The sequence below is a fragment of the Numida meleagris genome, chromosome 1 (genome assembly GCF_002078875.1).
Source record: "Numida meleagris isolate 19003 breed g44 Domestic line chromosome 1, NumMel1.0, whole genome shotgun sequence".
Classification (NCBI taxonomy): Eukaryota; Metazoa; Chordata; class Aves; order Galliformes; family Numididae; genus Numida; species Numida meleagris.
In genome coordinates, this window is record NC_034409.1 from 71,642,817 (window position 1) to 71,897,290 (window position 254,474).

Consider the following 254,474-nt stretch of genomic DNA (forward strand, 5'->3'; position numbering starts at 1 on the left):
GAATTAATTAATGGTGTGCAGAAATAAACCAGCAAATAGGCAGTGATTGCCAGTGTTCTTTGTTTTTTAAAAATCCACTGTTAGTAGCATGCTTATTGTTTATATCGTTTTAAACAACTCTTTAGTTATTCCACTGATAATTCTATGATGCTTAGTGAATATAATTAACAAGGTGTTTTCTGATTCTAGGGTTACTTTTTTAGAGCTGATAATGGCTAAAGTGAGTGAGAAGAACTCAGTTAGCAGTGAAGAAATGAATGTGTTCATGAGACACGCTGACTTCCTTGCAAGCTGTTTCCAAGAGAAATGTGAAGCTGTGCTCAAGGTAACTTCTGTAGCAGATGCAGAAGATGAGGTATGACTAATTAAAACAAACACGTTACAGTATTAGAATGTGAAGTGGTGAATTACTATTTGACTGCATTCCCAAGCTTCCTTTGTGTTAGGAAAGCAGCAATAGAGTTCACAGTACTATAGTTAGGGCTGTCTGTTCATTTTTGTACGATAATTGATGGTCATTTCAATTAATATTTAATACACCAGTAAGCTTCCCAGCACTAATTTTTTGTAAATGCATTTGGCTGCTTGTTGGGCAGATGTTACCAGACTGTTCAGGACCTGGAGCGTAAGCTCTGCTTATGGAATGCGCATGTGATCAGCTCAATGCAAAGCTGCTGTCTGAAATGTTTAATGACCCACCATGGAAGGGAGGGCTTTAATTGCTGACTCCTCCTTGTTTCTATGTAATATGGACCTTCATGCTTATCGCAAGGTGGCACTCCTGGAGTTAGCTTGGGTCCTCAGCATCAACTTGCGGAGCTTACTGGGTTCTTAGTGGCAAAAACTCCCGTCTCCTGAGCCCTCAGACACTTGCCTCAACTCCAGTCCAGTTGGAAGAAATCTATTATTGCTTCAGACTTAATGAAGTGTTTCTGTTGAGGATGACCACAATAAATTCCCTTTGCAAGCTAAATAGGAAAGATTTTATGGGTCGCAAGTAGCTTGTGGGATGCACTTTGAGAGCCTCAGATACAGAGCTGAGTTCTGGATGGTCTTATGTTATTTCCTTCTTACGAAGTATCTAAGAGTTGCTGGCAACCTGCCACACCATATAGTATGCTAAGGAGATTTAGACCATCTAACGGTAGAGGTCTTTTCAAATTATTTGGTGTCATGTTTTTCCTTTTACTTTCAACAAGCTTTTCAAAGACCTAACCAATGCCTTTGGGATCACAGAAAACAGTTGGTACCATATCTTGCGGTGACCTTTTTTGTGTTATGCTATAGGCCACTGTATTCTAAGTAGGTAGTGACGGTAATATTAATCTCAATTCTTGATGTCTTCCATAGAGTTTTTAATCTTTTCAGCTCAGTTGAAGATGAGTTTTTTCTAAGACAATAAGCCAGAATACTCAAAGCCTGAGAAACCTTAGTCAAATACTGATCAATTATACTTAGTTTCAGAAGTGTAGTTAACATATTTTCATAAAAATTTGAAGTTATATTTAAAAAGAAGTCACGACTAGCTTCTGTCCTGACAGAGGAACACTGCAGTGTATTGAAATTTTACTAAATTTATGTGTACTTCAAATTATTTTATGGTTAAGCAAAACTCAGCTGTAATAGTTTATATTGTAGAAATACTTCTGAACAGCTGTCATAATTGTAATTTAAGTGGAAAATAATGATTTTTATATGCTTTTACATGATTACAGTACTGCTGTACTCTCTTACTATTTTTTCTAGTTTAAATTTTACAAATATTTTATATATATGTTGAGAAGTGCTATGAAAATACACCTAAAATCACCTTAGGGAGGAGGTGATAAGCTGGGTGCATAAGAGAAGAAAAACACAGGAATCCTTTCCTTATTTTTCCAAGGAGGTATTTTCACTTCTTGTGTTTCTCCTGAAACACTACTGACTGTACAATATAAGTTGCATTTCAAAACTTAATTGACTACTTCTGAAAAAGGTATCAGCTTGACAGTAAGAGGAAATACACTGAGACAGTTCCATCTTTTTTTATTCATTCTTTTCTTTTTAATCCTATATGGTTCCTTTCCAAGTATTCAGTGGTTTCATCCATAAAGAGCTGAGTATAGTGAGATAAATGGCAATAACTTTTTTTTAAGTGTTTGCATTTGTATATTGATTGTGCTTGTGTTTGTATATTGATTGTATACATTTATTCGTGACACATGCTTGCCATAGGTAACAAAAAAATCCAGATACATTCATAAAACTGTTTCTTACTAGAAATGATGGAAAAATGCACTAATTTCTCTTTGATTAGGTAAATATTTTAGATTTTGCCTAAGAATTGTACTGAGCTGGAGGGGGAAAAAAGAAGTGCAGTTGTGAACAGTGTCTGTCATTAAGAATGCTTTAGTCAACATCTGTTATATTAAGCTCAACTCTGTCTGGACTTCCATTTGGCCCTGAGGCTAAGTGCCTTTGTTGGGCGATGTCTGCACTAGGAAGCTGACATGGCCTCCAGAACTAGGAGGCCACATTTGAAAGCTCTCTGTCAGGAATAGTTCTTGACCTGGCCCAACTCTCAGAGTGTTGTCTCAAGGTCAGATCTACTGCTTAATTTATTATATGTAGATGCTGCTTTTTTTCCCTAAGGAACATTAGGTCTTGTACCTTCTATCTCAAATCACTGAAAACCTAATTCCATGTTTCTGCAGTGTTTAAACCAATGTTTAAAATAGCTTTTCCATTACAAGCCTGGCTTCAACATCAATCTGTTTTCACTAGTCTTCAGCTGTACTTGTAAAATAAAACTCTTCTCTAGATTTTAAATTATTTCATCTTTTTATTAGGAACACCTTTTCTGGGTCTCTCTGAAAATATGTTCAAAAAACTTATAAATAATTTTCTTACTTTTCAGTTTATATCCAAATTCTGATGGCTGCCTGTTTTCAAAATATTTTGGAGTCTGAATAGCATCTTGTCTCTGAGTTGATAAGGAAATATCCTACCTTATTCCCTTTCTTTTATGCAGCCATAGAAAAAAGAAACCTGAAGAGGAAAAAAAAATACAGATTTGAAAAAAATATATATGTATATATGTGCAAAAACATATGTATATTCAAGCTTCATAAGTAGATAAGAATTTGTGGTTTCATTTGTGCTTTTTAAGCTGTCTGTTCCTCTTTTCAGTCCAGATGGAACAGTGGTTGACCTGAGCCATATGATGGGATAAGAGGAAGGGAGAGGAAGTAGTACAAAGTATGGAGAGAGCAGTGAACAAAGGTGTTTTCTTGTTTTCCTTCCTGTTTTCTTGTTTTCCTTCCTGTTTCTTTTCTTTCTTTTAAGGGAGTGGGCAGTAGGGTCACAGTAATGAAAAGTCAAAAAGCATGAGAAATAAGTAATGTCTGGCTTTTCCCAGTATCAGCTACTACAGAGCTTGTATCACATAAGTGGACAGAAAGTGGGGTACATATAGGTAGCAAGGACTGTTGTATCTTCCTGGAGTGATTTATAGCTGCCATGGACATTTGTTTGCTTTACAGTTGTAAAGCATGTAACTCAGTCTTGTAAAGTGCAGCTCTGTGCCCAGAGAGGTTGCAGAGTTTACCCCTTTGGAGGTACTGAAAGGCTGCATGGACGTGGTCCTGGGAGCCCTGCAGAGTATCCTTTCTGGAGCAACGGTTGGAGCAGGTGGACCCAGAGGACCCTGCCAGCTTAAACCAGTCTGTGATTCTGTGATAGTTTTTTGTTGCACGCAGGTCAGTGTTAAGTGTGTGAGCTGAAGAGGATTTTGCTTAAGCTACTGTCTTGCTACAATGCAATATGAGATGAAAAATACAAATACCGTATTGCTGTCTTTGAAATACAATTGAAGTATGCTAATTTTATTCCAGTACAATGATCAATTTATTCAAAGACAGTTTCTGTGCTACTGAAAGCACTTTATTGAATTAACTCAGGGAAGCTGAATTGTACTCTTATGTGAGGAAGAAAGTAGAAATGCAATTTTAGCATCTGGCCTCTGTACCCATTTCTGTTGTCAAAGATTGTTGGAAGAAATAAAGAATGTATATACTCTTAATCCTTGATGTTAAATACTATTGCTGATTATTTAAATTATGCTACATTGTTTATATGAATTCAAAAATATAATGTTATTTGTATGTAAATGTATTCGTTTCCTGGATGAGAAGAAAACAAGATAGAAATAGTTAATGTGGACTGTGTATGAGTCTTTTTAGGGCTACTTTCAGTTTACATACCACACCTTGTGTGGAATCATCTTGCAGTCACAGTATGTTCACAGTATGGTTCTTGAGCAATATGTGTGTTCGGAATTTTACTGTTCACTCCTATGGTAGTTTCTGTAAGTGCTGGATTGTCATTCTAAGCACGCGTCAACATAGCCTGTGAGAAAATATAGTTCTCTAGTTACATAAATAATACACAAATAAGATTGTGTCTCATACCTAACCAAAATGCTGCATCTGTGATCCGAATCCTATTTACCCAAGAATAATGTAGATTCTCGCAGCCAAAGTTCATTTGACCACAGAACTTTACAGAATTCCTGCGGATAACAAATTGGTGTCTTGCAGGCGGTGTTTGTGTCTTTAAAGTGGGACGATCCTACTGAATAAAGTCAAAGAAAACATTTATACAGAAATAATTTTCTCAGCTAGTAATTTTCTGCTTTTCTGCTTGTGGAAGCTACTGTGTTTTTGTTAAAAACATCTGTTATGCCTCTGTTTTGTTTTCCCCATGATTTTTCAGGGCACGTACAACACTGTTAAACTGTAGAAAATAAATTATTTCAGTGCAATACGTTATTGTAGAAAACGATGCCTTTCTTTACACAGATTTTAGTGGCTATTGAGAAGACCTGCAAAAAGAAACTAAGGTTCCGAGAGTTTCTGTCCTCTGACAAATTGTTGAACTTTGATATTCTTATGATATCATTCATAAATCATTTTCAAAAATGTAGCTTTCATTTATAGGAAGCCCTGGTTACTATTCGGCTTCTTGACATTCTTTGTGAAATGACATCAAACAATGGACAGCTAGAGTATCTGCAGTCTTTGCCTGATTTGCTTGAAAAAGCCATAGGTAAGTGAAAGCCACAGAGTTTGTTAGCTGTTGACTTGCTCCAAATCCTGTTGCTCAGTGAATGTAAACGTGTTTTTCGCAACTGGTGGCAATTTTGACTTTGACCTTTTAATAAAATAAATAAATAGGAGATTAAATTAATGTACATTTTCAAATATTTGATTTGTTCCTGGAATTCTTTTGCTGCTCAGCTTGCTCTGTTGGCTCCTATTACCCAACAGAGCCTTTATTCAACTCTCAGCAGTGCGCTATTTATACAGTAAAAGCTGTGCAAAAAAACCTGCTTCCACTGTTCTTCCATGGACTGAATGTGTCGAAGAAGTACCACAAGAAGTAGAAAAGATACTTCTCCATGCCTGTTTCCTTCTTTTTCCTGAATTCCTGAAACTTAAGTACAGTTGACATTTTAGCCAAATTCTGTGACTTTGTTGTTTAGTTTGATAGAAGTTTAGTTTGATAGAAGCTTTCCTCTGCTAAGAAACAGCACACTGACTGTTGCTCACAAATGAAATGAAGCCAAGATGGTCCATAGAGACTCTATATACTCAGAGAGGAAGGAGGATGATGTAACTGACATGACCTTCCTAAATTGTAGCATTTTTTCAGATTGATTATGGTACTTTTTTCTGATTAACTTGTGAAAATTTGATGGATGTTAAAGAGAAATACGTAATACTAAATGGAAAAGAAATATAATACTAAAATGTATATAATACTAAAAATGGATGAAATAAATATTTAATTATGAATATTTTGAGGTATTCTAAGGTTCAGAATAAATTTTAAAAACAACCTCTGTATTTGATTCCAAGGGTATAGCTTTACTGTTTACATTAAAACAGCTGAAGTAAGATATATTCTGTGTGTGTGTTTTGAGGAAACATGAAATGATGTATCATCTGAAGGTTTATATGAATGTTTCAGTACAAACGAATTTCAAGGAGTTGCAGATCAGTAAGCTTAGTAGCTGATAGTCCAGTCCTGTTCTTCTTGCACCTTTTCATGCATTTTCTTTTCAGGTAGATGACTTGCTGTCACTGTATTTTACCTAGACTATAATAATATTTATAAGGTTTACTGGTTTTTCTTGTTTGTTTGTTTTTAAACCTTTTGTTCAGTAGTCTTTCTTAACGGCAGGTAGAAGGTTTGGGAAGACACTGAATTCCCTCTTAGGTGTTTGTGTGTGGGGGAAAATCCTAAAACCATAAGGTGAAAAAGCATGTGAAGTATGATAAGAGATATACAGAATGTTGCTGATTTTTCTGAATTTACAAAGGCAAACAATTTTCCGTGAAAGCAAATTGAGTTAATGGCTCTTTTCTGGTGACGTTATTTAGGGGCTACTACTGCCCTTTGATTATTTCCTTATTTCCACGGTTGAGGAGCTTTTGGTTTTCCTAGTTCTAAAATTGGAACAAGTTGTAACTTTCATGTGGGCTGTAACTAAGCTCTATTACAGCTTTGTAATTCAAATAACTACCAAAGACTTAGTTAACTTTTTATCTGCACTGCCATTTGTCTTCATTTCCTAGATCAGTCATCTGTGAATGAGAAAATAATATGAGGATTTTTGAAGTTTTTTCTAATTTAAATGCAGAAAATCTAGTGCACTTTCCATTATGGATGTTGTCACATTTGGAGCAGAAAAGAGCACAGTGCTTAATTATTATTGCTCTATGCTGTAGCATGGTTTTACTACGTGTTCGTTGACCCAGTGTAAGTTACCTGAAACATCTCTACAACAATGGCATGTTGGGCTATTTGTTAATGTTGCAGATTGCTTAAAGGAAAATGACTTCGTAATTTTTAAATATAGGTACAGCCTCCAGTGAATTCGCTTCTCAACTACATGAACTCTCAAATATTCTGAGTCTGGTCTTTGTGAAACATTGCTTTTGCAGATTAAAATCTATGAAGTGCACTGTGATGAATTTCCCTTCTTCCTGGTTTCTCTCTAGACCACTGTTGAAAAAATTAAATCCTACTTGCTCTAAACTAGCACTTACCATATCACAAAATAGTATTTCCCAGTTTGCACAGTTAGATCAGTCAGCATTTTATAATGATGTGTCAGAGTGCAAGATGAGCATTTCTCATACTACAGGGTTAGGAACAGATTGAAGAAGAGAGGAAAAAAAAATTCATAATTAATAAATATTTGTGTAAGAATTGTTAACTAAAAATGTTTTTCTAGAAATGTTCTGTTTTAAACCAAAAATCAGATTGTATTTACAATGTCAGAATTATCAATAGCCTACAAGTTGTGACTCTGAGAGCAGAGTTAGTCAGAACTAGCCTTCAGACTTCATATGTGAGCTGTGTAAGTGTGTAAAAAACATTCAGAAATACATTCTGCCTTGAGAACAGCCTTGTATGGTTTACACTAACACAAATTGAGAAATAAAAATGTATAAAACATTTGAAGTTATTTTGACATAATCCCAAACATACAAAATTTTGTTGACTTTCTTGAACCTAACAATTAAAAATGGTAGTAAAGCTCTGTGCAGAGTAATGCTAATTTTTGTGTGGATAATAATTGAAGTATTTTTGTTTTCTGTAGATACCCTGAGACTAACTCATCTTGCTGGAAAACAGACTGTAAATATTTTCACAACCACACATGCTATGACATGGCAGGAAGAAATTTCACATCCAGCTGTGGGTTTTAAAGCTCATCTCATTCGTTTGATTGGAAACTTGTGTTACAAAAATAAGGAAAACCAAGATAAGGTAAGTATATACTTATTTCTCACAGAACTCTCACATGTGAGCAGATGTGTACCTCAAACCATGACTTTAATTACTGATCAAAATATTTTGTTGATCTATAAATACGGATTAAAATTGGTCTTGTAGAGGTTGAGGTTATTTTTAAGTGCATTTGAGCTAATATAACAGATGTGTTAACTTTTGTACAGAAATGTAATATGTCTGTCTACAATTTAGCAGAATCACTTACACTCCTTATCAGTGTGAGAAGATAATTGCCCAAAATCTTGTAGTGGCAAATGAAACCAATAAGCTATTTAATGGACTCAATTTGATTATGCAGGATTGGTCAACTATTTTCCCAGTCTGAAATTTTTCCTTTTACAAATCTGAATGGTGTAGGAGCTACACAGAAAATTTTGAAACTTACAAAATAACAAGAAAAGTTAAACTTCAGTATCCAGACATTTTAATATCACTCTCTTCAATAAGTGAGGCACTCCTTTTCACAGAATCACAGAGCTGTTGGGATTAGAAGGGATCTCTGGACACCATCTAATCCAATTATCCTGGCTAAAGCAGGTTTTCTACAGCAGGTTACACAGAAAAGCATCCAGGTGGGTTTTGAATATCTCCAAGGAAGGAGACATCTCATTCCAGGGTTCTGTCACCCTGTAAGAAATGAAGTTTTTCCTTACGTTCAGATGGAACTTCCTATGATCCAGTTTGTGCCAGCTGCCCCTTATTCTGTCACTGGGCACTGTTATAAAGAGCCTGGCCCCATCCACTTGACTCTCGCACTTCAGGTAGTTATAGGCATTGGTAAGATTCACCATCAGTCTTCTCTTCTCCAGGCTGAACGGTCCCACATCTCTCAGCCTTTCCTCATAAGGGTTCAGGCCCCTATTCATCTTTGTGGCCCTCCACTGAACTCTCTCTAGAAGATCCCTGTCTTTCTTGAACTGAAGAGCCCAGAACTGGACACAGTACTCCACATGTGGCTTCACCAAGGCAGAGTAGAAGAAGAGGAGAATCTCCCTTGACCTGGCCACGCTCTTTTTAATGTGCCCCAGGATACCACTGGTCTTCTTGGCCATAAGAACACAGTCCAGCTCACGGTCAACCTGTTGTACACCAGGGCACCTAGGTCTTTCTCTGCAGAACTCCTTTCCAGCAGTTCAGTCCCTAACCTGCATGCAGTTATTCCTCCCCAGGAGTCAGACTCTCCTCTTAGCCTTGTTGAACCTCAGAAGGTTCTTCTCCGCCCATTTCTCCATATCTATGTCTCACTGAGTTTGCTTCAGTCCTATAAACTGCAGACCAATGCCCAGTTTCTTTATTATTTTCATGTTTGCACTTCTTTTAAAATGCCTGAAAATAGATCTCCTTTTGAAGGAAAATGGAATTATTGTACAAACTTCATTTTTAATTTTTGAATTAGTGTCCACTGCTTTTTTTTTTCCTCTTCTTTGAATTTTTTCATGCAACTTTAAAAATGTACGTCTGCTTCCATCAAATTACTTTGAATGCTTTATTTTTGAAATTCCTGGATGGAAAGTAAAAAAAAAAAAAAAAAATAAAAAAATAAAATAAAAAAAATTTTCACAGTGATGAAAAAGAGGGAACAGCAAAATGTTTCCAGCTGTGAAACCCTTTCCTTCAACTCTTGTTTGACTAATCTAATTTCAGCAGGAAATGCAGCTGCAGAAAAATGCTTTCTTATGGTTTATCTGAATACTGGGAAGATCAAGTAGGTTATTGTATACAGGAAAACATGGGGTGATTTTCCTTTATTCCTTCGTTGTTTTATTAATTTGATTCAAAGTTCTTAATGAACCAGTTTTTAGCCTAAAGAATGAAAAGCATGGAAGAAAGACTGTATCAAAGTTGTAAGAAAGAAGATAACAGTATTTTTTACATTCCCTCTTACAGTGCTCAAATGAGACTCATGTCACCAAGTACTAAAAATACAACAAATAATACTGTTTACTTTGCAAGAAGTTGCATATGATGAGATACTCTTGGTCTAACTCTGTGTTGCTAAGGAGCTATTAAGAAAGTGAGTACTGAAAAATCAGTTAGAAGCTTCTGCTTACTAAATATTTTCCTTGTTATTTCTTCATTTTACAAAGATGCTAGCTTCTTTTGTACATAAAGCCATTAATTCTGATTTCAACTGCTGCAGTTTCTTTCAAATTAGACATTTATAATGGGCAACAGGGTGTTTTCATAGTGTATGATGGAGAGCTCTACATTTGTCCTTTTTCCTTTTATAATTTTTTTTCTCCAGGTGCTTAGAAAGTTTGAAAATCTGACAAATGCTAGCCTGCTTCACAAATGATAATAATGTGCACATAGATCATAAGGATGGGAAATATGGTAATGATGACCCCTCTTTCCATTTATATTAATGTATTGATTGAAAGATTTTAATATTTCTGAAAAAAAATTACAAATTCTCTTGTACAGCTCTATCTCTGACTCTTTACGATGTAATAGGCGTTTATGCAAATGGAATATGTTTTTCTCAGAATACCTGGAATATTCTAGGTGCAAGATGTGGAATATTTTGTGAAGTTATATTGAAGGATGTGAGATAGAACTTCTCAAGGCAACCTGTTCCGATGCCTTACCCGTAAAGAATTTCCTCCTCATATCCAACTTAAATCTCATCTTTTAGTTTAAAACTGTTCCCCCTTGTCTTATCACTATTAGGCCATGTAAAAAGTTGATCTCCCTCCTGTTTAGAGGCTCCCTTTATGTACTGAAAGGCTAAAGTAACGTCTCCATAGAGCCATCTATTCTCCAGGCTGAGGAGAAAAGTGGGTCCTTTGGACCCACTCCAACAGCTCCACATTTTTATTGTTAAAGCCGGGGGCCCCCAGCACACAGTACTCCAGATGGGACCTCATGAGGGCCAAGCAGAGGGGAACAATCACCTCTGTCTCTCTTCTGACCACCCTTCTTTTGATGCAGCCCAGGATGCTGTTGGCCTTCCAAAGCTACAAGAGCACACTGTTGGCTTGTGTCAAGCTTTTCATTCACCAGAACTCCCAAGTCCTTCCCTGCAGGTCTGCTCTCAACAAATTCTTCTTCCAGTATGTACTTATGTCTGGGATTGCCCTGACTCAAGTGCAGCACCTTGTACTAGGCCTTGTTGAATCTCATTGGGTTCACATGGGGCAAACTTTTCAAGTTTGCCTAGGTCTCTCTGGGTGGCATCCCTTCCTTCTGCTTTATCAACTGCATCATTCAGCTTGGTGTCATCAGCAAACTGGTGAAGGATTCTTTCTATTTCACTATCTAGGTCATTGATGAAGGTGTTGAAGACACTGGTCCCAAGATGGACTCCTGGGGGACATCACTTGTGACTGGCCTCCATCTGAATATATAGCTGTTGACCACAACCCTCTGGCTGCAACCATCCAACCAGTGGACTGACTTTGACTTACCTTGGGAATTGCACTCTCTTGAGTCAGTTTTGCTGGTTGCATGACATGAGAGGGTTACATGTGCCATATTATAAGAAATTCTTAAACAACACCGTTAATATCCTGACTCGTTAATAAGCTGAGGCTTTCATACTTACTTTTTTCTCTGTAACTTTCAGTCCCAGTAGACCTCATTTCACAGTAACAATGATAAATGTTGTGTCCTAAACATATGATGGTGCAGTCCTACTGAAAGGAGTGCTAGCGACAGAGGTAAAGCAACAGAGAATCCCAGTAGTGGGAGGATAATGCTTCTGCAGAGGCTACTTCTCTGTCTCTACTTACAACATTCCCCTGCTGCAAGAGCAACAGTTGTAGGGGTTTAATATACTGGTTATTGGCAGTGGTGAAAAATCTTGTAAAAAGAAAAATATATATGTGTGTATCTTACCAATGCTTTATTACTTCATTTTGTTTAAAGCCATTCTTTGTTTTTAGAAAGCATTCTTTGCCTCCTACTTCATTAGTTTAGGAATGCATTCATTCCAACTTACTTCCTCATAGTTTTATTTACACTATTGTGAGAAGTTCTGAAGATATAAGGGAGCGGACAGACGTTTAAGCTGTTAACTGAGATGCATATATTAAAATAGGTCTTGCCAGGCTTACTGCCAAATTGCATGTTTTGAGATTCTGAATGGGTTGGTACTTATAGGAAGAATGTTTGATAAAATGTTCATTTTGGCCTTTAAAGAGTTGTGTATGTGCTGGCAGCAGTATGTTCTGGCTTCTGTAATGTGCCTTTTATAAGCAAGGATTGTTATTTCATGGTTTTTACTGAGTTCTGTCATACTTTAGAATAAGCAACCAGTAACAAAACCCGATAATTTTATGATTATTACTTTCTTTTAATCAATCATTTTTGAACTGCATACACTTTTGCATGAGGAGAACAAATAGAACTGCTGTTCTGAAGATACCAGTTGTTGTTGAGCTAATTGCATGTGAACCTGCCAGAATCCTGCATTAGATGTGCAGTTCTCCTGTGCTTATCCTTTGTAGGAGGAGAAGCTGCCAAGAGTTATTGTAATATATGTGAGGTGGTCCTGTAGCTTGTATTTTGTGCTTCCTTCACAAATAACACTTTTTGTTAACTCTACTGAAAGAAAGAAGGTGGATTCTCAGGGTGAGTGAGGAGTGCAATTTGGCTGTTGGCTGATGAATGAAATTCATCTGTACTACAACTATAGTGGGAGAAATGAAACAGATACAAGACAAGTCATAACATTTAATTTGCGCCCATGTTTTCATGTCCATTTACAGGAAAATCTAACAGGAGGTCAGGTGACTGATTTTCTGCCTCATTTATACAGTGCTCTGCATAACCTTATTACCTTTCCCTAAAACTAAAATGCTTAGATTAATTTAACACTAATGTCGTCAGTACTTGAATAATTCACAGAACAATATATGCATTGATCTGTATTGTTTCAGTTGACTTCTCTATAAAGGGAGGAATTCTGTTGACTTCAGTCGTATAACCTCACTGGAGTTAGTAAATAGGGAAATAAAAGAAGAAGACTTGACAAAGTTTAATTCATTTAATTCAGTCTTTATTCATGATTCATTTTGGTTCACTACTACATCTGAGGTCAAACAAGGAAATCTGCATTGCCTGGGGATTCTGTCCTGTGAAGACCATCCTTGAAAGATGCAGAGTTGTCTGAAATAAGCTATGCGAGGGACATAAGCTGTGTGTATTGCACGGAGGGAGCAGCCAGCATGCTGAGATCACTGTATAATGCTGCCTTTTGAGAGGGATCTTGAGGGAAATGTTACATTTCTGAATGTTAAGGCTAATTTATTGAGAATAAAATTTAGGTTTGGTGTTGTAATATTATTGAGTTGCCTTTGCTGTCTTCAGCTGACTGTCATTATTGATAGTTTATTGCTGCTTGTAACTTTGTGTAGCGGTAAAGTTGATACACTATGCCAGTTTGGTGCCCATTCAGCTCAGGACAAAGATCCCTTAATGGTGATTTGCACAAGTATATTGTTGAGAATAAGCATAACTGATCTCATAAGTAAAGGAGGCAATCCATATCCTTATGCCAAGAAATTCTTGCCTAGTGGCTATGCTGATGAACCCAATGCTAGGGTATTGATCTAAGAAAGCATTTTACAGAAGTGTTGTGTTGTTTATGTATGGGGGAAAAAATAAGTATGAAGTTGTCTGTGGTACCTGTGACTATCACCTTCTTACCTAAATCAGATCACTTGGAGGCAAACAATTTGTCAGGGAAATTTTTTGACATGCCTTTTTTCAATTTGAGATGATAGCAGTGCTTCTGCTAATGTAATTGCAATACAAAGCTAAGTGCATTTTTTTTTTTTTGTGAGAAAAGGGAAAATAAGAACAGTTAAGACTAATTTAAACAAAAATAGCCTATAAAAGGTCTAGATGCTGTTTAATGCAACTTGTATTTTTTTATATACATTTAAGCTAAATTGTTTTATGTAAGACTTACTCTCCCTAAGTTGAAGACTGTTCTGCTTGTTGTTCTGACCAAGATTTGGTATGTTTGGAATTCAGTTTTCTTTTCTCTCCTTCACTGGGAGAGAAGCAAAAGACAACTTATTTTATTTAACAAATGGCTGTTTCTCACCTAAGTTTGTCAGAAAGACTTTATGTGCTTGTCTGTTCTAATTGTTCAAATTTAACTTAACTACTCCAAGTAATTATATTCCTCCTGACATGGCACAAGAGGATTTGCTGTTACTTGCCATGAAGACCACTCTGCAGTTATTTATTTATGATGTTGAGAGAGAGAGAAGAAAATTAAAGTGCTGCTACATAGCGTTCTGAAGGAAGGAAGCAATATGGTAATCATTTTTTTCCTAATGTTAAGCATATGCCTAAAATGGAGGAGTTTCTTGGTTTAGAGTTGAGGGAAATGGAAGATGCTTTTGGATCTGATCTCTGAAGTGGTGAACTCTTACATACTTAACTGTAAAAATATCACAGTTTCACTGCCTAAGATGTTTGGATGGCACTATTTTGGTATCGTAACTATCCATGTTTTAATGTTTCACTAGATAAGAGCAAGAACATTCAGAGTATTACAGGACTGAACCTTTTAATTGCTCTTTTGTCTAGCTCTAGTACTATAAAAGTCATCAGCAATGCTTAAGAAGGATTCTCTCTCAGAAGTGCTTTAAAAGTATGGGTTTTGCTGTGGAAATGAGATCATGACTCAGGTAATGTTGAGCTGCCACTATTAGAAAAATACGTGGTTAAAGTGTGTGTAAAGTATCTGTTATAATATAGGGGATAACTCTTTCTAGTCCTGGTCCTGTATGGATTTTATGTTAGTGCTCTGCTCTTATACCAACCATGAGGCCCTAGTGAAGTGCCAAATCCACTAAAAATCACCATTGAAGTGCTGAAGACGAAAAAAGAAGAATGAGATCTGTAAATGGTGAAACAGTGAGAGTAATAAGGAGTTGGTGTTATTTTTACCCGAGATCAGAGATGCATGCCTAATGCAGTTTAGTTTATGAAGTGCTGAATTATATTTATACCACCGTGATTCATTTGTTGTTAGAGAACAATAGAAAGCTCAGTTCTGCTGTGCTGCTCTTTGTTAAGTCTTGTCCCATCCCTGGTCCCCTCTAACCTCCCAGAATTGCTGGCAGTTGATCCAGTTTCTCCTTGTGGCTTGTAGAGTTTGAGTAGTTTCACTTTAAGCCTTGATCATACAGCGCAATGAAACTTTCATATTGCAGGAAACTTAAGCAGACTAGGTGCAGTCAGAGTTTCATATTAAAGATAATTTTAATAATAAATAAGCTATTTTTGTTATTTTTCCTTATTTTTCATTTTTAACACTTCCCGTTAGTATATATATTGCATACAGCATACAAATTTCTTCACATATTCCTTGTCTGAATATCCTCAGTGATCAGATGAAGGCTGGCATATACAGAGAATCATATTTCCCTTCTGGTACTGGTTATCATTGGTCTACTTCATATGGAGAGAGGATTGCTTTAATTATCATCTTACAGGTACAGAAGTATGAAGATCAATCTGTAAATTCTTACGCTCTCATGAAGAATAATATGAGACTCTGGCCAAACATTGAATATACGCGAATATATGCGTTCTCTTCTGCCGATGTGAAGATGATTGTTGAATGATGATTTTATGCAATATACATTTGCCAAGAGCAAGGAAAGGACTTGGGTGTTTTGGAACATTGTGAAAAAGAAACATTGTGAGAAGAAGGTTATTCTTGTGAAGTTCATAGTGTTTTAAATTTAGATGTCGGATAGCTCTAGAAATGAAATTAATTGCTTTGACTTGTAGTGGAGAGGGATGATAGAAAAAAGAAAGATTATAAGATGTCTTCTAAGATTCAAAATTAAAACAAGCTGGCTCCACAGACATTTCTAAACAATCAGTACCAACTTCTAGGCTTGTTGACCTGCTCTTTTTTTTTTTTGAACCCTATTTGATGTTTAACCTTTTTAATATTATCATACAGCACAGAACTCTAGTTCTCCATAAATAAAAGCTCAACATGCCATTGTCAAGCAGCTAATTTCATGGTTTTCCAAACATTTAGAACAAACACTATTCTAAGCACTGAAACTGCATACGTAGCGTTGATATCTAATGTGTCTGTTCAAGATGAGCAGCTTATGCAGACTGAAATCTTATAAAAAGATATTGACCTTCATATGGAAGAATGGTCAACTCCAGTAGGCTAAGTAGTATTCCTAAAGCACATGGCAGGCACAGATTAAACCCACTGTTTACTGGAAGGTGTTTCATGATGTTACAGACTTCTTAGATGTCTTGGTTTATAGAATGGCCTCATGTAATGCTTACCTGGAATATGCACTGTGTGGCAGTCGTTCGTGCTTGGAGTTGTCTTTGTAAAACTAAAATAAACTAGCATTACACCACCTGTGTAAGGAGTGGGTTACAGGAAGCCCTGGTATATATCACAGGTGGTTCTTAAAAGTGCTTCATTGTGACACAAATGAACAATTCTTTGGCCTTCGCATGTGTAGTCTCTCTTTGAGAAGATCTGTCAGCATCTTTTGGTCAAATGCCCTGCCTTTTTATTAAGGAATATGTGTGACAGAATATGCTTATAAATGTGTTTTTGTACATCTGCATAAGATGCGTACAGAAGGACTCCTGCGGCAGCCTGTCATTCAATTCAGTAGAACTGTAATGTCTTGAAGGTTTCAGCCTAGCATTGCCTTCTCAAAAAAGCAGCTTTCCCTGCTTGGCTTCAGTCAATACACCTTATGTTTCCAGTCCAGAAAATTGTTTGCTGACGATCCTGATGAAGCACGTGAGGCCAAATCACAGCACCTTGACTTTAGAAAGAAACCTGGATGTGTTTTTCTTTTTTTTTTTTTCCTCTTCATCCTGTTTTTCTTTGTCTTGAGAAACAGAAAGGAAACACCAGACTGTAATGTGCAATTTTGAGTTTCTGCCATTAGACAATTCTGTTTATTGTGAATTACATACCTGCAGTATTTTGCTCTTTGCCTGATGATGTTAGTGTGCTTTAGTGATGCTGGTGCCTGAAGGACACCAAAATACTTGAATAGTCTTGTTTTTAAAGGCTGCAGAACCAGAAGAAAACAAAACAAAAACCCCCATCTTTTTCTTAATGGGCTGTTTTTGGTTGGATTGAGTTTTGTTTTCTTTTCATTTGTTGTTGTTTTTTTTCCAGTCTTCAAAAAGGGCAACGGTAAACTAAAGGCCAATCAGCCTCACCTCTGTCCCTGGGAAGGTGATGGATCAACTTATTCTGGATGTCATCTCCACGCAAGTGGAAGAAAAAGAGATGTTAGGGGTGGTCAGCATGAATTCCCCAAGGAGAAATCATGTTTGACCAATCTGATAGCCTTCCATGATGTCAGGACTATCTGGGTATATATGGGCGGAACAGTGAATGTTGCGTACCTTAACTTCAGCAAGGCTTTTGGCATCATCTCTCATAACATCCTTGTTAGGTAAGCTTAGAAGTGTGGGATAGACGAGTGGACAGTTAGGTGGATTGAGAACTGGCCAACTGGCAGAACTCAGAGAGTTGTAATCAGTGACTCAGTCTAGTTGGAGGCCTGTCCAGAGATCCCTTCTAACCCCAACAGCTCTGTGATTCTGTGAAAAGGAGTGCCTCACTTATTGAAGAGAGTGATATTAAAATGTCTGGATACTGAAGTTTAACTTTTCTTGTTATTTTGTAAGTTTCAAAATTTTCTGTGTAGCTCCTACACCATTCAGATTTGTAAAAGGAAAAATTTCAGACTGGGAAAATAGTTGACCAATCCTGCATAATCAAATTGAGTCCATTAAATAGCTTAGTGGTTTCATTTTTGCCACTACAAGATTTTGGGCAATTATCTTCTCACATTGATAAAGAGTGTAAGTAGAGAGGATATTCTGCCTGGGTTTTGCAGAACAGCCCTTATAATTTTCTTTGTAGCATTTTTGGTATTTTTATTTTGTCAATTCACACCAACTATGTGTTTTGATAAAAAGATTATTCTTTAATCAAAAAAACACTTGAATACTTCCATTAGGAAGTGATAAAGATAAAAAAAAAGACTCATTAGTTAACATTTGCATATTTAGAACTGCATGTTTTCAAATTCATACATCATATATGCAGTTCATCAGACCTGTTCAAATGGCTGTAGCAGAAGTGATTTTTCTGGAAGGATTTTTAGGGGACATTGACCAAATATCCACTAATGACACTGGAAAACCAGTTGTTTTTTTAATTTAAGTTTCTTGAGTGATACATTACCTATATATTGGTAGTGTAAGAGTAGGTGCAACATCAAAGTACTGTGTCATATGATCTGTGCTGAAAGTCAGAATACAAAGAAGATACTGAATTAACCTCCTGCTGTTTGTAAAATGCAGATTGAGCTAGATTTGCGAAAGCCAAGGTGAGGTCTTGATTGTATATATTAAGGACCCCAGGGTCCTGAAGGAGCTGAAGTTTTTATATTATTTGCAAACTAAACATTGAGGTTTGTTTTTTTTTTTTAATTTTTGAGTTGATGTTCTTGTCTTTGACAAAATAAGAGATTCAGATTTTGGCCTAAAAATTATCGTTCTAAAGCAATTATGGAGCTCAATGAATTCATACTGAACTTGATAATGTCTTGTTTAGTAGTAGTGAGGGTAAACTGCAACATTTACCTTAAAATGGATTTTAAGGAGAAGTGCCTTCCATGGAGCTGTTCAGGGATTGGAACTTTCTGTAAGAAGATTTCCAGCTTTTCTAAAAAACCTTTCACCCTTTAGTCAGGAAAAGTTCAGGTTTTGTATTTTGCTTCAGGAATATTGCTGAATTTATTTGAAGCAGTTGTTCAGTGTTGTAGTAACAAAAAATAATAGTAAAGAAAGGTATTGCTTAGCCTACTGCAATTCAGTAAATGAATAATAAAACTTGTGGGTTCCCTTGGACTTAGACCTAACGTAAATTCCCTTGGACTTAGATAAAATGTCACTGCAGTGGTATTTTCCACTGAGGTCTAATCAGTTATCTTAGCCATTCCTGCTCCCTGCAACTCCAGTCATGAGAAGCTAATACAGTTTGAGAGGTCATTTACTACTGCCAGTTCTCCTGGAACTTGCAGTGCACTTGGTGGTTGGGAGTGCTTCCTTTTAATTCTGGGTCTAGAATTGCACAGTTTGATGTTAGCAGTTCAGCACTTCAAGCACTTTTTTTTAAAAGTGCTTTTTGAATTTGTAACTGCTGAGGAAAGCTTTAAAAATACTTCCTTCATTTATAAAGTAAAAATATGGTTTTTAATGCTCCTGTGATGGATCAGTCTGGTGGCAGCTGATGGACGATCTTATTCAATGCTTTTTCTTTTCTCACCTTCTGACCCACCATTACTGTCAACCTGATCCTGCAGGCTTTTCTATAAAAGTGTCAACTTATTCCTTTGAAAATCAACTTCAAAGAAAACAGTATTTATTAATACAGACCTATAGAAGTTTTCTTTGCTTAGAAGGAAAACGAGTAGTGATTTTTAGATCTTAAAAATAATTGTTTCTTATTTGTGTTGGTGCTTTAAAAAAAGAATTGGGTATTGAGATGGACTCTTCACTCCATTCATGAGTGCTTTTTTTTTTTTGTGGACTTTGTTAGAAAGATTTCCTGTGTGTATTTAGTTTCCATTTCAGGAAGATTTAATGACTGTGTGTATGTTTCATGTATATGCATTTAATGTAGAGTAATGGATCTGTCCCTTCAAATAAGAACTCTTTTCTAGATTTCAGATAGAATCTCCAGTCTTGATTTCATAGGTACAAACCTGTAATCAAATTAATAATCTGTTGCAAGAGAAGAAAGGAAACAAGAAAATAGTTGAAATTATAGAGAATACTTAAATTGTTTTAAACATTTGGTTTTATGGCTGTGGTTATGTATATATATCCTCTTTTATAATACGTTTATGTAAATTTACTATTTGAAAGGATGCATTTTACAGACTTGTTAAAATAATTCCTTTGCAAATCTATATGTAAAAAATTAGAATTCTATTCAGCATAGATAAATTAGTCCAGAAGCTGGGACTTTTACTTTTGTACTGTCTGCAGTTGTTATTACCAGATACTTATGGACAGAAAAACTTTTTTTTTTAAAAGGCCTTTGATTGATGTAATTTACAGATAAATTAAGAAACTAATATGCAGTCTACTTACGTACAGCTTCGTGTATCGTCTCGTTCAGAAGCCTGAGGCGTTAGCAAGCTTTCAGCATGAAATTTAGTGCTAGAGCATTCACACCTGAGTTATTGTATATCATACATACTAAATATATGATTTTTATAGACACATAAATCACAACGTCAGAGTTCCTGTATTTTCTCGATGTAAAGTTGATCTTAATCTCAACAAAGTGGATAAATTTGTCTTAGTAAGAGTCTGATCCTGTGCAAAGGTTATGCTTGCTGAATCATTTAAGGAAAAAGCAGTTTCTCAGAATTTCAGGTTAATGTAGAGAATAATTGCTGACAATCCTGACTTGTGGAAAGCAGAACAAAGAAACACAGTCAATGTCATGTGAGGACTGGGCTGGATTATTTCTTATGTTGAGGACAAGTAGCAGAATGCTACATGGCTCACATTCACATGGTTCGTCTCACTTTGGGGCATCTTCACCTACATCTCCCCCCACCAAAATCAAATCACAGAATTACCTTTCCTGTGCGTCTTCTTGAGAGGAGTCCAAGGCCAGTGCTGTATACCAAATCAATCCCAAATGATGTCAAGGAATGCTAGTTGTCTTGAGTCAACAGCTGCGGGGGGACCATCTTAACAGTGCGGTGACAGAAAGGGCAACCACAAGCCAGTACTGAAGCTGCTACCCTCGCTCTTTATCTTTTACTAGTACAATTAGTAGCTCTGCTTAAATGAGCTGGAGAAGCCAAGTGTGTTGCAGCCTTCAGACTTCACTAGTATATTGTTACTTAGGATGAGCTTGACTAGGCTTTCCCTTCCTTCCACTCTATGTCCTGCAACTCCTGTAAAGATTCTTGAACTTACTTTGATCACAATAAGTGAAAGTAGACCTTGGGTCCCCTTGGCTTAAATGTTCAAAAATGAAGATACCCTCCTCAAGAAGTTCTTTGTTGATAAACATTTGGTAACTCCTTGCTAGTTCAATTTTAGTTCTCTTGAATTACACGGCATAGTTTTGAAGCTGCTATACACTGCTCCTGTATTAATAATCATGGCATTTTGTAATTTCTAACCTTTTCAGTAGCTTTTTTTTCTTTAAAATTGTTCTCAGAACACAGATTACTCTAAATCTACAGGAGGTTCATAAAGTATTGCATTTGTCTGTTTATGAGAGAGCTCTCTGAGGGTCAACTATTTGGAGTTTGCTGTGACTTTTTAGCATGCAGTGGAACTGGCTTATGAAGAAAGTGGACTGTGTCATTTGATAACTGATTTCCTCGACTGTTGCAGGGTGTATTGGGAGGTGTAAGGATTTTACTCTGCTCTGCTACTTTGATTATAGAAGTGTTGCAGGTAACAGAACTACTGGAAGGAGCCGAGTACTATTACACAGAATGTAATTTTGTATACTTTCTGAATCCTTTTGTGATTGGCCATTCGTAATTTGCGATTTTCCAAAACTATAAGGGAAATGTTATAAAACATTGCAGCCAGAATCACAGTGTAGTGACTATCAGTGGGAAAACTAACAGTTTAAAATGCCATTACCTTAGCAAAAGCAGTTGCACACATCAAGAACAATGAACAGTTACTAAAGGATCAACATTCAGATTTTTCAGTTAAAAATGTAATGTCATTGGAAGAAAAGTCCTGGAGCTGAGGATCTGTTTGTAAAAAAAGCTACAGAGAGAAGACCTCAAACCAAAGCAAAGCTCTTTTGCTCGAAAACATGAGGAGCAATAAATGCCTGAAGAGTAAGCGCGAACAGGAGATTTACCCCAATTATTTAGTCAAGCTGATAAAGAATAACACTTCAATGAAACTATTACTGTTTTACAAACCTGAGGTTAATGTTTTTCTCTTTAAATGATGGAAAAGTCTTGTTTGCCATCTTCCCATACGTTGATATTTTCTGTTTCTGTTTTCTCTGGCTTCTAGCCACTCAGTAACAGGTTGTTAATTCAAAACACCTTTATGAGTATTTTCTTTCTTCTCATTAAATGGCTATTTTATGTAATACACAGCTGATGAGAAATACATGCTAAAAATCAAATTTATAAATTATTTGTTCAAAGTTGCTGTTTTTTCACAGAACACCATACCATGGGAAGAATGTACACATCATGTTACTGATTGTTAACCTGAATAAAGCCTCTCAATGTATTTTATCCGTAAAATGTTTGACTGTAGTTGTCCCAGTAAAAATGTTGCTGAAATAGTTCATGGCATTGTTTCAGTCAAGAAAAAATAAGTTGTCTGCTTCATGAACAGTGCAACACTGCACTAAATTGGTCGCTCCATTTAGAGTCACTTAGTTTACGATAATATAATATTTCTTATTTTTGCCACTGCTTACAAGCAGTTTGTTTTACTTTGCAGTAGGTACTTCCTACAAAAGCACAACAGCAGAAAAAGGCATAAAAAAGTAAGTATGTGAACTCCCAACACTTGTCAGTCAGTCTGCTATTGTTACATATGAGGCAAAGGGGATACATTTCAGTTGCTCTTCTTCTTGATCATGTGGGGGAAGAAACTGATAGCTGCTTGCGAAAGAGGGTTGAAGGGAGCAGCGTGTTGGATCATCCCTAAAAGATAACCTAGTCCTCATCATGCAGTTAATCAAACATTTCAATCTTCTACTTTTCCTGAGTATTCCAGTGAAAGTTGTTGGGATTTGCGTACTGAGCACTGAATTAAAAAAAAATAAAAAACTGATTATAAAATTACATGCAGGAAGAAATGGAAAGCCTTTAGAGGGAAGTGCTAAGGATAGGACTGATGTTTTGTAATGGTTTATAAGATTAAAAGAAAAAGAAAGGAAGCCAGTACTTATTTTTGCGAAGTGGAAGAAAATGTACTTGCTTTGCTTTGTTTGAAATTATGGACCACCTGTTTTGTTTTGGATGAAGAATATGCTGTAACTTGAAGGTATCAGAAAAAAAAAGTCGTAGGGAAGAAGATACAAAAGATTCTTTAAACTGGGGATGAAGGAAATTTTGACTTCACAGCGACTTGATTAACCTCATTTGAAACTATCCTCAATATGCTCTAACTTACTGCCTTGCAGTGATGTGAGGCTACATCTTCTAGTCCTTAAACAAATCAATTATTGTAATTGCAAGATCTGTTTCTTTTTTTCTTTCTGAAGGACCATAATTCTGCTATGTATATGTTTATTGGAAAAATAAACCTTTCATATAAAATGAAGAACAGGATTAGCATTGTTCACTTAGAAGTATTCTGTCCTGCACTGTTTAAAAAAAAAAAAAAAAAATGGAGTTGTGTGGTTGTCTGCAGACTTTGGAAGGCTTCCCTGACTGGTCTGATCTAAAACACAAACAGCAAACACCATTAAACTGTCTTCTGGCTTTAGCAGTCAGTTGAGTCCTGCTGAGTTTCATAGTCCTTCCCTGAAACACTTGTTTTATTTTACTATGCTAAAAAAATAATTACCATAAAAGGTGGCTTCATACTTAACACGTAATAGAATGCACATTCTTTACATACACAGTGGAAAGTTAATGGTTTGTTCTTTGACCCATCACTGAAATCTTGGAAGCCCTGCATACAAGGGAACATGGAAACAGAGAATAGTGAATGCCATTAATAATGTCTGTGTGCTGTTTCCAATTTTCAAGCCTACTAGCTTTCTGCTTTTTACTCTAACTCTCCTTGGCTGTGAGGTTTGAGATGATATAAATATACTCAATAACTTATTCTTCACAGTTCCTTAAAACATTTTATTGCTACTAAAGTCACTTCAGAATTGCAATAGGAAGTTCTGGGGTGTGTCATTATGGGAAACTGCCACCACTTGGCAGTAGTACTTTTTGTCTTAAGTCAGTGCTCTCCAAGCATTGCAATTCAGTATGACATGCTGTTGTATTTAGCTGCAGCAATTTACCAGAAATGCATCAATCAGAAGCACAAATTGTTATGTTTTGAAGTAATCCTACAGCTTTTCTCACATGCTATTTTTGTCATTTGAGGATTGTGTTGATATCTTTGCCACAGATTAATTTTGTATGCATGATACTGAATTTTTTAAACCCTTGATTCAATCTGAAGTAAAAAGAGAGTGTTAAGTAAAGCTGAACACACCAGTACTCATCGTTAGAGTATACTGTATCTGATTCATATTTATTTTCCTTGCTGAATTCATAGGTTTCTGAGGAAGTTTTATAGGCATGCCTGAATGACTTGGGACTTCCCATTGCAGTAATGATTATAATAACTGAAATGAATCATCTGAATTTCCCAACCTTTATCTCAGTATTTTTTCATAATTCTGGAGTAGTTGAAAATCATCAGTTATCACTCTTATTTGAAACAAAATGCAACTTTGAAATTTCAGCGGTCTTTTATAAGTGTCCTCAGCCCAGTTGTAGTCACATAGTTGATTTTTACATTTAACTTCCTTTACCTTACACTTTTCTCTCACTGGAGTAAAAATAATACCAGAACCACTTTTATGACAGTGTTTTGAAAACCAGCAAACTAAGACCATCTGATTACTGTCTTTAGTGGACTGAGAATAAGATATTGAGTGACTAAAAATAAAGAAGCATATACTGTGTTGCTGTTGCAAATTTGTGCAAATTCAACTGTGCAAATAAATCACAGGATGATGCTTAACGTTATTATGTGTTTTGTTGGTTTTTTTTCTTACTCCTGCTACAGGGATAGGCAAAGACCATGCTAGAAAATACTTGGTATTTCAAGTGAAATCCGTCTGTGTTGGACCTTAATTTATCCATATTAAGTAGCAGATCTAACCCTTAAAAAAGCTAGGACACTGCTCCTTGTGGCAGCATCTATTTGTTCATGAAAAGTGGTTTCTGTTTCAGGAACTGTAAATAAGCAAATGATGAAAGCTGAACTGCTTAAAAATAAATGAACCAATTGTGTTACTGTCTTTTGCGGGAACCTATTCTGAATTCTCAAGTGTTTATATTATCATCTCAATGGCTGGAAACTACTGTGTTTTGCTTTGGAAAGACTAGTGGAAAAAATTATTCAGCAACTGAGATGGCTTGTTACCCTTTTCCAGTGGCTGGACACTTCAGCTTCTGCTCATTTTAGCTCAGTTTTGATGATGTACAAGATACCTTCTTGCTGTCTTCCCTTCTGCCTCAGTAAGGTCAAGATCCTCATCTTCTCAACCAGTTCTCTTCAGAGGGTTTTAGAATATCGTAAAGAAATCCCACTTTTAGATTCTAATTATTTTTTTCTTCCCAGAGAAATACAAGGGTCACCTCTCTGGTGAGAGCTGAAAAAAACCTCATGTCTATCCAAGAAATAATACTGAAAATGAGATAATATATCAGAAGTTAACGTAGCAGGAGAAGTAAGTTTCATTGCCATGATTTCTGAATTTCAGGTATAAAAGCAATTGGCCAGTTTTGTTATACAGGCTTACTTAGGTATATATCCACAGGACAGTTAGAGGAAGAGTATTCTGGGGGTACTGCCTTCACTGAAATGGACTTAAAGATATTTCTTAGCTGTCAAAGTAATTCATACCAGTACAAGTTGCTTTCAGAGCAGCCAGGCAAGTCTGCTGGAGAAAGAAGCCTCTGTCCACAAGTATTTCAGAAGATCTGCAGGATGTGGTGAACTCCAATAATAGTCTTGATTGCCACAAGCCACAGCTGCCTCTATTCTAAGCCCAAGTGCCTGTAGTCTGCAGTAGACATAGGAATTTACTAGTACTAGGATTAGAGGATTAGTGTTCTTTTCTCCTTTGAATTAGAATCCCTCGTGTATCTCCTGTCACTTCTACTGTTTAGAAAAAAGCTCCTGTTGAGCTGCTCTGTTGCTCAAATCTGAATGCTAGATTCTGTTCAGATTTCCAATTCCTATTACTTATTATCTATGTTGTTGAGCAAGTCTAATGGGAAAACCAGCACCTGTTCGTCAGCCTGTCTGGTTGCAAGGCCTTGAGTATGTATTTCTCACTATGTAGTCATTATGTAGTTCTCATGAGGTACAGTCAGAAGGAATAAGCCTTAAACATATCTTTAATGTTAACTAAAGATTGCTTGCAAATCCTCAGGGTGTATTTCATGGGGTCGCTTTTATTTGGCATGATCTAGTCCAGTATGATTTTCTGACTGGAAAAGTCCTGCAGACTTGCTGAAAGAAGGGCCTCAGTGGGTCATACCAATTCACATTTCCAGAACAGGACTGGATAGAGTATTCATGTTTAAGATTTGGTAGTTTATTTGTGGAGACTTGCAATATTGGAGACTGCTTCAGCACTCTTTGAATCTCACATTCCAGCATATTGCAGTGTTTGACTCACCTTTGCCATTGTAGATATTTTCTGAATGTGTAATGTGAATGTTCTCTACTTTAGGCCCACTATTTCTTGTCCTAGTAGGTGTAGACAATAGACTAGACGTTTTTTCTTGAAGCTATTTAAATGTCATAGTGTTCCCTAGCAAAATTTTGCATTAGATGTTATCAACCATGTTGCTTTTGCTCTCACTCTTTTTGTCATGTATCGTGGTTTTAGATCTCACTTATCTTTCCAGCCAGCACAGATACTTTTCAACATATGTGTTTATAAAGAATTCTTATCTGTTACTCTAGAAAATATTTGGTTGTCTTATTTTGGATAGTAGAGAAATTTTACTACTCTCAGGTAATTTATATATGGATTTAGTGTGTGGATTTAGAAGAATACATTTAAATGAGCCATCTGGCATCTGAAACAGAAATTATTTTAAGATATTTCTGTTGTGAGAGGTCATTGAATATGCAGAATTATTCCAGCAGTGGGCAAGAATCCATAATACTTTTTTTCTAGAACCATTTATGTCTGTTACATACTGTGATAAATTTTATGACAACTCTTTCTAGCATTATAATCAGTAAAGGTTCGTATTAGGGTAGAAAGAACTTGGTCTTGAACAAACAGGAGTTGGTGGAGTGAGATGGAAGTTTCTTAGCCTCTCACAATCATTAACACTGGAAGAGATTTCAGGATCTGTAGTCCAACCTCCTGTTCACAGTTGACTTCAGACCAGGTTGCTCAGGTCTTTATCCAGACAAGTCTTAAAGACTCCGAAGATGGAAGGTCCACAGTGCCTATTGGCAAACTGCTCTATATCCTCATAATAAAGTTTTTCTTTACATCCAGTCAGAAACTTCTGTTTCATTTTTATGGCTCTATTTTTCTTTGCTTAATCCACTGTGGACATGAATCAGGAGAGTGGCTCAGTAATGCCCTTGTAGGCACGGGCAAGTTGCTGTCAGGTTATTGAAGCCACCTACTCTCCAGGCTAAAAAAGTAATGTTCTTTCAAGTACTCTTCACGTGGTGAACTTTCAGCCCCTTAAGCTGGTTGCAATTTAATGAGTACCAAGAAGAATAATTGCTTTCTTCAACCTACTGGCTGTGCTCCTTTTGGTACAGCTTACAATGCTGTTAGGCTTCATCTCTGCCAGAGTATGCTGGATTACTTTCAATCTACTGTTCAGCAGGATCCTCAGGTCCTGTTCAGCAAAGCTGCTATATAGGCAGACAGGCCACAGCCTGCATCTTTGTCAGGAATAAGTCTATTCCAGGCACAGGTATTTCTATTTGTCGTCACTGAGTTTTTAAGGCTCCTTTTAGAAATAGCCTGTCTAGATCCGTCTTGGATGACAGCCTGCTTTTATGAGTATAAACAATATATAGTTGTCCCAAATTCAGTGAGGATGCATTCCCTCTCCTCCTCCAGGTGGCTGATAGCGATCCTAAGTAGGATAGGACCTTATGCCTTATGAGGAGCAGCTGAGGAAGCTGGGATTGTTCAGTCTGGAGAAGAGGAGGCTCAGGGGAGACCTTATCACTCTCTGTAACTACCTGAAGGGAGGTTGTAGTGAGCTGGAGGTCAGTTTCTTCTCTCTTGTAACTAGTGACAGGATGAGGGGGAATGGCCTCAAGTTGCGCCAGGGTAGTTTTCGGCTGGGCATTAGGAAACACTACTTCTCTGAAAGAGTGGTCAGGCACTGGAATGAGCTGCCCAGGGAGGTGGTGGAGTCACCGTCCCTGGAGGTGTTCAAGAAACATTTAGATGTAGCGTTGAGAGATATGGTTTAGTGGAGTTATTGGTGGTAGGTGGATGGTTGGACTGGATGATCTTGTAGGTTTTTTCCAACCTAGCTAATTCTATGATTCTATGATTCTATGACCTATGGCAGGCCCTTGAAGAACTTTGCCTGTAATGAGTATTCAAGTAAACTACAAACTAGTAGCAATGACCTTTTGCCTGATTATTCAGCCTTGATTGCCTAATTCTCTAATTCTTCTGAAACTTCACAGAATTATTGATAAGGACAGAAATTATCTAAATGAATTCTTTACTGTCTGAAATGAGAAGGTTCATGTATCCCTCTGTAAAGCTTACCAGGCCGTGCATCATGCTGGACAGGGGGGGGGATAAATATAGCTTTCTTAGCACAGAAGTGCAAAATTTAACTACATTCATCTGTTGTTTAATGTAAGATTGATGTTGGTATCTTGACTCAGCTCGAAATGTATGTTGAAAGATGATAATTGTTGTAATCTTGGATGCTAAGAAAAAAAGGGAAAATACAGTCAATACGTTTCTTTTCTGTGGTCATGCCATCCCAGCTGTGTTACCTTTTCCCTTCCTTTCCCTCCTCCAGCTTTTACGTCCAATAGCCAGTTTAAATTTGACGAAGAAGTATGGGTACCAGAAATACTGTTGTATTCCTACTGCTATGCATCATGAGAATGAGTGAATAGATACATGAGAAGCTCAAAGTGGAAAATCGGGTGGTGGCAGCTCAGTCCCTGAAGAACTGCAAGCTGAGACAGGCATTTGGCAACCAATCAGCAGACCTGTACCTCTGAATCATGTTCTGCTATTTGCCTGTTTCTAAACTTTTAACTGTGTGGCAGAACTAGGAGCCCTGCAAAAATTAAAGTGAACGAACCAAACCCACGTGAAGTTTGCTGATTCGGTTACTCGCAGAAACCCTCTTTTAAGTGCCATAACGTGAATTGAAATTTAATAATCTGGAGCTAAACTTCATTGGAGACAATTTTCTGGTTGGAAACTGGTGATCTGTAAAGAATGTAGTATCTGGAGTTTCTCTGTATAAATGTTTATTGCTTTTTCTTGCATTTCAGCTTGTTTCTAGGGAAATGCGTTCTCCTCCATCCATTCCCTCTCCTTCATGCACGTTTTTAAATTACAGATTTGTCTTGCTATTTGTCAATGTGCTGATCAGTAACCTTTAAAAAGAAGAGTGACAGTGTTAGCATGGACTAATGAAATTATTAGTAGTCTACTTATATTTGCCAGAAAACATTTCCGTTTGATTATCTGTAGTTACAACAACCAAAATGTCTAAGAAATAGTATTTCTGTGGCTGAAAGAAACACATCTGATCTTGGCATCTGCATCAGCTGGAGTCTGAGGCTCAGTTGCATTCTGATGGAAGAGCCATTTATGTTGAAGCTGTTGTTGCCTAAAGGTATAAATGTTCCTGTTGAGTGGTTCTACTTTTTTAGTTGCCTAGATAATGTTTTTAATTCCTGAAGTGCTGATGGTTCTTTGAAGAGAGTATTTCTGTTGGAAGTTTTCTGTTAATGCCTATATAGTTACTGGATCTGGAGATTCTGTTGCGTTTTGCTAGATATATGGAGATTTCTTGTCCTTTAACAACACTGTCTTGATTAGAGAATTTGCATCCTCACTCCTGAGCTTGACTCCATTGCTGTTAGAGGGAAGGATTCAAGAAACAATCTGTGGTTAATTTATATGTTCTCTGGGTTCTGCTGTGAACAATTATGTTAATGATAATTACTTCTGTGAACTTTATAAGAAAATACTGGGAAATTATCAGAAGTAATTGTGCTCAGACAGAAACCCCTTAATTATGATAGTGACCATATTAGTTGATATATGTGAATTTTTTAAGATGACATAAAATCTTTAATTTTGGTCTGACTTTTTTCATTGTTTTTCAAGAGCAAAAGCATATCCTTTTCCTCAAGGCTCTCATATTGCTAACCATTCATATAAAACAAGATATATAGTTCCGTGGCTTTGCAAGCAGTGGGCATATATAGGGTCAGGTGATTTTTATAAGCTCTTGTTTAATGTTTATGGAGCATCCTTGTGGGCTGAAATCATTCTGCTGTGTCTGTTTTCAGTAATTGAAATAATTTATTAAATTACGGATGCAGAGAAAAAGAAATTACTTTGTCTCTAGGGAAGGTGTTTTCTTTTAAGTGTAATGTATTTCTCACTGTCATGGTACACGTCTTCATCGTGTTTCAAAGCAAGTATAGAAAACAAGTGGATAGGTAGTATAAAGCTGCATTGTGGAAGATTTCTCTCAACTCACAGAGAAGGACACCTGCCTTTGCCTGCTGAGTGTTTCATTTTTCTCTTTTTTAGAAAATATCTTCAGAAACTGACACAATAATATTAGGTCTAAATTTGCAGTACTGACTTGACTAAAGCACTAGAGATCGCCATCATAGAGCTGTATGTGTTTAAATTTGTTTTAAGTAACTTTTCAAATCTATGTAATTAAAGATTTCAGCCTACACATAGACTGCAGCTTCCTTTAATATTTAAATGCTCTTCAGAATTAATCATATATTTATAAATGGTCTATAATCATATATATATAAAGCCATATTTCTACTTAATAAGATAACCTTTTTATGGTCAAGTGCAATTCCATAGTATTGGCCAGCTATGTTGCCAGTAATGTAAATGGAGAATAGGTTTAATGAACTTTTGTACAGTTACATTAACAAGACATGCCAGGACTGTCCTATTTCTTAGTTTCTGCCTGTATTTTCTTCAGAAATCTGGATGGATTGCAGCCAGATTCACACTACTACACATTTTCTTTCCGGGATATTTTTGCACCTGATTTAAAATGAGGTATGACACATTTCTTTTCAATGGAAGAATTCTTAGGCCAGTAATTATTTGGAAAAAAATCACAGAGCTCTTCATATTGGGCAGTAAAGTTCCAGTAAATCTCTGTAAAAGGTTGAGGCGTATGATTTTGTTTTCTTAGTATTTACAAAATCTGCTAGCATAAAAGATTGCAGTAACAACGCTTTCTTCAGGCTGATGAGAGAGATTCAGCATGCACGTAGGGGTAGCCTGATGTGGCCAATGATCCTTTCCTTTTAAGATCTGTGGCACTCCAGTTGCAAAAGAGGCTCTGCTTTTGGACAGCAGAACTTGCTTACTTTGCAGCCCAGGTTACTGCAGTGCGATTGTATGAATTCTGGGTTACCATAAAATGCAGTTTTAGTGAATTGGCTTGTGGCTTATGAACAACTGGCATGGACTCAAACTTCTCCAGCAGTGGTTACTCAGGAACTGGTGCTCTTGGAGTTGACCTCATGAGGCTCTCTGACAGGTATATAGATTTGCCTTTGGTACATGGCAAAGTTTATTTTCCTTGTTTCATTATGTAGTAAGAGACAGATAACAAACTAAAGCTGGAGAGCTGGTGTTTCGAAAACAAAAAAAAAAAAGCTGGACCTGTTTGTTTTAATTGTATGCAATTCAGAAGACTCTCGGTGTATGTGTGACACTGGCTGTTAGCAAGTTGTTTTTACATTAGGTACCACTAAGGATGTGGTCTGATGCTTCTCTTTCCCCTTGCTTTGAAGGAATATTATTATATTTCCACAGTAACTTTTTGAAGCATGGATTTTAATTAAAATTTTATTTTACTTTGTTAACTGAGTATCTCATTTGAATCAAAGTGAAACAGATTGCATACTTTATTTCAGTTGACAGCACTTAATCTAGATTAATTTGTACTGTTCAACCATTCACTGGTGGAAAATACAAGGTGTTGTTGTAGGCATATCCAAGTTTGGCTACAGTGTAAAAATCTAATATTTTCCAAGCATGCACAACTTCTGTGTTATTGAAAGGTCACCATTTGTTCAAGCTTCCAAGTATGACATCATACATGATACATGACCTTTGGAAAGCACACAAAAATGTTGTGGAAAGAATGAAGATTTAAAGACTTCTTTTATTAACTGTATTTCATAGAAGTTTAGTTATGCATGTTAGCACTAATGTGCCAGTTAGGTTTAGACCAAGCAATGGTCTTTGATTTTTTTGCATGTAAGCCTTGTCTGTGTGTATCTCTGTCTCTGCTACTGTTACTTTCTCATGTTTGAACATTAGATTATCTGAAGAACAACTTGTAAGAGACGTGCTCAGATTTGTCTCTAAGTTAGTTTTTCTGATTGGTAATCTGTTTTGGATTTCCAATGTAAATTTCCCCCCTACCCAATTTCGTTCAACATTTGAGAAAGCTGGTCCATCCTGTAGTGTAAACTTTGATTAATTGTTTTGTAAGATAGATAAAAATGCTTTTGATCTTGGGCAAAAAAAAGATGAAAGAAAAAATCCCATAATCAATCCACAACCTAAACTAATATTCTACCTAAATTCCTTTGCTCACCAGCTCTTGGTTTGAAATTAAATTTTAAGGAATCAAAAAAATGTAAGACTGGAGCAAGTATGATATGCATCAAACAGAATCACTGGATGTGCAAGGTTGGAAGGGGCCTTTGGAGGAACCTCATTTCCAAACCTGCTGTTCCAGTTTGCTTAAAACAGGTTGCCTAGGACCATGTCCAGACAGTTTAAAGTATATAAAAAATATACAAGTATAAATGTGAACAATCATCATATGATCAAGTCTTATTAAAATAGCACTAGTTTTCTAATTTGAAAATAAATGCTCATATGTTATAAGAAGATACTTTGAAGGTTGAAATTTCACAGATAATTCAGAACAGGTTTTCATTTAAATAAGTAACACTTCCTAAGCCTACAAATATGCATTATGATGTATGGTACTACAGTATATCTTAAAATAATAGATAAATTTCTTATGGAATATCTTTTTCTCAAAATAACTATGCTACACATACATAGTTAAGATCAGCTTGCCCTAAGTTGTTGGTAAGATGGTACATACTTCTGTATGAGTACATAAGAACTCTGTACTATTATGTATCCACAAATATGAATGTTTGCTGTTTGTGAATTCACATTTGTGTATATATAAAATGAAAAATAACAGATCTCATCTTTGCTTGTTTGCTGTTAGTACAGTGAAGACCTTTCAAAGAAAATAAAGTTGGTGGCTCTCATTTGATACAAAGAATTTGTGCTTAGGTATATGCAGGTAACACATTGCCTTTGAAGGCTGTGTACAGAAGATGATGAGCAAGAGAAGCAGCTCCACACTAGCTAGCACACTAGTTGTGTGTGCATTTGTATTTTACAACTTTTTTCCTATTTTTTTTTCCACTCAGTAGCTTTTCATTTTTCTTCCAGAAAGCAAGCATTGCCTGTCAGCAAGTGTAGCTTCTCTGGCTCAGCATAAGAAGCATATGACATAGAACTTGGATGGAAAAATGCCTCAGACAAATATGTGGTAGACGAAAGAGGAATATTAAATTAATGTCTGTTTTTATTACTATTGTGTTATACTTACTGCTAACAATATCTTATTTACTCTGCAATTTAATTTTTACATGCTTAATATTTTTAATGAAGGAAAAATCACTTTTACATTTTTGCTTTATTTTTTGCATGAAATATCATTATTATTGTTGAGCAATCTGTTAATTTAAGCTTTTGGGATTTTTTTTAGGTTTATGAGTTGGATGGCATCCCACTGATTCTAGACAACTGCAGCATTGATGACAACAATCCTTGTATCCTTTATGGAAGAATTTTAATCTATTAAATATGACACATTTTAGAAAAGTAAAAGAAAAAAAGGTGTAGAGTTAAATGTTAAGCGTGTCAACATTGCTTTCACTCAGTATCTAAGTCTTACTAGCCTCAGTAGTTTCTAGCTTGTTTTTAAATGCTTGGTTCAGAAGTGAGTGAATTCATGAAGACGCTTTCATGAACTGGACATTAAGTGAGTTGAAACATTAGTTATACTCTGCTTCCTAAAATAATAAATATTACTGTTCTTCAAATATAAATTCAGACAGCTGACTGTGATAGAAATCTGAATTAAGAATACATTTGATTGTTTTGTCAGATCTTGGAGCTCTCATTTCAACTGAAATCTATTCAGTAAGCTATAGTAAGTCAATTCAGTTTACTAATTAAATCTGACTGTGGAGAACTTACTCTAAGCATGAGACAAAGCTAGCAAGCTACAAAATGAGAATGTGTATAATTGAGAGTATTCATGATGCAGGTTATTGGAATATTAAGTAGATTTTAATATAAACAACATAGTACCTCATATTTGGGATACTTTTCTTCTGGAGTTTAGGAGCAGTCTTCCTAAGACAGAATTATTGGAGGGAAATAAGTTTGCATTGAAGATAAACAACTACTAACTGGACAGTTTTACTCATCTGTTCATGAACTGCATTGTAAACCTGCTGGTATGTTAACTAGCGTAGTGGTTTTCTGTCAGCTAATCATTAGTTCCTTATAAGGCTCTGATAAATACATCTGGAAATCAAGTGCCTTTCCAATTTTAGAGTAATGTTAGCTTTCCTATACTGAACAAATGAAATATTTGTTGTTTTTTCTTTCAGTTGATTTAACTGAAAGGTGGGTCCAGATGAGGGCTACAAAGATGGTCAGAGAGCTGGACCACCTCTGCTGTTGACAGGCTGAGTTGGAGTTTTTCAGCCTAGAGAAGAGAAGGCTCCAGGGAGACTTTGTAGTGGACTTCACTACCTTAAAGGAGTACCTCAAGGTGTGTAGTGATAGGACAAGGGGTAGTGCTTTTAAAGTAAAGTGGGGTAGATTTAGATTAGGTATATGGGAAAAGATTATTTACCATGTGTAGAGAGGGTCATTTGTGAACAGGTTGCCCAGAGAAACTGTGGATGCCCCATCCCTAGAGGCCTTCAAGGCCAGGCTGGATGAGGCCCTGGGCAGCCTGGACTGGTGAGAGGTGTCCCTGCTTATGTCAGGAATTTTGAACTAGGTGATCATTAAGGTCTCTTCCAATCCAAACCATTCTGTGTTTTTTATGAAGAAGCCCCCTTTTAATAAGTATCATTAAAAAAAAATGTTGGAAAAATGTTTTCATACATGATGTAGATAGATGATGCATAGATGATGTAGAACATCCTGCATATAAATGTGTCATAAAAGGGTAGATGGAGGAGTAATGAATGTGAAGTGTCCTTCGACTTACCACTTACTTGCCTTATGTGCAAGGTTTTTACATTCATCACATTTCCTGCAGATGGAATCTTGGCAGTGTATCTGACAGTGCATTGAGCACTAGAGCAGTACTTCCCAGTTCCCATTCTGGAAAGGGGCACTGCTGGGATGCAGAGGGAACAGGATCCCATTATCCTTCCATAAGCGAAAGAGCAGCCCTCAGAAAATATAGTAAGGAGTTTTGATCCTGAGTGACTGTTCCTTTGCTGGAAAGCACAACCCTGCAGCAACTTCTGGAATCTTTCTATGACTAGTCTTTCATTCTAGTTGTTAGAAGAAGATAAATTTGAGGCCTTCAAAGGGTAGAACTGTAATTTACAATCTTGAGTGAAAAGAAAAGAAAATACGTTGGGAGCTTTTACTGCAATGTCAAACTTCTTACACCTTCTGGTACAAGCCAACATTTTATGGCTGAACTATAAACTTCTTACCAGAAGTTAAAACTTCACTTAATTGGTTTTAGTGGCTTACTAAACATAGTGACACATCTTAATATGAGCTTTCATCCCTGATCCATAGCATACAATTTGCAGGTATGTGAAAATGTAGTAGCACTTGGGCAGAGTGGAGATTAGCTTGCTGCTAAGTTTGCTTTGTCAGCTTTTGGAGAACAGTTTCTGGCTACTGCATTTATTGTTTTGGCATGAAGTTATTCCAAACAGTGCTGTGCTGCTTGTAGTTATTGCTTCCCTGCTTCTCTTTTGCCTCTTAGCATTCCTTGTCTGCTGTGTACTGAGCTGTCTGTGTCCACCTCAGCTTTTATCCGCTTCTTAGAATGTTCCAGTACTTCCAGACACCATAAACCAAGGCCTCAGTAGCATGTAGGTGTCCAGCTCCATTGCATAACATAGCATAGGATTCGTCTGAAGAGATTTGACTGATCTCTCTCTTAGCACCCTGTTCTGCCTGGAACAAATCCATTATGTAGCTCTTGTGAAACAGAACAATGCTCTTACTGATCATACTGCAGCTCTTCATCGTGGGTTTCTTTAGGGAGTCGTGTCCCGAAATTTTATGTTCATTTTTTTCTAATGCCTTTTTTTGTATTTTCAGGCTGTGTTGCTTGTGTCTCCTTAAGAAAAGCTGTCTGGAAAAGCTTCAGTCAGTTTCCTTTATATAAGAACATCTTAAATTTTCTCCTAGAGTCTATGTAGATGCACATTTTCATTTGAGCTTTGTTTTGGAGACATCCAAGCTAAGATGTTGTTATATTTTCTACATAAAACAAAGTAAATGCACTGATTTTGAAGATTTTATTATCTAAGTTCTGCCTCCAAATCATACCTACAAAATCTTCTAAAGGAAGATGTAATTGTGGTAAAAGTGATATGACTGTTTTCTGGTTAGAAAAAAATCATTTTCCTACAGTATGCAGTTCATCAGGAAAAGATGAACTTCCATGTTTGATCGTAAGAGCCCTTTATTACTTTTGAGAGAAGAAAGTTTGCGTTACTTCAGCTTTTTTCAATTTTAATTCATATTTTGGTGTCTAGAATAAAGTGTCTTTTATTCTGCTCCCTTAGCCCTCATCTTCCTCATATCTGACAGATGCTAGGATCAGATAAGATGTGACAGAATTTAATTGGAGTTGATCTTATGTATGTGTCTATATTATGTTAACCCTCATCAGGCATGTTTTTCTGTTAGTAAAAATGCAGTCATACTTGGAAAAAAAAAGATATTGTTGTGTGGTATGTGCAAGCACACAATTTTATATGTACGAGTAAACACTCAGCTGGATTTGTTTCAGCAGTAAGAATATTCAGCATTGGTGAAAGGGGAACCTGTGGCTACTGTGGGTATCCATACATAGTATTTAGTCCTTAGTTTGAGTAATTTGAATTGTGGATGAAAATGTAGCAAAATAAGTTAATTTTCAGATACTCCTTCCATAAGCTTTAGTCTGACATTTAAATTAAATCTGAAAGTCATCTAAGAGGTAGATTGAAAATACTTCTGACTTGATGACAACACCAGGTATAATTGTGGTTTGTGAAACTTTTAACTGAAACTAGAAGAAATCCAGTTGCTATGGTCTACAACAATGGTCATTTGCTTTTGTGAGTTGCCAGCAAAGACTTTAGAGGGAACTGACAGACATTTCTAAGTTACAGAGTACAACGTAAAACAAGCCACATACAGTGTAAAGGCCTCACTGCTGAATAGAAGCCACCAGAAAGCAAAAACAGGAGTGCAAGTTGACTTTTTAGAGTAAACCATGATATAGTTGAGCATTTTCATGTAAATGTGCTATCCCTTTTTTGCTGGGAAGAAAAGACAGCATAATACTACATTGGTAATGGTTATCTGTCTTCGGAAAGCTTGCTTTAAGCACTGCCTCTGCATTCACCATTTTGAGATGAACTCTTTGACTGTATTTTCATGAGTATACATAAAACAACATTATTTCAATGCATATGGTCAGTGCAAAAGAACTCGACTACTGATGAAAACTCTCCACAGCCTGTCAAGTTCTGTCCATTTGGAAGAAATTACCCTTGTCCTCATCCCATTCACAACTGCTTTGCTGCATAAGTCTGAAGTCTGCTTCGACTAAAAAGAATTGTGTTCTTTGGCAGAGGGCTGCAGTTTTCCATTATCACAGGTTGCTGCTGCTGCAACTCCGATCCTGAGATATAGAGCACTATGAGAATCTTAATTGCTCTAAACCAGTGCTGGTTGTCACTATGACTTTAACAAAAAGGTAGTGACTCTTTTTAGTATCCCCACAATGGCTGAGGAGGTACAGACTGGCAGTGGAAAAAAATGGGACTTGTCAGCACAGTTGAAGAGCAAAAACTTGTTGACCTGGACCTTTAGGTTTGTATTGCCAAAGGCAACAGATAATAGCATCTGAGTAGCAGCCAACTACTGTAGGTGGAAATAGAATGAAAATAAAAATGGTCAAGCAAGAAGAAATCACAGTAATGGCATACTCTGGTTCAATCCAATTCAGCTCCCACATGCTGGCAATTCTTCTTTAAATCCCTGGAAAGCATGGGGAATTTCTCGTTAATGGCATATACAACAACTTTAGGTTCTTTTCTGTGTCTTGTATTCAGATGAATTGGTCAGACTATAAGCTAGAACACGTGCAAGTATGGTTTATTTGCTGAGAAAGTACAGTCTCTGAGAGGGGCTTATTTTTTTCACCGTGTTCAGCAGACCACATCATGTTCCTGCAAGTTGCTGTGAATTCTTTGTAGCTATATTTTGTTAGATATTAATGGAGCCTGTGGGGTCTACATGGTTCACAAGGGAATCCGTTAGTGTTGTATAATGGATTCTGTAGCAGCTGTAATGGGCCCAATTTGTAAATGATTCCCAAGAGGCTTCAAACTTCTTATGATGAAAGGAAAAACACTGCTATTGCAAAATGATGCTGTTGGTTTTAGTTGTGAAGGTCATCTGCCCACCAGTGCCTATTTCTGTCGCTATGCATGTGGGGATCTTTACACTCATGAAAGGAGCATTGCAAGTAACTGGTCTTGTTGTTACAGAAGTGTTAGGGGACAAAAGAAGTGTGGATTCCATCCTAAGTAGAGTGTTGTGGTTTTTTCATAGGATATTGAGTGAAGAGTCCAAAGTGGGACTAAGGACCTAGGAGTGGTTCAGAAATATTGTTGAGAATGGAATGCCTTCTACAACTGCCTTATCATATTTCAGTCCTTCTTCTTGATGTTGTTTTTTGCATGCCTTCAAAAATATTCAGATGTAATATGGCCAAAGCTCTGCGTAATGTCTTTATTCTGACATTTTTCTGTTGTTCCAAAATCTGTCACTATTGTTAAAACAGTCTGTAATTTCAGCTGGTGAATGCATTGTCTTAAGTAGCTCCTTCCTAATCCTTTAATCTTTTTCCCTCTCTTCCCTGGATCTTTGCATAGTGTTTGTTCTTCCAATTTCCAAAATGGTTTCCAAAATCTAGCCTTTGCTTTCTGTCTCGCTATATTTGCAGTCCCTGCTTACCCTGATCATTTGTTCTTATCTCTTAGTGTTCTGCAATCTCTTCAAGGAGATGCAAACATTTCCTGAGATTGCAGCAGGTGTAATTGTGGCCAGTGGCTATCTGCAAAACATGATAGAAAAAGCTTAGTTGGTTATAATTCAGTTGCATCTTTCAAAACACCGATTTCTTTGACTGATGTTATTTTTAGACGCACACTGGATGTCATCTAATATCTATGAGACTGGAACTGGAGTTTCATTTACCTTCATTGTTTTATTTGTCATAAAGTGACTTTTGAAATTACTGAAACTGTTGGGGTGGGAGTTAATGCCACTTGCATTATTCAGAGACCCTAATTCAATAAAATACTTGAGTACTGTGCTGGAAGGTGAGCAGGCATTCAGATCCTTGTTGAATCTGCATATGTAGTTGAAACTCTATTACAAATAGAAGAGCTTCTATCCAAATTGTGATTCTGCTTATCTCACTTAGTTTTCTGAAATATGGATTGGAATTAGCTTGACTACATTTCACATGTTAACTAAGATGTTTTTTTTCCAGTCTAGTGCAAGATTGCTTACAGTTTCATTTGACCTCTTTAATTTCTATTTTATAAGGGTTTTAGAAAAGCTGTTTATTTCTGTATGTATACCTATAAATGTGCATGAATACATTTCTATGTGTAGGTGGAGCTTATTTCTTCATATGTCTAAAGAAATTTAAAATGACTGCAGCCTGCCTGATATCTATTCAGTTTGTTAACACAATTACCGTTCCCCTACGTTTCGGCGCGTTACACCTCAGTGTTTGCAGTACGTTTTAGTCGTAATTTGATACCTGAGTTTCAACTGAATGGGATTTTACTTTTTTCTTTCTATACCTGGGAAAAGAAAGTAAGCTGAGGCATTTTTAGGCATGTAACAGTAATTGAAGCTTTTTTTTTTAGTGTATCAGTTTCCTAACATTCTAGTACCTGTTATAGATAACTAGCAGTTAAGCTTAGTTGTCATGAATTCTTAAAACAAGGATAGAAGGGTCTGTAAGAGTAGAGTATAGTAACTGTAGTGCGTTAGCTTGAAAATTATCAGAAGTATGATTCCTTCTGTTTTAAAGTAGGTTATGGGTTTCTATTAAAAGTATAAGTCATAACTTTTTAAAAAATGGGCAACCCAAACAAGTGAAAATGAATGTGTCCAATTCATGCCTGAAACTAGTATTAGCAGTTGGAGTATAGGAAAAAGTATAACAAAGTAGAGGTTATTGCTTAAAATTTTTATAGAAATTTTAAGTTGTTGCATAAGATATTACTAAAATAAAATAAAAACATAGCCTAATGTAACTATGTATGTAATATGGCTTTAGTAGTTCCATAGTGCTTGACAGAAATTTTGTTTAATTTCTTAGTGTGCTAAGGTATGTTGGCATTCTCCTTTTAAGTCCTGCAGAGAATGAAAGGAGCTACATAGAATATGAATTGAATGTTTTTTAGCCGACAAACATAAAAAAAAAAAACTATAAGCAGCTTGGATATATTAAACTTTTCAGTGATGTCTTGTGTGATCTGTTAACCTAGAAATACAAGTGAAACAGGTGGAAGAAAAAAACAACAAATTTCTCTCTGTATAATTATTCCTGTAAGCCAAATTACCAAAGTAGTATACAGCAACTTAATGAATATTGGGTACCAGTTATCTGGCCATCACTGATGTGGGCTGTGTGTAGCTAAAAGCAGACAAGAAAGCCCTGAAAGTAAGGAAGAGCCTCAAAATCTGGATCTGTCCATCTTGTAGTTAAGTAGTGCTGGAAAAGTATTTCCAAATAACTTGAAGAGCTAGGACTCTATTTTGGGGGGCAAAGCTAGGAGGGCACCTGGATTTTTTTAGGTTTTGTTTTTCATTTTATTGAAATTACTCAGAAAAAAAAAAGCTGAAAGGAGCAATTAGCTGGTGTTGCCCTTGTAGCCATATGGCAAGTTTTCGCATGATTTGCCATGAAACCCTGGTGCCTGTATTTCAGAAGAAGCACTGAAAAATACAAATGGAAGAGGGTCAAAAATTTTGCGAAGCATGGTTTGTCTTCCTCAGTGTCTATGGTTAGTTCATACAGAAGATCTGTACCATTTGCCTTGATCAGGATTTGTGATTTTTTTTCCAAATCTATAATGAAAATTAGTGTTTGGAAAAACACAAACTATAAAGAAGTCTCAGACTGTAATGAGTGAAAAGATTTAGCCAGTGGAATATTAAGGACACGGTGAAATCTCCCAGTCAGTACTGAGTATCTTTCAGAAAAAGACATAAAAAACATCTTATGGATAAAACAGAATTGACAGGCTCGATTTCAAGAGTGCTTTAAATTTCAGTGATCTGTATTCTGTGCAGAAGTGTCAGACTAAAGATAAGTAATTGTCCATTCTGGTCTTAAATTGTTGGCCGTAGATGTTTAGTTGGATTAAATTTCACTGAAAGTTATAGAAGAGATATAACATGCCTATCTACTTATTATACATAGTACATCAGCTCCATTTTAAAGGAAACTGTATACCACAAGGTATGCTTTAAGAAACAGCTAGCAGGTAGGATGTTTGGAGACTGGTAGAAGTATAGGTAGCTACAGGAAGATGGTGTTTGATGAAGGAAGAAATAACTGCTGGAAGGCTGGGGAACTGAAAAAATATTCAGTGTGCAATTATTTTCTACTACAGATGTTTCTTAATTTCTGTAGGCTGAATTATGGACAGTCTTAATACTGAAACTATTTAATTAATTCAAACAGAGTAGTTTGGCCCATTTGTCTCTTCTGAAATTGTATCATTTGAGATCTTGCTCTGGCAAAGCAACATTATTCTGCAAGGTGGAATTCTAACTGTAAACCCTAGTTCAGATTTTTGTGACTAAGCTTTCTTTCTTAATCAAAATACCTCATGGAGGTGGACTTGGAGTGCTTGTACCACTCTGCTCCTTCTCTCCCAGTGAGGAGGAGGGCAGGGCTGGCTGCAGGCACTTTAATCTTCTATTTCCAGCGAAGCTTTGCTGCCACATAGTGGTCGAGATTGAAGCTGGCTTGGAGTTGAATGGTCCAACTCTCCTACTGACCTCAGAGCAAATGAGAGTTGCAGTGAAATTGAACATCTGCTATCGGTTCCCTGGTGCTAGAGATGAGGAATAAATGCCTCTTACAGCATCTGGTGTACCTCCACCTTTGAGGCTTCTATATGAGATGAGTTTGATTGTATTCTCTGCAAGAGCCAGGACAAGCAGGGAAGGGAGGGACATTCCTGCTTGATAAGGCACTGCATGTTTCCAGCTCTTGAATTCAGAATATGACAACTGCAAGCATGGATGGTGATGACTGTTTTGGAATCTGCTGAGTAAAAATACAACAACCAAAGTATTTTAGGCCTTTTCTTTGTAGCTTCTAGGCAGAATATTCCAAGTTTGCATAGGCTGAATTCCTGAAGTTTTCTGATGGTGATAATCAAATGTCAGGAATAAATGGAGTCCCAAACATGTGTTCTAAAAAATATGATGTAACTTCTTCAAAATAACTATGTTAAGATGGTACCCTTAGATCTTTATGTTTTCTATGATTACTTTTTTAGGTAATGTCTTGAACAGGCATAAAACTTATTTACAGATAAAGGAGGAGTTTTAAGGAATTTATGTCATTTTATACAGCTTCTAGTACTGAATAAAAACTGCTAAAATCCCCAATAGGAAGAGTCTTGCAGCACTTTGTAAGCGATTTGTCTGACGATGAGGGACCAAAATCATGACTACCTACAACATGCAGTCAATCATAGCACATTGATCCCAACTCTGATTAACAGTGCCAGTAGCTGTTTAGAGACCTGTTTTAATGGTGAGAAGAGTTGTCTTGAAGTTGCTGTGATATGAAAGTACTTAAAATGGCGTGAAAGGACGATCTTTTTATTTCTTTCCATTGTGGTCCAGTCGGGTCTGTAAGTGGAAGCAATTCTTATAATTGAACACTTAAGTATTTTGTTCTTGTCTGGAGAAGTTGTAGCAAGAATTGGATTGTGTGTTGAAGACTGGAAAGAAACATTTTTAGCAAGGACTGTGTTTTCATTATTTCTGGTTTCCAGTCCTACAGACCTGTTCCAGAACAGCTCTTAGAGAAGGACAGCTTTAGCTACTGCATAAAAAGTTAGTTTGATTGTGATTCCAGACTATGTGGGTTGTCAGTCATGATAATGTTTTGTATCTCTTCTTATACGTGGTTTGAATTAAGCTAATGTTTAAATAGTCAAAAAATCTGAATTAAATGAGCTAATGGAATCAGACAAGGAATACCCTTTTTTTCTCATTTGAACAACTGACTTTTATGGAAGAGAGTTTCCAAAGCAGTTGTTTAATTATAGAAAAACTATTGTAATGCAGGAAATTGTCAAACTGAAACAAACAAAAATATCTAAACTATGCAGCATATCAAACTCTCCACCAAATATGTTACATTTATAAATTCTCGGAAATAATAAACATCAAGAGGACTTAAGAAGAATGAAGTACATATTTCAGTCTCTTTGCCACCATTCTTTAATGTCCTATGTAAGTTAATGATAATACTGAACTTGCTTGAGAACTTATTACCTGCCTTTTTCAAGCAAAGTACTTTCAGCATTACTTATGCATTCGTGTTTGTCTACCAAGTCAGATTCAAAACTCATTAATTATGTCCACTATTTTTCATCTGTAGAATCCAAACTGTTTTACAGAACAATTCATAGTGATCATAGAATCACAGAATTGCTGGAGTTGGAAGGGACCTCAATGGATCATCAAGTCAGCCCCCCCCCCCCCACACTAAAGCAGGTACCCTACAAGAGGTCATACAGGTGGGTGTTCTGATAGATGTTGATTGTTTCCATAGGAGACTCCACAGCCTCTCTGGGCAACCTGTTCCAGTGTTCCATCACCCTTAACGTAAAGAAGTTATTCCACATGTTAGTACGGAACTTCCTGTGTTCAAGTTTTAGGCCATTACTCCTTGTCCTACTGCTACACAGCACCAAGAAGAGCCTGGCCTCATCCATTTGCCTCCCACCTCCCTTTAGATATTTATAAACATTTATCAGATCCCCTCTGAGTCTTCTTTTCCCCAGGCTGAACAGACCCAGGTTACTCAGCCTTTCCTCATACAGGAGATACTCCAGGAGCTTTATTATCTTTGTGGCCCTCCACTGGACTCCTTCTAGGAGTCCCTGTCTTTTTTGAACTGAACGCAGTATTCTAAATGTGGCCTCACAATGGCAAAGTAGAGGGGAGGGATCACCTCCCTTGACCTGCTGGCCACTCCCTTTTTAATGCATCCCGGGATACCATTGGCCTTCTTGGACACCAGGCCACACTGCTGGCTTATGCCAAATCCGTTGGCCATCAGGACCCTAGGTCCTTCTCTGCAGAGCTCCTCTCCAGCAGGTCATCCCTCAACCTGTACTGATGCATGCAGTTATCCCTCCCCAGGTGCAAGACTCTACACTTGTTAAACCTCATCAGGTTCCTCCCTGCCCAACTCTCTCAATGGCAGCACAGCCCTCTGCTGTGTCAGCCACTCCTCTCAGCTTTGTATCATCAGCAAATTTGCTGTGGGTGGACTCTGTCCCATCATCCAGCTCGCTGATGAAGATGTTGAACAAGATGGGACCCAGCACCACCCCTGGGGAACATCACTAGTTACCAGCCTCCAACCACACTCTGTGCCACTGATGACAGAGCTCTGCCAGTCAGCCAGTTGTCAATCCACCTTGACATCTGCTCATCTATCCCACACTTTCTGAGTTTCTTAACAAGGATGTTGTGAGAGAGAGCATCAAATGCCTTGCTAAACTCAAGGTAGACAACATCCGCTGCTCTCCCCTCGTCTAACCAGCCAGTGATAACATCATAGAAAGCTACCAGATTGGTCAAGCATGATTTCCCTTTGGTGAATCCACGTTGACTACGCCTGATAACCTTCTCGTCCAGTTGCTTGGAGAGAGTATCCAAAACATTTTATTCCATCACCTTTTCAGGGACAGAGGTGAGGTCCTGGAGGTTACAACAGACTTAGCAAATTTGAGCACCTGAGATGAGAATGAAAAATCAGGATTTTTTTTTTGAAGTCCTCCTAGTAGTACTTCACAACAGGGTATTGGTTAGTGGCTCCTGACAGCAGACAATTGTATTTTCATATGGCAATAAACTCCTAAATAAGTCACTGTTCTGTTGCTAGCACTAGGTTGCTCTTGCAACCTGTTGTAGCAAAATCCATAAGAAAATAAAGAATAGAATTATGAAAAGTTCCCTTTTCAGTCAATGGCAAAATTAGTACAGAATTCAGGGGGCATAGTTTTTGTATTTGTTGATTCCAGATAGCAACACTTTTCATTCTTTAGAGCAGACACCTTTCCTTTCTGCCTCCATGCCTCCTATGCCTACTCCCTGCCAGCTGAAGTTATGATCCAGAGGAGACTGGATGGTAAATTTTAAATTGCTGTTTGAAGATTTGTTGCACCAGTGTGGAACACAGAACAAGTTGGTTCCGTATTGTTTGTATAAGTAAAAATAATTTAGGAATCACATAGCATTGGAACTAAATTGCATTGGAAAATAATTTCTGAAAGCGTGTACAAGTGTTTGCTTGTTTACTGGACACAGTCTAGTAGTGAAGCTCCTGCAAAAATGAAATTAAATTTTAATTTCTTCTGTATGCCCTCTCCACTGCAAGGGAGAGTTGTAATCTTCACTTCCTTGTCTGTAATATTAATTTGATGCTGCAGTATGTTCTGCTGGAAAAATCTAGACAGCAATACTCCAGTCAGATCTACAGTGTTTGCTACGTTTCACAACAAACAGACTCATTCTGTTATTTGTAGTAACTATGGAAACTTTAGAAGCTCTCTTTCTAAAGCTGAGCTTACAATAAAGTGCTTAAAGTGTTGGTAGGATTAGAGACTCTAGAATATGTTTAATTTTCTCTGTGTGTCTCTATTTTTGGAGAGGAGCAAGAGGGTAATGTGAATATTAACTGGCGACTTGCTTTAATCTCTGCTGACACTTAAGACTGTCTAGTTCTGCACACAGCCATCCAAAGGTCTTAGCCTCACACAGCATGTGAACAAGGGAAATCATGCATATTCATGACTGAATTTACAATGGAAAACCTGTATACAGAAAAGAGTTTTTGAATGAGTGAAAAACGTTATTGAAACCATTTTTCAGCTTCAGCTACAGTAGTCAATAATGATAAATGCCATAATGCTGATAGAGTTCATAAAATAATGGGGATGTCTTAGATATTATCTAAGCATGAATAGATATGATAATTGGAAAACATCATTTGCTGTGGATTCTAGCAGTGCAGCAGGAGTATTCCCAAGACAAATAAAAAAAAAAAAAAAGAGTACTTTTTTTATTTTCTGTGAGGCTCTTTGCAGGATTGAAAACTATCAGTCTTTGAATTTTTTTTTTTTCTTTTAGGAGATATTTTCTTATGTAAGTGAAATTCATTGTTGTGCTTTAGGAACACAAGAGAATTTTATACCTCTTCCTAGGAGAAGAGCCAAGGGGGTGACAGCATTTTTTCTCAAATGAAAATTTCAGAACTTCATATTACTTTCTGGCACTCATTAAATGCCCTAAATCAGACCTGGGGAAGACCTGCTAGGTATCAGCCTCTTTCCATACACTTACTCATCTCCATTCATTGCGTGCTTCAGCATTCTGAAGTTTGTTTTCTCCTTTGGAGCTGATTAAGGAGATTCTGCTTCTGTATGATTTGATTTCTTTGATATTTTGTTGTTTTATACACTCAAATGTAATATTCAGTGGAAATATTCAGCTTATCTAACTTACATACATATTTTGGTACTTGTCTTTTTATTTAACCATAGGAGTGATGCACTGACAGAAGACAATACATCGATACTCTGTCATGTTCACCTTTTCAGGTCTTCATATGATATATGATTTTATTTTTGTCTACATTTCTCTACTCTGTCATTACCCCACCTGGATCCAGCCTTGGCCAGAATTTTTTAAATGACAGAAGTGTGCAGCATGTTCCCTGACTGTCTTAAAAGCTGCCAGAAAAAAAGCACTATAGTTGTTACTGCTTTACCACTTTTGATTTCCAGTTTTGAGCTGTGTGAACATTTAAGTAAATATAAATTGCTATTAAAGGGCAGTGGACTGTTTCACGAACGCATGCCAGTGCAGGATTATTCCCTAGCATGTGTGTTTCCTCTGATGTTTGGCCAGTATACTCTTCATTTAAACATTTTTCTCTGTTGAGGATTCCTCGTTCGCTTTTTATTTCAGTCTTTTTTTTTTTTTTTTTTTTTTTTTTTTTTTTTTTTTTTTTTTTTTTTTTTGCATTTAACTATTTCTGTGGTTATAAGGAGGCAGGAGCAAGGTGGCACTATACTCAGTGCAAGATACATACAGAAAATATTAAGACTGTTGTAAGAATACATGTGCAGTGGCTGGTGCAGAAATACCAGGTTTTCCAAATGTTATCATGATAGACTGTGTAACAGTGTCCAATTTGCTTATTTTATTCTTTTGGTTCAGATTCCCATCTTCCCCCATTGAATTTCCCCTCCAGTCACCCCCTGGCAAATGCCCATAAGAGCACTATTCTCATCTCTCTGCTTAGATACTGTCCAGCCCAAAACACATCAATGAGATGAGTAAATTATGCATATTCTTCTACTGGATGTGAAGCTACATGTAGTAAATAATTGGTGCCCTGCAGGCAAACCACTTTTGTGTGATTCAGAATTGCTTGCCTCCCGTATGGGTAACCTGGGAAAGATTATATCATCACATAGCTTTCAGCTGCAGAATTAGGGCTAACAACTCTGACACTTCATAAGATGAACACTGTAGTTCACTGGGAAAATGCCTTACTGATAATCTTGGGAGTTAAAATCCTTTGTCTATGTCTCTAATGTGTGCCTCAATCCTGGCCTCAAGGGACCACCTTAGAAGGTGAATGCATTGCAGCTTGTGCCCATGTTAACATGAGCAGGAACTACCTGCTGGTGTTCGTAGTGTCTTTTATGTTGGCGAGGTTGCAAAAGTACCCAGGCACAAAGAACTGAATCTAGTTAACTTTAAAGGACAAATATTTTAAGTGTCTCCCACATTCTTTGTGCTATTCTTAATTGTTGTTGCAGTTCATTTTGTTCTTCTTTTTTTTTTTTTCAAGATAAAACCTAGTAAACTTGACTGAAGTTAATGGACATAACTCATTTAAACTTAAATTACTTGATATGCTAGTCTTCGTAGGTTCAGAGACATAATCTGTAAGTATCTTACTTTTTCAAACCCTAGATTTCTTCTGTTTTTCTGGTTTTGAGAGAATGGGAGGAAACGTTTACAAATCAAAATGAAAAAGAAAAAAAATAAAAACACACCAAAAAATGATCCTTAACACTGTTCAACAGTTCTGAACCAGTGGGCAGTATACGCTATCCGAAATCTCACTGAACAAAATGAGAGAAACCAAGAGCTTATTGCACAGATGGAGGAGAAAGGGCTGGCAGATAATTCTGCCCTTGAGAGTATGGGTTTACAGATAGAGAAACAAGACAAAAAGTTAATTCTGAGATCTGCCAGAAAAAAAAACCTTCATGAACGAAAAAATTAAGAAAAGTTGAATCATTCTCTTTTAAAATGTTTTCCCTGCTGAGACCATCAAGACTTCTTCAGTTTTAGTTCCAGTTGGCTGAATGTGTTTTGTTCATTCTTGGAAAAACTGCCATACAATTGTTCTCCCTTCCTGTTGTAAACAAAGAGATATGTCTGCTTTTTCTATATACCTAGATAAATGAATTTATGGAAAAAAAGCCCTTTTTCAGGTGGTTGAAATGTCATTACTTTCCTGTTTCACTAGTTTAAAGATGACCTATTGAGTTAGAATTTCCTTTGCTAAGCCTGAGGGTAACTATTACTAAGAACACAACTAAAGCAACTGCTTTGCAGTTTGCCCTGTATATTTACAAGATCTGTGCTGAACCAGGGCAAAACAATGAAAGTTGTTTGTTTTCTCTCATGGTGCTTAAATAACTGTACTTACATAAATAACAGTGGAACATTGGATGTACGTAAATATTTAGTGAATTAAACAAAACATGCCTTCAGCATATTAAATTGTTAGTAAATTGTGTTTTCTGCCTTGATACCTTTCAGTTTTTGTGACAAGTATATTAAAAACAAAGCTGAAGCTGTTGTGGCAACAGATGCTACATTCCTTTGCACTGGGGCATGTCTCTGTTTTGGAGACTCTGGTGTTTGTTTGAATTTTATTTGTTCCTTTGGATGGTAAGTCAGCCCACTTTCCTTTTATTTTGCACTTCTCATGGGTTTTCTGAACTCTGGCAGACTGCTGAAGAGGTAGTTTCTCACTGTGATTAATTCTAGCAGATTCTTTTCACTCCTCTGCCTTTCCAAAACATTGACAAAACTCATTTCCAGTTAATTAATTCAAGAGAGGCAGAAGAATGGAGGGCCCTGCCTCTTCATTTTGGGTACCCTCCTATATTGTTGTTGGACCCTGCCACTCTGGAATGTGGCATGAATGAGATGGGGATTGAGAAGGGGGGCTGAGAAAGGGAAGGATTGGGGGGGAGGGGGGAGTACTGGTGGGGTAGTCACGGTTAACACTGTGTTTGCCATACCTTGCCCTGGTATTGAGGAAATGTAATCCTCCATGTATAAACCAAATAAGAATCATAACTTAATGTTACTAGCTCTTGACTATCGCTGCTTTTATTTGATTATCTTCAGTCCAAACAGAAAGGTCCCAGAAAAGTTAAATTGTTTATGTTTTTGTAATGTAATCATATTCTCATCTGAAAAGGTAAGTTTATGTCCTGAAACTACTTGTAATAGCCATTGGGCCGTGTGCATCAGCTTCACTTCTCAAATCCAGTTTTGTACTTAAAAATGGGGAAAAAAATTACAAAGTACATTGAGCTCTGGAAAATGTATTTTACTGCTTATAACTGATACAGAGTTTAGCCAGATTACTAAGATCTTCTCAGTTTTGCTTTCAGACTTCAATGTCATTCATTCCAAGTAGAGGAACTATGAATTTGATCTAGTGAGATTTTAGTCACATTTTGGTTTTCAAGGCCATGAAACAAAATTGCAAAGTCTTCATCCATTTATTATGTAAAGGATGTATATAAAGGTGTAATGACAATTGGAAAAAAAGACTTGTACTTTTTTTGCTTTAGTGACAAGTCAATTAAAAACAAATGGAGAAAAGCATTGTTTTAGAAAAAAGCTTTTTTAAAAATAATAATTTGACAGGAACGTTTCAGAGAATATTAAAAATGGTTGTGTTTAAAATTCAGTTTATAAAGTAATTTCTTATACAGGTAAATGACATTTGCTACCTGAGTGGAAGAGGGTATGGTTTTGGTTCTTCCTGAGTATGTGTGCAATCAGATTATGGTCTCTCAATGATTCCATAAGCCTTAATTCTTGTACTTGAACCAGAATTCATTTAGCAGTTAAATTACTGCATCACATCAGATTTAGAGCTGGCATTCTTAATCTTCACAGCATATCTGAAAATTCATAATTCTAGTACCTGAATGACCAAAAAAAAAAAAAAACCACTATAAAAAACCTCACTCTTTTTATTTAGGAGGCAACATCTTTTGATTTTAAAAGGAAAGGATGAAGCTTTTATTAACAAAGAAGCATCAAGTGTACTATCACCTAGAAATAAAGTGACATGGTTTATAATTGAGGAATTATAAAACCTCAAACACTTACTTTAACCATACTAGTTAGGAAACTCATGTCAATTTAACAAAGTGAGAAAAAATATTTATTGTGAACAGAAAATAAACTTCATATTTGAAGAAAAAATGCAGATAGTTTCCTTTTATTTAGGGTAACAAAGAGTTAAAATCCTATTCACAAAGCAAATCCAGAAAGGGCTTTGGTTGTGGAAAAAACAGTGGGAGTCCCTTTTTCTTTTTAAGCAGTAGGGAATAGGAAGCTTTTTTTTCTTTTTTTTCTTCCTTTTTTTTTTTTAACTTAAGCGTTGTGTACCCATCATGCACACAAACCTGTAAATATAAAGCAAATAATAACAAACACAAATTAGTAAAGGGGTTTTGTGTGTTTCAGTGCATAATGGAGTAATGGTTGTGTCTTCTAAATGGGAAATGTAGGGCTTTCACAGTGGAGAACATGCTGATTACTGTATTGTGAGTGGTTGGCTTTTGATTTTCCTAGATGGATTAATTCTCTGAACACAACAGCTTCCCTGTACTCCCTCAGTGGAGTCTTAGTCTCCAATAGGCTTGTTTTATATGGTAGGGGATTAATACAGCACAGCAATCAGTCATAAAAAGCAAGCTTTATTGAGTTTGTGAAGAGGCAGAATAGTCAGATCAAGTCTTATGACCATCTTATTGCTTTTGAGTGCTTTCAAACAATAGTGATCAGATCTTTTTTTAAGGTCTATTTTTTATATCACAAGTAGAATTTTAAAAAGCCTCTTTTTACTTGTGAGAAATAAGTTTAATTGTGGAGTTCTGAATTCTTACTGCTTCATCTAGTAACTTAGAGTTGTTTTGCCTTAAGTACTTGTAAAATACGTTTTTGTAAATGTAACCAACAAAAAAATAAAATCCCTGGCACTTAATGCCATTATCACCATCTTTATTTAACAATTGATTTTATATTTTAAACTTGGTGTGAGTGTTTGGGCAGGGAGACTTAAAAAGAAAATCTCCCCTTTATTTCCAAATCAAAGCAATGCAAATGTGAGGTGGCACCTAAAACTACATAAAACTTTCTTTATACCTAGCCTTACCTGCATCATTGTCTGATGTTGACTTAGAATTTGCTGTCTTACATTATTGTTACAGGCTTCTTCATATTAAATGCCAGAGAAGGAGAAATTGTGAGGTAAGCAGAAGCAGCCATTTTTCTTTCAGTTTTCACTACCTCCCTAAAATTGCTAAGGTCTCCACCTTATGCCACCATTTTGGCATCTGTCAGAGACAGGGCAGCCGTAGGGCTGTGGGGAAAAATGTGCTGAGCTCGGCAAAGGGCGTCCAGGTGCCGCAGCCTTTGAAGCTGGCCTCCACCCACTTGGAGGCGCAGGGGTGCTGTCCAAGGTGCTGATGCCGCTCTTCTCAGCTGTTCCGATGCGGAAATGTTGGAGGCTCTGGGTCGTTCACCAGTTGGGTTGCCACTTCATTTCCCTAACAGTTGATCCTTGGAATGTTGAAGTCACAGCAGGCTAAAAACATGACTGAAGACAAATGTTTCTTGTTCTTTTATATGTGGAAGATATTTAGGTAGTTGTTTACAGGCAGACCTGTTAGCAGTGTCCCTGTTTAGGATTAAATAGTACTTTCCATGTTGAGATCCATTTCCAGTTGCTTGTTGTTTGATCAAATTGTAATTGTGAAAGTGGAAATTCTTTCCAGACTCCAGCAGTTTCAGAAGTTTGGAATACAAAAAGGCATTGTCTTTTGTGTACCTCCTCTGATAAATGAAAAGGGAGATCTGGCCTCCTCACACATGGAGAAGACTGAGGTACTTAACGAGTCCTTTGCTTTGGTCTTCATGGCCAGTCAGGCTTTCTGCACCTCTTGTGTCCCTGAACTTCTAAAGCAGGGTTCAGGAGAGCAAAATCTTTCCCAGTGTAAAAGCGGAGCAAGACCTCCTCGTGTGACTAAATCTGTACAAGTCTATGGTACCAGATGACATGCATCCCAGTGTTCTAAAGGAACTGGCTGATGTGGTTGTCAAGATGCTCTCCGTGATATTTGAAAAATTGTGGCTATCTGTGGGGGGAGATTTAACAAGAAAGAGCCCAACAGACTCTGGTAGATCTTATCTCTATGAGGCCTCCGGAGTCTGGAGACAGGGCTAAGGTGTAAACAGAATAGTCTTTAGTACGCACAGCTAATGTGGTCACTTCTGGGACAGTTAAGCAACCCTTTGTTTGTTATCTACGTTGTTGTGAAGAACTTAAGGATAATTAACAGTGAGTGGATTTACTGCTTACGAGTGAAGGATATATAAGGTGTGTGTAAAACAGTAAAAAGAACTTGCTATTAAGAGAACTTGCTATTCTGAAAACTTGCTATTCTGATGCCACACTGACTGGGGGAATTCTGTAACGGGACCAAGCGCCCACAGCTATCAGGCAATGTTTCCGGTGACTGGAAAAAGGGAAACATTACTCCCATTTTCAAGAAGGGGGAAAGGAAGAAGACCCAGGGAACAACAGTCCAGTGAGCTTCACCTCTGTGCTTGGGAAGATCATGGGACAGAGCCTTCTGGAAGCTATGTTAAGGCACATGCAAGATGTGGAGGTGATCCAAAACAGCCAGCAATGCTTCACCAAGGGCAGATAGTATGTGGCCAATCTGGTGGCCTTCAGTGATGGAGTGACAGCATCGGTGGACCAAGGAAGGGCAACTGATGTCATCTAACTGGACTTGTGCAAGGCTTTTGACATGGTCATGCACTACATCCTTATGTCCAAATTGGTGAGATATGGATTTGAAGGCTGGTCTATTTGGTGGATAACGGATTGATTGGATGGTCGTAGCCAAAGCATTGTTGTCAATGGCTCTATGTCCAGCTGGAGGCTGGTCACGAGTGGTGTCCCCCAGGGGTCATCTTGGAACTGGTGCTCTTCAACATCTTTATCAATGACTTAGACAGTGGGATTGAGTGTTCCCTCAGCAAGTTTGCTGATGACACCAACCTGAGTGATGCAGTTGACGCAGTAGAATGGAGGGACATAATCTAGAGGGACGTGGACATGTTCAAAAAGTGGGCACACATTAACCTAATGAGGTTTAGTAATGCCAAGTGCAAGGTGTTGCACTTAAGTCGAGGCAATCCCAGATATGAATACAGACTGGAAGAACTTATTGAGAGCAGCCCTATGGAGAAGGACTTGGGGGTCCTGATGGACAAAAACTGGATGTGAGCCAGCAGTGTGCTCTTGCAGCCTGGAAGGCCAACAGTATCCTGGGCTGCATCAAAAAGGGTGGCCAGCAGGAAGAAGGAGGTGATTGTGCCCTTCTGCTCTGCCCTCGTGAGGCCCCATCTGGAGTACTGCATCCAGGTCTGGGGCCCCAGTAGAGGAAGTATGCGGAGCTGTTGGAGAGGGTCCAGAGGAGGGCTACAAAGATGATCAAAGGGCTGGATCACCTGTCCTGTGAAGAAAGATTGAGGGAGTTGGGCTTGTTTAGCTTGGAGAAGAGAAGGCTCCAGTGAGACCTCATTGTGACCTTCCAGTGATTGAAGGCAGCTTATAAGCAGGAGGAGAAACAACTTTTTACATGGTCTGATAAGTGATAGGACAAGGGGGAATTGCTTTAAACTAAAAGAGAGGAGATCTGGTTTAGATATTAGGAAGAAATATTTTACTCAGAGGGTGGTGGAGTGTGGGAACAGGTTGCCCAGAGAGGTTGTGGATGCCCCATCTCTGGAAACATTCAAGGCCAGATTGGATGGGATCCTGGACAGACTGATCTAGAGGTTGGCAACTTGGCCCATGGCAGGGGAGTTGGAACTAGATGATCATTATGTTCCTTCCAACCTAATACATTCTATGTTTCTAAGATCTAAACAGACTAAGCTGTGTGTGTATATATGTATATGTAGATATGTATGTATATATATGTGTACATATATATATGTACATCTATATGAGTGTATCTATATGTAGGCTATGCTCTTTGCATCAAATGCTACCATGTAGCCTTGCTTAGAAGGTAAAAGCCTAATGAAGAACACGAACTCTGTTTCTCTGTAGTTTATGTCTATTCATTCTGCCTGTGCTTTCCCTCAGTTCACTTCAAGATTTGTTTGCTCAAGAACTTCTGAGAATTCTTAGCAAAAATGTCAATGAAACTATTTGGAAATTATTAGGTCCTGGAGAAGCTGGCAGCCCATGGCTTGGACTGGTGCACTCTTTGCTGGGTAAGGAGTTGGCTAGAGGGCCGGGCCCAGAGAGTGGTGGTGAATGGAGTTAAATCCAGCTGGTGACCAGTCACGAGTGGTGTTCCCCAGGCATCAGTGCTGGGGCCTGTCCTCTTCAATATCTTTATTGATGACCTGGATGAGGGCATTGAGTGCACCGTCAGTGAGATTACAGATGACACCAAGCTGGCAGGAAGTGTCAATCTGCCTGGGGGTAGCAAGGCCCTACAGAGGGATCTGGACAGGCTGAATCTCTAGGCTGAAGCCAGTGGGATGAGGTTCAACAAGACCAAGTGCCGGGTCCTGCACTTTGATCACAACAACCCCAGGCAACGCTACAGGCTTGGGGCAGAGTGGCTGGAAGATTGTGTGGAAGAAACAGACCTGGGGGTATTAGTCGATGCTCTGCTGAGCATGAGCCAGCAGTGTGCCCAGATGGCCAAGAAGGCCAATGGCATCCTGTCTTGTATCAGAAATAGTGTTGCCAGTAGGAGTAGGGAAGGTCATTGTCCCTCTGTTCTCAGAGCTGGTGAGGCTGCACCTCAAGTACTGTGTCCAGTTTTGGGCCCCTCACTGCAAGAAAGACATCAAGGCCCTGGAGCGTGTTCAGAGGAGGCCGATGAAGCTGGTGAGGGGTCTGGAGCACAGGCCTTATGAGGAGTGGCTGCAGGAGCTGGGATTGTTCAGTCTGGAGAAGAGGAGGCTCAGGGGAGACCTCATCGCTCTCTATAACTGCCTGAAGGGAGATTGTAGTGACCTGGGGGTCAGCCTCTTCTCTCTTGTAACTAGTGACAGGACAAGAAGGAATGGCCTCAAGTTGCGCCAGGGGAGATTTAGGCTGGACATTAGGAAATACTACTTTTCGGAAAGAGCGGTCAGGCACTGGAATGAGCTGCCCAGGGAGGTGGTGGAGTCACTGTCCCTGGAGGTGTTCAAGAAACGTTTAGATGTGCTGAGAGACATGGTTTAGTGGGGTTATTGGTGGTATTGGTGGATGGTTGGACTGGATGATCTTGTAGGTCTTTTCCAACCTAGCTAATTCTATGATTCTGTGATTCTATTTCATAAAGGAATTATGGATGAAAATAACTACCTTCTTCTTGGAAACCAGCAACCTTACTAATACCTGTGAGGAGTCTCATTCTTAATGTTATTTCTTCTCAGTTGGACAAGTGAGCTCAAATACGTTTTTACCTCTTACTAAGGACAAAGTGCATTCATAACACAATTGCAAATCACCAAGGAATTTCACTAAAAGTGTCATTAAAATTACAGCACATTTGTTGTCATTCTAAACATTTGTGTATCATGCAAATCTTTGCAGGGTGGCTGATGCTTCACTCTCTTCTACTTTCCTTTTTAAGTCCTTGTAGGAGGTTTTCATTACTGCATTTAGACAGACCTTGGCACTCACTCTGTATTTTCAACGGCTGTCTTGGCGAATGCTAAATATTATTTGATAACCAGTTTTTTTTAACTCCATGCTTAATAAATTGGTTCTTCTTCTCCCAATCCCTAGCCTAATCCCATGTGTCTCTGATGATAGCAAGATATGTCTGAAGTGTATTTTCCATTGTCAGTGCTTTCTTCTAAATTGCAGCCATCCACTGTGAGCCTGCATTCCATGGGTTAAAGCGTATTTTGATATTAGAACAAGCTTTCATTATGTTTTCCCTCTTTCTCCCCTTTTCCTACCCCCCACAATTTGGAACTCTAAGCTTTCTAGTTAAGCTATTATGGTTGCCATAAACAGGTGCGTGCTCTACAGAGGGTCTCATTCTGTGGTTTCCACTGGCATCCCTGGCCTTCTGAACTCCCCTTTGCTACCTCCTTCCCCCTCAATAATTTTTTATGAATGATAGCTTTTCAACACCCTGGGAACAGCTTGTTGGGAAAAACACTCTTCATGGGGTGCAGTCAAATCCTACACATTTCTTCAAGGGAGTTTTATGAAAGGAGTGGTACTGTGCTGCAGGTATGACGTATGCTTGGACTCCCCTCACCCCTTCCTGCTCATTCCCGCACCTCCCCCTCTGTGATAAATTTGCTTTTTAATAATGCCAGTAGACTCTCGCCACAGGTGCTTCACAATTAAAATCCATTTTGTTTAAAAACCGGAGGCTTGTTTAACTGAGCCCCTGGTGAGAGTTGTCAGATCCCAGGATAGGTGACAAAAATAGATTGCTGGAACTCATGAGTTGCTTTGAAAATACCATATCCCAGAGTACCAGAGGACAGCATCACTCTTAAAACAAATCTGAGCGTTTAAGAAGCCCTGGACAGAATCCCTGGGAGTTGTTGTTTTCAGTGCTCGGCTTTTTTAAATCCATGTTTTAACATCATGTTTTGCTCTTGAAACCCTTCTCACACCCCCACCCTTCTTGCTACTACAGATTTGTCAATTTAGAAAATACAGAGGTAAAAGAAATGTATACTTGTTCCAAGAACATGCTCTGCCTAGTATTCTAATAATTTTTGCACTAACTTAATTGGGACAGCAAAAGAGAAAAAAAAACGCTTCTATTTATTAAATAAAGAAGAAAAGAAAGGAAAAAAGTAAAAAAAAAAACAACCCTGTTTCCTAAGGTGTTAGGATCATGATTATTTTTTTCTTCTTTTTTCTTAAAATAATGGAAAATTTTTGGTGATCTGATCTTTCCCTTGCGCTCTTAGATCTATATTTTTAGCATTTTGAACACATGTAATGTCCTCAGATATTGCTTACTAAAGCTCTTTGGAATAACTATAGAGGGTGGATGGGATGACTCAGGGGACTGGTAATTGAATATGGAGCCTTTTCACCTTGAAGTCACTAGTTTGAACCTAACCAAAGTTGCTAGCAACCCAGTGGTTACCCTCAGATAGCTGTTTAGTGGCCTGTCTGAAGTGAGTTGGTGGTCTCCATCCAGCTTTTCGCAAGCATCTGTCCACATCACAGAAACCACAGTCACAGCTAGTACTAATTAGCAGCCCTGTTGGCTGTATTGGTAAGTGAGGCGAAGGACTAAATTAGCCATTGAACTGCCTTCAGCTGTTAGAGGTGGTCCCTCTTAAACAGTGCAAGGGCACCCTTCGTCTGGAGTTGTGCAGCAGGAGCTTGGTTCAACACTGTCTGAATTGCAAGTGTATTTTGTCCCACTGGAGATACTGATACTTTCCTATTCCCACAGTGTAAGTCTGTCTACTTTTGGTTGGTTCTCCCTCTGCAATTTATCGATTCCTGCATTCTCCAGCATCTCTATACCTGGTGGCTGGACCGTTTAGTTAGTCAGATAAACAGTCCCTAACATCTGAGCTAAATTTAGCACAATTAGAATTCTTGGCATTTCATTCTGTTTTGCAGCAGGTATTACACCACTAGCAGCCATCAGCTGCAAAATCTCCATCATTTTGTAATCATCTCTTTCTGAAGTATTTTTACATTTTTTCTCTGCAAGAGGTTTCATTCTTTTCTGAAGCTAAAAAAAAAAAAAAAAAAAAAAAAGTGTAGCTGTATTGAAGGTATGAGGATAATGTGAGTAATTCCAACCTTTTAGAAAATGTACGACTGGGAAAAAAAAAATGCAGTGAATATACTGTATTTTGGGAGTGTGAGAATATAGCTGCCACATACGCTCTGATATATATATAAATGAGTCCCAGGGCCCACAGAGGATTCCCCTTTTGATAAAAAGCATTTGTGTTGACACATAACTCTATCTGTGGTAATCCATTTGCAAGATCATAAAGATACATGGAAGTAGGCAGTTCTTTCTGAAAAGCCCATCTTAGGGCTTTCTCTTCCTTCTTGTTTTTGCAAAGCCTGATAAGTTAACTCTTGAGCTGATTGGAAGGGCCTGCTAGAAGAATCCTGAATTGGCTGGTATCTTATGGAGTCAAGATAAAGAAAAAATTGTTGCTGCCTCTCAGGAGCTAACTGCAGTATAGCATTCCATCTTTAGCGTTTAAGCAGAAAAGAGAGCTATACAAAGCACTGCACTGAAAATGTCTATTCAACTAAGTGTTTATAGCAGAAATACTGGAGGCAGGAGGAGGTGGAGTGTTCTAAATAATTATGTTTTTATGGAGGAAGTTATTCTCTCACCTTGTGAAGGAAAGAGATGGAAGGAACCCAAGTGGAAGCAGTTGGCCATGATGATCTCTCTTATTGTCACGAGAGTGACAGGAAGCAGGCCTCATAACAAACCGAAGCCCAGGAGTGAGGCAATGCCCAATTTCTTCCTGTTCACATTCTTATTCAAGACGTTTCCAAATAAAGGTTAGGAACTGAGCATTGTGACTGCAAGGTAACAGTACAGTGCTATTAAAGGCAAGTTTCTTTTCTCCTTCTGCTTAAAATAATCTTTGTCCAACCATGAATCAAAGCCTTTGTTTAACCTGCCATGTTGTAGACTGGAATGGCACAAATATATACAAATCCTCCTGAAAAAATAAATGATGAAAAAAGCATTAGCTGGCAATTCCAGAGTAAGAGTGACAGTTGAGTCAACATGCTTTTAATCATGTGCTGCTCGTTGATCTCAAGGGAAGAAATGCCACTGTAGCTGTTACGTGTTATTTTGCCATCACATGGCAAAAGTAATTTATGCAAAATGTATTAGTAAAAATGAAAAAGAGGAGGAGCAAAATGTCTTGGCTAGCCTGAGATAATAGAGCTTTGCCAGTCTGTACCAGCAGAATGTCTGTCTTGTCATACATACTCTTGAAGCCCTCCCCTTTACCTTGCCAACACGACAAAGATTGTGGAAGTTCAGGTGCCTCATTGAAGTAAAAGCAAACATAGGAGAAGGCAAGACCAGTTTTGGCATTTGAGATTAGGGCAGTGCTGTGAAGACACAAGCAGCTTTGAAATGCCAGTGCTTGAGCCCACATTCTCTTTATTTGTATGGACTTTTCAAATATTTGGAAAACTTCTCAGTGATGTTTTGATTTCAGGAGCTATCCAGTGGCTGAAGTGTCCATACCCAGCAGTTGAAACAATGCATTCAAAGGCCTGTCTTTAAAGTTCTGAGCTTCAGACGCTACCACTAGTACATTTTACATAGATTTGTATTTTTCCTTTGATATCTCTCTATGGCATGATGTATACAGCAGAAAAGAACCCACATCTGTCTGTTTACACCACACTGGAAATTTCTGTGGGCAACCAAAAGAGTTGGCCACATGTAATTGCTGGGCTACCAACAAACATAGTATCTGAAATACCTCTACCCACCTGCCGTTGGGCAGATTTCTAAATCATATCTGAAAATGGAAAGAATCAGGTCAGGAAAAGAGGGGTGAGGAGAGACTGAGGGCTGTAAGGGAAGGACTCACTGGAAAAACTAACCTGAAATTAGCTGAAGTAGCATAAGATGTTTTTTTATTTTAGTGTAGTAGGTTACGTTTAGGCCCTACAGTGATGCATCTCATCAAATCAGATCATTCGACATGGGGCTGAGGTTTGAACCATTTTATGCTGAGAATGGGCAGGTTCCTCTGAGCTGTGTCATTATTGGAAAGCTGGGAAGAAAACTTCCCATAACCCATTTTGTAAATCTAGGAATAATTCTCCAATGAGATACTGTCTTGCTCCAATTTATAGGAGGCAGAGGGGGTTCTTTTAATATATGTATACCCAACGGCGAGATTAAAACACAACGGGTCAAATGTTAGCCCGACCAGTTTATTGCAAATCCTAGTTGCTTAGGGAGATGAGGAAGGGAAGGTGGGCGATAGAAAAGGGATAGGAAATAAAAGCAAGGAGTCCTTGTAGAAAGCAAGAGAAAGAGAGTCACCACCATGGGTCCAGCGCTGTTCGTAATGCCTCCCTTGATCTCAGGAACTCGTCCAATCACCGCGGGGGATGGGAGAAAGCCAGGAAGCTTCACAGCAAGCAGGCCCCGGGGGGTTCTTTCCTAAGAGACTTCTTTCTCTTAGGGAATTCCTCCATCAAAGGTTTCTTTTCTTTGGGAGTTCTCCAAATTCTTAGTTTAGTGGGGACATTTTATCCCTCATTTCACAGTTGTTTTTTTTTTTCTTCTTCTTTTCTCTCTGTTAGTGTGACACACCTGGCCCAACAGATAAGCCAGCAGGGAGTGGTGCCTTCGTTGCCATGCACAAGCATTATCACCTTTTGCAGTGGTTAGTTCCTTCAAGCCGCACCCTGGAAAAAGGCTGCTTGTCCTGCTTCTGCTTCTCTTTACAGTCATAAGCAGAAGTACCCTGGCACAGTGACACCCACCACTCCCCTAGATAATCCACAGCTGTCCCCTAGATAATTCACAGCTGTCATTTAAAGTCTTATCACCAAAAAGGCCTCATGAAGCGAGGTTTGAGCCAAAAGAAAAAACAGTTGTTGCCTTCCTGGGAGAATACTGGGAGAAGCTTTAAATTCTGGGTTTTCCCTGGCCAGTGAAAGTTGTCTGGATCATTCTTTTTTACAACCTCAGGGTTTCTTTACATTGTTATGGGCCTCGGTGAAGAGAGCTGCAATTTCCATTGGCTTGAAATGCTTCTCAACATGCCCAAAGATTAATTTCTAAACAAGAACTTAATACACAAAATTTGGGTTGAATGTACCTGAACTTTAATCATTTGAATAGCCTTCTTTTGGCATCCACCAAGATGATCCTCACGCTATGATGATTTGTGTCCTTGAGAAGTAGAAAGTATTTCTACTTATTGAGTTGATCCTGTATTATGCTGCTTGATTTGCAATGCTCAGTGAGCTCAGAACTCTGCCTTGGCTGTTTTGTTTTGGTTTGTTGCTTGGGTTTTTTTTAATTTGTTTTTTTCTCGCCGATACTTAATCAGATGTTCCACTTTAAATTGATACATGAAAAAATAACCAAGTGCAGATGTTTTAAAGGTTTTGTTTGCCATAAATAGTTTTTCGGTAAAGTGCATTATCTGGTTTTAAGCTTTTGTTACTGAGATAATTTTTCACTGATGCACAACATCCTCTGTACTTCTCCTCTTAAAAATATGTTACTCTTAGAGCATTTATTTCCCACATGTGGGTATCAATTTTTTTCTCTCTTCTAGATATATTCAGGTTTCTGACAAATATTTTTTTCCCTTTTTTTTCCTTAAAATAGCACATCATAATCAGTTTCCGTGAGGAGACATTTTCTAAGAGCTTAAGGGTACCTTGCAATACCCACAGCATCTTAGACCTCTATTACAAACAAAAAAATGAAACTTTATTTTAAATCTTTCTCTTTTTTTTTTTTTAATCAGAAACTTAAGTAGATTTTTTTTTAGTACTAAGCCCCTAAGTTCTTCATGACAACTGAAAGTCTAACCAACTTCTTGATTTTTAGTGCCTTTTTTTTTGCTCTTCCTGACTTCCTCCCTTGTTTTGTTTGTCTTTACTGTGGAAAATGGCCACAGTTCCTCCATTTTGTGCAAATTTGATGTACTGCTGGGGACCCTGGCAAGTTACCAATACAGGTCTCAGATGACTTAAATCCTTCCCATGGTTATATCGACACATTATTGAGCAATTACATTCTCTTGTGGCAGCCATCTGTGAAATAATTTAACTCCCTCTATTAGCCACACAATGATATCAAGGACCATAAATGCATGCTTTGCCTCCATTGTGTCAATAATCAGTTGCATTCTCCAAGGAAGAAATGTGAATATAGTTCTGAAACTACACTGACTAATAACCAGGTCAGTTTTATTACCTGTTTCTACCTTGAGTGCCAACGTCACATTTAATGTAAAAGATTAACATAAAAGGAGAATGCATATAGGTGAGCATAAAGTTACTATTTATTCATTGTAAATATATTATTAACTTCTTTGCTGGGAGGTGGAAATAGAGGCCAAGAGAGGAGAGTGATTTACATTTAGATCTCTTTTATTTATTTGTCTAAATGAAAGAAAGTTCTAAAGATAATCTTCTCAAGAATAGTTTTTGGAAGTCTATGACGTACATTACAGATCATGCGGATCTGCTTACACAAGCAAAATATTTATGCATCAAAATTGTAATGAGTCTTTTTTTCTCTCTTTCCCTTTTAAAAATACATACATAAATGTTTTGTAAAATGTTGTAAACTTTCAAAGGTAGTGTGTACCTACAGTAGTGACATAGCTTTCTGGGTACCCTTTAATAGCATGGGCTAGCTATCATTAGTCAGCCTGTGCTTAGGTGCTTTCTTCAGTGTTCAAGTATCTACATTTAGTGATGTAGTCAAGGCTGATGGCTCTTGCTAATACAGTATTTCAATTTGTGGATCTGTGAGGAATTATGCCTAGTGAAGATTGGCTTCTGGTAAATATTCAAGATGGGATGAGGCTGACAAGCAAAATAATGGGAAGTATTCTACCAAGTGAGGGAGCTGGGAAAGTCTGAAAGATTCATACTGCCCTCGGTTAAACTTAATGACCACGGGGTGGATTGTAGCCTTTGAAAGGGCGAAATCCAGTGCTCTTTCCAGCCTAGCTAACACAATGTCAGAGGTAGATAGTGCTGGGTGTCCTGCAGGCTGTAATCCCCATGTGAGGCCAATCAGAAGTTGCTTCCCATGGTGCTTACATTCTGCCTGATGACAGAGCACACATCACAGTGTGTTTTTCACGGTTTTAAGGTATTATTCAGTCTGGATGAATTATTACCTTTTGCTTTCTCATCAGAGAATATTTATGATTGTTGAAGCAAGGCTGAGTTCCTGGAGACAGGATAACGCGTGGCTTTGTGCTGCCAGACAGAGAGTTCCTTTTGGTGGTCACACCAATGTTTTTTCATACTCCCACGGACACCACAGCTTTTTTGGATAAGGAAGGAGATGATGGAACACAGATGAGGGAAAGAAATGGCCTCAGAGAACTTGGGTACATGGGGGTATTTTTACCCTTTGGGGTTTTTTTCTTCCTGAATTTCAATTAGTGACTTATTGGAAACTTCTTTGGGTTTGAAGTGTTTTGTTCTTGTTCCACACACACAAAACTGTTTTAGGTTGTTTTGTTTGCCTTTGTTTATAATGCAGCTGAGATAGTGTGACCTGATATTTTTAAAGCAGAAAACTAATGCCTTCTGAGTGATCAAAGGAGGAATATTGGAGGATTTTTCAAGTTGGAAACATGAGTTTCCAAGGACAATTCGTTGCAGTGAAAAATATGCTAGAGATGGGAGGAGAATTGTGTGGATGCTACTTCTCCTTGCATGCCCCATACACTGACCAGTCTCCAAATGCTGGACCCCAAAAGCTCTTCCACAACAGCCACAAATCTTCTTGTGCTCTTTTTATTACCCCTTCCCCCCCCACTCTTAAGGCAAATTGTAGACTAAACTTCCAACCCCCAACATTAGCAATTATCAGGAACTGAATGCCAAACAGATACTTTCTGTTTCATTTGCTACTGTCCCAGTATCTCCTATCACTCATGATAAATGCCATGATAATGGAAGACATGACTAAAATACTGACAAGCGACCACTCTAAGCTAATTTTCTTTAATGATAATCTTCTTGCCTTAAGAGCTGTCATTGTCATTGCATAGCTTCCTCACTTACCTATAAGAACTGGACAAATTCAAGAAGGGAACTGGAAATTATTAGTAGTATTGAAAAAAAACTCTATTAGCCCGAGTTACATCTTCCTGTTGGTGCTGATGGCATTCAAATACAACTTCAGATAGGCTTTGCAAGATCCTACTTGTGAACTGAGAGAGGAAATGACATTGTTTTTGTATATCTGTTACCACCTAATTTTGATTTTGTAGCTCAGAAATAGCTAACATTTCAGGTAATTTGAGAAGTTTAGTGAAGGTATATTGACATGGATTATCTTCAAACACCAAAATATGCCAAGAGCTGGGAAATTATGTTGGACAGGACAGTATTAAGAGCCATTCATTCTTCCACTTCCTTTCTGACTGATGTTTAATAAAAGCGTGTTTTTGTGTTCTTTCACTTGGGAAAGGGAGAACAACTCAAATGATCAATATGTGATTTTTTCCATAGTTGCTCAGGAAAGTCCATTCCAAAATCATTTTAATTGTAATTTGCCTGGCATCCATTGAAAGGATACAGCTTTTCAGTTTTGATCCACCATGTGTTATGAAATCTGGCTAATTGGAACAAATCTGGATAAACTGGTTTTATAGCACAATAAACACATGTATGTGTGTTTATGAATATTGTGGGATTTTTTTAAGTGAAATAATCACCATTTTAAAATAATTTTATATTTGCTGTAGCCAACTATGTTAATTTATTGCTCTGTACAAGCATTTTTCATATTTGTTTTATATTTTCCCTCAGAATTTCTAGCAGATCTGTGGAAGCTGGATTTTGTGGTTTCTGAACCTCTGCAATCCCTTTTCACTTAACAAGAACCTAAGGTACTCTATCTTGGAACTGAGGTGCAGTGAGCTGATAAGTGGTGATCAGTACCAGGGTGAAATTGTAGAGAATTCCTGATTTTTTTTTTTTTTTCTGGTGTGTGCTTTGCAGTACTGGACAAATTGCATCAGGAAGCTTTTCAAAGACACAAATTTTCAGGTTTAGCAAATGGATTGTGAGGCAGGCTCTTAGAACAGGCAAGAAATGGGCTGACAGTGCTGTGTATCTATGAACTGTGGTGGAAGGGGCTCCTGGACCTCCATCCAGATTTGGGAGGGGTCAGGGCTTTTGAGCCCAACCATGGGGATTATAGGAGATAAGAAATGGTGCTTTTTAATTGCATTGAGAGCTCTTTTAACAGAGCATGTTAAAGTCAGACAGCATATACAGGTAAAAAATGACAATACAGCATTGGAAGACGTGGTAGTCTTGTGGTTCAGTCACTGGATAGGAATCAGGAGTCCTTGGATCAGCTTTTGACTTTGCCACAGACTTTCTGTGTTACTTTCAGCCAGTCACTTAATCTCTACATCCACCATCTGTGAAACTGCAAGGCTTGGAACAGTTTGTCTCTGAAACATGTATCTAATATAGCTGTTATTATAAAAGTTAAATATTAAGGAACTGTTACATTATCTTAGGATAGAACCATGCCACATCTATTTTCACTGTGAACTTCGTTCTTTTGCTATTACGTTATTTTTCCTCAAAAATAGTGTTTTCACTGCATACAAATAAGTAAAGCAGAAATTCATGATGTATGTTGTGAGAGCTGCACATACTGACCTTATGTCTGACACAAAAATAAGAGATGGATATTTAATGCCACTGGAAAGACTTCAGAGCTCATTGTTCAATAAAATGAAGCACAGAAACATGCAAAATAAATATCATTAGGCTCTGTACATATCAGTCTTCCAAAGCTGTTCAAAGTGTTTAGTAGGTTGTGTGTCTCTGAATGTCATCCACATATAGACATACACATTACTGTGAATTCTTTGTTCAGCTTCCTTTAATATTCTCAGAAAAGGGAAATAGCTTAGATAAGATTAATTTTCTAATGTGTTCCTTCAGAAACGAACTAAGGAGTGATCCTAAGAATGACTATTTGGAATACAAAAATTTCTGATCTTTGGTAAAATAATGGAACTGATGTCTGAAATGGAAAATTTTCACTATGTTTTGAGGACAGGTAAGTAACTAGCACCCATTTCCCAAACTAGACTTTATTTTCCAACTTCGTCTCTCTTTGAATATGCATAGTATGTTTGTGTTGGGTGCTTCCAGAAGCACCAGTGAATTTCAAAGAAATCCTTGCTATTCATTTAATGAAACGTGGAAGCTTCCTATTTTCGTTGGCAACATGTCCACATAGGGAAGATGATGATGAAGGCTCTTGAAAAGGTCTGCATTGGGTTCATCCTAATTTTAAATATTCATTAATAAATATGGGAACTGGTAATTATCTAGCACTAGACTGAACTAGTATATGTACACAGAAATGCAGAGACATCTGTAGCAGAATTACATGCAACTGAACTGGCAGAGAAGTAGTTGGTGTGGAAGCAAATGTGACATCACAGCCAGCAGCTTGACCAATCTGGCTCTATCAGTATCTTAGTTCTAACTGATAAGAAATTTCCTGGTATAATGGCAGCTTCCAAGTGATATAACCCTGAAAGGTACATATTACATCCCCCTTACAGCCATAACCCAGTAATAGAAGCTAGTAATAGTGGCCCATTATGTTTTACAGATTTTTAAATATTCTAGCCATGATGTGTCTAGATTGTCACATGCACTGACCTGTAATCCCTGGAGCATTCGTGTTACTGGATTAAGTAGTCTGTTTCAGCCATCTCAGCTTGCTGTCTGAAGTTTTGTGGAGTAAAATAATCTTTGAGACATGGCATCATCTTTTCTCCACTGAGTATTTGATATGGCCCACAGACTGTTTCAGACTGGTTACAAATTACTTTACAGCAACATTTTTGGGAACATTTGTTCTGAGATCTATAATGTAGATCCCTCTCGAAAAACTCCAGAAAGCATGCCTAGAACCATCAAATCAGGGAGGTATTCAGTTGGAAAGTCACTCACCTTTACTGGAAACAAATCGTACATATTCTTTGGATTGCCTTTTGTAATGCAGGAGCTGTTACAAACCTCAAAACCAGAGAGTTGCTTTGGCTTCTGCAGCTACCAAAAAATTTGTACAGTTGTGTTCTCAGATGGTTTGGCACAGATTTAGCAGCACAGTCTTGCTCCAAGGAGCCTTTGTATCCCTCCTTGTCTGTAGGACGGATGTTTGGTGATGTCCTGAGTCTACCATGAATTACTCTTGTACCTGCATTAGCATCTTCTACAACATATGTTACATTACTTTTACTGAGACGGGTTGTATTTTATATTTGGAGTTGCAGACAGAGCCTTTTAGACATGAGGAGCCTTGTAAGAGCCGACAGGGGGCACAGAGGGCCCCCTGCAGGAATCTCATGGCCAGCCTGTTTCATGCAGTAACCTTCCAGAGATGAGCAGAAGTCTCTGCTTGGAAGAGCTGTCTCATACAGTAGTAGTGTAATGTACTTCAGAAAAGTATATTCTAATCAACTACATATGATCTAGTTGGTCTTTTCTACTTCTGTTTCTTCTGATATATATGCTGAACCTTAAATACCATATAACACAAAATTCACACTACTAAAGCAAGGCTTCATTTTACATTACTCAGATCAAACAAATTCTGTGCCTGATAGTGTCACTAACAGTGGAAGGCCACAGAGTATTTTAATTAAAAAGCTAAAGCAAAGCACTAATAATTAATGTTATCTCACCAAAACCACACTCATCTCCCCTGCAGCTGCTAAAAAAATAGCAACCAAAAAGCCATAGAATAATGGATTAAAGATGCCTTCTAGCCCGGAAGCTTTAGGAAATACATTACCAAAATATGATTCTCAATAGGAATTTTGCAAGGAGCATCATCATTTAGAAACATAGTCAGCAGGCATCAATTTCATCTTTTTTTTTTTTTGCTTTTTTTTTTTGGCACTGCAGACTGGCAGTACTTCTCTCCAGATGTACCATTTGGCACGTTAAGCTATTCTTTTCTTAGAAGGGGAACCTATGGTTTTGCCATGTAATGCAAAACACCAATGGAATCACTACATAAGCAAAATGCCAGTAATGGTATAGTGGTCCAGCCACAAACATTGGTATGTTAATTTTGTTTTATTTTTCCCAGTGTGTCATCTGTAGTACTGTATTTTGTATCGGGACTATAGCTGGACTGTTTAGTATCAGATTTTAAAGTGCATTTTCAGGGAGAGATTTAAGCTAGGAAACTAATGGTTTTGATGCTTTAGGGAAGAAAAACAAAACACACACACACAAAAAAAATCTGCACTTAATATGGCTCTAACTATCATTTTAGCCTGAATTTAGAGACCAGGCCAAATTTACCCCTGAATTATAGCTGTTCAACCTTTCAGCTGCATGCAATGATAATTTGAAAGCAAGTAGTCTATCCTAAATCTGTGGCTTATACTTGCCATTACTTTCTAGGAGTAACTTTGCCTTCAAATAAAATTTTGTCTTATTTGTAAGAAGATTAAAAAAAATATAGTAGCGTACTCAGTTTGCATTTAAAAGGCAAGTGATAGGCCTTCAGTCTTCTGTGCTGTCTTCATTCTTTAATGGCTCATCAAATTGTTTGGTTTTTGCAAATGTAGCAGCTCTTATGTTGTATCTCCTGCATTTCAGCTTGCTGTCTGAATTTGTTCTCTGCTACGGATGATCATGGAACAGAATCATAGAATATCCCAAGTTGGAAGGGACCTGAAAGGATCACTGAGTCAAATTCCTGGCTCTACACAGCACTACCCAAAAATCAGACCATATGTCTGAAAGCATTGTCCAGATGCTTCTTGAACTCCAGCAATCTCAATGCCGTGACCTCTCTGAGGAGGCTGTTCCAGTGCCCACCACCCTCTGGTGGAGAACCTTTCCCTAACCCCCACCTGCCCCTCCCCTGACACAGCTCCATGCTGTTCCCTCGGGCCCTGTTGCTGTCACCAGAGAGGAGAGCTCAGCGCTGCTCTCAGCTCCCTGTGAGGAGCTGCAGTCGCCATGAGGCCTCCCCTCATCCTCGTCTGCTCTGGGCTGAACAAACCAAGGGACTTCAGCTGCTCCTCATACATCTTCCCCTCCAGGCCCTTCACCATCTTTTAGCCCTCTTTTGGACACTCTCTAATAGTTTTATGTCCTTTCTGTATTGTGGCAACCAAAACAGCATACAGTACTCAAGGTGAGTCCATACCAGCGCAGTGTAGAGTGGAACAATTACTTGCTTTGCCCAGCTAGCAATGCCATGCTTGATGCACTCCAGGATACAGTTGGCCTTCCTGGCTGCCCAAGGACACTGCTGACTCATGTTCAACTTGATGTTGACCAAGACCCCCAAATCCCCTTCAGTAGGGTTGCTCTCCAGTGTGTCATCCACTAGTCTGTATGTATAGCTAGGGTTGCGCCTTCCCAGGTGCAGAATCTGGCACTTACTCTTCTTAAACTTCATGTGGCTGGTGATTGCTCAGCTCTCTAATTTGTCTAATCTCCCTGCGAGGCCTCTCCACTCTCAATGGAGTCAATTTAGTTCCTCTCAATTTAATATTGTCAGCAAACTTGCTTGAAACACCTTCTAGTCCTACATCCAAGTCATTTATGAAAACATTAAAGAAATCTGGTCCTACTATGGAGCCCTGGGGAGCCTCACTGATGGCTGGCTTCCAGCCTGATGTAACCTCATTTACTCTAACACTTTGGGTCCGAACTGCCTGCCAGTTGCTTACCTGTCGCATTACATTTTTGTCTAGCTGTGTGCTGGACATTTTGTCCAGAAGGACACTGTGAGAAGCAGTATCAAAAGCGTACTGAAATCCAAAAAGATAACATCAACTGGCTTTGATGGTCAGCTAGATGGGTGACCTTGTCGTAAAAGGAAATGAAGTTAGTTAAAAAGGACATTCCTTCATGAACCCGTGTTGTCTGTGGCCAATGACTGCATTGTCCTTCAGATGTTTTTCAGTAACTGCCAGCATAATTTTCTCCACATTTTACCAGGCACTGAAGTGAAACTGATAGGCCTGTAATTACTAGGGTCTTCTTTCTTGCCTTCCTTGAAAACTGGAGCAACATTTGCTGGCTTCCAGTCAACTGGGACCTCCCCACATTCCTAAGACTGTTGAAAAATAATTGAGAGATCTCACGATGACATCAGCCAGCTCTCTTGAATATGCTGGGATGAATCCCATTGGGAAATGAAAAAAAAACCGTGAAAAAAAATTGGCTTTTATTCTTTTGTTTTTCTGGGAGCAGAAAATGTGGGGACAGATTACATACTGAAGGGGTTTATTGATCACCACTCTCTTTTTACATGTAAAGAGCAAAACAAGAGTTTCTTTTTTTTTTTCTTTTCTAGATGGAGATGGGAGTTCTGTAGACCTTATGGAGAAATCAGGGCTTGCTTTTGTAATAGGTGCCATTCACACATGCTTCAGTCTAAAGAGTAGGAAAAAAGACTGGAGGAAGAAGAACAAGCCAGGGTAGGTACAGAAGGAGTGATTTGCACAGGTTCATAAAGCAAGTCAGCAGCAGTATGATGTTTTTTCTAAATCCTACATAATGCTCTGAATTGCTGGAAGCTGACAAGAAATATCTCAAGGAGGATTTTTCTATTCTTGTTATGTTTCCTATATACCTACTCCAGCCCTTTGCTGCTGAATACCATCAGGGGCAGGATATTGGGTTAGAGTTGTTTGGTCTAACCTAGATTGCTCTCATGCAGTAATTTCCCAAGCTGGATCTGTTTTTTCACCTTGATGTGAAATAATCACAGAGCTTTTTCTTATCATAGAATCATAGAATGGCTTGGGTTGAAAAGGACCTTAAAGATCATCGAGTCTCAACCCCCCTGCCAAGTGCAGGGTCGCCAACCACTAGACCAGGCTGCCCAGAGCCACATCCAGTCTGACCTTGAATGCCTCCAGGGATGGGGCATCCACAACCTCCCTGGGCAACCTGTTCCAGTGCGTCACCACCCTCTGTGTGAAAAACTTCCTCCTAATATCTAACCTAAATCTCCCCTGTCTCAGCTTAAAACCATTCCTCCTTGAACTATCGCTATCCACCCTCACAAACAATCGATCCCCCTCCTGTTTATATGCTCCCTTCAAGTATTGGAAGGCCACAATGAGGTCTCCCCGGAGCCTTCTCTTCTCCAAACTAAACAAGCCCAGTTCCCTCAACCTTTCTTTATAGGAGAGGTGCTCCAGCCCTCTGATCATCTTAGTCTCCCTCCTCTGCACTCGTTCCAAGAGTTCCACGTCCTTCTTGTGCTGGGGGCCCCAGGCCTGGACACAGTACTCCAGATGGGGCCTCACAAGAGCCGAGTAGAGGGGGACCACCACCTCCCTCTCCCTGCTGACCACTCCTCTTTTAATGCAGCCCAGAACATAGTTGGCCCTCCAGGCTGCCAGCGCACACTGCTGGCTCATGTCCAGCTTCTCGTCCACCAGGACCCCCAAGTCCCTCTCCACAGGGCTGCTTTCAAGTACTTCTTCCCCCAGGTTGTATAAATACCTGGGATTGCCCTGGCCCAAGTGCAGCACCCTGCACTTGGCCTTGTTGAACCTCATTAGGTTCTCGTGGGCCCACTTGTCCAGCCTGTCCAGGTCCCTCTGGATGGCTTCCCTTCCTTCCAATGTATTGACTGCACCGCTCAGCTTGGTGTCATCTTCAAACTTGCTGAGGGTGCACTCGATTCCATCGTCTATGTCATTGATAAAGACATTGAAGAGCACCGGTCCCAGGACTGAGCCTTGGGGGACACCACTCGTGACTGGCCTCCACCCTGACATAGAACCATTTGTCACAACCCTTTGGCTGTGACCAGCCAACCAGTTCTTAACCCACCGAACAGTCCATCCTTCAAATCTATACCTCTCCAATTTAGAGAGAAGGATGTGATGAGGGACCCTGTCAAAGGCTTTGGAGAAGTCCAAGTAGATGACATCCATCGCCCTCCTCCCATCCACCGATGCCAATGCTTATCCTACTGCCTGTGCCCTGCTGTAATATTTTTGATGATGTTAGTCTTGTTTCTGATTTGTTTTTATAACCATTCCCATAGTCTCTCATCTGCTAGCCATGAAGTAGGGCACACGGTAGGCTGAGGGCCAAGAAGTGAGTGTGTGCACTGCGCTCCCTCAGCAGTCAGCTCCTTGATGCATTAGACCAGTCCTGGATGAGTGAGAAGTCCGATTTCCCCAAATTCATAATAATTTTTCCTTGGCTGGGTTGTCTTATGAACTGGGAGAAATGTTGTCATTTTGGGGAGAGAAGGGCGATGTACTCCCGAGTCTGATTCCTAACTTGTGTTCTCCTTTATTTTACTATTTGCTGTAACAAATATCCTGTAATTCAAGTTCTCTATAGGTGGGGTCAGACTGTGCTTAGCAGAGTTTCAGTAGATAGCAGATTTATATCAATTTAAAATGACAGGTGTTTATTTTTTAACTGGATCCTGCCATTCACCATAAATCTCACCTTTCCTCCTCCCAAGTTAAATATGTCAGCTCTGACTTTTGTCCATCCACACATTCTGAAAACAACAGCTTCTTATTGCCTACATATAGAGAGCAGTGGAAGATCAACAGTAAGAAAAAAAGTTGTTTCTGTCCAAGTTTCTGCTTAAATTAGGTTGTGTGGCCTTTCCAGTTTGATTAACCATGTAATTAATAATGACCAGGTGTGGTAGGGTAAGCACCTTATTCTGAGTAGTTTTTTCTTTTGGTTTGCTGTTTGTTTTTTTTTTCTATACCATGAATGATGGGAAAGATTGCAAGGAAGGCATTCGGTTGTGAGAACACTTTCCTCCTCCTGATGGTTCTGTTCCTAAAGTCAGCTCATGTTTAAAACCCCCAGGAAGAGACGCAAGCAAAATTTCCCTTTTTGGGCCTGTACAGGCAAAACACTGGAGGATTTTGGAAAGGAGGCTGATCTTCACTCCTGATCAGCTGCAGGAATGAGAAGGATAGTGCTGATTCTGTACCTTGTTTTTTTCTTCATTTTTTTAAAACCTTTTCTCTTTGAAGCAAATGACCCAAGGCAAACAATGAGTTGTGAAGGTTTACAACTTTTGGAGTTCAAGTGGAGAGAGTCACCACAATACTGCTGCGAGTTCTGCCATGCTGATAGAGTATGGGGAAACCAGGATTTCTATCCAAGGTAAAGTATTCCTTACAAAATTACTAGCTAAATGTTTCCAATTATATTTTCTCACACCCATTTGTGTTGCAGAAAATCGTCACTTTCCATTTGTAGGGTGATGGTGGGGTGGAGGGTTCGAGGTAAACTGTGAGACTACCAGGGGATATTTATTCTTTCAGGCAAATATGTTAAATGCAGTCAATGTTCAAATTGGCATTGGTAATTCTCAGAAGTACTGGCACTGCTTTACTCACCAGTATGCTGTGAGTCAGTGTACCCATGAAATAAGTGTTGATTTAGGCAGTCAACCTCTTCAAGACTTTTCTCTGTGGCATGCCATTTACTCCTCATATTTGCTCTATTTTTGTAAGGCTTAAGCAACAAAAGTTACATGTTCTCCATTCCAAAGTCCGTTCCATTTTTTAATGCTTTTCACTTAGATGTGACTTTTCTTGCCTGGCAGTCATCCAAGTTGCAGGTTAGAAAGCATTTCTGGGGAAACTTAAAACTTTAGAGTGTTAATGAATTGTTGCCTCCTAAAAACAAAAGCAAGAGTGGTTTACCACCAATTCTAAAGAGTACAGAAATAATGAAGTCTGAAATGTCAAAACAAATAAGAATAACTAAAAAAATCACTATGTGCTCAAGGTATGTTGGTGACAGTTTTAGTTATTTTAGTGAGAATTATTAAACACAATGCATTGCTATACTGAGTATAACAAGTTTCTCTCCTACTGCTGCTATTCATATTTTAGAGAACTCTGATATATTGTACAAAATCATGTGTTGTTTTCCTTAAGAATCTTCACTTCACTTTGCTCTGCAAGAATGTATACAAGAAGTTTTACTGTAGCTAGTTGCATCTAGTTTCACATGCTTTTCTCCTTCCTGATCTCTGTGCATCTTCTATCCTTTACCTGTCTGCCTGGATCTGCATCTTCTCACTTGAACTCTTTGTTTGGAAGTTCTTTGAGGCAATAACCAAATTTATATTCTGAGTGCATACAGCACCTAGATCCCTGTAATTAATACTCACTGTCAATACATCCAACATTGTATGATACTTCCTAAGAATAAGGAATTATTTGCTTAAGGATGGAATTAGGTTAGTCTGCTATAGTTAAGTCTTTTATTTTTATGTCTTTGCACCTTTGGCGCAAAAGCTGTGATGCCTTTGCATGATGTTTCTCCTAGAAGAGATGGTTAGCTCATTGAGAAACAGTTCAGTTTTCCCTTTTACCTCTGCCCCACTCTCTTCCACACTGCTTTTGTCCCCAAACCTCAGAGCTGTAGGCATGATGTGAAAAACAGCACAGTTGGTGTTTCATCTGCCCAAGTTCTTTGGGATTATAAGACTAGCAAGAAAGTTCAAGAAGAGAACGTTTCTGATGCTGATTCCTGACACACTGAAATCCACTGGATATTTTTTCATTAGGTTTACAAGATTCTCTGACAGCTATTATACTAGTGTGTTGCTGTGTCACAGATGAATGAAACTTTTAAAAGCTTTTCATATATTAGCAAAGAAACAGGCTTCCAGTAACACTGAGACAAACTTTACCAGTTTTTAAGGACGCCTTGAAAAGCATGCAATACTGCTTTTTGCATCAGTTTTAATATCCTTTCATACTACTAGACTCCACTTTAATATCAAAAGCTACTATTGAGTGAGGTTAGAGTTGATGTAAAGAATAGTGGGACATAGTCAGAAAGGACGGTACTGCTAAACCACTACAATCTTTTAAAAATATTTTTCCATGTAGATTTATTACTAATTATACTGTGTATGTCACTCTGAAATTAATGTCTCAATTAATTAATAATGCCATGGAAGCTACAACACATATAATGAGCACAATAACACAATAAATGATAGAGCAAAATCGCAACTACAAAACACTAGTTTTCGACATAGTCACCACCATTAGCTATGCATTTTCACCAGTGATGAACAAGAGCCTGCATGCCATGGTCATAAACATCTGCATGACCATTTGGAAAATGGCTTATCTTTCATGTCACCATCACTACTGCTGAAACACACTGCCCACTGCCTCACTGTGCTCACATCCATGGTTTTGTTTCCATAAATGTTCAGCAAGCATTGATAAATGTCACTGGGTGCCATTTTTTCCACATGGAGAATTCAGTGGCACACCTTTGCTTCATTCACACTTCCATGTCAGATGCCATTTTGTCAGATTCCCCCTCTGCTGCCATCTGTTACACAGTGCTAAAATGTAATGGAATATTGGTGGGAACGTTCAGCCTCTGCTGTCATATCACCAACATCCACCTCTGATGTTGTGGGCCAACATAATAAAGTAGGAGGAATAACTTATGGAACAGCTCTTGTATATAAATGTAAGAGTGGAAATTTGTTGGGTTTTTTTTTCCATTATAAATCACATGTCTAATATTTTGCACTGAACTTTGGAGTGCAAATGAAGTGCAACTGTCCCTGAAAATTTCTTTTTAATATAATCCCATTTTCTAGTTAAACACTTCAGATTAAATATACTGAGCAAGCAAAAGAGAACTACTTTGTTTGGAGTACTGTATAACCAGAAGATTACCTGAGGACTTTCTTATTGAATGCAGCTTATCTTGCTCTGTAGCCGTAACAGATTCAGAAGGAGCATAAGGTATCTCAAACTATGTTTGATTTTTATTTTTATTTTTTTTCACCTCAGCTACATGGTTTAGAGCTATTAAGATGTTGGTCTAAGTCATAAGAGTTTTGGAGACCGGAAATATTTTCAATAGTTTAAATTCAACTTATCTGAAGTTATCAAGATGGTGCGTAAGCTGTGTATTCATCTGATTTCCTTTCCTTATTGGATATCAGTTTCCCTTGGAGAGTGGTTCAGACTGCTTCCTGAGCACAACTAGACAAACTCCTGAATCACTTCCTGCCTTCCATGAGCTATGTGACCTTTCTTATTTTCTTTCTTTTAATCATTCTTTTCCGTCTTTCCAAATGATTGAGTTGGGAGGTAGTACTGCAGAACTTTTCTTGTTATCATCTGCATGCTTCTCTCAAAATTCTCACCCTAAAATTAGTGCATTTTATATTTGATTAGCATCTGTCTCATAGTGCATGCTTTGAGGTTGGTGAGCCTGGGGAGCCATAACCTAATGCTCTAAATTCTTATTCAACTTATCCAAAGATGACACTTGGCCCAAAACCTTTGTTAAATAGCATTGGTCTGTTACTAAATAGTTTGCGTAGAACCCAGGACCTTCTAAATTCCAATGGTCACCCCAGTTTTCAAAAAGGATGTTTATGATGCACAGTATACTCATTGTATGGGCATTTTTATAAGTACTGTGTGTGGATATGCATACATATTTGTTCTAATAGGAAGCAATTATTGATAATATTATAGTTCATCCAGTGCTTTCCTGAGGACATTTCTACCTTAAAAAATAATTCTGAGGAAATTTCACCTTTCCTTCATACACTATTGTTCCATAACATACCACTGTCTGCAAACACCTGATAACATATCTCTATATTCATGCTGTAGTGAAAGAAAACAGTATTTACTATTGTTATTTCTGTGGACAATGCCAGATATCTCAGTTTTGGAGTGTAGATATCTCAGTTTTGGAGTAAGTCTTAGTGTTGTCAAGTATTTTGCTACTGTGGGTTCAAATCTTGCCTTTTATTTACTTTTGTTCTACCTTACTGGAAACAGGTAGTTGTCCACATTTAGTTGAGGGTGGAGACTGGCTCTAAGAATCTCTGTTTTCAATGGTGATATGTAAGCCAAATGAAAAGCCACTTGACTTCAGTCAGGTTCCCGGCTAACTTTTCTCAGCCTGGCAATCAGAAATACCGTTTTGCTCAATAAATGAGCATGCGAAGGATTGATGCACTGCTGTTGCTATGCTGGTTGTGTAATGTATGGTTATACAATTAAAACTGCGGAGAAAATAAAAAAGAATTTCCACCCACAGCACTAACAGGATCTTCTTGCAATCCCTATACATTCCTTGCAAGTGCAGAGTTGCAGCTCTGTGGATAGTGGGATAAGTGGCACAGCAAGCGCTGCATGGTGACACTTGTTTTCATCACCATTCCTGGTGCTGTTTTGGAGCTATGAAGTTAAGTGACTGTCATGTCTTCCTTTGAGATGCCAAATGAGGGGTGGAGGTAGGAGATGTTCAGTACTGCTCACATCCATCTCAAATGTTTCATTTAAAAGCAGCCAGGATGTAGACATACTGTAGCAGCTGAGAACAAAGGAGCAGTCTCAAAACCATATGAGGCTACCACTGCTTTAAAGATGGGTGTCTAACCTTTTGGCTTGCCTGAGCAGCACTGAGGGAAGAGGAATTGTCTTGGGCCGCGTATATGTAGGTTGCTCTGAAAATAATGCCTCCTATTTATTTCCATGGAAACTACAGCACATATAGTGAGCACAGTAAAACACTGTTTGATAGAGCAAATTCTCAGCTACAAAACACTATTTTTCAGCATAGTGACCACCTTTAGCTCTGCATTTTCACCAGTGATGAATAAGTGCCTGTATGCCGCACTTATAAAAACCTGCACAGGTGACCCGCTGTTGCCACTGCTCAAACACTGCTCACATCCACTATTTGGTCCTCATAAACATTTAGCAAGTGTTGATGTATGTCAGTTTTGTACCATTTTTTCTGCATGGAGGAATTCAGTGACACACCTTCTCTTCATTTGCACTTTCATGTCAGACACCATTTTGTCAGACTGCCATCTGCTGCCATCTGTCACACAGCAACAGAATGTAATGGAATATTGATGGGAAGGTTGAACCTCTATTGCCATACCACCAACAGCCACCTCTGACATTGTGTGCCAGCATAATAAAATAGGAGAGATTACTTTTGAAGCAGCCCTCATAGAATATACACTATAGTTAACATATATAAGTAACAAAACATTTTATTTTTTAACTTTTTTTTTTTTGTTAAAGCATAAAAAAGAGAGTAACAAAATTATAAAACTAGTGGGATATTGGACCTTGTTTTTGTGAAACTGATGCATCTGCCTGGTTCAACAGCAGTTGTTTCAAGTCTCAGTGAGCTCTGAAGATGTTTGTCAGAGATTTTTGATGAAATTTTATTTTTCCTTCGCTTCAACCTTGGAAACAGTTGTTCACAAATGTACATACTGCCAAAAAGTGATGACATGAATAAGGTGTTATTGTTAAATGAGGGATATTTCTGGTAGGAGAGGGTTATAAAAGTCTGCTAGAGAGACATGATTAGATTTTTGAGTTGAATGTCTGATTGTTACTCTATACATTTTGTTTGTAAATTTACAGGTAATGTAATGTTGACTGAAAAGAGAATTGCAAATATACCAGAAAAACAGAATTTTTTTAGAAATCTTGATACCTGTTCTCAAATTCCTTTATCAAAATGGAAAGCATGGCTGCATACTTCTTGCTATTCACAGGACTGTGTTTAGCCAATGCATCTAAATCCATTATCATATTTGCCATGACTTGATGTGTGACTGCACTGCACCCCATGCCCTTGTTTCAGTGCAGAGAGGGTTCATAGCCCACTGACGTTCCACTGGTGCTGAGGGGCTGGGTTGGGCCAAACTGGGAGGAGCTGCCACCATGTAGGTGCAGGGCAGGCAGTGGGCCACACTGCAAGCTGGGCCAGGCTGCATGTGTCCCACAGGCTGCAGGTTGGACGTGCCTGACTTTAAAGATCTCTCTTAAAACTCAGACTACACTGATGAGTTAATTTACTTGGTGACGGATTTGAAAAGCCCCAGTTTGCAAGGTCAGTGATAAGTGGAGGAAATGGGATCCATTCCCAAGTTTTGTGGCCATCTGTGCTATTTTTTCTACGTGATGTAAGGGACAGTCTCCACTGCTGAGTGGCCTTCCTGAATAGGAATCCTGATATGCTTCCAGTTCAGCTGAGATTGCGATTCGGTGTTCGGTGGCGTTTGTACAGCCCCATGCCAAAATTCTGCAGCTGCTTTGTATTTCATCTCTGGAATGGCATTTCCTTGAAACCAGTCTTCAGGAATCCAGTGAATGAGTTGGGGGGAGGGTATCCTCAATTTCATTAAAATCATATCCAGGACCTCTGTGGAGGAAAGAAATTGGAGAAAGGGAAGAAGCCAGCAGGCTATTAATGAAACCATTAGATTCTGTGCAGAATGCCGCATCTCTTGCAAGGCTAACATCAAACAGAGGAAGAAGTGATCCTTAGGTTTCTGATTTCTGTGTTCCTTTGTGCTGATTTGCAGCCGTGAGAAAGGTGCCAACATCTTTGTATTATTTGGCAGTGAAAAGATTACCTTGTAACTCATCTTGTCTGGCCATGCCCTGGCACTGTATCATGACCAGGTTGATGGCAGCCTGACAGTTTTTAAAGAACATGTTGGCATTTTATGAAAAGGGAAGTTATTGCATTTGAAAGGAGGCAAAAATAAAAACAGAAAATCTATGCTTGTCAGTTTTATGGCAGAGGCAGTAAAAATTCTGGCATGTTACTTCAGCCGGTTCCTGTGACAAATTAGTGAGCTCAATTGATTACAAAATCAAAGATTAATTTACATAAGCATTTGTGTTTTAGTTATCCTGCTCCTACAGTGTGTTAGATACTCAAAGGAATCAACCCCGTGCCCCTTACAGTTAAAATTAGTTTACAGCCTAAATTTAGATGTGTGGCAGCAAGAAAGGAGCGTGGAAAGAAAAGAAGAGCATGGGAAGGGATGGGATCTCCTGGGTCACTGGCTCCAGTGCCTCCCAGTCTAGGGAAACCACATTGTGTTATCCTCTTTCAGACTGTGTTACAACCTTCTGACATACCATTAGATGATACAAAAGATGGAGTTTAAATTTACTGATTTGTCCCAGTTCAGTGTAGCGTTCCTCTGTCTCCATTAGCTGGACCCACACTGAATCTTATCACACATTTCTGCTGGTGGCTTGGTTTTGAAATGAGATGTGCAAGGGAGCTAGGGCCTTGCAGGGTATCACAGAAGGGGAGGATTCAGAATAGCTCTTCCAGCAGACAGGTGAAGTAATAAATCAGAAAATAAGGGTTAGTCTTTCTGTTTCCAGACTGATGATAGAGGAGGGAAAGCAAATGGTTTCAGGTATGACTACCTTGCAGTGCAGCTCGGTGTGAGAAGAGGCTTTGGTGCTGAAGAGAGAGTGAACCAGGGCCAGGGTTGTTTCCCACTCCATGGCTAGCTCATGTTGTGCATGAAAACCTTTTCTCATGCCATCCTTTGAAACCCTTCAGAGAGCATCTTCACCTTCTCAGTTGTACAGGAGTTCATTATGAATAAGACCTACAAAGAAAGCTCCTCAATGAGAGCCCAGGCCTCAAAAGTGGAAGTGAATTATTTTGCTTTGTCCATCAGAACTGTAAACTGCAATCTTATGGCTTTAAGTCCAGAGAGGCTGAATGGAGTTCCTAGCATTATGGTATGTTTTTACTTAGGCAACACAGCCAAAGCAAATGATGAAACCAGACTTCTTCTTGTGGTCAGAAAGAAACAAACAATTTGTTTTGATTGAAGGCTCAGCGCTGTGGAGAGGCCTGGAGTTATGAGCAGCTGCGTAGGAAGCACAGCAATACAGGCTGGTGGTTGCCGGCACCAGTTACATCCGTTATAATGGACCCTATAGTAGATAAACATCTTGAGGGCAAGGCATACAGCTGGGAGAGATCTGTCAGCACTGACAGGAAGCACAGCTGGGACAAAGCGATCTGCTTCTCTTAATGCCAATCAAAGTTTTTGAATATTGAATGTAATTGCCTCGGGAGATACATATAATCTTCAGACTGGCAATAATTTTGTACAAGAGTTATGTTGCCTGTTTTGGGAAGGATCCGTTCTATGGCAATACATTGACTCAGTAACACATGCAGTTACACCTTCCTGCAGCCAGAGAACTGGTGTTTCTCCTGCCTCCATCAATTTAGAGGCAGATATCACTAGTGTCTGCATTCTGTGGACAGCAGTCCTGCATCCTCTCTCTGAGACTGGCAGCTTTTTAGTGACCATTTACTCTTCTTCAGTGCCTGAAGCTGCAGCTTACAGCCGCCATCTCTGATCAGCTGTTCTACCCAGATGAGAGTTACCAGCATCTAGGTGTGATACTATCTCAGATATTTTTTCATATTTTTGGCAGTTTCCAAGCAAAACAGAGTTGAAAGAAATTCCTTAAATCAAAAGCCAAATTATTTTAACAGAGTAGTTGTGACTAGCATTCACCTCAGGTAAGCCAATACACAGAGAGTGCAGTGATTCATAAATTCAGTATTGCTTTTCTCAGTGTCAGGAATATTAGGTTTTTCCTTTTTTATTTTTTTCCTAATACAAGATGTGATAAAAGGCAGAGCTGTGGGATATGGAGGTTTCAGAGATGTAAAGCACAGCCTTTGCAAGCAGAATGAACCTCAGCATAGTTGCACTGATTTCAAACCTGTCCATTTATATTGCCTTCTCTGGACATGCAGTCACTGATAGCAGCTGTGGCACCATGGTGCTTTTTTGCTGGTAGACTTGTCCAAAAGAAAAATAAATGACTACAAAATCTGTTATTTCCTTTGTGATTCACTTTCACTTGTTTTCTGCTATCTTGTAATATGCCCTAGGATCAAAGTGGGAACATTTGACCATTGTCCATGAACTCACTTTACAAAGTTTTGCATGAGAATATAAAGTGCAGTGGGACAGGTGAACAGAGTTAAATATAATTCTGCAGTAGTAGCTGGACTGCCACCATCAGGAATGCTCTTCAACCTGTCTTTTAATGTTGTAGTTCTCTTTGTGTTTGCGTATCTCCTTTCCAGAACTTAAAATCAAAATGCTGCTGCAGCAGATTTCTGTTACACTTGACAAGGACAATACAGATCATACACACTCCTTAATGGCACAGGTGGAAGCTGAAACACATCAAGTGACTACTTTTCATTTATGGCATGTGTGGAGAAGACAGCACTGAGATTTTAAGACTTTTCATTGCAAAATTCACTGGAAGTTTCTCACAGAACCAATACTGAGCTCAGACCTAGTGGATGTGCCTTTGTAATTTGGCAGTGGTCTGTGGAAGGTCAACATTGCTCCTCTCTGAGCACACCTTTGAGATTGGATTTTCTTGTTTTTACACTGTAATTTCTTCTAAATTACATCACATTTAGAAACCACTTCTGTTGTCATTTGTTTTCATCTATAGCTTTGTTCAAGGGATTTGAGTTTGCTACTTTATCTTTGGTTTTGTTTTGCTTCATTTAATAACTGTGAACATGTTTTCTTTAGACACTAAAAACAAAGTCTGTTGTGTTTGGTATAGAATTCAATATAAGAAGTATGTTTTGGGTATGCTCAGATTTCTTAGGGGATTTTAGTCCTAAAGACTCCTCCTAGTTTATAATTCCTGAACAGCCTGTTGCATTAAATGAGAATAAAGATGCCCTTTTCTAATGAAAAGCTGGCAGTCCCGGCAAGAAAAATGGAAAATTTTAGAAATTTTTGCTGACAAATATTTTGCTTACGCAGTGTGTTTGTTAAAGATGTGCTTAGATTTTGAGAGCTCTGACTTCACTCAAGAAGATATTTACATTGGGATTTTGCCTTTTATCATGGGGCTGGGAGAAAATAAGGTGAGTATCTGGTTCGTAATGTCTCCATGCCTAATTGGAGCTCACTTATAAATGAGCTTTGCGTTAAGCTGTGTTGAAATGTTCCTGGAAATTCCTGCAAAAGGAATTTCTGCTGAGCTTCTAGTTAAAGAAATCATGTTACAAAACATGCTAACTTTTGCTTTGAAGCTCTTAACAAGAGCTAAACTACAAATAAATTATGTTTTGAGCCTGCACCCCAGAGCTTTACCATCCACAGTTGTCCATTGGTAAGACAGCTGTTTGTCTGTCCCTGTAAATCTGTGTGATGACATATGGCCAAAACTGGCAAGAGCAGCATGTCTGGACGGGAATGGCCTCTCGTCCACCTTGCTGCTCCAGAATACCATCAAGCTGTTCAAATAACAATGAGCTGGAACAATGTAACAGCTGGCTAAGATGAGCATGAGAAATAAAAATATGGTGACAGTGGATGCAGAAGTGACTTGGTGTGCTGGCATTCCTTTCTTTTCAGTGTGAGGACATGTGAAAGGGCTTGTCACTGACAGAAAGATCCTCTCACATTTTATTGTGGCAAAACCTTCAGGCTCCAAATAATATCACAATCTGCGTGTTTCCAGATGTAATTGGCATGTGCATGTTCTCACACTGCAGGAATTTGAGCTGGTCTTCTCACGCCACAGTCATGGTGTCTGAGATCTGCTGTTGTACTCAGGGAGAGGGTTGAGGATTTGCTTGTTTTGTATTTTCAAATTCACCATTTTGGTAAGTTGCTTTTCCTTTTAGCATTAAATTACATGCAGGCTGAAATCCTTCTTTTATGCATCATTAACTAAACACATTCACAAACCTTTAAAATCAGAAGGTTTTCTAATTTCCATAGACTGACTACACTGTGAGATTAGGAGACTCACCTTGCATCTTTAAGTGTTCAAGCTCAAACTTCCAGTTTAGTTTAAGCAAAAAAAAAAAAAAATCCACGGAAAACATGGAACAAAGGAAGAAAATATTAGTATATCTAAGAAAAAAAATGTAATACAATGCTTTATTTTTTTAATCCACCTGTATTTAACATGAAGGTCCATGCTGATAAGGGGCTTTGTGAAAAGTTGATTTTCCAGTTTAGCAAAACTTTTAGTAAAAGCACTTGCTTGAGGTCAGCTGTAGCAAATTTCTCTCCCTCTTGCTTTCTCTCCCTCATTAAAATGAAAAGCAAGTGCTCCCACTTCATTCAGCCTTGAATGACCTCTTTGAACCAACGCAGAGCTTCTCCCAGAGCTAAGGCCTGACACTGACTAGGCTCTGGAGGATTCTTAGTCTCTGTGATTGTGAAAGCTCTTTAGGTCACATATAACTAGGCACCAAAACAAGGAACGCAATCCAGGGTCCTACCCCTAGGTGGATGTCGAACCACTGGGATGTCAGGGTTTGTGGGATGTTTTAATCAGCCCCTCCTGAGGCACAGCTTCACTTTATCTCAGAGATGTATTGAGCCAAACTGTGAAAAAGGATCATTCTCTAGGTGATGGAAAGGGAAGGTCAAGAAAAGACATCATCCAACAGTTAGATAAAGCAGAACATTGCTAAGTACTATTAAGATGTTGTCTTAGAGTGCACATGGACAGGCAGAAGGGGTCACATGATCAAATTCACCGCTTGTGGAATAACTTTTCCAGATGGCCATAAACTGACCGCTTAATTACAACAGTAAGGAGGTATTTTTTCCAGTAATAATTGTCATTAATTTTACTATAATGTGTATCACTGTTCAGTCTAGTCATCCTCAGAGCTGGTACAGTGGTTTTGAAAATAGAAGGTAGAAAGGGCAGTTTATCAAGGGCTTGGTCCAACCCTCAGCATTAGAAATAGTGTCACAGAGCTTACAAATCAGGCAAAACAGCATTTTTATGGTCTTGTTTGAAAAGCCTGTCCTGTGCAAGTCTGCAAACAGATCTGCTAGTCTTCCTGACAAAGCAGTGGTGCTGAGATAGTTGTGTTGCACTCGCATCCTTCACTCTAGATGCTTCAGATGTGATCACATGGGTTTGATGCTGTGCCTGAGAAGGTATGAGATCATACCCTGACCTCATACCATCTGTTCAACAGATGGATTTGTAGGGTAGGGATAACGGTTTAAAACGTGGCTCCACTTACATCAGTGGTATCAAGATTTTACCCATGATTGGAGAGGGAAAAAAATTGTCCAAAGATTGTTTTTATAAATCACTGCTGGAGAAGTCTGTAGGCTTCAGAGAATCCCCTACTGTTCTGTCTTTTGGCTAATAGTTATTTGTGCTTGGCCCTCAAACAGCGTATTTGATCTTTATGGCTAAGCTTATATATTTGTTGGTACAGACTGATAAAATAGTGACATACATATGACTGTTGAAAGATATGGAGGAAATACAGCTCATATCTTATGAAACTGTGGATATTACTGACTTAGATGATATTGATCAGAATCCTGCTTGTATATACCTGTTCTGTAATGAGCACAAATAGAAATCATACTTACTGATAAGTTTAGATGTTCTGTTTTGCTGCACCAGTACAGACAGTTAGATTATTTTCTTGTCAGCTGAACTCCCAACAACACAAATCATTCCTGGATTTCTTTAACCCACAGAATAGCATTGTTCTAAACTCACTGAAATGTTAAATGTAGTTTGTGGACTGAGACATGCCTGGGTGAGGCACTGTTCAGTTTCCAGCCTAAAATCCGGCAATGGCTTCTAAAATACAGACCTCCACAGATTAAATCCAGCTGTTGCACAGGTGCACTGAGGCTATGCAGCAAGGAAGTTTACCCACTTAAAAACTTCTGCCTATGTGTGTCATTAAACCAAGATATTTTTGGTTTTCAGATATATACTTTTTTTTTGATTAGGCAAAGCAAGTGGTCTTCTTTAAAGCCACAGACAGCAGGGCAGTTTCATCTAAATTCATCTTTGTAATTGCAGACAAATCCAAGTATCATAGTGCTCTGATTTCTTCCCATCCTGCTGATTGAGTCATTCATATCACTGGGGTGGAAACCTGCAAAATCTTAATTGTTTGTCTAATTTGACACTTCAGTATCCAGACTGCACTGAAATAGTTTACAGGAAGTTTCATTTTAGATATATTTTTTTTGCCATTGACTCTGAAAGAACCAAGACACCGCATTAGGAAACGACCCGGGGAGTCACTTTATTAGAAAAGTTGTTTTGAAGAGGTAGGATGTCATATTTATCTGAGTGATTTTATGTGTAGATACAGATTTATTTTGCCTCTGAATTATTCTGGTGAGTAAATATTGTGTACAATAAACAGAATTGCTTTATAGCCAGGAAGCAGTGACTATAGTGTATAACTTAGCCATGTCTACAATACTTGTGATTGGAATGCTTTTTTAAGTGTAATCTATGATATGTGTGATTTGCCAGCACTGCAAACATGGCAAGCCCTCCTCTACAACACAGTTGTTAAGAGAGACATAGGTTAATGTACACTGGAATACAGTACTACTGAATATATCCTTGAGCAGAGGAATGCTCAAGAAATCCAAGTAGCTACAGTCAACATTGCTTCCTTCTGACTATAAATATATATATAGATGATGTTCTGCTATGTAACAGGCTGTTTTTTACATTTGTGTTTTTGCTTTTTAATAAAGCACTTCTAAACTTCTGTTTATCTGAAAGAGTAAAGAAATCTTTGCTGTTTAGTTGGTAGTACCAGACTACATTGTCCTCTTACTTCACAGAAGCATGGTGACGTTTGGCACTCGGATATATCATGTTGCTGAAAACAGGAAGGTTACTCCTTGCAGATGCATAATCTTTGATCGTTTCTGGAAAAAAAATGATGCTGGTTTTAGTGGAGTTATGGCTTTTTATGCCAACTCACTAAATATAGATCCTCATCGGAGCTGTAGAGTGCCAGGCATATCTTCTCCTACTATTCTCTCACACCAAAAACTGGATAAAAGCCCAGTATTTCTGGGCTTTCATCGAAGTTCTCTCTTGGCCCTCTTCTTGAGTCCTGAAAATTTTTATTCTTTATAGTTAGTTAATTACTGGGCAAAAAAAATGAACTATCATGACTTAAATGAAGGAGTAGCAGAATTTTCAGAAGCCCTCCCTAATGGCTAAATTGTGCTACCAGTTAAGCTACTACTTGGATTGAACTGGGATGCCTTCAGACACAACATTAAGCACTTTCAGAAATTCCATCTTCAGTCCAGGGGGAGAGTTAGGGGGTATTGTTGTGGTACCTTTTTCAAAAGTAACCAAAAAAACCTAGTACAAACAAATTAAAAACAAGCAAAAAAGGTTTAAATGTGACTTCAGCAAAATCAGCAAACAGGCAAACAGAGTCTGTAAAATAGAAAATATATTTTTTCTGGCTGTTTTTCAAAGCAGTTTCTAAATTTTAAGTATAAAATAGTAAGTATCATATGGATTTTATTTTGTCTTAATCCTTGAGTGAATAATCTTGAAATACATTTTGAGCTAAATCCCCTGTGACCAGAAATACTCCTTTAAACTCTAGGGATTCAGCCAGCTATAGTGACATGTTTGTGCCAACCAGGCAGATGTATTTAAAAGAAAGAAAATTCTACTCTAAGTAAAATAAATTCAAAGCTCTTTATCATAACGTTTAAAAAAATAAAGCTAAAAGACAACATATATTTCATTTCCACAATAACACAGAATAAATATGAACAAAATATATATGTCAGGTGGGATCAGAACTAATGTTTATGCACTGCAGGATATTGCCTTAGCAAGGACCAGTACAATAACCTGGATTAATGGAGACAGTCAATTAGCAGAGATATTTCATGTTTGGTAGAGCCATCTCCTGTCCCGTGTAATACTGAATCCTTTTTTGGTCAGGAAAATGAAATGTTTGCAATTTCCAGGATTTGGGTGACTTACAAGCTCTTGTTTGTCTAAAAGTCTCTAAATAACAGAAAAGGAACATAGAGCTTGGCAGGGTCTAATTCAGAGAGGCTGATGAGAGAGTGTCCAATGACCCAACCAGGCATGTAGGTATTACGATCTACATAAACAACTGGCTCCTAATAATGATTTCTAAGTAGAGATTTAGAAGTATTCTGAAGTTACATCCTCAATTGCATTGGGGAGCCCTAGTTTTCTAATATTTTCTAATATTTTCCTCCCCAGCACTTTCCTTCCATTCCCTTTTCTGTACTCCTCAATTCCTTCCTCTCCCCTCTGCTTTTTTTCCCCCATTTGCTGCCATTTAGCATTGCATCAGCAGAAAATTTCTGCAGTAGTGGCTTCCATAAAGCAGCAAGTAGATTTAAAATCAAGGAACAGTTTCAAAGATGGGTTCACTGCGTTCATGAGAATATATCATAACTATAATGAGGTTTTGGAATACATCTACACACACCATAGGGGTAACCTCATCGTTACCCACCCATGGCGACTCTGATCTCGAGTGATCTCATTCCACATCCTCAGCATAGTTCTGGCATATTCCCTCTGCATGGAGGGGGAATAGAGAATGACCTTCCTTTGAAATTCTAGATGTATTTACACGAGAGCATGCCAAATGCATTAACAAGTGGCAGACTGAAACCCCGAGTGAGTAAACATGGTCAACCCAAACACGTGTAAATAAATCTAAAATTTCAGAGAATGTCATGCCTGCTTTGATTTACACCACAAAGTATAGGAGGAAATGTCGGCCCAGTGAAAATCTGCTTTATTTATTCCTTTTTAATTGCTATTTTGTCATGGCATAGCCCATCAAGCTCTCAGGGAGCTCTTTTATCTCCTCCTTGCAAAGTAGACTTGGCTCTGTTGACAGCCCTGTTTTGTTGTGACTCGTGTCCTCGCCGATAGCAGCAGCTTCTGTAGGCAGCTATTTGGGATGATACACTCTTTGTATGAACTGTTGTATGCTTATCTCTCTCTTCTTCTGCTCCTCTCTTGCTTAGAGAAAAGAAAGCTGCTACTAAGCTGAAAGCAGATACTTGGCTGAGTGCTTCCCTGGTTTTGGACGAATGCTCCTACTTTTAGCAGCATGCCTGGACTTTGAGAAGTACCTTATGATGAGTGAACAGGAGGAACTTCCAAACTTTAAATCGTATCCAAGGAACCTCCAGTAATAAGGGCTTCAGCTCATACCCGCAAGTGGTCCTGAAGGAAAACTGGTCTTTGACTTTTATTTCCTGAAAGGAAGGATTGTATGGCAGTGTTGGGACTTCGGGGTCTGTATAATCAAGGCTCGGGATGATGAATTTGATGTACTGGCATCTGTTCTGTATGCTTTGTAAAACTTCCAATAAAATATGAATAAAAAAAGAAATGTACTTCATATGTCTGTATAGGACATATGGCAGTTAAATCTTTGGATATGGCATTTTCAAGAGTTAAGAAGGATATGTTAGAACACACATAAGTGGCACAGTTCTTTCAAAAACAAAAGTCAGGGAAAGTCTATGAAGGCAATAATCAAGGCAGAGCTGACTATTTTTTTTTTCTCATTTTTTGGAGGCAAGGGATTGCTTCAAGCTTGAATGAACCTTCAAAAATCCTGAAGCTCCAGACAGCATCGTGTTACTGTATATAATCCTTCAAAGAGGGCAAGGTGTGAAAACAAGCCAATAAACATGTAAGGGGTGAAGGAAGATTTTTACAGACCAGAGTCAATGTTGCCAGCTTTTCCCCACCACAAAACCCCAACATCCCTCTCCAGGAACTCAACCCAGAATATTATTTTTGGATGACTGCCTCTGCAAATCAGGGCTGTGCAGATAAGGCCACTCCTCCATCATCCTTCCCAACCTCTCTATGAGTGCAGAAAAGACAAAAATAAAGGACAAGCCTGGAGTTTAGGTGGCTTTTGTCTGTAGTGGATTTTCCAGAGTGCTCTGCCTTCTTCTTATGAAAATTAGAAGCATGATTAGGGGAATCAGACATTTTCTATCTTGCTTTTTATTTCATTTAAAGGAAAAAAAAAAAAAAAGAACAGTAGATTTTTCATCCTCATGCTTACTTTGTTAATGCATTTAGCCAGCATCCTGAGAGTAGCACCACGCCCAGCAGAAGCTCCATGCTGGGGTTGGCCCCGCTGTGCTCTGGTTCTGAGAGATGACAGGCTGAGTGCTGGGGAAAGGGCCTCAGATCAATGCCTTACCAGGAGCCTGATACTTAGGGCTTGCACCTAGGCTCACCCTTGATCCTTGCCTATGATGTCCCTGGCCACTTGCATGCATATCCTGACCTGGACCTTAAAACAGGAATAGCTCATAATTATGTCATCTGTGCCTCCCTATGCCTCTAATTTATTTAATATAACTGATATCTCATTAAATGGGATGGCTGTGAATGTCACTGCATTTAGAGCCCTATTTGGGAACAGAGAGAGTTTTTGTGACCATGCAGAGAATAAAGTTGTTTGAAATTTTTGGGTGTAAATCAAAGAGTGGCCCTAGGTTTCTGTGTAAGAACTCTCCAAATGCCATTTTTAAGTTTCTTAAAGAGTTGAAAGACAGAACTGAAAAAGAGACCACTCTTTCCCCTGGAGGTAGTCCAAGGGAATATTTGTGGAAGATACTTCACAAGCAATGGGTAACTTATGAATCCCCTGCCTCAAATTTATGAAATATGAATTGGGCAGAAGATGAAATGCTTTGCAACATGATTTGGTTTCAGCCATTCAAGCTGATCATGAGCTACCCACTGTTCAAACTGGTTGATTGCAAGACCAAAACAGTGCTCTTGGTGGGTACTTATTCAGTGCATTGGCCTGACAAAAACACTTATCATCAACCTGTGTCTATCCCTTGGACTGCTTCTTCTGGACACAGTACCATTCGGTATCTTCCAAACAGTGCATGTGTTTCTGTTCTTGCTGACTCTCCCAAGTCTGCGAAACATCTTAGTTCATTCTACTGGCCCAGAAATGTCCTTTCCTGCACTGCAGGAATGACATAACTGTCATTACTCACCGTAACAACACCAACTTATGTTCCACAATTAGAAATAGTCTCCTGAGCACAAAGACTAATTGCTACTCCTACTTTCCAATCCTCTTCAGTGTTATCGGTGGGCCAGAGCCAAAACCCTTTAAGGGAGAACAAAAATTTCATTTATCTTTCATCATAGGTAAGAAACGGTGCAACTAATTTCTAAGAGTGCAGTACTGCGAGAGGAGGAAATTTTGTTTGGTTCAGATTCTGGCTGAAAAGGCAGTTATCTTCTGGGATTCGCTCACGGGTACCCTTCCCTGGGAAACTCATCAGAGCAATCAGCCTGTGTGAACTGGTGTAGTAAAAGGGGTGGCTGAGACAAATTCTTCTCAAAAGGGCTCTTCTGGTTTAGAGCAGTACGACTTTACTGATCACAGTGCTGGCAGCGTGATTTATGCTGGCTCTAAGACCTTTTATTGCTGCAAGCAGAAGCTTAATGAACAGACAGGTGAAAACCTTTATGAGATGAAGGAATTCTTTGTGAAGGAGATGGGAAGCAACATGGAAAATGTTTCAGATGATTTTATATTTAGGCAGAAGGAATCAACTAGTGGTGTATGTTGGAGTACTAGATTCTTAATTCCTGATCAGAGGCCTCTGGACGGGGGTCACAGTACAAATACATTCCTTATCCTCTCCTTGCACTGGGACAGCTTTCCTCCCTGGAACCTTCTTGACAAGAGGGTATGGTAGTGATGACTCATGGCCTTGCTGGTCACATCTAAGTATCGCATATGTACAATCCCATGAAACCAAAACATACTCTCAAAGAGCTCTTGTACTCCAGGGCTTCCACTTCAGGAAGGATATTAGATTTCAAAGCATATTTAAATATTTACTATAACACTTCCAAGAGCAGGTTTTTTAAAAGGTTATAGCAACATCTATTTGCCTTTGATAGGGAACATAAGCAAGAGGAATTGTCCCTAGACTGCTGAACTCCTGAATCTTGCAGAAATCATAAGCACTTTAAATTGACTGAAGGGTTTATATGTTTTAGTGTAAGAGACTTAAAGATAATTGTCCACAGAGAATTCATAGATTAAACTAATAGAAGAGCAGTCCACTCTGAAGACATGAATATCATGCTTCTAAGTGCGCTGCATTTGCTGAACTCAATGGGGAAAAGTCTGACTCTATCTGTGGTTCTTAAAACACTGTGTTCATTACCCAGTAACGCAAAGGGAAGAGACAGTTTTCTGTTCATTCTACAGAAATTATGAGGCAGAAGGATGTGGAAAGATATCCACAATCAAGTAGCTCTGGGAGACCTACTTGGATCTTACAGAATTGTAAGTCTAATAATAATATGACTGGATTAAAAACTTTAATTTCCAAGTATGAAATTGAGAAGATTGATCTTTTAGGTTTTTTTTTTCTCCCCAGCTATCCAGTTCAGAAACATATTTTTGTTTAAAAATTAGAAGTGTATATTCCTGTAAAATTTATCAACATCAGATACTGTGAGATAAACAAAGCAACTCTATAGAAAGAAATTAATCCCTTAAAAAACTTTACTTGTTTGACTGTCAGCTGTGTAGTCCATATTTACCTGAATATAGGAAAGCACTTTATAATAAATTATTATTTATTTTTCATATAAATTATTGCAGCATATGAATGTGACAGACATTATCTGATTTTAAGGGCTACTGTAACAGTACTCACTAAAAATTTTTTTCACTCTTGAAGTCTGTCAGTGACTTTATACGCAGTCTGAAAGCTTAGCACAATGTTTGGAAAAGCTAGTACTAATGCTGCTTCCACTCTTTTCAGTTTGTGTGTGCCTTTGAAATTCTGGCTTTCAGACAGAAGTAGATATAGCAGAAGGCCAGGAGAAACTTTGGGGAATTACAGAAGAACAGAGGAAATAAGGCTTGACAAGTTGCATCCAGCAGTGAAAGAGAAAGTGACTTGGGTAGCTTTTTTGAGATTTCTCCATCCCCCTTCAGTCTTCAGATCTCAATCTTCCTGAAACAACTCTTTCTCAACCAGCCTACTTAACCCGAGAGGCCTAGATGACTCAAGTCTAACAATGCACATAGGAGATATGTGGTCCTCCAATATAAATTCTGTTTCGCTGTCACTGAGGGTGGATTGAGCTTCATTTAAAGGACATTATCCAACCTCTTGACATTTTTATCCCTTAAGAGACCAGTGTTCTTTAGGGCGTGAAATGGGACAATCTCAGCTTTTCTCTTACCCTGTCACCCCATACAGCCCACCCTGTTGCTCAGCTGACAGACAGACATGGATTCCGTCCTTCCCAGTGAACTTCCAGCCTCATACAGGGATTGTTTCAAGTACAAATAGCAAGAGTTGCTAATCCCTGTACCCTGGTGGATGTTTGTATCAGATGGTGCTGAGTGCATCACACAGTTACACAGCTGTGTTTTATCTTTTTCCCCATTTTACTCTCAAAAAAGTATGCAGGAAAACTCAGTTCAGATTGCTTGTCATCTGTCAAGCGGCAGAAGTGACAGAAATCACACAAGTTTTCCAAGTTGTCATCTTTCATTAGGGAAGGGAGAAAGAGTTGTATGATCCCAGAGCTTTAAGAAAATTTCTGATCCAATAGCAAATGCTCAGTGGTCAGACAGTGATGCCTTGATTCAGAGGAGCAGAAAGAGCAAGAGTTGGAGAAATGTGAATTCTAGTCCCAATTCTGACTCTAACTGCAGGTGCTCAGAGGAAGGATTAGGTCTTCACTTTGAACAAGAAAACCACAGCATGAAAGCATCATTTAAATTCACGATTCCTAAAGCTGTCCCAGCTATTAAAAAACATGTGGCTACCAGACCTCATGATTTCTCTTAGTTTGTTCTTCTGAGAAGTGGAAAAAAGACATGAAGGTTTTGTTTATTTGTTTGATGGATTGTTTCAGTGAGCAGAGAGGAATGCTGAAGTTCAAACAGTCCAAGGAGTTAAGCTAAATTTACCCAAATATTAATCTCCAAATGAAACTATAAAGCAGATATTTTCATGTTGATACACGTTAAAGTCAAAGCGGAGATAAAAGTGTGGAGAACTTAAAGATCTCTTACGTGTTGGTGAAACTTACCTACCACACATACTAGTCTCATAGCTGAATAGTTGTGGAGATGAAGAATTAGATATCAGCACAGTACAAGCCATCTCTCAGAATACATCTTATACATCTTGCAGAGGGCTATTAATACACATCTCTGGGGAGCAGGAGGATGTTCTCCTCTTACTTATGTAGGGCATCTTTTTTTTATCCTTTCCTGTACACTTGAACAGAGTACAGGTGACCTTGTGTATTCCAAAGATCTGAAATAACGAACAGCATGGATCTGCTGGATTTCTTATTCTTTGTAATCACCTTTCTGCTCTAAAAAGAATGAAGACACAATTTTTTTAACATCTGAACAAAGATTGTTTGGTATAGTTAAAGTTCTTTATCCCACAGCTGCAATTGTTTTAAATAAACAAAACTTTGTGTTTTTTGTCCCATCGAAAGAAATTTCCATTATTTTCTCTATGCTAAACCATCTCATCTGAATTATGTTAGGGATTAGCCTGGGAAATGTTACGCAAATGGCTGATTTTTAAAATTTTATTTTAACAGATCAAAACCCCTTTAAGTTTATGAAAGCCTTTTTCCCACAATTGATATTATTCCTTCTTTTTCTTTTAAGTCCTTAGAGGATTATGAATGTCAGTATTAGAACTCAAGGAAGATTGCTTTAGATAATTTTATGTGCAAGGCACTGTTCCAAAGGAACCAAACTCAGATGGGGAGCTTTACGAACACTGGTAAAGGGACATGATAAAATTAAGGTGGGGGTGAGGAAGACCAAAGTTGGGGAGGGAAAGAAAGAAAAATCTACACATCAAATTCTGAAGAGGTTTCCAATATAGCTCACATTATGCACTTCTGATTATTACAGTCCAGCTGGCAAGTTTTGCTGCTCTAGCATAACATTGGTTCAAGATTGTTTTCACATAATACTGACGATTTTTTCCTGACTTCTGTGAGCTTTCAAGTAATTGGAGTAGCATGCTGTTATCCTAGATTTAACACAGAACATGACTGTGGGCATTGGGACTATGTCCCTAGGACTGTCATCTCTCTAGTCTAATGCCATAGTTGCTTTCTGACTCAGGAGCAGAAGATAAAACTTTAAAGGACAATTCCTAGCTTACCAAGTCATACTACTTCAGTTGCATACTTGGAGAAGATATTATTCTATATCATAGAGATGTCAAGCTGGAAAACCCTTCAGCTACTGCTAAAACAAGAAAGAGCAGTGTCTCAAAAGCAATGGCTTTTGAGATGAACTACAATATGGTTTGAAATCACGCCTCCCATTAAAAGATTGCAGTGAATAAGCCTCTACGACATCTTTTCCTATTTATCTGAGCAGACATATAGGAAGTGTCCTAAATTTGTACCATCCAGCCTACAAGTTTTTGTTGGCAGGCAGTGACCAAAATTAAGTTTTCCTCCAATTTTTTAGTGCTTTGGTTGAAGCTACCTTGGAGCAACAAAGGAAGTTAGGGATGCCAAGGAAATCTGATCAACATAATGCAGCTTCCTAACAAGTTATTTTCTGTATCATAGACAATGAGAAGGGTAATCTGAAGGGTAAATTTGGGGGGATGTTTGCAAAGTTTCCCCTTTTTCACAGGTTGTTATGACTAGCCTTCTCAACCCACTCCAAGTCTGAGTAACAACAGTAGCTTAAGCACAAGATAAGAATCATTTGGCCTTTTTGGGGGCTTTGACTGCTAGTGAGTTTTGTGCAAACAGCAGTGTTAGGAGCCTAATAAAGAGGAACCAGGTTTTGTCTGATGAGGATGTTGATGTCCTGATTTTGTCTGCTATCCTCAAGGCAACTACACATGCACCATTTGTTAGACCTGGAGGAAATGCTGCTTGTTTCCCTGGTAGAAGCTGTCCAGCAGGATCATGGGGATGCCAAGCCTCTGTTTGGAGTCCAGCTAACAACCAAGAATACTGAGTGAGAGGGCAATTCCATTATCCTCCCTTTAAAGTTTCTGCCTAGTTGTCCTGAAGCTGTAAATTTTGGTGGCAGGAAGTGACACTGTGTAGTGACTGTTTTGCAAAAGAACAGAAGTCCAGACATTGGTTAAGAAGTGAAATAGCTGTATCCCACTCAAGGTCTTTTCAAATTTCTTCTGTAACCATAGCGGTTTTTATCATGGTATAGCAGTCAACACAGCTATAGGAAATTGAAACGTTTCCACAACAAAGCTATGGAAAGGTACACATGTTATTCCTGCAGTGGTATACGGGTATTTTGACATATTTTATCATCTCTTAGGCTTTTTCCTAAATACCTGTAGAATAAATTGTGGATAAATAATGCCCCAGATGATTTAGTCACTTAAGCTGTTGGTGCCTCTAAATCTGGAGAGATTTATCATTGATTTAGATGCTGGGGTCAGCCTAAAATTTCCCCCAAAAAATAGGTTTACAGTAAAGATAATAATCCAAGCTAACTATACAAGTTAATGTCTCATAGAGATAAGGCTAAATAAACAAAATATTTTGAAATAGATCATCACATTGCTGGAGAACTTGTGTGTTAGTTAAAAGTTTGGAAAGCAGTTACAGAGTCACAGAATCATTAAGGTTGGAAAAGAACACTAAGATCCTATAGTCCAACCACCAACCCTTCACCACCATGTCCACTAAACCATGTCACTCAGTGGCTTGTCACCATGCCACATCTGCCCTTTCTCATGAACACCTCCATGAATTGTGACTCCACCACCTCCCTGGACAAACTGTTCCAATGCCTCACCACTCTTTTTGAGAAGAAATTTTGCTTAATATCCAACCTGAACCTCCCCTGGCACAGCTCAAAGCCATTACCTCTCATTCTATCACTAGTTACCTGGGAAAAGAGTCTGACTCCCACATCATTACAGCCTCCTTTCAGGTAGCTTTAGAGAGTGATAAGGTCTCCCTTGGACTTCTCTTCTTGAGACTAAACAATCCCAGTTCCCTCAGCTGTTCCTTGTAAGACTTGTGTTCCTGACCCCTCACCAGCTTCACCGCCCTTCTTTCAACATGTTCCAGGGCCTCAGTATCTTTCCTGTACTGGAAGGGCACAAAACTGAACACAGTACTAAAGGTCTGAACACAGTATTCGAGGTTAAAAAAAAAAATTCAGGGTAACTGCAGCTGGGCCAGTGCATTTCTTCAGCCAGCTGACCATCTGGTTCTCTGACAGCTGTGTACTCCTTGGGTGAGGCCTTGTCCCCCTTGCAGAAGAACTTGATGATGAGGCACCCATGTACACCTAAGTGCTGCAGCAGCTCTGACTCCTCCATGGCGTCCACCTTGACCAGATGGATCTCAGATCCCTCCACCTTCAGCTTTACCATCTCATACTCAGATGCCAGTGCCTTGCAGTGCCTGCACCACAGGGTGCAGAACGCAACGAGCAGGTGGTGGTGCATGGCCAGACCCTGCTTGAAATTGATGACACACAGCACTAGCATGCCACCGTCCTCCGCTGGGGGCTCCACGACCAGGCTGAGCAGCAGCACAAGGTATGGCAGCACCATGACCATGCACAGCTGCACCACAGCAATGGCAGCACAGGGACAGAATGGGACAGGACAGGATAGGACACATATTGTAAACTAATGGACTGCAGTCCATAAATATTTTGAAAGTTGAAGAAAGCATGCAATCAAGATGTATGCAAGTGGCATGCAGCCACTTCTGGTGCCATTTAGAGTTCTCGTAAATATTTCCATGAGACCATGCTTTGTGTCATGCATCTTTTAACATTTTGATCCTGTGCCATCAAGGGCATTGGTTTTACCCAGCTACTTGCTTCCCAGTGACTGTATTGTGTGACTGGTGGAGATTTAAACTATTTATGACAACCTGAGCAATTGCTGCCAAATGATGTAGATCTATAATTCAGTGTACAGGAATTCTTGTCACGATCTTTAAGTCTACATGTGAAAATCTGTAAGTCTAATTACCTATTTAGGAACATGAAAATGAGACCTAATATTTTCCATGAAGCTGGACCTGCACCTGGTGTCTCCTGTTAGGAGATGCTTTATCCTCAAAATTTTAGAAAGCCAAAGCCAATTACTGAAGTGCTCAAATAAGGATTTAGGAACTGAGAAGTAGGCACCACTTTGGGAAATTTCATCTCTGAACAGAAGGAACTTGGCACAAGATAATCCTGACAATGAAACAGGAGAATCTTCTCAAAAATAAGTGAAGGATAGCATGGAAGCTAGCCAACATGAGATCAAAGCAGCAGTAGCAAGGCTGGAAAGAAGTCAACTGCAGATGAAAAACAGACAAAAAACTTTGCATGTTTTTTTTTTGTCAGAAGCCCTGTGTATTTGTGTACATGTGGTTGAGTATCAATCACCAAGTTGGCTGTATAATGAGTCACCAGAGAAATTAAACCAAATGACAAAATGAAGAGTAATTGTGTGTTGCAACAAAATACTAAAGGAAGTCCAGTATCCTCAATCTCTTAATGTCTTCAGGCTGGCACTGACAATACAAATTACCAACTCCAGTGCTGAAGTAGTAGGGTAGGGTAATGGCTTAATTTACAAGGGAAATCCTTCTGGTCTTAGGAGCAGGTGAACTCTTCAGTGAAGAAGTGACTTGGATATCCTCTGGTGTTAAACCACAAAATGAATGTTTTCCAAACCAGTAATAGAGTTAAAATTCTCCAGGAAACACACAGGTTGTGGATACCCACCTTTACCGCTGAGTAATGATGACTCAGATGTGTTCAGCTTCAACAGAAGGTTGTTTGCACGCTCACCTGCTTTGCTGGATCAGAGCACATCTGACTTCCACCACGAATACATCAGAAGATAGTGCAGAAAATTCAGAATATCTCACAGTCTGCCCTTCCTACATCCTACTTGCAAAAGTGCTATTGAATCACTTTTTCATTTATTTCAAAGTGGTTTTGCAGCACTCAACTAGTCTGCACCGGTGCCTTTCTTCAGGAAGAAGAAATGCAGTAGCATCAGTCATAACTGCAGTTCTTAATAATTTCCAGTTGCTTCATGGCTGCACCATAACAGGCAAGGAGGACTGGATAAATTTATTGGTCTCTGGGTGGCAAATTTGTTGTTATTGTTATTGTTATTGTTTGTTACATTTGTTGTTGTTTGTTTTTTTTTTTTAATGCAGCTTTCAACAGATTAGAAATCCAATTCACTTGGGGGCTTTTCCTTCTCTTAGAATTATGAGATTCATTTCAGCAAGTGGAAAAACTTAGATTCAATGCCACCACATAGATTTTCAATTGGACAAAATGATGCCATTGCCATGTATATTATTATAAAAGACCACATGAAAGCACACAAGTGTCCTGTAATGTCATGATTACAGTGTTAGATTTGTAGCAGTTGAAAAATATGACTAATATTAGAATATTCTTTCAATTATATGTTTGGATGTCCACATAGATACAGGCAGTCTGTTAAAATACTATATCAGTTTGTACTACGGCAAGTTTGGAAGGGTTCCTGAGGAAGAAAGAAGAGGCTCAAAGCGCAGCCTTCAGCATTCACTGTAGTGTCACCTAATGCTGCCATCTCCTCAGAATCTGCTCATGGGGAAAGCATTGGAAGGAAAACCACCAGTGAACACTCTGGAAGGTGCTTCTCATCATCAGGACTGGAGCAGCCTTTCCAGCCTGAAGCAGAGCTCACTACAGCATGAGTGGCATTGTGTAAAGGCCTGGTTTGGATGATGGGAAAAACCAAGGTGATGGCTGTGGTATGGCTTCTGGGTCTGTCTGCAAGAGCTTGAAGCACTCTGTGAAAGAACTTGATTTCTATTGCCACATACAGCCCATGAAATCATATTCTGATTGCATCAAGTACTGCCAAAACTTTGGTCGAACACACATATAAATAAATAATGTATTTTAAAAATGCTAAGTGGGCTGAGTGCCAGAAAGCATAGGAATTGAAATATAGATTACTATTTTTTCTCTTTTTGATATTTTTGCCTGAAATAGCCTCATATTCTTAGGTCACTTCACAGCCAAGATAAACACAAATTGAACTAAAGCCCACAGGAAACTGTAACAGCCCTAAGAAAGACCAGCGAAAGGAGGATGTAGAAAAATCGCTGTGAATGATACCACTGACCACTGGCAATGGGAAACTCTTAGGATTTGTAGCTGCTCATGAAGAGGGACTGGGAAATGAAATGTTAAAATATTCTAGATTTTTATTTATTTGTCTTCTGTTTTCTAAGAATCCTGGGAAAAACAACTTCGTTATGATTGCCACCCATTGCTTTCTGACTTTAAGATCTCATAAATGCAATCTATGCCTCTGAGTTGCTATAGATACAGAGGATGAAATCTGTTCCTGGCCTTGCTGAAGTAGCTGGGAGTTTTGCCATTCAGCGGGGGAGAGAATTCACCACAGATTTCCAGTGACACAATCTTAACTTCTAACAAAGAGAGAATAAGTCAAAAACTGCTGCTTCAAAGAACAACCAGCCCCATTTAGCCATCTGTGATTTAGAATCACTTCTGTTCTTTTATCCATGTTGTGTGTGTTAGTACAATGTGAATTAAATGTGCAGGAGAAGCATTTGCATGTTGAATTAGAAACTGCTTTCTCTCAGATGCTGAGGTGGGTCCGACAGTAGTAAACAAAAGGGAGTAAGCATAAAATCAAGCTGAGAGTGCTTCAGGTGGGTATGGAGCTGGTCTTATTAGATCACAATCATCATCTGATGCTACAAAAGGCCTTTGTGCTCAAGCATTTTTTTGTACAACTGACCATGATCTTTTGTTAATGCATCTGAATGCTCTGGTTTGTGGACTGGGGTTGTGTTGCTCTCCTCTGCTCACTTTCAGAGACTTGATTTAATTCATGTGGTAGACTACATTTTAAGACAAAGCTTGTATCACAGATCACCTTTCCTTCTGTTTCTGAGCACATATTGTGCTTCTGCAGTATCTGTTGCAATGGTTTTAATTGAAACATGATACTGGGAAAGCAGGAAAGATATTGTATATCATCAGTTCATGGTTTCCGCTGCTCAGAAATGAAGGAGCAAATACCATGTGATGAGGCAATTTTTAGCAGACCACAATCTAGGGAGCATGGAGTGTAACTGCACTGCTCCTATGCTTTCCTGGCAGGAGAGGGAGAGTGGCTGGCTTCAGATCTGTTTCCATGCTTTAGTTTGTAGGTAACCTCTTGTTTGCAGTTGACACCACAACTTAGGTGCTTTTCGGCTGCTATTTGGGTTTGGTACAGCAGCACACAAGAAATCCCCATTTGGTCACAGCTGCAGATATCTCCACACAAGCATGCTGCCAGATTACAAAAGCTAAAACTGAAGAAGAGGTGATGTGAACCAAGGTCACAAGTCAGCAATGAACTTGGGACAAATCCATAGCTCCGACTCCTAGCCCAATGCCCTGTAGGCCAACATTAGGTGCTCCTTGCCTAATTTCAGCATCTGAATGGTGGTGGAACAAACTGGCAAAAGTTCAGTGCAAACAAACCAAAGGTGATGTAAGTAGGTGCTGGTATGGTTCATCTCATAGAGATGGTGAAGGGGCCGTGTTACATACTGCAGTTTTCTATCATCATTTCCTAAAGACTCACAAAATATTTTACAATAGTATCTGCATTAAAACAGTCTCTCCAATGCAAGTGGAGACCACCCAGAACTGATCCTAGATATAGCAGCATCCTCTCCCAGGAGATAGGCTGGAATTATTTGGAGGTCACTGCCCACAAGGCACATTCTGGGCTGGATATACGCACACAGGCAGTGCTCTGGGGACTTTTCACAGAGTGCTCTGTTTCTAGTGTGCTTTGTTTGCATTTGTGTAATGGAGACATTTAAAAAATAAATAGTAGTTTAAAAATAAATCAGCGATCTTCATATTTAATGTTTATCTAGGATAACTTGCATCCATGCCCATGCTAAAAAGCCTTTACTAGCTTTACAAATCTGTTTGTTCAAGTATCTGTATTTCAAAAGAGGTTTCTAGTATTTGCATGTTAAGTAGCACGCCATTTCTTTTGTCAGGAAGCTTTCCTCCATACATAATTCTACACTGAAAGGAGACTGCAGTGCCTCATAGCAAAGCTCTCAACTAGATTTGTCAGAGTTGCAATAGCCTAAGTGGCTTCAGTGTAGTTTTACTTTGCCTTAGAATCTTTCATCAGAGACTTCAGAATTTGTATAATGGAGCAAATCAACAACTTGGTCATTTGAAATTAGTTACGATTTTGTTCAGCTGTACCTGGATAAAAAATAAGTGTCTGCTGGAGTCAGCAGAGAACTTTAGGGAAAGTTTTCCATGTGATTTTTGAATATAAGACAAATGATTTATCAGATGTTGGTTCAGTATGTACAGTTTTTATGCATGGTAAGAAGCAATCTGGATTATTAAAAGGAGGGCTTATAGCAAATTGAGAACATCTAACATGCACACCTTTATCACCGTCTCATTTTAGATGTGTCTGTTCGTACTGTCCCTTGATTTTATGCTAGCCATTTGATAAATTTATCATATTGTCCCAAATGTTCACTTCTTCCTTGGTATGGGAATGGGCTCCTTCAAGTCTCCTTTTACGCTGTGAATGTTAAATGGCCTTCTGCTGAAGCAGTCTTGATACTCATTTCAGCTGTGCAGGCAAGTTTTAGCTGGTGTCCATGGTGCTAATATGAAATACAACAACAGTAGTGATGTAATCTAATTACCTAAAGCCATTTTGAAAAAGCTTAAATTTGTCTCAACCAGTCCTAGTGTAAGTTGCAATTGAAGTTGCTTACTGTGGGGACCTGAAAGACAGTTGCATGGATCAGATGCTGAGTTCATACCCGTATGAAGAAAGTAACAGAAGAATTACAATGCTACACGTAGTTTTGATTAACTGTCTCCAGAGTAAACACAGGCCTTGGAAACAAAGACTTGCTCTCACACCAGGCCCCAGAATTGGCAACTTTAGCACATTCTCTTTGTTCACCTCCAGGATGGCTGGCAGGTTCAGCCAAAGGAGAGAGACTGTAAATTACAACAAAAAGGGAATTAGAAGATGTTATTTTAATCAGACTACCGAGTGACTTCACTGCCAAGCTAGTGCACAGTGTGCACAGTAATCGGACTTGTGTAGGCCCAATGCAGGAGGAGTTGTGCTGAAGTAGGGTCAGAAAGAAATCTTTCAGCATACCCGTATGGTTGAATGACCAGCAAGCTCGGTATCCTATTCCTCATACTTCCACTGTAGCTACTTTAGACCACTGTTTGCATCAGCAGTGAGGTTGAATTCTTTTAGCTTGTCCATTCGGCACCAGTTTTGCAAAATGTGATCTCCTAATGTGGACCCAATAACATACAGAGGGCCCAGCATCACCCCAACAAGAGAGGTTCAGGGAATCCTTGCTGGGACATGCTGCTGAGTGATTAACTGTCACTGAAGTCCTTTGCATTACTAGAAAGTATGTCCTCGTTCTTACATAGAAAGCACCATGTGCTGCACTGTGTTTCGTGCCACAGAGTTAAAATCTGTCTGTTAATTACTGCATCTAGTTTCCTGCTCAGCCACAGCTCTCCTGTGCAGGCTAGCTGTATTTCCTTGCAGTATTTCAAGTGAGACTTTTACTGCCAGTGCTGAACGAAGAAAGGATTTTAAAATGCTCCCTCATTTTGAATTATTCTCCCTGACAACTGTATGCTTCTCACTCAACAAATGCACTTTCTCTCAGCTCTAAAACATCTCTCAGGAAAAGTAACCCGTCTTTCCCACAACAAGATTCAAGATCTGTCCCTTAGAATCTGTTCCTGAGAGTTCATATCCGTGAAGCAAAACCAAATTGCAGGATTGGATTTTTGAAGTGAAGCATTCTTGCCGTTATTTAAAGTTTTCTGTTGAACAATGCCATCACAAACAAAAGGCAACAGACCTAACTAAAATAGTAGGAAACTTAATAAATATAATTACCAGCTCAGAGTATATTTTTAACAGATTAATTTACAGAAGAACATTATTGTTCTGGATGTGTCTTAGTTTCAGCTGGGACAGAATTGTTTTCTTCAGAGCATCTGGTATTATGCTATGTCTTGTTTCTAGGAGAAAAACAATGCTGATAACACACCAATGTTTATAGTTGCTGCTAAGCAGTGTTGTACAGAGCCAAGGCCATATGCAGTGAAGGGCTGAAGGAGATGGGAGGGAACAGAATTAGTCCAGCTGACTTAAACTGGCCAAAGGGCCATTCAGTACGATATGATATTATGCGCAAGAAGTTTTGAAAGGACTGGGAGTTCATCTCGTGCTCTTCCATTGCTCAGGAGGCTAGCTAGGCATCAGTCAGGGGGTGGTGAGCAATTCCTTGTGCATCACTTGCTATATACTTTCATATATTTATGTATATTCATAACTATTATCCTTTTCCTTTTCTCTATCTTAGCAGATAGTTTTACCTAAACCCACGAGTTCTACTTTGTTTTGTTTTTCCTGTTCTCTCCCCCACCCTGCTGGGAAGTTTGGGGAGTGAGTGAATGACTGTACAGTGCTCAGCCACCTGCCAGGTTAAACAACAACAGTCATTGTAATGCAACAGTTGTCAAGTCTAACTGAACCTTTCATAACAACTAGTGATGCAAGTCATTAATATTCTTTGGTGCAAGGCTGTGCATTTGGAGAGGCCACAGTAAGCCCTAATCTCCTGCTGAAGATGCACACCACACTGCCAGAGGAGGCCCATGTTTGTCCTTTCTGCTTGCTACATTTCTGAAAGCTCTTGCTCATGTCTTCTCAGGACAACCCCTTGTTCACGTCTTCTGTTGTCCTCTCCCTTTCTCTAATATCACTGACATGTGAACACCAACACTATTCCTAGTTCTGTGTGTCATCAGCAAGGTGAGCTTTGGTCCACAAAATGCAGCTTCTGAGTCAACATTGTCTTGCAGCACATAGCTTTGCAAGGTGGTATGTTTAAACCTATTTATTCAATTAGGAAACTGGTTAAATTGTTCTTTTTATCTATTCTTTAAAAGATACTCATATTTTTAATCACTTTTATAATTTTTTCATATATATATTTAATTTTTTAAATCTTTGATTTTTAATGAGGACTCTGACTATTCTGGACTGTGCTTCTTCCAAGTGTTGTTAGTCATCTTTTAAAACAAGTTAGTAGGTTTCTTCCTTCATTTTCTTAACCTCCCTTATGGAATCCCAAGGATAGCAGCTTGTATTCTGCTTCTTTACTCATAATAATGCCATATTTCATGGAGGAAGGACAGACAGGTGGCTTCTGATTCCAGAGCCTGGCAGGACCTGCTGGAAGACTGGGTACATCAAAACTGCCAAAGTCTCAAGGTCCAGCCAAAGGGCAAGGAGATGGTGACTTCACCAGCAGGGAGTGGTGACTTCAGAGAAGAAGCAGGACAATGCACACCAAGGAACTTTGAGATATGCTGAGACTGCTGCAAGCCAGGTAGGTCTTGCCTCCCTGTAAGCAGAACCATGGATGGTGGAAAGTCCCAAGAATATGCACCCTGTAAAAGCATAGGAATCAGGTGGGGAAATAGTTTATTCTAATCTATTTATCCTCTTCTGTCTCACTTTTAGAGAGAATATTTCTTAGAATATTTTTAGGGGTAAGAAGTGGAGGAATTAATCTAGTGTTTGGGTTTAAAAACCTTATAAGGTTTTTTGGTGTGCTTAGGTTAAGAGCCTGTTTAATGCCTCAGTATTGGTCATTCAGCATCATTCTCTGCTTAATGCCTCAACCTTTGACATCACTTCTGTAGTCTCTTGCATCACTAGAATTTTTAAATTTCTGGCATTGCATGTGGTAATATTACCAAAGTCATATTAGAGAAAATTGCAAAAACCTGTATGAGCCTCAGCTGGCAGACAGCAGTCATCTAGAGAGAGAGTGCTAAGAACAGCTGTGTCAAGGAAATACAGAGTGCAGATAAAGCAAGCTTCTGGGCAGGTTGTGGGGAGTCTTGGATGTCCTTTCCCCTCTAGCGCAGCACTATGGTATGTTTGCAGGAGCACAGGGAGCAGCCATGTTTGCAATATGCTCCCTGGCATGCTTCCTTGGAGGGATCCTTCGTGGTCACAACAGACTGTGCTGACTGCTGAAGGCTAGAACTGAGCACATGGGCTTGTTCTTCAGTACTTGGGACCCAGGCCACCCCTTAGGCAGGGCAGGGGTCTGAGGCATTAGGATTTTGCCACTTCATTATTTACCATTATTTATCATTATTTACCATTGGATAGCCATCTCTTGAAGAATATGGTTTGCAATTGGTAACCTTATATTAGAATGAAAAAAAAAAAATCCCCACATGAAGGAGAAGGAAAAAAAAGCAACAGAATTCAAGATTGCTCCTTGCATTTGGGAGCTGCTGTCGCTTGCATGAGGTTTGTTCCCTCCCCTTCAGCCCTGCTTCCATTTTCTAATTTCTTTTAGTTAACATTTGTTTTCTCTCCCAGCTGCAGTTCTCTCCCCTTAAGCCTGTACTGAGCCGTGGGCCAGGTGTGTATTGTTCACTGCACCATGAGGACCTTGCTAGCTGTACATCTTCATGCAGCTTTGTACAGATGATTGCAGAATTTGTAGATCCTTTTCCCCATCCCTCATAGCTGTTCATGAGGTTTTGACTTCTTCAGCAATCCTTGCTGCCATGGTTTTCCTTTCAGTGGTTTGGATGCTGAGGCTAGCCTTAGTGCCAGTGCCATATTGTTTGTTTTCAGCAGCACTGCTGGAGTATTTAACTTTTTTCTGAGACAGATCTACTCTCCTGAGTTGGTAATCTGTAGCGTATGAAGCCTGCCTCCAACTCTCTTCGGAGAGCTGTGGGGTTCTGTGGGTACTGGACTGCTGCTCCTGTATCAGCTTCATTGCTGGCTTCCCTTCTGTGACCGTGAAGAAGTCATTCTGGATGCAGTTTTCAAAAGCACTGATGAAAGTAAGTGAGACTTTTGTTCCTAAGCCATTCCAGCATTTCAGTGCACTGTTCCATGCCTTCGCTGTCCATCTGTCCTTCCACTTCTCTTCCTCACTGCTCATTTAGACCCTTGCCAGCTCCTGGGAGCTTTGCTACTTTTTACTGTTGTTTCTGTGCACGTGTCTTTGGCCTAAGGCAATGGGATCCTGGTCTCAAGTTAACAGACAGCATCTTGGGGCAGTCAAATGCAGGACAGGACTGGAACGTGCAATGGATGAATTTGAAATCTAGACTGGATTACAGTCTACATCAGGGGATGTTGATAGTTGATATTCTTCTCTGTTAATCACTTACGCGTGGTGGACTGAACAAATTGGTGTGTGCAGGGCTGTTTGCAGCCCTGCTTAACATGCAGAAGGAGTCTGCATCTGCATACCTGGTCGCAGAAGGTGAGAGGGGAGGTACTGGGGTCCTTGAGAGTGCCCATGCATAGGAGGTGTCGCCAGCTCATGTGGAGAGCACAAGAGCTGCATGTCTAAAGCCCTGCTGCGGACAGATGGCTATGCACAGCCCAAAGCTACGTGCTGCTGCTGCTGGAGGAGGGAGGGAGGCTGCAACGACTATTAGCTGCCCTAAGGAAATATGAACCCAGCCGTGATAGAAAGAGAGGTACAGAATGTGCAGGTGGGACTGTGGGCTACTGCAACTTTGTATTCCCTCATTTTTGTTAAGGGAATAGAAAATACTGATATGTAAAATATGACTAAACACTTAAAAATAAGCAAAGAAACAAAACCCATAAATATTGCCAGAGAGTTTATTTCTACAGCATTTCCAGGTACATGTTAAGGTACTTGAATCCATGTTTTAAAAGGAAGATTTTAAAGCTGAAAACCCAGTACATAAGGTGACCTAAATGAATGATGAGTACACATCAGTTCCATTGGAGTCTGATCTGAGGTGCACAAGAGGTGCTGCTGCTGGGTGATGTGAGTTGTTCCTGTTTCTGCTGGTTCCTTGCAAGCAGGAATCCATTGTTAAATTTGTGGCTTTGCTTTGTAAATCTGGTAGAGCATTGCTCACTTGGGTCTATGGAAGACTGTATGTATTCTGTGCCATAAATTTTCATCACTTGACTATTACACTACCTGCATGTAATTAGCAAATTAGCATCAGAGGATAACCAGAAAGTTAAAATGGAAAACCTAGTCAATCTAATTTTCTGTTTAAAATTTAAACAGCCAAAAAAGGCCACCACAAATGTATATCAGTCCCCACTCTAGATAGATTCTCTCAAACATTTATTAGAGGCTTTAATTTTTTTAACCAAGAGCATAACTGTTTGAATGCATATCAAACACATTGTTATTCATACCAATATTTTCAAATTAGAAGCTATCTATGGTGCATTTTGCAGAAACTGTTTTAGTGCTAGCCAAAACTTTAAAGCTGCTGTTACTGAGGGTCTGGCAAGACAGGGATCTGATGTTGGTTTAAGCACTGCATGTGCTCGACTTGCATTCAGGAATACTTCTGAAAGGCAAGTCTTAAGCACTAGTTACATGTCATGCAGCTAGTTACATGCCTGTGTTGTCCATGCTGAATGAAAACGGTGTCCCAGGTTTGCTTTCCCAGAATTGCTTCAGCCCAGCCTAACATCATTTCAGGACTGCAAATAACTAGGGCATTGCTGTGGCATAGCTCCTCGGTCCCTGGGTTTCCAGAAGTGCCCATGGGACTTTGCACCTGAATCCCCTTAACTTGCCTGCTTAAACAGCAACTGAAATAAGTGAGTGCCTGCCTTAAAGAGTGCACACACACCAGTTTTATGATCCTCCCACCATGTCCTTTCCACAGGACTAGCTTCTCTGCTGCCAAACTGAGCACAGCACAGCCCAACCACATGAAACCCGCCCGGCTGACTGAGAGGTTTCTGATTACAGAGCCAGCTTCAGACTCAGCTTGGCCCAACTGCAAAGTTAATTGGAAATATTTGTCCAGCGAGCTCGCCTTGTGGATTTTGTGTGCTGTTTGATTTCCTCATTCTTGGTGTTTAATCTGTCATATCAGAATGCGTGGTTAGTGCAGTTGGTTGGCACCGTCTGGAGGAGCAGGAAGGAGAAGCCAGGAGATGGTACAGCCCCAGCTTGTGGCTGGGCAGCAAGTCCCCATGGATGCCCCCCTCCACATGAATGCCTGGTGGGGTGAGGGGCCAAGGTTTTGCCCAGATATTTCAGAGGAGGAGGGTTGATGGATGGCTGTCTGCTGATAGCAGCCACTCATTGGGTCACTGGCATTCAGTACAATGCTTCCTTTGGGCAGAAGTGATAGAAGTACCATATCTCTGTGCAGGATCATTGGCTGATTACCCCAGCGTAATTGCCAAGTAATCCTAATCGTGTTTGTTCTTTAATCTAAAATGTTCTTAAAGACTCAAAACCAAGTTCACTACCCTCTTCTAAGTAAAAATATTTGTTTCACTGCTGCTATAAAATTAGGTAACTCTCTTTGCTTCCTTGCTCTTTTTAAACTAGTTGAGCAATACCTTTACTCTGTTTTAAAGCTCTTTTGCCAAGTTTTTTTCTTAAGCACTAGTGACAAGAATATGAAAGGAATTAGAAAATTATTATAGGATTAAGACAGAATCTTGCTTGTACACAAAAGACGTTGATTCCTTGTCCTCCAAAGAGAGCAATACGGGTTCTGCAATTAAATCTGGCACAGCCAAATATAAGAGGAGCTCATGTGCAATAATATATGTGATAGGTAGGAAAGTAACGTGCAAAACAAGCTTTGATTAAATATCACACCCCAACACAAAAGTAATATTTAAAATAATAGCAAAAATCTCTCTCAATTTTTAGTGAAATTAATAAAAGTTTTCTTCACTTACATTTGTGAAGAAGTGGCTGTTTCTGCCTATGGTAAGCAGAAAAAGTGGTACATTTCTGACTGACTGATCTTCTAATATATTTTTGCTGCTTCTTTCTCCTCAGCAGAGTGATGTTTTGCTGTAGGGATGGGCATTTTTCTAATTCAACGGTAATTTCCCATATAATATAAAATTAGATTGAACACCAAAATGATTGAATGCTTCTTTTTATATTATACTCCATATCTAATTTTCAGCAAATATAATCCCTCCCTCTCCCCCATAACCTTTTCCTTGTAACTATAGGTATGCCCACTTTTTTCACAGCAATGTCATACAAATGATGAGGAATTTTTTTTTTTGAGGGAGAGGTCAGGAGGAATGATATTGAGCTCTCTTGATTACTGCTTTTTACAAAAATTGACGAAAATCATCATTACTTTAAAACTATATTAAGTGAACTTCCAGCTGTTTGAAGCTCTCAGCTAACTAACAGTTCTAAACTGTGAACTCTGAGAGCAGTTCTGGCAAACCATGAAACTCATGTCAATGGGAATCTTGCATCAGTGAGGACTTCAGGATGTGGCTGTGTGCATTACTCTGTTGCTTGTTACAGCTCCTGTTTTCTTCTCCCTTTGAAAGTCCTGTTTGAAGTTGCTTCTTAATCTTATAAGTTGTTGACTTGAAAGTGCCTATCAGCCCTCTTAAGTGAGTCATACCAGCTCTCAGTCTCAGTATTGTCCAGAAATGTAATGTTTCCCTTCTCATCTCTTCTTACTCCCTTAACCAAGGGCAGCTGTGAGTCATACTATGAAAGAGTTTGATTTGCATTTGATATGAGTCAACAACTAATTTAAGATCAAGAAACAGCATCAAATGGGCCATACAAAATGGGAAGGAAGCGTTCTTGCTTACTGTGGTTGAGTGTCTATTAGTGGCTGGTTCAAATGTAGAAGCATAGATGATATACTTGAAAAATCAAAAGGTAGGCTACACATCTTGAAAATCTCTTCACACAGACACTACTAATGTTTGAAGAAATTAATGTATGCTGAAATATGTCATGTTCCAAATAAATAAAAATGCACAGTTTCTTTCTTAAACATAGTTGCCAAGATAATGTTTCTGCTTATATTTATTTACAGAAATCTTTTGTGCTCCTTATAGGCAGGCAGGATGATGAAAAAATCTCCTGTAAGAAATTCTTTAAGGAATGCACTTCAAATGTAAAAATCTCATTTCTATTTTAGACATAAGTAATTATATGCTTGCTTGGTGCTGATGTCTGAAGGCTTTAATCACCTCTTTAAAGGTAAGTACATCTATAAATGATTTTCCTTCACTGAGGTCTAAATGCATAGAATGGGGCAGAGATCCAGGGAGGGGTTAAGACCAGCCAAATGGCTGTAAAAGCCTCTGCTTGCAAACCTAGAAATGTAGCGCAGAGATGTTGCGCTCCTACCATTGATCAATTCTAGCTGAGTGATACAACTGCACGGCAGCAGACTTTGTGAGTGGACTGCATCCAGTAGTCTTGGGACAATTTTCCTTGGGGCAAATTAGTATATACATTTTGAATCTTGTGTTTTAGCCTCTTTTTTTTCAAAACTCACTTTGCCCAGAAATGACTTGTATCATTAAACTGTCTTGAAAGAAGAAGTTGGAAGGGATAGGAAGGGAAATAAATTTGTAATACCATAGTCAAGGAGTAAGTTTGTCTGTTTCCCTGTGCTGGTCTCTTGATAGTCAACTTTGGTTGTTTTTTCTTCCCTTCTCATGTCATCTTGGTTGTGTACCTGAACTGTATGTTATTTGAGCCCTGTCATGTGCGTTTAGGTGGTGACAAAAAACAGCTGGCATTTTCAGTGTAAGGTAGTAGCTGCTTAAGGAGAGAGTTTGGAAGAAAGGGAGATGGATTCCTGATTAAAGTCAAGCTGCTTACATTAATAGCTGTGAACTAAGGAGACAAAGCAGTGTTGGACCTCTCTGAGGAGACATTGCCCTTTCATCTCTCCATGAAGGAGGGGAAAAAGAATAATTGACGGTACAGTAAATTTTTGCATAGCCTGAGCTTGTGCTCCTCTGCTTGTGGCTCTCTACAGTGTTTTCTTCACAGTTCTTTCCACCACAGTTGGTTGATCCTCATTTTCTTTTCTACTGTGCTCTGTTTTGGAGCTTTGAGCCTCTAGGTGTTTGTTTTTCCTTTCTTTTGTGGAAGTTTAGGGTAGCCACTGTTCATATGGCCTTTCTTAGTAATATCAGATAAATGAAAAAACTTGTTTTACAAGGAACAAGTGATTTTTGTAACAGCATTTGCTTTCAGATACCTTGTGTGTGCTATTTTGTGACTACAAAGACTTTAAATCATATGATGTATTGACATGGTATGGCTTTTGCTGCAATTATTTTCCATCTATTTATAAAGATTTTCAAAGTTCATCAATTTTTCAAAAGTAGCATTTTTATTTCTCCAAGGCAGATAAATTCTTATATGAAAACACAAATTTTATATGCCACATCATGTCTTTCACAGTTATGTAATCTTCTGGTGATATTTCTGGAAATCAGGAATAATCCAAACCCGAAACATAAAGAGTTATTCATCTAAAAACATAAAACCTATCTAAGCCAGATGAGGGCTTTAGGCTTAACCTTGTTTAAAATTACTGTCACAGTTTATATATATATGTATATATGTCTTCCCCCCCCACAGTTTCTGAATACTTGTACTTTCTACACTTGTTGTCATGGTGGTGTGTTTCTTTTCCCTTTATATCTGCACTAATTCTTAGACAATTTCCATGTGTTTCTAACCAGTATTCTCCAATCCTGGTATGCATACTCTTTCACGTACTCTATTTTGTGTTTTCTATTTAATCTTTTTGCACACTATCAATATAGAACCTTTGAGTAAAGTGCCATCTACAACATACATTTCTCCTCCAAAGCTGTTAAAAGGAGTAGGCTTATGTTTAGAAGGACAGCCAGCCTTAATCACTGGTATTACTATCTGCAAAGTCTCATTCTTTGCATTATGGTCTCTTGCAGTGACAGACTGCATCCTGTCTGAGACTGAGAATATTTTCTTGAACATATTTATGTGAACAACATCAAACTTTGGTGTTTGTACTATCTCTGTTTTATTTAAGACTCAGACAGAATGTCTGCTGAAAATAAGTCTTTTCCAGGTTTATGTTCTAGTTATAAATCATCTAACTGCAACTGAAAGAGTTACCTCTTCAATCAAAATTGTGTTTGTGAAGCTCTTTTCTCTGCCGCTGTCATAAATGGTTTGCGGCCTGCTTCTGCAAGTATTATCATTCCATACAGAAACCTTTTTTTCATATGTACATAAGCACGGGAACCTTTTCATTTTTCTGTCTATATTCACTGACATCCAGCTAAAGCTAGATTTCCTGTGGCACTAACTGCAGTCTCTGGTGAATCACATTTTGGAAAAAAATTGACAAGGCTTTCATAGTGAGCTCAATGCACAATTTTGTATAGCAATTACAATCAGATAATCAGAGGAAGGGCATCTTCTTCATTAACTGTCCTTAAGCTACCTGTTATGATTACGTATGCTTTTTTTTTTTTTAGATTAATGTTCTTGGATCAGTAGTTATGGCAACCAGATTGGATTTTTTTTTCATTCAAATCTATTATTCCTTCTTTGTAAGTAGAAAAATACTGATAATTTTCTATTATACCTGTACCACCACCTCCAGGGCCCATATCATCCCATGCTGAGAAATCCTTTTGTGAAATGATACGGGTGCAGAGTATAGCCTAAAATTTACTGTAGAACCCTGTATTCAAACAGAGAAAGTTAAAATTTCACATAAATTAATTCTCTTTCTAAAGTACCTTTCTACAACCCAGATGAAGTACTTGTGGTGAGATGAGGGAGTAATGGGTGCTTGGCAAAAAAAAAACAAAACAAAAAAAACATCATTTTTTGATAAGAAATGTCTTTCCTTAGGATTTAGGTGTAGGAAGACTTTTTCCTTCCTCTTCAGCAGCTGGCAGAGAAAAGACCCATTCTAAAGGGGCATCCGTATTCTCTGCTAGATTGAGTCTAATTTTTGAGTCTAATTTTTTCCTTAAGTTATTGTTTAAGTACACTTTTAGGTATGTGTTGGCACATATATAACAAGGAAATTGGGTTCTGTTAACTTCATTTTATATTCTGTTGATAGCTTTTCTATGCCATTAAAAACATCTGAAGACATATTTTCTACATTTTAGTGGCTTCTGTCCTACTGTATTCACTTTCTTAACAACCTAATATCAGGCATTTTCACCCCTTGAGTAACTAATCCCTTTCCTGAAAATGTTTTATAAGAAAACAATTATAAATGTTATTTCTTCAAGATTTTGTTATACTTTCACATGGAGTTCATATCCACACATAACGGCTTGAGTTCACTCTAGTGGTATCAAAGAAAGCTTTTATCAACTTGTTTTCAACATATACAGGTTTTTTCTTCAAATCCGTTTCTGTAAGTCCAATAGCTAGTAGTAGCCTGTATACATTCTCTGAGTATGAGAATAACTAGTGCATCAAAGTCTAACCTCTAAAAACATGATATTTCAGTTACTGCTAGTAGCTGTCTTTTGAAAAGAGTCCTACCCATTTTCTTCTCCTTTACCTCACAGTATGGGAATACACAATCTGTTTCTTTTTATTCTGGGCTTTGACACAGTCAAAGGCCTTGCTAGAGCCAAGATATACAATATGCACTGCCTTTCCCTTGCCACAGAATACATGAGGTTAGTGAGCATGTTTTGCCCTTGGTAAATCTATGCTGACTGCTCCCATTCAGCTTCTTGTCCTTCTCATGCCCCAAGTGTCTTATGGGAGGATTTTCTCCATAACTTTCTCAGGGACAAGGACCAATCAACCTTCTTGATTCATGAGTTAATTTTTCCTACAACTGTATCACTGTGGTTTCTGTAATCTAGAATGAGAACTAGTTTGCTCATATCCAGTCAGTAAGCCTCGTGCTTCTGACCCAGTACAATTCAAAATCATGGCAATTTTTGCCTTCCTGCTACTCACAGAATCACACGTCAGGGATTGGAAAGGACCTTGAAAGATCATCTAGTCCAATCCCCTTGCCAGAGCAGGAACACCTAGATTAGGGCACATAGGAACGTGTCGAGGCGAGTTTTGAATGTCTCCAGAGAAGGAGACCCCACAACCTCTCTGGGCAGCCTGTTCCGGTGTTTTGTTACCCTCACTGTGAAGAAGTTTTTTCTCATATTTTTGTGGAACCTCCTATATTCCAGCTTGCACCTGTTGCCTCTTGTCCTGTCATGAGATGTCAAGGTGAAGAACCTGGCTCCATCCTCCTGACACACACTCTTTACGTATTTATAAACATTATTGACGTCACCTCTCAGTCTCCTCCAAGCTAAAGAGATGCAGCTCCCTCAGCCTTTCCTCGTAAGGGAGATGCTCCACTCCCTTAATCATCTTTGTGGCAGTTCCCTGTCCTTCTTGAAGTGAGGGGCCCAGAACTGGACACAATATTTCAGATGCGGTCTCACCTGGGCAGGGTAGACAGGGAGGAGAGCCTCTCTTGACCTACTCATCATCTACGTGAAGAGGTGAATGTTGTTTGAACCTTTCCCAGTTGTGTGTTACCTTTATTGAAGCAGTGCTGGGATTGGCATTAGCTTTTCCAAGTCCTGCACTTACCCCTTTATCTTTTCCTCAGGTTTTGGAGGCTACCTCCCAGTTTACAGCACCAGATAGTGCTCAGGAATGAATATCACTCTAGTGAGGATATTGCATTGCAACTAATAAAGTATAGCAAGTCTTGTATAGAATAAAAAAGCTCACAGCCGATGAAAAGAAGATGCTTATGAGATACAGAGGTGGAGGGGGCTCTTCACTAAGCCAGCTAACTCTAAAAACAGGATAAAATCAAAATGCTCCATGCCTTTTAGAGGGCTAGTCTTCTTGAAGCATGACGTCTTTTGCCCTCACCCACACTATTCTTGCATGAACAATAACATGGCCTTCTTTTTAATCATGTTCCAGTTCCTCTTGTGCATGATCTGGAAAGGAAAATACAGTAGGCTAATGTTTGGCAAACTTTAACAGTTGAGGAAAAAATAGATGTACCACTGAGCTAATAACTGGAGAAAAAAATTATATGCAAAGCCAATTGTGAAAATACATATTTTATTTTTGAAGATATTTCCAGGCTTACTTGCCTTCCACAATATTTCTAAGAAAATGAATTAATTCAGATTTCCTCAGTTTTCCTTGTGAATCATCTTTGTATAGTGCACACATGCTCACTGAAGATGGTGATACGTAAGATGATATTCTGCTCCTTGTCAGAGACTGCTGCCTAGGATTATTTACATTGCATAGTATATATTTTGAATGTTTTTTTTGTGCACATATTTTGAAAACTATTTTATTCCAATATTTTAGGAGTTCGCCCTTTCCCAATAAGCTTTGGACTGCTCAAACTGATTAGCTAAAGGAAAAGAATGAATCACAAACAGAACTGAGTAAAACTTATTTTTCTAATTTACTAATAATTTCATCTGCTTTTGCAGTGCAAAAAGTGGGGAGGAAGGACACTCACAGATGACAACTTAGTGCCTGTAAACTTGTATTTTATTTCTATACAACAATACAACTGTCATTTTTACAGATTCAAAGGAATAACTCAACATTTTTTGTGATTTTATCTGTAATATACAACATAGGTTGTAGAGCCACACTGACTTTAATTAGAATAACAAATGAGAACAAGTTGAAGAAAGAGATCAGCAAAACTTGAAAAGCCTTCTATGCCAATGTACAGCTCAGGCGTTACAATACATCTATGCTCTAATGGCTCCAGTATCATGTTTATGAATTTCCCGTGATCTGTTTAGGTCTTACATTTTGACTTTAAAGAATTTTAGAAAGAGTTTTTATTTGTGAAATAATTAGTGAGGACCATACCAGTCCTATAGAGAGTTTTAAGTATTCAGAAGGGAAATGGACAGCTTGAAGAATGCCAGTGAAATGGTACCTTTCTGTGTTCACAGATGATTTTCCTTTGTATTGCAGCTATGTAACTTGAAGCTAGTGTGTCACAGTACATAGAGTTCATGTGAAAGTCAGTCAGGATATATCCTGTAGGGTTCTTATGGAGATACAACCACTAAACATGGATCAGAAATGTAAAAATGGACCCAAAAATCTGCAACTAGTTAGAGCTGTGCAAGGTGTCACAGTGAAAACAGAAACTGCATGAGATTTGTTTAGTTTGAGGATTTGTTTAGAAATTAGGAATAAAAACTGCATTTGTCCTAAGGTCTGTTTCAGTTCACTAGCTTGTCTGCTGACTCTAATTCATTTGCAAAGAAACATGGATTGATTTATAAAGCAGTATCAAAATCATACTAAACTTGTGCTTTCATATGATTTCAGCCAGCTGCAGTAAGAAACCAGGTAGCACTCAGTGAATTTGGCTGAATTTGGAGAAGATGTTTAAGGTCATGAGAGCCCCAAGCTCAGAATGGAAATCTGGGGGTGCCAGATCCCTCCAGGAGCTTCAGATGAGGTTGGACAGCTTCTGCAAGGAGTCCGCTTTTATGGCAGGAGAAGGTTTGTGTGTCTGCAAGGGAGGGCTGGAAAGCTGGTTTGGGCAGCGTGGATGCGGGCAGCAGAGTTTCTGCCAAGTTCAAAGCTTCTTTATCCAGTTGTGAGCTGAGTGTTGCTCCTTGCATTATTATGCCTATTAGTGTTAATGTTTTACTTGAACACGTGCCAGATTTCATGAGCCATCGGTATTTTGAGAGAAGAGTAGCTATTTTTGGAAGGGGTCTGATGTTTCTGTGACTCCCTCTTCTGCATCTGTCCGGTGATTCAGAAGTAAATTCAACCACTTGGAGTATAACCCTCCATACTTCTCATATACGTGCATCATTTAATGTATTAAATTTATTTCTCATGCTATATTTATTTTAAAATTTCATTCAGTAACATGTCTCTGTGTGCATTTAAAGGGAGCCACAAATCTTTATGAGACAATTTTAATGCTACCCACCTACTTTTCTGGGGGGATTGGTATGAGAGTAGGTACTTAAAAAGCTGTGATTGTGTCAAACTGGGCTTATATTTCCCAATTATTCATACCTAGAAGTGTTATCAGCCAACACAGAGTGTTACCAGCATCATTTTAAATTCTCTTCACCTTCTTCAGTCTGGGTTTTATTTGAAAAGCAGACATGCAGTCCCCAGTGAGAATTAAAGTAGAAGCATTAGCTTGCAAAATATATGCCAATGACCTAATGATTCTGACATTTCCACAATACAAGCTTTAGAAGAAGGCATGCAGACTGCAAAGTCTGTTTTTCTATCTCATATTTTTTTTAATGGCTAAATGTTTGTAGGAAACAAAATGGATTTATTCTGCTCAATCCAGGGTATAATATCAGGACTTATCCGGTTCCGGGCCCCAGGGCTTCAGACAACTAACAAAACACATCTTACTTCTGCTCTGCTAGCTCTCTGTTATGCTTTTCACATGCAGGAAGAAAGAGTAAAAGCATAACCCAGTTGAATAAAGCAGCATGGCCTGCTGTTCTTTGCTTATGAAGCATCACATGATAGACATCAATTTAAGAAGAACCCCCCACCTGTGGTTGAGTATACATGAAGCCGTCAAGCCATTTTGTGCAGTATGAAGGGAATTTTACCATCCCCATCACTGCCATAGTGCAGGAATATGTTTAAAATGTTAATGTCTTACCAAACGATGCTTCATTATTTTTGAATAATCAAGTGATTTTACGCCATTTAAATAAAATCAAAGATGCTGCTTCCCCATCTATTTTGAAGTGCTCCAGCCTTTCAAATCTTCTCCTCTGATAGATGGAAAGAAAGCTAATCTGAGCTTCTCCCTGTAGATTTTAAGTTGCAATTTGCTTTTTGGCTCTTCAGACACTGTTTATGTAAGGATGTATTGGGATAGGGCTGTCTGCCATGATATGGAAAAAAAATAATATTTTTCTAATAAAAATAAGATGCTATTTAAGCAAGAAGTCAAAGGAAATCTATCCTCTCCTTTGACCTTTCAGACTGTGGTAAGCATAGAACATGTAGGGTCAATTTTACGACACAGTCATGTTAAATGAAGTGTATGTGATTTATTTTGGTTGCAATTTCAAAGGTTTTGATCATGAGAGGTAGAAGGAAAGATTCATTTGAATGTGTTCTTGTTGTCTTTTGTGCCATACCTTTATGGAAAAACTATGTCATGCTTAAGACACACCATGTCCAAGAACATTCTCTTAACCATGGGATTTTCTTGTTCATTTTTTTCATGTACTTCAAATCTTTCCTCTCATTATCCTGAGAAGTTACAAGAAGAGCTGATGGCAATATGGAAGTCTGAAAATGTTTGGCATTTGATTGGACCATAGACCGGTGATTTTATCCTTATCTTTTTCCTTCCTTTCCCTCTTCTGTATGCTGTATGTAGGTGATGAGTGAGCTGCGGCGATTTCTCCTACCTACAAATATTTGGGGTGCAAAATGACATAAATTTCCGAAGTGGTCTGCGTACGTTAGGATCTTGTAAATTTGAATCATTTCCTTGTGATATAGTTTACAGCAAATAAACAGTAAAGGAATCACTAGAAATTCATGAGACAAAGCTAAACGCAATTGCTGTTGCTGACTGTAATAGAAATATTTCAAATATCTGGCTATAGACCAAGAAGTGGCTGGTCACTATGTTTGAAAACCAAGTCCCTGTAAAAAAGTGTAAGAACCATTTGGAGATGGTTGATTCCTTTTCTGCTATTTTTTTCCTTGCAGTTGCACTTTGTGAACACAGAGGAAAAACACAGCGGGTGTGACCACTACCATGCAGTGCCTTGCTTTCATTTTCACCATGTGCTTCAATTTTCTGCAGAGGTGAAGCCTGCTGAAGCCTTCTGCCTTTGAAGAACTACTTAAGATGAAATGATTCTGAAGTGCATTAAAGGGCATTTACTTTAGGCATGTTATTTTTTATTTTTATTCCTATTGGAATTGTCTAATGTTATTCATTAAACTAACAATTTCTCCCCTCCTGTTCTTAAGTGTGACTTGTGACCTTGCAATCTATGTATTTTGTCATCACAATGTGTTACCATGGAACTCATTTTGATGTAATGAATAAGGGCATTGTGAGTTTCCATGTTCCCAAGCATATTTGAGACACAGGTTTGGAAACAAAAATGACTTCACCAGTTAAATATTGTTAGATCCTATAGTATATCAAAGGTAAGAACACTTCTGCCCTATATTCCTTTACATAGAAGAATCTAGGGTTAGGAATTTCAAAGCAGGTATATACAAGAATGACACTACAAATAACATTTCACAAGATTAAATATTTTGTGAGAGCACTGAACTCTAACCCCTTTATGTTGCTGCAGACAAAAATCTTTCAAATTGTTCATGGAGCCTTCTCAGACTGTCTAATATGAGCATATATAAAGAATTGCACTGTGCATAGCAGCACTTGGATGTGGCGAGAAGTTAACTCCTTCAAGACAACAGCAGCAGAAGGGAATTTTTGCCGAAGATTGTTCACAGGCAGATAGAGGGCAATGTTACATTGCTCCTTTTGAAGCTGAGAGCAGTATTTGGGCATTTTTCAAAACAGAGCCTTACACAATGCACAAAGGAAAAATTATACTTTGGTTGTGCATGTATTACATGCCTTAAATTAAAAAGAAAGCGAGTGCCCTTGGTGATCTACCTACCGACATGAGGTTAAAAGAGTTCAATTGAATCTCTTGTCAGGCTGTTCCCCAGGGTGTTTCATTCATCACAGTTAAATGGTTGATAAGATTCTGTAGTAATGAAAAAGTTTGAAAAGCCTCAAGTGAGGGGAAAATGCTGGCTTGCATAGAAAGTGCTGGTATAACCATGACTTCAGATACATTCCTGTTTATTTGCTCTGCTAGCAGCTTTTGTTGTTGTTGTTTTTGGTTGGTTTTTTTTTTTTTTTTTTTTCAGTTGAGACTTACACAAACTTTGCATTTTACACTCTAGCTCAGTACCATTTTGCTCCTGGCACCAGCCAAATACATCCTCATTAAGTAAAATTTATGCTAATACCATTCTGATTAGCCAGCAGTCATTGATATTCACTCTCATTAGCTAAATTGGTTCGCTGGAAGACATCCCATTGAGGATTATTTTTCCTGTTTCAAGTGGAATATAAAATGTATGGATTTGCAGAGACGGCAGATGATGATAATTGTACCCTATGTTTACTCAAGCAGTTTTTATCCTAGAGGCTCCCAAAGTACTTAGCAGCATTTACATCTGCTAGGAGAGAGAAGATTCTTTTTTCCCCTTCTGTAAGAGAGCCTGTGTCAGAGATAGAGGAGTTGTTCTGTTTTTGGTGTTAGGACAGACTGGACAAAGGAATCTCCCATTCTAAGTTCAGGAGCACTTTTTAATGAGACAGAATACAGGTCAATTCATATCAAATCTATCTGGGGAATAAACGGAATTCATGCAATAATGAGACTTTCTACAGGCAATCTTTCTAGAGTGACCTTGCAGCTCTGAGTCAGGGAGTGCTGCCAGCGGTAGTACAGCAAAATTAGCTTCAGTGTGAGATTCTGTAATGCTGTCAGCCAACTCTTGCACATCTAGATTGAGAGGACTGACAGTTTTGGTTGAGAGCTTTATTTGTTTGTTTGTTTGTTGTGTTTAAAGTACATGATTAATTTAAGCCATGGATTAGAACAGCCCTGTATGCTGTTGCGATGAATTATCATCCATTATATGTTAACTCACTTGGAGGGCCCCTGTTACACAGGGATGACCAAGTAGGAAGTTGTTATTGCCATGGTGTGATGATCTTGTCATTTACACTGTTAGGATGATGAATATGGTTTTTTGTATCATAATCTTCATTTCAAGTGCCAGGTGGAAGGCAGTGATCTTAATGCCTTACATTCTAAGCTATATTTTAAACATACACACACACATGCACACACACAAAACAACACTAGTAGGCCTATCTGTATACATGGGCATATATATCCTTTAGAATCTCTGCCACTATATTCTTTTGATAGATGTTTGTTTAGCCTTAAATTTTGGTATTATGTATACTCTATCTTATTTAAGGAGGGATAGGATTTCTCATCCATTCAATCCTCAACCTTACTGGGGCAATTATAAGTAAGGATGCCTCTGACTGCTAATTTTTTAGATTTGCAATCTATAATCAATACTGCTTCATTTAGGCTGCCAGCCAGCAAGCAGATGGCAACGAGCATTGACCATCAGCAACAGCAAGATGGAAAACTCTGGCCTGCAGTGACCTGCAGTGGGTTCAAAATTCCTCATTTTGCCTTTGAATCAGCACTGCTGAATAGCTCATGTCACTCCTGTGCAGTAATTGCAGTGTTTTTGCATGTGCTCTGCTGTTTCAAATTGTCTGCCTTATACTGATCTAATCTTTTCTTCAGTAATCAAAACTAATTTCACATCCAAGAGATGCTATGGAGGGGAGATGTGTGACCACAAACAGTAATGTGAAACCACCCAGATGCAGATAAATTGCCATTCTCCCTTGCTGTGCTGGGAAATTGCATCCTAATAGTACGACAATTGCTTTGTTTCCATGGTGATGTGTGTGTGAAAGAGCTATAAATAATGCTTTATGTTTATAAACAATTCAGTGTAACTATTTGTATGCTAATATCTGGGATGTACTTCCAGCTATTTCACAGCAACAGAAAAGCAAATGGAAAGCTGGAAATTCTGGGAGCACCATATGATGGTTTTCTTCCCCACCCTCACACCCCACATTTACATTCTATTAATAACTAAAAAATAAAATACTGAATTGATACATTTTTCCTACCCATCATCATTACTATCCTTGTGTTTGATCCCATTAGATACAAAACTTTCAAGTTACAATTTGGCAAACTGTTTCTGTGCATCCTCATCTTATAAAAAAGATCTCAGTTCAAAGCTTTAAAATTACATATTTTCCCTGTTATTGTGTAACAGCAAAATATCTGCTTTCTTTTGGCACTGATGTTTCATGAATACTGCAAAAAACAACACAAAACTGTCACTATTTCCTTAAATAAGGTAATAAACACACTTGAAGAAAAGCTAGTTAGCTTGTCAAAAACAACTGTCATTACAAAAAAGCGACTATCACTAATATTTAATATGATTGCAGGAGTACTTGTATTGGAGGCAGATTCTGAGATATGAAGATCCATCAGTAGGTAGAAATGCATGGATGAGGACATAGCTCTAAACAAAATCCATGGATTCATGTCTCTGCTAGGGACATTGAGGAAATTACTCCTCCTTCCTCCTGCATGGCTGAGGAAGCACAACTCACTTCTCCAGCTCTTTGGCCAAGTGGTGACATGATTAAAACCCTGCACCCTACCTCGGTATGCTTTAATTGCTGCCACCACACTTTGCAAGAAGTGTTTGTACTTGTTTATTTTTGTCAGTTTGATTGACTTAGCAGCCACGCTAGAAGAGGGAAGCAAACACAAGTGAACAAATTTATGTTAACAAATGTAAGTGTTCATGCTGCATAACACCTGTGGGCAGACACGTAGACAGCAGTGGGCATGCCATTTAAGCAGAAAGAGAGTGCCATTTATCCATTGTCAGGAGCAAATGAAATACAGTGCATTAAATTTGTTCCTTGGCAATCATCCCAGTCAAACTGCCATGCTAGTATAGCCATAGACGCCCCTGTATTTACATTAAAATAGTTTGGAAAATTTTGCCTTTATTTGTGCCCCAAGTATGCAAACACAATCTCTTCTGCATGAGCTGCAAGAGGGGTGACTGCTGCCTCTCAGCCCCTCAGTTCCTTCCAAGGGCAGAAAAACCCTGGCTCCTAGGAAGGATGGGTTTCCCCAGTGCATTGATGCCAAAAGGATATGAGGAAATCCATTAGATGGAAGTGTGTGTTTGTTGGCCTTGCTTGGCACAACTCTGTAGCCTGTACTGTAGGTGTCTGACAGCACATCTTCCTCGCAATGTGTTCAGCATTTGTTTGTCACTGATCTTGAAAAGAAAGATACTCTCAGCCAGCTTTTGGATAAGCACCAAGAAAAAAGATATGACCCAATGCTGCCCAAATTAAAAGAGGCAAAATATCAAGGATTCAGCAGGGAGCTGCTAGCATTGCAACAAGACTGAAGCACTGCTGGGGAAGAGCTCTGTGCTTGGGAACCAGCTGCACGTCATCCCTCTCAAATTATTTCTCCATTGCCTGCCACCAGGTGTTCTCATGAGATAGTGCCACCATGAACAGAAATTGTTGCTTTGACACTGGCACACTGCTTTTCCATTAGTTCACCCTCAGTTCCACAAACCAAGCCCTGTAGACACGTTCTGTCCCATTCTCCCACAAAGGTTGCGGGCGTAGACAATGCCCAGTGGTGAGGAGCAGCCAAGCTTTTTTAGCCAAGCCCTAGACATTACTGGAAACAACTCTCACCATCAGTTGGTTATGATATAGCTATTGACATATCTGTTTTTTGTCTCTCACAGGCAGCTGTGGTGATGTTAAATCATGGCAGCCTGTGGACTGCCGCACAGGGCATGTGCTCCCTGGTTTCCTTGGTCACCTGCTGCACCAGACTGGGATCGAGCTTTTCCAGGGTTTCCTGAACGCAGGAGGAGGGAAAAGTACCTTGTCAGTGGATCATACTTCATAAGTGAGAGCTCAAGTCTTCGCCAGTAAGCTCATATTTTATCACTTGTGCTTATTTTAGGAAAATATGGCAGATGAGACTCATTTAAATATTAGGCTTCCATTATTTAAATATTATCTGTTTTCTTGTTTGTCACAAAAATGTTCAAATAGATAACATTTTCTTTAAACTATGAATGAAATCATTTTCCCATCGTGCACACACATACACACAAAAAGAAATCCTGCAAAGTGTTTTCTTTCCAAGTAAGCACAAAAATTTCTGGGTTTTCTTGGATCTAAGGTAGGGTCTGGTTTGGACCTGTCTGTGTATTTCATTCTGATAATTATAAAACCTTTTTGTATCTTTTTTTTCTCCCCTTTTTGAGCTTTTAGCTTAAGCATATAAAAATAATTAATTAAAAAGAAATAAAAATGAAGAAATATACAAAGCCAATCTAAAAGGTTTTCTCAACTGCTAGTCTCCCATCTTCATAAACAGTTTGAGAGACTTACCCAAACCCCATCTTAGTTTGGTCTTGATTAATCTCTCTTTTTTCACAGAACAAATTTGTTTTGCAAAGGTATTTTTTCTTTTTTATGCAAAGGTATTTTATCTTTTTTATGCAAAGGTATTTTTTCCCCCACCAAGGTAAGTTTGTGAAAATATTGTAGGACAGATGAAAGTACACAACCCTGCTGACTTCATAACTCGCAATCAGAAGTGAGCCTTAGAAGAATTTGATCCTTTTTGAGGCAGGACTTAGAAAACCAACTCATTTAGGTCACAACATCCTCTAGTCCAGCCCTATTGGCCATTGAGTGGGAGCTGAATTTGGTAACGATTACCACCTTTGACAAGTTGCAGGTCAAGAGGCTGAGAGGGACCTGATTTAATTTACTGCTCCTTAAAGTGTTGTGGGTTACCTTGCAGTCCTCCCCAGCTGGAGTGGAAGCTCAGTTCCCTCCTCACTCGGCTGGAGATAATAGAGTAGGCAAACACTTCACAGCTCTGAAGTGCCAGCAGAAAGGCTTTCAGGACTGTGGCCAACACCCTCTACAAGTACTTTCTGGATGTGTCTCAGCTTGAGTAGAGACATTTGAACAAGCATCAGTTTGTGAGAGAGTATAACTGACTAAAAAGCTGAAGTGGAGAAAGAAGCTCAAGTGAACCCATCTAGGGAAAAGAGGCATCTCTTGAATGCAAAAGGTTTTAAAAAGAGAGAGGGTACTGCTACTAAAGGAAAACAAACTGAGGTCTTTGGAAAAGCATCCATTTGTCTGGTTTGTAAAAAAAAAAAATATTTCTGTTTGTTCTCTCTGCTGGTCAGTAAATAGGGGTGGGGAGAAAAAGAAAAGAGGAATACCTGAAGACAAAAATTGTCAGTGCTGGCATTTCCACAAAGCATTTTATATGAACATAACTGAGTTGCTCATACAGAGACCAAATCTATAAAAAGGGTTCAAATAGTAGTAAGGGCATCTAATGTTAAATCTTAATTTACCATCACCAAAAAGGGGCATATGACCTCCTAATCTGCTTGTAAATTTAGACTGAATGAAGTTGAGTACTGCCCCTCTTTTTTTAAAGGCAATATAACTAAAAAATTATGTAGTGATTAAAAATATACATTTTCCTTGCATGCCTTTTTATTTGAATATTGTTTGCAAATACAGGCAAATCATACAGTAGCACTACCAGAGATTGTTTATGGCTCATTGCTTCCTCCTTCAGGTCTTTGGGACTGAAAGTTGTTATTTACAGACATCTAAAGTGGTTGTACTTCCCTCCAGACTAATGGAAGCATTGCATGTACTCAGGAAACGTCATTTTACAAACCTGAAGAAGACAGAAACTGAGTATGTGTAAAGGAGCAAGAAAATTTTGTGTTCTGACCTGATGCCAGTGTCATTCTGCTATTAATTTTTCCATTTATAAAATGATTTTGATAATTTTATTGAATATCATGAGGATTAATTCTATTTCATGGAAACTTTTTAATACAGTGTGAACTGTTGCAGAGGGTTTGGAGATGAAGACTGCTAGGGCTATAATTTGTCAAAGTTAACGTGGATGGAGAAAGTCCAAGATACTCAACTTCTGTAAAGAGAACTTCAACCAGAATAAAAGAATCTTGTTCTGAGGCTTATAGAAAGAATAAGAACTATTATTAATGCTGTGGAAGGAGTGGCTGTGTTTGACTAAGAAAATGCCACTGGATCCAAGTATTTATTACTAAACACACTTGAATAGAAAACATGCGGAGAAAACACTTGGTAATTCATTTGTCAAAAGCTGACTGAACTGTAGCCCTGAAATAATTATGATCTGGATATAATGGGCAGAGAAGCTGCTGACCACAAGCTAACTTCCTCATTCTTTCTCCTTCCTTCAGGAGTGGTTTGCATTAGGTAGCCAGCTGAAACTTCCAAAGCGCATATTTTCTTACTGTGTTGCTACAAGCCATCTCCAGCTACTTCTCATTTAAGTTCCCACTAACCTCCCCCACCTCCCTCATTTTTCCCCATTCTTGAAATTAAAAAAAAATTATTAATGCATTGACTTCAGTTAAATGCTTCCCCAGTCCTCTTGCCTGCACACACGCAAACACACACACCCCAAGCACAGGGAGGAAGGCAACCTGTGCAGTGAGATAAAGACAACGGCATTGCTGAACATAATCCAACAGCTCTAGGGTTGCCTGTCCCAAGCAACAGATATTCTGTATCACCTCATGTTAACAAACAAGAGACTTTTTCCCACGACATTATATATTTACTTTAGTCTACTGTTCAAGCTTTGCATGTTGGCTTCCTATGACTATTTGATCCCAGATTCAGCTCTGTGCCAGAGCTGCTGGAACAAAATGTGGTGGGTGGACAAACCTGTCCTGCTGCATTGCTTCCAGTCTAAAAAAAAAAAAGAAAGCATTTATCTGACTCATTACTGTAGATATACTAACAGAGCGAACTGGTGATGATTTTCTGACTGAAAGTGCCTGCATCTGCTCAAAAGGTTAACGGGGCAAATATTAAGTAGCTTATCTTTTAAAGAGAGAGATAAGGAAGAAGAGCTGTGATATGCTTGCCAATAAATACATGTCTGTACATCACGGCTGATAGTCTCGTACATTGCAGTAACCATATCAGGTAGGGCTGGCAATTGGAGCCCCCACAGAAAACCAGGACATCTAAGCTGTAGCCCTAGCTACTGAGTTTTGCTGGACCCTTTGGCAAATGAGTTAGAGCTAAATTACTCTGCCTTCTGTTCCTGAATAGATAATGGAGTGGGAGGTTTCTCCCATTCTGCAACTGCAAAATGAGGGATTTTTTTTTCTTTTGTGTGTTTTTTTCATTGAGATCTTCAAACCAAAAGACCTACAAATAAAATAAGCATTATCAGGTATTATTATAATGCTGATGACACAGCACATCTACAAGGAAATGTGTAATATCTGTAGTTCTGTAGTTCAATACGAGGGTGCAAAATCCAGTCTCCTTAAAAAGGGACAAAATGTGGAATGATTTTACAGAAATTTCACTGAATGTCTTCTGTGTATTTTTCAATTGCACACACATATATTTCTGTATTTTTAAGGTATTTACATATGTTTGGTATGTATGTGTAGAGAAATACATGCATGATGTGTGTGCATATTAGGCTTTATATTTGAAGTATACAGTTTTGGGGAAGGGATATATTTTCCTCCCTCTGGGCGGACTAATCCTTTCTAAGTACTAGTACGCATATATTCCTTTGTCTTTAAAATATATCATACTTGCTTCAGAAAGAATTCCGTGTGATGGCTGACACTGTTAAAAAGAGATTGCTATTAAATTTAACTGCCTTTTTAACAAGCCTAAACTGTAGCCTGAATTCAGCTATTACAGCAAGGTGCAACCCATGCAGGAAATCGGGATGCAGCTGCCACAAGAGCCTTTTGGCATAGCCTGAAGTGCTCAGGAATAGCAGCGTAGATGGGCTCTCATAGCGCCACTAGGGGAACACTGCAGTGCATACCTATGGGGATCCTTCACAGGTAGGAAAATGGTATTAAATGTTCAACCCTTAAGTTAATTTCTCTGCACAGCACAAATCTGAAGAGGTAGTCAAAATTATAAATTAACCATGTTGTAAGAAACTGCCTCATCAAATTACTGGACAATAGAATAGTTTTTACAACACTCCTAGAGACTATTTCTGCGGGGAAATAGCTCATAGGAGTTAATTCCCATGGCACAACTTTTGGTGTTTTGTCTGAGTGGCTAAATCACCTGGCGTGTCTCTGTGGGATTTTTCAGAGATGACAGCTGAACCAATACACCCCTGACTTCATGAGAGGAGCTCTGAGGGGCATTCAGCCCACTTGGCTTCCATTTAAGTTGGGTGGTGTGAACAGTCTTCAAAATGCCTTCAGGTTTCCCTTTACTCAGTGATGTAGGTAATGCTCTTCTTCTCTCTCAGAAACAGGAATTAAACAATAAAATCAAAATCTTGTAATCATCTCCTTGGGAATTCCTTTTAGCTTCACTGGACATAAAATGATCTTTTTCCCTAAATTGTGTGGCAGAGGAAGGCAGAGACTAATTACATGGCCAGCTTTCAACACAAACATTTCCAGTGTCTAGTGTGGTGACATTTGTTTGGGATCGCCCACGAATCGTGTATGATAATCATTTTTCATACCTAGGCATGAGTTTAAATGTCATAAAGCTGCTTTCTTACTGATCATGTGATCTGTTTATAGTGAGGAACAGAAAGGAGGACCCAAAACCAAAATAAATTTTATTATTCCCATTTTCAGGGTCTTCCACAGTAGCAAGTTATGAAAAGGACCATCCTATAAAATAGAATTGCAGTTGGGTCTCCAAACATTGCTATCAGTAAAAAACAACTCATGTAATTTTTTACATTTACAGCAGTATCATTAACTTTACCTCAGTGCTCTGTGAAACACACTATGACCAACAACCTTTCATTATGTGAAAACTCCCATCTTTATTCTCCACCAAACAAATCTTCTAGAGCACATATATCTCTACTGAAGGAATTGGCAGGGAGAGAAAACAGATCTTTGTTTTAAAAATGAGATGCAAATTTAAAATTTGCAATTGTGTCTCCCCTCTCAAGTAATGATCCACAACAATTTCCTGGTAGCAGCTGAAACCCAAAGAAAAATACTTGCCAGCCTTTGTATGCACTTGTTCTCCAATAAATCTTCCTGAATTTGCAGAGATACAGAGACAGACTTTGAATTTGAGGAGAAAAAAAATTGTGTGAAGTTCAGCACACAATGTGATTTGTTTGGCATGCAGGAGGTTTCTCACAATCTCAGTCTCACAAAATGAAATTACTTGCAAACTTCTCTGCCTTTCCACTTTGACACTTTTTGGATGAAGATTTATTTGTGTATATTTGTGTCCTATTGTGGCTGTCACTCTGGGAGAAGAATGCTGGGTCTTTACTGTAGTATTTACTGTACTGCCTTCACTGTGGGAACTGTCATTGCAACAAAAGGTCCCGGTGATCAGAAAGGAAATGTGCAGTTATTCCAGTCAGTTATGACAATTGCTGTGAATGCAAATTATCTCCAGCTTTATCGAAAACTTTTTCTGTTGAATGCCAAGAGAGCTATCAGTAGCAAAGTGTGTGTTACTTATATGGGTAAATTTCTGTAAGGGAAGGTCTTGTTTTGTTACATTTAATATCACTTTTGATTTTTAATCTTAAAGAAAGGAGTCCATGGAAATATGTGTTTGAAACTTCAAGTGACCTATCTGCAGCATGCTTGAATTTTGTTAAAAGAGTTGCCAACCTTTCTATGAGTTTCATCTACTTTCCAGATGTCACTGTAGAAATGAATGCAATATTGTCATTTGCTATAAAAACTTCCTGCAGCTTTATTAACAAGTTTCCCATGATGTAATTAGAGAGAAGGTGCAGTGTTTTCTTTGGCACCTGTGGATAAAATGCTGTGCATACTTACACTGCTGTAAACTCAGAACAAATCAGTACATTTTAATGAAGTTATTTTGGACTGAGTTCATGTAGAACTTGGCTATGCCTTTATCTATAGCTGGATATCTTCCCTGAGGGGCAAATACAAAAAAGGTTTTACATTTTCTTTGGATTTCTTATAAAAATACACTATTCTCAGTATCAAGGATGTTGCTGAAATTCTGACCAGAGCAAATGCTGTAAAATCTTTTAGGTCCTGGTTAATCTAGGTTTTCAAATGTCTGTAACTTACTTAAATGAGCTGGAGTACATGCAAATGCACACACAAGAGGCCTTAAGGCCTCTCCTATATGCCTCCATTTCCTCTCTGTTCACTGATCTGTAACATGAGATTCATGGAAGATAAGTGTTTTGGAGTCTGAAGCCACGCCTCTATCAGTGAGCATTTCTCTCCATCTCATTTGAGACTATGGAAGTCTCTGGTAGACCAAGGCTGGTGCTAGTTCCCAGTTCATTGTACCACCAGTGTAAGTAGATGATTTTGACTTTGATATCAAACACGAATGTCCGCTGTTATTTCTCACAAACACAAAACCTGCTTAGAACTTGGAATCTGGATGCCATTTCTCATCCAGAGAAGCCCTTGCCTAAGGTATTGCTGCCTTTTCTTTTTTCTAAGTAAATAATGAACAAAAAGAAAGAGGTCTAGAAGGGGAAAAAATTAAGTTTTAATGGAAACACATCATCTTTTTTTTTTTCTGCTTGCCGTAAAACATTAACATAGTAAACAAATTGATCTTTGTTCTTATACTCTTTAATAACATACAGTGTTTTGAGTTTTGTCATGGGTAATGTATGGTTAAACCATACTATGCTGCTGGTCACATTCAAACCTCAATTGTCACAGTTCTTTGACATCAAACTACATTTTTAAAAAGTTTTGTGTAACCTACTTCTGTTCATAAACACATTTGTAAAAACTTGTCTTTTTTTTTCTTTTCTTTCTTTTTCAGTACAGTAGTAATAATGGTGTTTTCTGACCAAAACTGCTTTTTCTTGGGACAAAGTTCAAAATTCATGCGCTTCTGTGGTCAGCCTCTGCTTTGTGCCATACAGCTGTACGTTTCTGAATGTTGCACCCCTACATGAGCAAAGCTTTTACAGAATGCTCTGAAACATGATACTGTAGACAGATAATCCAGTTGTAGGATTGTTACAACAGTGAATAGCTGAGATAGCTGTTTGAAATAGGGGTGTGTTAAAAAAAAAGATAGCATCACTTTGGTCCACTTTTCGGAGTGGTTGATGTTATAATATATAACCTATTTTTTTTCTTAATGCAGTGTAGTTCACAATAATTTAAAATACTCTATAGACATTTAAATGATATACAATAATATAACTTAATTGGATTCTTCAACTGTACTTAACAAATACTATTCTAATATATTTACAGTATCTAGTACCATAAGACTGTGCATTACTGTGCTTGGGAGCTTTATTTGCTTCCTGTCAAGAATGTAGTGAAAGTACATTATTTCACTATTATTCAACAACAATACCCATGAATCAAAGGAACTTTAAATTATATGGAGTGACCCTAGCATTTGGGGAGAGGTCCAGCTTCCTTTCGTGGAGTTGCACTCATGTATGCCACAGCTGAGTTTGAACCTGTGGTTGTTATTTAGAAACCAACAGCAACAACAAAAAAAGCATGAGTGCTTAGAGCTTGGGTTGCCCCATGCGAACTCATCAAAGGAGTCTGATTTCCAGAGGGTAAGTGCCTCTGTCAGAAAGGCAGGTCTTCATGACCAGTCAAATCGAGGTCCCCATGTGGCTGGTTGCTTTTGATAGCACAAGCCCATAAATTTGGGAGGTGATCCTGGACCATCCACATACTCAGCATGGGAGCTAGCAGCACAGCAGCTCCACCAGCCCCTTGCCCCAAGACCACAATGTGCGGTGACATGTACTCCTTGGGTGGGGAGGCCCCATGGCTGTCCAGTTGCTCATGGTAAGTAAGAGGATGAAACAAAAGCTAGAAATGTAGATATGCAGATGTTTGTAAATTTTTAATCCAACTTTTTTAAAAATCAGGGATTCCTGCTGCAAGCATATGATTGCATGATTAAATGGGCTGTACTGTAATAGATGTGTCTGGCTTAGTGTTAAAATCACTGGGTTTTGCAGTAGTAAAACATCAGAGGATTTCTTAAAAAATCTCTCAGAGGAAAAGGATGTGCGAATTAAAATTGAATACTTTCTACTGTTGTAAAAAGTCCTCTACTTTCTTAACATTATTGACCAGGGGTACGTGATTGCCAACCTTAAAGTAATGATGACACAAATTAACCTATGTTTTAGCTTTCTTATGCTCACGAAGCTATCATGACTCACAGGCTGCAGCAACATAGTGTTCAGCTACCATATATTTAACTTCTCAGCTGATACTGAGCTGATAATTTTTTTATAACTATCGCTAATCTTATGTTTTAACCATTAAAGGCAAAGTGTAATGCTTGGAAGATCCTGCCAGTGCATTTGACTGCAAAGTAAAACCTTTGATGTTTGTTGAAGCATATATTTGTATCCCACAACTCCCTACAGGGAGCTGAGGGTGGGAGCTCCATGCCTGAAGTCTGAATCTAAAAGAGTCACTCATAGTCAGGAGGCAAAAGAGAAAGTCTTCATCAAGCATTTGTAACCACAGCTTCATGTGATCTTTTGTTCAGTTCTGGTCATTGCTTAAGGCCTACAGAATTCGAACTCTCTACTAGTGGAGTGACAACAGATCAGTAGCATTGAAGAACTTAGGGAGAACCAAATACAAAAATCATAAAGTCAGAGGTCCAATAAGTTTACATTTAATACAGAGTTAAGACATAACTACCCGTTAGTGCTTAGAATTTTTTGATGCTATTAAAAACATAAATAATTATTTTTAATGTTCTTTCAAAGAGTTCCAGTGTCACTGGCAGCTGATGTAATTTTGTGAACTTTATTTTTTCAAGCTGATAGTGGAGTATTTCTGCCACAGGTTTTATCTCCCCACCAGTTGTGGTTTTCTCTCTACCTGCTTTCTTATAAATTTAGGGTTTTGCAGCAAGACTGCTTTGTTCTAGTGAGTGAAGAATTTGTTTCTTAAAAAAAAAAGTCTTTATTTGCACAGAGCTTGGTGTTTCTGTTGTAAAATCCGAGAGAGTGTCTTTTTCTTTAAATTTTGTGGGAGCTGCAATGCCGTCAGCTTCTCTGATATGTATAACACTTAGTAGGAGAACTCAACAACACCCAGATAGCTAAAAGAAAAAAAAAGAGAGAGAGAAAAAAAGTTTCATGTAGTTGTCAACATCATCTTAATCCTGTTGTCCTTTTCTCCAAAGCAGTCACAACAGTCAGCCAGTCAAAATGCACCATCTGTAGAGGTGTAAGTGGTGGGGAGGGATTGGTTTATGTATTGGTGTATTTTTTTTCCCAAAGAAGATTAGATGTGCAAAATGATGCTGTTGTCGTTTGCTGTCCTCCACTGTCTTCACTCATGCCAATTTGCTCTATTCATTTGTGCACGATGCTGTTATTTGCAGGTGAACACCTCTGTCCGCTCGCTGCAAGTGTTGCACTTCACAAAACAGCACCAGTGGAATTTGCAGTTGCACTGCCACACCTTGGTGTACTGATGTGTGTTGTAACCTCTTCCGCAGCACATCATGTCACACCCATCCGCACTGGGAGAGGTACGGTTACAGAGTCGTCCCTGGGTGCCAACACTTCCCGTGGAAGCATCTTCCTCACAGTAGTTTGGTGACTTTTCAATGTACACTAAATCTGTTTCCATTGGTTTCTGGTAACTCTTGATCTGCTTGATCTTCAGGAAAGTTGGCTGTCTTAGCCTACTGGCTCGTACCACCTCCACCTGCACTGCAGCATTGTATTTCTCTTTCAAAATATATCCGATCTCTCTGAATTTAGGAAGTGTGGTCCAGCAGGTCTTGGTTGTACAGGAACCTGAAACTCCGTGACACTTGCACTCCAGTTTCATTCTCTCTTCAAGCACCTACATGCACAGATATTAGAATATTGTTACCATGGGAACATTACATCGCAAGGTCACGTAAGACTCAATCTGTTTAGTTCATGTTAAAATTCATTAATGTGAGTTGAAATTTTCAGTGTATATTTATGAATCTTCTTGCCTTACAGCAGCATTTTGTTTTATGTGCCACTTCATCAGATACAGAGCGTTTTGTCATTTTATTACAAAATATTTGTGTTCTGTTTCCAAATATTGGAAATTATTTACTTAAATTTCAGAAAATGTTTTTAGAGACAAAGTAAGACTCCAGACTTAAGAAATTTTTTCAGATCATCTTCATTTTGAAAGCAGAAGAAAAACATTTTTCAAAAGTGGTTTAAGATTCAGAATATTTCACCTTAATCACTTTAAGTAATGTTCAAATAATATTTAAACTTTGCAGAACAGGTTTAATATTTGCAGAACAGTATATACTATGTGGGTGAATAGGCATTCATGTTCACTGCATAATTAAAAATTTTGCCTACATCAATGGCAACAGCAGCATACATATTAACAATTCAACCCACAGAGCGTACTATCGTACCTATCAACTTTAAAAGCAGCACTTCTTGCAGTACACATATCACAAAAATGTTCATCCATGAGAATATTTTTTGCCCCAGGGCAATTGTTGTGCAACATCAGAGGCCCCACTGAGCTGTGAGCCAAAGAGAAGCAAGAGTAGTTATTATTGCTATTGCTGTGTAATGCCTAAGAATACTTCCCTCTCATCATGGATGTGTATTCTGGGCTCAGTGAAGATGTTGCCACCAGCCCCTGGAAGAGGCTGACCCAGTATCAGATGTGCCCTAGAAGAGATACAGATGCCCTCCTGCCTCTTTTGTGCCTGGAGGGGAGACAGGCTTCAGGAAAGCACCTCTCTGTTTTCCTGCCCTTGTGCTGCCACTTAAGCATGACCACGACTGCACCCACAGGCACCATTAGCTTATGAAAATCAGAGCCTAGAAAGCAAGCTGATCTTTCCCCTTTGCATTGGGATCCTAACAAAGAAATATGAGCTACTGAGCTTGTCTTGATGCATTACTGATGCTACAGACCATCTCCTGTAGTGGTTTCATTGCAGATCCCAGAACATGACTGAAAAGGGCAAAGGATAAAAGGGCCGAAATCGGAGTACAATGGCATAATGAAGTAGAAGGGAAGTAAAAAATGCTTACTGCTTAAGAAACTGGCCTTAAAATAAAAGCTGTGCAGGTCTGGTTATCCCTGCAAATAGAGGGCACCCTCCTGAGTTGTTTGAGCTTCAGTTAAATTGTATGTTTTGTATTTTTCCCAAATTTCTGAGGTTTCAATATTAAAGAGAATATTTAGTTTTAATTCTGCCTTGCCAACATACAGTAGGAAGTACAAGATAGCTCAGCATCCTAGTCAAAAATACCTTAGACTTTCTGGAACCATGGGCTTTCCTAGGCCATAGTCCAGCCAGTTCTTCAGTGCTCCAAGGCAAAAAATCTGACTTCCAACAAGGATTACAGGCTTAGGGAAGAAGATCCTACAGTTTCAATACTCTAAAAGGAAAATCAGCAAGGATATGATGAACTGCTTTCAATGGACATTAGTTGGTCTCTGATGAACTGCATGACCTTCCTGTCTTCCCAGCCAGAAAGACTGTCACCTTCTGCCATGGCAGCATCATTTCAGTAGCAGGAAATAGAAGGGTGCCGTATCAAATATTCCAGGGTCCACCAGGGCTCCTCTGAATCTACTTTGTGCACATGTAGGAGGATGTGATCTAAAACTTAGCTGCCCGTGATGTTTATATTTACTTTATTATTATTATTATTGCTTATATGTTTCACTGATAGTGCTGAAATACATTCTTTTAAACCAGCCTGATTCTATAACTCCCTCTTCCAACTACTGGTCTACATACAGTTGCAGCCACAAATACTGCAGAAAAATTTGTAACAGAAGGTGAATGGAAGCAACTTTCTCTACACCATCACCATAGAGCACTACAGGATGTAAAAACTTCCAAGAAAGCAGCAGATCCACCACACGTGATTTGTGTTCCTCTTCTCCCTAAGTTCTTGGTGAAGGGCAGGCTTGTGTTTTTGTATGCATTTTATGAGGCTTTGCATGTGTGTGTGTGTGATGTCTGGTTTTTAGTTTGGAAAGGCAAAGTCGGTAACTTGCCCAGAAGGGAGAAGGAGGCAAAGCTTGTGAGGCTTCTGATTCTGTGGGCCTCAGCACTCCGTACACTGCTTTGAGGAGCCTTGATCTCTCTCACTGACATGCTTCCCTCCTACAACAGAGTGTCACTGTTTCTTAAAAACAAAGATATTACCCATTCTGGTGCACTAGGTGCTATGTAGATGTATATTTATGCATATGTGCATGCCTGTTTACTATGTGTACCTGTGTGTATTTTGTTGAGACACTGTCTTTATATACAACACTGCCTGACACACTCTGTAGTACAATCTGCAGCAACTCTATCCTAAGTTTTTATTTTTTTTTCTGTCTTTCTGAAGGTCATTTTGAGTTGTACAGAAATCAGATTCCACTGTAGTTATTTTTTGAAAATTCTTGATTTTTATGATTGTGAAAGAACCAGAAAATGCAAGCCCTGCAAACTCAAAAAAACCCAGAAGTTTCAAAATGTATTAATTCATGATCCTGAAGCCAATCTTTCAGGGTTTTTTTAATTTGGGGGGGGACTTTTCTCATGAATGTGGAATGCTTGGGGTTACAACACTAAGCGCAGGCCCAATCATCAGGTAGTTAAATTCCTGAATGCTATAATTTGTGTGCCCACAGTCAGCTGTGGATATAAAATCATGCCCAAAAACTTGGAGTTCAGGGAATGTATGGCCCAAACTTAGCAGATTTGAAGTAAGACTTTTTTTCCACACAGATGCTGCTGAGCGTTCCTCTTTGCTAGCAAGCCAGCACACTCGGGCTTTTCCTGAGGTGTGGCCATAAGGCCCCATGGGGTACTATAAGGAAATCCTTGAGAAGGCCCTGCTGCTGCTACTTTGCTCCTTGCCATTTAGATGGAAAGCTGCACCTTTATTGCTGGGATTTCAACAGCTTCTCACTCTCAAGGTGCCATTGGACCTGACAAAGGTGGTAGAATTTGGTCCTCACAGCACTGTGATAGAAGAGTGGGCAGTGTTTTCTTCCTGTATGTCCCTCCAGCCTAGTTTTTCTCAGCAAAATTCCCATCAGAGCTCTGACCCTGAGCCCTGAAGGTACTTATTCACTCAGATCTGATACATGATGCCAAGGTAGGTGCCTGATTAAAGATTGAAAATCATTAGCTCATATGACCCACTCATTCAGCAGTTTCATTTGTCATATGTCAGTGCCTCATATCTAATCTCAAATAGTTTACAGCAAGATCTACTTCCCAAAGCAAATTCCCATCATTGGACTGTGCTGCCTTAGTCTAATAGTAGGAACATTCTTTACGTCCATTTTCCACATGCAAGCCCACTCCCACCCCAGTAGGATCTTGCCAAATACAATTTTCTAACTGCTGCTACTTTGCTAAATGAATTGTGAAATATAATGTTAAAACTTCTTATTCCACATATTTTTATACCTATATAAATCATACATTGAAAATGCAATTTGAGGCTTTTCCACTGCCAGTTAAGTAGAAAAACCTAGCAAAGACTGAAATAAAACAAAATGATATGCATGAAAAGAAACTTGTTTTTTCAAGTTCCATATCTAGACCCAACTGTTTAACATCAGATACAGTTTCTGTACATATTAAAAATCCTATCTGGATAAAATATGTAAAAACAATAGTAACATTTTGTGTGTGTTTGTTTTGGCTTGCCTTTTCTGGTTTGTGTTTTTCTTAGTGGAAATGCACATTTTTGGACCAGATGTTGAATGTAACAAAATCCATATTACTTTTTGACTGCAGTATCAAAAAGAAATAGAAGACTTTAAGAGTTTTCACAATCAAATATGCAAGTAATCAACTTTTGCCTTGGGTAATATCAGTGCCCAAAGAGATAGATTTTGGTCATAAGATGTCACCATCCATTTGCATACTCAAGCAGCTGCAGCCACAAGAACTTACGGCTTGCCAATGATGAGTGGACATCAGCAAACTTTAACCTCAGTGCATCCTGGGGTCCAGTACTGCTGGCAAAATACTGACCTCATGGACCCATCTGGGAAACAAAGTTGGGCTTTGGGTTGGTCTGTATGTGTTTTGTATTCATTCGTTCTTTGTTGGTTGTTTTTTTTTGTGTGTGTGTGTTTTTTGTTTTTTTTTTTGCTACTTCTCTAATACAAATGTTTTGAAAATATTCAATAGCAGTTGAGAGAGCCTTAAATTGAGCAGCTTATGTCATATTTCATCAGGTTGTGCCCAGCTCTGGTGAAGAGAGGGCATAGTGAAGCCAGAAAGAGTGGAGTCAGCAAGAGGACTAATGGTGCTTCAGCTGTGTATTTTAATTTGTGCTCCTGTGTAAGGCCACCCAAGGTGATGAACTGACTTATCGTGTTTACTCCCTCTCTATTTGCGTCCCTATTCTTCTTATTGTTTCGATGGTGGGAGCAAGGAGCTTTGCAGTGGATCAGTATCCAGCCACAACACAAGATGTTTTTTCTCTGGCACTGGCCAGAGATCATCAGGACAGACCCTCTGACTTTCTGAGGCATGAATTGACCTCCTTCTGCCCTTCACCTGCCTCCCTAGGTAAGGCACCAATCCCATAGTATTTCTTCTGAATACATTGCAAATTGGTAAAGGTTCTTGCTTTTCTTACCCAAGTTCTCTCCCTGGCCAGCAGAAATATAAGCCCGGAATTTTGAGAACTGTTGGCCATCAGATTAAAGCCCATACTACTATGATGGGCCATAGAAACTTGCCCATCTAGGCCTCTTCCTCACCTTCTACAAGAATAGCTAAATTTGAGCAGAAAACTGCTGCAATTGATTGAATTGTTTGAAATGTATTTTCGCAGGGCAATATTGAAAAAAGCAGAAATCTCAAGAAGCATCCCTTAAATCATCCTCAAACCACATGTGATTTCATTATTTCACTATCTTTTCCATGGAAATGTCTGTGAAGTTTACAAGGAAATTTTTAATCATCATCTTAAAGAGAAGAAAATACTTCATTGCTGGTTTTGATGTGTCAGGCAAAGAGATGACAGGTTTGGGGGCTGTGTAGTAGTATTTTACTAGGTAAATGATATGTGCATTTTGTATACATTGCATGGTATGCATGGGCATGCCCATTTCTAGAATAAAACCATTTAACAACTTCTAAAATATTTGGCTATTTCCCTCCTCTAATTTTAAAGCAATACATTCAAAATGTAGGATAGTACCAGATGTAGCTTCTGGCAGTCGACATCAAGGGTGTGTTTCTGGAAGAAAAAAATAAGCTAGTAAATCCAGCCCAACTGGAAGCAGGAGAACTGTCCTCATGAGATTTTGAGCCAAAGCTTGCATACTCAGGACATATGGATAAGCATTAGTTATCCATCTAACCCACCCAAGCTGTAACACCAAACTTTTTGAAGTTGGATTTATATCTGTCTGCTAGTCAATTTAAGTGGGAAAGGGGAAAGTATGCCATCGAGCACAACTATCGAAAGCTTTTCTTTTGTGAATATTCGCACAATGGAAGCACAGTGAAATACTGTTTCTCTTTCAGACAAAAAAATTTCAGTAAATAATGGGCTCGGGGCTGTAAAATCTGGAAAGTCACATTCTTAAATCACTGAAATGATTTTAGAGACAAAGTCACATTTTTAAGAATATTTTAGGCTTATAGGAGAAGAAAATTTGTTGGTTTTCACTTTTGAAAGTGGAATTCAGTCTCCAGTGCAACTTTGTAACATGTATGTCATCCAGAGTTTGGGGATTGTTTCTAATACTTATGTCCTGCTAGGTGACTGTGAGGGCAGTATGCAATATGTTAAGGCATACTCGGCATCTTACAGAAGCTGGCTTATTAATTTAAATATTTCAAGTGGGGTGAACTGAGACACTTTCTTACATATTTTATGAACAAACAGTGAATATAAATTTATATATAGATATATGTGCATGTGCACAGACTGTAGTTATCTATATATGTGTGCATGTGTATTATATGTAATGGTGACCAACAAATCACTTCATTAGCTGTTCCACTGCCAAAGCGTGTCAGCAGAAAACTCTTCCCAGTAGCATAGTTCTGTGGTGCTAGAAACTGTGAGAACTACTCATGGCTCAGATGGAAATGTTGTCCCATGTAATTGAATAATCTCTTGTAAAGAGAGCCTGATTTTATTTTTGCTTTTGTCCCCACTCATACATCTGTTGTCATCTTCCAGGCATTCCAGAAAAACAACATGAAAAATCCACTGACATTACAAAGGAATAAATACTGGGATGGTACCAGGCTGAGTTTCTATCATTCAGCGTTATGGGTGTGTCTCTGGAAGATAAAGAAATAGGCCAGCTTTTTTTCCACATAACCACAGTCATTATCTATCCTAAAAGCCTAACTGATTGATGAACTGTTGGAAATTTTTCTTGTCTTCTTTTTGGTAAAAGCTGTGATCTGCTACCAATTTGTCAGCTTTCAGCTCCCCATCACCCTTAAAAACAAACAAACAAAATTTTTATAATTGGTGTTCCTCATGAGTGCCAGTCATTGTTTTGAAGCTTTCAACCAAAAGTTAAGACTAACAGCATGTGTCCCCACATTTTGCTCTCTCTATGTTCATTTGTCCCAGAATAAAGATACTTTTCCTAAAAATACATGGTAGAAAGCTATCTCATAAAACAGCATCAGAGCTTACTTGGTTTTGTTGCAATTTAATTTTTCAATACTCTATCAAAGTTTTGCCCACAGATCTCTCTGTAATCATTCAGATTTACAACAAACCATTCTTTCTCCTTTTTGCTGTAATGTTTCCATTACGCATATACTAGTCTTCCCTTGGAGGGTTGTTTTCATTTAACTCACTTGTACTTTCCATTCTGAATCACAGCAGACATTTAAAACATGATGGTGAAGTTAGCTGCTTTGTTCTTTTACACTGCACGCCACTATTTTGCCACAAAGCGTAAATCTTCCATTGGTAGCATATCATATTGCCAGGAATCACTAAGCTTTTATTTCTTCCAAATGGCACCAATGATAATTTTATGATTTTGTCACTGATGCTATCCATTACAAATGAAACTTCACAGGCTTGACATTAGCTGAAACAATTCTTAGAAATGCAATGCAGAGAAATAAAGGGATGCATTTTTTGAAGCAATTAGGGGATTCATTCTTTCCAGTCACCTGAAATTCTCTGAAAAGTCTAAATGTCTTCCTTTTCAAAGCAGTACATTTTTGGTGTTGTGCTGAGCATCTCAGTCCTAGAATCATGTTAAAGAGCCCCCAAAACTATTTTCCCCTCATCTGCTTGCAGTGTTTGTGTAGTTATTTATGCAGCATGCTGATTTTTTCCTCAAAATTCCTCAGTACTCTATATAAACAGCAAAATGCCAACAGGCTAGCTATTGAGAACATCACTGTGAGAGAACAACATTATCTACACCGCTAGAGCTACACATGCCTCTGATGCGTAGGCATGTTCAACAGCTCTGGGACATGCACTTGGAGAGACCGGAAAGGGGCAAAGATCCATCCATGAATAATTCCACATGGGGACATAATGGAGCATCCAAAGAATTGCTCTGAGGGTAAACCTGCTGACCAATCTCCTGCATGATGATTCTAGAAGTGATTTTCTAGGCATCTGATAGAGGTCTAATTGGGTGATCAAGGGTCTCCCACGGCTTTCAGAGCAAGATGGGAATAAGTGTACGTGGGGTTGAGATCTCTGCATTCTTTCTTCCTCATGTTTCTGTATTAGGAAGTTCTGGGATTAAAAAAAAAGAACGAAGAGAGTGGATTTATTGCCTAAATATTGTCAGTCTTAACGCAATTCAAAAAAACAATTCAATATGAACTGAGTAAGAACTGTGATCCTTAGCATTACAAACAGAAACGTTTTTTAAAATAGCAAAAGTCGGATAAAATACAAAACTTTAGCAAATGGATTAATGTTCATATAATCAAGCTGTTGGATTTTTTTCCTTATACCAGTTTTGATAAGATTGCACTATGACTTAAGAAATACTTTCATGGCTAATAGAATGTTTCAGGGGAGCTACAAAAGCATGCTTCCTCTACAGTCTTGACACTCCCATCCTACAGTTGAAAAGATTATTTGAAAATGGCTGAAGCAAAAAAGAAGTAAAAAAATCTAAGTTTACTGTCATCTCCTTCTGAACTTTTATTCATATTCAGAACAAGGGAAAAATGTCCTTACTTCAGTCCTCTCATAATCAGAAGTTTGACTCCAAAGATGCAGAACCGTACTGACAGAGCAAGCAGAGAGGTACAAGTTTTTCTAGATTTGCTGGGAGAATTTGGAAGGGGAAAGGAGGAAGACGGAGATCCAGATTTGGGCTTCAGCAAATGTCCACCAATAAATGCAGTATTTCTGACGAGCTTGAATAAGGACCACACGAAGCATGTCAGAATGACATCCACAAGTAAGCAAAAGTTCCTGGTTTTGAGATTTTCTTTACAGCTCACAGTCAGGTCCAAGTTTACCCAGGATCTCCAAAACTGCCAAATATCATGTCAATGGAGGACAAATTTCAAGTTCATCTGGATTCTCAGAAGGGACTTCTGCTTTCTAGCTGAAATTGCACAGAACTCTATGGCTGCTTTCTTAAAGGTCTTGCTCAGAAAGTGAAATATATCCTTGTTTCCAGAGTTTTCTTCTAATCATAATTTTTAGTCAGTCCTCAAATTCAGAATGTCTAATCTATAGAAATAGCAAATGATTTCAGATGAACCAAAATCACTAAGTATTATATATTGTAAAACTTCACATGTTCATTTCACGCAAGTGTATGTCATAACACCAACATTATTTCTAAACATGGACCCCAAACCATCTTTTACATGAGCACATCCCTCAGGATTTGGTGGACTGGAATTAAAAATAGAAACAAACGGATGCATCAACTTCTTTCAGTCATCCTTAGCTTTTCAAAATAATATAATGCATTAGTGATTACAATGACAATATATGGCTACAAATAATTACTGAATAATACCTCTAACAACAAAGTGAGTTAATTCTAAAACACTACTTATAAAGTGTATTTGGGGAAAAATATATATCTTCTGGATTCACAAATCTTATTTTTTCTATCTCAAAAACATGAAAGTGAGTGCTATCATTTGGTTTTGCAAGAATATTTACAGAAAAATGAAGCCTTAGAAGAGTTAAAAGAAATATATTTGCATGCATGCTGCTGCCAGAAATATTTGTAAAAGCACACACATCTTTGGTTTGCTTATGTCCCCTGCTTATGAAATTGTGATGAACAGTAAAAATGTAATTTGCTTAATAAGAATCAGCATTGTTGTCTAGTGGTTGTTGGACCACATATAGAACTGGGGGACTTGGGACCAGTGCCTAGCTCAGATGCTGAGTTGCCTTCTGTCCCTGGGCAAGGAACATCGCTGTTCTCCGTCTATGCAACCACTGTTGCTCTTTTGTCCCTTTTTCACATATAGGCTGTAACATGTTCAAAACAGGACATGCATTGGCATTTCTGTGGGGGTGGAACTGAACCCACACAGGGAGTTGGCAGCTTAAGCAGGGTTCATAATGCATGCAGCAGTAACAAATACTCCATTGCAAGTTTAACATGTGGCTTTCATGTTCTTTGGCATTCAAATGCAACGTGTGACAACAAGGTGAAACACTTAGGCTAGGAGAAATGTTCAAGCCTGGAACCGGTGCTTCATGCCACAGTACAGCAGTATGAGGTGCTCTTACTCCTCCTGACAAAGCAAGTTTTGCAGAAAAGATTGTGGTACTCTTAAGGATGCTTTCAGAACCAGCTATCTCCTTCACATCTGGAGACATCAGTGTCAAACATCAACTGAGTATCAATCCTGTCTCTACACTTTCAATTATACCACATGACTGGTCTCTTTCATCACTTGGAATTTATGCAACAATTTCATCCCAGTAAATATCTGTCCACCCAACACCTTCTGTTTCAGTGCATAACCAACTGCCATCCTCTAGAAGTTGCCTAGCAAGGAGTGACAGTTACAAAACATTCTCCAAAATACATGCAGCAAGGTAACTGCGCTGCTCCTGGCACCACTGGTTCAGCCACCTTTGCTAGTACTTGGTGTAGAGTAAAAGCTCACATTGTTCTGGAGAAGAAAATCTCTGTATAACTTTGGGGGTGAGGTGGGGAGCAGTATATTGGTTTCACCTACAGCACAACATATACACCATATAGACATTGTAGGATAGAAAGAGCATTTTTTACCTGGATAAAAATACTTTGAAAGGTATAGTAAAATCTCCACTGAGGTTGGTGTGTAATATAAAGATACATTTTATTTGTGAAATAAAAGTGAAAGTGTTAGGAGTTTTGAGGATTTTTATTCAATGGACATGAATCAGTTCCATTATGTTTATTTTTTAAATTGCAAGCAATTCAATCATGTTTGTAGACATGAAGCTGTTTCTTCTTCCAAAATCACGCTTGTGCAGCCGTCTGTAGCCCACTAGTGAGGAACAGACAATTGTGCATTTGCTACAAAGCATGTATTTCATTAGAGCTGTGGTCAAAGAAGTGTTTTGTTTTTGGATGGAATAAATAGCTGCAAGTACTATGGGAGTTCAGCAATGCAGAAACTCAGTCCTGTCCCATCATCTCTTGCTAGACTTTTGCAAAGGAGATGAAAAGCAAAGACTAAGCTTTATCCCAAACAGCTCCAGTAAAGTTATCTCGTATTGAGAGGAGTGGAAAGATGGCTCAGGAAGCTGAAACATTGAGAGGAGTAGATGTGTAATATTTTGGCCAGCTCTGAATAAAAAGAAACAGCAACAAACCATAAGCATTAAGCACCATCAGATAATTTGGTGCAAGTGTGAGGGGCAAACACATGGGGAATGCCTCCTGAGACCCAGTCAGCCTCCCCCCTTCCTCCAGTGCACACACTTCCCCATCCATCCCTCCTGCTTTCTCGAATACCTTTCTTCCAGCCTCATTGTTGTGCAAGTTCATCAGCCTTCGTGCATTCTTTTTGATTTCTCGGGCATCAACAAACCTCCGGGAGAACTCAATGCCGTATCTGATATCCGCAGAGCAGCCTCCCCACTTCCAGCCCTCCTCCTGGTTGTAGTAGCCCTGTTTCTCTCGGTCACAGCCACAATTGCTGAGGTTGCCCTGGCTGCAGGCGGCCGTGACAGCATGTGCAACTCCGGCAGCAGTAATGGCATAGGTGAAGGCAGCTTCCCTGCTTCCTGTGGAGAGAAGCCAAAAGCTGATGGTTTGCAGAAAGGCACCACTTACTAAAGAAAGTACACACATTATGTACAGCAATGGTGTCAGGTAAGAATGTGAGGTGGACATTACTAGCGTATGCATCTCATTCTGGCAGAATTACACATGTATTTTAAATGCTTGGGTCAGGTGGGTCTCATTGCCCCAGGTACGCACCAGCTACATTGCAGTCCTGTCTAACCCCCTGCACCATAGGAGAATTTGGCAATGAATCTGTTTCGGGGTGAGGTGAGGCAACATAGTTTGTTTTCACACTGTTTCATCAGGTTTGCAAACTGAACTGCATGTATTTCAGACAAATAATAAGTGAGTCACTGGTTGCAATGCTCACTGGAAAACAGTTCTAACGGTACTGCCTGCAAAAAGTGTTCAGACAGCTTAAGAAATACCAGATTTTTCTGGGTGTGAGATGGTTAGGATACAAATGAGGAAGGCTATTAATGCATCTTCATAAACTCTCCAGTAATGCCTATCAGTGATGCTGATGGTCAAATATGGCAAGAGTTGCCTACAGGGTCAAGAGCTCCGTAGGTTTTGTTTCCTTTCAAGGTGACGTAAAGATGACCTCTTTCCTTTGCTGACTTCTCTTGCATATGACTTTTACTGTGAGCTTTTCCAATCCCTCCCTGAGTCAAAACTCTGCTTTAGCTTTGTGAGTGAGCATACAGGGCAGTGCAAGTACCAGAGCAGCATTCTATTCTCTCTGGAACAAATGAGTTGCTGCCATGGAGGCACAGCTTTGTTTGTTTTTATGCAGAGTTATTTTGTTTGTTTGTTTGTTTTTTAATGCAGCCATTAATTTCCAAGGTTCCTCATTCCCCAATCAGTATTATAGCTTTAATATTGAGAATATGATAAGGGGCAAATAAATGTCATTTCTTGACTGAACACCAATTGGGTGAGTTGCCTTTGGGATGTGTATAAACAAGGAGATACAGAGCCAGAGCAATCAAAAGGGATGCAACAGCCCTTTCCTGCTCTCACACAAGCCCACACTCAGTCAGTGACTTTATGTAGGGCTGGATCATGGCTCTGTGTGTTTTGCTGTTCTTATTCATAATGTTTCTCTACAAATTCCCCTCTTTGTGCTATCTTCATTTTCCTCTGTGTGTTTATCTGGTGATAAACAGTCAATCTTGTAATACCATTGCCAAAAGAATAACTGTAAAGAATTTGCAGAAAGTTGCTGAAATGCTTTAATGGCCACACACAGAGCTTTAACATGGTTAAGGGACTGGGGAAAAAAAAAAAAAGGAATAAATTTTCAAGAAGATTAAAAAACAACATTAGAAACTATTTTTAATTTTTTTAATTTTTTTATTTTGGGATTCACATGTACCATATGTGACCTGGAATTATCTATGCACAACATTCTTTTTTTTATGTTTTATTTGTCCTTTTTTCAGATGGCTTCCTGAAAAGTTACATTGCTTCATGATACAAGAGAGATCCTACAAGAAGCAATTGTAAACTGGATTTTGGCACCATTTACTTGTTTCTCCAAAGCAATAAAAAAGAAACTCAAGGTAAGAGAAAAACAAAAGGGTGCTGTGTTCTTCAGGTACCAGGAAGGTTAAACTGAGTTGTACAGTATTTGAGTACATCCTCCAACAGAAGGCCCGACTCTGCTCTCAGACACACAAGTGTTTTGTTGGGGTGTTGTTCTATGTGTGTAGTCTGGTTCAGTGGTTCCCAAACCATGGTCCGCAGAACACTGGTGGTCCAGGAGGCCACGGTATAGGGTTTGCAGTTAATCCACAGAGCCATATTAAACACTGTTTTTAATAGTGTTTTCAATTAAAAGTTTGATGATAACGATGCCTGGTGGTCCACAAGAAATTCTGAGGGTTGATAGCAATCCAAAAAAGTTTGGGAACCTCTGTTCTAGTTTCTAGAATGTTCTCTAAAAACTCACATCAGTAATCACTCATCTCTCACTCATCAGCTTAAGTCAAACCTGGGATACATATTTTAAAGTGTATCCTGTCGACTTACAGGGTTTCTTTCTTTATTATCTCCTTTAAGTATATATATTCTTAATCTAGATTCTTTATTCTTGAATTGAAACATTGGAAATATGAGAAATAACAGGAACAACATTTATAGACAGGTTTTCTTTTATCTTCAGGATGAAAGGAAGATCTCAAAGTCATGAAAATTTTTGAGTTCAGACACCTCCAAAACACATGTAGAAAAGCTTGTAAACAAGCAGAAACATATTCCTGTCAGGGAACACCACGGTGATGAGCTGCTCATAAGTAGATTTACCAGGAGATTAGCTAGAGAGAGTATTCTGATGTTTTATTTTTAAATTCAATGCATTCCACATGTAACCAGAGTAGAAGATGCTATTTTGTAAAGGCACTGTGTCTGTGACCTGTTCATGAGTTTTCACACAGCACTTCTTGTAATCAGTTTTGTAAAACTAAGGAATATTCTGTCTTTATCTTCCTTTCTCCCCCCTGTTTTGTTATACCTCGATTACTCTCAGGGACAGAGAAAAATATATTTCTTTCACCCACTTGAGAGGTACAGCAGTAATGGAATTATCTCAAGTCAGGAGGTAAAACTGAATGAAAACCACATTGACTCTATCAAGAGTGTATTCTTCGGTTTCAGTGCAGCTCTAAAATAAGAAAGGCTCAGAAATAAGAGGTAGCTTGACAATCAGACTCTTTTTTGCAAGTCAGGATGCCCTGCCAAGAATTAAGATTTTGTGCTCTGTAGTTTTTTAGCTAAAAAAAACGTTCAAAGCCTCCCTTGAACTTCAGTGTAAGCATTACCTCAGCAGTTCTTTAAAGCCCTAGGATCAGGACAGTCAGAAAATGCCAGTGGAGGAGGGAGGGGAACTACTGTCTCCTGTACACTAATCTTTCCATTAGCATGTCATCTTTTGGAGTCAGCTCTAAGTAAGTTCTTGCTAGGCAGCTAAAACAATTTAAGTAACGATTGATGAGATATTTTAATGGTGAACAATAATCTCACTTTATGATATTTTCCAAGATTTTAAAAATATTCTTATTCAACAATAAAGCAGGTAATAATTTCCAAAAATTCTTATGAAAAGGAGAAATAAACAGCAGAAGATCACTCAGTTTTGAAGCTATATTTTTGTTTGTTTTTCTTCTGAAAAATATCCTGATCACCTAGTTATTTGGCACTACGTGTCCTCACTAACTGTGTCTCAGAAGAAAACTTACTTGTTTAATTTTCAATGTTTTCTTTTACATGGATGAGAAAAATTCTGTTAAGATCTTATATTAGTGGAAAATATTCTGTTTTGGCTTTTATTGTGACCCTTGGATTCCTACATTTCCCTATTAGAAACATTTGCTTTGGTGTCAAAGAAGTTAATTCTGATTTAATTCCTAAAATGTAGAAGAGTAAACAGAAATCTAGTAACCCCTCTAGAAGATGGCCAATCAGTATTGACTGAAATGATGGCTTTTATCTTTGGTAATGGTGCTGAAAGACACATCTTGCAATCTGCTCTGTCATGAGAGAAGTCTTGTCTGTGATCTGTCGATTTAAGCATTCTTACTGTGGGTTGTAATTAAAAAGTGCTCTGTTACCCATTAATGTAGACGGTTTCTGCTCAAACAGTCAGATATTGGATCGTTGCTTCCTACCGTGAGCAGTTTCTGGCAGACAGAATGAGAGGAGCCTATTTATCCATTGTTGGAGTTTTGGAGCAGCCTGTGTTTTAGTCCTAATTTAGATGTCATCTCTGACTAACTTTTAGGCTGCTAACTGAGTACTACACTTAGTATGGTCTGATGTGGAAATTACTATTAGTCCTGTAATTGCTGTAGTTTGTTGTGTTCTAATGTGCATATATGCAGCATGTAACCACAATCAACTGAGAATCCTGAATGCTAAATTTTGACCATTTGACTGTAAGTGCAGGGTTACAAATTTAACTTTTATAGGTACTAGCAAGGCATCTATTTTTCAGAGTAACTATTTAAGACTATTACTATTCCACACATCATTCAGAAGTGTCTTCTCTCAGCAGCTTGATGAATAAAAGTGCTATTGAATGTGAGCTAGTAGAACTCAAATTTAAATCAAAATATTAGACTATGGAATATACACTGTTTAGACATTAATTTGCTAAATCTTGTATTAACAATGATATAATAAAATTACACAATGCTATTAAAACAAATTCCTAATATGTTTACACAATCTCTAAACACCAGCGGATCTTGGATTAAATGACAACAATGTAATGAAGATTAATGATAAGAAGAAATGGCAGGTTAGACTTTTTGCCAAACCTGTTATTTTTGACAAGTCTTATTCTGCGAGTGAAAGCTGAGGACACTTTAAGTCATTTTTTTAATTGGCAAAAGACAATAGATACTTCTGGATGAGTAAACTAAAACTCAGACAATAGCCCCCCCAAATAGGGCTGGATGAAGACATTTATAGATGAGTTTTGTTCCTTCATAATTTTGTTTTTCTTACTCAACATGCACTGTAGCAATTCTCAAAAACAAAAGCAGTGTAGGCTCTTCTCTTTGGGTTTGATACACAATAATACAAGTCAGTGAGTTTTCTCACTGTCTGAAACAGATCCTTTCTCTATTCACATTTTCAGTTAAGTAATTTGGGACTTCTTGTTTAACAGTCTAAAAGCACAGATTGATATGATTTCTTTAAGCTGCTAATTTACTATACCCAGTGCTATATGCAAGAAGTAGGAAATACTGAAATCAGATTGTACAAGTAGAAGAAATGCCATAGTAAACCAAGGCTTGCAGGAGCCTCAGAAAAATCTCTAGTCCATCCCTTGTATGGGAACTGCTGAGTCATGGCCTGAACCACTGATTGAGCACCTGGGGAAAAGAGCCTTCAGCCCTGGGAGCACAGGTGAAGGCAATTCACCTGTGCGACTGGAAGGGGTGGAGGCAGACTCCCCCCCCCCCTTCCCCTCTCCCCCCCCCGCAGGCCTCATTTAAGGGCCAGCTGCCACAAAGCTCCTTGGTAGAGCTTTTCCCTGGAAACCTAGATCTTTGGAGATGGGTGAGCAATCTTTTTGCCTCCCTCCCTTCCTTCCTCCCTTTATAGCACCTTTCTGTTGTGCTAGTCCTTCTGCTACTGTACCTCATTTGTAATGCCTTTTTCCATTGTGTTGATCTTTCTAATTGCTACAATCTCTCCACTCTCTTGTAGGCTAGTAATTCAGGTGGTGCCCTCCAACTGATTTTATTTATCCTGTTCTTACTTAAGTTCTTTACTGTGGAGATTTGACAATCTATTCCAGTGCTCAAAGTACATCTGAGTACCCTCCAGATAACATGTACCTGTTCAGTCAGTTTCCTTAATTTTCTAATGAGAATATAAAACATTGTTAAAATCTTCATTTAAGTCCTAGATATATGGTATAAACTGGTTCCTCTCTGCCTCTGAGGCTGTAGGTGGCAAAAGAAGGAAATTAGATTGGTTTAACATGATTTGTTTTTGACAGATTCTTGTAGACTGTTATTCATCTCCTTGTTTTCAGTTATGAGCTTACAAATTAGTTTTTGTGCACATTTCTTTTTTATTTACTGAAGTTAAGCTGATTGGCTCTGTGATTCCTTCCTTTCTTTTAGATGAAGAGGCAAATATATCATCTTTATTTTTCTTAATGAGGATTCTCAGCAAATTTTTAGCTCTAATGGCTGTCAGGACTAATGGTTCTAAAATGGCTTTGACAAATGTTCTGAGATAAGGGACAGCTAATAAGAATGCACTCAACCTGAGTAGATAATTCCTTCCATCTAATGCTAACATTATATTCTTCTGTAGGTTACATTAGTTCTATAACCATCTGCTCAACACTAACACTCTTAGTAAAAGTTGATGCAAGACCTTCTTGGCCTTCTCAACGTTGTCCTTGGTGGGCCATCTTTTTTGTTCATCTTTCGCTCACTGACAAAGTACTGACTGAATGATGGTTCTGTAGCCTGTTGTCAAAAAAAAAGTCATCCAAGGTCATGAGGATTATCTTGCGATGTCTGCACTCAGAAGTGCTCCTGAATTAGGAACCTGATGCAGACTGAAAAACTGCTGTCTGGCAGGTCCTTTTGATCTAATCTGATGAAGTTCTTTGATCATCATATTGGGTAATAATTTCTTTCCAATAATTGTTTCCCATTTCCTACCTAACATTTTAATTTTCTATTACAATCTAATTAAAACTGTATTATTGGTATTGTTTCATCCAGGTATGCCTGTTTAGCTTGACCAGAAGTAGAGCAGTTGAAAGGGATTTCAGTACCTTCTTTATAGACTGCTCATGATGTCTAGTTTGGATTATTCTTGGGTGGGACAAAAGACAAATGGTGCAGATTTCAAGGCTGAGAATGTGCAGTGCTATAACATAGTGATTTGTTACAGATTCTTCTGTTATTCGGCATTTTTAAACTCTGGAATCCTATTAAGTCTTTACAGAGCTGCCATAATTATGGTATTTGTTTACAATCATGCTGTCAACTGGATTGTTTTCTATTGCTGTCATGGTTTTGTGATTTTCGGTTATTGGTATTCCACATCATAACATCATGTAGTGGATATACCTGGTTCTCAGAAGAGAAAGACTACTACATTCCCCACGGTACTTTGCTCCTCTGTTACCATTTTCCAGCCGGAGGGAAAAGATAAAAGCTCACAATATTAAAAACTTGCAGATCACGAGACCTCGCCCCTTTTTCCGCCGTTTCTTGTCTTGGCAGCACCTCGCTCTCCAGCCGTCTTATCGTCGGTAGTAGAGTAAGGCCTACCTTGATTTTGGGACATTCTCTCTCTCTGTATTGGATTTATCAGCTTAAATTGTAATTATGTTGTATTATAGTGTATTGTTTTGCATTCCGCTATCTTATTTAGTAAATTAGTTTGTTTCTCCTTAGATTGTTGCCGCTGTTCTTTGCTCTCAGGGCCATCTCCTTACCCTTTTCCCCTTTCCCCTTTTCCCGGTGCGAGGACCCGTGGATCCCCCGTCCCCTTCGTCATGGAACCGGGCCGAACGCCTGTAAACCGTTGACAATTGCTCATGGGAAGTTTGTCAAATTTTCTTTCCTACATGAGCCAGATTTATTTCACACTTGCCTTTTTGCAACTCATGGCTGTCACTATTTATACACTGTTGGAAGAATGTTTGTTAAAGAAGTTATTTGCTATGCCTCTGCTTTTCATGTTTTTTTAAACATTTTTCCAATTTCATGTCTGTTTTCTAAAGGCTCAGTGGTACTTTCCTCAGTGGCTTCTGTAATGAGGCTTCCAACAACTTACAGCATTTCTTAATTTTTCCCCTAACCATATTCAGTTAGCTCCTAGCAACCATAAACAATAGTCAGCATTTCCAAGCTAACATGAGTGTAATTCTGTTGTGTATTTGACTGTCCTTCAGCAGTATGCTCCTTGGAGTTGTCTGGGACAGCTGCTGAGAACTCAGTAAGCTACCTTTGATCTTTGTGTTGATGATATTTAAAAGTGCCTAGAGAAATAGGGAATTTTAGGCTCTCCCCTGTTTGTTTGTTTGTTTCAACAAACATCTCTTAATAACTCAGCTCTAACAAACAATCTTTATCTCATTCATAGAAAATAGGAACATCATCTTTCAATCCAAAAGAACCACTACTTGTTTTTGTCAAGGTTTAATCAAAACATGGTGCTAAACACTCATTGAAAGAATGCACAAGACTATAGCTTGAGAAATACACAGTGCATGAACTGTGAGGGGATAGCTCCCAGATTCAATGGTACAGTGTGAAAAGACTGTGCAGTGTCACAGTCTACTGTGTTTTCACAATGCTACTGCTAATACTGTCAAAGTACTATGTGGGAAGCAATAGCTGGAGCGGAGGGATCATCTCCTGCCTGTGTTCTGTTCTGGAACTACTGAAGTTTCGTTGTGGAACTTAATGATTCCCTGCTGAATGTTTGGTGTTTTTACTTTTCAGTGACGACTAGCAGTTTGATATATCCTCACATATGAAAGCTCAGCTGGAGGCATCTTGTAGTGCACTGGTTTAAAGTTCTTTGCACCCATTGTCAGAAAGCATGGAATCCTGAAGGCATGGAAGAGAAACTAGGTCTGAAAGTATGCTAATACTATCAAATGAGATGGGACTATGCAGACCCAGATGTTTTTATAATAATTGAATTGCAACAGTCTGTTCATGATAACATTTACCTATGTATTATCCCTTTTTTGAAGGCTATTTCACAGGGAGAAATAAAAACACCAATTAAGAAAGAGGGAAGGGAAGCTATAGCTTTGTTTTAGGACATGTTTTTTTTTGTTTGTTTGTTTTTTAAGGTTTGTTCTTGAGAGTGCCTTTGCACTACAATATCACCTGCTACAGGTTTCTGTGAGATCTGTGTGGTGATCAGCAGGGAGAGTGTTACACACTCCAATTTCAAATAGAAAATGTGTTTGCCACTATCATTGTATTTAATAAATAACAGCAAAAAAAAACCAACAAACCTCCATTCTGAACCAGTCAAGGAAATGAAACACAAACCAAAATCACAGATTTTTCACATGTGACTATTATGAACACAAGCCTTTAGAAATGAATCTGTCCAGAAGGGAAGTTCTCCTTGGCTGTCCGTACAGGATCCTTCCAATCTGTATCATTCTCTGGTTCTGTGATTGTATTTGACTTCGCTATGGATGCAGTTTCACAAATACTCTGTCATCCCCACTGCCATGCCCATGAGTATTAAGAAATTAATACTTTCGAATCAGTGGACTACATGCTGGGTTATATTCAAATTAACTCATTTCAATGGTCTGACTTACAAATGCCCTTCAACATGTCTTCAAAAATAAATTTGCACTGCTATTTGCATGGAATCATCTTTTCATGTATTATTTTCTGTCACTTCTAACCTAGATAGCAAAACCCTGAGGGCAGTGGTCATATCTGTATTCTTTTGTAAATCACTGTGCACACCTGTGCTTTGCTGTAGAAACATGGCAGATAATAACATATTTTAAAGGGATCACTAAATTATGAGTAGATGTCAGCATTCAGCTTTTATACTTGGGCATGCCTAAGTGTCTGTGATTGTGTGTCTGTGTACAAGTGTCTATGTACTTTACAGCTGAGATTTCAGCTCTTCAGAATTTATTGAGGCAGTTTGTTAAATCACAAAAATTCTCTCAGTATATTTTTCAATCAATCAGTGAGTCAGTACCACTTTGACATAATTATTGAATTACAGATAGGCTAAGTGATAACCAACTACAACTTGTGTTAGACACAGATCTGTTCATGCAAGAGGTAGTCTTTGACTTAAAAAGTGCACATTTCTGCTATTTAGGTCTATTTTACAGGAGAACATGGAGGTTAAGGCATTTTTCCACATGGCAGAAGGACTTGCAAGAGAATAAGCTGTCCTCCTGCTGGATTCTATTTGTGGTGAGGCTATGAAAGAAGTCAGCTGTAGACTTCTTGTCCAACATCTGAAACATAAGTCAGCATTGTTTGCAGAGAGGGCCCTGTTTGCAGGGAGGATGCCCACTGAGAAGCATGGTAGAGCAGGACTCTGAATGCAGAACTGTTCCTTGGGAATGGGATTTCTCTGCTCTACTCCTTCACATATCATTCTAGCATGGTATTGAATCAGTCCATCTACTGACAGCCTTGAGGGGATTTGGACACAACAACACTTAAAACCACTGTGCCAGCCTGTGATGCAGAACCACTTGGCACCTAGAGAGTGCTTCTAACATCCTGTGTTCATGCTGCTTCACATGCCATGCTGGCAGAGAGTTAGATACATACCCTTTCTTTAATTTTCACTTGACAAAACAACTAACTTCAGTGTCTTGCGAGAGTTTTTCTGAGGTATGTTTGCTTCTATTTCAGAGAGATGCTAAATGTTTTCATGTCCCTATTTGGTGTCAGTGTCATTTCTTGACTACCGCTAAGATAGCTGCAGTTTTAAGCAGGATCTTAATAGCTGGTCTCCTATGTATGTCAGCATAAACTGCTGTTTTTTAATAGGGATGATATGCCAGTATTTGCGGTATACAAAGTTAATTATATCTGTAGGGTAAGAGCTAGACATTAGAGCTAAATCTGCAACAGAATGTTGACATCAAAGCCTATCTTTTAGATGTTTTGACATCCATTATTTTCCAGGATGGAAATCAAGCCTTACCAAATATTGAAAGAGCTAGACAACAAAAAGCAAGACTTCCAGAAGTAGTCACGCTGGATGGGGAAGCCCCAAAACTGTGAGTAGAGTATTCATAGAAAGGGACAAAGTCTGAACTTATCCCATCAGAGAGGTAAGCCATGTTTCCCCACCTTGTGAGCCTTTCAAACTATGTTGGCAGTAGGCATCTAGCTGTAATTGATGAAGGTATATGGTGGTTTTAGTAAAGGCGGTCCCATCCTTAAAATCAGACCATTATCCTGTTCTGTATTCTGACTGAGGAAAGATCTCATTAAATTAAACACTAGAAGATGACTTTATTTATACAGCTAATTAGGGTAAAAGTATTCTACTGAACAAAATATAACTTCTAGTATGTTTTTCTAGTTTTTCTAATTCTATCAAGCGCAGAATTAGAATGAGCCTGTATGAAATAAAGTGCTAATTCTTACATAGTCATGGTACTTGTAAAGAACGGTTTATGAAGTGTCTTTTATTAAATTGAATGGTATTCACAAGGCATCTATTTGATCTAGCCAGGATAAAAGTAAATATTTATATAAAATATTTCTCATATTTCCAGTATGAATCTAGAGAAATATCATAAAATGGCAAAAACATCTGTAACACTGTAGCTTGCACTGCAATAGCAACATAAAAATACTCAGTCGTATGCTCATGGAGAAATGGTACCAACACATCCTTTAATGGTAATATCAATGAATGCAGTATAAGCACTGCCCATCCTCAGAAAAGGTGACAACTCTAAAGAGCATTTTAGGCTGCTGGTCATGGATAAACTAATTCTGTGAGCCTGGAATAGCAGTTTCCAGGCACACAAATTGTTACACTGTCATCTTGTCCAGACAGTGATTCTGATCTTCTAGATGTTCTTCAAAGAACTTTATAGGCAAAGACCATTCCTATTCTTGGCACAAAAAAAAAGTGTATTAAAAAAAGAGCTAGAATGTTGCTTTCTTCTATTGAAATCCACACAGGAACATAACAGAGGCTCCTGCATTTGCTGGGCAATGTTGTCAGTTTTCTGGAGGGTAATTCCACATGTTATTCCTTACGATTGTTCTGCAAATCTTATGTTTTAATTGGTCTGGCTTTTGATGTCTGACAGGACACTCTGGAGGACTGATTCTGACATGCTATGTCAGATTTCACAAGCACATCTCCAGTGTGAGCCCTATCGCTAGTTACTCACCACTCCTCTCTTAGCTGAGCAGGCTTTAGTGCTTTTCTCTGGAGCGTACTTGGCAAAGCAAGGTTTGGCATGGGAGACACAGCGTCTCAGTGTGACTGTTTAGGATGTCACCACTGCTCTGGTATCACCCATGGTAGCAGAAGGAGCATGCCTCATTGGCTTTACCTTGCAGTCAAGTTCAAGCCAGCCATTCCTTTGTGGCAGCAGAAGAGAAGCTTTGTTTGTGGATTAGTATGAGCCTGCCTTCTGCTCTGCTAATTCTGCTGTCAAGATCACATCTTCCAGGTGTAGGGGAAATAGCTGGGCAGCAACCCCAGAAATCACTGCTGCTCCCTGCCAGAGCACAGATTTTGTGGAAAGCAAGTAAGAAAGTTCTAGTGAAAGGGGCTGAATTCAGAGTTGCATTCAAATTTTCTTAAAGGTCTTCCAAATGTTCTTACACTGCCTGTGTGATTGTATTCAAGTTTGGCTTGCTTGACAATCTTCCTGAGAGGAAAGCAAGATTCTAGTGATGATGTCTACCCTCCTTGGTGTTTACAGCGTCTTTGCCTGGTACTCATTTGTAACCTCAGCAAACAAGATGCAGTACAAATCACACACATGAAAGAGATTTAAAAGAGTAAAGAGCTCAGAGGGTTTTGGATTAAATACAGAGTTCAGATATTTTGCAAACCAGAAAGGTTTGGACAAGTGAGTCTGGAAGCATTGCAGAGCAAAGACTTATTTTTTTTCAGCTCTGGAGCTTCTGGTACTAACAGTGGGTTAGGTTAGCAAGTGACAAGATTCACAAAAACAGTGAGTGATTACAATGTTCTTCTTAGACCTCATGAAAGATACGGAAGTACTGTTTAATCTAAACCTGTCTGGCTACCAGTCAGGCTATCTTATCTGTTAGATCAGTGATTGGTATTTGTTATTTGTGCTGTGCTAAGATCAGGGAGCTAAGCCTGTGTTTTGCCAAGTACTGTGCGAGTTCACCCCAAGATTCTGGTCCACACCTGCAAGAATTTGCACAGAAGGGTTTGACAAATGCATGGAATGGCAGCCCTGTGAATTAACTGCCTCTTCAGCGGAAAAATCAAAATGCTATGAGAATAAAAAGATCAAAATTCTTGCCCACAGAGAGTTTCCACTGTTTTTAGGCACAGTACCCTAGAACCAAAGAATGAGTTTTAAACAGAGACCAGAAGCAAAATCTGTAGGTTTTCAAGGTACCCCAGCTTCAGAGCAGGATCTGAGTTTTGTGATCAGGATAGAAGACAGCTCACTTCCAGGAGAATGAATACAAGGATATTCATATAGGTTGATATGAACATCAGTCTTCCAGACATGCTTACATTAAAAAAAAAAAAAAAAAAAACTTTAGAAGAACTCTGACTAGTGTCTCTCTCTACTGCAAATTTACCATTAAAACAGGATTTGGGTCTTGTTAAGTAATCTTCACAGTCCCATGCTTTGAAGAATCTTGTTTGCAGATCTGAACTTTAAAGTTGACCCCTATCTCTGCGATGGGCCAAACCAAAAGCCAGATCTGAACACCACTGAACTCTGGGAAAGTTCAAATCTATTGTTTGTGGTTCAGGTTGAGCTCTAATTAAAATAGACCAGTTTGAAAGGCAAATGTCTGAAAACCAAACCAAAACAAATGTTTCACGTGAAAAATCTTGGATTAGGCTACATTGTACCAAGTCATATTTTTGCCAATCACAAATGTAATGTTTCTCTTTGCTATATAAGATATTCAGAGCAGACATTTTGAATTTAACATTTGAGCAGGACTCAGTAATCATGGAAATACTTAGTGCTGTGTGAAAACCCTCCAGAAGTCTTTCTAGTTCTCAGATTTCAGGGTAGACTGCTGCCTTTCAAGCTTTCCATGGCCATCTTTAGTTGCACTGTAGTCTAGAGTACTTTAGAAATCAGTGTCCTGCGTTCTCTGAATGAAGCTTATGCCTCATTATGTCAGTTGTATGTGGAATATTGCTGCTAATCCCTGAAAGAAAGCAATAAAGCAGTCCTGCAGGAACTTTGGTTGTGTAAGAGGACAGGGAAATCCCAGCTAATGCTCCTGCTAAGAGCATCTGTTTATACTGTAGTGTCTGTAAAAAAGAAACATGGTTGATCAATGAACAAGGGAAAAGCAAACAAAAGAAGGGAACTTGGTTTCAGCATTGCTGAACTGCTGAAATAAAGCAAAATGGGAGAAAGCAAGGAGAAAAAGACAGGAAAGGAGGGGAAAATGTGTTCAAGCCCCATTGTTAGTGTTGGGATGTCACTGTGCACCAGTAGCTAGAAAAAGAGTCTTGGACAGGATGACTTAGTCCAAGAATCAGCATACATACAGTGAATATATAGTAAGTAACAATCAGTTACTAGTCTGGTGGGATTCATTTCCTCTCTGTATAATGTTTCATGTAAGTACTGAACAATATTTTCTCTTTGGGAAATTGGATTTTAGACTTTCTGTAGACAACTACCTAAAGTTTCCATACTTCTTGTTCAAACTAAGAAATCATATCAGGCCTACTGTGATTCTTCAGTAAGGACTATGTTTCAGACCTGGACTCACTTCCTATAAAAACAAATCCCTTCATGGCATATCTGTCCTTTGCTTCCTGTTTGGATAAGAAGACTTGAAGAGCAATTGTTTCTGGCTGAAGATCCCAGGGTACTTCACAAATGCTTATGTCCTGGTGAGGTTAGTCCACATTAATTAAGCCTTTCAGTTCCCCACTGAAATTAGTCATCTTTAGGCAAGTCACTTCATACCTTGCTGTCCAGAGACTAAGGCCACAAGAAAAGTATATGGCACAACTGGGAAGAGCATCCAAATCCATTATCTCCTGGTCCTTGCTTTAACCTTAAAATGATAGCTCTCACATTGCACTAGGAGCCACAGGGTATGTGAAAAATGATAGAAGGAGAATTTTATTGATATTCTTTGGATTATGTCTTCCTCTCCGTTTGGACAAAGAAAATGACAAAAGATTTTGTCCTTTCAAAATGAGTACTTCTCTGATTTAAGAGAATTTAATGTTTTCATTCTTCACTCAGAGGGAATATTCTATTCAGGCATTTCTGTTCTGGTCAAATTGTAATCAAAAGAACAACCATTCTGATTAATCACTTTCTAGGAATATATTAACTTCTAATTATGGAATCCTTCAAAGCATAATAAGACTCACAATATCTTCTTTCAGATTAATTTTGTAATGTTCATGAAAGAGGATTGCTGGTAACCTACAAACAACTTCAAAATTCTCTTTAACGCAAGAAGAAAAGTAGGACTGGGAGAGAAATCTGTTCATCTACTACACACAGTAGCATATTGATGTGACTCAGCCCCTGGCTCTATCAGTCCTCCCAGTTGCCAATGCTTTTAGCAAGCTGTGACTCTCCAAACTGCAGACTGTCCTCCAGTGGAAACAGTCTTCCCATTTCCATCTTCAGAAGCTGGTCTCAGTGATTCTTATCCCTTCCAACTCAATATATTCTATGATTTAGAGCGTATCAAGTTGATTAATCACATGTTCTTCTGATGTTCAGAAAAATATGGCAGAAAATACTTGCTTATCAATTTCTGCTAGTTTTTGAGTGTGGAGTACCGCAAATGCTTCAGAATGAGAAGTAGTCAGAGAACAAAAACACAACACAGTTTAGGAAAGTTCACTACCTTTGCTACTCAGTCAACAAAATATCCTATGTGTTTTTGCCTGGGATACTGGCATTGGCAGTTTTCCAAAATACTGACTTATGCATCAAGACTATCCTACAGAACTGCCCTGACTTCAACCTTCTACCAGCTACTTACCATTAATAGTCAGAACTAGCCCCCCTTAACAAAATAGAAGTACACAGATGGTTTGTGCTGACCATTTCTGTTTTTGGAGTCTGCTCATTGCCATTTACCATTACAATTTTCCTGCTCCCATCTCATCTCTTTTCCTGTTCTTTGCCTTTTACTCACATTCACAGATCTGCTACACTTTTTCCCACTTCCTCATGCTCCTAGTGAAGCAGTTGAAAGGCTTCCATTGCAGAGATTGAAAACATACTCCATATTAAGTGTAACAGAATAGTAAGACCAGCAGGTCCATGTTTCAAACACTTTCAGTTCATATCACAACTGAGAATAAACAGCAAAGGAAGAAACTTGGTGGGTTGCTGGAGGCTACCCATTCTTGTGGAACATGTCTCTGTCACTTGCTAAATAGGTGCACCATCTGGTGGTAATTTTGGACTCACACTTGTTCTTAAATTTCCAAATAGCAGTGATGGAGTGTATGGCTGTGGTTACAGCATTTTTCTGCCAGTATCTGCCTGAAAGCCATCAACTTAGACAACTTTTGCAGCTAATGGTAAATGAGTACCAAGAATAGCCAGGAGTTTAAATGAAGGTCATGTTTCCATGTCTGTTGTATCAGGCAAGCAGGCATGGCTTTACGGAAGACCACATGCTCCCCTGAGAAATGTATGTGAAGAGAAGGAAAAATTAGACAGACGGAAATTAGACATAAAGAGGTTTGATACCTAATTAGGGAGTCTATGCTCCCAGAACAGTCAACGGGGACATCCACACAGTCATGAAGTCAAATTAAGATCCAAATCACCCTCTGAAAGAGCTTCTCTCTCTTCTTTGACCATACAAGGAATACAGGCTGATTAGGTTCACATCTTAGACGTCTCATCCAAATGCCTGAACTATGAGGTGTGAGTCTGGGCCAAAAGAAAGAAGTGAGGAAGGGACTCCCCATTTTTCTGCCTCTGTTGTCTGAAGCCTGAAAGTTCAGCAACAGAGGCAGATGTCAAGGCTACCTCTTGTGTCAGTCCTGTCAGAAATTGCAAAGCTGCTTCAACCGTGTCAAGGGACACCTTTTCTGAACAGAATGGGTGGACTGCAAAATCAAATAGTCACAGAGATGGGAAGGGACCTCAGGAGATCGTCTAGTTCAACCCCCCTGCTAAAGCAGGTTCCCTGCAGTAGATTGCACAAGAAGGAAACCAGGAGAGTTTGGAATATCTTCAGAGAAGGAGAATCCACAACCTCTCTGGGCAGCCTGTTCCAGTGCTCTGTCACCCTCAAAGTAAAGAAGATATTCCTCATGTTCAGATGTAACTTTCCAGTTTGCGCCCATTGTCCTGTCACTGGGAACCACTGAAAAGAGCATGGCCCCATCCACTTGACTCCCACACTTCAGATATTTGTAAGTGTTGATAAGGTCTCCTTTCAGTCTTTTCTTCTCCACACTGAACCAGTCCCAGGTCTCTCAGCCTTTCCTCATAAGGGAGATGCTCGAGGCCTCTGATCATCTTTGTGGCCCTCAGCTGGACTCCCTCTGGAAGTTCCCTGTCTTTCTTGAACTGGACAGCCCAGAAGTGAACACAATACTCAAGATGCTGAGTAAGGCAGAAAACAAGTTTCCATGTTGTCACAAAGAAATGAGTGAACTGGTAAAAATAAATAATGATCCACGTGTAAGCTAATCAGCTTGAATAGAGCTTTCCAGCAATTTGTCAACAGCAATTGCCTTTAACTATTGTCATCGAAGTCAGTCCATGTCTGTTGAACTTAAATCAGGAGATACAAGCCAGCACACTAGTTGTCTTTCTGGGTTGATAGCAGTCTCCTTAAAAACTCCTCATCCATTCAAACCCTCTGTTTTACACCAATGCTGATTAAGTCATAGGAATCATCTTTCTTTATCAGTCCCAGAAATCTGAGGCTGAATGTCTGTAGTAGAGAGACCGACAGACTACAGTTGTGGCTGTAAGTCTTCACCTAGAATTACTTAAATCAAGAACAAATTGAAACAAAACTGAAAAAGTGTGACACTTTCTGAAAGACCCATCCTCAGCTTGATCTTACATGCTGACTTTCACTATGACTTCCATACTCTGCGCAGAACTTAGGCATACATTTAAAGTGAAGCAATTTCAAATGCCATTATACTCGAATAGGACTTAAAACATAGGGTTTAAAGTTAAGCGTATATTTGACAAATAGAACATGACTCAAGTTCTTGGCTAATTTGAAGACTAAGAGAACAGCTACCTTAAAACTACTGTGCTAGTTTCTGTTTTTTCAAGCCTCTCAACAATGCATAAAATTGTCCTCTTGTATGCTTGCTTGCTTGTTTTCATTTTAATTCAACTCTCATATCATTTACAATAATATTGTTACATTTGTACATAACAGAAATTTTCGCAATTATTGACATACAATACGTCAGTAAGAAATAAACCGCAGTCATGGGCAATTTAATCCAATGCTAAAGAGCATATGATACACAGATATGATACACAGGAAGGAAATTTTTGCAATAAGAAAATAAGGTATTTGTCAGTCATAATGTTTTTGAATATGCTGGCTACTTCATTAAACAAAGAAATTGTTTGTGACTGGAGGTGGGACAGTAAACTGCATGGAACAGTGATCTGAGCGTGAATGCTGAAACATTTACTTGCAAACCAAAACATACAGATCAACAAATGTGTTTTTTGTAATTTTTGTACATGCCTCTCTGTGTGTTCCAGGCTTTTCAATTTAGAAACAGATTGTTTACCAAACAGAATGCATCCCAAGCAAAAGGGGAGGAAAGGAATGGATGCTGCTACGTGCAACTCTGAAGTCTAATGTTATGTTTAATCTGTCCTGCTTGATGTAGAGGTTGAGCTAGATAACCAAACCTATCATCTGTAATTTTAGGGGAAAGATTTTGACAACATAGTTCACCACACTAGTGAAGTTCAGGGAATCTTCAAAGTCATTAGAAGCCCTAGTTATCACAGCATCAGATACTGACACATTTGGGTCAGCTATTCTTCTATGCTGCCTTTCATTTTACGTAACAGATTTTTTTATAAGTGGCAAGATATGGCAGCACATGCTAGCTTATAAAGTTGTTCTGTACCTAAGTATTCAAATGCTGCACAGTTGATTTCTCCTTATCTAATTATCTTTTAGTCAAGTCCCTGATATAAAACACAGCTCCAATTTGAATTTCTGCTTGTGCTTAAAAGGCAGGAGTCTTTCGAGTGGCTGTAAAATCCTGGCTCTTGTGAAAGCAGGAGCAGAAACGCTACTGACCAGAATTTGTTCTCTGTGATATTGGGCTAGGCCCAGCACCATACATTAGATAATTTTAAATGTTATTTGCCTTCCTGTTTTAGGTGTGAATTACACTGAAAGTCACTGATTAATAGGACCAGTAGGTTAGCAGTTACTAATTCAGTCAGTATGCTATATATCATTTGTAGCCAGCAATTTTATTACAAAGTGATATGAAAAAAAAAATTACATTGAAGGAACGTTAATGTTCCAAGCAAGGCACTTGGAAGTAAGGAAATGCCAGTCTTAATGCTGTTCAAATTTAGCCTTGTCGTGTCCAAATTGTGGTACAGCTTGTAATTAAATAACAGCCTAGAATTTCCCTACTATCTTTTCCATGGGACCTCTGACTCACTCATCCCAAGGCAGACCAGTAACATGGAAAATTTTATCCTGACTAGCTAAATGCAAAGTTAAAAGCAACTGGAAAAGAGGATTTTGTTCTGGCCAATGCTGAGCACAACATGATCAGAGTCTCAAGTTGTTACACACTCTACCCATTAGGCCACATTACACGTAACATCAGCTTTTGCCACTACAGATAATCAGATTTACCAGAACAATCACAAAATGCCAAAAACCATGAGTATCCATCCATCTCAAAAATAAATGTTGTTTTCCACATTGGCATTTGAAAGGAGTTATTCTATTTAATTTTAAAAAATGCATTTGATTTTGGACCATTGAAACAAAGTATGAAGTTGTTTCGTCATATCAACCTGTTGTTTTTTGAGAACACACAGTGGCCCTTTTGTAACCTGAGGTCTAAGGTCACAGGAAGGCAATATGTTGTGCTACGCAGTGTCTCTAACTGCACTGCGTGATGTCTCATAGGGCCGTGTAACTTCGGATGCATATGGAACCAGGCAATAACAGAGCACATGAGATGCACAGATCTGAGCTTCCACATTTACAGGTCCCTGCATTGATTTACATCAAAGGACATTCATCCTTAAGTAATCTAAAAGGCAGTGCACTAATAGAACAAAATGAAGTTGATCAGAGTCAGGTACATCAGTGTATTTTAGTTTGAAACTCTCTGCAGAACAACATCTGTTCTGTAAAAACTTTGTTTTTATAGGTAAAATGCAATAAAATGAAAGTTTAAGGAGTTAGCACTCCCCTCAGGATCAAAATTCCAGATCTCACTCAGGTCAGCATCTACCATTTTTCATCCAGCTGCAAGCCATATAAAGTTCATGAATTAAATGTATTAACATATTAGTGCATTGTTTAGAATAACTATGTCTGCCTCTTAAAGAAAGTGTTCTTCCAGAGAGGTAAATATTTAAATGGCAATGATAAAATTTTAATCTGAGAAAACTTGTACTTTTCTTCAAACTCATGACCCCTGAGTGAAAAAAAAAATTTAAATTGAGCTACTCTTTAGCTAGACAGTTGTACCTTATAAAAAGGCTTGGAAGTAGAGAATATAAGTCAAAATTTACTACTATCAACACATAATTTACAAACGATACTAACCATTCACATCTGTCTTTTCATCTGTGATTTGCAGTCTGTTTTGAAAATATTCTTTCTGAATCATTCTGAGGCTCTGGCATCTGGAGGAATATTTAAAGCTCAGAGAAGTTATCACCCACAAATTTTTGAACAGATTCACTAAGATGGGAATCCTCCATCCTCTTAAAATAGAATGTTTCTTTAACACAATACTTCCTTATAAGTGAAATGACTTTTTTTTTCTAAAAACCTCCAGACAGAAACCTACTAAAATTAACAAAAATGTCAACCTACCACTCTCAAGAGAGCTTGTCTCCTCAGCTAGAATATTATCAATTCTTAGCACAGTAGTTGTTTCATAACTTTTTTACTAACCCTTCCCGGAATCAGCAGCTCCCAGCTGGAAGGTTTATTTTCTTATTCTGGTTTGGGTTACTGTATTGCTTTTCTGCTTGTGATAGTAAAAATCTTATCCACCCTTCTAGAGTCAGAAAATATGAAGTATCTGAATCAACTCTTTAATTTTTTTCAATGATGATAATGAAAACTGAAATAGTCTTCTCATTTTACCTTGCAACAACTAGATTTTCACAGTTTTTTCTACTTTGTAGTTTTTCTTCAAACAGAATTGCCCTGTAAAAATTGTCCTAAGGCAGCCTGCATGCCTTACTGTACTCATGTTACTGTCTATAGGGTAACTAATGTAAGTATGAGGGTCTTTAGATGGAATAGCTCGATTTTCTGCCAACATGGCCTTTCTGTCTTTGTAAGGCAAAGTGGGATAGTCAGTAACAAAACTAACATCCTTCTGTGATACTATGTATATACTAATTTCATACAAATATACTGAATATTCTTAAGGTTAGGAATATTTTTGTTTTTTCTTCCATTAACAACATGTCAGTTGTGAAAAGAAACTCACTGTTTATTTGAGCCAATTAACAGAAGGCTTTGCAGTGAGTGTTTGCACTCTGATAAATCTTTCCAGCAAAATGAGCATACTGAGGAGGTCCTCAGATTTAGTATTTTCTTCTCTTTACCAGACGTCTCTGTCTGCCTGACTGAGTTACCTAACTGGTATGGGTGGTGATTTGCTATATATGTCTTTTTATTTTTTTTTTTAATTCAGCCTAATAACAAGTCTCTCTCTTCATATAATTGAGGATTATACATCTTGTGATATGCTACCGTGCTTCTATTAAAAACTATCCTTGCATAAACCACAACTTATTAAATTTGCCATGGTATTTATAGCATGTACTTGTTTAACTAAATCACAATAGCAAATGCAAAGCCTCCACTTGACATTTTGTGAAATGGACATTGGCAGTCATTTCAGTGCACTCATGTGAGCAATAAGGATCCAATGTGTATTGGTCTTATGCAGTCACTGTAAGATGCACATAGTGTTTGCTAATTTAATACATCGTGTGTACCTTTCTGTTGACATCCCAGATAGCCTCTGCACTATACGTTGGAAGACAGTGCCATCGTGCAAGAAGCCACCTCTCACATTGAAATGGCTTTCACCAAATCCTAGCATCAAGGCAGGCTTCCAGTTCAAATTACTAACAAGTTTCCTTCTGATCAGTTGTCTGAATGCTAAAAGGACTTAGTTTTTAGGAATCATGCTATATGACAGCAACAAAATAAAATGTTTTCCATGTTAGATCCACAGACCACTGTGCAACTGTAGTTGACAGTAACTGACAAATGCCTAAACCAATCATAGCACCTACCGCTACAACAAAGATAACTGCCTTTCCACTAGTGAAGTGTACACTCCTCTCTGTATCACATTTAAAATAATCTAATTCCAGTTCATTTTCCCCCTCCAAATTGTTTCCAGCTGCATGATTCCTTTCTTTCCCCATATTGTTTTTATTGGATATAACACAAGTCAGTAAAGATAGATTTTCCCATAATAAATACACAGATGTTAGAATAATAAACATACAGTCATACAGTCAACCTGATGTATATACCTGATATATATTACTGAGCATTAACTAGCAACATGTATCAATTAGAAACTGGAAAATGAGAACGTAAAGTAACTGAGAGAAAAAAATGGTGGGAGGAAAGAAAGGGGAATAGAGAGATAGAAATATACTTACTTAAAGCAAACTATCCACATTCATTTATGGTTCCCTTTACTGATTTGCTGATAGCATTAAAACGTGTATGGTTGTAAAGCATTCCTAAGAATGCTGCCTATCCTCATGTATTGGAAGTTTTCTGCTCATACTGCAAGTAAAGTTTTCCAAGTTGGCCAACTCATACTAGACACTACTGTACTAGATTAATGTATCAGCCTGGGGGCAAATTTCCATTTTTGGAGAATAATAAGCCTTTCTGCTCCTCCCATTTTACTAGGAAGTTTTATGAACATTTGGCACCTCAGTTAAACCACCATTGTAGCCCAGAATAAAAATGACTGAATTCATATGTGAATCCAAATTTACTAAAGCCTATATATGGCCTGAACCAAGAATAATTTACTGATATTAAAATGCCAATAATTTCTCCATTATGCCATCACTTGCATATCTTACATGCTCAATTTCCATGTTCTTTTAGGTCTGCTGCTGAAATATTGGGATTCAATGTGAATTTATTACCTGTTTCTAGTGCATATGTACTAAAGAATGTCTTTTTGTTATGAGTATCTTTCTTTCTGGAGATTTCTTTCACTTTCTTCATCTTATCTTTGAAATGATGCTGTCTTCCAAGCATTTAATGTGTGCATGTTTATCCTTGTGTATGAGTGAATGCTTGTATACAATGTTGACAATTGATGTTATTTTCTGTCAGTATTTCTCAAAAGAACTTGTAATGTACTCTTTACCTGTGAGTATATTTTAGCAGTCTTTAAAAAGATAGTTTTCTCTTCCATCCTGCCCCCTTTATGGACAGAGCGTTAAGCAAAACTTGAGCAAGCACATGGTGAATGGAAGTTTCTTAAAATGTGTTCTTCCCTTAAATCTCTCACAGCAAGCAGCTTAATCTCACTTCAGAAGCATCCTTTCCATGTATCAGAAATACATATGTCCAAACAAAAGATCAGATATTTAAATAAATAAATGTGTTGATTCTTCCCGGTGAGCTGCAGTTCAATCACGAGGGCTGCTTTGAAGTCAATGCCTGCTATTTTATTATGTTGGCCCACAATATCAGAGGCAGACAGTGGTGGTATGGCAGCAGAGGTTGAAACTTCACATCAGTATTCCATTACATATTGTTGCCGTGTGACAGATGGCAGCAGAGGGGCAGTCTGACAAAGTGGCGTCTGATATGGAAGTACATACGAAGCAAAGGTGCATCATTGAATTCATGCAGAAAAAATGGCACCCACTAGCATTCATCAATGCTTGCTGAATGTTTATGGAGACCAAACAGTGGATGTGGGCAACCAAGGCTGTGGGTGGTGTGTTTCAGCAATGACAGCAAAGTGAAAGACAAGCCACATTCTGGAAGACTGTGCACGACTGTCAGACCATGAAATGAAGAGCTCTTGATCATAACTGGCAAAAATGCAGAGTTAATGGTGATTTGTATGTTGGAAAATAGTGTCTTGAAGCTGGGTATATGCTCTATCAAACAATGTTATTGTGCTCTTTGTACTGGTTGTGGTTTCCACTGAAATAAATAGAAGGTATTACTTTCAGAGAGTTTTCTGTATTAATTTTTTCTTTATATCATATATCTAAAGTTATCTCTGAGACACTCAGGTGTATGAGAGACAGCCGGATGAATACTATTATATTGTGATCATTTTCTATGTCATGAGTCTGACAGAGGAGGCTTCTATAAATTATTTTTGACATCTTGAAGCTATATATACCTGTATCTTCTGTGCCTCATTTTTGCCCTGGATTTAACACTGAGAAGAGCAGTCTTTTTATGAGCACTTCAGTTTGGAAAATTCCAGTGGAAATGGTCAATTCACAAATAATTAGCTGGAACAATCCCATTTCAAAGAAAAGTGAATTTCACTTCTTCTGATATACTGATTCTCATCCACTACTTCAGAGACTGTACTGGCTATTTATTTCCTTGGAGTTACTTGCTTCCAACTTTTATTAATAATCTGTAGCTTTTAGAGGTACCTACATAATAGATGGCTTCAGACATCACTTGGGGCAATTAAGACCAGTCCATGGTCTTACGACCAGAGACTAAATGCTTCCAAATCAGGTTCCTTATCTTCAACAAGTTAGAACAATTATCTTTCAAAGATGATTATCAAATTTATAATACCAATTTATATATCATTAACCAATTAGTTTGTGAATCTGTTAAGGAGGTAGTCTCCAGGCTTATAACAAGAAGAATGAGTGGAGAGTGCAAAAGATGAATTTATATGAGGAGCAGACATGAAAACTAGGGGTGACTGCAGGAAGGTGACAGCTATGAGTACGTACAAGGACTCAATGAGTAAAACTGAGTGTAGTAGTGACACTTTTCTCGGGGAGTCACGTGCCTGGAAAAGTTCCCAGCTGTAAATATACAAAAAAAAAAAAACAAACTGTACACAATGCTTCACTTATTAACCCCATGCCACATCTACTACGTGTTCACGCTACTGATTTGGATACACCTGTCACTTTTTATGTCTGCCTACTATAAATCTTTCATACAAATACATATGCCCCATGCATAACTCAGTTGCTACAGTTGCTATTCTGTCCTCCGAAAAAAATACTTACATTGTTTTTAACATAGACACCCATGTATTACAGAGGTCATGAGTATCCAACCTTTTGGGTTGCCTGGGCAGCAATGAGTGAAGAGGAATTGTCTTGGGCCACATATATGTAGGTGACTCCAAAAGTAATGTCTGCTATTTATTTCCATGGAAACTACAACACATATAATGAGCACAATTACACTATTTAATAGAGCACATTCTCAGCTACAAAACAATATTTTTCATCATAGTCACCACTTTTAGTTATGCATTTTCACCAGCAATGAACAAGAACCTGCATGCCGCATTCCTCAAAATCTGCTCAAGCAAAAGTGACCCACTGTCATCACCACCACTACTGAAACACAACACCCATCACCTCACTGTGCTCATATCCACTGCTTGGTCTCCATAAACATTCAGCAAGCATCAATGAATGTCAGTGGGTGCCATTTTTTCTGCATGGAGGAATTCAACAACACAGCTTTGCTTCATACGCACTTCCATTTGGTTAGACTTTGTCAGACTTCTCCTCTGCTGCCATCTGTCACATGGCAACAAAATGTAATGGAATGTTGGTGGAAAAGTTCAGCATCTACTGCCATACCACCAAAATTTGCCTCTGACATTGTGGGCCAACATTATAAAATAGCAGGCATTAGCTTCAGAGCAGCTCTTGTAAAATATATAACATTGTATATATATAAGTAGCAAAACTTATTTTAACCTTTAATATTTTTTATTAAACATTAAAAAGGAGAGTAACAACAACATTAAACTAGTGGGATATTTGAACTTGTTTTTGTGAAACCAGTGCATCAGTCTGATTCAATGAAGTAGCTACAATTCTTAGTGAGTTCTCAAGGTGTTAGTTTTGTGAGAGATTTTTGATAAAATTTTACTCTTCTTCTGTTTTACCCTTGAAAATGGTTGTTCACAATTGTACATACTGCCAAAAAGAGACTTACAAGAGTCTGGTAAAGAGACATGATCAAATATTTATTTGAGTTGAATATCTGATTGCAACTTTGTACATTCCATTTGAATATTTGCAGGTCATTTATTTATGTCACCTGAAAATAGAATTGCTATTATACCAAAAAATTGATGTTTTTTTCAGCAGCCTTGAAACTGGTTCTCAGATTCCTTTTTCAAAACAGAAAGCAAGGCTATGTATTTTTTGCTGTTCACAGGAGTGTATTTATCCAGTGTATAAAAATGTATACTATTATTTGCCATAACTTGAGTTAGCAGTGCACTGCCCCCTCTGCATGCCCTGGTTTCAGGCCTGATAGTGCCAATCACACACCGATGTTTGGCTGTTGCTGAGCGATGGGTGTGTGCTCAGGGCCAGGCCAGGCTGTTCAACAGTGAAGAGGCATCATCATGATGGCGCAGGGCAGGGGACAGCCACAGGATGGTTTGAGCCAGGCTGCATGTGGGTAGTGGGTTGCAGGCTGGAGGTGCCTGAAAGCAATTCAGATCATGCTGTCATAGCTTACTTTCCCCCTCCTCCCCAAGTATAATTTGTCCTTAAGTGGTTCTGCAGTGAAGCTAGATGAGCTTTTCTTTGCAGTGAGGTGGACAATATGCTTATACTTTTTAGTCCTAATCGTCACTTCAGTTTGTCTAAGCCAGAACCAAATATCTGGTTTAGTGTTTGTGTATGCATCAGATACAGATGTGTTTTATAACACATACAAATAATTATGCCTACAAATCTTTAGTACCTTTTGAGTTTTTTTTTTTTAATTATTTTTCCTGTTTTTACTTTTTTCCCCAGCTAGTGTAATAACACCACTTCCTAAATCCTGTCCTTTCCCTAGATACTGACCGCATTGTCTCCGGATGATACTCCACTAATAAAACAAATAAAGGCACGTGGGTTATGGGATTCTTTATAGACCTGTATGTAACTCATCTGGCTCAAGTGGCAGGGGTCATGTAAACCTTCTCCATCCATTACAGCTTGTGTGGTTTCACACTCAACAAATGTCAAATCAGAACTCAGCTGCAACTGCCAAGTTTTGTCTGTGTTTGGGTTAAGCCATAAAAGAATCCACCAAATTCCACATCGATCATTTCAGAGCTGTAAGAAACCACCCAAGTTCGGTGAAGAGGTCAAGAATTTGGTGAACGTTTTGGCAAAATGACTTGAACAGGGCTCAAGAAAACCCTGTTTTTTCAAACTTTGTGTAGTTGCACATCCTGATAGCTGGTCTATCTTGACGCCAAACAGTTTCTGTTTGCTATAGCTCTTATTTCAGAAAGAAAACACAAGCACAATTAGTTGACCACTTTAGGTATTTTCACTGTGTTAACTTGTACAGTTTTTCACAGTGGTGAAAATTATTGGCTATGAATACAAGGAGGGAGCTGGTGAAATGTCACAAGATACTCAGTTTGAAGAGAAGAGCAGAAGTTGTGAGAACCTTTTTAACTGAAAGCTTAGCAATGACACAGACTCTGGTACAACACTCCAGTGTGTCTCTTTCCAAGAACATAAATGACCTTACAGACATTAAGAGGACTTACTCTTCCTGCAGAATTTTGCAGATCAGGACAAAGGAACATAAAGAACAGTAGTATGCATGGCATCTGTATATTTGCTAGCAACATCACTTTGGACATCATCTTACAACAGATAAGCATAAGACCAACCAAGAAAGACCAGACCTATGTTTCTGAAAGTCAATACAAGTGACTAGATGCTTTTCTGATATATTTTAAGTTGAAGGCAAATGTCAAATATTAGGTTGTTTCTTGTACACTGTATCTCAAAGATGCTCAGTGCCTTCCACTTACAGTCTCCTTAAGAAACAAAAGTTAATCAAGGCGTATTCTCTACATGGAATTAGAAATCTTTAGGACAAATCTGGGAAGAGACTCTGAAAAGCAGATTTCTCATCAAATTGGACCAAATGTCTTCCTGAAGTTCAAAAAATTTAGACTTTTCTTTTGCCATTAGTTTGGCTTTCTGGTTTTCATGGTTCTTCATTATTAATTTTAGCCCTCTTCCACTTCTGTGATTCGGTAAATATCATAGAATATGATGAATTCTCTGCTGATGTAAATCAGTTCCCGTGATGTCAATGCATTGATTTAATTACAAATCTTTATAGCCCAACCACCATGCCCTTCAAAACCCATGTCACAGTCAATTTCCCAGACTTGCATTCTCTTTGAAAAAAATATTCAGTTTCACCATTGACTTAAGAATATCTCAGATTTTGGCATTCATTTCATAGACATGCTGAGGAAAAAAAACAGAGCAATGATCTATGCTAACAACCAAAGGACCATGTGAGTTCTTTCCTCCTTGCACAGATGGGATGAAATGTTATGCCATTTTTTCGTGTGGTTTTAAAGAGATCGTGTGTCTAATCACGTTCGCATTACAGAGTCCCCTGAACTATTGAAATTAAGAAAGGAGTGTCACCCGGAGAAGAATGTGACACAATAAGAGTGTGATTCAGCCCCACAGGTAAGCTGGGTGCTTTCACTCTGAGAACCCACATGAGAGCCACACACACCAGAAAATGTTACTCCAACACTTAGCACCATCATCATGGTAAGAGGGCAGCCCTTGGAGGTAAGGACAGGAAGAGGGTTAATATAATGAAGTGGATGATGAGGAAAACAATGATCTCAGCACTGGGAAAAAATATATATATATGCATATTCCTCCCTATGAAATAATATCAGACATAGGGTAAATGGAAAGTGATCATTTAGCTTCTGCCAGCTAGTGGTTTGTCAGGCCAAGATCCTGTATTATTTTCTTTGAATAGGTTTCCTGCCTCAAATCATTTGTAGTGTTTTCTTTAAAATACGATAGCAACACTAAAATGGGTATGTATTATTGCTTTATATTGGAAGGCCTGTGTCATATGCGATACACTTCCATGAGTTAATTGGGAATTTCCTTCTACTTAATCTCTGAGGAGGTGTTATGTGGAGCTCATTTTAGTTCCCTTTTGATTGGCTATATCAGGTACTGCAGCTATCATGGCAACGTCTAACAGGACAAAAATTGGAAATATTTTTTTCACAGGGTATGATGACTATGTCCTTGGATGTCTGTGCAGGGATCTGGGTCATTGCTGGGTATGAAGTTGCACAGATGTGAATTACTTCATCTAGAATCATCTAGATGATTTTTTGCCTCTTGCCAATTATTATTCAATCAGTGAAAAAATACAGACCACTGTTGTTCAGGGACCTTCACTGTTGAACTCCAGTAGGCAAATACAAGAGGGAGATAAGCCCTTGCAGGACCACAGTGAGAAAGCTAAAGGATAGCCCCAGTACATCACTTTAGCGCTATATTAGAGACTCCCTTACCTACTCGAAGCTCTTGTCCAAAAACTGTTTTCTCTCCCAGCGCAGAGCAGTTCCACCTCCCATACCGAAACTGGTACTGGCACTCGTTGATTCCCATTTGTGCTCCTTCTCCAATCACAATGATGGCATCAGGGCGGCTCTGGCAGATTGCTCGCTGCCGAGGGGCCAAGCCTGGGATTTTGTTGCAGATGATATTGGCTCCTAAAGCCACCACAGATGACAAAGCTCTGAAGAAAAGCAGAACGACAAATTAGAATCAGATAGAGGCCATTAATTGCTTTTGCTGAATGCTGCAATGTAGCAGGCAAGGTGCTAAGTAAATGAGGAAAGGTTGGAGGTTGGGTTCCTATAATTACACAGACTTATCCCAACCTCTCTGGTCTGGCATATGGATTTGGAAATATTGCAGTAATTCCTAATCTGATTTGTGCCAGAAGCACCACACAAGTGGAATTTTGGCACTTTTACTTTCAGTCCTGTGCAGTGCCACCAGCTGCTGCTAAGTGGAAACTAAGTCATATTGAAAAGCAGAAAATAGTGCTAATTGATTGTCTGTGAATCTCTGAAGCTCATGTCTGCTTTGAATGGCCTACACAGATTCAAGCTCAGCACTTTAATTACTGCAGCCAGTTCAACCATTCCTCATGTGAAACTATTAAACACAATTAACACAACCAACTCTCCTGCTCATTATTACACTCAAGTTACTGGTTGATTAATGAAAGTTCACCAGCATAACTGAACTTTTAGATCTGGCAAATATCATGGAGCACATACAAGTGATCCTTAATATGTGTCATCCAGACCAGAAACATTTGCAGTTGTCATTCTTCAAGTGTATTTTCAGAATTTGTTATAAAGTCTGCATATAACTTGCACCTACCATATGTTTTCACTTTAGTGCATTTATTTTTCATTTTTCAGCTCATTTTTCATCATCTTTGCAGGCTCATTTCTCAACATCTTTACAGGCTGCATTTTAACCAGTAATATTTTGAAAAAAATGAGACAACATGGTTATATATTCAGGGATGCCTCAGGACACATCTATCCTGAGTACTAATTGTGCTCAAGTGGCTCTGGACAAGCCAGAAGGACCAAAGAGAGCAGAATAGTTGTGTTAGCAAAACAGTCCTTTTTCAACACATTGTATCGGACCATGTGACAGCTACACAATCTAAAAGCCTTCAGTCCATTTTGAGAATATGCTCTTCAACATCCAAATCAATGAAGCGCTTCTGAAAATACCTTCTAAAAAATGCACGCCACCAAAAGGGAAGACCTTGAAGCATCCTGCCCCAAAAATGATGCCTGTGGGCATTGTTTCTGATCCACATCCTTGATCAGTTATCTAGACCTCACAAAGCCTAAAACAGTCTCTGCTGCACAAAACAACTGGCTGTTCTGCATCACGGAGATCATCCTGCTTCTTGATAACTGCAGAGATGTAGCTCCACGAACCCTCTCCTCTCTGTAAGTTGTCCCAGCCTCATACTGGATCATATAGGTAGTCTCATTTTCCCATCCTGTTAATAATAGGATACAGAGTAATTTCCCCATTCTTTTCCTCTCCATCTTGAACACTCACTTATGCCATTCTTCTTAGTGTTAAAAATTTCCCACTGGAAATGCTCTTTTTGGAAAATGCTGACTAAACAAAAGTAAAACATTTTGTAGGAATTTATCCACTTCATCTCAAAGGTAACCAAAAAATTACGTAAATGTTGCATTTAAACAAAATCAGAGTGTTTCATTTTGCTATTTCAATAAACTACAATAAACTTTTTGCTAGAGCAAAAAGGTTGAAATGGAGAATTCTTCCCTAGTCAAAATGAAATACCAATTTTACTGTGAGATGGAAATTCCGTGATGATTCATTCTGCCTTTAATAGGTATTGGTGCATCTTTTCTGAAGTTAACAACCTCTAAGAAACTTGTCAGTTGTATATATTTATTTATGGCTTGGGGATTTATAGATATGGAGACAAGGTATTGCTAACACAGAGCATGCATGCCGTGTGGTACTACCTATTAAACAAAATAAGAACAAAATGTACTTGCAGACCTGACCACTCACAATGTCTGGGGCATGAACACTCAGACTTGTTGCTTTCATTCATGGTCCTCTGAGCGCTGAGCAACAAAGCATCAGCTGGAATCAGTGACTCCTCAGGATTCATGCAGGTTTAGAGCTGAGATTTTGTTTCTCACCCACCTCTACTGAACAACTGAATAAAATAAAATGATGATGCCTTTACATTGAGACTATCTACAAGAAATAATGTTCAAAAAACATTATGAACTTCATGTAGTAACATTTTCTGACCTCTGCAATGGCACGTTAGATAGTGATATAAGGAGATACTGAAAACCACGAGGGAAAGTATCATTCTTGTCACTTACCATGGAATCATAGAATCACCAAGGTTGGAAAAGACCTCCAAGATCTTCTAGTCCAACCGTCCACCCAACACCGGTATTTCCCCACTAAATCATATCCTTTAGTACAACATTTAAACGTTTCTTGAACACCTCCAGGGACAGTGATTCAACTGCCTCCCTGGGTAGCCCATTCCAGCACATGACCACTCTTTCAGAGAAGGGTTTTTTTCTAACACCCAACTTGAACCTCCCCTGGTGCAACTGGAGGCCATTCCCCCTCATCCTATCACTGCTTATGAGGGAGAAGAGGCCAACACCCATCTTGCCACAACCTCCTTTCAGGGAGCCGTAGAGAGTAATACGGTCTCCCCGAGCCTCCTCTTCTCCAGACTAAACAATCCCAGTCCCCTCAGCCGCTCCTCATAAGACTTGTGCTCCAGACCCCTCACCAGCTTCGTTGTCCTTCACTGGACACACTCCATGGCCTTGATGTCTTTCTTGTAGTGAGGGGCTCAAAACTGAACACAGTACTCAAGATGCAGCCTCACCAGGGCTGAGTACACAGGGATGATCACTTCCTTGCTGCTGCTGGTAACACTATTTCTGATACAAGCCAGGATGTCATTGGCATTCTTGGCCACCTGGGCACACTGCTGGCTCATGTTCAGCTGAGGGTCAACCAACACCCCCAAGTCCACTTCTTCCACACAGTCTTCCAGCCACTCTGTCCCAAGCCTGTAACGTTGCCTGGGACTGTTGTGTCCAAAGTACAGGACCAGCAAGTGCCAGCACTTGATCTCATTGAAATTCATCCCACTGGCCTCAGCCCAGCTATCCAGCCTGTCCAGATCGCTCTGTAGGGCCTTCCTACCCTCAGGCAGATCAACACTTCCTCCCAACTTGGTGTCATCTGCAAACTGACTGAAGGTGCACTCAATCCCCTTGTCCAGATTGTCATTAAAGATGTTGAACGGGACAGGCCCCGGTACCAACCCCTGGGTTGGTCACCACTCGTGACCAGCTGCCAGCTGCATTTAACTCCATTCACCACCACTTTCTGGGCCTGTTGCTCCAGCCAGTTCTTTACCCAGCAAGGAGTGTATCTGCCCAAGCCACATGCTGCCAGCTTCCCCAGGAGAATGCTATGGAATGCAGCATCGAACACTATCAAACACTCTCACACAGACACTTGACAAGACTGGAATCCTTTCTCAAATGATGCTAGTATCCACATCTGGTTGTTTTCAAATTTACAGAAAGGAAAGATGTATTGTTGAGAGTATGTGTATGTCCAGTCACATTATATTATACAGCACTGCACCATGTATGTAATAAAAAGGACAGTAGTTTGGTCTCTCTCCATGTGATAAAATATTGTAGTTCATATTCCCAGCAAACTAAATTGCTAGGTGATGGATCACATACAAACTGTAGAAGACTTTGCAGAGGGGATTCACTCTACAGGGAGACAGAAGAGTGGTCAAATTGCAAAAGCAGATTCACTGGGTACACACAGAAAAAGGAAGGATTTTTTTGACTACCTGCTCAGCAAATTCATCCCTATGCAATGATGTCAGGCTGTGTTTTTGAAAAGTGCTGAGCCCCCACAGTTTCCACCAACTACTATCTCAAGTTGAGCAGCAAAAACTTATTACTTCAAAACAAAAGAAAGCAATAATGGTTTGTCTACACAATCTACCCCATGTATAATTCACATTTTATTTTCTTCCTCCATTCACCCTGCTACTGTCTCATAATTAGGTTTAAAAGTATATTCTTTGGTCTCTCATTTGTTTTGGAGCAGGCTTTGATCAAAATGGGACACCTTATTCATCCATAAAATAAGCATGATCATATCAAGGTATTGTGAGGATATCAATAATTACTGTATGCTTGTAGAAAACTTTAAGACATTCCCAATTAAAGAGATCAAACTGCAATTACTGGGGAGCAGAGAGTCGGAGGGAGGGCAAGAAGGCCATCATTTTTTATTATTACTTCCAAGGACTTCCCTCTTTTGGGCCTGAACTTAACAGCACATTCCCTCAAACTTGTTTAGCCTAGTTTTAAATTGTTACTATAATTTCAGTGCCAAAAGAAATGCTGAATCATGAATCTGAGGTTTTGGAAAACTTTATTTATATTAAAGAAATGCACCCAGCAGCATTTCAAGCTTCCTCTCTGCTATTTCTTGTGGCATCCCTCAGTTTGTGTGTCTGTCACACATTTGGGAGAATTGTGCCTCACTCCTGCCCCTTGGCAGGTTGAAGACTGCATTTTTTTCACTTGATGGAGAATGTTTTGCTTCATAACTGTCAAAAGACAGATCCACACACCACATTTTGGCATCTTTTCCCATCTAATCTTTCTCTGTAGTGCAAACTCCCTTGATTCTTATCACAAGGAAATACTGAATGCAGTGTCTTGTTAAGATTTCTGGTGCAATTGTAACCATACCACACTAAGACAGCCCCTGCATGCTTTGGAGTTTGAAGTTGCACCATTCACGTAGGTTATCCAGCTGAACAATGCTAGCAGAATGACACTGCACATCTGAGCAATTAATCGTAGTGGCTGGCATATGAAGAGCCTTCACTATTCTTCATCATTAGTCATCAATGCAAGGGAAACATCAGCACAGAAATAGAGGTATAAACAGAGTCACATCCAAATTAAGAATCTCTGCTGTTAATGTGGGCTTGGATAGGACGTTGCAGTTCAAAGTTAGCAACAAATTAAACCTGAGGAGTAGGGTCTTGGAAGGCTTGCTTTTTGCATTACAGTCTTGAAATAACAGATTTGTCATTCTTGGGAAAAAAAAGTCCACAGCAGCTCTTATAATCTGGATATAAGCAAAAATTCATGGCAGTGGGAGGAAAAATTTAATGTATTTGCTGAAGTAATACTTCTTAGATTATACAAAGACAGATGACGATGAATATTGTCCCTCAAAATCTGTTCCTTGTTATGGTTGTGTTTTCTCTCAGGAACCTGTACAACTACAGCCTTCCTATTCACAACATTAGAAAGGAAAAAGTAAACAGAACCATGAAAAATATTATGCATTCCACGTAATTCCTTAAATATCTTTGAAAATACTTCAGAAATTCAGCATTAAGGCCTAAAATCATGTAATAGAAACATAAAAGTTAATGTAATCTTGCTTGTCAGAGTGGAAATGTACTTCTCATTTATACTTCTTTATATATTCTATATATTCTTCTTTAGTTTCTGTTTTGTATTTAGAAATGCAGGCATTTATTTAACTTCACCATATTTATCATTTCATTGATCTAAAATATTATTATGTTCTTGCAACTCCAGACAAAAGTCCTGTATGGGAAGGCCATCTCCTGACCTACGTTTTATAGACAGGCTTAGAATCTTTGCACAAGTGGAAAATATATAAATGCAAAATAAATCCTGATAATGGGCAGTTGTACACTTACATGAGGAAAATTCTAATTTTTACCACTGTTAGAAGAATTTTACAAAGTTTTACAAAGGGATGAAGAAGTGCTAGCTGCTTATAGATAACTAATCAGAGTAATCACCAAGCTCCAGTAAGTGCAAAAATGTGCAGTGAGATTTCTCCAAAGAGCTTTGAATTTGGTTCCAACAGATACATAATAAAAGGCAACATAGGAAAGAAATATTAAACTACCAACATGTTTCATACAGACAAAACACTTAACCAAGTTGATTTTAATCCCTTTTTTTTTTTTTTTTTTTTTGGAGTTAAAAAAAAGCTACACTCAAATTTTTTCTCTGTTAATCCTTGCTCCCTGTGCAAATAACTCCTTATTACAGGCCCTGGCTGACTTCAAGAGCCATACCTTCCCCTCTGATATTCCTATTTGTATTCCTGGCCACACAGTGGAGCAGTGCACACTTCCCCACGAGCCCCAGGACAGCCCTGCTGCATGTGTAGGGTTACCCTGATGTCAGCCCTGGCCACGCTACCCGATATTCACCTTAGCTTGCTGGCATGCAGGGGCTCTTTTTCAGTGAGGAATGCAAGCATTTATCCACACAAATCCCATTAACAGAAGAGGAGCTGCACAACTTAGACCTAGGTGCACTGTACTGAAAACTTACCCCACCGAGCCTGGTAACAAGTTCTATAATGGGATCTTTGTTAGAGGAGGAACCACTGGCATATTTTGCAGCAACACTGTGACATATCTGAAACAGTACACCACTACTGAATGGTTTACTTAATTAAGAATTCCTAAGTAAATATTTTGAGCACTCATAAGTTGCAAGAATTGGCAGAAGCGTTCTGTGCTCTGAATTCCATGTGCATATGTTTATGCTTTCAATTTTGTTTTCTTCAACAGGCCTTAGGAAATCATTGTTCAGTGCTGTGTTATTGAAATGGAGATCAAACAGACCTACCTGGTGCTGTCCCATGATGCACCCATTCCCTCTGGAGCCCCAAGCCTTTGGACATGTGGGACACTGACAGCAAAGAGATCATTCAAATTAAATGAAAAGCTGTGATTTCTCTGAGGAGGTCACCGAAAAAATAACTTTCTAGATCACTTAGTGTGGTTGCTGACATGCTCCAGAATGAAAGTGGTAGGATAGGCAAGCCTGAGAAACAGCTAACACAAAGGCAGGATGTACATCAGTCTGAGCGCTTGCTTTAGTGAACAGTGGGAACAAGGATCCACGATGTATCCTCGTACATAAGAGCAAGATAGCTGAAGCCCAAACTGAAGGGTCAGGATGTACTTCTCATCTAAATAGTACTACGACAGGATGGGAGGTCTGGGAGTGGCTAGAGATGACATGTGAATGTCCTACTCAATAGCTATCACAGACCCCATTATCACTCAATACCAGCCTTTGGTTAATTATTTTCTAGTCAAGCCAGAGCAAGAGAAAGCACAAACATCTATGACTGATAAGTATATCAGGAGTGTTATCTCCTGATAATTATATCCATGATGACATCCTGATCTGATAGTTTATTTGGCATGTGGATGGTTCACAGTAATAATCTTTTACTCAGCACTCAATGAGGCAACTCTTGCTATATAATAGGGTATCTTAAAGATCTTTTACACTTCTAGTTTGCTCACATTCAATTTCTTTAAGATCATTATTCCATTATATGAGGCCAACATTTTCAGGGTGCTTTAGCCACAAATTTCATTTTCAAGAGCAAGCAGGCCTTACATATAAGTGCAAGTATCTTCTCCAAAAGAACTTAGAATTCTTAAAAATAAAAAGTCATGAGTTTATTTCCCATTTTTTCAGATATGTTTAAACCAGAGAATATTTGATCCAAAGTAGGCCTTTCTGATAGGAAGTCCTGATGATCTCTAGGACATGGTACTCTTCAGTCACCAAGTACCAATCTAGGAGCCATTCCTCCACATGGATCTCTGTGAGAAAATGTTTACATCAAGATAAATCACCTAGCAGATAAGTCACACTGACAAACGGGACATTTCCACACACTCCTACAGTATTTGCATGGTAAACTACTACATAACAGACATGTTCTTTTTTGTTCTACATTTTCTTTATTCTAGGGGCATCTCATTAGATGGAGGAAAACATTCACATCTTGCATGTATAAAAGTCAATATTAAAATAGGATGTGAAAGTATCTGAAGTACAGGAAACATTGATTCCAAAGCAATTTGGGTTTTGGAAAAGTATTTGATTTGCTAAGCCAGAGTAAGCTGATAGGCCTGAGCAAGATGCAGGAAGGCAGCAGCTCTCCTGGCACATGTGGAGCCATTAGAGAGATATGGGATATCCATGCTTTGGTCTTCCCAGTGGTGAAGGTGGTGGTGCATGTGGTGTAACTGAATTCATCTGAGTAATTTTAAAGAAAAAATGGTGTTGATATACAGGGATTTGACTTCTTTTGAAAATCCAGGACCTTGTCAGATGTAGAAATCACATTGAAACACTTCTGGTTTCACCTTTTGACTATATAAGCACACAGTTAACAGGTCCTACACTTTCATTATCAGCATCCACATATGCATTATGCCCAGCAAAGTACCAAGCAACTTCTCCTGTCAATAACAAAAGTGTCCATTCCTGAATGCCAGGCTGCCTGCTGAGCATTTGCTGTTGGTACAGAAGTTAAGTGCTATTATTTGCCTTCCACCCCATTTCTGTTTTCCTTTAAAACTAGAAAGAATCATGCTGATATCTAACAAAGTTACAGAGTTGTTTGCTGAATAGTGATTCACCGCAGAGGAAAAAAATTACCTTGCAGCATAACTGTGGTGAGATATTACAGTTCCACTGTGGGGGAGTACAACTTTGAAATACCAAAACAGCTGGAAGAGATATGCCACACATTTCATGTGTCTACACAAAAATGATTCAGTGTTACAGAGAAATAAAAATTTCACATTTCAAGATGCAAAATCCTCTGCTTTTGTTGTATTCTTTGTATAGCAAGTAAGAACAAATAAATTGTCTATATTGCATGTGACATATGCATGGATATGGACATTTGCCAAACTTAGTCAACTCCAAGCCTGAATTAAGTCCAACTGAGTGCATATTTTGGCTTTGTCCAAAGTTCAGCAGACTGCTGTTCCCTATGAAACAGTTATAAGGGGAAGAGAAAGATTAAGTCATTCAGGCGAAGTACAAGACTTGGAAAGACCATACCCTACTTAACGTGTGAGACCTAGTGGAAGTATGTCAGGTACGGTGTGGCTCTGAAACCCTTGTAGAATGTTTCTGATGCCCTGAAACATATATTCCACTTGTCTAGCTCACTCTAAATTTTTATTTATTTAATAGCAGGTATGCATATGTGTTTTTAAATATCAAAGATGGAGAGTTGGTGGAATCTTTTAAAAATCAGGTTTTGTTACATTTTCCATTTAAAATTTAGGTATATGATATATCTTTTTTTTTTTTTTTTTTTTGCCTGCATATGCATAGGGCTTCCATGGACATGATAGACAAATTGAAAGAGGAAAGTGTGTAATAGTGGATATACAGGAAAGGAAAATATCTGCTTCCCAGAAGGATATAATCTGGCTTTACTGCTCTGACAGTGCAAGTGGGAATTCATTTCTACTAACCAGGATATGAGCAGTCAAGGAGAATAAATTCTGAAGATTTACTAATGAGTAATTCCATCATAAAATTAAGTCTTCTATGTAAATTTTAAGTCAGTGTCTGTTAAAGATGAAAGCGTACATGTGGCTTTAAACTCCAGACAAAAAGCCATGTAATGTAGACTCGGAGGTGTTTTCAAGTGAGGAAAGTGAGGAAGTCATATTGACCCCATGCACAATGTGTAATTTGGACTAACTAACCACTGGAGGTTGCTATTTCTGCACTGACAAGTCAAGCAGACTGTTTGGTTTTGAATTAGCAGCAGAAGAGAAAAATATTACATTCACTTTGTCAATGACATTACATTTGGTACACTGAATACACCAAATAATTTAAGTCATGATTCATCTGCTCTTTTTTTTTCCTCAGCACCATTTTCATGGTGATGACTTTGGTACAGCCATGGGATAGTGGAATATCAAACTGAGTGACATCTGCAGACAAAATTGAATCCAAAATCCCATATGCTTGGTGCTGTTCGGTTTAACTACTGGCATGTTTTTATGCTCACAACAATGGCAGCTTCTGCTATCTTCATGTCACTTCAATTAAGACAACTACTACTTAAAGCAAAGTCTACTAACACAGAGATGAAGAGTGCAAGGTCGTTTTTCAGTGTTTCTGTTTGATCAGTTAATCTTTGAGACGACAGCATGGTCGGGAAAAAGCAGCCTCTCCTGCATATGTGTGCAGGATGTAGGAAACACATGAGAGGACGGGCCTCTTGAGATGAGCCCAAAGGTACCAGAAAGATTGCTGGCCCCTTGACGCATCCCCAATCTGGTCACAAAGCTTTCATCCCTAGACCTTTTCTTCATCATTGGCTGACTTTCAGCACTTCCCTCAAATTACGCAAGCTGATGTACACTCACTTAGAATAAACACACTTGTGTAGTTTCCAGGATATAGAAAAAAATGGGAAAGAAGAATGACATCACAGAAGCAGAAATCATTTTCTCACCAAGTCTGTCATGAAAGCAGGTACGGTTTGCCTTTGTCAGAGCAACAAACTACATCAGTTAATCCCCAGCACACCACTTCTGGAATCAAGATATTTTGTTACCTTTTGGTATTTTTCTATTGGTTTAGAGACCCCATGCACATTCTGGTAGGTACTGTCATGATGCTACCAGCAAGCAAAACCCCATGTTATGTTACTCAGTGATAGGCTGGCACAACCTGTAAAGAGAGCCCACAAAATATTACATAGGCACAAACTAATGGAAACAGTAGAGTGGCATCTTCTCAGCTATGGACGAAATTTGTTATAGGGATGCACGGTTACACAGTTAACCCTCCTCCCAGACCAGGCTACACCTGCACCATCACCAGGCCCATGCAGACATCTTCACGCAGCATTAAGTGACCAAAAAAAAAAAAAAAAAAAGTTGCAACATAACCACAATGCTGCAGAGAAAGGTGTGAGCTGATTGCCCAGGTGTTTGTCCTGCTCCCTGAGCAGATTTGGCAACCAGCAGGTTTTGCTGTGGCTATGCAGGTGGCTGTAAATCACCTTGCTAGGCTGCCTGCAACATAAGCGCACTCTTGAGACAGAGATGCCATGGAATTCCCTTTCAGCCTGCACAGCTCAGACAAGATCTTGAAGAGCTTTGACTTAAAGAAGGAAGATCTGTTAGGATCAGTCTATTAAATACACTTACCATTTATTTCTATATTTGTCACCTTTCATGCTTTCCTTGTCATTTCATCCCATAATTGGACATTTGCTATTAAATTGCAAGTCAGCTGAAGTAAATACATCAGTAAATGTTCATGTATGAAGACTTTAGAGGAAACACCAAATTTTCCAAAATGAATCTAAGCAGCAGAAGCTTTGCATTAAGAAATGCAGGGTGCAGAAACACTGCATTAGGTAGGTTTTTTATGCTTTTAATAAATATTTGTCTTTAAAAAGAGAGAGAGAGAGAGAAAAGGATTACAACATATTTTCAGGCAAATATCAAACAGAATTACTCCTGTAAAAAAAAATTAATATCCCATTGGTATATTAATCTTGCTTTTTCTCTTCCAAGTCTATTTGTTAGCCTTTATTTCCCAGTGACAAAGTTATTTGCAGCATCTTCACCATCACAACTAATTGTAAACAAAAGCACTTTTATGAAGCAGGCCTGCACTCTCTGCATCTCGCTCCCACCGATGATGATGCTAAGAGAAATTCTGATCCATCAGATAGATAACTTATGCTTCACGTCCTGGCATGAAGTCGTGAGGGAGTTTGTGGACATGAGTTTACTCATACCTGTTAGGGAAGGAAGCAGGGCGGAGTTGTTAATGAACTGTGAGGCTCATCAGACTATCAGATCTGCTCCCAGAAGTAGTCCATCACTATGAAATGGCTGCAGCCTGAGAAAGTGATGGTAAAAACCCAGGGCAACTCCCTCAGAAACTGTAGAATAGAGGATATAGAGAGACATCCTATGCATATTTCTTAATGCTCAAAATGTTACTGTATTCAGCATGTGAGCTTTCTGTGGCCAGAAATACTGCGCTTTATAATCTGAACTGTCAACTCTGGCAGAAAGCAATACAACAGGCTGCTCATGGGTTGCCAAGATTCCTTTCAGCTGCTTACGTCAAAACTTTCCTTTTAACTGATGTAGGAGCCATGGGAACCCACACAGCATCTTTTCTAGTTCCTCAGGTTGTTGCACTTATTCCAGGTGTTCAATAGGATTAGCAAAAGCCATTCTGAGTTTTTTTCCAGAAGGAGTTTCTGTCTTTGGTAGGCAGCTGTAAATATTGAGCATGTGTGTTGTTATCCTAGGTGCTCATGGTCAGTGTGTCCCTGGGGACTGACCTCTTGCAAATCATGATGAGCTTGTGAGAGCAGATGGAATACTTATAAGATCTTCTCTCAAAAGATCATGCATATGCTAGCACTCACACCTGCATTTTTGTTGCTGTGTATACTGACTCCAGTTCAGCATCTCTGTGCCTTCAAACTGAAGATGATCTTTGAATCTGCCTCTTTTCTACTATATTTTGCATGCTTTTTTCCTCCAGCTCTCTTCTAAATCTAATGATTTGAAGCAGTTCTTTTATGACTATGAATTACTGAGTGAACCTATTTAAGCAGATAAATGAAAATAAAATTGTTTGGGATTCACAGCTGAACCAGCAGAGGCTGTACTACAAGAGCTACACAAAAATACAGCATGTGCAATATGCAGGACATTTAGGCAGACAGCATAGCACATGCAGTCGGGCAATCAGCACCCAGGGCAGAGTGAGCAATGCCGAAAACTCCCAGCAAGGCCCCAGCATGGTGTAAGAGCTACCTCTGCATTCCACCCTGGTCTTCAACTTCTGCCAGCCTTGCACTCCTGGAAAAGCCTTCCCTGCTAACAAACATTTACTCTGCTTTTTTTTTTCCCAATGTTGTCATTCTTTTGCCACTGATTTTTTTTTAAAACACTTTTTGCCCTAAATTGTAATAGAAATTGATGGAGAAATCTAACTTTTCTCTCTTATATTACATTTAACCATTCTAGAGCAGAAAAATTTCAACTGGTAATAGCATCATACAATATACTAAACTATGTGAAATTATTACATTTTCCTAAAGTCACACAAGTTAAATATCGTTAAGCCCTATGGATCTAACCATTACATGGAAGGTTAGTTTAAAAGGCTTATGATTATAGCCAAGGAAAGTCACAGACGTGCTCTAAGATGTGAAATATGCAACCTACATGCACAGTTTCTCTCAGTGGGCATTCAGATTGTGTGACATGCCTTTGCCTGAGGCATTAGGCCAGTTCTTGCCAAAGAAGCATTTACTTGTCTTTGAATGTATCCGAAGAACTCATACATCAAAGAATCTCTAAGTACACATGCCAGAACACTCCACTGGACTGGGATGCTTTTGCACAGCAGTATGCAAAGCTGCCCACTGTAAGTGTACATTGAAAGGTTCCTGTGATGTTCCAAGACCACAAATGCTGGAGATCGAATGAGCTGCATATCCCAAAGACAGTTTTGTATGAAAGCCATGTAGTAATTACTTCTATCTGAATGGTGATAGGACTGCACAGCATCATCAGCAGAAACAAGTAAACGGGAGAGAAACTAACCTTAAGGAAACAGTAGTCCATCCACCTTCCCTGAGGCAGGGTCTTTTACACTCCTGACTTGCTTAGTTCTTTATCTTTTTTTAGTAAGGAAGGACATGCATGGGAGAAAAAATGTTACATTCAATTTCAGGTTGAAAAGCAGTCTCTGTTTTTAGGCCAGTCTGTGTGTTCAAGGCCAGTCTGTGTGCTCAACTGCCCTAGCAGTTAAGAGTCCAAATAATTAGATGCTTCTGAATTTGCTATAATTTATGGATTTCTATAAGATATGGGATAAAACTTTCTATCCAATATCACTTTAAATAAACAGCTCTATATATAAACTGATGTTTACATTTTCTAATTCATCTTATGGGCATTTCATCCCTAGTAAATTTCAAACTGCCTGATTTTACTGGATTACTGTTACATTATTCCATCAAAGTGAATCCTTAAACACCAGTTTCTCTGTCTCACACACAAAAGAATTGTACCGTATGCTCAAACTTTCCAAGATTAGCCTACTGAATCCAGGATAAAAATTTACTGTCATGGCAAAACAAACATGTAACACAGGCAAGACGTCAGCAAAATACAGAATTACATGGAAGATGATAGCCAAAATTCTGAGAGCTGAGTTTTGGTTTCTCTGGATTTTTAATTCTCAGAATGGCTTAGTTTTTTTTGTCCAAATTGTTCACCCAGGTCTAATGACCATTGAACAGTCTAGCAGGCGCTACATATAAGATTGGATTAGGAGGTCATGGGTTCAGTCCGTAAGTAGGACCACTCACCCCTGTCACAAATCTACTCAGTTGACAGACAATTCTTTCTGATGAGTTGGCCACCCATTTGGAGGGTCAACAGAAATCTCACTTATTTTGAAAATTTGACCATGAGACACAAACTGCCTTCCTGTGCGGGGAAGCCCACCCCACAGACACCCAGAAAAAAATCACAGTTCTTGCTATTCAAAAGCCATAAAATTCATCCTCCCAAGGCTATCCCTGGAGTCGGTTACTGTTTTCCAGGTTGCTTGCTTTTGTTCTGGCCTCTAGTGTGCTCTAAAAAATGCAGAATGTTGTATTAATTTTCATTTAAAAAGAAAAACTAGTTGCAGTGTGTGAATGTCATTCATATTTGTTCAGCAAGTAACTTTAACAAACAAAAGAGAAGGTTGTGAATGCTTTCACAAAAAAAGGTATTATAAAATAATACCTTAATGCCATGGCTTAAAGTATACTTCAGACCCCCCTTGCTTGTTATGCTTCAAAACTTCCTGTCAACCAGGAAGAAAAAGAAAAATTCACAGCATTCTTTCTGCCTTACATAACCACAAGAGTAAGAAAATCATCCCCTTTTTTCTTGGTGTTTTGTTTAATGTTGGGAAAACTATAGCTTCATGAAGGATCTGATAACAAACCCATATGGTGAATTATCTGATAATACAATCCAAACATCACAAACAAACTCCCAAAAGCTAACAAGAATCAGCATCTTTGTTGTAGAAAAAAACAATGCAATCTCATGCAAGCCCAAAATCCAGTTTCTCTGGAGATACCAAATGCCTCATTCACAGTGGAAATAGATGGTGATAGATGATGACGCACGTACTACATTTTGATGTTTCCTCCCAGGGATGAAACAGAGGGCTTGATCTCTTGTGGTGTTAAACATTCCCTGGTGCTTTTTGGAATCAGAGAACTGATGAAAAATCAGAGAATTATATTTCTCTGTGTAAAATTCCTGCAAGTATTAGCTACATATTGCAAGCTTTTCCTACCAGAACAGCTTTTCAGTGTTTGGTCTGCACAAGGACCAATGTAGTTTTTTCTTTCAGCAAAACTCAATCCAATAAACCTGCTGAGTACTTGAGTAAATGGAATACAGCTTAGTACTAAATGGATGATATTTTCTAGTTAAGAATTGAATTCTAGTTAGGATTTTAGAAATCATTTGGTATTTAACTCCAGACAGGCCTGTGAATGTGACACTGAGCACATGTCAGAGGCCTGCAGCTGTTGGACTGTTTCAGGATGGACAGAAATGAATGCTCATGACTTCCTTTTATACAACACATGCACAGTGTAGATGGATATCCTTCTATCTCAGAGAGAAAAGGTGTATGATTTTGTGTACTTCTTAGGATGGCCTCTAACTGGAGAAGTGAGGTGATGCCAGGATGGATTTTGTCTATAACCTCTCACCACAGGTGACAAAACAGCTGGGTTACAGCATGGCCAGACTTGTGAAATGGGCTTATTGCTTTTGCACTTAGATTGAGTATTTTGAGGATCTTGGGGCTTTCTAGGAATGGCAATTAATAAATTCATACTGCATGGAAGTGGATTATGACTCTTCCTGTATTGCTAATAGAAAAAATATATATATTTGATTCACAGTGCTGGAGACTTCAAGAGGGAAGACTGACATTATAATCCTTTTATACCATAGAACTTTACTGTGTCATTAATATCACAATTATTCCTCTAGTCAATTTGGTTATTCAGTGAAAGACGTGAGCACTGACAGTAGATTTTTTTGGTAAAGGGATTACTCTCAATTCTGCCCTATGTTGGGCAGTATATCCTCCATCTCCATACAGTATCACTGCATAAAACTAATACAGAGAAAAGTTCACCAAGAATGTGAAATGTTTTCCATGACACAGAAAACCAGTCATTCTTAAGCCAGAAGAGGAATGAGATAGTCTGTGATGTGAGATCTTAAGATATTGCAGCACATTATGGTTACTTTTACTGACTGAAGCCTTGACTGAAATGCAAGTATCATCCAGGATTGAGATAGGAAAAACCAGAGAAAAATGAAGTATTGGGGACAAGAGATTTCCTAGACCAAATCCACTCGCCTATAAGTTGTCACCAATGTACATAAACAAGCCACAGCTGTAACATCAGGATGGGGAGATCTACCCAAGAGACTGAGCACTGTAAGGACAGCAGAAGGGGCCACAGTCTGGTCTGAAGAAGCTGCATGTGGTGGGACTGCTCATATGCTAGTGGTACCCAAGCTAGGCAGTGTCTCCTTATACCAACAGCTGGAATATGCAAACACAGCAAAAGGACATGCATTAAGGCAGAGATGATTGAGTGGGTTGACCTTATGTGACTCAGCATGACAAATAAGAGATTGCAAAGAAAAATAAAACTTCACAAGCTAAGATTAAAAAAAAAAGGTGGTAATTCAATAATGGATGTTTGTCTGATGGCTTTTTTCCACCTATAGAAGAGATTCTCCTCCAGCTCTTCCAAGATATAGTTTGTATAATTCTTTTTTGTGTATGAGAGTGAAAGGAAAAAATATATATTTGGCACTTTTGATAAGTTTCTCAAAACTGAGGAACTCCCTCCTTTACTTCGCTCTCCAATGACTGCAGTATTCAGTGCCTCAGAAAAACTTCTTTAAGAGAAAGATAGCTCACATCCTATAACCATTCAGTTCTTGAATTCTATGTAGAGTCAGACAGCTAGGCAATGGTAAGCAATGACAGCTGAGGTATCCTAGGCTGCTGGAAATAATTCCGAAGCTGGTCAAACTCATATCGTTCAAAACTTCTTGTTTTATCATGATCTGAATAAATTGTATGAAAACAAGTAACTGTCAGTAATTATATTTGCCACTAGCAACTTGTCTTCCTGGTCACTGCTCCTTTGCAATATTCTTATGTCTTCATGGGTGTAAAACTATACACTGAACACAAGAGCTGCTCCAAAAGTAATGCCTACTATTTGATTATGTTGGTCCACAACATCAGATATGGATGTTGGATGTATGGCAGCAGAGGCTGAATTCTCCCTCCAGTATTCTCTTACATTTTGTTGCCATGCGACATACAGCAGTAGAGGGGCAGACTGACAAACTGTCGTCTGATATGGAAGTGCATATGAAGCAAAGGTGTGTCATCAAATTCCTCTATGTAGAAAAAATGTCACCCGCTGGCATTCATTGTTGCTTGCTGAATGCCTATGGAGATCAAGCAGTGGATGTGACTACAGTTAGGCGGCAGGTGGTATGTTTCAGCAGTGGCAACATAGATGTGAAAGACAATCCACATTCTGGATGGCCATTCACAGCAGTCACATCACAAAAGAGCATCTCATCAGCTCATCCATGTGAATTGGTGGATTATAACCAGGGAACTGTGTATGAAGCTGAATATTGGCTTCAATACATTGGAAATGATGGTGGCAACATTGAAATATTGGAAAGTTTGTGCAAGGTGGGTCTTACAAATGCTCACTGGAACAGAAAGAGTGCCATATGTAGATTTGTCAGGACCTATTGAACCAAAATGAGGCTCAAGGTGACAGTTTCCTAGATCATATCATTACTGGTGACAAGATGTTGTGGCACCACTAAGAGTCAAAACAGCCATCCATGGAGTGGCAAAATGTGAATTTCCTATCAAAGAAAAAGTTCAAGAACCAGCTCTGCCCTCAGCAGGTAATGAGATGTGCACTGTCTTTAGGGATAGGAAAAAGGTGATCTTTATGGATTTCCTGGAATCCAGACAAACCATCTACTCAGGCTACTACATTGTGATGCTGACTAAGCTGAAGGCTCAAACTTGCAGAGTCAGGCCAGAGAAGAAGACAATCTTACTCTTGCAACATGCCAGGCCCCATACCAGTCTGAAGACCTCAGAGCACATTGCCAGTCTTGGCTGGACTGTCCTTCCATATCTATCATATAGTCTGGATTTGGCCCTTTCTGACTTTCATCTTTTCAGGTCAGTGAAGGATGGTCTGCATAGACAACGTTTTCCTAGCAACAGCACCATCACAGCAGCCATAAAACAGTGTATCACCTCCACTGGTGCAGATTTTTATGAGTGTAGCATGCAGGCTCTTGTTCATCACTGGCAAAAATGCATAGCTAGCAGTGGTGACTATGTTGAAAAATAGTGTTTTGTAGCAGAGACTTACTCTACCAAATAGTCTTATTGTGCTCTTTGTATCCATTGTAGTTTCCATGGAAATGAATAAGACACATTACTTTTGAAGCATCCAGATTCCACTGATATCATCTGCACTTCACTTAGTTCTGTGAACTCACACAGAATTAAGCTAGTATTTTCAAATTGCTGTTACTACAAGTTAGAGGAGATAATAGATTTAAATACTCCATACTCTGAAGCTCAGTAAATTGTTGGGTGGCTTTTATTTCTCTTTATCTACAGACTACCTTCCAGTGGCTGAGATCTTTGGGGTTTGTTTTTAATTGTTGACTTGCAAGATTACAGTTGTCCTGGCCTGTGTTAAGTTATAAGTAAAGTTATGTAACATCAGCCAAATTGCAACCTGACACTGGTAGATTTGACTCAACAAAACAAAACAAAACAAAACAAAACAAAATAAAATAAAATAAAATAAAATAAAATAAAATAAAATAAAATAAAATGGAAAAAAGAAAAAGTAAAAAAAAAAAAGTAGGCCCTCTGAAGATCTTGCAGTTCCAGTAGCCAGAAACCTAAGGTGAAATTTCTGTACTGCAATTTTTTTAAGGACCTCAGTGTTTCTGCAACAAGTCTACACTTATCCTTGCTACAATTATTTTCTATGACCTTTTTCATAATCAATATGGGCTGTTGGTAGGATCCAACAAGTTCTGAAACTTCCTCTAAGAACAGTGAGACATTGTACAAGCAGACTATAACGTTTCTGAGCCTCTCCTATGTGAAGTAAAGTCTGGGGTCTTAAAAATAGGGGATCAAGAATTCTTAGCAATAGCAATAGATGAGAAATAGTACTATTAGAACTGTGAATACTCAGACACAGAAGTATGCAAAAAACTTTTGAGAGTGGTAATTTCTTACTTCACAAAGCTTTTAACGAATCTTAATGGAAAAGCTTTTTGCTGTCACTGAAGAATATCTCACACATCTCCCTACCACCTTAATGGAGTGAAATTTTTCTCATGCAGTATCTTTGCCAAATTAACTCTTACTTGTTTTCTTAGTGTTTATTGAGAATTACGGGATTACCCTCTCTTTTCTTGGAGTAGAAGAGTCCAATTATTACAGTACAATGTGAAAGAAAGGATCAAAACCCCACACAAGAGTTTGTAGAAAATCTTTAAAGTTTCCAATAGATGTACTCCTGTTGAGAACGTATAGGCCCAAAAATAAGCAGCTGCTAGACACTTCAGTAAGTTTTGCTAGTTTTTGTTGTCTACCTATATTTTAGAGGCTAAATTGCATGGAAAGTCTCCTTCATGTACACTTAGTGCACTATTTTGCCACATTTACCTTCTTATTGTGTCTCTGAATTTGAGCCACTATAAAGTCAAATCAAGGAGATGTTAGGCCAAGTACTCCATATGTTTAGCATTTGAAATGGAAATCTAGGACATTCTCCTCTGGGGCCATAGACCCATAACATACCTGATAATCTGTTCTACCATGAAATGCACATGAAACAGGGTAGGTAATAGCAGGAGACCTTAAAACAAGCTAACAAGGGTAGTGAGCTGATACCTAGATATGAACAGAGCAGCCTGAGCTCTGAGATGAGTTGGAAGAGGTAGGCATCAGATAGGTGCAGGATATTGAGAGCTTGGGCTTGTTCTCCTTGCTGACCTGCTGACTTAGAAAGTCTATAGATGAGAGGTGGAGAGTAACTTCTCCAGTGCCTGGGACACTGGCTCAAAAGAACAAGATCTTCTCCTACTCTTGGCTCTGACTGGTATATCTTTGAACAGGCTGCTTCACTGCCTTGTGCTTCGTTCCTGCTTCCTTACTTTCATTTTACTTTCCTAGACATTACATGGGCCAGGATAGTAACTTGCCCATTCTTGTAATCTTTGTCACAATAAGGACTCAGAACTAGGTGATCATTTGGTTAAAAAAATAATTAGAAGACACATAACAACTGACTTCCACATACTTACCACCAGTAACAAGCTGACAGCAAAGAAGAGAGGCATTAAAACTTAGAGTACCATCATGCTTAGTGCTTTCCTCTGGTCTCCAAACTATCCTTTTCTCTCTTTAATTTTTTTTTTTTTTTTTTTTTTTTTTTTTTTTTTTTTGCCGCTGTTGCTGTCATTCATTTGTTTGGGAGAAAGATGAGATAGTTTTGTTTTCCTAGTTGCCCATAAGTTTTTTTCCTAGATAAGTTGATGTATTACCAAGGTAGTTGTTCTAAAACAAGCCATCCTGTTCACTTTGTTCAGAGATATGTCAGTGTTTTCCAGCTACAGAAAAGGTATATGAATATACCTTCATATAGGTATAGCAAATCTTAAATGTCTCCTTCAGGTGTTCAGCAATACCATCTTAGGACGGTTTTTAAGTTCAACTACATTAAACAGACTAATATTAACATTAAAATAATGATTATCCCGTGTATTGATTATCTCCTACTGGAGTCAAGAAATCATAGATTCACCAAGGTTGGAAAAGACCTCCAAGATCTTCTAGTCCAACCATCCACCCAACACCAATATTTCCCCACTAAATCATATCCTTTAGTACAACATCTAAACGTTTCTTGAACACCTCTAGGGATGGAAACTCCTATACATGCCTGGGCAGCCCATTCCAGCACGTGACCACTCTTTCAGAGAAGGGTTTTTTTCTAACACTCAACTTGAACCTCCCCTGGTGCAACTGGAGGCCATTCCCCCTCATCCTATCACTGCTTATGAGGGAGAAGAGGCCAACACCCATCTTGCCACAACCTCCTTTCAGGGAGCCGTAGAGAGTAATACGGTCTCCCCGAGCCTCCTCTTCTCCAGACTAAACAATCCCAGTCCCCTCAGCCGCTCCTCATAAGACTTGTGCTCCAGACCCCTCACCAGCTTCGTTGTCCTTCACTGGACACACTCCATGGCCTTGATGTCTTTCTTGTAGTGAGGGGCTCAAAACTGAACACAGTACTCAAGATGCAGCCTCACCAGGGCTGAGTACACAGGGATGATCACTTCCTTGCTGCTGCTGGTAACACTATTTCTGATACAAGCCAGGATGTCATTGGCATTCTTGGCCACCTGGGCACACTGCTGGCTCATGTTCAGCTGAGGGTCAACCAACACCCCCAAGTCCACTTCTTCCACACAGTCTTCCAGCCACTCTGTCCCAAGCCTGTAACGTTGCCTGGGACTGTTGTGTCCAAAGTACAGGACCAGCAAGTGCCAGCACTTGATCTCATTGAAATTCATCCCACTGGCCTCAGCCCAGCTATCCAGCCTGTCCAGATCGCTCTGTAGGGCCTTCCTACCCTCAGGCAGATCAACACTTCCTCCCAACTTGGTGTCATCTGCAAACTGACTGAAGGTGCACTCAATCCCCTTGTCCAGATTGTCATTAAAGATGTTGAACGGGACAGGCCCCGGTACCAACCCCTGGGTTGGTCACCACTCGTGACCAGCTGCCAGCTGCATTTAACTCCATTCACCACCACTTTCTGGGCCTGTTGCTCCAGCCAGTTCTTTACCCAGCAAGGAGTGTATCTGCCCAAGCCACATGCTGCCAGCTTCCCCAGGAGAATGCTATGGAATGCAGCATCGAACACTATCAAACACTCTCACACAGACACTTGACAAGACTGGAATCCTTTCTCAAATGATGCTAGTATCCACATCTGGTTGTTTTCAAATTTACAGAAAGGAAAGATGTATTGTTGAGAGTACATGTATGTCCAGTCACATTATATTGTACAGCATTGCACCATGAATACTGTAGGAGACAGTATCAAACGCTTTGCTGAAGTTGAGTTAGACTACCTCAGCATCCTTTCCCTCATCCACCAGTCAGATCATAGAAGGAAATCAGCTTGGTCAGGTGGGACCTGCCTTTCATGAACCCGTGCTGGCTGGGCCTGATCCCTTGGCTGTCCTGCACATGCCATGTGATCTCCCTCAAGATGACCTTCTCCATAACTTTTCCTGGCATGGAGTTTAGGCTGATGGGCCTATTGTTCCCCAGATCCTCCTTATGACCCTTCTTGTACATGGGAGTCACACTGGGAAGCCTCTTGGACCTCTCCAGTTGGCCAGGAACTCTGATAGATGGTGGAAAGCAGCTTGGCAATCACCTCCACCATCTTCCTCTGCACTCTCAAGTGGATCTCATCTGGCCCCATGGACTTGTAACAGTTTAGGAGGAGTAGTAGGTCTCTCACTGTTTCCACCTGAATTGTCAGGTGTTTATTCTGCTCTCCATCCCAGACTTCCAGGTCAGGGGTAAATAGAGATAATTGGTCTAACTATTAAAGACAGATGTAAAGAAGGCATTGAGAACCTCAGACTTTTCCTTACCTTCAGTGGTCACGTTCCCTGCCACATCCAGGGAAGGATGGAGATTCAGTAAAGGAGGACATACTGAGTAAATTATATCCAAAAACCTTATCTTAGATGCAACCCAAGTATAACTAGAGCAGAAGTTTTGTGAGTTTGTTAATGTTGACTCCGTTGACTCCTCACTTAGTATACTTCTTCTCTTCTCTGCTGCCCTTACATCCCTAGTTTGCTGCATGACCCTTCAGTTTAGAGGAGCTGAGCTCCTGCACATTGCCCTGGCTAGAGCAACAATGGCAGTCAGCAACTACAGGTGCCTCTCTCCTCTGCCTTGGAGGAACCCAGCAATTTCATGCTGCCTCCTAAAACTTTGTAATGCCACCTGAACCCTCATTTGACCTTTAAAGAGGGCATGAACTACTAACTTGAGAAACCCAAGACTAAAGCACATGTCGGAAAGGATCCAGGCTTTATATGAGTATCTGCAAAGGTGTATGGTCCATTCCTCCCCTTGGTGGTTTGCTCTTGTGACTCCTGTGATAACATTTACTGTTCAAAAAACCTGAACCATTCTGTTTTTGTCTTCTCATCATTGATTTAGACTTAAACATTTGCAACAGGATAGCAAATGACAGTCAGTGAGAAAACTGAAACACCTGCAATATGGAATTTAATTCTGCTCTATGATGCTGACAGGAGCATTCTAAAATAAAGTTATCTTCTCTTTCTTTACAAGCCAATCTCACTGCTTTTCTCTGAGTAGCTGGATGGTGGAATAGTTAAATTAACCCATGGCTTCCCATTGCCAGGGTTCCTCCTGGTTGCCATGTCTCTGGATTTTGAAGGGCCATAAGATACTGCACTCTGCAAGTTAAGCCACAACCCTTGGGCCTTATCTTCTGTTGGAGTCATCACTCTTTTGCTCAGAGATATTCCATGATACCCTTCTTCTGCTGCCACCGTTCTTCTTTCTCCCTGCCCTAAGGCAGCAGAGATGTTTTGAAGGCAACACTCTTACAAGTTTTTTCTTCAAAAGAAATGAAGCAAAAATAGAAATTGCCTGGGTTTTTTTTCTAAATAGTAGTTAATTCCACCTTTACTACAGACACCTGCAAATGCCTGCACAAATGCACATGCAGCTTGTGGACACACACCCAGCCATGCACTTTGCTTTCCTTCTCCAACAAAGAGCTAGGCTTGGCTTACACTTTCTCAGCAATGTAATCAGTTGTAGAAATTACACTGTGTTATAATTCCTTTATCTAGAAATACACCTTGTATTTCTTGCTACAATCAAAGAGTAAGGAAGGATTTAATCAAGAGCTTATAGACGCAGTTCAGTCTTCAGCAAACTGCTGCATGAAATCATCACTTAGCAGTTTTCCTTCAGCTATGTGACAAAGTTGTAATTAGCCCTGTGAACGCTACTGTTTCTTATGCAAGACACAAAGTAGTTCTTTTTTGCCCTGCAAAGGCATCCAGGTATATCCCTCCATTTACTGAGTTGTTGATACAAAGGAGCCCAGTGTAGTAGGCCATGTCTATGCATCTCTTCATTGTGAGTAAAGCTAGCAGGATTAACCTTCCTAAATGAAAGGGGGTGCAATAAGCCAAATCCCAAAGTCATTAGAGTAATATGAGGGATGAATTTGGGAAATGCCTCTAAAACACCAAACTGTTAAATTCTAGGATTTAATTGGATTCAATTAACTTGTTAATTTAAAAATGAGTGACCCAATGTATTACATCATAGAGAAAGCCTCAGAAAATCAAGTGTGAAAAGATCTGTTGCCCTAAAATGGAGGGGGAAAAAAAAGAAAAAGAAAAATAACTACACCGAGCTTTCATGTCCTGGGTCATTCCATCAGTCTTTCCATATTAACCTGTAAGCGTATATAACATTAACTGAGAGACAGCAGTTCTAAACTAACAGTTTCAAGTCAAGAGTTAAAATGTAGGAAGTGCCAGAATTAGGACTCCCCATGAAACTAATTCAGCAGTCTTCTGTGTTCACAGCAAGATGACGTTTTACTCCTCAGAAACTTCTTGTCCATTTAGTGCTCAGAAAGGATGCACTCTCTTGATGAGCAGTTGCTCTTTTTTGCATTCTTCTTGCTCACTGTGCACATCCCCAAATTTATTTCTGCTTCAAATTCCATTTTATAGATTAATTCTGAGTTTCACTTTGGCTTTTGGATAGTGCTGATCAATGTAAAGCATGAGAAAATCACAGAAAAATCATTTAATGATATTTATCCCCTTGAAGTGAGGAGATATGATTTTTTCCACCTTAGAGTTTTAGTAAGATGTAACTATGAAGTATTTTCTGATCTGAGCAGTTCAGTTGGACAAGTTTTATGACATTAGTCTTCAGAGTTTTTTGGGGTTTGAAATGCTGAACCCTCCAACTTCTGCTGCTCTTCTTGCAACTGTGACAGCTTACCACTTCAGCCAATCATATACTATATCATATACTTGGAATTCCAATCAAGTAACCAAATACAGAGAGCACCTACTACTAAAAAAGTTAAGAAACTGAAATTTTAACTCAAACTTGGAGCTTGTAGAAACCAAATTTGGACACAACTCTTATGCCAATTGTTAATTCCTCCTCAGGAGCTCTATAGAGATTATGAGAGAAACAGTCATGAAGGTCAGGACAGCATCCTTTTCTGCATCCTCTTCCTAAGAGTATTCTGACCTGTCTTGTCTGATATTACTGAGGCAGTTGTAGAACAGGAAAAGTTTCAATATCAAACTAAATACATAACAGTCACTTCTATAATTTCTCCAAAAAAAAATCTCCTCTGCATTGACTTGTATGTATAGTATTGATTTATAACAGCTGTGGCCCAGATTCTCACCCTTATATCCATTCTGAATAGTGCTCCACTTAACCTGTGGATGGAGCTACCAGAGAAGGCTTGGAGTCCAGCATTGACTATTCTATATTCAGGATAGATATTAGAAAAAAAGTCTTCTCAAAAGGAGTAGTGAGACATTGGAACTGGGGAGGTAGGGGAGTCACCATCTTGGAGTTGTTCAAGAAAAGGGCAGATGTGGCACTGAGTAACGTGGTTTTGTGGACATGGTGGTCACGGGTTGATGATTGAACTAGATCGTCTTAGTACCCTTTTCCAACCTTAATGACTTTATGATTCTATGATATTTGAAACTTGCTGCAATCTGGCCTTCTGAAAGTAAAAAAAATAATAATAATAATTTCTGTATAATGGCAATGCCCAAAGTTCAATCTTCATTCTATGTAAACTGTACTCTCAAGCATTGCATTGCTTCCTTACCTTCAACGACGCGTTTCTATTTTTTTTCCACAATGTCTGCTTTGCTATTAAAATAAAAAAAAAGCTGAGTAGTAAGTTTGCTATAATGCTTTTAATTTTCTTCACCCTCCGATGCATTTTCTAAATAAATAAATGAATCCTTGACAGGCTATTTCATCCCACAGGACAGGCCTTTGCTGGAGAAAATGTTGTGGAGTAAAAGTAGTAAATGGTGATCTCCATATTGGCAGAGCTCCCCAAAAGCAACCTTCAAAGTTAAAAATAGGCCTTGCTTTCATTGCCATCTGAAAACCAAAGCAAGTAAGCAACATAATACTAAAATGAAGTAGTAGTTAAAAAATATATCCTGTAATGCTTTATGTGCAAAACTTACAGAGCTGTGGAAAGAAAAGCCACTAGAATAAGAAGGATTTTTCTTGTATTGTTCATGCATTCTAGCACCCTTTTAATAAGAGATTACCAGGAAGAACAACACAGCATCTTTCTGGAAAAGCTAATCATCTGATCTCATTGTCCATGCCACATAATTGCCGCTAATTCATGTTCCATTATGTCATACTCCACAATGGCCTTTCACTTGTGCTCACAGTCCTGTTATCTCTTTTTCCTCCACTCACATCTTCCTCTCGGGTCCTTCTAGCCACAGGAAAAGGTTTTCATTTAGTGTTTTCTGAGAGCTTGAGGCTGCTAAAACCGCTTTGGTATTTATGACAAGTATTAGTATCTATAGGATTCTATTGACTCATACAACAGCCCTCTGCTCTGCTATGGTATGTGCCTTCCACCCACACTTTCTACCTTCCCAGATTTGAGCTGGCATTTCTTTCTCTCTTTCTGTCCCTCCCTGTGACTCATTCTGCCTGCTTGGAAGCACAAAGCACACTTCAGCAGCTCTAGGGACTGTGTTACCTCCCCTTACTCTGTAGCTGAACTCCTTACCTGAATTAGAAGCAGGTTTGCTCTGCTTCCTCCTCAGATGTGCATTGACCCTGCTTCTGATAACTTATAGCAAAGGCTGAGGAATTGCTTTGCTTCAGCAGCAGCAGCGGGTTGGTACAACGGAACCTCACCATCCCGCCTTCATAAAGATGCTGCTGTGTGACAGTGCTGTCACTCAGTCCAACAGCATAGAGAAGGCTGCTGTGCTACCACAGCATGGCTATTTTAATTAATGTGGAACTTACATAGATTCTGTTCATCAATTTGAAAATCCATGCAGCACAATAACTGCCAGGACTGCATTTTCCCTACATTAACTGGGATTCATGACACATCATGGGAACAGAGCTTTATCATCCTATTCACTCCCTTCTCACTCTCCTGCCTCTCAGCATTCTCACCCAAAGTTGATATATTTAAACAGGAATTCAACAACAATATTGGGTAGCATTTTTCATTAGGCCCCATTTTCTATGCCAAACAGTGTTGCCAAAGGTGCTGATGTTAGGCAGCCAGGCCCCCAAGGTTCCCTCTGCCACCAAGGAAAGAGCTAATCATTTCCCACAATGAGTCACGGGAGGTGGATTAAACAGCCCCACGGACCTGTCTGTTTCTCTGACAACCATATGTGGCACGCAAGGAGGCCAGATTCCTAACCTGACTCTCTCAGTTGCCTAAATTTGGTTGCATGAATCCACTTCTACATGTTGCTGCAGATAAACATTTAAATGGATTGCAACGTGCAGTGCCTTTGATAGCTCTTCTTGTTCATCTTTTTTTACTTCTTATCATGGAGCAATTGTGGTTTCCGTATATTGAATTTTTCAAAGAAAAAATCCTACATGAAAATATGTATTCCAGTTCACTTCAAAAACTCTGGATATTAACATCCAGGCCAATTTTCTGCCACTCCACAACATGTTGTCTCTGTGGAACCACTTTGGTATGCCTCACCTTTAGCAGGAGCTACCAAACGCAAGCAGAAGCTGTCATATCTGCCATCCTTCTGGGTCACATGTTGATGTCCTGTGTGTGTTATTAGCCACTCCTCAGCTTGATCTGAAGTCTATTGAAATCAGTAGGGGTCTCTTCACTCAATTAATGGGACAAGGAAATCATTTCCCCTACCAAGAAGAGTGTTTTGCATGTTCATCAGTACATGACAGACAGGTGGATTCAAACCTTTCACGAGGAAGGGGTCTGAGCCAATGCTGAATGGAGGTGTCAGTTCTCAATACAGACCAGTTAGGTCTGCTGTTACAGTTCCCAGCATCGTACTTTTTAATGCTCTTGGTGGTGCACTAATCTTCATTTGTTCAGCTGGGGATGACTTGTCATAACACATGAGTGGTTTAACAAGTGAAGATAAGAGCCTTTTCTAACACTAAGCTTTTCTATATCTGCCTCATACAGTATTCTGCACTTGAATTACAGAGCTGTTGAGTAATCTCAGACTTGCACTACCATTTATGGCTTAGCTTCTGACTTTTATGCAATTAGCAGAAGTGGTAGCATTTACTGGCTTTCAAAGAAGACTGTTCCCTCTTTCTCCCTCCTGCTGCAGCCTCCACACCCTCTCCTTCAATCCGCTCAAACTGGGAGGTAACTGGAGCAATTTGACTCATCCCATTAAAGCAAATGATTGTAGCAAACAAACTTGGCCCGAGCCAAAGGCTACTGTATTCCACAGGAGTCTGAGGACTCCAGAGAAATGACTGTCCTCCACTGCAGTAGAGGTCCAACAATATGTATATGGGAAAGAGTCAGAATCAATTCTCATTATTATTATCTTAGTATTCTCATCCTACATGTTGTCCCCTCTCCTTCCCTGCTAGACTGGCAGTTGGGGTGCAGCTCTGCAATAAGAGGCACTGGGAAGGCAGGCAGTGCTAAACAGACAAGGCACACATCTCCAGGTGGCTGTGGCACACACCTGTGAGTCACGCAGTATTCCCCAGACTTTCCATAAAGGTGACTGCCTTCGCTAAGCTTGTAACAGTGCTGGGAGACAGATCATTGAAAGGACATCTCTCCATCATCCAGGTTTTCCAAGGAGCTGAAAGCCAGATTTCTAGCACAGGAGCAGTGTGATTTCCTCAAGAGCCTGTATCTCCCTTGGGCATCTGAGTGATATTGCATACTCAGCTTGTTACTTACGCAGATTTGTCCCAATCAGCTTTGATGACTGCAGGCAAATTTCCCACAGAGTTCTGACTTCATGCTTTAAATGCAGCTCTAAAAAAGCGACCCAGTCTGTCCAAGCAAAGGGCTGAGAGCAAAGGGGCAAGCCAAAAATCCCTGATCAGAAAAAAAATGTGGCCATAAACAGGCGGGCGAGGCAACCACCTGCCCCAGGGATTGAGACGCACACATCACTGTGGCTGAAGGCACAGCCCTCCTGTGTTAGTCCCACAGAGCACACCAGTCTGAGCTTTAGAGTGTGTGGAAAGTTTTAAGCATGCCTGTGTTCCCACTGAGTTAAAGTCAGAGCCAACAGGATACTCCCAGCCTTAAGCACTTTGGCAAAAATCGGCCACAAAACATCAGCCTCATACTGAACTGAGCGAGGTGGGAACTCATTACAGCATATTGCTTTGTTCAGCACGTACATTGATATCGCACACAGTGTATCAACTGGTGAGCTGCAGAAATGCCTCATACGTTGCTTATCCTGCACCTCTCCTGCTCCCACCCCATTAACCCAGGCATGCTGGAGCCACTTTCAGAGCTCCAAACCCAAGCAGCTCTTACAAACCCACTAGCATGTTCGTAAGCATATTTCCCCCAGATATGGTATTTCCCACAGCAGAGATGCAGCAGTCAGTCTTGATAAACTGGCAGGCTTCATGTGTGATATCCTACATGCCATTAGCACTGGCAGTGTGTGCACTGTACAGCTGAGGAACTAGGAATCCCATTATATTCATTTCTTGGCATTATGCAATTGTACTCATGGGCTCTGAGGCAATCTGCACTTCTGCGTGGATATTGGCCTCAAGTTGTATTGAAGGTACTCCTCTTATGACATGTTGTCATTCTCCCTCTGGACTATTTACTCTTACAAAAACACAATTGCATTTTATCCTGGTAGCAAACAACTGCACTAGATAACAAAATCTCCTGTCCAGCATTGCATTCCTGGGCCCAAGTGAGACACCAGGATGCTGAAATTCACTTTCCAGGTTGACACCAATTACCACATCATTAGGGGTGTGCCAGCTGCACGGATTTTTCACAGTAAGGCAATTTCACAGTTGGACATCATGCCACTCCACAGTGCCCATGCTGCGTTACAAGCAAATCACCAAACTCTTCATGTTAAAAACACCTGGCTTTAAAGGCAGACAGGCAGAACAAGTAAAAAAAATAGTGTAACTCCCTCAAGTGTTTCTAGGATAACTCTTACCCTTCAGGGCATCCCTCAGGAGCAGGAAAGGCACTGAACCTGGCTGTGCTCCCACCTCAGCCTACAGGAGCATGTGCTTGTTCTCAAGTGCGGGACTCCAGGGAAGCCGTCCCTGAAATACGTGATGACAGTAAGGCTTTGTTGGCACAGGCTTATACACGCCCAGCAACACTTTGCACACATACTGGCAGGCTCTCACACAGAGAGTAATTGGGGCCAACTGTGTTAACATGTCCTTGTCCATTACAGGAAAACTGCAGCACTATCCTGATCCTGAATATATTCTTGAATAATACATCATGCTACAAATCTGCTTTCACTGATATCTGGTGAAAATTACAATCAGTGTGCTTAACTTCACTCTTAACCATTTAACCAGAAGCTTTTAGGCCATTTGCTGGTGCATTGCTTTTGGATGAAGCAGCAACTGGAGGAGATGTAGAGTGGAGGAAGCTCCTTAGAGCTGCTGTTGGTTGTGGGACTGAGAGCTGGAATTCAAGTTCTCCATCTCTGCAACAGCACCCCTGCTCCACTCTCTACTGGAATATATCCCAAAGGCTCCAGCCCCAAAATTATTTCCTATGGAAGTTTCTCAAGTTGCAGAAGCTCCAGCTCCCAGGTCCTTCTGTCCAAATCTCTGCTTCTGTGACAATCAGTGTTGCCTAAGGAAATTCTGGAGCAACACATAATACCTGCTATCTTAGACAATGCACAAACTAAATCTCTTAGCAGCATGAGAGGCCATGTCCAACCAGGTTCTTTACAGTACATATCACTAATACTGTGACATGTTCTGCTGCTACAGGTAAGGGCAGATGAGCACAGCTCTGATCTATTTTCTCTCTTGTAAAATTCAAACCTGTTTCTAAACTCAGCTCTGGTGAGGTCAGAGATTTTGATGAAGTACTGTCTTTCATCGAGTCCTTGGAACTAGCCCAGCTCCAGAGGTGGTACAATACAGAGGGAGAGCAGGATAAAAGTGCTGATGAATATGCAAGAAGGATCATAAAGGAATAGGTATAGAGGATAATGTAACATCATTCTGACACTAGTTCTCCCCCTGTGCTCTGCAAGATGGTTAGTAGCAAAGCCCAGTATTTTTCTCACTGGTCCCAACTGCTAGCAGGCTGCCAGAGAATTTTTGAGTATTCCCTGCTTCTCAGTAGTTAAATTTTGTCCTTTGCAATTTTCAGATTTCTGATAGAACTGCTGGTGACAGTTGTAATAATATTCTGTAAAATGTTGTGGTAGTGATTCTTTGAATGCCTTTGTGGTTTGCTGTCCAGAGTTATAATAACCTATGTTTGCCCAGATATGTGTCCTCAGCTTGGAGGCTCTGGAGCCAGCATTTACTCCTCTGCCCTGGTGACTGCACGTGTGCACAAGCATGTACTGCTGAGCCTGTGAGCAAGCCTCTCTCCAGGTATTTTCAGCATGCTCCCTGCTTCCTATGTAGCATCTTTCAGCCTTCACATCTCGAGGAAAGTAGGTGACCTTAGGCTAGTTGTGTGTAATGGAGCAGAATCCACCAAGAGGGACCATCGGTGTCTTCTGAGCCTTTTTTCAGTGTCCTGTGTTTCTCCACTAGTTATCTTAATCATTTTGTTAGAGGAAAAAATAATGGGCAGAATAGAAAAGAGAGGAAGAAAAAGAATACAACTCTGGGATAGTATAACTGGAAACAAGATTCTAATCAGCATAGCTGCACCGAGATTAGTCTGATAAGATAGTTTACTTCAGATAGCAACCTCACTCTGTTGATCTCCAGGAGTTTAATTTCACTTCTACAGAAGGATGAGATACAATAGTCAGCTTGCATTAACATTGTCCTGGTGTTAGGTCTACCTATACATATGCCCTTAGTGAAAAGTGCTGAGTGAAATCTTAGGAATGAGCTTGTGTGACTAATATTGAAATAATGTGGGGGGGGGACACTGGTTTCAATTATAAGTTGAAAGAAAACTCACAAGGGTAAAAAAGAAGATTCCAAAATCATTCTAATTCTTAATGGATATTCTTATGTGACTTTCTATATTCCTTACATGTATACACACACACACATGTATATATGTATTCATGAAGGAAAACAACAGAAAAGAAGAAAGAAATGTGAATTATGGGTGGACCTGGATTCAGTTTTATTAAAAAATAAAAATTAAAAAAGAAGATATATCCCAAAATACTTGAAAAATTAATAAACTACATCCCAGCAGTGCATGGATATTACAAAAGCCAAGGTCTCTACTCCGTGTCAAGGAACAGTTCCTATACATATTTAAAAAACAGGATCCTCATCTGCTGAAAAAAAATTGAAGAGAGTTCTTGAGATGGGAAGAAAAGGGCTGAATTTAGTTTGAGCAGAAAATCCTTCATGGTTTGGTTGCACACAAACAATGTTATACCCTCTGAAAGCCAGGCTTTTGAAATGAACTCATGCTCTAGAGGAAGGAAAAGCTTTCCATGGAGCTTCCCTTCTTAGTGGCTGTCCCTCCTTCCTCCAGCACACTGGTATTACGTATCATTTGCTGTAATGGAAGAATTGTGATATTATGTTATTAATACAGACATCACACACTGCGGTGTGGAATCGCAGGCCAGACAGGACATTTTCTCCCTAGTACCTTGGTATTTACAAATGAAATCCTTTAATCTATGTGCATATTAACCATTATTATTAGAGCATCAGTAAATTTCTAAACCTGAAAGTGCACCCTCACAAAGCTTTAGGTTTAGTGGATGATAGCATATTGGAATGCTAAATAGTGAAATTGTCCTTGGGAGTTTACATTCAAGAGCCTTGTCAGAGACCCCAAAATCTGTAGAGCTAAGCACAATTTTTGTGGAGCAGCCATGCAGAAAATCTTCTTCCAAAGCCAAATTCTCTTACTGATGTAAACTCTGCTTTGTCTCTTACCTCTTTTACATGCCTTCCCCTGCATCTCTGCCCCTGCCCCCTCCTCAAAAGGGGGATCATCCTTTGCTCACTGAAATTAGCAACCAGCATGTCCTGCCCTGTCCTTTGTTGTCTCTTCCTGACCAGTGATAGTCAGTCCTCCACATGGGACAAATGAGCCTCAGTGGCACAGTACAAAGTCTCTTGCCTGAGACTGGCTTCCTGAGCTGCTTTGCTCATTCTTTCTGATTGTGTCTCCTGTCTCTGTGCTTGCCTCCTGGTTCCAGGTTATGCTTTCTCCAGCTCCATCTCTTCTGTTTTTTGTGCTTCCTCTACCTCTGTTTTTCTTCCTTCCTGCTGCTAAGCTCCTTCCCCTTTTCTCTTCCTGGTTTGCTTGCTCTCCTTCCCATTGGATTTTCCACCCCCTACATCTCTCACCCATCTCACATCCCAAAGCACCTGGAACAGACATTTTGTCCTTGCACACAGCCTTTGAGCTAAAAGGAAAAGTCTGACCCATGCACACCAAGCTGAGATTTCTCTGGCTTGCTACGTTTTAGGCTCACTTAGAGTTTGTTATAAACATATATATATATATAATGTATATATATATAATTGAGAGCAAGCATTTAACTTTGGAACCTTTGGAACGTGCTTCAGGAAAGAGTTAATCATGCATTGCAATCCCTTTGTGTTCAGAGAATGTATGAGGGTAAACGTATGAACGTTTAGGCCCTGTGTATGTCCAATGTTTTCTAGGTTTAGACTGTGGTCTGCTTGAATATAGGCATGTAACTACAAGTTCTCTTAAGTCTGTGTGCTTATATTTCTCCATATGTTTTTTTGAACTTAAGCCTCAGCAGCTGTTGAAGGGAAGCTTCTATTCTGGAAATAGAAACTCAACATAAAATGGCTCCAAATAAACGGAGAAACTTATAAAAAGAAGGCTTTGTAGTGAGACATCTATTTTTATAAGAATTAAAGAATTATGAATTCTATACATATTTATACCTCTTAAATACTCTTTCAAAAAAAATCTTTTCCCTACTTTTTCCATCTCCTTCTATTTCTCTTAGTATAAACAATTTTTCACAATGAAAGATATATGAAATAACATATTTTATTTATTATTTTAAATTAAATGTAAGGAAATCCAAAATAATATGCTTCACATTCTAATAACAATAAACCACTATAAGATATCTTCTGATATGATGTTCCTGACACTTTTCTTGTGTGATAGAAAGCAGATACTACCACAGTTTCATAATTAACTCAATATCATCATTTTGTTCACCCTTGTCTGTTGCATCTGACCATCCATTGCCACAATGGATTTGTCTGGAGATTTCTATCTTAACAATCACTTTTAACTATCTTATCTTAACTATCACTCTTTCAATATCATAGCTTGCTTCACTTCCAGGTGTAATAGAGAAGAAGAAGGTGAATGATTCACTGTTCTGAGAAACTAATGTAGGAAACTCATGTCTTCATGCTAGCGTAAATGTAAATTTCCCCCTAGAAAAAAAAGTCACCTCCTAGGATTTTCTTCAGCTCAAGGTAGAGCTGGTAAGAATATTGCACAGCTTCTTATTAGCCAAGAAAAGCCACAATGCCATTCCTTCAGTGTGCTGACAGCATGCTACCCACCCAGACATTTTCTGGGAGGGAGTCTCTTCAGGGCAACATACACTGCTACAGAAGCCAGTCTTATACATTACCAGCTACACAATGAATTTCAGCTGGCCCTGCCTCCACTTTCAGGTAGGCTGAAGAGAAGAAGTGACAGTTTAAGAGCTACACTGAGATCAAGAAAGCTTCCCTCCAGTTCCCTATCCTGCTGGACTGTGTGGTTAGAGCCAAATGATTTGTTTCCTGCATCCTGTAGCTCAATATATGGGAAATAAGGCATTCCTCAATAACCTGGCATGCTAAGGGGTATACACACAAGTTTGTGGTGCATATAGAGATTGTGGCAACAGGGACCACTGACAATAATAATTAGCGACTAGAAGAACTACAAGCAAAGCTCACTGATTCAATTTCTCTGCTATATATATTTAGGTATACAAGAAAGAAAAAGAGAAAGCAAGAAAGCAGTGTGATCTTCTATCTATTGGTAGTTTCCCTGCTGAGGGATGGTGTAATAAGTCTGAAGATATAAGATCGGTTTGGGGTCCAAATACAATGCCAGCTGAGGTGCCAGGGTGTGTATCTACTCTCTGAGAGCTCATTTTGTTTCACACCACATGGATCCGCCGCCTGCCATCTTCCAACACCTCTCCCAGTGCCTGAATCGTCTACAATGCAGAAATGGAAATTAGGCACCTTAAAGGGCGAAATGCACATTGAAAACAACAGATCTAAGGAAAATTTAGGGTAATAAATGCTGTTTTCCTACTTTAAAGAAATTATTCTGGGAAACAGTATGGCTCGGGGGATGGGTATTGGGATATACAGCCTTTCATCACTGATCCAAACATGACCCAAGTCAGTACTGACCAAAAAATGGTTACCATTTGGCAGATGCTTTGTGGCCTAGAGTATTTGAAATGAGTTGATGGTCTTAATCCAGTTCCCAGTGGACAACTATCCACATCACAGAAACCACCACCACAATTGGCACCCTTATTGGCAGCCTTAGCAGGTTGGCCAAGGATTAAATAAGTACAGAGAGTGAGCCACCCGCTGATGCCTAGCTAGAGGTTGCCCCTCTAGGTCATGGATGAGACACAGGGATGGGGTGGAGTGGGGAAGCACACACACCCTCTGTTTGTGCTGTGCTGGTTTGTGGGCAAGGAGAAGAATTCATTTTCCAGAGCAGTGATTCAAGCACCCTTCATAAGCACTATATTCTTGTGCATGCGTTTGAATACGAATTGAATATAGAGTTCAAAACAGAAAGATTTGCAAGATCAGTTCTCAAAAAAATAAGGGGTTTGACTAATTTCCAGGGAATTTATCAGACTCAATGTAGTTATACTGGGGTTGCACTTAAGAAAATGTGTACAAGCAACCTGGGGAAGCAGCTCCAGTTTGGAAACATTCCTTTTGTTTGCTGTGTTGTCAGTCATTGCTTTAATTATCTCACAAGATGTCTTAGAAGGAACACAATCCATGCCAGCTACTGTCAGCAAGCTAATGTTGATTTCCAATTAGGTATACAATGGCAACTATCATGTAAGCAAAGATCTAATAGGCCTCAAAAAAACATATCTGTGCAAGATGAAGAAAAGCAAAGAGGACTTTTGTTAGCACTGAAAGTGCTTTCCTTTTCTAGAGAGGTAAAATATGCCAGGCCCCTTGATTTACCTTTACCCAACACAGGAAACCTTCCTTAGTGAGCTGATGGATTTTGCAACATCTTTCCAATAAACAGCAAAATACTGTGAGCTAAGGCCTGCAGTAATTCAGAGAAAGGTTGGATGGAGCCAAAATTTCAGCTTACATATGCAAGGCAGCATCTTGTCTGGTTGAACATGGGGCAAAGATCACGAATGTTGCCCAGTGCCAAGGTCTGAGGCTTCTCCCTTCCTGCAGCCAAAGTGAGCAAGGCTGGATCAAGAGCCACAGTTTATGGCAAGTGATGACTGCTCTGCCCAGGCAAAGACACGGGGAGCAAATACTGCAAGCTGGAGGCCCCCTTTCCTATTCACCTCAGTGGCAGCCTGAGAGCCTTGTCATCTACCAGACATTGTCACACCAAGTCATTAATAAGAAGGTACAAACCTGCCTGTTACGTATTCTTTGCGCCTTGGTTAATTTAATGCCTAGCTGCCATACTTGCCTGCGGCAGGGCTGAAACACCAGCCAGCCTGAGAAAGCAAGGCATTTGCTACCTACAAGGAGGAGCTGTCATTTGGTCTTTGCTGCAGTACATTCCTCATCTATTTCAGGCTTTATAGTCCTCCCTGTAAAAAGAAAATTCTGTCAGGGAAAAATGGCAAACTGCTAAAGAGTCCTTGTCTGTGATACATCTTGTTCCTGCTCCTGGGGAGTTATTTCCATTTGTTTTCATTTGCACCTGGAACAGGAAGGCCCAGGCTTGGGAACAAGTCCAGAACCAAGTGGTGAGAAGGAGCTCTCCCTGTGAGCAGCAGGGATCCCACTCAGCACAGCACCCTGCCTAACCTCGGGTGCCCACACGCTTCTGCCACACCAGCACTTGCAAGGTGTGAAGAGCACCCTTGTAGAAGTACTTGACCTAAACTGAGCAAATTTCCTAACTGCAGTAAGACAACACTTGAGGGTGTGGTTAGCACAGAAATTAAACTCATGGACAGAGTAGGAGTGCCTGGCTGCATCTCCTGCCTGTCTTGCCCTGAGGCCATGAGTATCTCAGCTGGTGCCACCTGCCAAGCCTTGATGGTGGGCTGGGCTGAGAGAGGAGCACGGCACACAAGGGCTGGCACAGAAGCACAGCTGCATTTAGGGTCACAACTCAAAGCTTCCTGCTGGGAGTTTTCAAAATATTCTGCCCTTTTCTCCCAGAAGAGGATAAAGCCAAAGAAGACACAGGCTTTATAGCTTCCGGAGGGCTTTCACCATGAAAACAGTGCAGAGACTTCAAGGTATATCCAGGTGAGGTCATGCTGTGTGTGTTGCACTGCGTGCAAGTCCTTGTTACCCCTCATGTTTTGTCTCATTCCCAGCTCTAGGTGTAAAGCCTGTCCTCCAAGATGAGTGGATGGGTGCCAGCAGCAGAAGTCGGAGCAGACCCTGGCTGTGACAGGCCTGCCAAGCTTCTCAGGCACAAGGGAGGTAGAAAACAAAAGACAAAGCCCTGAGCCCAGGGGTAAGTTACTCTCAGTCGAAAGGATCTGTCTGGGGAACAAATGTTTGGAGATTAGACTAATCCAGATCCTAGTGACCTTTGGGTCATAGTGCAAGAACTTCTTCTTTGATATATCCTTTACAACATAACTGGTGTGACATTAACAACAATAACCTGACCCCATTCCACCCTCAGGAGCACCCACACTGGGCACAGCTCCCCATGGACAGAAGAGAGAGGAACAAAAAACTCCAGGAAGCCTGCACGGGACGTTCCAGTCTTATTGCTATGGGCAGTACTCACATGCTGGAATGGGAGGTGCCAATAAAGAAAGGCAACCCAAAACTGTAAAGTTGGGTGATGTACCCCTTAAGGCCGTGGGACTGGAGGAAAAGGAATTTGCTGTGAATCAGATGAAGCCATCTGACAGCATCAAAATCCACTGTATCTAAGCTATCCTATGTGATCTAGCTGTAGCCCATAAGAGTAGGGAATGGATTTAATCCCTGCTTTCTGCTCCCAACTCCCTGTACTGTCCTCCATCCAGCAAAACCCTCCCCAACTTTAAGGTTCAGCACAACAGGTCTGATTCAGAAATGTTCCCCTTCCTCTTCATTCCCCTTGAATTTCTCTCCCTGAATCATTGGACTATGATACAATTTTAATGTGGAAAGTTTTGTGGGTATGTTTTGTTTTCTTTTAAGTTCAGAAAAGAGAAGGTAGAACCAGAGGGAGAAAAAAAAAAAAAAAAAAAGCATCTCATGGTTGAAAGGACTCTTTTAACCCTGAAGTCACATGGCTTGCTGGCCAGCAGCCAGGGGAGTCATGAGAGATGCTGCCATCCCTCCATGCTTCTTAACCATGTCCTGCCTGCCACCAGCCAGTGCCCCACAGCCTGGTATCACAGACTAAAATTGTGTCACCTTTAGGTAGGCTCTCCCCAGCCGGAGATGCCCTTGGACTGTTGCAGATGTCTCTCCATGGTGCTGGGGATGCTCAGGTGGGTGCTGGTCCCACAGGCACTCAGTGCACTGCCTGGCAGCCACCCCTTCCCATCCCAGAACAAGTGGAATGATCCCTGTCCCACTCACCTGAGTGCTGGAAGGCCTAATTTGTTTACAGTCCTTGCATGAAACCAACTATTACTAAATAGTGCTCACGTTTTATAAATATGTCTTACTTCAGAAAGATTAGGAGGGTGGATATGAATTCAGGCCCAGAACTGCAGTACTTAATCAATTTAAATTAAGTGCCCTTCTAATTGTTTTCCAGGCCCTGCATGCAGGCAGGAAGCAATTTCTATCCTAATGGCTTATGCTTCTTTCCAGGTTCCTTGTACATAACAAGCAGATGCTTTTGAAATGCTTCTCCCTCAAAAAAAAAAAAAAAAGGTTTTGTTTTTGTGTCAGCTCTTACTAGCACCAGAGGCCATAATGATTTTTTCAGTGGCTCACAGAACTTATGTCTGGCTTTGTCTGACACAGAGGAATGGCTTACTATTAATATAGCTTTTGCTGCATATTCCCGGGAAATATAGCTACATTCTCTTCAACCTGCGTAATGAGGTGGCCTGTGCCAAGCTGCAGGATGGATGCTGGGAGAAGAAGCCCTGGGCTTGCTTCAGGCATGGTTCTCCTTCAGCTGCAGGAGAGCTGTTCCTGCTTTGTCAGCTCACAAGGTGGGTTACAGCCTCAGGGAGATAAACCTTAGGCCTTCAGAGCTGAAAAAGTGAGATTTATGCTGGTGGTCAAACGGAAGGAAACCCTTCTGGAGGCCTTTGTTGGGCATTCTGGATGTGCTCTGGTGGGAGCAAATCATCAGCATTACCTTTGTGCTTTGTACCGAAACCACGAACCTTCCAGTAAAGGCCCTGGGCTTCAAGCAGTTTTCAGAAAAGGTGCCATTGGTGAGCAACAGGGTGGCCCTACCTCAGATAAGCAATGTGGGATGCAGTGGAGTGACCAGTGGGCTTGGTGCCACTTCACAGGGGAAAGATCTCCTGCCACATGTTAAGTGCCTGAGGCTAGATTTTGCCCTCGGTTGCACACTTGCTATACCACTGGATGTCCCTTTTCCTAATTACTTAGGAGCTCAGGGTGAAACTTGACCTTGTACACAGAGCTGGAACAAAGACCATGTCACCATGATGCTTAAGTGGGATTTTTGCAGTAGCATGGATTTTATTCTTTGTGGGTTTCTGCCACAAGGGAAATCTGATCCACAAGCATAGGCTGGAAAGAAAATAGATGTACGGCCCTGTAGCTGCGAAGTGGGTACAAACTGTATCCGCTGCTGTAACTATTTCCAGAAAAAGATACAATAGCTTTCTAACTTGGCTTGTCTCAGATTTTCTAGAGAAGGTATGATTGGCTATACAATATTTAACAGGAGATAATTATCTTGCTGTCAAATCCTAGTGGAATCAATATTTTTTATTTGTGAGAGAAACAACATTGTCCATAGCTGTCTTAACTTACAGAAACTGTCTCTGCTGAATAAGGCAGCACTGAGCAAGGCAGCAAACCTGCAGCTAATTGCACTATCAAGAAAATTGTATTTTAGAGGAGAAACAGAACAGAATAGAAACACAGAAGAATTCAATTTGGTGCTTTGTATAAAGGTTTGTCCTAACAGCACTCAGGCCATAACAGAAGAGAGAAGTCACAGAAACACTTTGCATATGGACAGATAAACCTACTGAGAACATTCTCTAAGTCTCTTTATCTGGAATTTCTTCACGTTTACACCAGCTGAAGTACTTGAAATGCTCCTTTGTCATGTATTTTAGCAAGAACAAAGATGTAGGAGCTGTCTTGAAGTACCACCAAGTCCTATGCTCTCTTTCACAAAGGAGGGAAAACTTATCTTTCTACCTTTGGGCAGGACTGAAGGGAAAGTAAAAGAGGTGGGGAAGGAGCCAATAGGCCCTAATGAACTAGAGGCTATTCTCCAGCAGCCTGCCTCCCTGGCTCTGCTTCCAGAGCATGCCTGAGCCCCTGGTCCTTCTTAGCTTCACCTGCAGCTGTCAGTGGCAAGTTCACTCAGCTCTTTGCCACTGTGCTCATAGGTGCACATAAAAATCCCAGAAGTCATGGAGATTTTGCTTTCATGCAAAATCTCACATTTCAGTCATGGTTCTCATGACAAGACACTGGTCCCCATGCAACACTCACGTGTACAGTGTGAATGTCATACTATGAGTGTTATGGGCCTGACTTGGGGCAGGTTGGAGCAATGCTGTTCAGGAGGGCACTGAAGCATCAAGGAGGAAAGAAGAAAAAGATAGTGAGAAAAGTCAATCGGGCAGACAGACCTGGAGTTGCAAAAGACCATGCTAGCAGGTGTTTCACCAGCATGAGTGAAAAACTGCTGAGAGTCCACTGTGGGCAAAATGACCTGCTGAGGTTCTGGGCTGAAGAAATCAGGCTTGCAACATTAACCAGTTCCACAATGCCTGGTGTCAGCACGTCTGAAGAGCACCTTTGATCTAGAGCTGGTACCTAATTTCTGCTGCTTGTGGTGACCTGGGAGGGCTATGGCATTTAGCTATGATTTGGGGAATCTCACCGGCAGCATTTCAGTCTGAATTTTGCAGCTGCATGCACTGAGAAAATACTTGGCACCATCATACCTTTATCATATCGTATTATAAGGCATACAATGTGTATTTTTTGCATTGAATAAGTGTGTTTGTCAGTCTAACTGTATAATTGCAGCTTTCTTTGTCTGGCTCTTTAACACCTCCTTTGAAAGATGTTCCCTTCTTAATGTGCTAGTGTATCTGCTTTTAATATGACCTGCTCATCTGAATATTTAATGATGCTTTGTACCCACCTGTAATATTACATTAGTAACACAACACATGTAGTAATTCCAGGCTGTCATCCTACGCATTCTGGATGCTGCCACCTTCTCTTATAATTACTTGTCGTGACTTCTTAAACTTTAAGTTGTGCTAGAAAAGGAATCCCCAGAACCCGCTTGCCTAGTGAGAACAGGGAGTACATCCAGGCACACCTGAATTCAGGGCTATCCAGAACAGGTGTGTTTGCTCTGAAGCAGGCACGGAGGAGGGAGGCTGCCCACATGCTTATCAGACCTCTTGGTTTTAGACAGGGAATTTTCATTTGGGCATTTTGGAGAAATGGCAAACTTTATCTTCTAGAGCTATTAAGAAGTCATATCACTGTCACTCTCTCAGTTTTATGTGGCAGCTGCAATAGAAACAGCTTACATCAAGCAAGTAAACCAAGCCCACAGCAATTGTGGCAGCCCAGCACACAAAATTGCTTTATTTTTCTTGTTTCTCCTAAGCGAAAGAAAAGATTCTTTAGGAGATCCCAAAAACAGTCAATATGCTTTCAGAGTTCACCTGTTCTGAATCTAAGCCTACACATCAGCTGGGAGGCAGTACAGTTGAAGTTTTATTCCAAATCCCCTTCTGAATGAGTATTGTGACAGTTCTATGTAAATAAATAAGTAAATAAATAAAGAGTATCTAAAGATTTCAGCAAAGTTCTCCTTGCACTCTGGATGCTGCACTAATAGAAGCTGAGAGTAAACTTGCCCTAAAGCATGCACAGCCCCAGCAACAAGATGAACAAGGTGCAAGAGCAGGGAAATGATGGATTTACACCATAACCTGGGGATTGAGCCAGGTACAATCCTCTTCTGACAACAGTAAGTTTTATCTCAGAAGCCAGCACTGTTCTGGTCCAACAGAGATGGGAGGAAAGGGCTGGATGGTGACCCCAGCTGTGACAGTTAATGTGAGAGTGTCAGTCACACCAAGGGGCAGAGTGGGGATGTTGTGCCACCATCCTCTTGATCCTAGGAGCCGAGAGCAGCTCACTCTTCTCTGTTTGTGCAGCTCCCTCCCACACTGCCTACATTCAGAGACAAGCTTCAGGGACCATCTCCAGCAGTCCTAATCTTTAGGAATTAAACCTGAGTCCTTTCCTGTAGGCATATGAAGAATATGTGGTCCTTCTAACCCTCTTCCCACAAGCAGGGAGAAGCCCTGTTGTGAAGGAATTATAGGAATTACAGAATTATAAGGACATGGCAGCACCAGAAGAACAGATCCAAAACATGCAGTCGTTTTTCTCCCTCTCTATTTTGTAACCTGCCTGTAATACCTACTGGCTAACATACACTATTTGCTATGTTGTTGTCTTAGAATACTTAGCTGAAGATTTATTACTACGCACACACACTTTTACATGCTATTCCCAAGGAAATAACTGAATTAACTCTGTTTACGCATCAGCAGATAATCCTTGAAATAAGCTTATTAAGAACCAACTCTCATGCTGCTACTGAAGGCACCCAACCCTAAAGATGAGCAGTGAAAGCAGAACAAATGGAAAGCCAGAACAGCACTGTCTTCTTCAGATGAAGCAGCTAAATACGTGTCTGTATACAGACACATGCGCATTCAGACACACACTACAAGAAACAGTGCCAAACACTATTATATATAATGTATATTATCCTGTTTTTTAGATATTTCTACTAATAGATATTTTTAGATATTTATACTAATTACATCGATATTCTAAAATGTCAGCTGTATACTTTGAATATGTAATTGGATTATCAAAATATGTCCAGAGCATTAATGTGCATCAATCACTTGACTGCTGCCTGTTCTATCCAAAGTCCGTTTGCTTTTTTGACAAGTCGGACAGATCACTGCTGGTTCTAAGAATGTTCTCAGTGCCCGAGCACACCGAAGAAGATTGCTGTACCAGAGGGTGTACTTACAGCACAGGAATCGATTCTAGAAAGGGCCTTTTTTATGTTCTTTAAACTAATTCTGGGTGTAGTCTGCAGTAAATTCACTTTCTTCCCGGCTATTGTGCCCAAACACAGGTGCCTTTTTCGCTCTACACATCTCACAGTCTCCGTTGCCTGGAACGGGCTCTGCTCGCAGCCCTCTGGCAGGGCAGGCGGGCCGGGCCGTCATCCCAGAGGGACCGGCAGCTCGGAGGGAGGATGCAGGAGCGGCAGCTCGGAGGACGAGCGCGGCCAAGAGAAGACAGGAACCTCAGGCGCAAGGGACTGACGGTCCATAGGAGCTTACTGACTAGCGGCTTGGGAAGCATCCTCCTCTCCAGAGAGGAGAATCAGACAGATAATGCTCTAACAGACTCTACTATGCTTTAATCTTCTAAAGCTAGCATTAGTAAGCCAGAGAAGTCTATTTACCCACAAGACAAACACCACAAGTCCGCTAGGCTTCTCTCCATTGAGCACCGAAATAACTCCTCGTTCTTTAACCCCCGAGCACCGCGAAGTGCCCGCCTCGCTCCGGGGGCGCTCCGGGGCCGCTCCCGGGTCCTTGGGACCGGGGGTGGCCGGCAGCGTCCCACGGGTGATGATGGATGGACCGGGAGACGTGCGCCGGTGCCGAGCTGCGCTCTGTCGCCTTTCACCTCCTGATCCCTTTCCCTTCTGCTCTGCTGGGCTGCAATAGCCCCGCGACCGCGGCCCCGGTGACCGGGGGCGGGCAGGGGGAACCTTTATGTCCCCTCGCCGAGTTCTCATGGGCGCGGGGCAGCGCTCAGCAGATCTCTGAGCAGCTAGCTCTAAATAAAGCAGCCATCGCTTCCCTTGTATTTCCCCTCAGCAGTCGCCTTAGTATTATTATTATACTTCTATAGCTTTTGCTTTCGGACCTTATAATTATGTCACACAGCAAGGGAAACCGCCAGCATCCCGGCATCTGGCGTGTGGTTTAAAACTTTTGTTTCAAGATTCGAACTATTTATAGATGGAAAACTTTGTAGGATAGTAATTTCCTACGGTTTTGAGGAAAAAAAATGGCTACGTTTATATTAGAAGGGTATATTTATTTATTTATTACGACTTTTCCTCCCTCTTGACAAAGCAGAGAGCAGTGCCGTTTCTTTACGGGCTATCGGGTCGCCTGCCGGGCTGTGGAGGGCAGCAGACAGTTCGGGCTGATAGCAGCATCCCACTGGGTCGACCCGAACGCTGCTCCGTAAATCAAGCACTCTTAAAAATCGGTAGCCATGGCATGTGCGTTTCATTACGAGTTAAGAACATAGGAATACGCTTCATCGTTTCTTTTTATGGGTGTGTTTATTCCTGCTTTTCGTGCATAGTGCTGGGTTGTACTTTTCCCTAGCCCACAGAAAAAATGCCGACAGAAGGACTCACACACGTGCTTGTGTGTGTGTGTGCATGTGTTGCCTGCGTGTATACAGAAACAATCAGACGGGTGGGTGGGTGCGTGAGTGGATAGGTAAGTAGGTAGGTGGATAGGTAGGTAGTAGGTAAGTAGACAGGGAGGTAGATAGGTAGGTAGGTAGGTAGGTAAGTAGACAGACATATAGATAGATAGATAGATAGATAGATAGATAGATAGATAGATAGATAGATAGATAGATAGATAGATAGATAGATAGATAGGCAGACAGAGAGACAGAAATCCACAAGCACCTAAGAGCTCACATTTTGCACCCACCGTGGACTGAAAGGTCTTTGTTCGGCGCTGGGCTAGGAGCGAGAAGAAACCTCCCCGGCCCCGCTGCGCAGTTGGACGTGGGGCCGGTGGCACAGGGGGTGGCTTCTCCACTGCGGGACAGAGTCCCTCGGGCACAGCCCGCTGTCTGGCCGCTGCCCTCAGAGACACCTGGGCCGATCCTCTGTCCTCTCCCGGGGGGAACCGAGCTCCCAGGGAGACACTCACGGGAGGGAGCGGGCTCAGGCTGTCAGCTAGCTCCAGTGGCCGGGGCCACCGCCGGCCCCAGCGCCCTCTTTTCCCCGCTGCCGTCTCAAAGCGTGCTCACTCCTTGACTGGAGTGCGGGAGTCCTTGACAGCTCCCCGGCCGCCCCTCCGGGCCTTGGCGTGCGGCCCCGGCCTCTCGGCTCTGCTCGGCGACCGCGTCCCACAGCCCCATGCCCTCCTCAGCCGGCGCCCGGCCCCAGCCCCGCAGAGCGCACGGAGCAGCCCGATAGCTTCTCATCTGCCGCAACGTTCAATACAGATATAGATATTAAAAACAAGAGCCCGAAACTCCTTGCAGTCCCACCCACCGACTCTGATTTCCCCCACCCCTACCTCCACCCCCTTCCTCACAAGGAAAACGTCCTGGAGCCGGCTCTAACCGCGGGACTGCAGATCCCTCCCGAGCGAAAAGCACCCGGCCGGCAGCGAGCGCCTCCGCCTCCGTTCCGCCCGCCCGCGGCCGCTGCTCTCCCGGGCTGCGCGTCCCGGCGCGGCGCCGCACTTCCCCCGCCGGGAGGAGGAGCCGGGGCCGGAGCCCCTGGGGGAGCCGCGGCTGCCCCGCTCCCCGCCGCCCCCCGGGTGCCCCCGGGCAGCCCCGGGAGTTACCTGGCGGGTCCCCTTCCCCTGGCACGGTCCGACCGGCACTGCCGCCATCACCATCACCATCCTCACCACCACGCGCCGCGCGGAGCTGGCGTGTCCCGGCTCCCTCCGTGTGCGCGTCGCCCCTAGGTAGCTGGCGGGGCCATTTCAAACAGAATTTGCAACCAAAAAAAAAAAAAAAATCTGGATCACTTACAGGTAACTCCCACTGGTAAGGATGAGGAAAATCTGAGGGTAATACACTGAGAGTAACACACTGCGAGATGAAAAAAGGATCATGGCTGAGTCCCGTTTACACTCGTGGAGTTCGCTTCCTTGGTTATTCCTTTCTGGCCCCCCCAGGTCGTAACTCCCCACCCTTTTTGGTGTCAGCTGTGCCTTGAATCTGAGTTGGAATCCAGTCCCTTGGGCTTGGGGGGGCTTTGTTTGTTTGTTTGTTTGTTAGTTTGTATTGGTGGGGCTGGTATTCCCCTGGCGCTAATGCTGCTCCCGGGACAGAGTATGTGCTGCTGCTGCTGTTCTCGCTGCTGCTGCTGCCTCTGGGCTCCTGCCTGTCATGTCTCAGTGGTTGGAAGTTGTTACAGTGGGTTCTCGTGTTGGAATGAGGATGGTTTAAGGGATTTGGATGGCAGAAAGTGCCTCTCTCTCTCTCCCCCTCTTTCTGCAACTCTCCTGAGACTCGGGGCTGCCATTGGGCAGTCAGTCGCTGCAATCCGCCTACTTTTTTTCTCTCCCTCTCTCCCCTTTTTTTTTTTTTTTAAAGGAGAGGATGACAATGGCGAGACACCGCTCCAGCCTCGGCTGCAACTCACCCGCGCTGCCTGGCCGAGCTCGCTCCGTGCACCCCACTCCCTGCGCAGTGCTCCCCGGGGACACCCCACTGGAGGAGCAGGCTGCGCGCTCCGCGCCTCTCCTGCTGGGAGATGACCGGGACAGCCGGCAGCTCCCGATGAACGGCTCTATCTCGGACGGTGAATGGCTCTTTCGGCCCCCCCGAAGAGCTCCCGCAGGCGCTTCGCTCTCGTTGCCCCCCGTGTTGAAAATTAAGTTCTGATTTCAGCTCTGTCCAAAATTCGGCTTTGGTTTCAGGGGGCTCCGTCCAAAAGAAATAAAAAAAAAACCGTGTAAGTCGTGGCAGCGTGAGTGAGTGAGTGAGTGAGTGAGTGAGTGAGTGAGTGAGTGAGTGAGTGAGTGAGTGAGTGAGTGAGAAGTAAAGGCAGCTCGGAGCTTCCTGATGGGGCCGGGTTCCGCTGGTAGAAGGGAAGGAAAGCAGTCGGAGAGAGCTCCGGGGGTAATCCTCCGCTTCTGCTCTCCCCTGTCTCCTTCCCAGCCGGGCTCTCCCGGCAGGTCCGTGTCGCTACCGGGCAGAGGCCGCCCGTCCCTCGCCGCTCCGAGCCCCGCTGAGCAGAGCCGCTCGCTCCTCCTCCGTGCCTCGACGGCGCTTCTCTCTTCGGGTGTGCGACTGCAGACCTGGGAGCTGACGGAGGGACGTGCTCCCGGATGCCGGGGTTTGAAAACGAAGCCCGAAAGAGGAATGTGGACTGCGGAGAGTTTAGCTGAAATACAGTCGAAATGAACGTGCAGCGGGCTCCGACAGACCCTCGCTCCGCGGGGGTTGCGGAGCTTGTCTCGGGTTAATTGCCTGATATCTGAGGGAGCTATCTTGGCCGAGAACTCTTCCCAGCACCCCGGGGGGACCTCCCCGAGTTAACCAGTCCCTGCACACGGCTGCTGCAGGCTCTGCGGCACAACGAAATATTCCTTCGGGCGGAATCGCAGCTGCAAAATTGGTGTAAAAACGTCGTCTTTCGCCGAACACTCGATAAGGATCCCCTCGGGGTTCTGTTTCATTTAAGCACTTTCATCTGCATGCGTAGCGCGTGCATGTGCTGGAGCCATGAGTGTCATTGTAGGAAACGCTGCCCTCGATTAATAACGGGGAGAAGCTGGAGCCTTCCAGAGATTATTTACACCTAGAATCGTCTCCTTTATTTGTAATTCTTCTTAAAAAAAAAAAAAAAAAAACTAAAATCGACGTGTTTTTACCTCTTTAGGTGCGTACGTATACCTGTAAACCTCGAAAGCCAAAGGACTATGCATGCCCTCTGCTACCTGTCCCCTCTCAGCCACGTGAAGTGGCTGTGGCAGCCTTGCCGAGCGCCAGCTGGATAGAGAACGGGGGATGAGGTTTGATGGCTTGTTTGGAGCACTTGTTCGGCTTCAGATATATTTTAAATGTGCATCTGCTTTGAAACATGTCCCTGGGAAAAACGAAAAAAAAAATAAAATAAAATAAAATTGAATTCTAAAATCGAAAAGTTGCTGCTGGCGTTGGAGCACCGGGAGGTGAGGCTGCAGGGTCTGATCAAGCCCAGCCCAAACGACAGCGCTTTGCCATTCCCCACAGCTTCGGGGCGAAGAGGGATTCTTCCACAGCAGAATCGTGGAGTCGGAGAAATCTCGTATGGCATCAACCAAATCGAACAGTTCCCCTTCGGAAGATATTTTTTCCTCGAAAAATAGGGGCAGTTATTACATCGGAAATTTAGTAGTAACGATGCTGATGATAATGATAACTTGTTAGGTTCTGTACAGATTCTTTCTATATGTGTGTCAGTTCGGGACAGAGAAGTGCACTTGTTTTGTCAGATTCGTGGTGTGGCATTGGAGGAGCCAATACTGTCGGTAACACCTCACATGGGCATTTCGGTATATGCCGCATCTTCCCCAAACACGTGTATTGTGGACAGAATAAGAGCAGAGCGGAACTGGAATGGTTGCCGACTCCCTGCGACAGACGGCAGATGAGGCAGTGCAGACATGAAATAAGCATTTCCCTTTCCATTCATCTCTTTCCAGCTGCGGACTCTCTCCGTCCCCGAAAAGCGCCGTGTCCGGAAGCAGAGCATGTCGGCAGCTCGGGACACACGTCCAGCCGGCACCGCGCTGTCCTTCTTCCTGCTGCGAGCCGCCACTCCCTGTACCCCGCACCGCCACTAGCACAGTGCAAGGAGAAGGGGGCAAGGCTGAGCAGCGTGCAATTAGCGGGGTCGGGTTGTAAAAGGCGGGAGGGGCTGGAACCGCCCCACTCCGCCCCGAGGGGACTCGAGAAGACGGGTATTTCGTTGAGGCTGGGCGAGATAAAGGGGAAAAGGGGCGATTTGCCACCAGAGCCCCGCAATGCCTGCGGATCCGTCCTTCCGAAGGTCGCATTGCTCACCCTCGGAGCATCCGCTGCCATTTGCATCTGTGGCACAGCTGTGATTCGTGACTTCCGATACGTTTATTAATTAAACTGGAGCTGATCGCCCTGCAATTTTCGCAAGCGAAATTCCCATTTCAATCCAGCCGCTAGCTGAGGCCAACGTGTGAGCGCTGCAGCCTGATCCACTCTTCCCACCCACCCCCAGCAGCGTGGAAGCCAGGCTGGGCGCGGGCAGGAACACCACCTTACACCTCACCTTCTCCGGCAAAGTGCAAAATGGAAATGGGAAGAACGAGAATTCCACGTGAGGAAGGGAGGAAGGAAGAAGGAAGGACCCCCTGAGCGGATCTCACTCTGTCCTCCCAGTTGGAAATAATGACTTCCCCAAGCCACGCTCTCCTGGTCCCCTGCCCTGGCACCACCAAGCTGCTGTTCCGCAACTGCACACACAGACAACTGTGTGTTACATTGCTCCCCTCCCCTAGGCTCATGGTTGGCACTGTCCAGCCAGGAAGCGTAGTTCTTAGCACGTTTTATTAGGACAGGAACACGTGCTCCACAGCAAATGAAATGACTGCATAACTCCTTGCTGTCTCCATTTTCACTGTGCAAACTAAACTGAACGCACTGGAAGACAAAATTACATTTTATCTCAAGTAACTCCCTTTTTCTATACACAGAGCTAGCCAGAAAAGGTATCATTACTCTAAGAAGATATGGTTTCAACAAAGTGATAGTTCCAGTGGCTGATAAAAGAGGAAATAATTGCTTCTTACATGCCCAGCCTGGAAGTAGCCCTGGATCTCAGAGAGAATTTCTGTCCTATTGTTCAGAGAAAATGAAGTATCCTCATCGCCTTACAGACACGGTGATGGATCTGATGGGATTTCTGTAAGGGCTTTTACTGTTCCTGCCATCCATTCAGTTTTGCTTCCAGGCTCAGTTCAGCAACATTCTTGTGATTTTTTTGGTCTGAACCCCTTTCTAATATAGCCAAGCTCATTTTCTCAAGTAAATCTGCATTGCACCTTGTAACGTGTGCCCAACCTTCTGCTCCCTTTAAAAACAAAACAGCAGTGAAAGCGAGCGCTAATACCATTACCCCTTATTTTGCAAACCATTTTCTCGGAGCTCCTCTGTCCTCCGGTGACTTGGGGTGGGGAATGTGTTTCACGAAGCCCTTCAGCTACTGATGAGGTACCCTGATCATCGTGGTGCTTAATTTACGGCTACACAGTCCCACCACCCCGCTTGTCGTCCCAATCCACGTCCTTCTGGAGGACGACAGGGACTATCGCTCATAGCTAGGAGGAGAGCAGGTGATATTCGTCCCGCAGTCCCCTCCTGTCTCTAGCACCGGCTGATCTGGGGCGCAGGGGCCGGGCCTCCGGCGCTAGGGTATCGGCCGCGGGGCGGGCTGAGAGCCTTGCCCAAATGACGAAATGTATAGCTGGGTAGACGGCTGAGCGAACGCAGTCCGGCTGGTGCTTGCCGAGCAACCAGCTGGGGACCCTCCGGCAAGAAGAAGGCAAAAGCCGGGCTGGGGAGGGAGCTCCGGTGGGGACAACGTTTCCCTTCTCCTCCCTAGGAACCTGGTTTAACACCCCTGTATCGCGTGACCTTAACCCCTGGCCGCTGCTTTCTCCCTCCGGCAGTGCCCCCCCGGCAGCCTCCTGCTCCCAGGGCAGCTGCCAGCAAGGCCGGGCCCGCCGCTCTCTGTGAAGGGGGCTGCGGCCCCTCGTCTATCCCCGTGCTGAGCCGTGCCGGGGAGCCGTGGGGATGGGCCCAGCCACTCGGAGCTGCCCTTTCGTCCCGCTTCTTCCCTATGTTGGTTTCAAAGCGGGAAGAAAGCATTTTAGGATTGCAACTCACCTTATGCATTCTTGATCATTAAAAAAAAAAAAAATCCCCCAGCTATGCAAAGACAGGATCTTTAAAGTGTTTGTAGCTCGACAGGTAAGGACTCGGCTGCGGCTCAGGAATGTGGAAATTCAACTCAAGTCAGCCTACTGCGACGAGCAATATTAATAAGGGCATACAGGTAAGGGGGAGAGGCAGAGGGAGAGGGGGAGAGGCAGAGGGAGAGGGGGAGAATCTTGGCAACTGCAATAACAACGCGATCTCGCTCTCTGCGATCAAATAACGAGGAGCAAAGCCCGGACTGCCCGCAGTCCTCCCGGCACGCCCGGCCCGCAGCTTGCCCGTCCCGGAGCTTATCGCGGGGGCAGCCGGGCCGCTTGTCAAGCTCATTTCAACACGTCCGCCTGATGGATAGAAAAGCAAATTGTGTCTAGGCCTCCATAAAGCAAATCCCTGAGCGCAGGTTCAGAGCAGAGATTCCCCCTTCTCCCGCCCCTTTCTCCTTTTTAATACTTAAGCTCCGCTCTATTGTCTCATCAGCAGCGGCTGAGTTAATTCCATCAGGCTTTTTTTTTTTTTTTTTTTCTCTGTCCGAGAGTACTGTACGCCAGAGATAATATTTAAGTTCGCTTGAGCAGCACAAAGCAGAGGGCTCCGTGCGGGCATCGCCGCCTCAGTGCCTGTCCCGGGAGCGGGGCGCGACGCGGAGTGGCTCCAGACTGCGCTGGGGCTGCGCCCGGGGAAGGGAGCGGAGGGAAACCGTCGCTTTCCTGCCTTTTTCGTTTGCTTCTTCTTCGTTTTCCGTCGCAACGCTTTGTTCTCAGCTCCGCAATAATGTGACCCAAAAGACAAGATTTGTCATACACGAGGACTTACCCTAATTTGACATAGATGACTCCAAAGCATAGAAACACGTAGAAAATCCACTTCCGAAAGTTTCTGTGCATGATCTAGGGAATGGACTGAGCCATAAAAATTGCACAAAAAGTCGAATTGATCGTGCCGGTTAAATCCCAGTCAAGAGCGTTTCGGAAGCTGCCCGGGAGCAAAGCCGGCCGAACTGCACAAAATCAGCGGCGTGCAGACAGGCAGCTCTTCCCAGAGCCATGGTGACCGAACCTGGCTCGGTACTAAAGCTACAGAGGGAGGAAAATAGAAAGAGCTGCTCAGAACGGTAAAACAAAAAACCCGAGGCAGACGGTCTGAGGGAGAAAACGAGCATGCACTGATCTTGATCAACTGCCTCATAGAGCCCCGAAGTTCAATGTGTTTTTACTTGTTCTGACTTCCCCAGGTAACACTACGTATCTTGCAATCTATGGCTCCAGGTAGGAGGATCTCTCTCTCTCTCTCTCTCTCTCTCTCTCTCTTCTCTCTCTCTCTCTCCTGCTCTTCCCCCCACCCCGTATGTGTCAGAATCTAATACATGTCTTATCTGTCTGTGCGGGTGTGTGCGCGAGCTGGGAGTTTGTGTTTCGGGAGGCACGTCCTGCAGCCGCACTGTTTAGGGAAGCACAAGAAACGTATCCACAAAGGCGAATAAAGGACTCGTCGCCCAAATCTGCAGCGCTTTTTCATTTCCTCTAGTATAGTAACGCTGCTAGATTTGTAACGCACGGAATTCCCAAAGGAGATGGTTAAACTGTTTCCTTTTTAATCAAAAAGAGGCAGGGATCAGCCAGGGTTGCTCACAGCTCCATATCCTAAATGCGGCATGTGTACGCCCGGGCTCTTCGGCTATCTGACCTTGCTGTGCACTCACAAATGCCTGTCACCAAATTCGATTTCATTTTCCACAGTAAGAAAACATTCTTCTTCCTTTTAAAACCAGATATTCTTGGCTTTTAGCAAGAGTTTGGGATATTCAGTTTGCTGATCCTAGGGAAAATAACCAGGGAGAAAAAAAACACTTTGTGTTCAGACACGGTCAAGCAAAGCTTCTGTCTTTTTCTTTTCTTTTTCTCTTCCTTTCTCTCTGTGTTTTTCTCTCTCTTTTTCTCTGATTTCAGAGCTGCTCAGTTTACCCCCGCATTCTGTGGAACTATCTATTCTAGTCTGCTACACAGTGTGCGCCTGTCTGGATCGCATACCCGCATGCACATGCACGCTGAAAGCGCACTCAGATACACGTCTGTGGGCTGCGGTAAATTCTGCAGAAGTGGACAAACGCGTGCGCTTGTGCCCATTTATACCCACAAGCACATCTCCGTGCAATAACAGCAAACGCGGATAGCTCTGGGCATCTCTGCCTGAGAAAGTATTAAACCCACATCAGTGAAGGCTGAAAGGAAAGGGAGCAGTGACAAGCAAGTAAAAGAGCCTGAACACAGAACTTCATCATAAAGTATCTGTCCTGATGGAGAAAACAAAGGATTGCTTAAAGCCCGGCCGGGCTGCCGTGGTGGCAGTGATGCGGTGTGAAATTGCGGGTCATTCGCAGACGGCTCCCCGGCCAGGGCCGCCCCCGCAGCTCCCAAACGACATGTGCTCAGGGTAGGGCTCGGCCCCCGCGGCTGCTCTCAGGGAAAGGGCAGCACACCAGAGAGCAGGCGGTCCGGACCGGGGCGGCTCACGGCGGGCCCCAGTGCGCCGGGCAGAGCGGTCCGCTCCCGCTGTCTCTCCCGTGCTGATCGCTTTCGCTCTGCCTTTCTCCTGCATTCCTCAAAGTTTATTCTCTAATAATCAATGCTCCGGCCCCTCCAACCCTCTTCCAGACCGCTCCTGCTACATTCTTCCTAAAATTTAACTAAAAATAATTTAGCTTTTAAAAAGGCTGCTTTCCTCCCCACCTCCTATTCAAATGTCCTTCTCCCCAGACCTAATACCACTTTTTAATGTAAGACGAGGCCGTGTTTTCCTTCGCAAAACCATTCACGTCTCCGGCCTCTGGAGCTCCCGCCCGAACTCTTCCACCAGCACTTGGCATCCGAGCAGCTCCCCTCACCGAATACCTTTATCCCCGGGAAGGCGATGCGCCGAGAGCCTTGCCGGGAAGGGCAGGGCCGAGCCCTCTGCGGAGCAGGGCCGTGTCCCGCGGGGTCACACCGCCACCCAGGGGCGGCAGCCGGCGCTGCCGCTGGGGCCGGGCTGTGCCGTGCCCCGGAGCTCGGGGCGGCTCCGTAGGTGAGGTTGCGGGACGCCGGCGGGTGCTCGGGCAACGGCGGGGGTAGGCCCGTGGGGGGTACGGAGAACTGGAGGTGCCCGGGGAGACGCCGCAGCCCCAGGCCCGCTGCTTAAAAGCTGGGTTTTGCACCGGGGCCGCCGCCATTCTTCCTGCAGCCTCCAAGCCGGGAACTGGGGTGGGAAAGCAACAGCCAGTGTCCCTCCTGCTCTCTGCTCCGATTTGTGTATTGGAATTAGACATTCACGGCGCCATGGAGGTCAGGAAGAATGAGGAGTTCTGCAATAGAACGGTTAGCAGTTGCCTTTCTTCTCCAAAGAGTGCTTATGCATTTCACCTGATGGGGGGGACCGGACGGGAGGGGATGTGTTTGTTTATCTATGGAAGGAGCAGTTGGATTCACGTTACCTCTATCTGGTCAGTGAACCTGTGCTGATCATCAGTCTAGCATGTTCCACTTGCTGCTTAGAACTAGTGAGTCTTTCCCATGTTAAGTTTCAACAGCAGTAACTAAAGCAAATTGTGTCTAAAGTAGCTTGGAGATAGTGCCAGTTTCAGTGAAAAGTTGATATATTTTTGCACCTTACTCCACTGTTATCTTCATCTAATGGATTTGTAGGTGCTGGGCTGGGGATAAATGATAGATTTTCTTTCCTTCAAACAACAGTTTAACTTTTGGTGAAAGCTTAGGCTAACAATAAGAAGATTTTATGGAGCTTAATAATTCTGTGATTAAAAGAAAACCCTGTAGAATATGAAAGTAGGTAATTCTCACAATGCTATTCAGAAATTCACAGTTATTTTATAAGAAAAAATAAGCAAAGCTTGTTGAACTACTTAAAACAGATACCACCTTAGTAATTATAAATATTTCCTGAAAGTAAGGTAATATTCATCTATACAGAAGCATTGGTAGCTGTGGATTTAAATCATTTGCTGAATGCATTTCTAGTGTGTAATCCTTTATTATTCATCCCAAGTAACTGGTGCAGCAGGTAACTTCTATGCAGACAACTGAAAATTCAGTAATTCATTGTTCTGCCTGCTTATGCTGTGCTGGTAACATGGAACATTCACTCCTATAAACCTCCAGAAGGAAAGGTCACCTGCATCACACTGCTGCCTGGCTGCCAGATCTTCCCACAGCCCTTTCATAAAATGGCTCCTGTGGTAAAATAGTTTAAAAAAAAAAAAAAAAGCCAATTAATGGAAGCAGGAGCAGTGTGGAAGGGGAAAGGAATTTTTAACCATCACAGATCACATCATCTTCCCTGGAGCTCATTTCCAAGCACAGTGCTCAAAATCAGAATAAATTCTGTGAAATTTCTGGGGAACGCAGGCAGCAGGGATAATTCCTCAGCGCCAGGCTCTCTTACTCACCTTTCTCTGTACCGCTGAGGTCACTAACAGCTCGGTAGCAGGCTTGTCACGGTCCCGAAGGGCAACCACCAAGAAAATCCCCCTGAGCTTACTGCAGCCAGCCACTGGTCGGCACTATTGCTCCACGCAGCTTTAGATGAAGGCCCGTCTATAGCTAACAACATTAATACAGAAAGTGTTCCTCAGGAAAATACACAGAGAATATGTGGCTGAAACAGAGGAAAAGAACTAAAAGAAGAAAAACGAAAACAAGAAGCATATGAGGAGGGAGGTGTCCTGACCAGAATCTTACACCACACAATTGACAAGTTCTTAGCAAGTATATATTTTAACCTAATGACTTTACTAGCAGTCCTTAATATTTAATATGCATACTCCCAGGCCTTTGAACATTAAGTCTTTTCCTAAATGATTCCCTCTCATTCACCTAACTGCCCTCTATATATAAGATGGCCATCCTTTCTGAGAGATGACTGAACACACCACCTGTCTCTAGAGCTCTGTTTAAGAGTCAGGATGCCCCTCGGTGAACTTCTGATGCCAAGCCTGTTCACATTCACCTGGTCTTTGAGCTTCAGTTCAGCAGAAGGGTATGATTCTCATCTGACAAGGGCAGGAAAATATATTTATATAAATAAAAAGAAATTATAAATATTTTTATATTTATTCTCTTTAGGGCATGCATCTGGCACAGTGTCCAGCGCAACATCCACTAAAGGCAACAGAATATTTGCACCAAGGTCAAGGTTTGAGTCTGGCTTTATACAGTAACTATACTTTCTATCACTATTCTCAGTTGTTCTCTCACTCGACATTACACTTAACGTCATTTATTCATACCTGTGTTTGCCACAGGCTTTCATTTCTATTTGCTCACCATTTTCCATCGCCTATTTTTTCTCCCTGTTTTTCTTTCCTCTGTTTTACATTTCCATGTCTGGAACACAAGTCTGCCTCTCAGAGTGTCTGTCTCCCTATAATTCCTAAGCCTGACAACATTTCATCAGTTTAGCAGACACCAAATTAGATTAATAAGCAACAAAGATGTCCATGTTTTGTTGTTTCACGTGTGGCACATTTTTAGGTTAACACTAGTTTTAATTTTTTTACTTTTTTTCATAAAACCTTAGAGAAATTGTTCAAACCACAGAAACATATGATTGGATACATTATGTGTCTGAGGTACCAGCACAAAATGAGATTAACAGACTTTCTCATTAACCCTTCCCTTAGTAAATGGATATTTACTGGCTTTGTTTCACTGGACTTAACATAATTCTAGATCCTTTCTCCTGTTCCTCATGAACTGGCTTTTTGTCTGTATTGATTATGTTAGCCTAAAACATTGTTTGCAGAAGATTCAGCAGTTAAAATGGAACATATGACAGCAATATAACATAACTACAGAAAAAAAGTTAAATAAAATTTCTCTGAAGAAATAGGCATGTTTCAAAGAAAAAAAAAGGCTTGAGGCAAGAACACAAAGGAAAGGAGTGGATGGAGGCAAGTCTGCGCTTGAAGCTGCAAACGAAAACCCTGCTTACCTGCTCCACCCCTGCAGGTGCCTCTCTACAACAGGTATGAGGCCCTGAAAGTGGAAGGCCTATCTGTGGGTGATAACAGCCCATTCAGTCTAGACAAACTAACAAAACCAAACCAGGAAAAGCCTTCCCCTAGCATCAATACTACATCATTGAAGAAGAAGACACGGGTATTAGCTGTAGGTGATTCCTCCCTACCGGGAACTGAACGTCCAATATGCAGAGCAGACCCTCTTCTTAGAGAATTCTGCTGTCTTCCTGAGGCTCGGGTGAGGCATGTCACCAGGAAACTACCTAGCTTGATACGGCCATCAGACCACAGCCTATTACTGCTTTTTCATACAGGGAGACATGAAGCAGCTATGTGTGGGTCAAGGGTTATCAAAAGGGACTTCAGGGCCTTGGGATGATGGCTAAAGGAATTGAATGCATGGATCATCTTTCCTTCTCTGCCTCCTGTATTGGGTAAGGACACAGAAACAAATCAAAGGATCTTATTTTAAATACCTGGCTTCATGGTTGGTGCCGTTGCCATAACTTTGTGGGTTTTTTTTTCACAATGATAAGGTCTATAGGGCATCGAGTTTGTGGGCACTAGATGGGGTTCACCTTTCTCAAAGCAGGAGAATGGTCCTTGGGGAAAAGTTAGCGGGGCTCATTGGGAGGGGTTTAAACTAGGTCTGAAGGGGGATGGGGGATAGTGAGCCTTCCCATGATAAGGTGTGGGATGGCATAGCTAGATTAGAAGGACAGGGTGCTAGCAGAGGCTTTGAAGGACTCACTGCCTTGAGAGGTGCTGGCAACACTGCAGCACACATGAAATCCTATGATGATAATGGGGAAAATCAAGGGGAGTGCTTGAAAGGATTTAAGGAGTTATCCTTTAAGGAGGTGACAAGACAAGCTGCCCAGCTAAGTGCCTCCACACTAATGCATGCAGCTTGGGAAACAAGCAGGAGGAGCTGGAAGCTACTGTGCTACTAGAAAACCACGATATAGTTGTCACTGAAATCTTGTGGGATGATTCCTGTAATTGGAGTGTGGCTATTGATGGTTACGAGCTGTTCAGAAGGGACAGATGAAGAAGGAGGGGAGGAATGGAATGTGAAGAGCTGTCCCTAAAGAATAGTCATGAGCAAGTCGAAAGCTTATGAGTGACAGAGACTGAGGCAGCAAAGGGAGCCTTGTGATTGATGTCTACTGCAGGCCACCTGATCAAGGGGAGCCTGTCACTAAGGCCTTCTACCTCCAGCTACAGGAGGCGTCACAAGTGCTTGTTCTGCTGGGGGACTTCAACCACCCAGACTTCTGCTGGAAAAGTAGCATAGCAAGCTGTAGGCAACCCGAGAGGCTCCTGGAATGCATTGAGGATAACTTCCTGAGTCAAGTAATAGAAGGCCACACCATGGGACATGCAATACTGGTCTTATTGCTCACCAGTGTAAACAAACTGATTGGTGACATCAGGATTGAAGGCTGTAGGGACCATGCTATGGTTGAGTTCATGCTCTGGACTGATATGAGACAGGAAAAGAGTAAAATTAGGCTGCTAAATTTTAGGAAAGCTAACTTCCAGCTCTTCAGGGAGTTAATCAACAAAATATCCTCGGAAACTGTCCTCATGAGTAAGGGTGCAGAGCAGAACCAGCAGATCTTTAAGGAAGCTTTCCTCAGTACACAGGAGCTCTCCATCCCCAGTTGTAGCAAGTTAGAAAAGGAAGGCAAAAGGCTGACATGGCTGAACTGCTGGACCTGCTGGTCAAACTGAAGAGAAAGAAGAAAATGCACAGGCAGTGGAAACACAGACAGGTGCTGTGGGAAGAGTATAAAGAAGCTGCTAGGCTGTGTAGGGATGGGGTCAGGAAAGCCAAGGTCCAGCTTGAACTGAACTTGGAAAGGAATGCCAAGAAGAATAAGAAAAGGAAAGTCCAGGAGAGTGTACCCCCTCTAGTGAGTGATACAGGCAAGCTGGTAACAACAGACAGGGAGAAGGCTGAGGTACTAAATATTTTTGCCTCAGTCTTCTCTGATAACTGCTTATCACACAGCCCTTAAAAATTTTGGTTTGGTAGGAGGGGACTGGGGAAGCAACGTCCCTCCCACAGTGAGTGAAGATCAGGTTCATGACCACCTGAGGAATCTGAACATCCACAAGTCTATGGGTCCTGGTGAGATGAGATGTATCCCAGAGTCCTGAGCAAATTAGCTGATGTGGTTGCCAAGCCACTCTTAATGATATTTGAAAAGTTGTGGCAATCAGGTGAAGTCCCTGATGACTGGGAAAAAGGCAACATCACACCTATTTTTAAGAAGGGTAAAAAGGATGACCCTGGGAACTACTGATTTGTCAGTCTCACCTCTGTGCCGGGAGAGATCAAGGAACAGATCCTCCTGGAAGCTATGCTAAGGCACATGGAAGACAGGGAGGTGATACGGGAGAACCAGTGGGGCTTCATCAAGAGCGAATCCTGTTTGACCAACCTAGTGGCCTTTTATGATGGAGTTACTGCATCAATGGATAAGGGAAGGGCCACAGATGTCATCTATCTTGACTTCAGTAAGGCCTTTGACACGGTACCCCACAACATCCTTCTCTCCAAATTGGAATGATATAAATTTGATGGGTGAACTGTTCAATGGACAAAGAACTGGATGTGGGATCGAGTCCAGAGAGTGGTGGTCAATGGTTCACTCTCTCTATGGAGATCAGTGATGAGTGGTCGGTGCTGGGGCCGATACTCTTTAATATCTTCATCAGTGAGATTGGTAGTGGGGTCGAGTGCATCTTCAGCAAGTTTGCTGATGAACACCAAGCTGCAGGGTGTGGTCAACTCACCAGAGGGACAGGATGCCATCCAGAGAGACCTAGACAGGCTTGAGCAGTGGGACCAGGTGAATCTCATCAGGTTCAACAAATCCAAATGCAAGATCTTGTACCTGGGTCAAAGCAACCCTCACTACCAATACAAGCTGGGGGATGAAAGGATTGAGAGCAGCTCTGCTGAAAAAGACTTGGAATTACTGGTGGATGAGAAGCTGGACATGAGCCAGCAATGTACCCTTGCAGCCCAGAAAGCCAGCTGTATCCTGAGCTACATCAAAAGAAGTGTGGCCAGCAGGTTGTGGGAGGTGATCCTGCCCCTTTACTCTGCGCTGGTGAGGCCTCACCTGGAGTACTGCATCCAGATGTGGAGTCCTCACTACCGGAGAGACAGACCTGCTGGAGCACGTTCAGAGGAGGGCCACAAAAATGATCCAGCGGACGAAACACCTCTCCTATGAGGACAGACTGAAAGAGCTGGGGCTGTTCAGCCTGGAGAAGAGAAGGCTCTGAGGTGACCTGATAGCGGCCTTTCAATACCTAGAGGGCTGCTACAGGAGAGAGAGGGACAGACTCTTTAGCAGGGTCTGTGGTTACAGAACAAGAGGAAATGTCTTCTAGCTTAAAGAGGTTAGATTTCGGTTGGATACAAGAAAAACGTCTGTTACAGTGATGGTGGTGAGGCACTGGTACAGGTTGCCCAGAGATGTGGTTGATGCCCTGTTCCTGGAGACCTTCAAGGCAAAGCTGGATCAGACCCTGGGCAACCTGATCTAGCTGTGCATGCCCCTGTTCACTGCAGGGGAGCTGAACTAAATGACCTTTAAAGGTCCCTTCCAACTCTAAGGATTCTATGATTCTATGTTGTATACAGTCCTTCTACTCTTTGCAGCAGTATGAAGGCTAGACAGATGGATGAACATTGTCTCCTAGGCAGTGTAATTTGAGAAGGATGTAGATCAGCAGGAGGTAGCTTAGAGGTAAACAACAGGAAAGTGTGAAGAAGAGATGACCTATGAGGAAAAGTTGAATCAGCTGTGTTTGTTTATTTTACAGAAATACGTACTAAACAGAGAGAGGATAATGGTCTTCAAATGTGCAGAACATTGTGAAGGTAGTAAGTACCAGGTAGTAAGCTGTACACAGACACAAGTGGAAAACAGATATGAGCAGTGTTTAAATACAAGTAGTTCAAGAACTAGGATAAGATCTTGAGATTTAAGATCAGGTTAAGTAAACAACCGCATTAAATTGTTTAGTAGTACACAATTCTTCCTGAAGTTACAAGCATCATGGTCCCCTTCAGCCACAATGCTACATCTAATAAAAGGAATCTTTCCACATACACTATAGATTAGCAATTCAGAAATCTAGGGTTTGAAACTTCAGATTTTGAAACTCTGTAGGCAACTTTCATTCCCTGTTTCACTTAATGTAAAGAGCTAGAGAACCTCATTAAACCAAAGTCTGCTGTTTGCCTAAAGCAGCCCCGCTAAGACAGCCTAACTGAATGCAGAGCAATTATTGAGTTCAGCAAGATATATGGTGCAATCAAAATGAAATAAATTAATAAATATAGCTTAGAAAATGTTGTTGCATCACAGGAACAAACTCTGAAAACTCACTGAGTCAAACCTGTGCTGTTGCACAGATGTTGCTGTGACACAGTGTTGGTCACCAGGCAGGGCAAGCATTCCAAGGAGGGATGGTGCCAAATTGTGAGATGATAATGTAGAGGATGGCACTCCTCTACCAGTGCTAACAGGTGCTTGCTTTCTTGCAGAAGTATGAGAGAAAAATTTTTACCCTTAATATACCGAGTAAAAAAATCTACCAGGTCCTTTTATATTCCTTCTGCTACTTCAGCTGTCACCTCATTCAACATTACCATCATCCCTAGTAGGCGCAGCTATGCTGTGCCTCTAGGTTTGCAGATCTTTTTGATCTCTTCTTCAGCCAACCCTCTGCATAGGTACTTTTCAGTGTAAGAAGCTGAGGCATCTTGGTGAGATTCATCAGAAGTATATAGTAGGAACACTCATTAAAAAAGAAGTGAGAGAAACATAGAGGGAAAAAGAAAGCAATAGTGATAGATAAAATGGTACAACTCACTGATGAGTCAGACTTCAATGCTTGTAGCTCTAAGGTATTATGAGGTTTCCACCTATACTGCCTCATCTGCATCCATGCATGCCCTTCCTCTGTTGCTAGACAGTAAAAAAGAACTCAGTCCTAATTCGAGCAACATGAAGATTATTCACTTCTCCATAGCTTGACTACAAAATAGATATTTGCCTCTTTTTTTTCATTATCAATATATTGCTAGTACTAAAACTTAATTATGCAAATTCTCTTTAGCAGTTCATTGTATTGCTTTCAAAGATATTACTCACAATCTCTCACACAAACTGTTCATTTGACTGATAGCAAATAAGCTTATAAAAAACTTACATTTTTTCTCCCTAATTTCTAGGCTATGTTTCCCAGAAATCTCAGGTCTAGAATCAAAGTGCACATTCATAGCTAGAGTGCACAGCTGTAGCTATCTGCTGCTGTCTCACATTAGGAAAATGTTCTGAAAGAAGAATGGTGAACAGACATACAACGGTATCTTCCCGACTCCTTATATAAAGAAAAAATTCAACAGATTTCAATAACCAGGGGAAAACTTTGTAATAGTAGCTGTGTGTTTGGGTCATAGCTAGTATTTTGAAACTGAACTCTTAATTATTCATTTTTTTCTCCTAGAGTAACTCATTAAAGGATTGGTGGCCATCTCTGAATAAAAATGTAGGTTTTTATCAACTGTGACCACGCTGAAATTATTAATTTGCTTTACTATATACTGCTTACAGTCTTGGTTTGAATCTGTATGAACGTGTACCCTCCTGTTAGGAACAAAGGAATCAGCTCTCAATTTTGTGTATACTACTTATAAAAATGGCTTGTATTACTCTACACTTGACAATACAACTTTGCAAGATTTCAAAAGTTAATTGCATGCCTTCCAAAGCTTGATGTTTTAAATAACAGATGAGATGAAAATTTCTGGATTTTTTCATACATGTGAGTTGCCAAGAATAACTTATAAATGTGATTTTTGTCCATTCTTCCAGGAACTGTCCTTAAAAAAAAATCTAAAATTGCTACTTAAAAAAAATATATATATATATATATTTAAATAAATCTAATAAAGAGAGTAGTGAAGGTGATTCTAGTCATTAGTTCTGAAAGCACAGGATTGATAGAACTGATGCTGCCAAACTAAACATGAAGACATTAGTTTGTCTATCTTCCTGTCTGGTCCACCCAGCCATCACCAGGGATCATCTACTGCTCTTACTTAGGAGGCATTTCTCTTAAAGGACACTGCTGAGATACACATACATTACTAGCCTATTCTTAAGAGATCAATCTAGTTTTAGTATATTGAATCTAAAAAAAGTCTGCCCCATTGAACAGGTTTTCAGATGAAGATGACATCTAGTGAGTATATTATACAGCTATACAGCTGTGTCCAACTATGCTTCCTACACTCACCTCTGTGTCTGCTTTCCAAAACACTTGACATTTTTACACTTACATTTTCATCTTTGCTTCTGCAGAAGGTTTTGACTAACCCAGCTATGCTGTCACACTGTAGTTTTGTATTAAATTAAACTGAAAATATCAACTTACTGTACAGAAATGTCCAGTTTGGAAACAAGCTAGAAAGATTTGCCAATCTTCCCTCTGCAGTTTTCAACAATTCATCAAATAATAAATAATGTTGTTGGTGTCATGTCCCCCCCCCGATCCCCCCACTAGTCACTGGATTATAATGATCACTTATCTACAAATCTTTCCTACATTTTATTTCTATTACAATAAAAATTCTTTCATCAGGATTACCAGCAAAAGCTGCAAGATATTTTATCTGGCTGCTATTCAACTTCATGTGGGGGTGCTCATGTGCACCCTGTGGTATTTTCTGCAGTTATAAGCAATTTATGAGATCTGTAGAAGTACATACTTCTATAGCCTTTAGACTTAACTCTTTGCTTGAATCCGGTGTCTGATAATCTCAGTACAAGATCTCTGTAGAAACCAGGCTCTGCATCCTAAATTGTGTTGACTTCTATTCTGCATGCAGCCCTAACACACCTTTATGCATTATTTAAAATAACTAAATAAACTAAATAAATAACTAAATGAAGTTATGCAGACTTACTGGGTAAGTAACTCAACCATTATGCCTTCCAGGAGTTATACCTGGCCTAAATTCATGGTGTGGCTACCATAGCTCCTGTCACTCCTCCTCAAACAGCACGTACTCCGAAAGCTGCAGAACGTGACATTTCCTAGGGATACATATAGATCAAATCCTGTAAGGCAGTGAGCAAGCAAGTCCCTGGGGAAACATTTATGTGCTGTGCAGGTTTGCCCTTTGAAGGGGGTCCTGTGATACCATCCATTGTAGCAAAACTTGTAAAGCATTGAGCACAAATCAGTTATTTGGTACAGACAGTTGTATGAATTTGCCCTAGTACAAAGACTTCAGTTCCCTATGGCTTCTGGAAATACTGCATATTTCTGCTTTTCCAACCCAGTGCCTCTATCTGTGCACCTGTGCCCATGCCTCCAGAACAGTGAACAATTGTGGAATCTTTGGAGAAAGTATAAATCCATTCTGTAGGATGGACAGGTTTCACATCATGGTATAAATGAAATTATTTCACTCCTCTCTTATTGCAACAAGTTTTTTCTATACATGCCTACAAGGGCTAGCAAGTTGGAGACTAGTGCTATGACCTTAACACAATATTATTACATATACATTAACAATGAATGCTGCCTGTGCTAGCAGAAAATGGTGAGACATTTTCACCTATCCACTGAAATTTTTTATGCAAAAAAAATAGCTATAATGTAGCTATATTCACTGATAGGGCTCTCCAAAAAGCAAAGGCATCAATATACTTGTAGCATAATTTACAATGCAAAACATTTTGATTATGGTCTTTGCCAATATGACAATATAATGTAAGCCAATATAATTATTCATTCTATAATTCTAATTTGAACCAATGATGATTCTGATAATTCTTCATTTCTAATGGTTCTTTACTGTTTGACATAGCTAGAGAGTAAGCGCAATCAAGAATCTAGGGATCCTGACTGCCAGACTGTCTCATTTCTCCATTAATCTAGTAGACATCCTCCTCCTCCTCCCCCACATAGAACCACTACGTTGGCATCACAACACAGAACTGCTGACTCCCAGGCTTAAATGATGAGTCCTCACCATCCTTCCAAATCCAGAGGAGAGCCCCAAAGACAAGTATCACCCTGTAGGACATCTCTCACCACATTGCATTTTGTCTGCATTGTCTTCAAATGCAGAGGAAGTTTAATCTCATAAATTAGCCTCTCTAAAGTGATATAAAGCTTTATTCACAACATCACAACAGGTTCATATGTCTGTGTGCGTGCCAGAGCTAATGTGGTGTTTCGTCTTTTTTCTTTTTAATTGATATCATAAGGATTTATCATACTACAGCCAATTGTTATGTTACTGTCTACTGATTCCCCTTGAGTGACAAACTGAGAATGTATTTGTTGCTTTTTCCAAGCATATTCTTTTGGCTAACTCTTCCCTTATCAGATTTTTTCACTGCCTTTTTTCCTCTTTTATAAAGTCATAACTTGGTTTCTAAAGCTCATGTCCTATCTACAATGTCTCTCACAATCAATGGGATACAAAGAGCCAGGGGTGGGAATGGGGGAATCCTGTCTTGGCTGGCAGCTGTAGGTGTCCACTTAATTTAATAAAAAATGATGTGCAATTTTCTAGAAGTTTATTTTCCATTTTTCTATAGTGGTATGGGTACTTTTCTTTAGTAAGCCAAATCTTTTTGTCTGTCGTTCCTTAGATCTACACTGTGTCAGCTCCTGCAAAGATTGCACTATTAATAAGCCTTACTTTTTGGTGTCACAATGCACCGCAATTTGTTCTCTATTCATAGTATATACTTTGGAGGAATTTGGTATGAGAGAATAAGTATTCAAAGGGTGGCTATTTTAACTACTTACACAATGATAAAAAAGACTGTTAGAAAATATGAGATAATTTTCAAAGAAATGAGAATAATCTCTGTTCATGTTTTTTTCTTGATATTAATGAAATTTGCCTATACTGAATTTGACATACGTAGTAGTTATCTTCACAGAGTCACTGGCCCCACTGACTGACTTTTTGTGAGTCATTTTCATCACTGTGCCTCCTTCTTCAGCTAGGAGCTGGGTAGTCCATGCTAGTTCCTTCTCTGCTTCATTTGCTATCTGTTCATAAACAGAGCTATGAAAGACAGTGGTGATATTATTAGCAATGAAAAACCTGAAAGGAACTCCACAGACTGTGCTGACACAAAAGAAGCAATAACAAAGCCAAAGGACATAAATATGCCATCATCTTTGGATATTTGCATCGGTATTGTTAAATACTGATGAAAATATGAAAACTGTGAGATAGACATTTGTCTTTGTGGCTTGCAAAGAGCAACAGGCATGTTTTGATGTAATTACTGACCAGATTACTAATGCTTTCTAGACAGACATATAGGTATTGGCCAGACAGGTTGCACTGAAGGAGTTTCATCTGCAGATGAAGTCACCCACAGACACTAGTGACCACATCAATTGTTGCTCTTTATAGGGAATACTGCTGTTAGTGTTCCCACACACTGACCTTCTTTCTTTACCTGTTTGATTACTGCTATGGGTGAAACAGTGAAAAATTACTGTTTCTTCCTAGAGACAGTTACAAGTCTTATCCTGTTGAAAACACCATGCATACTCTGCAAGATATATTGATATTTCCTGCTGGCTTGTTCAGGGCATTTTGTGAAAGTGCAAGGCCTCAGCTTTTAGCCACAATTTCTATTCCCCTTGTAAACACTATATATAATAATGATTTATCTTTCTTTCCAAAAAGTACCAAATTTTCATAAGGCACTATCTTATTACTTCTAAGTATCACATAGCCAATATGAAAAAAAAAAAAAGAACCAAAACCCTTTTGCAGTTACTTAGAGAAAATGGAAGAGTAGACTGAGTCAGAACCAATTCGACCCAATTCAGTTCAATACTGATAACCTGCTCCAAAAGTAATCTTTGCTATTTTATTACGTTGGCCCACAATATCAACGGCAGATGTTGGTGGTTTGCCAGTAGAGGCTGAACCTTCTCACCAATATTCCATTACATTTTGTTGCCACATGACAGATGGCAGCAGAGGGGCAGTCTGACAAAATGGTGTCGACATGGAAGAGTATATGAAGGAAAAGTGTGTAATTTAATTCCTCCATGTGGAAAAATGACACCTATTGACACTTGTTGACAATTTGCAGAATATTTATGGAGACCAAACAGTAGATGTTTGTCATGGTTTTATGATTTTTGTTATTGGTATTCCACATCATAACATCATGTAGTGCACTGGGAGTTAAAGAGTTAATGCTCAAGTTCCATGGATCGTCGATAGTTCTGGGTATACCTGTCTCAGAAGAGAAGAACTATATACCCCAGAGGACTTTGCGTTTCCATTTTCCGTTCAGAGGGAAAGATAAAAACTGTATGCACATCACGAGATGCCCTCTTTTCTATTTCTGCTCGTCCTGGCAGTCCCCAGTTCCTCCACGCTCCTGCTCATGTCCTCCTGCTCCCCAGTCATCTTGCCTTCAGCATTAGAGAAAGGCCTTCGGTTTTGGACACTCTCTCTCATTTTATTTATTAGCTTCAATTCTAATTATATTGTATTATATTGTGTTATCTTGCATTCCAATATTATATTTAGTAAATTAGTTTTCCTCCTCAGATTGTTGCCACTGTTTTGTTTTTAGGCCCATCTCCTACCCTTTCCCCTTTTCCCCTTTCCTCTTTCCTGGGGTGTAGGTCTGTGGGTCCGCTCGCCCCACTGGTCACAGAACTGGGCTGAACGAGCCCGTAAACTGTTGACAGCGTTAGCACAGTGAGTTGGTGGGTGGTGCATATCAGCAGTGGTGACAACAGCAGTGGGTTACCTCCACTGGTGTAGATCTTTTACAAGTGCAGCATGTAGGTTCTTGTTCATTACTGGCACAAATGAATAACAAATGGTGATGACTATGTTGAGAAATAGTGTTTTTAGCTGAGAATTTGCTCTCACAAATAGTGTTATTGTGTTCTTGGTATGTGTTTTAGTTTCCATGGAAATAAATAGGAGACATTACTTTCAGAGCAACCTAAACCCTTGTATACTAAACAAGTTTCTTTGGGCCTTAAGATACACAGAGAATCCCTCATTTTACCCAACTCCAAATCATTGCTTTAAACCATAACTCAGAGGTAAGAGTATAAACATGGATACACAGTATCAAAAACCACACTGGTTTACTTCCCATGTTTTTGTTGTTGTTGTTGTTGTTGTTTGTTTGTTTTTCATTTGGGTATGATTCACTGAATAACAACACATAGACTCTCATGACATAAGACAAATCTCCAGTCATGTAGACCAGCTATGTAAAACCTCAAGTACTCATTTAAAGGAGCTCACTTGTATTTCTTTTGATAGATCTACAACTTTCCATTTCTTTTCCACCAACTGTTATTGTTTTACCACTTTTATGTTCTGCATCTGGGTTTACAAGTTGCTACTGACCACACAAACCAAATTTAATATCTTTTATTTGGATTCCTGCCAAACCACAGGACTACATACCCAATTATATTTTTGCTATTTTTTTCCTGTCTCTCCTTCTCTTTTATGTAACTTTGAATCTTCTGAGAACAAGCCCAACTATCTCCATTATCTCCTAAAACTGTGGTGCTCCACTAATATAACTAAAACCCAGATTTTACCCCAAGAAATTGAAATTCAGTTTATTCTGTTGATACCAATATTACTTAATTTCCACTGACTTCCTCATTCTCCCGCTATTGTTTTATGTTACAGCAGAAAATTATTCTAATTCAATCATTTTTCAACCAATCTAATACAGCCCCAAAGTGGATTAGCCAGCAGGCACTGGTAAACTGGACATCCATCAGCAGACAGCTACAAAAATAACAGTCTAATTAAATCCAGAGAAAGATCCAGAAAGGAAAGGGAAAGAATGATGCATTTGTCTCCTCCTTCCCCACCTGTTGCTGTTCACTCCATACAACTGAAGCCCCCTTCCCTTGGCCTTTCTTCTTCCAGCCATCCAAAGCTGGAAGTGGCTTCCATCCCTGCATTTGGAGAAACAATGCTTAGCAACATAAAGAAGAGGAAATATCTGATCCTCCCCCTCCCTTCTTCTCCCAAGGGAGAAAGTTTCTTTAGAATTCACACCAATACTTCAGTATCTACACTGGGAACTTGTACTGTGATGGCAGTGTTCATGCAGCACAGCACGTAACCCGTGTTTTGTGAGTCTAGAGCACGGACATTCTGTAAATTATCCACACACTGTTCCCAGAGCAGGACAATGTATGATACCTTAGTGTTACAGCAAAGTAAACTCAATGTCTAAGTGCTAAGTGCTGATGTGTTTTTTTTCTTTTTTGTGATGAACATTTTTTGTCCTATTTTCACAAAACAAGGTGTAGAATGATGTGGTTTTTTCTGAGCTTAATTTCTCCTTCTCTAGACCTTTGCTATCTCAAGTAAATGTCACAAGAAGATGCAAACATACAGGCTCTCTAGCTGCGATTTCTTTTGATCCTGTTCCTTTTCTAAGCACTTTTCTCAGATTTGAGAAGTTATCTTCAGAACAAAGAACGAACTTGGACTTGGATGTTCTGATCATAATAGGATGTCTTCCTTCAAGCTGGAGGATAAATACTATCCTAATACTAAAGCTAATTATTTCTACTCTTTGAAAAGGCCCCTAATAATTCCTTACTGTATGTTCTATGAAATTTATTTATATGATTAATTGTATTATCATGTTCGTTTAACTCCATGACTAGTTATAAAATGTGCAGACTTTTTCCCTGCTGTACTTGTAACTTTCATGTTGTCTTTCCCTACTAACCGTCAGAACAGACACATTGTGAGTGCTGTTAAATGAGCAGTCCCATCAGTGAGTTAAGAAAGCATCAAAATTAAAGTGGGAGACCCTTTTATCTTTTTGGATATCTCAGCAGTGGTTGGCATGGTGAAGGAGGCTTGGGTTTGTTTTTTTCAGATTGTTCAGGAGTATTTTCCAGGATTAAGAAGCAGCTGTTGTGAAAGCCTTGAGGAAGAAGTTAAAGGATTTTGTTTGTGCTGCACGGGCATGAGACACAAGATGTAGAACATTTTTGTCAATCTGAAGTAAAATAGCTTTTCAACACTGAGGACCACTCCCTGTTGCCTAGAGGGTGTCTGTAGCAACTGGAGTGGAGCTGGAGTTCAGCAGCGGGAGGAAAATGGAGGATGCCCTCATAGAATCACAGAATGGCCTGGGTTGAAAAGGACCTCAAAGATCATCTAGTTTCAACTACCCTGTTGCAGACAGGGTTGCCAACCACTAGACCAGGCTGCCCAGAGCCACATCCAGCCTTCCCTTGAATGCCTCCAGGGATGGGGTATCCACAGCCTCTCTGTTCAAATCCACAGCCTCTCTGTTCAAATCCACAGCCTCTCTGACAACCTGTTCCAGCGCGTCACCACCCTCTGTGTGAAAAACTTCCTCCTAATATCTAATCTAAACCTCCCCTGTCTTAGTTTAAAACCATTCCCCCTCGTCCTATCACTATCAACCCATGTAAACAGTTGTTTCCCCTCCTGTTTATATGCTCTCTTCAAGTACTGGAAAGCCACAATGAGGTCTCCCCAGAGCATCCTCTTCATCCTCCAGAGGTCCCAGCCCGCCCATCTAGCTCTTGTCTTCATGTTTTAAAATAATCCTCTGGTGTTTAAGAAATTGATTTTCTTCTCCTTGGACTATGAAAAAGTAACATTACTCCTTACTCCTCTTTTGATGAAAGCATACAATTCTTTTTCTCCCACAAGAAGAAAGGTTTTTTTTTAGTATGTTTTTATTTATTTAGCTTATTGAAGGGGATCATGATTAAACCGCATTCCAAATGTGTCAGGTCGGACATTTTCATTCTGTAACCTTAAGGCCAGAAACTCCGGCGACTGGCAGCATGCGAGGAGCCGAGGCAGCCTCCGCGGCGGGCCGTAACGCCCACAAGGTGGCGCTGCAAGGCTGGGGAGGGCTTCTGACTCTTCGCGCTCATTTTGGGAGCTGAAGCTCAGCTCTGCGTTACAATGTGTTCGTCTGCAGATCGGGAGGTCGCTGGGTAGTTACAGTCCTAATGAAATAACGTCGTACTAACCACACTGTGGCGCTTCTTTAACTTGAGACTGCACTAGTAAAACTCTCAGCTTTAAATAAGGGACTGCTAATTAAGGTATGGAAGTATGATTACAGCTGCAAAACATGTTTGAGATGGAAATGGCCCTCACTGGAGGTATTATTCTGGGGGACCTCTGACAGCATCATTTATTGTATTACACACTACAGCATTTACGTGCCTAAGCTGCAGCTTTGTCCTAAGGTCTCCCACCCCAGGACTGTGTGCTCTGGCTCCCACACTGTGGTTCTTAGCACCACTTCAGTGTCAGTGCCAGTGAGGTGAGTGGCAGTTCAATGAAGTGCCATGGTGCTGCTGTGCAATAAACGCAGCACCTCTCAGAGGAAGCACAATTCTGAAAGTGCCTCTCTTGGCAAAGGTCAGTCCAACTCTACTGGAGCTAAGGGTCTTCCTCCTAACTCATGCTCTGAGCCAACACTGCTTGACACAGACTCTGGCCTCCAGCACCTCCAGGACACGCATGTGGCACAGCTACACGACTGCCTAGGGACAGTGAGCACCAGAGCCTGGCAGCTCTCACCTCTCTGTGATAGTATCCTGCTGGCTGAGCACAGCCGTGCTGCAATGAGTCGGGTTCTCCCACTTGTGGAAGGCACACACTCATCCATACACCCTGTTACCTTTATGAAAATCAAAATGTTAATAGGGAAGTGATTGTCCTGCTCTACACTGTATCGATGCAGCCTCACCTTGAGCACTGTGCTGTTCGGGGCACCACAGTATAAAAAGGACACAAAACTATTAGAAAGCACCCAAAGGAGGACTACAAACATGGGGAAGGGTCTAGAGGGCAAGGTGTATGAGGATCAACTGAGATCCCTCGGTTTGTTCAGCCCAGAGCAGAGGAGCTGAGGGGAGGCCTCATGGCAGCTGCAGCTCCTCACAGGGAGCAGAAGGGCAGCGCTGAGCTCTGCTCTCTGTGACAGCGGTAGGGCCCGAGGGAACGGCACGGAGCTGCATCGAGGGGTGTCAGGTTGAGTTAGGAAAAGGTCAGAAGGCGGTCAGGCCCTGGAACAGGCTGCCCAGGGCTGTGGTCCCGGCCCCAAGCTCCCAGAGTTCAAGAAGCTACTGGACAACACTCTCAGACATAGGGTTTGGACTTTGGGTGATCCTGTGCAGGGCCAGGAGTTGGAATCTGTGATCCTTGTAGGTCCCTTCCAACTCAGGATATTCTATGGTTCTATGATTCTAATAAACCCTTATAACAGTGCTTTGGTGCTTGAATATGAACAGTGAAGGGAACAGTGTACATAGTATAAAATAATCTTTGCTTTTTATGAATAAACTTGGAATAACACCTTGATTACCTCCATAATTAATCCCTGTTCACAAGTATTTGCATTCCTGAATAGTTAAAGAGTTGGGGCCTAAAAGCAAATACAGCCTGTGTTTTCGTACTTGGAAAGCTTCACCAGCAATCACTGTAGTTCACAGTACATAAATAATTCAGATGGAGCTTTCTCTCTCTTTTTTTCCATGCAGAAATTCTCTTAGTGTTTCCTAATTAAATGAAAATGTTTTATAAGCCATCATTCTGTGACATCAACAAAATATTTTAAGCTATGAATTAGACAAGCTGAATTTACGTGATCACTGTTTGCAATATGATATTCAGAGCCGTTTAATGCAACTGTAAACCAGCACATGCAAGTGACTCAACAGGCACATACTTTTACAAAGAATGAGACGTTCTGCGCCAGCCATACTCGTCTTTTCACTAGACTTTAGTTTTGCTCAGCACCTCGGCACTTTGACCTCAAACACTCAAATAAAGAAGGGCAATGCCTGGCCTGTTTCCGCCTTGACACAAATTACACAAACAGCAGGTGGGGGGAGAAAGAATGCACGCTGCTGGATGCCGACTCTGCTCGGAACGATTCCCTCTTTCCGTAGGGGGTCGGGAAACGGTTCTATTTTCCACTTCCAGTTGTAGCGGGCGGCGACAGGGGGCGCGCGGGGCCGCCGTCAGTCTCCGCGCGGGAACCTTCTGGAAGGCGCTGAGCACAATGCCCGCCCCCGGGGGCGCTGCCCTCCGCAGGGTCCGCGGGGAGCTCCTTCCCTCGCGTCCAGCCCCCTCCCGCCCCCACGCAACAGCAGGACGCTGGTGCAGCCACCCCAAGCCCGCCCATTGTCCTCCATTTTCTCTCTCAACCCTTCGCTTCCCCGGGTTTCCTCTGCCCGTCCACCGCCCCCTGCCCCTCCCGCTCCGTGCGCGCCCGCCCCCGCCGCCATGTCAGTGCTCGGCATGGTGCTTACAGCCCACCTGCTGTAAGGAGGGCGGGCGGGAGAGTACTCGTCGATCTGTCTCCGTGCCGCGAGAAGCAGCGGCTGTGCGGGAAGGAGGGCGTGGATTGCCCGTGCCGGGTTAGGCAGCCCGAGGCAGCAGCAGGCAGAGCCAGCGGCCCGTCCCGGCCTCCACCTGGCTCTGCGAGAGTCCTGAGTGATGCTGCAGTGCTGTGTGATGTCAGCACGCCCTCCGCTTTTTTTTTCCCTTTATTTTCCTTCATTTAACCCCAAAGAGCTGGGGCCTGTGTGGTAACATTTAAAAATGGTGAGGGAAGCTTCCTGCTTCTTGCATGGAGTGTCTTTTCCTGTTTTTCTTTTCATTTGGTCCTTTGTGAGTTCTAAGAAATTAGTGAAATATAAAACAAAAACAGAAGGTTGCTGTTTGTGCTGTAAAACACATTCAGGAGCACATACGCAACAAAAGCATGTTTTAAAGGCAAGGTAGCTGAAATGATACTACTTCAAACTGCACGTGTTGCTCCTACATCACAATTTTTACTGAACTTTATGGTAGAGGAGATGTGTTTGGAGTTCCTGAATAGGTAGGGCAGCACTGGGACTAAAAACTTTTTTTTTTCCCCTTGGGTTAGATGTGTTTAAATCCTGGCAGCCTACAGCAGTCTCTCGTGCGTGGAGGTAGTGGCTGAGAAACGTACCATGAAAAAAACGCCCGGAGGCACCATCAGCAGAATGGTACAGTCACATTTTACCACTACAGTTGATAATGCTGCTCAGGTTCACCTATCAATCGTTGTAGTTAATCCATCTTACTGAGCACTGTACGAACCAGGCATAAAAACAATGCCTGGATAGAAGATCCACTTCTCTTACTGACTTAGCATTACCTTGGGTCTTACTTGTCCCAGATCCATTTAAAGATGTAGTTTTGTATACAATAAACGTTGGTCCCAGAATGTCTCAGTCTTTGGCACTGTCCTATTCAACACCGAAGTGTTTCAGGAGCTGCGGCTGCTGCCTTATGCAGAACAGATAGCAGCACTGCAGGAGCACCGAACGCTCCAATCGCTCGTGATGGGAGCGGCATGGGGGGAATCAGAGCAACATTTCACGCAGGAATTAGGAACACGGAGTGCTGTGCCGGTGACCTCCCGTCCTGTGCTTCCATTTTGCCTTTTTTTTTTAAAATACATATATATATATTTGCTTTGCTTTCCTGCCCTCATAGCAGCGCTTTGCCCTTAGGTGTGCCGTGACTCCCTGCACCATGCACGCTGCTGGCTCAGCGCAGGGAGCGAGGCGGGGCTTGGCCCTGGGGCAGAGGCTGTGCCCGGGCCGTGTTCATCGCTGCTACCGCCTCCGCAGCTGTTGGCCCCGTCCGACGGCTCAGGGCCTCATTCCGGGCACATCGCGGTTAAACCGTCGGGGACCGAGGTTTTATTTGTGCCCGCCTCGGAGCAGAACTCCGAACTATTATAAAGGGCCAGACCCAGAGTAAAAGCACTTGCGGGAGTCGGACAGCGCTATAAGGGCTCTCGTCCTCCGGCAGCTCTTGCCGGGGACTGCTCGCTGCTGCCCCGCGTTCTGCGGATGCCCCGGCCCCGGTGCTTGGGGCTCACTGCAGTACCTCATCTGCACCGCTCGCAGGGAATGAACGGATGCGTTCATCGCGCTGCGAAACGCAGCCACCGCCGTGCGAACAGCGCCTACCGTCACCTTGCGTTTCTGATAGCATAACTTTCCTCTTGTGCTTTAACTTTCACGCACCGCACCTCCGGGGCTCACATCTGTTTATGTCATCTGTGGAGCGTGGGGCAGGGAGCTGAGGACTGCACCGAAGACGGAGAGCTTCTCGTTGGTTAATGCCGGTCTTTAAGATTAGGCTGCTAAGCCCCTGGTTAGGCCCCTGCTGGAAGGCTGCCTGCCCTCCCGGCGGGCCGTGCCTCGCGCCGCCAGATCAATGGAGGAGCGCAGTGCGGGAGTGGAGCTGGCAGCCAGCGCAGCGCTCCTCTGTGCCGTGTTGGCTGCCTCTGTTCGAGAGCCCTCTCGCTCTCCTTCTAACAGTGCATGTTATGCCCTCGGTAAGTAGAGGGTGGCTGGAAATCCCAGTGAAGTTTCAGATAAATAATAATTTTCACGGCGCGCTGGTGATTAAATATCACGGGTCATTAACACAGATAATGGGTCGTTAATAAAACAATTTATCTGCTGCACGAATGAAAGGGGAATATTTCGGGGTGCTAATTCCCTTGGAACCTCTTCCCCCCCCCCCCGACTCCCAAGATGAGCAGAGCCACCGTCCCGCTGCCCCTGGTGGTACCCGAGCTCCCCGCGAGCGCGCAGCCCCGGAGTTTGGCGGGAAAGTCGGGAGGGTGCAGATCTGGTCCCTGCGGGTGAGGCACCTCTCCGCTCTGCGCAGTTAGGGCTGAGAGAAGAGAGGGAAAGGAAAGCGGTTCTTTGTGGAGGGACCCGGCAGTCGTTCCCCCAGGGCCGCGTCCTGTTTCCTGCACGATTTTGGTCTTTCACTTCACGCCCTCGTCATCTTGTGCAATGTTCTTTCTTCTGGAAATCCTTCTTGATGGTAATAAGCACGGACACAAAGCGAGGAATAAAATAAAAGTCCGAATTATGTATATATATATATATATAAACTACATATAAGCAAAAATAGCGAATTCTTCTTTGCCAAATCTCCATTGTGAAAAGAGTTCATTCAAAATCAGTTATTTCTGTTTAAAGAAAATGAATGACTACCGCAGTCCTGTTACCTACAGTACTCACTTCTCCAACTCTTGAGATCATACTTTGAGCAATGTGCACAGCCCAAATCGTGTGCCCCTGGCCGTGTTTTAACAACTCTGGTGACGACCGATATTTTGTATTCCTGAACTACACAAATCACAACGGATTGGGATTGTTACGGATGCGTCGCTCTGCGTTTCGCAGCTTGGGAAGATCGGTTCCCCCCTCCCCCCATTTTGCTGTCGGCTGCCAATCCTCCGGCACCGACGGGCTTCCCTGCGAGGCACCGACACTTTCAGAGCTGTCTCTGTTACGTCCCAGACATTTTTAGATAAACTCCGATGTGGTCTCGTAATTAGTTCTGTATTTATATGTTTATGATTTCCAGCAGTTCGCTGAAGAGCAGCCTGTGATAGCCGAACGTTTCCAATGTATAACTTTGATTCTCTTCCCGACGGGAGCTGTCATCTGTATTCCTTTCCCCCCATTTTTCCCAATACTCCGCCTGTCTCTCGCAAGAAAGGACGCGCAACAAAGCGGGGACGCTGCTTTCGAAAACGCTGTGTACCAGCGCATTTGCTACTGATTTCCAGATCTTAATCTATTGCCTAAACAACATCCCACGTTATCTCCAGGACACGCGTTTTCTCTTTCGTCTTTTCCCGTGTCCTATTAATAGGACAAGCCTGCCTGCATACGACCCTTCCTGCATGTATTCAGCGACTGTGTGCTTTGGCTGGCTTAAAAGTGGGTACTTTATTTTATTTTACTTTATTTTATTTTATTATGTAACCGATCCCGTTTCTCTATGTGGGCAGCCCGCTGGCGACCTCGGAGTGGCAGAGCAGTGTCTCTGCGCAGCGGGACAGGTGCGTGGCCCCGCCCGCGCGGTGACAGCAGCAATCTGCTGTCTCGTATTAGAGAAATCGTGTCCGTATGTGGTATTCTCTTTTTCTTTCCCTAGGTAATGTGTCGCTGAAAGAAGTCTCAGCGTTTCGGTTGGTGCACAAAAGCAGAGCGGACATCGGGGACTTGCCGCTCATTTTCCCAAACTTTCTCAAGCGTAATCAGAAGAGAGGTGAAAGCGCCTATTTAAAAATAACACACACACACTCACTCACACTTTTTTTTCTTTCCTTTTTTTTTCTTTTTTTTTAAGTCAAATTTGTCCTTAGGTGAGAGAGCAACTCGCCGCCTGCTGTCTCCGCGGGAGAATGCGTCCCGCGTGCGGGCAGGGCGACCTGAAGCCCCACGGGCAGCGCCGCAGCGACCCGGGGCCGCCACCGCCCGGAGCTTCTGCTTGCTGCACGACGGGCCGCTTTTGGAGGTGCTGGGAAGGGGCGAGAGACGGCTGCGAGAGAGGAGCTGCGGAGCCATCTCGATGCACTCCTCTACTGACATCACTGCTTTTTATTTTTCCTTTTCCTTTTCCTTTTCCTTTTCCTTTTCCTTTTCCTTTTCCTTTTCCTTTACTTCTTTTTTTTTTTTTGTCTCACTTTTCATCTTTTTCTTTCTTCTTCTTTTAATAATAATTATTATTACTATTATTATTAATAGTAATAATGAACGTAATGCTTTTCTGGAGCTGGTACCTAAAAGGATCACCCTGCAGTTTGCTCTCCCGTTTCAGCCGTTCGTAGGTAGGCGTCTGTGCATGAGCTGTTTCCTAATCTCAGCTACAATCACTTGCTTTTATCTTCTCCAGCTTTCATTGCAAATGTGCGAAATCGGCACCCTCAGCCTGATGGCACAGGGTTCTCCTCGCTCTCCTGGCGGCTAAAATAAAGGTCTCTCCTAGAGCTGTGCAGATTTCTTCAATGGCAACGTATTGCTGCCTGAAAGCAAGGCTGCCTTTTTGTGGATCGTCCCATTTAGTATTGGGGTCGTGTGGGAAGAAGGGATTTCTGCCCGGCGCCCGATTATGTTCTCCCTCCCTGGGAAACTGCAGAGAGGAGGAACATCTCTCGGCTCTGAAGGAGCCTCTAAGCTCGGCATTTACCGCCCGCTTTTCCAGACTCCTTTCTTTGCATCACGCCTCAACGTGAGGCTCAGCACCGAAGCGGAAAATAAATTAAAAACGTAAAAAATATATATATAAGAAAAAAAAAAAAAGCCGCCGCAGCACCTCCAGAACAAGCTGCCTCCGGGCGGGGCTCCCCCGTCTGGGTGCGGAGCGAGGTCGGCCGCGTCCCGCTGGCGCGTTTTAGGGTCGTTTTAATCCGTCTGAACTTCGAAACAAAGCTGTGTCCCAGAGGAAATTTCCACTGCTGCTGCTCTCCTGCACCAGAGGGCGCCGGGCTGCTTCCCAGGACGCTGGCTCGGGCTGCCTTGCGAGGGCAGCTGCTGCGCGTTAACTCTTTCTGCTCTGCTGTTCTATCTGAAACGGTTTTTCCCTTCTCTTTCTCTCTTTCTCTCTTTCTCTCTTTCTTTCTTTCTTCCTTTCTTTCTTCCTTCCTTCCTTCCTTCCTT

The 254,474-nt window shown here is 40.3% G+C and overlaps 2 protein-coding genes and 3 long non-coding RNA genes across 11 annotated transcripts in view; 4 read left to right on the plus strand and 1 right to left on the minus strand.

Annotated features, from left to right (window-relative positions):
* Nucleotides 1-50,766, plus strand: part of ATXN10 (ataxin 10) — a 100,278-nt gene extending 49,512 nt beyond the window's left edge. The window contains exons 7-11 of one of the 2 annotated variants that reach the window (XM_021393134.1): nucleotides 190-355; nucleotides 4,977-5,085; nucleotides 7,649-7,818; nucleotides 33,639-33,702; nucleotides 48,589-50,766. In XM_021393134.1, coding sequence (XP_021248809.1) covers nucleotides 190-355; nucleotides 4,977-5,085; nucleotides 7,649-7,818; nucleotides 33,639-33,702; nucleotides 48,589-48,791 — 712 coding nt within the window. In that variant the 3' untranslated portion in view covers nucleotides 48,792-50,766. The remainder of the gene's footprint in view (nucleotides 1-189; nucleotides 356-4,976; nucleotides 5,086-7,648; nucleotides 7,819-33,638; nucleotides 33,703-48,588) is intronic. The other variant, XM_021393140.1, reaches the window with a different exon arrangement.
* Nucleotides 105,612-120,160, plus strand: LOC110397176. Its single transcript, XR_002437590.1, has 3 exons — nucleotides 105,612-107,291; nucleotides 111,393-111,454; nucleotides 117,587-120,160. It is a non-coding gene; the product is annotated as an uncharacterized LOC110397176 (long non-coding RNA).
* LOC110397180 lies at nucleotides 120,192-131,367 on the plus strand. Its single transcript, XR_002437591.1, has 3 exons — nucleotides 120,192-120,430; nucleotides 124,715-124,903; nucleotides 126,592-131,367. It is a non-coding gene; the product is annotated as an uncharacterized LOC110397180 (long non-coding RNA).
* On the minus strand, nucleotides 131,614-229,877 carry WNT7B (Wnt family member 7B). Of its 6 annotated transcripts, none has more exons than XM_021393157.1 (5): nucleotides 229,744-229,877; nucleotides 227,669-228,670; nucleotides 175,235-175,461; nucleotides 145,949-146,220; nucleotides 131,614-134,866 (listed from the first exon to the last, which is right to left on the minus strand). In XM_021393157.1, the coding sequence occupies exons 2-5, from the start codon at nucleotides 227,737-227,739 to the stop codon at nucleotides 134,387-134,389; spliced, it is 1,050 nt and encodes a 349-aa protein (XP_021248832.1). In that variant the 5' UTR covers nucleotides 227,740-228,670; nucleotides 229,744-229,877; the 3' UTR covers nucleotides 131,614-134,386. The 6 variants fall into 6 exon arrangements, with proteins under 6 accessions (XP_021248832.1, XP_021248841.1, XP_021248838.1 ...); XM_021393166.1 differs by having other exon boundaries at nucleotides 227,669-227,928; nucleotides 229,744-229,837; XM_021393163.1 differs by lacking the exon at nucleotides 229,744-229,877 and adding an exon at nucleotides 229,582-229,736.
* On the plus strand, nucleotides 196,793-226,859 carry LOC110397184. The gene is made up of 2 exons (XR_002437595.1): nucleotides 196,793-213,389; nucleotides 222,491-226,859. It is a non-coding gene; the product is annotated as an uncharacterized LOC110397184 (long non-coding RNA).

Coding starts and splice junctions, on each gene's coding strand:
- WNT7B (XM_021393154.1), bottom strand. CDS start 222,006: ATGATCCTTTTTTCATCTCGCAGTGTGTTACTCTCAGTGTATTACCCT. Junction 146,221..175,234: donor TGGACAAGAGCTTCGAGTAG/GTAAGGGAGTCT, acceptor TTCTCTCCACAG/GAAGCAGGGAAGCTGCCTTC. Junction 134,867..145,948: donor ACAATGAGGCTGGAAGAAAG/GTATTCGAGAAA, acceptor CTGTGCATGTAG/GTGCTTGAAGAGAGAATGAA.